The 243,793-nt window shown below is 43.9% G+C and overlaps 4 protein-coding genes and 1 long non-coding RNA gene across 5 annotated transcripts in view; 2 read left to right on the top strand and 3 right to left on the bottom strand.

The window, feature by feature from the left end:
• Positions 1 to 1,034: 1,034 nt before the first annotated feature.
• LOC143809634 (intestinal mucin-like protein) lies at positions 1,035 to 147,548 on the top strand. Its single transcript, XM_077292685.1, has 19 exons — positions 1,035 to 1,264; positions 2,091 to 2,274; positions 12,662 to 12,869; positions 34,274 to 34,437; positions 45,764 to 45,833; positions 65,287 to 65,387; positions 66,152 to 66,183; positions 70,489 to 70,666; positions 71,402 to 71,442; positions 75,599 to 75,730; positions 106,335 to 106,430; positions 114,285 to 114,413; positions 118,005 to 118,100; positions 120,860 to 120,979; positions 122,099 to 122,197; positions 130,342 to 130,461; positions 135,126 to 135,171; positions 135,386 to 135,506; positions 145,394 to 147,548. Exons 1-19 carry the CDS (start codon positions 1,247 to 1,249, stop codon positions 145,584 to 145,586), a joined length of 2,148 nt encoding a protein of 715 aa, XP_077148800.1. The 5' UTR covers positions 1,035 to 1,246; the 3' UTR covers positions 145,587 to 147,548.
• On the bottom strand, positions 79,038 to 82,055 carry LOC143806867 (uncharacterized). Its single transcript, XM_077287847.1, has 2 exons — positions 79,652 to 82,055; positions 79,038 to 79,233 (listed from the first exon to the last, which is right to left on the bottom strand). The coding sequence occupies exons 1-2, from the start codon at positions 80,755 to 80,757 to the stop codon at positions 79,140 to 79,142; spliced, it is 1,200 nt and encodes a 399-aa protein (XP_077143962.1). The 5' UTR covers positions 80,758 to 82,055; the 3' UTR covers positions 79,038 to 79,139.
• Positions 147,549 to 150,742: 3,194 nt separating the features above from the next.
• Positions 150,743 to 189,847, bottom strand: LOC143803851 (uncharacterized). The gene is made up of 9 exons (XM_077281615.1): positions 184,546 to 189,847; positions 170,756 to 170,796; positions 169,177 to 169,293; positions 167,858 to 167,944; positions 165,721 to 165,807; positions 163,549 to 163,671; positions 163,380 to 163,440; positions 153,578 to 153,680; positions 150,743 to 151,266 (listed from the first exon to the last, which is right to left on the bottom strand). Exons 1-9 carry the CDS (start codon positions 189,845 to 189,847, stop codon positions 151,095 to 151,097), a joined length of 6,093 nt encoding a protein of 2,030 aa, XP_077137730.1. The 3' UTR covers positions 150,743 to 151,094.
• Positions 189,848 to 190,009: 162 nt separating this feature from the next.
• LOC143806866 (uncharacterized) lies at positions 190,010 to 190,658 on the top strand. Its single transcript, XR_013221575.1, has 2 exons — positions 190,010 to 190,082; positions 190,584 to 190,658. It is a non-coding gene; the product is annotated as an uncharacterized LOC143806866 (long non-coding RNA).
• A 55-nt stretch (positions 190,659 to 190,713) lies between these two features.
• Positions 190,714 to 243,793, bottom strand: part of LOC143803850 (mucin-5AC-like) — a 157,102-nt gene continuing 104,022 nt past the window's right edge. Inside the window, exons 25-29 of the mRNA XM_077281614.1 lie at positions 234,888 to 235,016; positions 233,248 to 233,383; positions 223,324 to 223,367; positions 190,835 to 195,804; positions 190,714 to 190,728 (exon numbers count right to left, since the gene is read on the bottom strand). Of these exons, the coding sequence (XP_077137729.1) occupies positions 190,714 to 190,728; positions 190,835 to 195,804; positions 223,324 to 223,367; positions 233,248 to 233,383; positions 234,888 to 235,016 (5,294 nt within the window). The remainder of the gene's footprint in view (positions 190,729 to 190,834; positions 195,805 to 223,323; positions 223,368 to 233,247; positions 233,384 to 234,887; positions 235,017 to 243,793) is intronic.

Genomic DNA, 243,793 nt, shown 5'->3' with positions numbered 1-243,793 from the left:
GTCCTGCGGTCTGATGAAACTAAAATTGAACTTTTGGGGCTAAATGATCATCGTTATGTTTGGAGGAAAAAATGGAGAATCTTGGAAGCCTAAGAACACCATCCCAACTGTGAAACACGGGGGTTGCAGCATCATGTTGAAGGGTTGTTTTGCTGCAGGAGGGTCTGGTGCACTTCACATAATAGATGACATCATCAGAAAAGAAGATCATGTGGCAATACTGAAGCAGCATCTCAAGACATCAGCCAGGAAGTTAAAGCTCGGGCAGAAATGGGTCTTCCAAATGGACAATGACCCGAAGCATATTGCCAAAATGGTAACAGAGTGGCTTAAGGATAACAAAGTCAATGTTCTGGAGTGGCCATCACAAAGCCCTGATCTCAATCCTATTGAAAATTTATGGGCATAGCTGAAAAGGCAGGTGCCAGCTAGGCGACCTACAAACCTGGATCAGCAACACCAGTTGTATCAGAAGGAATGGGCCCAAATTCCGACCAACTATTGTGAGAAGCTTGTGGAAGAATATCCCAAACGTTTCACTCAACTCATTCAGTTTAATGGCCATGGTACCAAATACTATTGAAATATATGTAAGCTTTGCAGTAAGTCGTAAAAATGCCTTAAAACATTATCTCTATCTCATTATTCTGGCATTTGGCAAATATTAATGATCCTGGTAATCCTAATTGACCTAAAACGGGAAAGGTTTATTCTGATTACATGTCAGATATTGAGAAAAAACATGCAGATGTGTCTTTCTATATAGTGTATGTAAACTTCTGGTTCCAACTTTATGAAAGTAATCTAATAACAAGGTTATGCAATTTTTAAATTGCACTGCTTGGTGGTATTATGGTATATTGTATTAACATATTTGATTAGAGTAATGGAATGCAAATTGAAATGACAAAGTTGTAATACTTTTCTTTATATTTTAAACCCTTTTAAACTTATTCGCCACCTTTAATGGAGTTTTTGGCAGTTGGGTTATCACATAGCTATTCTAATTAATCTATGGCTTCTTGCAGGTGTCTGCAGTGGATGGGGTGGAAGCTACTATTTAACTTTTGACGGAACGTCTTATAAGTATCATGACATATGTACAGATGTTCTAGTACAAGAAATTATCCCAAAATATGATTTTAGAGTGCTCTTAGATAGAACCAACTGCTCTTCCAAATATGCTGCATCTTGTAGACTTACTCTAATAATTTTCTATGAAGGCCATGAGATCAAGCTGACTGGCATGGGGAATTACAATGAGGTAAGGTTTTATGGTTTTACTCTTATCCATGGTGAACCCTTAGGATATGTTCCCACAGGGCATACGCAAAGTACATTTTTTTGTCTGGATGGAAAACTTGTTGCATACTGTAAGTTTTTTGAATGACATTTCATTAATTCTCCTGTACACATTGTGGAGATAATTCTTAGACTAGTGTCACACGACCATATTTTCTCTCATCTGAGAAAATCGGTCCAATTATACTAATACACTCTGGTTAGAGTTTGCTCAGAGAGTCATCATAGTGTGATCTGATTTTCTCAGATGAGGAGATGGAAAAAAAATTCTCCACCTTCTGCATTCTGTCAGATTATGAAAATTGGACTGCAATTAGATGTCATTCGAGTGCCGTCCAATGTTTTCCATGGACTCATTGACTTGCATGGCCGAGTGTGATTAGAATATCAGATGAAAATCATGCATGCTAGGATTTTTTTCCTTGGACAGACTCTGATAAAAATAATCGGGCATGTGCCAAGCCACATAAAATAATATTGGTCCGAATGTGATTGTCGGAACACATTCGGTCATCTGCACAAGCCCTTAGTGTAAATTTGCTTGAGCCATAGATTTAAAATGTCATCCTGTCCCATTGGGAATCTGACCATCAACCAATTAGAATTTCTACAACAAAATCTGCAGTATTTTGCTATTCATTTCACTGCAGATTTTCCACTATGGAACTTTAAGAGGGGGATATGCCCAATGTGAAGTAAGAAATGCTTATATTGTATCCAATTTCAACTACCCAGTCAAAGTAGAGTAATTTCTAATATCCAAATAAAAACTTTGCTTTTCTACACAGGTTACATTTGACTCAGTAAGAGTTTATCCGGCATTCGTCTACAATGATATTGGAATTTCTGGCAATAATGCCAAAGTGGTAGTATCCATAAAAACCATTGATGCTTACATCAGCTTGAGTGGCACAATATTTGAAATAAAATTGTCATCTACCCTGTTCAAGAACAATACAGAAGGACAATGTGGTATGTTATACTTTTGCTCAATCTTTTTGTGTTTATTTTTATGTTAGCACAAGTAAAACATATATTAATTATTAAAATGAAGTTAGAAACATGCAAATAAGGTAAGGTTGGTTGCTGGTATATTCTACATGTTTTTAATGAAACCCTGTGATTTAATGCAAAATCAAAAATTATCTTTTTCTACTATTTTTGGTGCAAAAAGTCAAACAAATTGCAAAAAATTGACCCAAAATAATGGAGTACTCAAAAATAGTCCAGTGAGGGGCTGGAGTGGAGTTCCGCAAAACTTTGCAAATTTTTAAAAATGATGATGAATCAGAAGAAGATATCTAGAGTTGCTAAACTCTGCACACAAAGCGGAAAACAGACAAATAGGCAAGAAAATATAAAATAGACTTAAATACAGTGCAAAATATAATTATGAATTGAATGTAAACAAAAAAGGCGCAAAACACACAAAACTAGACAAACAATAAGTGCAAAGGCAAAGATGAATTGGGACCTAATTTTTTTCAACAGGTTGCCACTGTATTGAACAGTTCCTTTTGATACGCTAATCTATGCAATAAAAATACCGAAACCCTGATGGATACTAGTCAAGCTAAGCCAAAGTAGCCCATGATGGGTGGATACACATGTAAAGATGTGTGTGCCATGAGCTTTTCTGGTACATAAATATAATGACCCTGATTCATCAATTGCATTTTTTAAATTGCTTTCTTTTTTGTCTTGTGATATTTGTTGCCTCTTTTTTGCCCCAAATTCATCAATTCATGAATTTATTGCACAGTCGAAAAAAACTATTTATTGAACCATTTTTATGATTTTTGGTGCCAAAAGTTGCACTTTGGCACACAAAAATGTGGTTCTTGAGCCTAATTGGTGCACTGACACAATGATAGGTGTCGAGTTCCCGCCTCTGCGCAGGGGGAATCTCGAACCATCTCCGCTGTGGTCTCCCATGCTTCTCCAGCCGCAGTGAAGTCTGCTCAGCGGAGACGTCGGTCCCAGCGTCTAGCTCAGGCTGATACTGGACGACTGGTTACTACTGCCTTTCCAGGCTCTGTCCTTGTAGCCAACAATATTCAGCAGCGAGCAGGTCTTTCTGGGACTAAGTCCTGCTTTTCACATACTGAGCATGCCCACAGGATGACCTCCCATTGGAGGTCGGGGGTCACATGCTCAGGTCCTGTTGCGGCTCCTATTGATCCATTTGGAAGGTCTTGTAGCACTGCCGCTATAAAAGGTTTGCATGGCCGCTCGGCCATGCACACTTGCAAACGTGTGTGTGTTGACGTGTGAAAGTCGTTCATTAATTATCCCCTCCCTTCTGTATGACTGCTCGCTTAAGGTGGATGATTGCTATCTAGCACCCGACTTAGCTATCAGCACGTGATACACAAAACAGCGTCTAATTGCTGTGACCGCCAGTGCGGCGCCATGCGCTTTCACAGCGCTTTCCTTACCCAAGCCTGGGTGGTTAGTGGCGCCCGCCAGAGCGGCACCGCATGCACTCTCATGCACCTAAATAATTATTATTATTTTATTCTCTCTGACACTCCAGTTGCGGTGTCGAGCACAAGAGGTCTAGCTGAACTCTGACCAGAGTCTTGGGATTGAGTTCAGTGACTCCTTGCTTGCGCTGTTTTGTGTGGTACTTAAGGCCCTGTGACGCAACAGGGTTTGCTTTCTTCAAAGAGGGTGAAGTTAACCCGTTTGTGAATCCATTTTGTACCGTCATATAGTCCGTCATTACTCAGCAGCAGATTCCATCTCTGCACAGTGGACCCCGGGCTGCGAACGCACCTTATTTTATCTATCTAACTATTTGGTGCATTCCACTAGCCCTAGCATTACACTAGCGCCAGGGTCTGGCTAGTAATGATGGACAAATGGCAATCCTTGTGGTACATCCAGCAGCTGGAGGGTAGGTTGGCGGCTCTTGAGCGCACAACCTCAGCTGTGGATGTTACCGCAGTAGCTGTTCAGGCTGCTAGCATGCCTGCAACAACCTTGTCTACTGCCACCCCTGTTCCAACCTTATCTCGCCTCCTGCTGCCAGAAACTTTTTCTGGTGATAGTTAATCTTGTAAGGGTTTCGTGAGCCAGTGCTCTACACATCTCGAGCTCCTGGACGCATGTTTCCCCACAGAGCGGGCTAAGGTGGGATTTATTGTGTCTATCCTGTTGGACAGGGCGTTGGAGTGGGCTATGCCGCTGTGGGATCGTGGCGATTATGTGGTTCAGAGTGCTCCGTTGTTCCTGAATACTCTGAAACAGGTCTTTTTAGGACCTCGAGTCACCCATGATACAGCGCTCCAACTGTTGGCATTGACTCAGGGCTTGTCCTTGGTCAGCCATTTTGCCATCCACTTTCGCACCCTAGCATCTGAGCTGGAGTGGTCGGATAAAGCCCTTATTCCAATATTTTGGAGGGGGCTGGCTGACCACGTGAAGGACGCTCTGGCCCTAGGGAAATTCCCGCCACACTGGAAGCGTTAATAGCTTTGTCCACTTGTACTGACCTCCGTTTTCACGAGCAGAGGTTAAAGCGAGCCCAGTGTAGTCAGAGGTTTCGGTTGGCTCCCACCTTCACCAAACCTTTGGAATCTCCAGACCAAGCCCCTGAGTCACATGAGGCCATGGTAGTGTCACGAGCAGGATCTAAGTCCGCTCGTGCACTCCAGGTTTGTCATGTTTGCCAGCAGTCAGGACATCTTGCCACCAGATGTCCCCAGCAGTCGAGGAAACGTCAGCGTCTAGTGGTAGTAGCTGGAGGTACACTAGACACGGCGACGTTTGCCTCCAAATTGTCCTTTAAGGGGATAATTACTATAGGATCATTTACCCACTCAGTAGAGCTCTGCGTGGATTCTGGGGTGGAGGACAATTATATGTCTTCTGCCTTCGCCCAACGTCACGCAATTCCCCTGGTAATGTTAGCTCAACCAGTAACGTCGACATTGCCCTCACAGATAACACACCAGACCATCCCTTTTTCTCTGTCCATGTCGCCATCTCATCAGGAAATTATATCTCTGCTCGTCATTCCTGAAGGAATTGATGAGGTCCTGTTAAGGATACCTTGGCTACGGTACCACTCCTCATATTGAGTGGTCCACAGGCAGAATTTTGGGATGGGGTGAATCTTGTGGGGGTAGATCTCAGAGGGAATGTGTTCAGGTTGCTACTACTGAGGTACCCGCAGATCTATCCTCTCTCCCCAATCAATATTGGCCCTATGCGGACGTGTTCTCCAAAAGATCTGCGGAGACCCTTCCGCCACACCGCCCCTATGACTGTCCTATTGACCTCTTGCCTGGTGCTGAGCCTCCCCGAGGTTGAGTCTATCCGGTATCTCTCCTGGAGACGGAGGTGATATCACAGTACATCCAGGAAAATCTGGCAAGAGGATTCATAAGGAAGTCAGTGTCACCTGCAGAGGCTGGGTTCTTCTTCGTGCAGAAGAAGAACGGGGAACTACGTCCATGCATAGATTACAGGGGTCTTAACGACATCACCGTTAAGAATAAGTATCCTTTGCCCCTGATATCTGAGCTCTTTAATAGGCTTCGGGGAGCAAGGGTATTTACAAAATTAGATCTGTGGGGTGCTTACAACCTGATTCGCATCCGTGAGGAGGACGAATGGAAGACGGCTTTTAACACCAGGGATGGGCACTATGAATATCTGGTGATGCCCTTTGGGCTCTGTAATGCCCCTGTCATTTTCCAAGACCTTGTGAATTACATCTTCCGGGATATGCTCTCCACCTCGGTCGTAGTCTATCTGGATGATATTCTCATATACTCTCCAGATATTCACTCCCACCGGAGAGATGTTTGCAGAGTCTTCGACCTCTTAAGGGCAAATTCCCTCTACGCAAAGTTGGAGAAATGTGTGTTTGAGCAGGAGTCCTTACCTTTCCTGGGCTATATCATCTCCACCCAGGGATTGGCTATGGATCCTGCCAAACTACAGGCTGTGATGGACTGGTAGGAACCCCATTCATTTAAAGAGGCGCTGCGCTTTATGGGGTTCATTAATTACTATTGCCAGTTCATTCCACACTTCTCAACTTTGGTAGCTCCCTTGGTTGCCCTCACCAAGAAGGGAGCAAATCCCAAATTGTGGTCTGAGCAGGTCTCCAAGGCCTTTCACTCCATTAAGCCACACTTCGCTAGAGCTCCCATCCTACATCGCCCCGATGTAAATAAGCCATTCATAATGGAGGTGGATGCCTCATCCGTTGTTGCTGGAGCAGTCCTTTTCCAAAAGGATGCTCAAGGTCGGAAGCATCCTTGCTTCTTCTTTTCCAAGGCCTTCTCACCAGCAGAGAGGAATTATTCCATCGGGGACAGGGAGTTGCTAGCCATGAAGTTGGCTTTCTCAGAGTGGAGACATCTCTTGGAGGGGGCTCGTTTTCCCTTCCAAGTCTTCACATACCACAAGAATTTGGTGTACTTGCAGACAGCCCAGCGGATAAATTCTCGCCAGGCCAGATGGTCCTTGTTCTTCTCCCGGTTTCTTTTCACCCTTCATTTTCATTCCAGGGAGAAGAACATTCGTGCTGATGCTCTCTCTCGCTCTGTTGTATCATCTGAGGAGGAGGATAGGAGCCTCGGCTTATTGTCCCCACCAAGAGCCTGAGAACTGTGGCCCCGGTTTCGTTAGAGTCTATGCCTCCGGGCAAGACTTTTGTACCATCCAGTCTGCGTCCGGAGGTTCTCTCTTGGGCTCACTTGTCTAGGATGGGTGGATGTGAAGAAACCAGATTGTATCTTAATTACCCAGAGAGTTACGTTTTTGCAAACCAATAAGAACTGAATTTTCATCTGTATATTGGCTTGTGCATTTAAGTGTTTGGCCATGTGCACACGTTAAGTATTTTTCGCGTTTTTTTCACGTTTTTTCGCTATAAAAACGCGAAAAAAATGTGAAAAAAACACTTACATATGCCTCCCATTATTTTAAGTGTATTCCGCATTTCTTGTGCAAATGTTGCATTTTTTTCCGTGAAAAAATCGCATCGCGGAAAAAAAAGCAACATGCTCATTAAATTTGCGGAATTGCAGGGATTCCGCACACCTAGGAATGCATTGATCTGCTTACTTTCTGCATGTGGCTGTGCGGTTGGTACCCAGGGTGGAGGAAAGGAGACTCTCCTCCACAGACTGGGCACCGTATAATTGGTAAAAAAAAAGAAAGAATTAAAATAAAAAATAGTCATATACTCACCTTTGATGGCCCCCGGAGTCTTCCCGCCTCTCAGCGGTGCATTCTGCCGCTTCCGTTCCTATAGATGATGTGGTGAAGGACCTGCGATGACATCGCGGTCACATGACCGCGATGACGTCGCGGTCACGTGACGACGACGTCATCGAAGGTCCTGCACCACACCATCTATAGGAACGAACGCCGCTGAGGAGATCGGCTGTTTGCAGAGGGTGAGTATAACCATTTTTTTATTTTGTTATTATTTTTAACATGATATCTTTTTACTATTGATGCTGCCTAGGCTGCATCTATAGTAAAAAGTTGGTCACACTTGTCAAACAGTATGTTTGACAAGTGTGACCAACGTGTCAGTCAGTTTTCCAAGCGATGCTACAGATCGCTTGGAAAATGCTAAAAAAACCACGAAAAAAACGGGAAAAAACGCAAAAAAAAATGCGGATTTCTTGCAGAAAATTTCCGGTTTTCTTCAGGAAATTTCTGCAAGAAATCCTGACGTGTGCACATACACTTTATGTCTGGTGGTTCAAGAGGACAGACTTGCAGACTGATACCATTTAACATACAATGTAAAGGTACCTTCACACTGAACAACTTTCCAACGAGAACGACAATGATCCGTGAAGTTGCAGCGTCCTGGATAGCGATATCGTTGTGTTTGACACGCAGCAGCGATCTGGATCCCGCTGTGATATCGCTGGTCGGAGCTAGAAGGCCAGCACCTTATTTCGTCATTAGGTCGGTGTGTATCGTCGTGTTTGACAGCAAAAGCAACGATGCCAGCAATGTTTTACAATGGTAACCAGGGTAAATATTGGGTTACTAAGCGCAGGGCCGCGCTTAGTAACCCGATATTTACCCTGGTTACCAATGTAAAAGTAAAAAAAAACACTACATACTCACCTTCTGATGTCTGTCACGTCCCCCGGCGTCCGCGCTGCTGCTCAGAGCTTCCTGCACTGAATGTTTCAGTGCCGGCCGTAAAGCCGAGCACAGTGGTGACGTCACCGCTGTGCTCTGCCGGCCCTGACACATTCAGTGAAGGAAGCTCTGAGCAGCAGCGCGGACGCCGGGGGACGTGACAGACATCAGAAGGTGAGTATGTAGTGTTTTTTTTTTACTTTTACATTGGTAACCAGGGTAAATATCGGGTTACTAAGCGCGACCCTGCACTTAGTAACCCGATATTTACCCTGGTTACCCGGGTGCTGCAGGGGGACTTCGGCATCGTTGAAGACAGTTTCAATGATACCGAAGTCGTTCCCCTGATCGTTGGTCGCTGGAGAGAGCTGTCTGTGTGACAGCTCCCCAGTGACCTAAACAGTGACGCTGCAGTGATCGGCTCGTTGTCTATATCGCTGCAGCGTCGCTGAGTGTGACGGTACCTTAAGTCTGTAGTGGTGACTGTACATTGAGTGTGTTGAGCTTTGTTTGTTGATGTGTGCTTATTAGTGTTGAGCATTCCGATACCGCAAGTATCGGGTATCGGCCGATATTTGCTGTATCGGAATTCCGATACCGAGTTCTGATATCTTTGTGATATCGGAAATCGGAATCGGAAGTTCCCAGTGTATGGTTCCCAGGGTCTGGAGGAGAGGAGACTCTCCTTCAGGCCCTGGGATCCATATTCATGTAAAAAATAAAGAATTAAAATAAAAAATATGGATATACTCACCCGTCCGGTGGCTCCTGGACCTTGCCGATGTAACCGGCAGCCTCCGTTCCTAAGAATGAGGAGTTTAGGACCTGCGATGACGTCGCAGCTTGTGTTGGTCGCATGAGCGGTCACATGAGCGGTCATGCGACCAATCACAAGCCACGACGTCATCGAAGGTCCTAAACTCCTCATTCTTAGGAACGGAGGCTGACGGTTACATCGGTAAAGCAGGGGCCGCCGGCCGGGTGAGTATATCCATATTTTTTATTTTAATTCTTTATTTTTTACAGGAATATGGATCCCAGGGCCTGAAGGAGAGTTTCCTCTCCTTCAGACCCTGGGAACAAACCAGGATACCTTCCGATACTTGTGTCCCATTGACCTGCATTGGTATCTGGTATCGGTATCGGCGATATCCGATATTTTTCGGATATCGGCCGATACCATCCGATACCGATACCTTTGAGTATCGGAAGGTATCGCTCAACACTAGTGCTTATATGCTAATATACTTAATCCCATCACCATTGTTTACCTTTTCTTGATGTTGGACTGAAGGACCCTAGGTGGTTCTAAGGGTAGCTTTCATGCCTTGGGTATAAAGAGACTGAAGTAACACAGAGCTAGGAGCCAGACATTCTGCAAACCACCCAACAGACAAGAGAAAGGACTGCAGCCAATTCATCATGGCACCATCACGAGGGACACTGATCTAGGATTCTATAGGATACAACCTAGGGGTTTTCGGCTCTGGTTGGAAGGACACAGATCTGATCCAGTGACCATCTCTGAACTATGGATCTGTTTGGAGAAAGCCAGGGTTGGGACCCGCTGGTCGCCTGGTTCCATGGAGATGGTCAGATTAGCCAGGTTGTGACTCTCGTGTCAACTGGCTTTGGACCTTGTATGGACACTATGGATAGTTCTTGGTCATCTCCCTATGCTTGTCATTACCCCTTCTCTGTGCGTTCATCCACAGATGGAGTAGCGACCCTGGGAGCTCTGACATCGTGTCATACTGGAAATACGTGGAGATGCAGTGATATTTTATATGTGCCCATGTACCCATACAATTCCAGGCATGTTGGGAATGTTCTGTTTGCTATTTTGTGCTGTGGTTCAATAAAGTATTGCCACCCTGTTTTACCTTAACCATGTGTTGTCTGTGTAGTGTATTGCCCACTGGGAGATAGAGCGGGCATTCAGTGGTATGAGCCGTGGTCCATGCAGTCTTGCTAAAGACAGCCGGGCCAGCGGACGAGAGCACCCACTGACCCCGCTTCTCCATAACAGTGGATATGTTGGGTCCAAAAGGACATCTGAGCTACTGGCAAGGACATACTGGTAGCCGTATGTGGCTCGTGACGTCGCAGACTATGTTCGGGCGTGTGTCTCTTGCGCCAAGAACAAGTCCCCTCAACAACGGCCAGCTGGCTTGCTTTACCCCCTGCCGGTGGCAGACAGACCCTGGGAGATGGTCGGGATGGATTTTGTGGTGGGCTTACCCAAGTCTCGTAGCTGCACCATTATTTGAATGATCACCGACCATTTTTCCAAAATGGTGCACTTGGTGCCTCTTCCATGGCTACCTTCTGCATGGGCTCTGGTAGCGTTGTTTATTAAACATATCTTTCACCTACATGGCATGCCAGACCGGGGTCCCCAGTTTGCGTCTCGGTTCTGGAGAGAGCTTTGTCGTCTACTCAGCATTGAGTTGAATCTCTCTTCTGCATATCATCCCGAGACAAATGGCTTGGTAGAGAGGGCCAACCAGACCCTGGTCACATATCTGCGACATTTTGTTTCAGCCAGGCAGGATGACTGGGCTTCCTTGCTACCGTGGGTGGAATTTAGGCTAAACAATGTCGTAGCTGACTCCCCTTGTCAGACCCGATTCCTCCTTAATCACAGCCAGCATCCACGGGTTCCTGTGCCTATGCCCATATCTTCCGCCGACTCCAGGGTGGCAGACTGGGCTGTGGAGGCATGGGACATTTGGGACCGCACTTAGGATGCCATCCAGGCCTCCAAGGAGAGAATGAGGTCCTCCACCGATGCACATCGGCGCCCCGCTCTGACTTTTGCTCCTGGCGACTTGGTGTGGCTCTCCGCCCGTAACATCAGGCTGCGAGTTGAGTCCACTAAGTTTACACCTCTCTACTTGGGTCCCTTGAAGGTTCTCGAACAGGTTAACCCTGTGGTCTACTGTCTGGCCCTTCCTCCACGCCTAGGTATCACCAACACCTTTCATGTGTCCCTCTTGAAGCTCGTATACTTGTCCCGATTTTCTGAGTCAGCTGCCGGGACATTGGGTTAATCTACCGATGATTACGAGGTGAACGCTATCTTGGGGTGTAAGGTGGTACGTGGTAAAAAATGTTATTTGGTGGATTGGAAGGGCTATGGCCCAGAGGACAGGTCCTGGGAGCCTGCTGAGCACATTCGAGCTCCACTGCTCATTGCTGCCTTCAAGCGTAGCGAGGTCCAAGGAGGGGGCTCTAGGAGAGGGGGTAATGTTAGGTGTCAAGTTCTGCAGTGGAGTCTGCTCAGCGGAGACGTCGGTCCCAGCATCTAGCTCAGGCTGATACTGGATGACTGGTTACTACTGCCCTTCCAGGCTCCGTCCTTGTAGCCAGCAATGTTCAGCAGTGAGCAGGTTTTTCTGGGACTAAGTCCTGCTTTTCACATACTGAGCATGCCCACGGGATGACCTCCCACATGCTCAGGTCCTGTTGCTGCCATGCGCTAGTGTACACTTGTAAATGTGTGTGTGTTGACGTGTGAAAGTCATTCATTAATTATCCCCTCCCTTGTGTATGACTGCTCGTGTAAGGTGGATGATTTCTCTCTAGCGTCCGACTTAGCTATCAGCACGTGACACACAAAACAGCGTCTAATTGCTGTGACCTCCAGTGAAGCGCTGTGTGCTTTCACAGCACTATCCTTACCCAAGCCTGAATGGTTAGTGGCGTCCGCCAGAGCGGCACCGCACACACTTTCGTGCATCTAAACAATTATTATTATTTTATTCTCTCTGACACTCCAGTTGCGGTGTCGAGCACAAGAGGTCTAGTTGAACTCTAATCCATAGTCTTGGGATTGAGTTCTGTGACTCCTTGCTTGCGTTCTTTTGTGTGGTACCAAGGCCCTGTAACGCAACAGGGTTTGCTTTCTTCATACAGGGTGAAGTTAACCCGTGTGTGAATCCATTTTGTACCGCCATATAGTCTGTCATTACTCAGCAGCAGGTTCCATCTCTGCACGGTGGACCCCGGGCTGCGAACGCACCTTATTCTATCTAATTATTTGGTGCGTTCCGCTAGCCCTAACACACAGCTCCTTAGACTAAGGTGGGGTTGATATTCAAAAAAGCAAATTTGTGGCAAAGTTGTGTAACTTTTTTGTTCCAAATTTTAGCACATACGTAAAAAAAATATAATTAGTAATTAATCAATGTTTGTATTCACTCTTGTTAATTTACAATCTTTTCTTTAGGTACTTGTTCCAACAAAAGGGAAGATGATTGTCGTCTTCCAGATGGAAGCGTCATCTCCGATTGTTCTTCTATGGCCTCTTACTGGAAGGATGTATATTTATCTAAACCGGGTTGTAGCTTTATTACAGGCACCCCTGTCACTGTAACTCGAGAAAGTGTAACTACATATTGCACTTCTGCTTCTATATGTAATATCATCTCAAGCGAGTAAGTAATAATAATCATAATTTTGAACATAAATTGGAAAATATTTAGTTAACTAATAGCACCAACTAGAACTGGCCCCGTTCCCCAAAACCCCATACTAGCTGCTCGGGCTTCCTCCATAGCAATGTTGTTGCATTATACAAAAGACTTGGATGGAGCTTAGAAACCTACTGACAAACTTAAGTTTCTTCATGAGAGCTAAGTAGTAGTGAAAATTTACTATATTATTCTATTCTTGACAGTAAAGTTGAGCGACTTTTACTTTTTTAGGATCTTTTTGTCAAAAGTCGGGTCGGGTGAAATCGGCCGATTATTGCAAAAAGTCAGGGATCCGACTGAAACACGAAACCCAATGCAAGTCAATGGGGAAGCAAAGTTGGCAGTGAGTGGAGGACAGGAAAACACCTACAGTGCCCATTTTAATGCCAAAAACATCAATTCTTGTTACTTAAGCTTGTAAATCTTAATTTACCTTATAATAATAGTTAGGCACTGAAAATTGGGGGTCATTTGGCTAAAGTTGTGGGGGGGTAGGGCTGGCTCAAGTTTTTTGTGGGCCCAGGAAACGCGGACTACGTCACGGCGGTGGAGCAGGGAGAGGTAAGTATTTCAACTTTGCAAGTGCTGTGATCCTGAGGAAGTAGGGGGGCACACTCGTTCGCATTGGCACTGGCACAGGGCCCCTCAAAGTACAGCAGTGTGTTTGATGGTGGGGGCGCCTCCCACCGGCAGAGACACTTTTGCGTACTATGAGGGGCCCTGTGCCAGTGACGTCGTCAACGAGTATGCCCCCCCACCTGATGAAGAAACCTGCACTTTCATCTGCACCTTCCTCTTTGTCCCTGTGTAAGGTGGTATAGTATGCGGGAAGGGTAACCAGACTTTCAGCAGGGTCAGATACTGGCTGTGCAGAGTGGAAGGGGAATGTAGTGGTCTGGGTCAATGTACCAGCAGACTCATCTAGCAGTGGCTGGGCAATGGGCAGGATGAGGAGGAAATACAGGTATAGGCCCAAAGAATAAAGTAGGCTAAATGCAGTTCAAAATTGGTAACAGGACTAAACAGGCGGCATTGCTTTGTTCAGTGGAGGAAAACTGTAATGAGTGGCAGACACAGTTAGTAGGTCCAAGTAATAAAGTGGGCCAAATGAAGTTCAAAATTGGTAACAGGAGTAAACAGGCGGCACTGCTTTGTTCAGTAGAGGAGAACAACAAGCAGCAAAAGACACCGTTAGTAGGCCCAACCAAACAAGTAGGCCAAATGTAGTTTCATATTTCATATAGGCTGAAAGCCTGAAAATTGAAGCTCAGCTTTCTTCAGTGGAGGAGAAAAGCAAGCAGCGGCAGACACCATTAGTAGGCCCAACCAAACAAGTAGGCCAAATGCAGTTTAATATTTCATATAGGCTGAAAGCCTGAAAATTGAAGCTCAGCTTTCTTCAGTGGAGGAGAAAAGCAAGCAGCGGAAGACACCATTAGTAGGCCCAACCAAACAAGTAGGCCAAATGCAGTTTCATATTTCTTATAGGCTGAAAGCCTGAAAATTGAAGCTCAGCTTTGTTCAGTGGAGGAGAACTACAAGCAGCGGCAGACACCGTTAGTAGGCCCAACCAAACAAGTAGGCCAAATGTAGTTTTATATTTCATATAGGCTGAAAGCCTGAAAATTGAATCTCAGCTTTGTTCATTGGAGGAGAAAAGCAAGCAGCGACGGACACCGTTAGTAGGCCCAACCAAACAAGTAAGCCAAATGCAGTTTAATATGTGATATAGGCTGAAAATTGAAGCTCAGCTTTGTTCAGTGGAGGACATCTGTATTGAGTGGCACAGACAGACACAGGTAGTAGGCCTAAAATAAGAAAGTAGGCTCAATGCAGCTTAAAATAGGTTACAGGGGTACACAGGCGGCATTGGTTTGTTCAGCAGAGGACGATTGTAAGGAGTGGCGCAGACACACTTAGTAGGCCTAAAATAAAAAAGTTGGCTCAATGCAGTTTAAAATAGGTTACAGGGGTATACAGGCAGCATTGGTTTGTTCAGCGGAGGACGATTGTAAGGAGTGGCGCAGACACACTTAGTAGGCCTAAAATAAAAAAGTTGGCTAAATGTAGTTCAAAACTGGTAACAGGAGTAAACTGGCGGCATAGGTTTGTTCAGTGGAGGACAACTGTAAAGAGTGGATGACACAGTTAGTAGGCCAAAATAATAAAGTGAGGTAAATGTCTGCCAAAAAATTTTTCATAAATAAACAGGTGGCATAGCTACGTACAGGGGTGGACTCCTCTGCTGAGTAGCAGACAGTGGTAGTTGGCGCAAAGTATTAAATGGTCTAAATGGAGGCCAGGGCCCCTGTATATTTTTACTATCATCTATCATTTCAACACATTTTTATTGGCAGTGCCATTGAAGGATTTAACAGCACAGACTACACAGTGGTGGAGCCGGGAGAGGTAAGTTTTGCAAGTGGTAGAGCGCTGTTCGAGCTGGGGGGGACACTCTCTCGTGGGCGGCGGTACTGGCCCAGGGCCCCTCATATTACGACTGTGTGTCTGACGTTGGTTGTGCACCACCACCGTCAGAGACACTTCATTGTACTATGAGGGACCCTGTGCCAGTGCCGTCGCCCAAGAGTGGGCACACCCACCTGTCCAGGCAAACGGCACTCGCATGGGTGCTTGGGCCAGCTGGTGACCACGGCCCTCTGGGGGGAGTCAGCCCATTTATGGAGGTAAAAAAATGGCCTATGGTGGACATTTAGCAGCTACAAATTCAGGAATTGGAGCAGTCAGTAAGAGGAGTCCAAAAGCAAGACATTTTTCAGGCAAGCTACGTGTCAGCAGGTGAAGGTGGGGCAAAATAATTAGAAATCCATGATTGGTTCATTTTAATGAAGGTTAGATCATCAACATTTTGGGTAGCCAGACAAGTCCTTTTTTCGGTCAGTATTGAACCAGCAGCACTAAAGACTCTTTCTGATATGCATATTCTGCCAATTCAGGCCAGGTGTCTATTTTAGATGCCCAGTAATCAAAGGGGAATGACGTGTGAGGAAGAACATCAATAAGGGAGGAAAAATAGTTCGGAACCATACTGGACAAATGTTGTCTCCTGTCACTTTGAATCGATGCAGCAGTACCTGTCATGTCTGCGGTCACTGCGAAATCACTCCACAACCTGGTCATAAAACCCTTCTGTCCAACGCCACTTCTGATTTGTGCACCTCTAACACCTCTGCCATGTTGCCCGCTGCAGCTCGTGTGAGAACCATCACCGCCGCTGTGTGCTGGGAATGCCTGAACCAAACGGTCTACAAGAGTTGCTTGTTTGGTAGACAATATTTGCTCAAGGTTCTCATGTGGCATGATATTTTGTAATTTCCCTTTGCAGCGTGGATCCAGGAGGCAGGCCAACCAGTAATCGTCATCGGTAATCATTTTTATAATGCGGGGGTCCCTTTTTCGTATACGGAAGGCATAATAAGCCATGTAAGCCAGTGTTCCCGGTGTCAATTCACTGCTTGTGCTGGGTTGAGGAGCACTTTCTTGCAAATCAACATCACTTGTCTCCCGCAAAAACCCTGTACCTGACCTTGCAAAGCCACCAGTTTCTATTGCCACCTGAGAAGCATCCTCCTCCCATAAATATTCATCCACATCATTCTCCTCCTCCTCCTCCTCCTCATTGTCTGCCACCTCGTCCAGGAGAGTTCCCTGAACAGACAATGGCTGACTGTCATCAAGGCTTCCCTCATCCTCGGCTGCAGACGCTCCTTAATGTGCGTCAAACTTTGCATCAGCAGACGCATTAGTGGGATGCTCATGCTTATGATGGCATCGTCTGCACTTACCAGCCGTGTGCATTTCTCAAAACACTGAAGGACTTGAGAGAGGTCTTGTAGCTTCGACCACTGCACACCAGACAACTCCATGTCTGCCATCCAACTGCCTGCCCGTGTATGTGTATTCTCCCACAAATACTTTACAGCACACCTCTGTTATTAGGCAGTGCTGGGAAAGCTTCAGCGATCACTGATGGTTCTGCATACGGCTGGAGTGTACGGGTGACCGGCGGATGTGCGAGCAAAGTCTTCGCACCTTCAGGAGCAGGGCTGGTAACCTCGGATAACTTTTCAGGAAGCACTGCACCACCAGGATCAAGGTGTGAGCCAGGCAAGGTATGTGTTTCAGTTCTGAAAAGGCTATGGCAGCCATAAAATTCCTTCTGTTATCACTGACTACCTTACACAGCCCAGCCATGACTGAGTTTCTTGCTGCAAGTACTCTGCCAGTACTTCTGCGGTGTGTCTGTTGTCGCCAAAACACTTCATTTCCAACACAGCCTGCTGACGCTTACAACTAGCTGTTCCATAATGGGACACCTCGTGTGCAACACTGGCAGCTGCGGATGGAGTGGTTGGCCGACTGCGCTCTGTGGACGAGTTTTCGCTTCTGGAGGAGGATGAGGAGGGGTGTCGAACGCCTACTGCCAACTGTTTCCTAGACCATGGGCTAGGCAGAACTGTCCCACAATGGCTGTCCCCTGTGGACCCTGCATCCACCACATTAACCCAGTGTGCCGTGATGGACACGTAATGTCCCTGGCCATGCCTACTGGTCCATGCATCTGTTGTGAGGTGCACCTTTCTACTGACTGCCTGAGTGCATGGACAATGCAGTCTTTGACATGCTGGTGGAGGGCAGGGATGGCTTTTCTTGCAAAGAAGTGTCGACTGGGTAGGTCATAGTGTGGTACTGCGTAGGTCATCAGGGCTTTGAAAGCTTCGCTTTCAACCAACCGGTAGGGCATCATCTCTAACGAGATTAGTCTAGTAATGTGGGCGTTCAAACCCTGTGTACGCGGATGAGAGGATGAGTACTTCCTTTTCCTAACGAGAGTCTCTTGTAGGGTGAGCTGGACTGGAGAGCTGCATATGGTGGAACTAGCGGGGGTGGTGGTAGACATGGCAGATTGAGAGGGGGTTGGTGATGGTATTCTTGATGTTGGCCTACATACAGTGTTTCCTACCAAGAACCTGGTGATTCCATGACTGCCTTGGCCTCGCGACGATACCTCCACATTTGCTGCAGGTGGTGTCCTAAATGGTGGGCTTACAGTGAGGGAAGCAATATAGCGTTGCTGACTACCTTCATTCTGAGCGGGTGCACCAACGGTACGGGACGTTTGGTAGTTAGTACAGGCTTGCAAGTGCATGCTGGTTTAATGTCTACGCATGCAAGTTGTATTTAAATTTAGGGTATTCTTCCCTCTGCTAAAGGTCTTTGAGCTTTTCTTATAGATAAATTTGCACTGATCATTCGGATCTTGGTTAAAAAATTGACACACTGCACTCTTCCTACTATCGAATAACTTTTCAGGTATTGCACGCTGTGCTACTTTCACCGGATGGCCACGCTGTCCTAAAACTGTTTTTGGTTTAGACACACGTTTTTGGCCTGATACGGACCTGCCAGATGAAAGCTGTTGCGATGTGGATGCCTGCTGAAGATCATCCTCCTCCGCTTCAGAGCTACTGCCAGCGGCACCATGTTCCCCCAATGGCTGCCAATCTGGGTCAACAACTGGGTCATCTATCACCTCCTCTTCAATGTCCTGTGCACCTTCCTCTGTGTCACCGTGTAAGGTGCTATAGCGTTCGGGATGGGGCACCATAGTCTCATCAGGATCAGATTCTGGCTCAGTATACTGCGAGGGCAATGTAGTGATCTGAGTCAATGGAACAGCATAATAATCTAGCTGTGGCTGTGCGTCTGTGCACTCCATGTCCGATTCATCTTGTAATGGGCTGTTAACTAATTCCCTTTCTAACCCTGGCACGGTATGTGTAAAGAGCTCCATTGAGTAAACTGTAGTGTCGCCTGCCGCATCCTTCACTTTTGCTTTGGGTGAAGGACACAAGGAAGCGACTTCTCCTGACCGGGAGCATCCACTGACGACTCGCTGCTTTTATATTTCGAACTTTCTGAAGAGGAGGCGAAAGAGCTAGAGGCTGAGTCAGCAATGAAAGCCAAAACTTGTTCCTGCTGCTCCGGCTTTAAAAGCGGTTTTCCTACTCCCAGATAAGGGAGCCTTCAAGGCCTTGTGTAACCAGACGATGACGCTGTCTGAACAACTCGAGCCTTAGGTGCTATTTTGCTTTTCCCACTACCACCAGATGCTCCCATACCACCACCACCACCATCATTACCAGCTGGCAATGACCGCCCACGGCCTCTTCCACCAGACTTCCTCATTTTTGGGAAAATGGAACCAAACTAACAACCATTATATGGTACTGTAAAACAAGGTAGAAGGTATATATACAGTCATATGAAAAAGTTTGGGCACCCCTATTAATCTTAAGCTTAATATTTTATAAAAATTGTTTTTTTTGCAACAGCTATTTCAGTTTCATATATCTAATAACTGTTGGACACAGTAATGTTTCTGCCTTGAAATGAGGTTTATTGTACTAACAGAAAATGTGCAATCTGTGCACTCAAACAAAAGTTGACAGGTGCATAAGTATGGGCACCCTTATCATTTTCTTGTTTTAAATACTCCTACCTACTTTTTACTGACTTACTAAAGCACTTTCTTTGGTTTTGTAACCTCATTGAGCTTTGAACTTCATAGCTAGGTGTATGCAATCATGAGAAAAGCTACTTAAAGTGGCCACTTGCAAGTTGTTCTCCTGTTTGAATCTCCTCTGATGAGTGGCATCATGGGCCCCTCAAAACAACTGTCAAATGATCTGAAAACAAAGATTATTCAACATAGTTGTTCAGGGGAAGGATACAAAAAGCTGTCTCAGAGATTTAACCTGTCAATTTCCACTGTGAGGAACATAGTAAGGAAATGGAAGAACACAGGTACAGTTCTTGTTAAGGCCAGAAGTGGCAGGCCAAGAAAAACATCAGAAAGGCAGAGAAGAAGAATGGTGAGATGAGTCAAGGACAATCCTCAGACCATCTCCAGAGAGCTGCAGCATCAACTTGCTGCAGATGGTGTCACTGTGCATCGGTCAACTATACAACGCACTGTGTTTTTTTGCCACCATGCATAACACCTTTTTGTATTACCAAACAACTCAATCTTGGTTTCATGAGTCCACAGGACCTTCTTCCAAAAAGAAATTGGCTTCTCCAAATGTGCTTTTGCATACCTCAGCCAACTCTGTTTGTGGCGTGCTTGCAGAAACGGCTTCTTTCGCATCACTCTCCCATACAGCTTCTCCTTGTGCAAAGTGCGTTGTATAGTTGACCAATGCACAGTGACACCATCTGCAGCAAGTTGATGCTGCAGCTCTCTGGAGGTGGTCTGAGGATTGTCCTTGACTGATCTCACCATTCTTCTTCTCTGCCTTTCTGATGTTTTTCTTGGCCTGCCACTTCTGGCCTTAACAAGAACTGCACCTGTGTTCTTCCATTTCCTAACTATGTTCCTCACAGTGGAAATTGACAGGTTAAACCTCTGAGGCAGCTTTTTGTATCCTTCCCCTGAACAACTATGTTGAATAATCTTTGTTTTCAGATCATTTGACAGTTGTTTTGAGGAGCCCATGATGCCACTCTTCGGAGGAGATTCAAACAGGAGAACAACTTGCAAGTGGCCACTTTAAGTAGCTTTTCGCATGATTGCATACACCTAGCTATGAAGTTCAAAGCTCAATGAGGTTACAAAACCAAAAAAAGTGCTTTAGTAAGTCAGTAAAAAGTAGGTAGGAGTATTTAAAACAAGAAAATGATAAGGGTGCCCATACTTGTCACCTGTCAACTTTTGTTTGAATGCAGATTGCACATTTTCTGTTAGTACAATAAACCTCATTTCAAGGCAGAAATATTACTGTGTCCAACAGTTATTAGATATATGAAACTGAAATAGCTGTTGCAAAAAAAAACAATTTTTATAAAACATTAAGCTTAAGATTAATAGGGGTGCCCAAACTTTTTCATATGACTGTAAACTTGTTGGCAATTTAAATCTCCCTTTTTTGTGTGAGAGACTGCTGCAAAAACCAGGACCACTGTATTACACTACACAATGTAAGGGCCGAAAGTGGCAGGAAGATATACGACAAACAGAACTGACGCAGATCCACTTAGTGGCAATTTAAATCTCCCTTTATTATGTGGGAGACTGCTGCAAAAATCAGGTTCGCAGTATTACACTACACAATGTAAGTGGCAGGCAGATATACAACAAACAACTGACGCAGATCCACTTAGGGGCAATTTAAATCTCCCTTTATTATGTGGGAGACTGCTGCAAAAAGCAGGCCCACTGTATTACACTACACAATGTAAGTGGCAGAAAGTGGCAGGCAGATATACGACAAACAGAACTGACGCAGATCCACTTACTGGCAATTTAAATCTCCCTTTATTATGTGGGAGACTGCTGCAAAAATCAGGCCCGCTGTATTCCACTACACAATGTAAGTGGCAGAAAGTGGCTGGCAGATATACGACAAACAGAACTGACGCAGATCCACTTAGGGGCAATTTAAATCTCCCTTTATTATGTGGGAGACTGCTGCAAAAATCAGGCCCGCTGTATTACACTACACAATGTAAGTGGAAGAAAGTGGCTGGCAGATATACGACAAGCAGAACTGACGCAGATCCGCTTAGGGGCAATTTAAATCTCCCTTTATTATGTGGGAGACTGCTGCAAAAACCAGGCCCACTGTATTACACTACACAATGTAAGTGGCAGAAAGTGGCTGGCAGATATACGACAAACAGAACTGATGCAGATCCACTTAGGGGCAATTTAAATCTCCCTTTATTATGTGTGAGACTGCTGCCAAAAAAACAGGCCCACTGTATTACACTACACAATGTAAGTGGCAGAAAGTGGCAGGCAGATATACGACAAACAGAACTGACGCAGATCCACTTAGTGGCAATTTAAATCTCCCTTTATTATGTGGGAGACTGCTGCAAAAACCAGGCCCACTGTATTACACTACACAATGTAAGTGGCAGAACGTGGCTGGAAGATATTTAAAAAAAAAAAATGGGACCGTGCTACAATAACAATCTCCCTGCAATGATCTCAGGACAATTATGGCAGCACTAAAAAGGACTGCTGCACACAAAAGTGTGGACAAATAAACAATAGAACTGTGCAGAAAGGAGCAACAGGATTTTTGCTTTTAAAAAAGCAGTTGGTTTGCACAGCGGCATACAAACAGCAATGCAGCTATCACGGAGCCTTATAAGCTACGGAGCTGATGCACAAAAATGTAGCCTCCACTGTCCCTGCAAAGAAAAGGTGGTGTTGGACAGTGGAAATCGCTACAGCACAAGCGGTTTGGGGGTTAATCTTTCCTCCCTAACAATATCCCTGCTTCTGACGAAGCTGCAGCAACCTCTCCCTATGCTCAGATCGGCAGAAGTAAGAGCCAATCATTGTCATGCCCTTCTCTAAGATGGTGGGGACCGAGACCTATGTCATCACGCTGCCCACACTCTGCGTCCTCCTTCATTGGCTGAGAAATGTCGCTGAAAGCGTCATTTGAAACGCGACTTTGATGCGAAGATCGCCGACCTCATGGCTGATCCCACAGTGGGATCGGGTCGGGTTTCACGAAACCCGACTTTGCCGAAAGTCGGCGATTTTTCAATTTGTCCGATTCGTTTCGCTCAACCCTACTTGACAGTATTGCAATACTGATCATGCTTCAATCTATCATGTCTTTTTTAGCCCTAGCTAATTGCCATTAACTTATTTTATTTGGTTTACTATCAGCATAGCACATTCTGTGGGTCTTGATGTGGGGCTTTATATGCTAAATAAATCCAGCATTAACCATAGACAGCTTCTAGTCATCTCCCAACTAATAATCTTAAAGGATAAGATAATTGCATTACTTTTCACAAACCACAATAAAGCATGCTTATTTTTAATATGTACACAAAGCGTAATATGTTTTTTTTCTTGTACTTTTGTCTCTTTCTCATCTTTAACTGCCCCTATATGTATCCAGCTTCACATAGCTGAATAGTTGTTCTTATTCTTACACTGATGAAACTACATTTTCCAGCAGTATGCTGATTCTCCTCAGTGCTGCAGATCCATCCCTCCTTCTGTGTGTTAGTAGGCTAGTTGATGACTCATCTGCATCCACTGATATTTGGCATATTATCAAGCTAATCTGAGAGTAGAATCCTATCTATGGTTACGTGTACTGTATGGTTCTTTGCCCAACTCTGCCAGTCCAATGTTATCTTCTGCCACCTATATCACTTTAGCTACCTGTGTGTTTTACATAATGACTCTGTTAGCTGGTTTTCAACAGAGCTCGTGATCATTAGATGCCGCAGAGCTGAGTTGTGTTTTATGCCTGTAGCAGACATATCAGTGAGTTTAATTCGCAAGTGCTTCTCTATTGATGCATCTGTCAAAGGATTATCTTCTGCTATATGCATCAACAGAGAGATGGCATTAGCAATTTTCCGTCACTGAGCTGTGTCACGATACCCGGGTATAAATGCTGCAGGGGAAACATCACCTAGCAGCAACAGAGCTGAACCAGAAACCGGGTAACTAACATGAACACCAACAGGACCTTTCACATGAGACAGAGTGACCAGGTAAAGCAAAAGGACCTACGATCATGTGACAGAGAGGGAGGTGGTCAGGGGCGGAGCCAGACGCTGGGGAAACAGAAGGAACAAGCATAAAAGAATAGTGAAACAAGCCGAGGTCATAGCCAGGAGATTACAAGATACCAACAGGGAGAGTCAGAGAATAGTCAGAAGCCAAGCCAGGGGTCAGTAATCCAGGAAAGTGAATAAAGCAGGTGACCGCAAGACACAAAGCAAGCCAGCACACACTACAGAGGTCAAGCATACAGACTGCAGAAAACCTATAGCTGACAAGGATACCAAGTTAGGAGCGAGTATAAATAGCTCTCCCATCTTGAAAGTGAGGCTGAGAACATTAACCCTGAGAGTACAAGACATAATCTTGTCCTAACCATGACAGTACCCCCCCTGAATGGGGGCTACTGGACCCCTAGGCTTCTCAGGGTACCTCGCATGAATAAGCCCACACCATTCGATCAGCATGCACAGAACTGGCCGGAACCCATGATCGATCCTCAATAGAATAACCCTTCCAATGTATTAAGTACTGAAGCCTTCGACTAGTGTTGAGCATTCCGATACCACAAGTATCGGGTATCGGCCGATACTTGCGGGTATCGGAATTCCGATACCGAGATCCGATACTTTTGTGGTATCGGGAATCGGTATCGGGATTAATATCAATGTGTAAAACAAGGAATTAAATAAAAAATAGGGATATACTCACCTCTCCGATGCAGCCTGGACTTTACCGCCGTAACCGGGAGCCGTTGTACCTAAAAATGCGCGCTTAAAGGGCCTTAGATGACGTCACGGCGCTCTGATTGGTCCGTAGCGGTCGCGTGACCGCTACGCGACCAATTACAAAGCAGTGACGTCACCTAAGGTCTTTCAAGTGCTTGAAAGACCTTAGGTGACGTCACTGCTTTGTGATTGGTCGCGTAGTGGTCACGCGACCGCTACGGACCAATCAGAGCGCCGTGACGTCATCTAAGGCCCTTCAAGCGCGCATTCTTAGGTACAACGGCTCCCAGTTACGGCGGTAAAGTCCAGGCTGCGTCGGAGAGGTGAGTATATCCCTATTTTTTATTTTAATTCTTTCTTTTACACATTGATATGGATCCCAGGGCCTGAAGGAGAGTTTCCTCTCCTTCAGACCCTGGGAACCATACAGGATACCGTCCGATACTTGGTGTCCCATTGACTTGTATTGGTATCGGGTATCGGTATCGGATTAGATCCGATACTTTGCCGGTATCGGCCGATACTTTCCGATACCGATACTTTCAAGTATCGGACGGTATCGCTCAACACTACCTTTGACGCATCCACCGTGAATCAATGATGCACCCTACCTCATACTCCGGCTGACCCTCTACCAACACTGGCAAAACATTGGATGAGGAATCTTCTCTAACTGTCCCCACAGGTTTTAATAGGGACCTGTGAAAGACATTTGATATTTTGAAGGAGACGGGCAACTGTAATCTATAGGCCACCGAGTTGATCACCTCTAATATCTTGTATGGACCTATAAACCTGGGACCCAACTTCATAGAGGGTACCTTAAGTTTGATGTTATGGGTAGACAACCACACCTTCTCCCCCACTGTCAGTGTAGGAGCTGACCCCCTCCTCCTGTCTGCAAAATGTTTGTACCTCCTTTGAGCTTTGGAGATATTACCCTGAACCTCCCTCCAAAGGGTTCTTAACTCTTGCACCAGACCCTCAGCACCAGGGCAACCAGAATCCATGCGGGAAAATTCTCCAAATTGCGGAACAAATCCATAGTTGACCTGAAAAGGAGATTTGCCAGTAGACTGATTAATACAACAGTTAAATGCAAATTCTGCCATGGGTAATACCCCACACCAGGGAGAAAACTATCAGGTCAGCTATAATGTCACGATACCCGGGTATAAATGCTGCAGGGAAAACTGCACCTAGCAGCAAAAGAGCCGAACCAGAAACCGGGTAACTAACATGAACACCAACGTGACCTTTCACATGAGACAGAGTGACCAGGTAAAGCAAAAGGACCTACGATCATGTGACAGATTGGGAGGCGGTCAGGGGGCAGAGCCAGATGCTGGGGAAACAGAGAAGGAACAAGCATAAAAGAATAGTGAAACAAGCCGAGGTCGTAGCCAGGAGATTACAAGATACCAACAGGGAGAATAGTCAGAAGCCAAGCCAGGGGTCAGTAATCCAGGAAAGCAAATAAAGCAGGTGACCGCAAGACACAAATCAAGCCAGCACACACTACAGAGGTCAAGCATACAGACTGCAGAAGACCTATAGTTGACAAGGATACCAAGTTAGGAGCGAGTATAAATATCCCTCCCATCTTGAAAGAGAGGCTGAGAACATTAACCCTGAGAGCACAAGACATAATCTTGTCCTAACCATGACAGTTGTCTTGTACAGGCATCAAACTTAGCTCAGCTCTTCATTTGTCAGCTTTGCTGAGCCTAGTTAATAGAAGCTCCATTGTTGAGGAGTGGTGAACAGTGCAGCTCTGCTGAAAACCAGCTAACAGAGCACTGATTTAAGAACTCACAGGCAGCTTTACTGATGTAGATAGCATTAGACAAAATCAGTTGTAGAGTTGTGTCCCATAACATGCATTACACAGAACATAGAGTATATTGTAAAGGAAGAGTACATTTTATTAATGTTTGAGCCTGAGCAGTGCTATGCTGAAAGTAAGCCAGCTGTGATACTGCACTCAGTGCACATGATCGACCAGGAGCTGTGGAACTATAGCAAGATGGATCGTGTGCAACTGGAGAGTGAATACAATCTATATTGGCATCCTTTGGGGGAATAAGTGGTGATATGTGCAAAACAGGTAGATTTAAAAATGTTTTATATTGGCATAAATATTTGTTTATAGGAGTACATTATTGTAAGATTACATTGTTATTTTCTTGCTATTTTGGGAATAATCCGTTAAGGGGTTTTCCACTTTATCTTCATTGTATTATTGGATTATATTCATGAACTTGTAAGTACAGCCTTCCTCATAAGCTATATGTTTACAAAATGGCTGCTGGTATTGGGGCCTGTGACAATGCAGGTTGTTCAGCCTTCTCCAATAGAAAAACAGTTCACATGGGAATACTTTGTAGGTCTGGTCACATGCGCTCCAACCAGCTGCCATTTTGTGGAAATGAGAACTATGCAGTGTGTGAGGAAGGCAGAATTAACAAGTAGGCAAGGCTTCACAAGTACAAATATATCATGCCTCTAACAAATCTGTTAAAATGTGGATAAAATAGCCAGCCACCCATCCAAGCTAGAAATATGGAGTGCTACTGGTCATGGGAGTCAGGTAAAGAGAGAAGAGGGCTTTGGTTCATGGGACTGTTTGGAGGGACATTTGTTATATGGGTGGTGACTAGTGATGAGTGAGTGTACTCATTGCTCAGGTTTGCCTGAGCACGCTCGTGTGACCTCTGAGTATTTGTTAGTGTTCGGAGATTTAGTTTTCATCACGGCAGCTGAATGATTTACAGCTACTAGCCAGGCTGAGTACATGTGGGAGTTGCCTGGTTGCTAGGTAATCCCCACATATAGTCAAGCTGGCTAATAGCTGTAAATCATGCTGCTGAGGCGATGAAAACTGAATCTCCGAGCAGTCATAAATACTCGGAGACCACCCGAGCGTGCGAGTACACTCGCTCATCACTACTGGTAACTCTACTGATGAAAGAAAGTGGGCCTACTGAAACTGTCAGATACTTGTCATCATTGCTTCCTTCTTTTTGACAGAGCTGCCATAGATGTGCAATATACTTGGTCTATTAGGTTGAATGACACAATCTCCGCTAGACATTTGGCTCAGTCCAATGCTAATTATTGCATTTTAATTCTTTATAGTGCACATTTTAGGATGACTTTTTGGATATGTTTAAATAAAATGTTCCTGTGCTGAGATAATTGTGGGCCCCAGGGTCCTGGTCATCACAGTAGTCTTGCTTTCCTCACGGGGAGAGTGATGTTACGCTTGGAAGCGATGAAGGATATCTTTTATCAGGTAATCACAATGCACACAACATGTTCACAATACAGGCCACAAGGGGAAGCTTTTGATCCTATTTTCTAGGTGACTCCCCTGCATATGCATATATTGTGGTTTGGAGGGAAGTTAGTCAGATTCTGTCAGAGGACAGAGGAGAGAGCAGTCAGACATGAAGTGTCAGAAGGACTGAAGGAGCCATGTAGCCAGAATCGCTACAGCTCCTAAAGAAAGAGACATACAGAAGGACATAACATTGTTCAGTGAGCGTGAAGGAGAGCAGAGCACAGGAGAGTGACATCAGGGGACACCAGCTGCAAACAGGCTGCCTCCCTCTGAAGCGCAGATAACCGGTAGCTGGGACACCGAGGTTGTAAGGGACTCTATGACTTACATCAGAAACTGGCAGGACAGCTGAATTGCAAGTTACCTGTCCGCCACACACACCTGAGGCACAGTAACACATACAGCCCTGGGTGTGCTTGAGTTCCTGTAAACAGGCTCAAGTTACCTGTCATGCAGGTATTGTCCTATCCTATATGGGGGACAGAGAGAAGAACTGTGAGGACCTTATCTGAAGCCATAGGCAGTAAGGGACTACAACACCACTGTGCTAGAGGAAGGCTTTTAACTCCACCTGGTAAAGGGGACTCTGGATTCGCTTCCAAGCCGGCCGGACCCTGCCTGCCCTCTGATCTGGTACACTGGACTGTGGCTGCTTGAAGTCTTCAGTAAACCAGGTTAAAGAGACTGCAGACCTGAGTCCTCGTTCTTTACTGCACCATTCATCATCTTCCATCTACACACATGGGAGCCCTGGGGATATACAGTGCCTACAAGTAGTATTCAACCCCCTGCAGATTTAGCAGGTTTAATAAGATGCAAATAAGTTAGAGCCTTAAAACTTCAAACAAGAGCAGGATTTATTAACAGATGCATAAATCTTACAAACCAAAAAGTTTTGCTGCTCAGTTAAATTTTTATAAATTTTAAACATAAAAGTGTGGGTCAATTATTATTCAACCCCTAGGTTTAATATTTTGTGGAATAACCTTTGTTTGCAATTACAGCTAATAATCGTCTTTTATAAGACCTGATCAGGCCGGCACAGGTCTCTGGAGTTATCTTGGCCCACTCCTCCATGCAGATCTTCTCCAAGTTATCTAGGTTCTTTGGGTGTCTCATGTGGACTTTAATCTTGAGCTCCTTCCACAAGTTTTCAATTGGGTTAAGGTCAGGAGACTGACTAGGCCACTGCAACACCTTGATTTTTTGCCTCTTGAACCAGGCCTTGGTTTTCTTGGCTGTGTGCTTTGGGTCGTTGTCTTGTTGGAAGATGAAATGACGACCCATCTTAAGATCCTTGATGGAGGAGCGGAGGTTCTTGGCCAAAATCTCCAGGTAGGCCGTGCTATCCATCTTCCCATGGATGCGGACCAGATGGCCAGGCCCCTTGGCTGAGAAACAGCCCCACAGCATGATGCTGCCACCACCATGCTTGACTGTAGGGATGGTATTCTTGGGGTCGTATGCAGTGCCATCCAGTCTCCAAACGTCACGTGTGTGGTTGGCACCAAAGATCTCGATCTTGGTCTCATCAGACCAGAGAACCTTGAACCAGTCAGTCTCAGAGTCCTCCAAGTGATCATGAGCAAACTGTAGACAAGCCTTGACATGATGCTTTGAAAGTAAAGGTACCTTACGGGCTCTCCTGGAACAGAGACCATTGAAGTGGAGTACGTTACTTATGGTATTGACTGAAACCAATGTCCCAACTGCCATGAGATCTTCCCGGAGCTCCTTCCTTGTTGTCCTTGGGTTAGCCTTGACTCTTCGGACAAGCCTGGCCTCGGCATGGGAGGAAACTTTTAAAGGCTGTCCAGGCCGTGGAAGGCTAACAGTAGTTCCATAAGGCTTCCACTTCCGGATGATGCTCCCAACAGTGGAGACAGGTAGGCCCAACTCCTTGGAAAGGGTTTTTGTACCCCTTGCCAGCCTTGTGACCCTCCACGATCTTGTCTCTGATGGCCTTGGAATGCTCCTTTGTCTTCCCCATGATGACCATGTATGAGTGCTGTTCACAAGTTTGGGGAGGGTCTTAAATAGTCAGAAAAGGCTGGAAAAAGAGATAATTAATCCAAACATGTGAAGCTCATTGTTCTTTGTGCCTGAACTACTTCTTAATACTTTACCAAACAGAATTCTGGTGGGTTGAGGGGTTGAATAATAAATGACCCTCTGAAAAAACTTTTCCCAATTTAAAAAAAAAATAAACAAAGAAATAACATTCTTTTTAGCAGCAGTGCATTTCACACTTCCAGGCTGATCTACAGTCCAAATGTCACAATGCCAAGTTAATTCCAAATGTGTAAACCTGCTAAATCTGCAGGGGGTTGAATACTACTTGTAGGCACTGTACTTCACCTGTGGGAAGTTATACCATCTAGCTGCTATAACATCACCCCAGAGGACCCCTTAAAGCAGCATCGGTCCCCACTGACCTAATACCACAGGTGGCATCACAAACATAAACTTTAATCATCGTCCCTTTTACATGGGTGCCCAGGGCCATGGACTGGGTCGCCACAGTGACATCCCCCTGTGAACACCGGACCCGGTACCGGGTACCCCACGGCCCTGGCGGGTGACTCATCTAATATATAAAGCTGAATGTGTGTATGTATATGTGTGTGTATGTCCAGGATTGGCATCTGCACCGTCATAGCTACAGCCACAACATTTTGCACAGTCACACGCCTGGACCCCGAGAGCGTCATAGGTTAAGTTGTGAGTCGAAATTTTAACCCCGCGCGTTCCAATTCACCAAACAATTTTGCCCCTATCTACATAATGGGGAAAAAGTTAAAAGAAAAGTGTTGGAGGCAAATTGACAGCTGCCAGATGTGAACAAGAGGGACTTAAAGAGTAGAGCGATGGCGCCAAAGAGTATATACCGTACAGTTGCTAAGGTGGGGCCCTGACATGGGATACTCACCACACACGGGGATATGAACACACACACAAAATGCGCCACACACTACCACATGCTTGAACACATATACCACCCTCAGCACACATTTCACCACACATGCACCAACCTCGCCACATAAAAGTCGAAACACAAAAGTCGCCGCTCGAAACTCGCCACGCGCAAAACTCACCACATGCAAAACTAGGCTGACGCAAAACTCGCCACACGTGGAAAACTCACCTCATGGAAAACTCGCCACACGCAAAACTTGCACACGTGGAAAAATTGCCACATGCACAAAAGTTGCAACACATGCAGAGTTTGCTTCACACAAAACTTGCACATACTCAAAACGCACCACACATAAAACTCGCCATGCGCAAAACTTGCTGCACACAACTTGCTACACTAACCTGTCACATGCAACTCGACACACAAAAAGTTGCTACATGCATGTCGCCACACAAAACTCATCTCACAAAAGTCGCTACATGCATGTCGCCACACGCAACTCAACACACACAGCTTGACACATGAAACTCGCCCTAAAACACACACAAGTCTGGTATTATCCTTCAAAAATAAAAATCTAATTAATAAGCAGACAAACTACAAGAGCAACAACTGTACCATATAGGAAATACGGCAGCTGTCAGTCACATGACCTGTCTATTATGTGTATGTGTGAGCTAATATATACTGCCAGGGGGGAGGGCTTCCTGTTGGCTGGGGATTTATCAGGCTGCCAATTTATCTTACAAATACTGAGGTAAAAATACTGAGCAAATAACGTGTGAATGCGGTCTAATACAGGAGGAGATGACATACAGATATATACTATATACAGGGGAGATAACACACAGGTATATACTATATACAGGAGATGATATACAGGTATATACTACATACAGGAGGAGATGACACACACACATATATACTATATACAGGGGAGATGACACACAGGTATATACTATATACAGGAGGAGATGACATACAGGTATATACTATATACAGGAGGAGATGACACACAGGTACGTATATACTATATACAGGAGGAGATGACACACTGGTATATACTACATACAGGGGAGATGACATACAGGTACATACTGTATACAGGGGAGATGACACACAGGTATATACTATATACAGGGGAGATGACACACAGGTATATACTATATACAGGAGGAGATGACACACATGTATATACTATATACAGGAGGAGATGACACACAGGTATATACTATATACAGGAGGAGATGACGTACAGGTACATACTATATACAGGAGAAGATTACATACAGGTACATACTGTATACAGGGGAGATGACACACAGGTATATACTATATACAGGGGAGATGACACACATGTATATACTATATACAGGGGAGATGATACACAGGTATATACTATATACAGGAGGAGATGACACACAGGTATATACTATATACAGTAGGAGATGACACACTGGTATATACTATATACAGGGGAGATGACACACAGGTATATCCTATATACAGGGGAGATGACACACAGGTATATCCTATATACAGGGGAGATGACACACAGGTATATACTATATACAGAGGAGATGACACACATGTATATACTATATACAGGAGAAGATGACATACAGGTACATACTATATACAGGGGAGACGACATACAGGTACGTACTATATACAGGGGAGACAACATACAGGTACATACTATATACAGGGGAGACGACATACAGGTATATACTATATACATGAGATGACATACAGGTATATACTATATATAGGAGGAGATGACATACAGGTATATAGTATATACAGAAGAGATGACATACAGGTATATACTATATACAGGAGGAGATGACACACACAAATATATACTATATACAGGGGAGATGACACAGGTATATACTATATACAGGAGGACATGACACACTGGTATATACTATATACAGGGGAGATGACACACAGGTATATACTATATACAGGGGAGATGACACACAGGTATATACTATATACAGGGGAGATGATACACGGGTATATACTATATACAGGAGGAAATGACGTACAGGTATATACTATATACAGGAGGAGATGACACACTGGTATATACTATATACAGGGGAGATGACACACAGGTATATCCTATATACAAGGGAGATGACACACAGGTATATCCTATATACAGGGGAGATGACACACAGGTATATACTATATACAGGGGAGATGACACACAGGTATATACTATATACAGGGGAGATGACACACAGGTACATACTATATACTGGAGAAGATGACATACAGGTACATACTATATACAGGGGAGACGACATACAGGCATATACTATATACATGAGATGACATACAGGTATATACTATATATAGGAGGAGATGACATACAGGTGTATAGTATATACAGAAGAGATGACATACAGGTATATACTATATACAGGAGGAGATGACACATAGGTATATACAATATACAGGAGGAGATGACATACAGCAGGTATATACTATTTACAGGGGAGATTACATACAGGTATATACTATATACAGGAGATGACATACAGGTGTATACTATATATAAGGGAGATGATCAATATGTATATACTGAGAACGAAATGAGAGGTGTGAGGTGAAAACGAGGGGTGTGAGGTGAAAATGAAAAGGTGTGAGTGCAAATTGAGAGGAGTGAGGGAAAAGAGTGGAGTGATTGGAAAATGACAGATGTGAGGTCAAAATGACAAGAGTTAGGGGGGAATGAGAGGAGTGAGGGGGAAAATAAGAGGAGTGAGGGGGAAAATGAGAGGTGTAAGGGAGAAAATGAGAGATGTGAGGGGGAAAATGAGAGGCGTGATGGGAAAATAAGAGAAGTGAGGTGCTATAACTAACCACAGATATTTACTATGCCCAGGCAACATCAGGCTCTTCAGCTAGTAATCTCATAAATGTGTTCCTGCAGTGTGTTTTGTAATGGCCCTGTCTGACCATACAGGAACATGGTTTGATCATACCACTGCTACTGGGCAGAGGGCCCCGAAAGTATACAGACATTACATCATGGGATCACAAATGATTATTTCTCTGAAGTAAAATATTGTTTAAAAACAGGAAATGTTTTACCTCACAAAAAGAATCAGCTGTGATCCTATGCTGTAATGTCTGTATACTCTTAGGCATTCCCTCCTGCCCAGGAGCTGTGGTATGATCAGACCATGTTCATGCACAATCAGACAGAGCAATTACACAGTACACAGTAGGAGCACATTTATAAGATTATCTCAGCACAGGAACATTTTATTTAAACACATCCAATTGTGGAAATTACTGTATTACAAGACCTATTGATTAAAATGAACTTTTGTTCTTGGGAAAACCCCTTTAAATCAGTGCAAGGTCAGACTATGGGAGACCATTTTGAGATGACAGTTTAATTACAATGTAGCTATTATTACTGTATTCTAGCATAAGTTGCACACATGATAAAAGCAAGTTGAGTATGGTGCATCATGTGAGGGCAAGGCTTTGTACCTCCCATGGACCCCACTGAGCAGAGAAACTAGAAGAGGAGCTGCAGTCTCAAAAAATGAGCACAAATTCAAGGAGAATATTTCTGAGGGATACAATAGTTTTATCTTTGATTAGTTACATCAGTGAAAACAAAAGATTTACATGGTGAGATAGAAATAGAAATGCTACGATATGAAACAGGGTTATTTAGAAACTGTTGACTTGATGTATAGAAGAAACCCATCTTGTATAGTTAGTCTTATCTTCTCGTATATATACACTTGAGACTTTTTACAATTGTTTTGTTGTCTTCAGAATTTTTAAAGAATGCCACAAAATTGTACCTTATGAGAATTTCATGCTCGCATGTTTAGAAAGTACTTGTGACGAAGATAATTTTTGTGCTGATGTGGCAGCTTATGCAGCAAATTGTATACTTTATGGAATATGCACAGACTGGAGGCCAAATACTACATGTGGTAAGTGTCTCATTATTCTTCTAAGGGAACCTGTCTGCAGTTTTTCACCTATGAAATTGGTGCATGCTGCTGAGGTTATGAAATACTAAACACGATCATGGCTTTATACAAGCTGCTAGTGTTGAGCATTCTGATACTGAAAATATCGGGTATCGGCCGATATTCGCTGTATCGGAATTCCGATACCGAGTTCCGATATTTTTGCGATATCGGAAATCGGAATCAGAAGTTCCTATAGTGAAATTATGCAGTATAATGAAGTGTGGGCGGTGAGTGGGCGGGACGTGGGCGGAGACTGCGTGTGTAGGTGTGCGCGTGTGCGGGCGGTGTCTGTGCATGACCGTGGGGCTGTCTGCGTGCGTGCCGGGGCTCTATGCGGCGTGCGGAGTGTCTCTGTGCGGGGTGTCTGCGGCGTGCGGGGTCTGTGTGCGGCGTGCAGGGGTCTCTGTGCGGCGTGCAGGGTGTCTGCGGGGTGTCTCAGTACGGGCATCGTCCGATGGGACTACAAGTCCCATCGGACGATGCCTGCTACACTGACAGTGATTGACACATTAGCCAATGATGGGACAGTAGTAGTCCCATCATCCAGCTAATGTGTTGAATGAAAAAAAAACTCCATACATACATACATGCTACATACATGCTACATACATGATACATACATACATGCTACATACTACATACATACATACTACATACATACATACTACATGCATACATACATAATACATACATACTACATACATGCTAAATACATGCTACATACATATATGCTACATACATGCTACATACATTCATACTGAATACATACTACATACATACTACATACATGCTACATACATACATGCTACATACATGCTACTTACATACATACTACATATATACTACATACAAACTACATACATACTGCATACATACATACATACATACTACATACAGTACATTAATACATTACATACATGAAATACATATAGACATACAGTACATTAAACAAAGATTACATACTCACTATTACTTGTCATTTTGATCCCCGAAGCCAGTGTCATCTGTAAAAAATATGAAAAAACAAACAACCAATATACTCCCTGTCCACAGAAATCCACGAGTGTCCCACGACGATCTCCCATGGAGAATGGCAGCAACAGCTGTTGCAACCACTCTCCAGGGCACCCAGATACACAATGACGGGAGGAAGGTATTCCTCCACCGCTGTAAGAAAAAAAGTCCCTAGTCTCACTTTATGGCATTGCTGTATGAGGAATTTTCCCAGGCAGCAATTGCCATAAAGTGAGACTTTGAATTCATCTAACCTCAGTGATACACTGCAGGAGCCATTGTCTCCTGTCAGTGTGTCACTGAGGGTCCTATAGAGCAGTGACATCACCCGATGTCACTGTTCTATAGGGGAGATCGTCGAGGGACACTTGTTATTAATTGGACTACGGCAGAAAGGTAGTATGCGGTTTATTATTTTACGTTTTTTGCTGGCGCTGAAGTATGGTAAGTATGGTGAAATGAAGAATATTAAAATACTTTTTTCTAATGTGTGTGTGTTTTATTAACCCTTTCTTACAATTGAATTAATAACAGATAGGCGTCTTATTGATGCCTCTCCGTTATTAACCCGGCTTAATGTCACCTTACAATAGCAAGGTGACATTAACCCCTTATTACCCCATATCCCACCGCTACATGGGAGTGGGAAGAGAGGGGCTAAGTGCCGGAATTGGCGCATCTTACAGATGCGCCATTTCTGGGGCAGCTGCGGACTTGTATTTGTAGCCGGGGGGGGGTAGGCAATATCCATGGCCCCTCTCTAGGCTGTGACTATCAGCCTGCAGCTGTCTGCATAGCCTTTCTGGCTATAAAATATAGGGGGACCCCACGTCATTTTTTGGGAGGGTCCCCCTATTTTAATAGCCAGTAAAGGCTACGCAGACAGCTGCGGGCTGATATTCATCGCAGGCTACAAATATTGGCCCCCGGCTGTCGGCTTTCCCCCTCTGGCGCAGAAAATTGCGCGGTAGCCCACGCCGTTTTTTTCCATTTTTTGTGTTTTTTTTTTTAATTCAACGCTCATAAAGGCCTCTTTCACACTTGCTTCAGTACGGGTCCGTCGATATGCGTCAGGCCGATGTACCGATGCATGTTGTGAAAGTTGTGCCCGACGTGGGCAGCGGATGCAGTTTTTCAACGCAGAACGCTGCCCATTCTGAAGTGCGGGAAGGAGGAAGCGGAGTTTCTGCTGCGCAAGTGCAGTAGAAAATGGCGGACGCGACGGACAAAAAAACGTTCACTTGAACTTTTTTTGTGCCGATGGTCCGCCAAAACACGACATGTAGTTTTTGGTGAAGGTTTTGATGCTGCTTTTGATACTGGGTTTTGGTGCAGTTTTTGGTGCAGTTTTTGATGCAGTTTTAGATGCGTTTTTTTATGCTGTTTTTGATGCAGTTTTCGTTCCTTTTTTTGACCGGTTTTGATGCATTTTTTGGAAATAAATAAACGGAAAATGTTCATGATTTAAATAGAAACATACATGTAAAAACGGATTTGGAGGCCAAATCATCATTTCACATCTGTTTCATCCGTTTTTTGCTGGATCCGTCACTGTGCGTTTTTTTCGCCGGACAGAAAAACCGTTCCTCTGTACGTGTTTTCCATCCGGCGGAAACAGCTTTTTTGACGGATCCTGCAAAAAACGGATGAAATGTGTGGCCATCAGGCGCTATCCAGCGCTAATACAACTATGAGAAAAAAACGGATCTGGCGGAAAAAAACAGATCCTTTGGAAAAAAAACTGATCCGGCGGAGAAAAAACGGATCCGGCAGAAAAAAAAACAGATCCGGTGGAAAAAACCGGATCTGGTGGAAAAATGGATCTGGCGGAGAAAAACGGATCCGTTGGAAAAAAAACGGATCCGGCGGAAAAAAACAGATCCGGTGGAAAAAACGGATCTGGCGGAAAAAAACCGATCCTGCAAATGTGCTCGCAGGATGCGTTTTTTTCCCACAGACTTGTATTAGCGATGGATCACAAAGGATGGCCACACGTCGCGTCGTCGTGCAACGGATCCGTCGTGTTTTGGCGGACCGTCGGCACAAAAAAACGTTCACGTGAACGTTTTTTGTCCATCGCGTCCGCCATTTTCTACCGCGCATGCGTGGCCGAAACTTCGCCCCCTCCTCCCCGCACTTCAGAATGGGCAGCGGATGCATTGAAAAACTGCTTCCGCTGCCCATGTCGTGCACAAATTTCACAACGTGCAACGGACCCGTACCGACACAAGTGTGAAACAGGCCTTTATGAGCATTGAATTAAAAAAAAAAAACACGGAAAAAAACGGCATTGGCTCCCGCGCAATTTTCTGCGGCAGAGGGGGAAAGCCGACAGCCGGGGGCCAATATTTGTAGCCTGCAATGAATATCAGCCCGCAGCTGTCTGCGTAGCCTTTACTGGCTATTAAAATAGGGGGACCCCAAAAAAAATGACGTGGGGTCCCTGTTATGATCCTTAGTGGCTGAGGATCACAAATAGACCAGCAAGTGAATATACTTAGGACAAGCTCTAGAGAGATGGTAACTGGACTGATCGCAAATCTGAACCTATCCAACACAACTAGAGGTAGCCGGTGAACGTGCCTAAAAAATTCCTAGACGTCTCGAGCCAGCCTGAGGAACTAGCTACCCCTAAAGAGAAAGAAAGACCTCGCTTGCCTCCAGAGAAACAATCCCCAAAGATATAGAAGCCCCCAACAAATATTAATGGTGAAGTAAGAAGAAGGCACATACATAGGGATGAAATCAGATTCAGCAAAAGAGGCCCACTAGTACTAGAAAGCAGAAAATAGAGCAGTGGTCTATGCGATCAATAAAAAACCCTTACAAAATATCCATCCTGAGATTTCAAGAACCCATGCACCAACTAACGGTGTGTGGGGAGAAACTCAGTCCACTAGAGCAACCAGCAAGCGAGGGAATCACATTTAGCAAGCTGGACAAAAAAACATGATAAACACTGCTGATCAAAAAATGAGCAAACAAAACTTAGCTTGTCCTGGATGGACTGGGAGCAAGGTAATCAGAAGGAATCTGAGTAGCACTGATTACATCGACAGCCGGCAATAAGTGGAAGAGAAACAGAGCTATATAGGAACCTCCCAGAGGATAACGACCCAGCTGATAGCCAGAGACCAGCAGGATAACAAACAAAGCCACCAGGGGGAGCCCAAAGCAAAAGTCACACCACACCACCAGTGACCACAAGAGGGAGCCTGAAAACAGAGTTCACAACAGTACCCCCCCCTTGAGGAGGGGTCACCGAACCCTCATGAAAACCCCCAGGGCGATCAGGATGAGCCACATGGAAGGCACAAACCAAATCGGCCGCATGAACATCCGAGGCGACAACCCAAGAATTATCCTCCTGACCATAGCCCTTCCACTTAACCAAATACTGGAGCCTCCGTCTAGAAATATGAGAATCCAAGATCTTCTCCACCACGTATTCCAATTCTCCCTCAACCAGCATCGGGGCAGGAGGCTCAACCGGAGGAACCACAGGTACCACATACCTCCGCAACAACGAGCGATGGAACACATTATGAATAGCAAATGATGCCGGGAGGTCCAGACGAAATGACACAGGGCCAAGGACTTCCAGAATCTTATAAGGACCGATAAACCGAGGCTTGAACTTAGGAGAGGAGACCTTTATAGGAACGAAGCGAGAAGACAACCACACCAAGTCCCCAACGCGAAGTCGGGGACCCACACAGCGACGGCGGTTGGCAAAGAGCTGAGCCTTCTCTTGTGACAGCTTCAAATTGTCCACACATGATTCCAAATCTGATGCAACCTATCCACCACAACATCCACTCCAGGACAGTCAGAAGGCTCCACCTGACCCGAGGAAAAACGAGGATGAAATCCCGAATTACAAAAAAAAGGAGAAACCAAAGTAGCAGAACTAGCCCGATTATTAAGGGCAAACTCGGCCAACGGCAAAAAAGTAACCCAGTCGTCCTGGTCAGCAGAAACAAAACATCTTAAATAAGTCTCCAAGGTCTGATTAGTTCGCTCGGTTTGGCCATTCGTCTGAGGGTGGAAGGCCGACGAAAAAGACAAATCAATGCCCAACTTAGCACAAAAGGTCTGCCAAAATCTAGACACAAACTGGGATCCTCTGTCAGAAACAATGTTCTCAGGAATCCCGTGCAAACGAACCACATTTTGAAAAAACAGTGGAACCAACTCGGAGGAGGAAGGCAACTTAGGCAAGGGCACCAAATGGACCATCTTAGAAAAACGATCACACACCACCCAGATGACAGACATTCTCTGAGAGACAGGGAGATCTGAAATAAAATCCATGGAAATGTGCGTCCAAGGCCTCTTCGGGACAGGCAAAGGTAACAGCAAACCACTGGCACGAGAACAGCAAGGCTTAGCCCGAGCACAAATTCCACAAGACTGCACAAAGCAACGCACATCCCGCGACAAGGAAGGCCACCAAAAAGACCTGGCCACCAAGTCTCTGGTACCAAATATTCCAGGATGGCCCGCCAACACCGAAGAATGAACCTCGGAGATGACTCTGTTGGTCCATCTATCCGGGACAAACAGTCTCTCCGGTGGACAGCGGTCAGGTCTATCCGCCTGAAACTCTTGCAGCACACGTCGCAAATCTGGGGAGATGGCAGACAAAATCACCCCTTCTCTAAGGATACCAGCCAGTTTTGAATCTCCAGGAGAGTCAGGCACAAAACTCCTAGAAAGAGCATCAGCCTTCACATTCTTCAAACCAGGCAGGTACGAGACCATGAAATCAAAACGAGAGAAAAACAACGACCAACGAGCCTGTCTGGGATTCAGCCGCTTGGCCGACTCGAGATAAATCAAATTCTTGTGATCAGTCAAGACCACCACACGATGTTTAGCTCCCTCGAGCCAATGTCGCCACTCCTCAAATGCCCACTTCATAGCCAACAGCTCCCGATTACCGACATCATAATTCCGCTCGGCAGGCGAAAACTTTCTTGAAAAGAAAGCACATGGCTTCATCACAGAGCCATCGGAGCTTCTCTGCAACAAAACAGCCCCCGCTCCAATCTCGGAAGCATCAACCTCCACCTGGAAGGGAAGTGAGACATCTGGCTGACATAAGACCGGAGCCGAAGAAAACCGACGCTTCAGCTCCCGAAAGGCCTCCACAGCCGCAGAAGACCAATTAGTCACATCAGAACCCTTCTTGGTCAAATCCGTCAAAGGCTTAACAACACCAGAAAAATTAGCTATAAAGCGACGGTAAAAATTAGCAAAACCCAAGAACTTCTGAAGACTCTTAACAGATGTAGGCTGCGTCCAGTCATGAATAGCCTGAACCTTGACTGGGTCCATCTCAATAGTAGAAGGAGAAAAAATGAAACCCAAAAAAGAAATCTTCTGGACTCCAAAAAGACATTTTGAGCCCTTCACAAATAAAGCATTGTCACGCAGGACCTGAAAGACCATCCTGACCTGCTTAACATGAGACTCCCAATCATCCGAAAAAAACAGAATATCATCCAGATACACAATCATAAAGTTATCCAGATATTCACAGAAGATGTCATGCATAAAGGACTGAAAGACTGAAGGAGCATTAGAAAGTCCAAAAGGCATCACCAAGTACTCAAAATGACCTTCAGGCGTATTAAATGCAGTCTTCCATTCATCACCCTGTCTTACACGCACAAGGTTAAACGCACCACGAAGATCTATCTTGGTGAACCAACTAGACCCCCTAATGCGAGCAAACAAATCAGTAAACAATGGCAAAGGATACTGAAATTTGACCGTGATTTTATTCAAAAGGCGATAATCAATACAAGGTCTCAAGGAACCATCCTTCTTAGCCACAAAAAAGAATCCTGCACCAAGAGGGGATGAGGACGGGCGAATATGTCCCTTCTCCAAAGACTCCTTTATATAACTCCGCATGGCAGCATGCTCCGGCACAGATAAATTGAAAAGTCGTCCCTTAGGAAACTTACTACCAGGAATCAAATTTATAGCACAATCACAGTCCCTATGAGGAGGTAGAGAATTGAGTTTGGGCTCCTCAAATACATCCTGGTAGTCTGACAAAAACGTAGGGACTTCAGAAGGAGTGGACGAAGCAATTGACACCACAGGAGCGTCACCATGAATTCCCTGACAACCCCAACTTGACACAGACATAGCTTTCCAATCCAGGACTGGATTATGAGTCTGCAACCATGGCAGACCCAACACGACGACATCATGCAAATTATGCAGTACAAGAAAGCGAATCACCTCCTGATGAACAGGAGTCATGCACATGGTCACTTGTGTCCAGTACTGAGGTCTATTCATAGCCAATGGTGTAGAATCAATTCCCCTTAGTGGAATAGGGAATTTTAAAGGCTCCAAATCAAAACCATAGCGCCTGGCAAATGACCAATCCATCAGACTCAGGGCAGCACCTGAATCTACAAAAGCATTAACCGGGTAAGATGACAGGGAACAAATCAGGGTAACAGACAAAATGAACTTAGGCTGTAAAGTACCAGTGGTGACAGATTTATCAACCTTTTTTTGCGCTTAGAGCATGCTGAGATAACATGAGCTGAGTCACCACAGTAAAAGCACAACCCATTTTGCCGTCTATAATTTTGCCGTTCACTTCTGGTCAGAATTCTGTCACATTGCATAGATTCAGGTGTCTGTTCAGAAGACACCGCCAAATGGTGCACAGGTTTGCGCTCCCGCAAACGCCGATCAATCTGAATGGCCAGAGTCATTGACTCATTCAGACCTGCAGGCGTAGGGAACCCCACCATGACATTCTTAATGGCTTCAGAAAGACCTTCTCTGAAATTTGCAGCCAGGGCACACTCATTCCACTGAGTAAGCACCGACCATTTCCGAAATTTCTGGCAGTACACCTCTGCTTCATCTTGCCCCTGCGAGAGGGCCAATAACGCTTTTTCAGCCTGGTTCTCAAGATTAGGTTCCTCATAGAGCAATCCAAGGGCCAGAAAAAATGCATCTACACTAAGCAATGCAGGATCCCCTGGCGCCAATGCGAAGGCCCAATCTTGAGGGTCACCACGCCAAAAGGAAATGATAATCTTAACTTGCTGAACGGCATCACCATAGGAACGAGGTTTCAAAGAAAGAAACAACTTACAATTGTTCCTAAAATTCAGGAACCTAGATCTATCTCCAGAAAACAACTCCGGAATAGGTATTCTAGGCTCTGACATAGGACTGTGAACAACAAAATCCTGAATACTTTGAACCCTAGCAGCAAGATGATCCAGACTGGAAGCCAAGCTCTGGACATCCATGTCAGCAGCTGAACTCAGAGCCACACCAAGATTAAGAGGAGGAGAGAAGCTAGCCACAGCAGGTAGACACACGGCAACAAAAAAAAAAAAAAAATTCTCAAGGCTTCTTTTCTCCTGCTTCTGCCATGCAATTAACACTTTAGTGGCCGGCTGTACTGTTATGATCCTTAGTGGCTGAGGATCACAAATAGACCAGCAAGTGAATATACTTAGGACAAGCTCTAGAGAGATGGTAACAGGACTGATCGCAAATCTGAACCTATCCAACACAACTAGAGGTAGCCGGTGAACGTGCCTAAAAAATTCCTAGACGTCTCGAGCCAGCCTGAGGAACTAGCTACCCCTAAAGAGAAAGAAAGACCTCGCTTGCCTCCAGAGAAACAATCCCCAAAGATATAGAAGCCCCCAACAAATATTAACGGTGAAGTAAGAAGAAGGCACATACATAGGGATGAAATCAGATTCAGCAAAAGAGGCCCACTAGTACTAGAAAGCAGAAAATAGAGCAGTGGTCTATGCGATCAATAAAAAACCCTTACAAAATATCCATCCTGAGATTTCAAGAACCCACGCACCAACTAACGGTGTGTGGGGAGAAACTCAGTCCACTAGAGCAACCAGCAAGCGAGGGAATCACATTTAGCAAGCTGGACAAGAAAACATGATAAACACTGCTGATCAAAAAATGAGCAAACAAAACTTAGCTTGTCCTGGATGGACTGGGAGCAAGGTAATCAGAAGGAATCTGAGTAGCACTGATTACATCGACAGCCGGCAACAAGTGGAAGAGAAACAGAGCTATATAGGAACCTCCCAGAGGATAACGAACCAGCTGATAGCCAGAGACCAGCAGGATAACAAACAAAGCCACCAGGGGGAGCCCAAAGCAAAAGTCACACCACACCACCAGTGACCACAAGAGGGAGCCTGAAAACAGAGTTCACAACAGGTCCCCCTATATTTTATAGCCAGAAAGGCTACGCAGACAGCTGCGGGCTGATATTCATAGCCTAGAGAGGGGCCATGGATATTGCCCCCCTGGCTACAAATACCAGTCCGCAGCCGCCCCGGAAATGGCGCATCTGTGAGATGCACCAATTCCGGCACTTAGCCCCTCTCTTCCCACTCCCGTGTAGCGGTGGGATATGGGGTAATAAGGGGTTAATGTCACCTTGCTATTGTAAGGTGACATTAAGCCGGGTTAATAAAGGAGAGGCGTCAATAAGACGCCTATCCATTATTAATCCAATAGTAAGAAAGGGTTAATAAAACACACACACATTAGAAAAAAGTATTTTAATATTCTTCATTTCACCATACTTATCATACTTCAGCGCCTGCAAAAAATGTAAAATAATAAGCCGCATACTACCTGTCCGCCGTAGTCCAATTAATAACGAGTGTCCCACGACGATCTCCTCTATAGAACAGTGACATCGGGTGATGTCACTGCTCTATAGGACCCTCAGTGACACACTGACAGGAGACAATGGCTCCTGCAGTGTATCACTGAGGTTAGATGAATTCAAAGTCTCACTTTATGGCAATTGCTGCCTGGGAAAATTCCTCATACAGCAATGCCATAAAGTGAGACTAGGGACTTTTTTTCTTACAGCGGTGGAGGAATACCTTCCTCCCGTCATTGTGTATCTGGGTCCCCTGGAGAGCGGTTGCAACAGCTGCTGCTGCCGTTCTCCATGGGAGATCGTCTTGGGACACTCGTGGATTTCTGTGGACAGGCTGTATATTGGTTGTTTGTTTTTTTCATATTTTTTACAGATGACACTGGCTTCGGGGATCAAAATGACAAATAATGGTGAGTATGTAATCTATGTTTAATGTACTGTATGTGTATATGTATGTCATGTATGTAATGTATGAATGTACTGTATGTATGTATGTACTGTATGGAGTATGTATGGAGTATGTATGTATGTAGTATGTATCATGTATGTATCATGTATGTAGCATGTATGTAGCATGTATGTATTATGTATGCAGTATGAATGTATGTAGCATGTATGTAGCATGCATGTAGTATGTATGTAGTATGTATGCATGTATGCATGTAGTATGTATGTATGTAGTATGTAAGTATGTATGTAGTATGTATGCTGTATGTATGTAGCATGTATGTAGCATGTATGTATGAGGCATGTATGTATGGAGTATTTTTTTTTCATTCAACACATTAGCCGGATGATGGGACTACTACTGTCCCATCATTGGCTAATGTGTCAATCACTGTCAGTGTAGCAGGCATCGTCCGATGGGACTTGTAGTCCCATCGGACGATGCCCGCACTGAGACACCCCGCACACCAGAGACACCCTGCACACCGCACAGAGACCCCGCACGCCGCAGGGACCCCGCATGCCGCAGACACCCCGCACGCCGCACAGAGACCCCGCATGCCGCAGACACCTTGCATGCCGCACAGAGACCCCGCACGCCGCAGACACCCCGCACAGAGACACCCCGCATGCCGCACAGAGACACCCCACACGCCACACAGAGACACCCCCCCACGCCGCACAGAGACCCCCCCATGCCGCAGAGAGCCTGGGCAGCCCCAACACGCCGCATAGATCTGTTGCACGCCACGTACAGCCCCGGAAGGCACGTACAGATCCCTGGCAGGCCCGCACAGACCCCGCCCGCACACACAAACACTCAGTGTCCGCCCACGCACGGCCCACGCACCGCCCACACTCTTCCCCCCTCCGGCACAGCATATAGAAGGACAGAAAGGGCTTATTTGCGTTCCGATATTTGTGTCCCATTGACTTGCATTGGTATCGGGTATTGGTATCGGCGATATTCAATATTTTTTTGATATCGGCCGATCCAATCCGATACCGATACTTTTGAATATCGGAAGGTATTGCTCAACACTACAAGCTGCCCTTTTGCCGTTAAAAAAACTATATTTCTTTATTGATATTTGCATGCTTGGTGTTCTTCGTTTTTTGCAGATTTTATATGTCCTGAAGAAAAAGTGTATCAAGCCTGCAACAACATTCAACAGCCTACATGCAATTCCAGGTAAGAATTTCTATACTATACTTTAAACATGTATAAAGGAGATCTGTCCAAAATAAGCCTCCAAAATCCTATATCACTGTATCTACACTGCTCAAAAAAATAAAGGGAACACTTAAACAACAGAATATAACTCAAAGTTAATCAAACTTCTGTGAAATCAAACTGTCCTCTTAGGAAGCAACACTGATTGACAATCAATTTCACATCATGTTGTGCAAATGGAATAGAAAACAGATGGAAATTATTGGCAATTTATCAAGACACAATAAAGGAGTGGTTCTGCAGGTGGGGACCACAGACCACATTTCAGTACCAATGCTTTCTGGCTGATGTTTTGGTCACATTTGAATGTTCATTGTGCTTTCGTACTCGTGGTAGCATAAGACGGACTCTACAACCCACACAAGTGGCTCGGGTAGTGCAGCTCATCCAGGATGGCACATCAATGTGAGCTGTGGCGAGAAGGTTTGCTGTGTCTGTCAGTGTAGTGTCTAGAGGCTGGAGGTGCTACCAGGAGAAAGGCCAGTACACTAGTAGATGTGGAGGGGACTGTAGGAGGGCAAGAACTCAGCAGCGGGACCTCTACCTCTGCCTTTGTGCAAGGAGGAACAGGAGGAGCACTGCCAGAGGTCTTCAAAATGACCTCCAGCAGGTCACAAATGTGCATGTAACCTCCTATACAGAAAAGAAATACCAGAATTTTTTTTTAAAACAATATATATGTATATTCAATGAATACCACCAAAATATATAACCCTTAAAAAATATTCATAAGACCACCATTCATAATAAATAATATTTTATTTACACATAATAGTCACACAATTCATCTCCATAAAAATGTTTTTATATAAAATTCATATAATATAAAAACTTTATTGAAGCTGATAATTTTAAAACAATTTATTACTGTAAAAAATGTATAAAATTGCAGAGATCAATAATTTGATTCAGAAGCTATGTATGCGCAGGGCAGGGCATACTGAAACTGATTCGCACCAAATAAAATAAAAATTCTAAATAATCTATACACCCAAAAATTATGTGTATATATATATATGTGAGAAATATATAAAAATAAGTGCAAAAGAACTATTAATCCGATAAAATAATCAAAATGGCCAAAAGTGAAAGTGCAAAGTGCTAAATAAATATGGACACTCAACTATTTCAAAATCGATTAATCATAGTGCACAACAGATATATATACCAAAAATTATAGTGGCAACAAACTAATTGCACTATAAAACAACAAAAATCACTCCCTGACGAAGGGGAAAGCGAAACGTTCGTTGGAGTGGTGTGTGCGGGGCAGTGGCGTCCTGACACTGGTTAGTAATTGGGCACTTTACCATATTTACTTTCTTTGCACCTGATTTTTGTTGTTTTGATTATTTTATCGGACTAATAGTTCTTTTGCACTTATTTGTATATATTTCTCACATATATATATACATAATTTTTGGGTGTATATATTATTTAGAATTTTTATTTTATTTGGTGCCTATCAGTTTCAGTATGCCCTGCCCTGCGCATACATAGTTTCTGAATCAAATTATTGATCTCTGCAATTGTGTACATTTTTTATAGGAATAAATTATTTTAAAATTATCAGCTTCAATAAAGTTTTTATATTATATGAATTTTATATAAAAAAAATTTATGGAGATGAATTGTGTGACTATTATGTGTAAATAAAATATTATTTATTATGAATGGTGGTCTTATGAATATTTTTTAAGGGTTACACAAATGTGCATGTGTCTGCACAAACAGTTAGAAACCAACTCCATGAGGATGGTCGGAGTGCCAGATGTCCACAGATGGGGGTTGTGCTCACAGCCCAACACCATGCAGGACGCTTGGCATTTGCCACAGAACACCAGGATTGGCAAATTCACCACTGGCGCCCTGTGCTCTTCACAGATGAAAGCAGGTTCAAACTGAGCACATGTGACATACGCGACAGAGTCTGGAGACGTTGTGGAGAGCGATCTGCTGCCTGCAACATCCTTCAGCTTGACCGGTTTGGCAGTGGGTCAGTAATGGTGTGGGGTGGCATTTCTTTGGAGGGCCGCACAGCCTATCATGTGCTCGCCAGAGCTAGCCTGATTGCAATTAGGTACCGAGATAAGATCCTCAGACCCCTTGTGTGACCATATGCTGGTAAGGTTGGCCCTGGGTTCCTCCTAATGCAGGACAATGCCAAACCTCATGTCGCTAGAGTGTGTCAGCAGTTCTTGCAAGATGAAGGCATTGACCCTATGGTCTGGCCCACCCATTCCCCAGACTTGATTCCGATTGAACACATCTGGGACATCATGTCTCGCACCATCCACCAATGTCACGTTGCACCACAGACTTTCCAGGAGTTGGCGGATGCTTTAGTTGAGGTCTGGGAGTAGATCCATCAGGAGACCATCCGCCGTCTCATCAGGAGCATGCCCAGGCATTGTAGGGAGATCATACAGGCATGTGGAGGCCACACACACTACTGAGCATCATTTCCTTGTCTTGAGGCATTTCCACTGAGGTTGGATCAGTCTGTAGCTTCATTTTCCACTTTGATTTTGAGCATCATTCCAACTCCAGAATTCTGTGGGATATTAATTGTGATTTATGTTGATCATTTTTAGGTTTTATTGTTCTCAACACATTCCACTATGTAATGAATAAAGATTTACAACTGGAATATTTCATTCAGTGATATCTAAAATGTGGGATTTTAGTGTTCCCTTTATTTTTTGAGCAGTGTATGTATATTAATGAATTGCTGTTTTTTGTTTATTTTGCCTCACAAAAATTGGAATAAAAAGTGATCAAAACATGTCATGTGCCCGAAAATGGTACCAAAAATGTCAACTCGTCCCACAAAAAGCATGATCTCACATGACTCTGTGGGCCAAAATATGGAAAAATTATAGCTCTCAAAATGTGGTGATGCAAAAACTATTTTTGCAATAAAAAGCGTCTATTAGTGTATGACAGCTGCCAAACATAAAAACCCACTATAAATACCCACTATAAATAGTATATCAAACTCCCTTTATCACCCCTTTAGTTAGGGAAAAATAATAAAATAAAAATATGTATTTATTTCCATTTTCCCATTAGGGTTAGGGCTAAAGTTAGGGTTAGGTTTGGGAGTAAAGTTAGCGTTAGGGTTGGGGCTAAAGTTAGGATTATGGTTGGGATTAGGGTTTGGGTTGGGATTAGGGTTAAGGGTTGGGATTAGGGTTAAGGGTGTGCTAGGGTTAGGTTTGTGGTTAGGATTATGGTTAGGGTTGGGATTAGGGTTAAGGGTGTGTTGGGGTTAGGGTTGGAGTTAGAATTGGGGGATTTCCACTGTTTAGGCACATCAGGGGCTCTCCAAACACGACATGGCGTCTGATATCAATTCCAGCCAATTCTGCGTTGAAAAGTCAAACGGTGCTCTTTCCCTTCCTAGCTCTGCCATGCGCCCAAACAGGGGTTTACCCCCACATATGGGGTATCAGTGTACTCAGGACAAACTGTACAACAACTATTGCAGTCCAATTTCTCCTGATACCCTTGGGAAAATTAAAAATTTGGGGCGAAAAGATCATTTTTGTGAAATTTTTTATTGTTAGGGCTCGACATTATAATTGTCTGTGAAGCACTTTGGGGTTTAACCCCTTTCTGACATCGGACGTACTATCCCGTCGAGGTGGGGTGGGCCCGTATGACCACCAACGGGATAGTACATCCAGCTCGATCGGCCGCGCTCACGGGGGGAGCGCGGCCGATCGCGGCCGGGTGTCGGCTGCCTATCGTAGCTGACATCCGGCACTATGTGCCAGGAGTGGTCACGGACCGCCCCCGGCACATTAACCCCCGGCACACCGCGATCAAACATGATCGTGGTGTGCCGGCGGTATAGGGAAGCATCGCGCAGGGAGGGGACTCCCTGCGGGCTTCCCTGAGACCCCCGGAGCAACGTGATGTGATCGCGTTGCTGCGAGGGTCTCTTACCTCCTCCTCCTCCTTGCAGGCCCGGATCCAAGATGGCCACGGCATCCGGGTCCTGCAGGGAGGTGGCTTCACTGCGCCTGTTTAGAGCAGGTGCCGAGAAGCATAGAAAAAGTGCACGCCAGATCGGTGATCTGACACCGTGCACAGCAAAGTGTCAGATCACCGTTCTTACACTATAACATGATGCCCCCCCTGGGGCAATGTTATAGTGTAAAAAAAAAATATTCCAATGTGTAAAAAAAAAAAAAATATATATATATATATATATATATATATATATATATATATATATATATATATATATATTGTTCCTATAAATACATTTCTTAATCTAAATTAAAAAAAAAACAAACAATAAAAGTCCGTAATGACCCCACCTATAAAACTATATCACTAGTTAACCCCTTCAGTGAACACCGTAAAAAAAAAAAAACCGAGGCAAAAAACAACGCTTTATTCTCATCCTGCCAAACAAAAAGTGGAATAACACGCGATCAAAAAGACGAATATAAATAACCATGGTACCGCTGAAAACGTCATCTTGTGCTGCAAAAAACGAGCCGCCATACAGCATCATCAGCAAAAAAAAAAAAAGTTATAGTCCTCAGAATAAAGCGATGCAAAAATAATTATTTTTTCTATAAAATAGTTTTTATCGTATAAAAGCGCCAAAACATAAAAAAAGATACAAATGAGGTATCGCTGTAATCGTACTGACCCAAAGAATAAAACTGCTTTATCAATTTTACCAAACGCGGAACAGTATAAATGCCTCCCCCAAAAGAAATTCATGAATAGCTGGTTTTTGGTCATTCTGCCTCACAAAAATCGGAATAAAAAGCGATCAAAAAATGTCACGTGCCCGAAAATGTTTCCAATAAAAACGTCAACTCGTCCCACAAAAAACAAGACCTCACATGACTCTGTGGACTCAAATATGGAAAAATTATAGCTCTCAAAATATGGTAACGCAAAAAATATTTTTGCAATAAAAAGCGTCTTTCAGTGCGTGACGGCTGCCAATCATAAAAATCCGCTAAAAAAAACCCACTATAAAAGTAAATCAAACCCCCCTTCATCACCCCCTTAGTTAGGGAAAAATAAAAAAATTAAAAAAATGTATTTATTTCCATTTTCCCATTAGGGTTAGGGCTTGGGTTAGGGCTAGGGTTAGGGTTAAGGTTAGGGCTAGGGTTAGGGCTAGGGTTAGGGTTAGGTCTAGGGTTAGGGCTAGGGTTAGGGTTAGGGCTAGGGTTAGGGTTAGGGTTGGGGCTAGGGTTAAGGCTACAGTTAGGGTTGGGGCTAAAGTTAGGGTTAGGGTTGGGGCTAAATTTAGGGTTAGGGTTGGGGCTAAAGTTAGGGTTTGGATTACATTTACGGTTGGGAATAGGGTTGGGATTAGGGTTAGGGGTGTGTCTGGGATAGAGGTGTGGTTAGGGTTACCGTTGGGATTAGGGTTAGGGATGTGTTTGGATTAGGGTTTCAGTTATAATTGGGGGGTTTCCACTGTTTAGGCACATCAGGGGCTCTCCAAACGCGACATGGTGTCCGATCTCAATTCCAGCCAATTCTGCGTTGAAAAAGTAAAACCGTGCTCCCTCCTTTCTGAACTCTCTCTTGTGCCCAAACAGTGGTTTTCGCCAACATATGGGGTATCAGCGTACTCAGGACAAATTGGACAACAACTTTTGGGGTCCAAATTCTCCTGTTACCCTTGGAAAAATACAAAACTGGGGGCTAAAAAATTATTTTTGTGGGAAAAAAAAAGGATTTTTTATTTTCACGGCTCTGCGTTATAAACTGTAGTGAAACACTTGGGGGTTCAAAATTCTCACAACACATCTAGATAAGTTCCTTGGGGGGTCTAGTTTCCAATATGGGGTCACTTGTCGGGGGTTTCTACTGTTTAGGTACATTAGGGGCTCTGCAAACACAATGTGACGCCTGCAGACCAATCCATCTAAGTCTGCATTCCAAATGATGCTCCTTCCCTTCCGAGCTCTGCCATGCGCTCAAATGGTGGTTACCCCCCCCATATGGGGTATCAGCATACTCATGACAAATTGGACAACAACACTTAGGGTCCAATTTCTCCTGTTACCCTTGGAAAAATACAAAACTGGGGGCTAAAAAATAATTTTTGTGGAAAAAAAAAATTTTTTTATTTGCATGGCTCTGCGTTATAAACTGTAGTGAAACACTTGGGGGTTCAAAGCTCTCACAGCACATCTAGATGAGTTCCTTAGAAGTTTACTTTCCAAAATGGTGTCACTTGTGGGGGGTTTCTACTGTTTAGGTACATTAGGGGCTCTGCAAACGCAGTGTGACTCCTGCAGACCATTCCATCTAAGTCTGCATTCCAAATATCGCTACTTCCCTTCCGAGCCCTCCCATGCGCCCAAACGGTGGTTCCCCCCACATATGGGGTATCAGCATACTCAGGACAAATTGTACAACAACTTTTGGGGTCCAATTTCTCCTGATACCCTCGGGAAAATACAAAACTGGGGGCTAAAAAATAATTTTTGTGGGAAAAAAATTTCATTTTATTTTCACGGCTCTGCATTATAAACTTCTGTGAAGCCCTTGGTGGGTCAACGTGCTCATCACACATCTAGATAAGTTCCTTAGGGGGTATACTTTCCAAAATGGTGTCACTTGTGGGGGGTTTCTACTGTTTAGGTACATTAGGGGCTCTGAAAACGCAATGTGACTCCTGCAGACCTGTTATGATCCCAATGGCAGAGGATCTCCGGGTTTCAGCAAAGTCTGCAAACACAAAATACCAGCTCATAGGGAAGTGGTAACTAGGCTGACCATATACCTAATCCTAGCACAAACAACTAGCAGCAGCCGGGGAACGTACCTACGTTGATTCTAGACGTCTCGCGCCAGCCGGAGAACTAACTAACCCTTTCAGAGAAAATAAGACCTCTCTTGCCTCAAGAGAAAATACCCCAAAGTTATAATACAAGCCCCCAACAAATAATAACGGTGAGGTAAGAAGAAAAGACAAACGTAGGAATGAACTAGATTTTAGCAAAGAGAGGCCCACTGACTAATTGCAAAAAATAGGAAGATGACTTATACGGTCAGCAAAAAACCCTACAAAATATCCACGCTGAATATCCAAGAACCCCCAAAACGACTAACGGTGTGGGGGGAGAATATCAGCCCCCTAGAGCTTCCAGCAAAATTAGGAATCACATTTTGTACAAGCTGGACTAAAATTAGAGCAATGCAAATAAACAAAATTAAGAAAGCAGGACTTAGCTTATCTTGCAAAAATCAGGACCAGCAGACAGGAGCAAACAGACATGAACTGATTACAACGATGCCAGGCACTAGACTAAGAATCCAGGAAGTTTAAATAGGAACACCCAAGGCCTAACGAACCAGGTGAATACCAACCTGGGGAAAGACAATCCAAGTGCCATACCGCTAGTGACCACAAGAGGGAGCCAAGAAGACAGTTCACAACAGTACCCCCCCTTTAAGGAGGGGTCACCGAACCCTCACCACGACCACCAGGGCGATCAGGATGAGCAGCGTGAAAGGCACGAACCAAATCAGCCACATGAACATCAGAGGCGGCCACCCAGGAATTATCCTCCTGACCATAGCCCTTCCATTTGACCAGATACTGGAGCCTCCGTCTAGAGAGACGAGAATCCAAGATCTTCTCCACCACGTACTCCAACTCGCCCTCAACCAACACCGGAGCAGGAGGCTCAATAGCAGGAACCACAGGCACAACGTACCGCCGCAACAAAGACCTATGGAACACATTGTGAATGGCAAACGACACCGGAAGATCCAAACGAAAAGACACTGGGTTAAGTACTTCCAGAATTTTATAAGGACCAATAAACTGAGGCTTAAACTTAGGAGAGGAAACCTTCAGAGGGACATACCGAGAAGACAACCAAACCAAATCCCCAACACAAAGTCGGGGACCCACACCGCGGCGGCGGTTGGCAAAACGCTGAGCCCTCTCCTGTGACAACTTCAAGTTGTCCACCACATGATTCCAAATCCGCTGCAACCTATCCACCACAAAATCCACCCCAGGACAGTCAGAAGGCTCAACATGACCCGAGGAAAAACGAGGATGAAAACCAGAGTTGCAGAAAAATGGCGAAACCAAAGTAGCGGAACTAGCCCGATTATTAAGGGCAAACTCAGCCAATGGCAAGAAGGTCACCCAATCATCCTGATCCGCAGAAACAAAACATCTCAAATAAGCCTCCAGTGTCTGATTAGTTCGCTCCGTTTGGCCATTAGTCTGAGGATGAAAGGCAGACGAGAACGACAAATCAATGCCCATCTTAGCACAAAAAGATCGCCAGAATCTGGACACAAACTGGGATCCTCTGTCAGACACGATATTCTCAGGAATGTCGTGCAAACGAACCACATTCTGAAAGAACAAAGGAACCAGATCAAAAGAGGAAGGCAACTTAGGCAAGGGCACCAAATGGACCATCTTGGAAAAACGATCACACACCACCCAGTTGACAGACATTCCTTGAGACACCGGAAGATCTGAAATGAAATCCATGGAAATGTGTGTCCAAGGCCTCTTCGGGACGGGCAAGGGCAAAAGCAACCCGCTGGCACGAGAACAGCAAGGCTTAGCCCGAGCACAAGTTCCACAGGACTGCACACAAGAACGCACATCCCGCGACAAGGAAGGCCACCAAAAGGACCTAGCCACCAAATCTCTGGTACCAAAAATCCCCGGATGCCCTGCCAACACCGAGGAATGAACCTTGGAAATAAATCTGCTGGTCCATTTATCAGGAACAAACAGTCTGTCAGGTGGACAAGGGTCAGGTCTACCAGCCTGAAATCTCTGCAACACACGTCGCAAATCAGGAGAAATGGCCGACAAGATAATTCCCTCTTTAAGAATACCAGCTGGCTCTGAGACTCCAGGAGAGTCAGGCACAAAGCTCCTAGAAAGAGCATCAGCCTTCACATTCTTCGAACCAGGCAGGTATGAGACCACAAAGTCAAAACGGGAGAAAAACAATGACCAACGAGCCTGTCTAGGATTCAGGCGCTTAGCAGACTCGAGATACATCAGATTTTTGTGATCAGTCAAGACCACCACACGATGCTTAGCACCCTCGAGCCAATGACGCCACTCCTCAAATGCCCACTTCATGGCCAACAACTCCCGATTACCAACATCATAGTTCCGCTCAGCAGGCGAAAACTTCCTAGAAAAAAAAGCACATGGTCTCATCACAGAGCAACCAGAGCCTCTCTGCGACAAACAGCCCCTGCACCGATCTCAGAAGCATCCACTTCAACCTGAAAGGGAAGTGAGACATCAGGCTGGCACAAAACAGGCGCCGAAGTAAACCGGCGCTTCAGCTCCCGGAAGGCCTCCACGGCTGCAGGAGCCCAATTAGCAACATCAGAACCTTTCTTGGTCATATCCGTCAAAGGTTTAACAACGCTAGAAAAGTTAGCAATAAAACGACGGTAGAAATTAGCAAAACCCAAGAACTTCTGAAGGCTCTTAACAGACGTGGGTTGAGTCCAATCATGAATAGCTCGGACCTTGACTGGGTCCATCTCCACAGCAGAAGGGGAAAAAATAAAACCCAAAAAGGAAACCTTCTGCACTCCAAAGAGACACTTTGAGCTCTTCACAAACAAAGCATTATCACGCAAAACCTGAAACACCCTCCTGACCTGCTTTACATGAGAATCCCAATCATCAGAAAAAAACAGAATATCATCCAGATAAACAATCATAAATTTATCTAGATACTTCCGGAAGATATCATGCATAAAGGACTGAAACACTGAAGGAGCATTAGAGAGCCCAAAAAGCATTACCAAGTACTCAAAATGAACTTCGGGCGTATTAAATGCAGTTTTCCATTCATCTCCCTGCTTAATGCGCACAAGGTTGTACGCACCACGAAGATCTATCTTGGTAAACCAACTGGCACCCTTAATCCGAGCAAACAAGTCTGACAATAGTGGCAAAGGATACTGAAATTTAACCGTGATTTTATTCAGAAGCCGATAGTCTATACAGGGTCTCAAAGATCCGTCTTTCTTGGCCACAAAAAAGAATCCCGCACCAAGAGGGGAAGAGAATGGACGAATATGCCCCTTCTCCAAAGAGTCCTTTATATAAGAACGCATCGCGGCATGCTCAGGTACAGACAGATTAAATAATCGTCCCTTAGGAAATTTACTACCAGGAATCAAATCTATAGCGCAGTCACAGTCCCTATGAGGAGGAAGAGCACTGGACCTGGACTCACTGAATACATCCTGATAGTCAAACAAATACTCAGGAACTTCTGAAGGAGTAGAGGAAGCAATAGGCACCGGCGGGGAATCGCAATGAATTCCCTGACAACCCCAACTTGACACAGACATAGCCCTCCAATCCAAAACTGGATTATGGGTCTGTAACCATGGCAGACCCAAAACGACCAAATCATGCATTTTATGCAGAACAAGAAAACGAATCACCTCCCGATGTTCAGGAGTCATGCACATGGTCACTTGTGTCCAATACTGCGGTTTATTCTCCGCCAATGGCGTAGCATCAATTCCTCTAAGAGGAATAGGATTTTCTAAAGGCTCCAGGACAAAACCACAGCGCTTGGCAAACGACAAGTCCATAAGACTCAGGGCAGCACCTGAATCCACAAACGCCATAACAGGGTAGGAAGACAATGAGCAAATTAAAGTCACAGACAAAATAAATTTAGGCTGCAAATTACCAATGGCGACAGGACTAACCACCTTTGTTAGGCGTTTAGAGCATGCTGATATAACATGTGTAGAATCACCACAGTAAAAACACAACCCATTCTGACGTCTATGATTTTGCCGTTCGGTTCTAGTCTGAGTTCTATCACATTGCATTGAGTCAGGTGTCTGTTCAGACAACACCGCCAGAGGATTAGCGGATTTGCGCTCCCGCAAACGCCGATCAATCTGAATGGCCAGCGCCATAGAATCATTCAGACTTGTAGGAATGGGGAAGCCCACCATCACATTCTTAATGGCTTCAGAAAGGCCATTTCTGACATTTGCGGCCAGAGCACACTCATTCCATTGAGTAAGCACGGACCATTTCCGAAATTTTTGGCAATACACTTCAGCTTCATCCTGGCCCTGAGAGATAGCCAGCAAAGCTTTTTCTGCCTGAATTTCAAGATTGGGCTCCTCATAAAGCAATCCGAGCGCCAGAAAAAACGCATCAATATTTGCCAATGCCGGATCTCCTGGCGCCAATGAGAAAGCCCAATCCTGAGGGTCGCCACGCAAGGAGATAACAATTTTAACTTGCTGAGCTGAGTCTCCAGACGAACGAGGTCTCAAAGATAGAAACAATTTACAATTATTCCTAAAATTCCTAAATTTAAATCGATCTCCAGAGAACAGCTCAGGAATAGGTATCTTAGGCTCTGACATAGGACTACTAGTAACAAAATCCTGAATGCCCTGCACTCGTGCAGCAAGCTGATCCACACTAGTAATCAGAGTCTGAACATTCATGTCTGCAGCAGAGCTTCAAGCCACTCAGAGAAAAAGGGGAAGAAGAAAAAAAAAAAAAAGAACTTCTTTTCTTTTAATCCCGCTTCTGCAATGCATTAACTATTCACTTGGCCTGGCATACTGTTATGATCCCAATGGCAGAGGATCTCCAGGTTTCAGCAAAATCTGCAAACACAAAATACCAGCTCATAGGGAAGTGGTAACTAGGCTGACCATATACCTAATCCTAGCACAAACAACTAGCAGCAGCCGGGGAACGTACCTACGTTGATTCTAGACGTCTCGCGCCAGCCGGAGAACTAACTAACCCTTTCAGAGAAAATAAGACCTCTCTTGCCTCAAGAGAAAATACCCCAAAGTTATAATACAAGCCCCCAACAAATAATAACGGTGAGGTAAGAAGAAAAGACAAACGTAAGAATGAACTAGATTTTAGCAAAGAGAGGCCCACTGACTAATAGCAGAAAATAGGAAGATGACTTATACGGTCAGCAAAAAACCCTACAAAATATCCACGCTGAATATCCAAGAACCCCCAAACCGACTAACGGTGTGGGGGGAGAATATCAGCCCCCTAGAGCTTCCAGCAAAATCAGGAATCACATTTTGTACAAGCTGGACTAAAATTAGAGCAATGCAAATAAACAAAATTAAGAAAGCAGGACTTAGCTTATCTTGCAAAAATCAGGACCAGTAGACAGGAGCAAACAGACATGAACTGATTACAACGATGCCAGGCACTAGACTAAGAATCCAGGAAGTTTAAATAGGAACATCCAAGGCCTAACGAACCAGGTGAATACCAACCTGGGGAAAGACAATCCAAGTGCCATACCGCTAGTGACCACAAGAGGGAGCCAAGAAGACAGTTCACAACGCAGACCATTCCATCTAAGTCTGCATTCCAAATGGCGCTCCTTCCCTTCTGAGCCCTCCCATGCGCCCAAACGGTGGTTCCTCCCCACATATGGGGTATCAAAGTACTCAGGACAAATTGGACAACAACTTTTGGGGTCCAATTTCTCCTGTTACCCTCGGAAAATACAAAACTGGGGGCTAAAAAATAATTTTTGTGGGAAAAAATTTTTGTTTTATTTTTATGGCTCTGCATTATAAACTTCTGTGAAGCCCTTGGTGGGTCAAGGTGCTCACCACACATCTAGATAAGTTCCTTAGGGGGTCTACTTTCCAAAATGTTGTCATTTGTGGGGGGTTTCTACTGTTTAGGTACATTAGGGGCTCTGCAAATGCAATGTGACTCCTGCAGACCATTCCATCTAAGTCTGCATTCCAAATGGCGCTCCTTCCCTTCCGAGCCCTCCCATGCGCCCAAACGGTGGTTCTTCCCCACATATGGGGTATCATAGAACTCAGGACAAATTGGACAACAACTTTTGGGGTCCAATTTCTCCTGTTACCCTCGGGAAAATACAAAACTGGGGGCTAAAAAATAATTTTTGTGGGAAAAAATTTTTGTTTTATTTTTACGGCTGTGCATTATAAACTTCTGTGAAGCCCTTGGTGGGTCAAAGTGCTCACCACACCTCTAGATAAGTACCTTAGGGGGTCTACTTTCCAAAATGGTGTCACTTGTGGGGGGTTTCAATGTTTAGGCACACCAGTGGCTCTCCAAACGCAACGTGGCATCCCATCTCAATTTCTGTCAATTTTGCATTGAAACGTGAAACGGCGCTCCTTCCCTTCCGAGCTCTCCCATGCGCCCAAACAGTGGTTTACCCCCACTTATGTGGTATCAGTATACTCAGGATAAATTGTACAACAATATTTGGGGTCCAATTTCTTCTCTTACCCTTGGGAAAATAAAAAATCGTGGGCGAAAATATAATTTTTGTGAAAAAATATGATTTTTTATTTTTACGGTTCTGCATTACAAACTTCTGTGAAGCACTTGGTGGGTCAAAGTGCTCACCACACCTCTAGATAAGTTCCTTAGGGGGTCTACTTTCCAAAATAGTGTCACTTGTGGGGGGTTTCAATGTTTAGGCACATCAGTGGCTCTCCAAACGCAACATGGCGTCCCATCTCAATTCCTGTCAATTTTGCATTGAAAAGTCAAATGGCGCTCCTTCCCTTCCGAGCTCTCCCATGCGCCCAAACAATGGTTTACACCCACATATGGGGTATCAGCGTACTTAGGACAAATTGTACAACATCTTTTGTGGTCCAATTTCTTCTCTTACCCTTGGGAAAATAAAAAATTGGGGGAGAAAAGATATTTTTTGTGAAAAAATATGATTTTTCATTTTTATGGTTCTGCATTATAAACTTCTGTGAAGCACTTGGTGGGTCAAAGTGCTCACCACACCTCTAGATAAGTTCCTTAGGGGGTCTACCTTCCAAAATGGTGTCACTTGTGGGGGGTTTCAATGTTTAGGCACATCAGTGGCTCTCCAAACGCAACATGGCGTCCCATCTGAATTCCATTTTGCATTGAAAAGTCAAATGGCGCTCCTTCGCTTCCGAGCTCTGTCATGCGCCCAAACAGTGGTTTACCCCCACATATGGGGTATCGGCGTACTCAGGACAAATTGTACAACAACTTTTGTGGTCCATTTTCTCCTGTTACTCTTGGTAAAATAAAACAAATTGGAGCTGAAGTAAATTTTTTGTGAAAAAAAGTTAAATGCTCATTTTTATTTAAACATTCCAAAAATTCCTGTGAAACACCTGAAGGGTTAATAAACTTCTTGAATGTGGTTTTGAGCACCTTGAAGGGTGCAGTTTTTAGAATGGTGTCACACTTGGGTATTGTCTATCATATAGACCCCTCAAAATGACTTCAAATGAGATGTGGTCCCTAAAAAAAATGGTGTTGTAAAAATGAGAAATTGCTGGTCAACTTTTAACCCTTATAACTTCCTAACAAAAAAAAATGTTGGTTCCAAAATTGTGCTGATGTAAAGTAGACATGTGGGAAATGTTACTTATTAAGTATTTTGTGTGACATATCTCTGTGATTTAATTGAATAAAAATACAAATTTGGAAAATTGCGAAATTTTCAAAATTTTTACCAAATTTCCATTTTTTTCACAAATAAACGCAGGTAATATCAAAGAAATTTTACCAATATCATGAAGTACAATATGTCATGAGAAAACATTGTCAGAATCACTGGGATCCGTTGAAGCATTCCAGAGTTATAACCTCATAAAGGGACAGTGGTCAGAATTGTAAAAATTGGCCCGGTCATTAATGTGAAAACCACCCTTGGGGGTGAAGGGGTTAAAGTGCTCACCACACATGTAGATAAGTTCCTCAGGAGGTTTACTTTCCAAAATGGAAATGGAATGGATATAATTAAATTAATGTACTCAGTAATACAAATATTCCCTTTAAGTCCCTAATAATAATACGTACACTCACAGACAGGAAAAGACACATGCACGCTGACACACAGGAAAATACACATGCATACTCACATACAAGAAAATACGCATGCGTGCTGACATACAGGAAAATACACATGCACGCTGGCATACAGGAAAATGCACATGCACGCTCACACACATAGGAAAATACACATGCACGCTCATACACAGATAAAAATACACATGCACGCTCACACACATAGGAAAATAGACATGCATGCTCATATACAGGAAAATACAATTGCACACTCACACACAGAGGAAAATACACATGCACGCTCATACACAGATGAAAATACACATGCACGCTTACACACATAGGAAAATACACATGCACGCTCACACCCAGGAAAAAAAAGTTATGTAGAGACTTTTGTTAGTGAGGTGACTAACATTTTTGTCATTCACCCACCTTTTAATCACTGTCCTATCAGCTGTCCTGCTCACTCTACTGCGTTTCAGGTGTCAGTTCCCTCTCTCTGCTGGCTGTGAATTCAGCTTACTAGAGATCGGAGATCACTGGGACTGTGTGTGAATGGGGGAGGCAGACACAGAGCAGGAGAAGGACACAGTAGAGCAGGGCAGCATGTGAGGCACAGAGGATGCCTGCTTAGGATGCGCAGTGCAGTGCCTGGAGTAACAAGACAGAGGAGCATGGAGGTAAATAACACACACTCACCACTCTCCATCCTCTGGTTCCAGTGAGCACTTCTCTCCTCTGCTGTCAACCTTCTCCATATCTACAGCCTGTCCTCCTCACAACACAGGACCTGTTATGCCAGAAGTGAACAGTACAGCTTCTGGTATAACAGGTCCTGTGATAGAGTGTAAGTGGAGCTCAGCGGATAATGTTGGGCTATAATAAAATGGCGTACGGCCACACCTACAGCTGTGAATTGTGCAGCCCACAGAGGTGTGCCCAGTTCTCAGCTGATGTGGCTGCAATGTAAGAGATAGGGTCGACATCCGACAATTGTCTCCTATGCCCATGGGCTGCCATATTTGCAGACTGTAAGTGTCTCGCAGTGACCATTACAGATCTGCAAAGCAAAATGGTGGCCCCCATTGGCTACGTCAAAACGTTATTAAAAAAACATAAATCCTAGTTAGTACGACATTTGCTAAAACATGTTTTATTAGTTGCCATACTTTTTTGGAAATAATATAGAATTGTGGCACCTTCCCTTTAAAGCACACTTAAGAATGTGTTGACTAGATATGAGATGGATTGACAGAGATAATGCATTTCAGAAAACTGGTGCAGCATGAGAGAAGTCTTGCAGATGGAGGTGAGAAGTTCAGATTATTGAGGATGTTAGGGTGAGAGATAGTGATGAGTGAGTGTACTCGTTGCTCGGGTGACCTCCGAGTATTTGTTAGTGTTCAGAGATTAAGTTTTCATTGCTGCAGTTGAATGATTTACAGCTATTAGCCAGGCTGAGTACATGTGGGGGTTGCCTAGTTGCTAGGGAATCCCCACATGTAATCAAGCTGTCTAATAGCTGTAAATCATACAACTGCAGCGATGAAAACTTAATCTCTGAACACTAACAAGTACTCGGAGATCACCCGAGCATGCTCTTGAAAACTCGAGCAACGAGTATATTCATTCATCACTAGTGAGAGACAGAGATGAGGGAGGAGATATAAGGTTGTGCAGAACTGTGGAGAGTTTTGTGGGTGAGAGAGGTCCATTCATAATTAGTGATGAGTGAATATACTCGTTACTCGAGATTTCTCGAGCATGTTTGGGGGTCCTCCGAGTATTTTTTAGTTGCTTGGAGTTTTAGTTTTTTTTGCCGCAGCTGAATGATTTACATATGTTAGCCAGCATAAGTACATGTGGGGGTTGCCTGGTTGCTAGGGAATCCCCACATGTACTTATGCTGGCTAACAGATGTAAATCATTCAGCTGCAGCAAGAAAAACTAAAACTCCGAGCACTAAAAAATACTCAGAGGACCCCTGAGCATGCTCGAGAAATCTCGAGTAACGAGTATATTCGCTCATCACTATTAATAATATATTCTGTAGCGGATGAGCAGCCAGTGCAAAGACTGGCACAGGGTGTAGGCAGTGGCGTATCCAGGGGGGGGCAGCCGGGGCATGTGCCCCGGGCGCACCCTACAGGGGGTGCCAGCAGGCCGCCTGATGCGGCGGTCCAAGGAGGAGGCTCCCCGTCGGCGGAATTCTGCCGCCCCCACACTGAGATTCAAATTGACAGCCGGCTCAGAGAAAGTGCTGCACGTCAGTTCCCAAGGATGTACTAGCGTCTTCAGATGCTAGTACCCTTGATCTATGCCCTGACCGCCGCCGGCACTTCCGCATCAGTGAAGCACCAGCAGCATGATCAGGTCACATGATCACGCTGCTGACATCACTCGCCGACTCTTCACAGGCAGCCTTGCGGTTTGTGGTAAGTGCTCCAGCTCCTGACGCCTGGGTAATGGAGGCTGGAGCTGAAGACATTGAACTGCCAGGAGAGATGCGGGCAGTATACTACTGTGTGGGCTGTGCTGTATACTACTGTGTGGGCTGTGCTGTATACTACTATGCGGGCTGTGCTGTATACTACTATGTGGGCTGTGCTCTATACTACTATGTGGGCTATGCTATATACTACTGTGTGGGCTGTGCTATATACTACTATGTGGGCTGTACTTTATACTGCTATGTGGGCTGTGCTGTATACTGCTACATGGGCTGTGCTGTATACTGCTACGTGGGCTGTGCTGTATACTGCTGTGTGGGCAGTGCTGTATACTACTGTGTGGGCTGTGCTGTATACTACTGCGTGGGCTGTGTTGTATACTACTATGTGGGCTGTGCTGTATACTACTATGTGGGCTGTGCTGTATACTACTGTCTGGGCTGTGCTGTATACTACTGTGTGGGTTGTACTGTATACTGCTACGTGAGCTGTGCTGTATACTGCTACGTGGGCTGTGCTGTATACTGCTACGTGGGCTGTGCTGTTTACTGCTACGTGGGCTGTGCTGTATACTGCTGTGTGGGCTGTGCTGTATACTACTGTGTGGGCTGTGCTGTATACTACTGTGTGGGCTGTGCTGTATACTACTATGTGGGCTGTGCTGTATACTACTGTGTGGGCTGTGCTGTATACTGCCATGTGGGCTGTGCTGTACATTGCTACATGGGCTGTGCTGTATACTACTGTGTGGACGGTGCTGTATACTACTGTGTGGGCGGTGCTGTATACTACTATGCGGGCTGTGCTATATACTACTAAGCGGGCTGTGTTGTATACTACTATGTGGGCAGTGCTGTATACTACTGTGTTCCTCAGATTTCTCCACCACATGCAACCCGGGAAGGGAGGGGATGGGGGCAGAAATCAGGACATTATGGGGGCAGACGAAATCTGAGCACATTATGGGGGCAGAAATCAGGACATTATGGGGGCAGAAACCTGAGGACATTATAGGGGGCAGAAATCTGAGGGGGGGCGCCAAACTGATCCTTTGCCCCGGGTGCTGGAAGAGCTAGATACACCTCTAGGTGTGGACATCAATGAAGCGGCTGGACAGAAATACCACATTCAGGATGGATTGGAGAGGAGAAAGTTTGGTTAGAGGGAGACCGGTCAATAGAGAATTGCAGTAGTCCAGATGAGAATGAATAAAAGTAACAGTAAGGATTTTGGCAGTTTCAAAAGTGAGAAAAGGTCAGATTCGGAAATTGATAAGATGCAGGTAACATGAGCGAGTGAGTGATTTGATATAGAGAACAAAGGAAAGTATATGTCAAAATTGACCCCAAGACACTGAGCATGATGCTTAAGAGTCATAGTCGAACCACCCAAATAAATAATAAAAAAAAATCATACCTTTACCATACGTTATTCCATAAGTGCTAAAATCACTGAACACTGGTCATCAAACATCTGATGCGTTTCGCAAGTAAACTTCCTTATTCATAACCCTTACTGGACTACAAGGGTAAATTCATACATTTTTTCTGCAGACAAAACCTGCTCTCTTTGCAGTAAAAACGCTGCTTTCAAAACTCCTTTTTAGCAGTGATTTTATGTCATTTTTCAATGCGTTTTTGATGCAGGGTATTTTGCTGCATTTTTTGGGTGCAGATTCCATGTGTGCTTTGTCTACAGTACATGTAAAGTTCGTTTTATTCGACAAAAATGCTTCAAAAATCACCGCAAAAACGCTAAAAGAGTTGACATGCTGCATATTAAAAAAACACTGTTCTCAAATTTAGTCAATAAAAAACACAAACATGTGCATGAGATTTTGGAAATCTCATAGATTTGGCTGTTGCATTCAAAAGATTTTAAATTATATAAAAAAAACAAGAGAAGAATTATCTGGGTAGAAAAGCAAAATGAGCAATTGTAAGTACACAGTGCCATATAATATAATGAGGGTAATTTATTAAGAGGATAAAAACTTTGATAAGAGGGGTTCTTCTTTGATATCTATATCTAGGATGTTGGTTCTAATTGTTGATACCTGCATTAATTATGTCTCTGCTGAAATGCATATATTTTTTTATAGATTTCCTGTACAATTACCACGTTATATTGGCGACACCTGCATCTGTCCAAATAACAGTATTGCATTTGGTCCAACAGAAGATATGTGTGTTGCAGAGTGTGGTAAGTTTTTTTTCCAATTAACTGATTATCTATGGCATAAATGAGTTGATGTCACATGTAAAGCGCCATGGAAAAAATGGCGCTATAATAATAAATAATAATAATAATAAAATGAATGCCGCTATCTCTAAGATGTAAGTTTTTATTTTTAGACACCTGTGTATGCCAATTTTCTTTCTTGCCTTCTTTTCTAAATAGGTTAGCAAAGTATGTATATTTGTGCAAACAGACTTGAAAACCAAGGTATAATGAATATAATGAAGATAGGTCTATATCTCTGAATACTAAAACAAGTAGCAGGATTTAGGTTATGAGTTATTGGCCATACTTGCCTAAAAGCTGTGATCATATTGTGATCCAATTCTCTCAGATGAAGACAAAATTGAGAACAAAATTTGTCCATCTTCTCCATTGTGTAAATCTGTGAAAATGGTTTCCATGGACTCATTGACTTGCATAGCCGAGCGCAATCTGAAAATGGGATCAACCATGGGTATGCAGCTCCATAGACTAACATTGGTCCGAGTGCAATGAATTGTTTTGTCGGAGCACATTTGGACTGAAAATATGGTCGTCTGCAACTGATTTAAGATTGATTATTAACTGTGCTGCAGCTTAGGGGCAATCTACTCTAAAAACAGCCAGCACATACTGAAGGTAAAACAGATAAAGGTTTCTAATCATTCATGTACACATGAAATAACCAATTAATTACTAGCAAGTATTACACTTAAATCAAATTATATTTCTCTTTGTGTCCTTAGGTTGTGTTGGTCCTCATGGAGAGTTTAAAAAGGTGAGAAATTTATCAAATCATCAAAGTTCATCAGGGCGCAGTCAGATGGCCGTCTAACACGGATGACGATCACATCGAAGTTCATGGACTGTCCAGCGGCTCTACTCACCCGAGCGTGACAGCTTCATAAAAATACAGGCTTTCATGCTTGGGTAAGGAGAGTCGCCGGCCAGTCCAAGGATTGAGATATATATGATCTTCATCTGTGTTAGACAGCCGTCTCACTGCACCCTAAAGTCCCCTTCACAGGTCCATATAAAATCGGTACCAGCAGAAATGGTGATGTGTCATCAGTGTTTTGAATCAGGTTTTCATAAGTGTGTAATCAGTGTGCTATCAGTGCTTTGGATCAGTGTGTCATCAATGTGTTATCTTGGTGTCATCAGGGTTTTTCCGGTAAGACAAAAAAAAAAGAAATGACAAAGCTTCTCCTAAACCTTGCAATGTTAAACATGTATAGCGCATGGAGGGTACAGTGATGCCATCCGTGTGCTGTACGTGTTTTACCTACACCCATAGACATGTGTTTGCCCTTGTCATCTGTGCTACGAGTAAAAAATGGAAATGTCTGTGTGGTTTCACGCAAACACTCAAGTAGTTAGGGTGTTGATCCAAGGTTGATAACCTCTCCACATGATAAGTAAGAATTTCTGATTAGCTAGAATCCCTTGAGAATGGAGGTCCCGTGTTTGAACAGAACACTGGTCAAGAATGCACACTGCCCATGGGACTGATGTAGATAGCAAAGTGTCATGTGCATGCTTGACTATTGCTCCACTGAAACAGAAGATGCAGAACCTTCATTTTAAGAGAAAGCATACTTCTTTCTTAGAATGCTACCAACTATCTTTTAGATAGGTGTAAAGTGTCAATCTTGTTAAGAGAACCGAATAAAATGTATTAAAGGACTATTGCTACATTTTATATAAGAATCAATAACATAAATATTCTGCAAACCTCAGCATTCTTTAATTAAATATTAAGTATATTTTAGCCCTATGAACACTAAGTTTTTAGACTAACCCGCTTCCTACCGATGGTATCGAAGATGGCAGAACCATCCAGTCAGACAATGGGATCTAGAGAGAGATGCAGGGCATTCTTTTGAACAACATTTAGCATTATTATGACACAAAGGTTAAATTAGGTGTCCAAGCAATTTAAGTAATCCCAACATATCATGTATAGCAAATGTCGGGTCCCTGACTTTGATTTGGGCTCACACACCAAGCCTACATCTTTCCAAGCAGATGATGGCTGAATTATTCGGTCTTCAGTAAGGGATAGGGGCCTCAAACTGTCTCTGGAGCTGGGACCCTACCTATCCCTGTCCTGAAGGTGCTGCTAAAGGTAGAGAGGCCTGAGTCTCTGACCTTACTATGCTCCTGTAAAACCCTAATCTGTCCCCTCCCACAACCCATGAGGCCTGGGAAAGAAATTAAAGGTGAACCAGACACAAAGGCAAGACAGGAATAAAAGAAAATCTCTATTATAGAAAAGCGCTAACCAACAATAAGGACGAGGATAGAGGCAGGGAGGAATAGACTGAATAGGAAAAGGGAACAGGAAATAAACAAGCCCATACAACAGCCAAACTACAGAACACCACAACTCCAAACTTCAACTACTTAGCTTAGAGCACAGGAAGATGAATCTTTCACCAACAAAGACCTAACACCCAGAGACTGTATATATAGAGGGTGTAAAGGGTAAGCAGTTGCAGCTGAGAACAAACAGGCAATATGGTCTCAGCCAGCATGGAAAAGGTCCTTAACCCTCTCAGCACTGAAGGAAAGAAAATCTATTTAAGTTAAGATATGAATCACACCATGTCTAAAGAGAACTGTGATCTATTACCCGACGTGACCGTCTAGCTCAGTCTTCCAGGGGGACGTGACATCATCCGTCTCTAACAGCCGTGGGCAGAGCAAAGCACCACCCGAGGCTGTTGCCCTCTTGAATGTGATACATTACTACGTATAATACAAGCAATTACAAGAGCAGTAGGAAAAATCCAGGGATCCCAAAAGAAAAAATATTCTATTTAAAACTTCACATTTAATGAAACTCAATTAAAAGCACATTCAAGGAAAATAGGGACATGAAAAACTAGAGAAAGGAGAGCACATTTCAAACCAGCATGGTTCTTACACATTCCCTAACGGGGTCGGTGGGGGAGGGGGAGCGGCAGGAGTGGCAGCTGTCACATCATACTCACCCCCACCTGATGCGTCTCTGCACATCCCTGCTTCTCATATGGTCTCCTGTGTTCAGCGGTCACATGGTACTGCTCATTAAAGTAATGAATATGCACATGACTCCAATCCAATAGGCGTGGAGTGCATATTCATTACTTTAATGAGCTGTACCATGTGACCGCTCAACACAGGAACAAGCTGCTGGTGCACGCCAGAGTCCATCGGGGAAGTAGGGACTTGCAGAGAAACTGCACCAGTAGGGAGTGAGTATGACGGGAGAGGGTGAGCCATGCGATATTCACCTATCCCTATTCCACCACCGTGCTGTGTCTTCCGCATCCTCTGGCTGTGACTAGTGTTGAGCATTCCGATACCGCAAGTATCGGGTATCGGCCGATACTTGCGGTATCGGAATTCCGATACCGAGTTCCGATACTTTTGTGGTATTGGGAATCGGTATCGGAACCATATTCATGTGTAAAATAAAGAATTAAAATAAAAAATATGGATATACTCACCTCTCCGGCGGCCCCTGCACCTTACCGCTGTTAACCGGCAGCCTGCTTTGCTTAAAATTAGCGCGTTTAGGACCTTCCATGACGTCACGGCTTCTGATTGGCCGCGTGCCGCTCATGTGACCGCCACGCGACCAATCACAAGCTGCGACGTCATTCTCAGGCCCTAAACTCCTCATTCTAGGAATTTAGGACCTGAGAATGACGTCGCGGCTTGTGATTGGTCGCGTGGCGATCACATGAGCGGCACGCGACCAATCAGAAGCCGTGACGTCATGGAAGGTCTTGAACGCGCTCATTTTAAGCAAAGCAGGCTGCCGGTTAACAGCGGTAAGGTGCAGGGGCCTCCGGACAGGTGAGTATATCAATATTTTTTATTTTAATTCTTTATTTTACACATTAATATGGATCCCAGGGCCTGAAGGAGAGATTCCTCTCCTTCAGACCCTGGGAACCATCAGGATACCTTCCGATATTTGGTGTCCCATTGACTTGTATTGGTATCGGGTATCGGTATCGGCAATATCCGATACTTTTCGGGTATCAGCCGATACTATCCGATACCGATACTTTCAAGTATCGGACGGTATCGCTCAACACTAGCTGTGACGTTCAGGTCAGAGGGCACGATGACGTGGTTAGTGTGTGCCCTCTGCCTGAACAGTCACTGCAGAGACCCGGAAGACACAGCGGCGTGCCAGCGGCGACTTTGACACATGGCCCCTATAGTGCGCCGGTGTCTCCGCCTGCTCAGGACACTGGCACTCAGCACCCATCGACGAGAGGTGAGTATGTTGTTTTTTTAATGGCATCAGCAGCATATGGGGCATATTATTCTATGGAGCATCTTATGGGGCCATCAACCTTTATGGAGCAGCATATGGGGCATATTATGCTATGGAGCATCTTATGGGCCCATCAACCTTTATGGAGCATTATAAGGGGCATATTATTCTATGGAGCCTCTTATGGGGCCATCATTATCCTTTGTGCAGCATTATATGGGGCATATTTTAATATGGAGCATCTTATGGGGCCATTATTAACCTTTGTGCAGCATTATGTGGGGCATATTTTTGTATGGAGCATCTTATGGGGCCCATCATGAACTTTATCCACCATTATATGGGGTGTATTTTGTATAGAGCATCTTATGGGGCCCATCATGAACTGTATGGAGCATTATATGGGGCTCCTGATTCAATATGGATATTCAAAAATATTTAACCTACTGATGTCTCAATTAATTTTACTTTTATTGGTATCTATTTTTATTTTTGAAATTTACCAGTAGCTGCTGCATTTCCCAACCTAGGCTTATGCTCGAGTCAATAAGTTTTCCCAGTTTTTTGTGGCAAAATTAGGGGTCTCGGCTTATACTCGGGTCGGCTTATACTCGAGTATATACGGTACATATATTTTACACTGTTACAATGATATTTTTGCATAAATAGCATTTACAAGATAATAATGTAATAATATCAATGAGGAAGCACAGTATGGGGAATCCTGTAATATGTTCAACCTGTGTAGGTGATCGAAACTCTTCAGCAAAATAGATGACTACAATTCCTACTGTTTACTGCCTACAGGTTAATGAGACTTGGATTGACAACTGCTCCAACTGCACCTGTGATGGAATCTCATTAACTTCTTACTGCCTTCCGATAATTTGCTTACCACCTGTTTCTCCACCCTGTGAAAAGATAGGCTATATAATAGCTGAAGTCGATGATCCACAAAATCCTTGCTGTAAAAAAAAAGTGTGTGGTAAGCCAACTTTATGTTTCGTTCTTTCAAAGAAGACATATAAAAGGGAATCTGTCAGCAGGATTTCATACCCCAAACTATTTACAAGTAGCTCCCTCAAACACAAGTTCAGTAACACCTTTACATGTCAAATCCCTTCCTCCATTACTGAGAAATCAACATTTAAATTGATATGCAAATTAGGTTGTGGATCTGAAGCCTTTGTCACTCCAGCTCTATTCCACTCTCTCCACTTACTGGGTTTGAAACTTAAATGGAATCTGTCAGCAGGATTTCACACCCCAAACTGCAGTATTTATGTGTACATAACTCTTTCAAAGACAAGTCGACCAATACCTTTACATGTCCAGTCCATTCCTGAGAAATCAGTGGTTGAATTGAAATGTAAATAAGGCTGTAGATATGAAGTATCTGTCACTCCAGCTCTAAACTCCTGCCTGACAACATCTATGTTGTGTGATTTCAAGCAAAGGAGCTGTGCCAGTGCTATGCTATGCAAATAATAGCAGCAGAATCCACATTGAATACTTGTTAGTATGTGTTTGATGATGTCGCAAGTGGTGCCAGTGCAGGCAGCTTGATATACTGTGTACAAAGAGCTTTTTTAACAAAAAAACCCTTACTATCAGAATAGTAAGCTGCATGAATTGCAATATTTGTAGAGTAATGTGCTACTCTTTTGTGATGAAAAATACTACATATATAAAACTAAGCTATTTTTTTTCCTTTCCTAAGTTCCTGGAAACGTGTGTGTGGTAAACAATACTATTTATCAGGTGAGCAAGCCAAAAAAACGCTCGGCACGCTCATTGCTATCTAACGCTGCTGGTGATTAAACTAAAGTAAATAATGACAACATTCAATAGCGCTTACGCAGGTGGTAAATTAACTTAAAATGAAGTTAATAACAATAGTGTGGTGATGTGTTGGGGGAGGGATTTTGTGTGGTTATGTGGTGGGGGCTGGATTATGTGTGGTAATGTGGTGGGGGGCGGGATTATATGTGGTAATGTGGTGGGGGGCGGGATTATGTGTGGTAATGTGGTGGGGACAGGATTATATGTGGTAATTTGGTGGGGGGCGGTATTATGTGTAGTAATCTGGTGGGGGGCGGGATTATGTGTGGTTATGTGGTGGGGGGTGGGATTATGTGTGGTAATGTGGGGGGCGGGGTTATGTGTGGTAATGTGGTGGGGGGGCGGGATTATCTGTAGTAATGTGGGGGGCAAGATTATGTGTGGTAATGTGGTGGGGGGCGGGATTGTGTGGTAATGTGGTGAGGGCGGGATTATGTGTGGTAATGTGGTGGGGGGGCAGGATTATGTGTGGTAGTGTGGTGGGGGGCGGGATTATATGTGGTAATGTGGTGGGGGGCCTGGATAATGTGTAGTGATGTGGTGGGGGGCCGGATTATGTGTGGTCATGTGGTGGGGGGTGGGATTACATGTGGTAATGTGGTGTGGGGCGGATTATCTGTAGTAATGCGGTGGGGCGCGGGATTACGTGTAGTAATGTGGTGGGGGGCGGGATTATGTGTGGTAATGTGGAGGGGGGTGGGATTATATGTGGTAATGTGGTGGGGGGCGGGATTATGTGTGGTAATGTGGTGGGGGCAGGATTATATGTGGTAATTTGGTGGGGGGCGGTATTATGTGTAGTAATCTGGTGGGGGGCGGGATTATGTGTGGTTATGTGGTGGGGGGTGGGATTATGTGTGGTAATGTGGTGGGGGGTGGGGTTATGTGTGGTAATGTGGTGGGGGGGCAGGATTATCTGTAGTAATGTGGGGGGCAAGATTATGTGTGGTAATGTGGTGGTGGGTGGGATTATGTGTGGTAATGTGGTGGGGGGCGGGATTGTGTAGTAATGTGGTGGGGGGCGGTATTATGTGTGGTAATGTGGTGGGGGCAGGATTATGTGTGGTGATGGGGTGGGGGGGCGGTATTATGTGTGGTGATGGGGTGGGGGGTGGGATTATGTGTGGTGATGGGGTGGGGGGGCGGGATTATGTGTGGTGATGGGGTGGGGGGGCGGGATTATGTGTGGTGATGGGGTGGGGGGGCGGGATTATGTGTGGTGATGGGGTGGGGGGCGGGATTATGTGTGGTGACGGGGTGGGGGCGGGATTATGTGTGGTGACGGGGTGGGGGGAGAGATTATGTGTGGTGACGGGGTGGGGGGGCGGGATTATGTGTGGTGACGGGGTGGGAGGGCGGGATTATGTGTGGTGATGGGGTGGGGGGTGGGATTGTGTGGTGATGGGGTGGGGGGGCGGGATTATGTGTGATGATGGGGTGGGGGGGCAGGATTATGTGGTGATGGGGTGGGGGAGGGATTATGTGTGGTAACGGGGTTGGGGGCGGGATTATGTGTGGTAACAGGGTGGGGGGTGGGATTATGTGTGGTGATGTGTTGGGGGGCGGGATTTTGTGTGGTGATGTGTTGAGGCATGGGATTATGTGTGGTGATGTGATGGTGGGGTGGGATTATGTGTGGTGATGTGGTGGGCGAGTGGGATTATGTGTGGTGATGTGGTGGGGGGTGGGATTATGTGTGGTGATGTGGTGGGGGGGCAGGATTATGTGTGGTAATGTGGTGGGGGGCGGGATTATGTATGGTAATGTGGTGGGGGCGGGATTATCTGTAGTAATGTGGTGGGGGCGGGATTATGTGTGGTAATGTGGTGGGGGGTGGGATTATGTGTGGTGATGTGGTGAAGGGGCAGGATTATGTGTGATAATGGAGTGGGGGGGCGGGATTATGTGTGGTGATGTGTTGGGGCGGGATTGTGTGGTGATGTGTTGGGGCGGGATTATGTGTAGTGATGAGTTGAAGAGGCGGGATTATGTGTGGTGATGTGGTGGGGGGGCAGGATTTGTGGGGGTGGGATTTTGTGTGGTCATGTGGTGCGGATTGTGTGTGGTAATGTGTTGGGGAGGGATTGTGTGTGGCAATGGGGTGGGGGCAGGATTATGTGTGGTGATGTGGTGGGGGCGGAGCTACTGTGCAGGGGGCGGGATTAGTGAGTAATAACGATGCCTCTTATATATATACACAGTTATATGAAAAAGTTTGGGCATTCCTATTAATCTTAAACTTAATGTTTTATGAAAAGTTTTTTTTGCAACAGCTATTTCACTTTCATATATCTAATAACTGTTGGACACAGTAATGTTTCTGCCTTGAAATGAGGTTTATTGTACTAACAGAAAATGTGCAATCTGGATTCAAACAAAATTTGACAGGTGCATAAGTATGGGCACCCCACCAAAAAAGTGACATTAATATTTAGTAGATCCTCCTTTTGCAAAAATAACAGCCTCTAGTCGCTTCCTGTAGCTTTAAATGAGTTCCTGGATCCTGGATGAAGGTATTTTTGACCATTCCTCTTTACAAAATAATTCCAGTTCAGTTAAGTTTGATGGTCGCCGAGCATGGACAGCCCTCTTCAAATGATCCCACAGATGTTCAATGATATTCAGGTCCGGGGACTGGGATGGCCATTCCAGAACAGTGTAATTGTTCCTCTGCATGAATGCCTGAGTAGATTTGGAGCAGTGTTTTGGATCATTGTCTTGCTGAAAGATCCATCCCCTGCGTAACTTCAACTTTGTCACTGATTCATGAACATTATTGTCAAGAATCTGCTGATACTGAGAGGAATCCATGCGTCCCTCAACTTTAACAAGATTCCCGGTGCCAGCATTGGCCACACAGCCCCAAAGCATGATGGAACCTCCACCAAATTTTACAGTGGGTAGCAAGTGTTTTTCTTGGAATGCTGTGTTTTTTTGCCACCATGCATAACGCCTTTTTGTATGACCAAACAACTCAATCTTGGTTTAATCAGTCCACAGGACCTTCTTCCAAAAAGAAATTGGCTTCTCCAAATGTGCTTTTGCATACCTCAGCCAACTCTGTTTGTGGCGTGCTTGCAGAAATGGCTTCTTTCGCATCACTCTCCCATACAGCTTCTCCTTGTGCAAAGTGCGTTGTATAGTTGACCAATGCACAGTGACACCAGTGACACAGTTGATGCTGCAGCTCTCTGGAGGTGGTCTGAGGATTGTCCTTGACTGATCTCACCATTCTTCTTCTCTGCCTTTCTGATGTTTTTCTTGGCCTGCCACTTCTGGCCTTAACAAGAACTGTACCTGTGTTCTTCCATTTCCTTACTATGTTCCTCACAGTGGAAATTGACAGGTTAAATCTCTGAGACAGCTTTTTGCATCCTTCCCCTGAACAACTATGTTGAATAATCTTTGTTTTTAGATCATTTGACAGTTGTTTTGAGGAGCTCATGATGCCACTCTTCAGAGGAGATTCAAACAGGAGAACAACTTGCAAGTGGCCACTTTAAGTAGCTTTTCTCATGATTGCATACACCTGGCTATGAAGTTCAAAGCTCAATGAGGTTACAAAACCAAAAAAAGTTGCTTTAGTAAGTCAGTAAAAAGTAGGTAGGAGTATTTAAAACAAGAAATCGATAAGGGTGCCCATACTTATGCACCTGTCAAATTTTGTTTGAATGCAGATTGCACATTTTCTGTTAGAACAATAAACCTCATTTCAAGGCAGAAACATTACTGTGTCCAACAGTTATTAGATATATGAAACTGAAATAGCTGTTGCAAAAAAAACAATTTTATAAAACATTAAGCTTAAGATTAATAAGGGTGCCCAAACTTTTCATATAACTGTGTATATATATATATATATATATATATATATATATATATATATATATATATACATATATATATATATATATATATATATATATATATATATATATATATATATATAACTTGGGCAACTTTTTTACGATATTACCTATTTAGTCTTTTTACTTTAGTTTCAATTTTATTTCATTTTAACATTTTCATTGTTAAATTGTCTTTTGATTTTTTTTCCTTTTTACTTCTTTTACAGCCAAATACTGCAATTCCACCTCCTTATGATAACCCTTGCTATGAATGTAATTGCACTAGTATAAAGGATCCGTTCACTCAGGAAAATGAGGTGGCGTGTAAGACTAAAATTTGTCACGGAAAATGTCGACTGGTAAGTAAGATACTGGTTATACAGGTATAATTTTCAAAACTCTTATACACAGTTGAGACATAATGTTGGATTCTGCTTAACTAATAAATGCACAATGCCATACTTGGAAAAGTGGATACTATGAAGGATGATGAGCCACATGATGGGGGACCGCATTAAACTATTGAGTTGGAATGTAAGAGGGCTAGCGGATAAAACCCGGCAGGCGGCAAGTCTGCAGTATGTTCGAGAACAGAGAGTCTCAATGATATGCCTGCTGGAGACACATTTGGTGCGGGAAAAGGTGGATGTATTGAATAGTCGCTGGATACAGAGGGTATACCATTCTACCTTCTCTATGTACTCTAGGGGTGTGTTGGTGTTGGTACCTGTGGGAGTGTAGTATGAAGAGGTGATGGTACAGGAGGATGTGGATGGTCAGTATGTGGTGGTGCAATGTAAAATAAATGGAGTGTTGATGTGTATAGCGGCAATGTATATTCTGCCCCCATACTCAAGTAAGAAAATTAGAGAGGTGCTGGAGAGGGTGGAACGCTGGGGCCCGATACCATTTCTAATTATTGGTTATCTTAATAATATATGTGATGACTTTTGGGATAAAAATAAAAATTCCCAGAATAGGACAGTGGGAAACATTACTACGTTTGGGACTTATATTCGTGAAGTAGGTATGACTGATCTATGGAGAGTTAGGCATGTTGGGGAAAGGGGGTACTCATGTTATTCATAGGCTCATAATACTCTATCCAGAATTGATTTGGCACTGGGCAACTGTCTGTTGGGCACGATGGTAGGGGATGTGAGATATTTGCCTAGGGACCTCTTGGACCATAGTCCAATTGAGGTGGAGTTTCGACCGATGGGGACACGGGCCGGGAACAGGAGAGAGTGGAAGATTCACCCTAACTGGCTGCACAGTATAGATTTAGATAAGATAAAACAGGAGTTGGCGGAATTTTTTGAGCTGAATGATGGGAGTGTAGATGCTCTTACTGTATGGGAAGCCATGAAGGCGTACTTAAAGGGCCACTGTCACCCCCCTCCAGCTGTTATAAACTAAAAGAGCCACCTTGTGCAGCAGTAATACTGCATTCTAACAAGGTGGCTCTTTTAGTTTTAGGTTCAAGTATACCCCAAATAAAGAGTTTTTATACTTAGCCACAATTCCTGTCTCTAGCCAGGGAGGCGGGTCCTCACTCCCCAGCTTGACCAGCTCCTCTGCCGTCACTCCAATCTTCCTGCGCTTTCGGCGCCGCCCCCTCAGCGCTGTCATCATTTCAAAACCGGCGCCTGTGCTGTGTACTGGTGTCCTGTGCAGACGCAGTAAGCTCTGACCTTCTGACGTCCCAGCCAGGCTTGCACACTGCACCTGCGCGGGCATTGCGGCCAGCCACCTTTGGAATCCCCGCCCCGCACTGTGTTATGCATTATGCACAGTGCGGGGCGGGGATTCCAAAGGTGGCTGGCCGCAATGCCCGCGCAGGCGCAGTGTGCAAGCCTGGCTGGGATGTCAGACTGCCAGAGCTTACTGCGTCTGCGCAGGACACCAGTGTTGTCGCAGGTCTCGACCTACTCTCTGATGAGTCCACTGTAGAGATGAAGTCACGGCACCGGAGAGATAAGACACAGTACGCCAGGGCTGTATTTGAAATATCTCTAGTCTTTAATGAGCTTTTTGCATTCTTGTGTTGGAGGTGGATTCCCCATGTATTGGCTAAGCGTCGGAGTGTTTTACTCCCTTATCTCCCTACACTTTTGCAGACATATCTTACACAGTACATCATTCTTTATCTTTCCAAGGACATTCACTCCTTCAGCTACATTTGTAGGGGGGTAGCCCAGCGCCAGTGTGTCTGTCTGTATTTTGCACTCCTTCCATTAGTTCTTAGGATTTCACGATAACAGCACAATGAAGAATAGTGAATTGTATCTTACTTTTCTGACCTCTAATAACACTTATACAAAATGGAGGCAAGCAAAATAAAATGGATTCTGCTCTAACATTCCCCCATTTTATTCACTATTCTGAATAAGCTGTACCCCTTTTTTTTTTTTTTTTTTTTTTTTATATATATCATCATCATCTATGTGAGTGCAGAATTTCCCAGTACATACAGAGATACACTTAAAAACTATTTTAAACACTATATATGCAATAAGGACAATCGCTACCATATGCAACAGGCTTTGCAAAACCCCAGCTACCCAGCCCCCGATCCCCTTAAACCAATTTATCCCACATTTGTGTAATCATAGGGTAAATAAAAATAGAACTGACAATTTTATTGGCTATACCCATCTGCACTATATGTGGTCTCCCTGAAGAGCGGGGTGAGTTATCCGCAGCTCTTTTATATAACGTATGTTTAGGTATTGCCTGTGTATCTAATTGCTTGTTTGGAATTACAAAGGTGGCGGGAGTCAAACGACACAGAGTGCAGGTGCCCGTTACCCCTACTGGTAGCCATTTATATGCACTGTTTCCACACACCCAGAACATATCAACAGGTAAATCCCATAAGGCTGAATGTTGCAGTACTAATCTATGTGCTAAGTCTATGAAGGCTGAGACACTCTGGAGCATGCACCAAGGTGGAGACTGTCCTAGAGGACTACAATAACCCACATCAGGATTCCCACAAGTGGGGGTTCCTGGAACATATTCAGAGGACTCATTACAAGGTATATTACCTGAAACACTAGCGCAAATATCTTTAGAACCTTGTAAAAACAGACTAGAAAATTTCCATGATGTGTTATGTATCATTCTTTCTAATAGTATTGGTTTGAAAGCATCAGTAGAGTATGAAGTCACATCAAAACTAATTTGCAAATCATAAGTTGGAACTCGCCCTAAATCTGTTAGTCCAGTCTTATTCCTAGGTACCCAGGCCCCACCCTCATAGGCCAAATATTGTAGATGTGTACTACTTCCTGAGAGATTACCTTGCCACCACGGGTATCCCACCCATCCTACAATCGGTATACCCACTGTAGTGTTCCATAACTTAACATTATTTGTGGCATTGTTGGCGAGTGTGTCAGAACAATCAGTCAAGGCAAACAGTTCCTCAGGTGACACAGGGATAGCTAGGAAGGGGATACTTGTGGCTGACGTGGGTGAGTGCGTACAGATCCAACAGTCTGATAAGGGCTGGGAATTTTCCAACAAGTCATCTATCAATTTTCGGTGATGTTGCACAAACTTATTATTCAAGGATGTTGGAGAATTCAGGCTGTCCCATGCGATTACGCATAATATCATGGAAATCGAAACCAGCCAAAACATTGTTTCCTTTATCGGCTGTCCAGTTCTTTAACTCGCTTGCAGTGTGATGCGTGGATCCAACTAGGTTTTCCTTCGAGCTTGACAGCTGTGGCTGTGGTCAGGAGCACTTGGTATGGTCCGTCAAATCTTGGATCCAGGCTCTTCCGGACGTGCCGCTTTATCACTACCCAGTCTCCTGGCTCTAAGGGATGGTGTCCAGGAACCTTGTCTGGGTCTGGAAGAGAACTGAAGACAGTTAAATGCACTTTAGCAAGGTGTCCATGTAAGGCCTGACATAGCTAGTCAAGTCCTGGTACTTGAGCTGCAACTGTTGTGGAAAGAAACATCCAAGATTGGGGCCCCTGCCAAACAGAATCTCATACGGTGACAGTCCTGTCTTCCTGTTTGGGGTATATCTTACTGAAAACAAAGCTAGAGGAAGGCATTCTGTCCATGGTTTACCAGTCTCTGCCATTGCCTTCTGGATTTTAAGCTTAAGAGTTCCATTTAGTCTCTCCACTTTTCCACTGCTCTGCGGATGGTATGGAGTATGCAATGCTTGACTTACCCCCAGTGCTGCCATTACCTCTGACATGATCTCTCCAGTAAAATGGGAACCCCGATCGCTTTCAATGACTTCAGGAACTCCATACCTGCATATGATCTCAGCCATCAGTTTCTTCGCAGTTGTCTTAGCCGTAGCTTTGGCAACTGGGTAGGCTTCTGGCCAACCTGAAAATAAATCAATGCAGACCAACACATACTCATACGTCCCTACCCTAGGCAACTGAATATAATCAATCTGCAGTCTCTGGAATGGGTAAAGGGGCCGGGGAGTGTGTTTGGATGGGGTTTTCACTGTCCTACCCTGATTATGTGTGGCACATATCATGCAGCTCTGTACCTGCCTTTCTGCGCAGGTGGAAAACCCGGGGGCAATCCATTGTTTCTGTAGGGTGTCACACATGGCCGTCTTCGAGTGGTGCACATTCCCGTGCAGAACCTGTGCCATCATTGGGTACAGTACCTGTGGTAGGCAGACCTTTTCACCCCTCCCCCATAGTCCAGTGACGGTATCAGAGCAAGCCCCTATCTTTTGCCACCTATCTTTCTCCTCCTTACTTGCCTGTTCTTGTAACCGGGCTAAGATGTCTTTCGACACAAATGGAGATGGTGGGGTGTCTAGGTGATGTACTTGAGAGGCTACAGGAGTGCTTGCTGCTTCCTTAGCAGCCTGGTCTGCCAGTGCGTTACCCTTTGTCCGTCCATCAGTGCCTTTGGTATGTGCCTTTACCTTTATGATGCCTGCTTGGGTGGGAAGCTGTAGTGCATTCATAAGTTGCTGGACTGCCTCAGCATGTTTAATGGGGTGGCCATTTGCTGTCAGGAAAGCCCTGGCTCTCCAGATAGGCCCATAATCGTGTGCAATGCCAAAGGCATACCTGGAATCAGTGTAGATATTTACAGTCTTACCTTCTGCTAGTTTGCACGCTTCTGTAAGCGCCTTGAGTTCTGCTTCTTGTGCAGACATATGAGCTGGCATTGACTCTGCTTTGATTACCTCATGTTCTGAGACCACAGCATATGCGGTACGGAAGCGTCCTTGGTCATCTTGGTGACGGGATCCATCTACAAAAAGCTCAAAATCAGCATTAGGCACTGGCACACTAGAGACAGTAGGGAGACCAGCCGTCTCCTGAGACATCAATTCCAGACAATCATGTGGTTTAGATATCTGATCTTTTTCCTCTGGATCCATTCTGGAAAGAAAAAAGAGTGTCCTTTTCCATGTCACCTACCCCTCCCCCATTTGGATCCATAGGAACTGGAAGAAGAGTAGCGGGGTTTAGGACAGTGCACCTTTTCAAAGTCACATTAGTAGGCATGAGAATAGCACACTGAAGTCGCAGCTGTCTGGCCATAGACAGGTGGCCAGGTTGTACTTGGTTAAGGATACTATGTACATCATGCGGGGTATGGACCGTCAGTGGGTAATCCAAAACAATCTCTGAAGACTTGTGTAGCAACAGCTGGACAGACAACACGGCTCAAACACAGGAAGGACTTCCTCTTGCCACCGTATCCAAGCGGCCACTGTAATAAGCAACAGGTCTCTGTTTGTCTCCATGAAGCTGAGTCAGCACACCCGTAGCATGTCCTGCATTCTCATGAAGAAAAAGGTTAAAAGGAAGGGCATAATTGGGGATGCCCAAAGTTGGAGAAGAAACAATGCACAATTTCAGAGAGTAAAAACAGTCAAGTGCCTCTGGTGTAAGACAGAAGGGGACAGGTTGCATACGGTCATATAGAGGTTGAATTAAGATGGAGGCAGACCGAATACATGGACGACAGTAGGAAGTTAGTCCTAGAAACACACGGAGGCCCTGCACATTCCGTGGGGGCTGCATGTCCATGATAGCCTGTTTTCGCTCAGGGTTGAGATGCTTTTTCCCTGGAGAGAGACAATGTCCTAGAAACACAACAGTACTTAAGCAAAACTGTAATTTTTGTTTGGATACCTTGCACCCCTGTTCATGGAGGAAAAAGAGTAAAGAGATCGTGGCCATTTTACACAGAGAATGAGAAGGAGCACACAGCAATAGGTCATCAACATACTGAATGAGAACTGCTCCTTTAACATGCCAGCCTTGTGATACTGACAAACTAGGTGCAATGGAACACTGAAAAAGGCATATGCTAAGTCAATCACTGAAAAACAAATACTGTTAACCGGTATGTGTGCCAACAAGGTGTGAGGGTTAGGAACCAAGGGAGCAAGCAGTTCTATGCGGCACTGACTGCTCTGAGGTCATGGACCATTCTATAATTCACCGGCTCCCCAGGCCTAACCTTCTTCTTTACTGGATATAGGGGAGTGTTGCAAGTGGACTGTGTAGGCACAACAACCCCTGATTCCAGCAATTTTTTGTAACTGTGCGTCTATTGCAGCCTCCTGAGCAGCACTCAAGGGGTACTGACGCAATAGGGGTGGTTCTACCCCAGTTTCAATTTGACTATTATGGGAGGAACTTTTAGTTTTCCCACATCAGTTTTGCCTTTGGCCCACAGATCAGTGGGGAGTTGATCCAAGGCAGGTGCAGTGAATGGATCACTTTCTGCAGTACTTGCAGCTGCATCCAGGGCCATAATCTTGCAGAGGGTACTGGGTTTAAGTTGAGGGGTCATAGTCACTGTTCCGTCATCATGGTAAGTAATAACCGCCTGTAGTTTCCGTAAAACATCAGCACCTAGCAGATTGCATCGTCCCCTAGGGGCTACCATTAACTGTGTCAGAATGGTCTTCCCACAAATGGAGAGGGGAATGGTTTCTGTCAGTCCCAAGGTTTGGGTCGGCGCATTGAAAGGTGTGGCCATGACAAAGTCGGTGGTGTCACGGAAGGGTAACGGACAGTCTGAAAGCGTGATATGTTATGGTTCTCAATGGCAAGAGAACATAGCCCAGCAAACATAAGAACTAGCTCTTGGAAGGATGGAAACTAAACTGACCATGAACTAAACCTGCCGCACAACTAACAGTAGCCGGGTAGCGTTGCCTACGTTTTATCCCTAGACGCCCAGCGCCAGCCGGAGGACTACCTAATCCTGGCAGAGGAAAATATAGTCCTGGCTCACCTCTAGAGAAATTTCCCCGAAAGGCAGACAGAGGCCCCCACATATATTGGCGGTGATTTTAGATGAAAATGACAAACGTAGTATGAAAATAGGTTTAGCAAAATTGAGGTCCGCTTACTAGATAGCAGGAAGACAGAAAGGGCACTTTCATGGTCAGCTGAAAACCCTATCAAAACACCATCCTGAAATTACTTTAAGACTCTAGTATTAACTCATAACATCAGAGTGGCAATTTCAGATCACAAGAGCTTTCCAGACACAGAAACGAAACAACAGCTGTGAACTGGAACAAAATGCAAAAACAAACGAGGACAAAAGTCCAACTTAGCTGGGAGTTGTCTAGCAGCAGGAACATGCACAGAAAGGCTTCTGATTACAATGTTGACCGGCATGGAAGTGACAGAGGAGCAAGGCTAAATAGCGACTCCCACATCCTGATGGAAACAGGTGAACAGAGGGGATGATGCACACCAGTTCAATTCCACCAGTGGCCACCGGGGGAGCCCAAAATCCAATTTCACAACAGTACCCCCCCCTCAAGGAGGGGGCACCGAACCCTCACCAGAACCACCAGGGCGATCAGGATGAGCCCTATGAAAGGCACGGACCAGATCGGAGGCATGAACATCAGAGGCAGTCACCCAAGAATTATCCTCCTGACCGTATCCCTTCCATTTGACCAGATACTGGAGTTTCCGTCTGGAAACACGGGAGTCCAAGATTTTTTCCACAACGTACTCCAACTCGCCCTCAACCAACACCGGAGCAGGAGGCTCAACGGACGGCACAACCGGTACCTCATACCTGCGCAATAATGAGCGATGAAAAACATTATGAATAGAAAAAGATGCAGGGAGGTCCAAACGGAAGGACACAGGGTTAAGAATCTCCAATATCTTGTACGGGCCGATGAACCGAGGCTTAAACTTAGGAGAAGAAACCCTCATAGGGACAAAACGAGAAGACAACCACACCAAGTCCCCAACACAAAGCCGAGGACCAACCCGACGCCGGCGGTTGGCAAAAAGCTGAGTCTTCTCCTGGGACAACTTCAAATTGTCCACTACCTGCCCCCAAATCTGATGCAACCTCTCCACCACAGCATCCACTCCAGGACAATCCGAAGATTCCACCTGACCAGAAGAAAATCGAGGATGAAACCCCGAATTACAGAAAAAAGGAGACACCAAGGTGGCAGAGCTGGCCCGATTATTGAGGGCAAACTCCGCCAAAGGCAAAAAAGCAACCCAATCATCCTGATCTGCAGACACAAAACACCTCAAATATGTCTCCAAGGTCTGATTCGTCCGCTCGGTCTGGCCATTAGTCTGAGGATGGAAAGCAGACGAAAAAGACAAATCTATGCCCATCCTAGCACAGAATGCTCGCCAAAATCTAGACACGAATTGGGTTCCTCTGTCAGAAATGATATTCTCCGGAATACCATGCAAACGGACCACATTTTGAAAAAACAGAGGAACCAACTCGGAAGAAGAAGGCAACTTAGGCAGGGGAACCAAATGGACCATCTTAGAGAAACGGTCACACACCACCCAGATGACAGACATCTTCTGAGAAACAGGAAGATCCGAAATAAAATCCATCGAGATGTGCGTCCAAGGCCTCTTCGGGATAGGCAAGGGCAACAACAATCCACTAGCCCGAGAACAACAAGGCTTGGCCCGAGCACAAACGTCACAAGACTGCACAAAGCCTCGCACATCTCGTGACAGGGAAGGCCACCAGAAGGACCTTGCCACCAAATCCCTGGTACCAAAGATTCCAGGATGACCTGCCAACGCAGAAGAATGAACCTCAGAAATGACTTTACTGGTCCAATCATCAGGAACAAACAGTCTACCAGGTGGGCAACGATCAGGTCTATCCGCCTGAAACTCCTGCAAGGCCCGCCGCAGGTCTGGAGAAACGGCAGACAATATCACTCCATCCTTAAGGATACCTGTAGGTTCAGAATTACCAGGGGAGTCAGGCTCAAAACTCCTAGAAAGGGCATCCGCCTTAACATTCTTAGAACCCGGCAGGTAGGACACCACAAAATTAAACCGAGAGAAAAACAACGACCAGCGCGCCTGTCTAGGATTCAGGCGTCTGGCGGACTCAAGATAAATTAGATTTTTGTGGTCAGTCAATACCACCACCTGATGTCTAGCCCCCTCAAGCCAATGACGCCACTCCTCAAAAGCCCACTTCATGGCCAAAAGCTCCCGATTCCCAACATCATAATTCCGCTCGGCGGGCGAAAATTTACGCGAAAAAAAAGCACAAGGTCTCATCACGGAGCAATCGGAACTTCTCTGCGACAAAACCGCTTCAGCTCCGATTTCAGAAGCGTCGACCTCAACCTGAAAAGGAAGAGCAACATCAGGCTGACGCAACACAGGGGCGGAAGAAAAGCGGCGCTTAAGCTCCCGAAAGGCCTCCACAGCAGCAGGGGACCAATCAGCAACATCAGCACCCTTCTTAGTCAAATCAGTCAATGGTCTAACAACATCAGAAAAACCAGCAATAAATCGACGATAAAAGTTAGCAAAGCCCAAAAATTTCTGAAGACTCTTAAGAGAAGAGGGTTGCGTCCAATCACAAATAGCCTGAACCTTGACAGGATCCATCTCGATGGAAGAGGGGGAAAAAAATATATCCCAAGAAGGAAATCTTTTGAACCCCAAAAACGCACTTAGAACCCTTCACACACAAGGAATTAGACCGCAAAACCTGAAAAACCCTCCTGACCTGCTGGACATGAGAGTCCCAGTCATCCGAAAAAATCTAAATATCATCCAGATACACAATCATAAATTTATCCAAATAATCACGGAAAATGTCATGCATAAAGGACTGAAAGACTGAAGGGGCATTTGAAAGACCAAAAGGCATCACCAAATACTCAAAGTGGCCCTCGGGCGTATTAAATGCGGTTTTCCACTCATCCCCCTGCTTAATTCGCACCAAATTATACGCCCCACGGAGATCTATCTTAGAGAACCACTTGGCCCCCTTTATGCGAGCAAACAAATCAGTCAGCAGTGGTAACGGATATTGATATTTTACCGTGATTTTATTCAAAAGCCGATAATCAATACACGGCCTCAAAGAGCCATCTTTCTTAGCCACAAAGAAAAAACCGGCTCCTATGGGAGATGACGAAGGATGAATATGTCCCTTTTCCAAGGACTCCTTTATATATTCTCACATAGCAGCATGTTCAGGCACAGACAGATTAAATAAACGACCCTTAGGGTATTTACTACCCGGAATCAAATCTATGGCACAATCGCACTCCCGGTGCGGAGGTAATGAACCAAGCTTAGGTTCTTCAAAAACGTCACGATAGTCAGACAAGAATTCAGGAATCTCAGAGGGAATAGATGATGAAATGGAAACCAAAGGTACGTCCCCATGCGTCCCCTTACATCCCCAGCTTAACACAGACATAGCTTTCCAGTCGAGGACTGGGTTATGAGATTGCAGCCATGGCAATCCAAGCACCAACACATCATGTAGGTTATACAGCACAAGAAAGCGAATAATCTCCTGGTGATCCGGATTAATCCGCATAGTTACTTGTGTCCAGTATTGTGGTTTATTACTAGCCAATGGGGTGGAGTCAATCCCCTTCAGGGGTATAGGAGTTTCAAGAGGCTCTAAATCATACCCACAGCGTTTGGCAAAGGACCAATCCATAAGACTCAAAGCGGCGCCAGAGTCGACATAGGCGTCCGCGGTAATAGATGATAAAGAACAAATCAGGGTCACAGATAGAATAAACTTAGACTGTAAAGTGCCAATAGAAACAGACTTATCAAGCTTCTTAGTACGCTTAGAGCATGCTGATATAACATGAGTTGAATCACCGCAATAGAAGCACAACCCATTTTTTCGTCTAAAATTCTGCCGTTCGTTTCTGGACAGAATTCTATCACATTGCATATTCTCTGGCGTCTTCTCAGTAGACACCGCCAAATGGTGCACAGGTTTGCGCTCCCGTAGACGCCTATCGATCTGGATAGCCATTGTCATGGACTCATTCAGACCCGCAGGCACAGGGAACCCCACCATAACATCCTTAATGGCATCAGAGAGACCCTCTCTGAAATTCGCCGCCAGGGCGCACTCATTCCACTGAGTAAGCACAGCCCATTTACGGAATTTCTGGCAGTATATTTCAGCTTCGTCTTGCCCCTGAGATAGGGACATCAAGGCCTTTTCCGCCTGAAGCTCTAACTGAGGTTCCTCATAAAGCAACCCCAAGGCCAGAAAAAACGCATCCACATTGAGCAACGCAGGATCCCCTGGAGCCAATGCAAAAGCCCAATCCTGAGGGTCGCCCCGGAGCAAGGAAATCACAATCCTGACCTGCTGAGCAGGATCTCCAGCAGAGCGAGATTTCAGGGACAAAAACAACTTGCAATTATTTTTGAAATTTTGAAAGCAAGATCTATTCCCCGAGAAAAATTCAGGCAAAGGAATTCTAGGTTCAGATATAGGAACATGAACAACAAAATCTTGTAAATTTTGAACTTTCGTGGTGAGATTATTCAAACCTGCAGCTAAACTCTGAATATCCATTTTAAACAGGTGAACACAGAGCCATTCCAGGATTAGAAGGAGAGAGAGAGAGAAAGGCTGCAATATAGGCAGACTTGCAAGAGATTCAAAAAAAAAAAAAAAAAATCTTCAGCAGACTTCTCTTTTCTCTCCTTTCTCTGCCAATTAATTTAACCCTTCTTGGTCCGGTCAAACTGTTATGGTTCTCAATGGCAAGAGAACATAGCCCAGCAAACATAAGAACTAGCTCTTGGAAGGATGGAAACTAAACTGACCATGAACTAAACCTGCCGCACAACTAACAGTAGCCGGGTAGCGTTGCCTACGTTTTATCCCTAGACGCCCAGCGCCAGCCGGAGGACTACCTAATCCTGGCAGAGGAAAATATAGTCCTGGCTCACCTCTAGAGAAATTTCCCCGAAAGGCAGACAGAGGCCCGCACATATATTGGCGGTGATTTTAGATGAAAATGACAAACGTAGTATGAAAATAGGTTTAGCAAAATTGAGGTCCGCTTACTAGATAGCAGGAAGACAGAAAGGGCACTTTCATGGTCAGCTGAAAACCCTATCAAAACACCATCCTGAAATTACTTTAAGACTCTAGTATTAACTCATAACATCATAGTGGCAATTTCAGATCACAAGAGCTTTCCAGACACAGAAACGAAACAACAGCTGTGAACTGGAACAAAATGCAAAAACAAACGAGGACAAAAGTCCAACTTAGCTGGGAGTTGTCTAGCAGCAGGAACATGCACAGAAAGGCTTCTGATTACAATGTTGACCGGCATGGAAGTGACAGAGGAGCAAGGCTAAATAGCGACTCCCACATCCTGATGGAAACAGGTGAACAGAGGGGATGATGCACACCAGTTCAATTCCACCAGTGGCCACCGGGGGAGCCCAAAATCCAATTTCACAACAGTGATAACTGAGTTGTCAGCTCCTGTGTCAACCTGAAAGTCTGCTGTAGTTCCTCCTGGCAGGCTCACCTGTACTGTACAGTCGGGGGTGGGAACCTTATCTGGGTATGGGTTTGTGCGACAATCTTTCCTAAAATATCCTGGTTTCTTACATCCGTAACACAATCTAGGACCCGTAGTGGGTCCTCCACCTCTCTGTGAGGGTCCACTCCTCTGAAAGTGAACCTTAGTTTTCTGCTTCTGCGAGTCCAAACTGACTCCATGTGCAATCTTAGCAAGATCGCCTGGGGGGGCAGGATTTCCAATCTGGTCTACTTGCCATCACTTTCTCTCTCACATACTTATCAATCCCTTGCATATATGCATGACTTAACAAACGTGTCGCAGTTCTATTATCTTCACCATAACCCATATCAGACCATCGTTGTTGCAACCTGTAGAAATAATCAATGGGGAGCTCCTTCGGGTCCTGTACACAGTCTTCTAAATGCACCGATACTTCCTCCTGTCTAATCTTACAGGCTTTTTCCAGTGCCTCAACAAAGTCAGACCCTGACCTGGCATTGTTAGGTTCTCCGTCTTGGGGACCATTTCCCCCTGGGTACATTTTAAATGTCTCAGCTGTCAGTCGGGTGGAAGGTGCTTCCCCCAGGGCTGAACGCATTAACTGTTGCACGTCCTGTCTGGTTGCCTGGTAAGTGTGCTGTATCACCCCACACTGTCTGGCAAAAGTCATAGGTCCTTGGTTAATGTCTGGCAGCTGTGCAGTCAAAGACATCTGTTCTGTGGGAGACCATGGCTGATACCTACTAGCAACATGGTAAGTCAGAGGTCCACTGTCAGCTGCACCGTGTGGTTGTTCATGAAGTCATGCCATTTACCTGAATCTAACTCCCCTGAGGGGTGGAAGCCTCTTGTCTTCAAGAACACACTAACGTGCTTCTGGGATTCCTTCCCTTCTGGACTATTCTCTGGACTATTCTCTAGCACTATGGAACCCTGTACTTAGTTCCCAATTCTATTGCTAGTATACGTGCAGGCTGAAAACTATCAGACAGACCTTTCCTCCTCACCGAGAGAAGGCTATGTCATCCTGCGTTAGCCCTAAACATGCAGGCTGAAAACTTATCAGACGGACTTTTCCTCCTCACCTAGAGAAGGCTATGTCCTCCTGCCTTAGTCCTAAACCTAAACTATAGGTTTACTGTGCTTACAGGTTATTGTATTAGCTTGCTTCCAAGATTGATAACACAGGTACATGAACAGACAAACAACAAACACTCCACAAGCACACCATACAAAGATCATTGGGTCAATCATTTTAATCTAACAGTGGAGTCATCAGTAACCACACAATGAGGGTTAACATCTGGGTTCAAGGGTACCTGAGCCGGGCAAAGCCCGTGATCTTACCTGGTCCTGGTCGACTAGAAGCAGGGGAAAACCCGTCCACAAGTGGAATGACGTAGGCAGAATATAATCAGTATTCTCACCCCAGCGCTGTGTGATGCCACTAGTCCCGGGAAGTCCCCTGGTCCATTACTGGAGTCGGCTGGGTCCCAGATGAAGCACTCAGGTCCCTGTTCGGGCAGCCAGAATTGTTGTCGCAGGTCTCGACCTACTCTCTGATGAGTCCACTGTAGAGATGAAGTCATGGCACCGGAGAGATAAGACACAGTACGCCAGGGCTGTATTTGAAATATCTCTAGTCTTTAATGAGCTTACACACACTTTTATGCATTCTTGTGTTGGAGGCGGATTCCCCATGTATTGGCTAAGCATCGGAGTGTTTTACTCCCTTATCTCCCTACACTTTTGCAGACATATCTTACACAGTACATCATTCTTTATCTTTCCAAGGACATTCACTCCTTCAGCTACATTTGTAGGGGGGTAGCCCAGCGCCAGTGTGTCTGTCTGTATTTTGCACTCCTTCCATTAGTTCTTAGGATTTCACGATAACAGCACAATGAAGAATAGTGAATTGTATCTTACTTTTCTGACCTCTAATAACACTTATACAAAATAGAGGCAAGCAAAATAAAATGGATTCTGCTCTAACACCAGTACACAGTGCAGGCGCTGGTTTTGAAACTATAACAGCGCTGAGGGGGCGGCGCCGAAAGCGCAGGAAGATTGGAGTGACGGCAGAAGAGCTAGTCAAGCTGAGGAGTGAGGACCCGCCTCCCTGGCTAAAGACAGGAATTTTGGCTAAGTATAAAAACACTTTATTTGGGGTATACTTGAACCTAAAACTAAAAGAGCCACCTTGTTAGAATGCAGCATTAATGCTGCACAAGGTGGCTCTTTTAGTTTATAACGGCTGGAGGGGGGTGACAGTGGTCCTTTAAGAGGGCTGTTGTTTAGAGATATTAGTAGATGTAAGCAGAAGTCGAGAGAGGCAGAGAAGACAGCGATTGATGGGTTGAGGACAGCGGAGCATGAGATGGTAATACTGGGTACTCCAGAAGCTGGGAAGAGATTAAAGGCAGCTCAAAGTCATCTGGAAGAAATTTTGTTGGGTAAGGCTGAAAGGAAGCTGGAATTCATGAAGCTGGCTTATTATCAGGAGGGTGAAACTGTGGGTCACATGCTGTCGCTGGTGGCTTCTGCCCAGAGAAATACTTTGTTTGTCCATTCTCTGGTTTCCGGGAGTGGTACGAGGGTCTCTGAGACTCCAGAGATTTTGGAGGTTTTTGCGGATTTTTACGCGGACCTATATTCCTCTCTGGTGGATGGGTCGGTGGGAGACACAGTGGCATTCCTTGAGGGACTGGAGCTCCCGAGGCTGAGTGACACAGATAGAGAGGACTTGGAGGCTCCCATCTGGCGTTCCTTGAGGGACTGGAGCTCCCGAGGCTGAGTGACACAGATAGAGAGGACTTGGAGGCTCCCATCACGGGGGAGGAACTGAGTCGGGCATTGCAGTCAATGGCTAATGGAAAGGTGCCTGGAGTGGATGGGTTTCCTGCTGAGATTTATAAACATATGGGGGAGGTGCTGATTCCCAGATTGAAGGCGGTCCTGGAGGAGGCTAAGAGTAGAGGGTGTCTGCCAGCATTCATGAGAGAAGCCATAATAGCGGTGATTCCTAAGGATGGGAAAGACTTGGGGCAAACCTGAGTCATACCGGCCAATCTCCTTGCTCACTATAGATGTCAAGCTTCTGGCCAAGGTGTTGTCGACGAGGTTGACGAGTGTTATCTCCGGCCTGGTGCACCCAGACCAATCTCGCTTTATGCCTGATAGATCCACGGGGGTCAACCTACGGAGGCTATTTATGAATCTGCAGCTTAGGTCCGACAACTGTGGCCAGAGAGTTATTGCATCTTTAGACGCCCATAAGGCGATCGACAGTGTGGAATGGGGATATCTCTGGCAGGTGTTGCAGTATATGGGGTTTGGCTCGCGGTTTGTGTCCTGGGTTCGGCTGCTGTACTCGCGGCCGATGGCCAGAGTCAGGGTGAATGGGGAGTTGTCACGGACTATACAATTAGCTAGAGGGACAAGGCAGGGGTGTCCGCTCTCTCTTTTGTTTGCTCTGGCTGTGAAGCCATTGGCTGCTAAACTTCGACAGTCTGACGAGGTGTCTGGGTTTAAATATGGGATGATTGAGGAGAGGGTGGCGTTGTATGCGGAAGATATTCTACTGTTTCTAGCTGACCTGGTTGGTTCCTTGGGGGCATTGGGCTTATTGAAAGATTTGGCTCACTGTCAGGACTGATGATAAACTGGAGTAAGTCTACCTTGTTTAAAGTGGATGATGTAGGGGAGGAGGGGAGTGAGCCGCTGGAGGATGGGTGACTGAAGGTAGTAAGTCAATTTAAATATCTTGGGATATGGGTATCTGTGCCTGTTACAAATTACATACATAGGAATCTGACTCCGATCTTAGGCTTTCTTAAGGCAAAAGTGGATGCTTGGATTAAGCTGCATTTATCTGTGGCGGGCAGGGTGAATCTTATTAAAATGATTTTGATGCCGAAAATTCTATATGTTCTTCATAATGCGCCAGTTTGGATACCGCACGGAAATTTAGGCAGATTAACTCCCTATTCAGGAATTTAGTATGGGGGAGACAACATCCACGTATCAGACTGGAGACACTTCAGCGATCCAAGGAAGATGGGGGCTTGGCATTGCCTAACCCTGAAGTATATTTTCTTGCAGCCCAGAGTCAGCACTTTAAGGGCTGGGCGCATGAAGGGTCGTCCGGGGCGGTACAGCAATTAATGGAAAAGGTGACAAAAAGAAGGCCAGCAATACAATGTCTGGAGGATGGATCCCTGGGGGCTTTGGGGAAATTGTATCCCACTATGTTATTGATATGTAAGCTGTGGGGTAGACTGAAACATATACGTGGGATTACGGGTGTGACCAGATTCTCCCCGTTATGGCATATCAATAATTTACAGGAGTTTGTTGCACTGGGGGTACTATGTCATGATCTCTGCAGGCAGAGATCATAGCAAGCCTATAGAGGGACAAGCTCTCGGAAGATGGAACTATACTGACCATGAACTAAGCCTGCCGCGCAACTAGAAATAGCCAGGTAGCATTTCCTATTTATCGCTAGATGCCCAGCTCTGGCCTAAGACCTAAATAGCTAGCAGAGGGAAATATAAGACCTGGCTCACCTCTAGAGAAATATTCCAAAGAAGACAGTAGCCCCCCACATATAATGACGGTGAGTTCAGATGAAACAACAAACGCAGCAGGAAAATAGTCTTAGCAAATTTGAGGTCCGCTTACTAGATAGCAGAAGACAGATAGTATACTTTCATGGTCAGCAGAAAAACACTAACAAAACACCATCCAGAGATTACCTTAAACTCTGGCATTAACTCATAACGCCAGAGTAGCAATCCCTGATCAACGAGAGCTTTCCAGACACAGTAACAAAACTTCAGCTGTGAACTGGAACAAATAGGCAAAACAAAACATGGACAAAAGTCCAACTTATCTAGTAGTTGTCTAGAAGCAGGAACAAGCACTGAGAGGCATCAGATAACATTGTTGACCGGCAAGAAACCACCAGAGAAATGAGCTTAAATAGCGACACCCACTACTGATGGAATCAGGTGAAACAGGAAAGAGGATGACAAGTCCAATTCCACAAGCGGCCACCGGGGGAGCCCAGAATCCAAATTCACAACAGTACCCCCCCCTCAAGGAGGGGGCACCGAACCCTCACCAGATCCACCAGGGCGACCAGGATGAGCCCTATGGAAGGCACGAACAAGATCAGAAGCATGAACATCAGATGCATTGACCCAAGAATTATCCTCCTGGCCGTAACCCTTCCAGTTGACCAGATACTGGAGTTTCCGTCTGGAAACACGAGAGTCCAAAATTTTCTCCACAACGTACTCCAACTCACCCTCAACCAACACCGGAGCAGGAGGCTCAACTGAAGGTACAACAGGTACCTCATACCTGCGCAATAACGACCGATGAAAAACGTTATGAATGGAAAAGGACGCAGGGAGGTCCAAACGGAAAGAAACAGGATTAAGAATCTCCAATATTCTATAAGGGCCGATGAACCGAGGTTTAAACTTAGGAGAAGAGACCCTCATAGGGACAAAACGAGAAGACAACCACACTAAATCTCCAACACAAAGCCGAGAACCAACACGACGATGACGGTTGGCAAAACGCTGAGTCTTCTCCTGGGACAACTTCAAATTGTCCATAACCTGCCCCCAGATGTGATGCAATCTCTCCACCACCGCATCCACTCCAGGACAATCCGAGGATTCCACCTGACCGGAGGAAAATCGAGGGTGAAACCCCGAATTACAGAAAAACGGGGACACCAAGGTGGAAGAACTGGCCCGATTATTGAGGGCGAACTCTGCCAATGGCAAAAAAGCAACCCAATCATCCTGGTCAGCAGAGACAAAACACCTCAGATATGTCTCAAGGGTCTGATTAGTCCGCTCGGTCTGGCCATTAGTCTGAGGGTGAAAAGCAGATGAAAAAGACAAATCTATGCCCATCCTAGCACAGAATGCCCGCCAAAATCTAGACACAAATTGGGTACCTCTGTCAGAAACAATATTCTCAGGAATACCGTGCAATCGGACAACATTCTGAAAAAACAGAGGAACCAACTCAGAAGAAGAAGGCAACTTGGGCAGAGGAACCAAATGGACCATTTTAGAGAAACGGTCACAGACCACCCAGATGACAGACATCTTCTGGGAAACAGGCAGATCTGAAATAAAATCCATCGAGATGTGTGTCCAAGGCCTCTTAGGAATAGACAAGGGCAACAGCAGTCCGCTAGCCCGAGAACTACAAGACTTGGCCCGAGCACAAACGTCACATGACTGCACAAAGACTCGCACATCTCGTGACAGAGAAGGCCACCAGAAGGATCTTGCCACCAAATCCCTGGTACCAAAAATTCCGGGATGACCTGCCAATGCAGAAGAATGTACCTCAGAGATGACTCTGCTGGTCCAATCATCCGGAACAAACAGTCTATCAGGCGGACAACGATCCGGTCTATCCGCCTGAAACTCTTGCAAGGACCGCCGCAGATCAGGAGAAACGGCCGACAAAATTACTCCCTCCCTAAGGATACCTGTGGGTTCAGAATTACCAGGAGAGTCCGGGTCAAAACTCCTAGAAAGGGCATCTGCCTTAACATTCTTAGAACCCGGTAGGTATGACACCACAAAATTAAAGCGAGAAAAAAATAAAGACCAGCGCGCCTGTCTAGGATTCAGGCGTCTGGCAGTCTCAAGATAAATCAAATTTTTGTGGTCAGTCAATACCACCACCTGATGCCTAGCCCCCTCGAGCCAATGGCGCCACTCCTCAAACGCCCACTTCATGGCCAAAAGCTCCCGATTCCCAACATCATAATTCCGCTCTGCGGGCGAAAATTTGCGAGAAAAGAAGGCACAAGGCCTAATGACGGAGCAGTCGGAACCTTTCTGCGACAACACTGCCCCAGCTCCGATCTCCGAAGCGTCAACCTCAACCTGAAAAGGCAGATTCACATCAGGCTGACGCAACACAGGGGCAGAGGCAAAACGGCGCTTAAGCTCCTGAAAGGCCTCTACAGCATGAGGGGACCAATTAGCAACATCAGCGCCTTGTCTGGTCAAATCAGTCAGTGGTTTAACGACATCCGAAAAACCAGCAATAAATCGGCGGTAAAAGTTGGCAAAGCCCAAAAATCTCTGAAGACCCTTAAGAGAGGAGGGCTGAGTCCAGTCACAAATAGCTTGCACCTTGACGGGATCCATCTCAATGGAAGAGGGAGAAAAAATATACCCCAAAAAGGAAATTTTCTGGACCCCAAAAACGCACTTAGACCCCTTCACACATAAAGAATTAGACCGCAGAACCTGAAAAACTCTCCTGACCTGCTGGACATGAGAGTCCCAGTCATCAGAAAAAATCAGAATATCATCCAGATATATTATCATAAATTTATCCAGAAAATCGCGGAAAATATCATGCATAAAAGACTGGAAAACTGAAGGGGCATTAGAAAGACCAAAAGGCATGACCAAATACTCAAAGTGGCCCTCGGGCGTATTAAATGCGGTCTTCCACTCATCCCCCTGCCTGATCCGCACCAAATTATACGCCCCACGAAGATCAATTTTAGAGAACCACTTAGCACCCTCTATACGAGCAAACAAATCAGTAAGCAATGGCAATGGGTATTGATACTTAACAGTGATCTTATTCAGAAGCCGATAATCAATACATGGTCTCAAAGAGCCGTCTTTTTTTGAGACAAAGAAAAACCCAGCTCCCAAGGGAGAAGAAGATGGACGAATATGTCCCTTTTCCAAAGACTCCTTTATATATTCCCGCATAGCAGCATGTTCCGGCACAGACAAATTAAACAAACGACCCTTTGGATATTTACAACCCGGTATCAAATCTATGGCACAATCGCACTCACGGTGCGGAGGTAACGACCCAAGCTTGGGTTCGTCAAAGACGTCTTGATAATCAGAGAGGAACTCAGGGACTTCAGAGGGAATGGACGACGAAATAGAAACCAAAGGTACGTCCCCATGAATACCCTTACATCCCCAGCTCAACACAGACATTGCTCTCCAGTCCAAGACTGGGTTGTGAGACTGCAACCATGGCAATCCCAGTACCAAATCGTCATGTAAATTATACAGCACCAGGAAACGAATAATCTCCTGGTGGTCCGGATTGATACGCATGGTTACTTGTGTCCAGTATTGTGGTTTATTATTAGCCAATGGGGTGGAGTCAATCCCCTTCAGAGGAATAAGAGTCTCCAAAGGCTCCAAATCAAAACCACAACGATTGGCAAAGGACCAATCCATAAGACTCAGAGCGGCGCCAGAGTCAACATAGGCGTCCGTGGCAATGGATGACAAAGAGCAAATCAGAGTTACAGACAAAATAAACTTAGACTGAATGGTGCCAATGGAAACAGACTTATCAAGCTTCTTTGTACGCCTAGAGCATGCCGATATAACATGAGTAGAATCCCCACAATAGAAACACAATCCATTCTTCCGTCTAAAATTCTGTCGCTCGCTCCTGGACAGAATTCTATCACACTGCATACTTTCTGGCGTCTTTTCCATAGACACCGCCAGATGGTGCACCGGTTTGCGCTCCCGCAGACGCCTATCAATCTGAATAGCCATTGTCATAGACTCATTCAGACCTGCAGGCAAAGGGAACCCCACCATAACATCCTTAACGGCATCAGAGAGACCTTCTCTGAAAGTTGCCGCCAAGGCGCACTCATTCCACTGAGTAAGCACAGACCATTTACGGAATTTTTGGCAGAAAACTTCAGCTTCGTCTTGCCCCTGAGATAGTGCCATCAAAGTTTTTTCTGCCTGAAGTTCCAAATGAGGTTCCTCATAAAGCAAGCCCAAGGCCAGAAAAAACGCATCCACATCGCGTAACGCAGGATCCCCTGCTGGCAATGAGAAGGCCCAATCTTGAGGGTCACCCCTGAGCAAGGAAATCACAATCCTAACCTGCTGAGCAGGGTCTCCAGCTGAACGAGACTTCAGGGACAAATAAAGCTTACAATTATTTCGGAAATCCTGGAAGCTAGCTCTATTCCCTGTGAAGAACTCCGGCAAAGGAATTCTCGGCTCAGATACCGGAGCATGTACCACAAAATCTTGTAAATTTTGTACTTTCGTGATGAGATTATTCAAACCCGCAGTTACACTCTGGAGATCCATTATTGTCAGGTGCACACAGAGCATACAGAGATTAGGAGGAGAGAGAGAAAAAAGACTGCAGCAAGGCAGACTGGAGGGAAAAAAAAAAAAAAAATTCCAGCAGACTTCTTATAACTCTCCTTTCTCAACCTGGGTCTTTAACACTTTATTGGCCGGTCAAACTGTCATGATCTCTGCAGGCAGAGATCATAGCAAGCCTATAGAGGGACAAGCTCTCGGAAGATGGAACTATACTGACCATGAACTAAGCCTGCCGCGCAACTAGAAATAGCCAGGTAGCATTTCCTATTTATCGCTAGATGCCCAGCTCTGGCCTAAGACCTAAATAGCTAGCAGAGGGAAATATAAGACCTGGCTCACCTCTAGAGAAATATTCCAAAGAAGACAGTAGCCCCCCACATATAATGACGGTGAGTTCAGATGAAACAACAAACGCAGCAGGAAAATAGTCTTAGCAAATTTGAGGTCCGCTTACTAGATAGCAGAAGACAGATAGTATACTTTCATGGTCAGCAGAAAAACACTAACAAAACACCATCCAGAGATTACCTTAAACTCTGGCATTAACTCATAACGCCAGAGTAGCAATCCCTGATCAACGAGAGCTTTCCAGACACAGTAACAAAACTTCAGCTGTGAACTGGAACAAATAGGCAAAACAAAACATGGACAAAAGTCCAACTTATCTAGTAGTTGTCTAGAAGCAGGAACAAGCACTGAGAGGCATCAGATAACATTGTTGACCGGCAAGAAACCACCAGAGAAATGAGCTTAAATAGCGACACCCACTACTGATGGAATCAGGTGAAACAGGAAAGAGGATGACAAGTCCAATTCCACAAGCGGCCACCGGGGGAGCCCAGAATCCAAATTCACAACAGTACTACCAGAATGGCAGGCCAAGGGGATTCAATACGTGTATCAGATAATTGAGCAGGGAGAGTTGAAATCCTTTTCCCAATTGCAGGTGGAATTTGACCTCTGGCCTGCGAGGGAATATCAGCATTTGCGGATGAGACATGCATTTGGAGCTCAGAATAGGGACAGAGGCATCAGAATTCAAAGGGATATAGTGTTAGAGTATGTGTGTGGTGAAGTGACTACTGGGGGGGTTATTTCCACTCTTTATAAAGACTTGCTGCATACTTTCCTCCTAGGGTTTCCAATACTGGCGAGAGCTAAGTGGGAGAGGGATCTGGGCCCAATGGAGAATGAAACTTGGGAGTCGGTGCTGGAGTGGGTTCCATGGCTGTCTCTGAGCGAACCGTATAGGCTGTCACAGCTTTATGTGATACATAGAGTTTACAAATCTCCGAAGGTGTTATATAAGGCAGGTTTGCGAGATGATTCTGAGTGCCCGAGTGTTGTGAATTTACCTTTTGGCTCCCTCTAGTGGCTACTAGTGATTTGACTCTGGGTATGTCTGTCATCCCTTGTATGCTCACCTGGGTCGTTAGGTCAGGGGTGTTGCTATATAAGCTCCCTGGACCTTCAGTTCAATGCCTGGCAACGTTGTTATCAGAGCTAATCTGTAGTGCTCTTGTCTACTGATCCTGGTTCCTGCTTGATTAAGCTAAGTCTCCTTTCTTGCTTTTTGCTATTTGTTTTTGTTTGCATTTTTGTCCAGCTTGTATATAATCTGTATCCTGACCTTGCTGGAAGCTCTAGGGTGGCTGGTGTTCTCCCCCCGGGCCGTTAGACGGTTCGGGGGTTCTTGAATCTCCAGCGTGGATTTTTGATAGGGTTTTTGTTGACCATATAAGTTATCTTACTACATTCTGCTATTAGTAAGTGGGCCTCTCTTTGCTAAACCTAGTTCATCTCTGTGTTTGTCATTTCCTCTTACCTCACCGTTATTATTTGTGGGGGGCTTGTATCCTACTTTTGGGGTCTTTTCTCTGGAGGCAAGAGAGGTCTTTGTTTTCCTCTTCTAGGGGTAGTTAGCTCTCCGGCTGGCGCGAGACATCTAGCGACCAACGTAGGCATGTTCCCCGGCTACTTCTAGTGTTGGCGTTAGGAGTAGATATATGGTCAACCCAGTTACCACTGCCCTATGAGCTGGATTTTTGTACTTCGCAGACTTGCTGATTTCTCTGAGACCCTCGCCATTGGGGTCATAACAGTTTGCCAGGCCAGTATTAAATGTTAAATGCATTGCAGAAGCGGGATTATAAGAAAGAAAGTTCTGAGTTTTTTTTTTCTCTCTCTCATTTTTTTTTTCTTTTCCCCTTTACCTCTGAGTGGCTTGTGATTGCTGCAGACATGAATGTCCAGACCTTGATTACAAGTGTGGACCAGCTTGCTGCTCGTGTGCAGGGCATACAAGATTATGTTACCAGAAATCCTATGTCAGAACCTAAGATACCGATTCCTGAACTGTTTTCCGGAGACCGATTTAAGTTTAGAAATTTCAGGAATAATTGTAAATTGTTTTTGTCCCTGAGACCCTGTTCCTCTGGAGACTCCGCTCAGCAAGTGAAAATTGTTATTTCTTTTTTACGGGGCGACCCTCAGGATTGGGCTTTCTCGCTGGCGCCAGGAGATCCGGCATTGGCTGATATTGATGCGTTTTTTCTGGCGCTCGGTTTGCTTTATGAGGAACCCAATCTTGAGATTCAGGCAGAAAAGGCCTTGCTGGCTATGTCTCAGGGCCAGGACGAGGCTGAAGTGTATTGCCAAAAATTTCGGAAATGGTCCGTGCTGACCCAGTGGAACGAGTGTGCATTGGCTGCAAATTTTAGAAATGGCCTTTCTGAAGCCATTAAGAATGTGATGGTGGGTTTTCCCATTCCCACAGGTCTGAATGATTCCATGGCCCTGGCAATTCAAATTGACCGGCGGTTGCGGGAGCGCAAAACCGCAAATTCCCTCATGGTGTTATCTGAACAGGCACCTGATTTAATGCAATGTGATAGAATCCTGACTAGAAATGAGCGGAAAATTCATAGACGCCAGAATGGCTTGTGTTACTACTGTGGTGATTCTACACATGTTATCTCAGCATGCTCTAAGCGTCTTACTAAGGTTGTTAGTCCTGTCGCCATTGGTAATTTGCAACCTAAGTTTATTCTATCTGTGACTTTGATTTGTTCACTGTCATCGTATCCTGTCATGGCGTTTGTAGATTCAGGTGCTGCCCTGAGTCTTATGGATCTGTCATTTGCCAAGCGCTGCGGTTTTGTTCTTGAGCCATTAGAAAATCCTATCCCTCTTAGGGGTATTGATGCTACGCCATTGGCAGAAAATAAACCGCAGTTTTGGACACAGGTTACCATGTGCATGACTCCTGAACATCGGGAGGTGATACGTTTTCTTGTTCTGCATAAAATGCATGATTTGGTTGTTTTGGGTTTGCCATGGTTACAGACCCATAATCCAGTCTTGGACTGGAAGGCAATGTCAGTGTCAAGTTGGGGCTGTCATGGAATTCATGGAGATTCCCTGCCCGTGTCTATTGCTACTTCTACGCCTTCGGAAGTTCCGGCGTATTTGTCTGATTATCAGGATGTCTTCAGCGAGTCTAGGTCAAGTGCATTGCCTCCTCATAGGGAATGTGACTGTGCAATAGATTTGATTCCAGGCAGTAAGTTTCCTAAGGGAAGACTGTTTAATCTGTCGGTACCTGAACATACCGCGATGCGTTCATATATCAAGGAGTCTCTGGAGAAGGGGCATATCCGTCCTTCTTCTTCCCCTCTTGGTGCGGGATTCTTTTTTGTGGCCAAAAAGGACGGATCTTTGAGGCCTTGTATTGACTATCGGCTTTTAAATAAGATCACGGTCAAATTTCAGTATCCTTTGCCGCTGTTGTCAGACTTGTTTGCCCGGATTAAAGGTGCCAAGTGGTTCACCAAGATAGACCTTCGTGGTGCGTACAACCTTGTGCGCATTAAGCAAGGAGATGAATGGAAAACCGCATTCAATACGCCCGAAGGTCATTTTGAGTACTTGGTGATGCCATTTGGGCTCTCTAATGCACCTTCTGTTTTTCAGTCCTTTATGCATGACATTTTCCGGAAGTATCTGGATAAATTTTTGATCGTTTATCTGGATGATATTCTGGTTTTTTCTGATGATTGGGACTCGCATGTGGAGCAGGTCAGGATGGTTTTTAAGATTTTGCGTGAAAATTCTTTGTTTGTTAAAGGCTCAAAGTGTCTCTTTGGTGTACAGAAGGTTCCCTTTTTAGGGTTCATTTTTTCCCCTTCTGCTGTGGAGATGGACCCAGTCAAGGTCCGAGCTATTCATGATTGGACTCAACCCTCGTCAGTTAAGAGTCTTCAGAAGTTCTTGGGTTTTGCTAACTTCTACCGTCGTTTTATCGCTAATTTTTCTAGCGTTGTTAAACCGTTGACGGATATGACCAAGAAAGGCTCTGATGTGGCTAACTGGGCTCCTGCTGCCGTGGAGGCTTTCCAGGAGTTGAAACGCCGGTTTACTTCGGCGCCTGTTTTGTGCCAGCCTGACATCTCACTTCCCTTTCAGGTTGAGGTGATTGCTTCGGAGATTGGGGCAGGGGCCGTTTTGTCGCAGAGAGGCCCTGGTTGCTCTACTATGAGACCTTGTGCCTTTTTCTCTAGGAAGTTTTCGCCGGCAGAGCGAAATTATGATGTGGGCAATCGGGAGTTGTTGGCCATGAAGTGGGCATTTGAGGAGTGGCGTCATTGGCTCGAGGGTGCTAAGCATCGTGTGGTGGTCTTGACTGATCACAAAAATCTGATGTATCTCGAGTCTGCTAAACACCTGAATCCTAGACAGGCCCGCTGGTCATTGTTTTTCTCCCGTTTTGACTTTGTGGTCTCGTATTTACCAGGTTCTAAGAATGTGAAGGCCGATGCTCTGTCTAGGAGCTTTGTGCCTGATGCTCCTGGAGTCGCTGAACCTGTGGGTATTCTTAAGGAAGGAGTTATCTTGTCAGCTATTTCTCCAGATCTGCGACGTGTGTTGCAGAGATTTCAGGCTGGTAGGCCTGACTCTTGTCCACCTGACAGATTGTTTGTGCCTGCTAAATGGACCAGCAGAGTCATTTCCGAGGTTCATTCCTCAGTGTTGGCAGGGCACCCGGGAATTTTTGGCACCAGAGATCTGGTGGCCAGGTCCTTTTGGTGGCCTTCCTTGTCAAGGGATGTGCGGTCATTTGTGCAGTCCTGTGGTACTTGTGCTCGAGCTAAGCCTTGCTGTTCTTGTGCCAGCGGGTTGCTCTTGCCCTTGCCTGTCCCGAAGAGACCTTGGACACACATCTCTATGGATTTCATTTCGGATCTTCCGGTGTCTCAGGGCATGTCTGTCATCTGGGTGATATGTGATCGTTTCTCCAAGATGGTCCATCTGGTTCCTTTGCCTAAGCTGCCTTCCTCTTCTGATCTGGTCCCTGTGTTCTTCCAGAACGTGGTTCGTTTGCACGGCATTCCTGAGAATATTGTGTCGGACAGAGGATCCCAGTTTGTTTCCAGGTTCTGGCGATCCTTTTGTGGTAGGATGGGCATTGATTTGTCGTTTTCGTCCGCTTTTCATCCACAGACTAACGGACAAACGGAACGAACTAATCAGACTCTGGAGGCGTATTTGAGGTGTTTTGTCTCTTCTGATCAGGATGATTGGGTGACCTTCTTGCCATTGGCTGAATTTGCCCTTAATAATCGGGCTAGTTCTGCCACCTTGGTTTCGTCATTTTTCTGCAACTCTGGTTTCCATCCTCGTTTTTCCTCGGGACTAGTGTTGAGCGATACCGTCCGATACTTGAAAGTATCGGTATCGGAAAGTATCGGCCGATACCGTCACAGTATCGGAATCCAATCCGATACCGATACCCGATACCAATACAAGTCAATGGGACTCATGTATCGGACGGTATCCCTGATGGTTCCCAGGGTCTGAAGGAGAGGAAACTCTCCTTCAGGCCCTGGGAACCATATAAATGTGTAAAAGAAAGAATTAAAATAAAAAATATCGCTATACTCACCTGTCCGACGCAGCCGGGACTTCAGCGCAGGAACCGGCAGCGTTGTTTGTTTAAAAATCGCGCTATTACTTGGTTACGTGAATTCCCGGCTTGTGATTGGTCAGGTCGGCCATGTTGCCGGGACGCGGACCAATCACAGCAAGCCGTGACGAAATTACGTCACGGCTTGCTGTGATTGGTCCGCGTCCCGGCAATATGGCCGCCCTGACCAATCACAAGCCGGGACGTCACGGGAGGCTGGACACGCGCTCATTTTAAAATGGGCGCGTGTCCAGCCTCCCGTGACGTCACGGCTTGTGATTGGTTGCGCCGCGATCAACCAATCACAAGCCGGGAGGCTGGACGCGCTCATTTTGAAATGGGCGCGTGTCCAGCCTCCCGTGACGTCACGGCTTGTGATTGGTTGCGCCGCGATCAACCAATCACAAGCCGGGAGGCTGGACGCGCTCATTTTGAAATGGGCGCGTGTCCAGCCTCCCGGCTTGTGATTGGTTGACCGCGACGCAACCAATCACAAGCCGTGACGTCACGGGAGGCTGGACACGCGCCCTTTTTAAAATGAGCGCGTTTCCAGCCTCCCGTGACGTCACGGCTTGTGATTGGTTAATGGCGGCCATGTTGCCGGGACGCGGACCAATCACAGCAAGCCGTGACGTATTTTCGTCACGGCTTGCTGTGATTGGTCCGCGGCCCGGCAACATGGCCGCCCTGACCAATCACAAGCCGGGACTTCGCGTAACCATGTAAAAGCGGGAATTTTAAACAAACAACGCTGCCGGTTCCTGCGCTGAGGTCCCGGCTGCGTCGGACAGGTGAGTATAGCGATATTTTTTATTTTAATTCTCTATTTTACACATTTTAACATTAATGTTGTTCCGATACCCGATACCCGATACCACAAGAGTATCGGAATCCCGGTATCGGAATTCCGATACAGCAAGTATCGGCCGATACCCGATACTTGCAGCATCGGAATGCTCAACACTACTCGGGACATGTGGAGCCTTCTGACTGTCCTGGGGTGGATTCTGTGGTGGATAGGTTGCAGCGGATCTGGAATCATGTGGTGGACAACTTGAAGTTGTCACAGGAGAAGGCTCAGCGTTTTGCCAACCGCCGCCGCGGTGTGGGTCCCCGACTTCGCGTTGGGGATTTGGTATGGCTGTCTTCTCGATTTGTTCCTATGAAGGTCTCCTCTCCCAAATTTAAGCCTCGATTCATTGGTCCTTACAAGATATTGGAAATCCTTAATCCTGTATCCTTTCGCCTGGATCTTCCGGTGTCGTTTGCCATTCACAACGTATTTCATAGGTCCTTGTTGCGGCGGTACGTTGTGCCTGTGGTTCCTTCTGCTGAGCCTCCTGCTCCGGTGTTGGTTGAGGGCGAGTTGGAGTACGTGGTGGAGAAGATCTTAGATTCTCGTCTCTCCAGGCGGAGGCTTCAGTACCTGGTCAAGTGGAAGGGCTATGGTCAGGAGGATAATTCCTGGGTGGTCGCCTCTGATGTGCATGCAGCCGATTTAGTTCGTGCCTTTCACGCCGCTCATCCTGATCGCCCTGGTGGTCTTGGTGAGGGTTCGGTGACCCCTCACTAAGGGGGGGGTACTGTTGTGAATTTACCTTTTGGCTCCCTCTAGTGGCTACTAGTGATTTGACTCTGGGTATGTCTGTCATCCCTTGTATGCTCACCTGGGTCGTTAGGTCAGGGGTGTTGCTATATAAGCTCCCTGGACCTTCAGTTCAATGCCTGGCAACGTTGTTATCAGAGCTAATCTGTAGTGCTCTTGTCTACTGATCCTGGTTCCTGCTTGATTAAGCTAAGTCTCCTTTCTTGCTTTTTGCTATTTGTTTTTGTTTGCATTTTTGTCCAGCTTGTATATAATCTGTATCCTGACTTTGCTGGAAGCTCTAGGGTGGCTGGTGTTCTCCCCCCGGGCCGTTAGACGGTTCGGGGGTTCTTGAATCTCCAGCGTGGATTTTTGATAGGGTTTTTGTTGACCATATAAGTTATCTTACTACATTCTGCTATTAGTAAGTGGGCCTCTCTTTGCTAAACCTAGTTCATCTCTGTGTTTGTCATTTCCTCTTACCTCACCGTTATTATTTGTGGGGGGCTTGTATCCTACTTTTGGGGTCTTTTCTCTGGAGGCAAGAGAGGTCTTTGTTTTCCTCTTCTAGGGGTAGTTAGCTCTCCGGCTGGCGCGAGACATCTAGCGACCAACGTAGGCATGTTCCCCGGCTACTTCTAGTGTTGGCGTTAGGAGTAGATATATGGTCAACCCAGTTACCACTGCCCTATGAGCTGGATTTTTGTACTTCGCAGACTTGCTGATTTCTCTGAGACCCTCGCCATTGGGGTCATAACACCGAGGTGTAAATCTACAGATGCTGATATATTTCATATGATGTGGACGTGTCCGAGACTGGCTGCTTTTTGGTTGGTAGTTTTGAGTCGTGTGCAAGGAGTCTACAAATGCACAGTACCGAGGGATCTGATGGTGTGCATGTTGGGGTACGTGGATGAGATTGGAGTGGATAACAACCTGAAGACAGCTATTGCCAGATTGCTGTATATGGCCCGGAAATTGGATTAAGGATGAACCGCCTTCAAGAAGAGAATTCCTCCAATATGTGAAGCAGGGCCTGATACTGGAAAAGGGGTTTTATCAGAAAAGAGGGAAAATTGAAATGTTTGATAAATTGTGGTCTCCGTGGCTTGCCATGGGATAGGTTCGTTATAGAGAACGGGTGAATCAAGGCCCTGAATTAGTGACAACATAACACGTGGCCTACAGTCCTTACTGAGGGGATAGTCATCCTATAGATTTGATGATGGAGCTATTAAACAAGGTGGGCTGTCTTACTGGGAGGGGGCGGGATAAGTTGGGATTGCGGGGGTTCGTTTGGGGGGAAAACTTTGTATTGAAAACAAGAATGTAACATGTCAATTGTAATGTTATTCTTAATAAAAAATTTATTTGAGTAAAAAAATAAATAAATAAATGCACAATGCTTTTCCTTTTTCCTTGGCAGGGTTTCCGATTCAAGTCAGAAAAGGGACGCTGTTGTGAATGTGTCCAAGTAGCTTGTATCGTCACTCTTTCAAATGGAACAGAATTAGAACTCTTGGTAAGTATGAACCAATTAGACTCTGCCCACATGCATTATGAAGGCTCCATTGGAGGCCCTATTGCAGATTTGGCCAAAAATACCTAAATTAAGTTGAAAAATACTGTATTTAGAATTGAGAGTCATCAGTGGTTGATACCTTTTAATGGCTAACTGAAAAGATAGTAACAAATTGCAAGCTTTCGAGACTACTCAGGTCCCTTCATCAGGCATAGATGAATAGAAATTCTGAAGAATCACATATTTATGCACAACACAGCACATAAGTTACCTTTTAATGCAAGTAATTTCATGTCCATAATGCTGTTATCGGGGAGACAAAAATGTATTGCCACAGATAGATCCATTCTTTTTTCTCTCCACTGGCTAACACGGTACCAAGATATATATCTTTCCTGTATTAAATTAGGTTGGACATCATTAGTGGTGCTATTTGAAGCTCATGGGCCACAGTGCAAAAGCTCCAATGGGCCCCAAGTTGTTGTAAGTCTTTAATAGCATTGGTCTTTTTATATAGACTAAACTGACGTTTTGGGTCCTCTTAGGCTCCAGGACTCAGGTGTGATTGCAATCCCTGCACCTATCGTACTTTTGCCCCTTGTCATCTTGTCAAAAACCCAGCAGACCCCATTTTGGTCAGTTTTGATCCTGTGGGCCATTGTTATATGACAATAGATGAGTTAAGCTTTGTCATCTTATTCATTGCTTTGCTTCTTTGAAGAATGGTGTAGAAATGCCCCAACCCGATAGTGAACAAAGAAGGGCTTAACTTATGAAGGGTTTTCAGTGTGAACTCAACGCTGAAAAATTTTGAGGAAGAAAAGAGATAGTCCAGCTTCATGGAAAAGCATTTTCTTTTATTAGGCGTCCATACAAACTGGTGACATGGTAAAATGAGAACATCTACGTGTTTCTGGTGCTAAGAGCTCCCTCAGTCATCACGTCTGGTGTTCCACGCCGTTGTGCTTAAGTAGTTTCCTACTCCGGTGCACACAGTAGTGGAATAATTAAAATAAAACAAATAAAAACAAAGTTGAAAAAACAGTACAAAACATCACATAGTTCTTCTGTGTGATATATTAACCATTTCTGGAACATAATAGCATAGGCAGATAAAATGTATTACATATTAGTTTTTTGACTAAATACTGAAATACAGTATATAAATAGCTATTCTTATGATATTAGATTTTTGAGGGGTTATAAGGGAAATGAATAGATAGAAATATATTGCAGTATAGTAATATTTTTTATTTAATAATATAACATGATATCCTTGCATAAGTTGAGTTCAGCAGGTACTCGTGTATTTAATTAAAAAATCCTCCATGCTTCTCTATTTTTCAGTATCCATTCAAAGTCTCCTCCTTTTTTGATCAGATCGCATGTCTTTGTGGGTTTTAGGTAAAGCGTTTAGGAAGGGAATAGTGGGAATAGTGATTTTCAAATATTCTGCTTACTTTTTATCAAAGATATTAAGTTTGGTCCCTTCATCAATGATTTTATGTATGGATTTACTAACAGAATTTTATGAAGAGGCTAGTAAATGGTGGTATCAGATAGTAGATCAGATCAGTGATCCATTAAATATTATAACTGGTACTCCTAACCACCACTGATCCTTCTTTATTCGACCATTAGATGATGATGTTATCATTAATTCCTAGCGAGATTTAAGTTGTGATACACTTAGAATAGCATTTTGATTACATTTTTCATAATATAAGGTTTATGATGATGATGCCTTGAGATCATCCTCATACATTTTATTTTGAAAAAGGTTCATGGCTTTATTTCTTGCCTGGATCGGTCAAAATTGTGAGTTAGACATGTTGATTTTGTCCGGATTTTTAAGATTACTATTGTTTGAACTTTTAAATTGTAAGTCTGTCATAGTTGTTAATGCTACTTGTCCGTTAAAATGGAATGATCTGAAGGCATTGTCATCAGGTTTGCAAGTTGTAGATAGATTATTAGACATTTCATCATTAGATAAGTGATATTTAAGTACATTTTGCATGAACCTGTACATCACATATCGTGGAAAATAAACCAAATTCATAGGATGGGGCAAAGTTCATTTCCAATGATGGTAGTTTGATTTGTTCCTGATTTAGGGGAAAGGATAAAAAGTTGATGACATTGTTGTAATTCATCTATGAATAGTTGGCCCGTGCAAAATTTTCGCACATTGGTTGTCAGGGGCGCAGGCAATTTCAGGAAAATCAGCCTGGTCAAATGTTAATGTATTTAATGAGATGATGAACACAGAGAGGTATTTATATATGGAGAATTGGTAATACAATACATTGGTTTGATAAGTAGAGGCTAAAAAATGTCTTGAGGTTGTGGTGCCACCTGCAGGTTATTCTTTTTTTCTGCAGGTTTCTGAAAATGAATGTTTAAACTGTATTTACTAATCAAATCGTGAATGTGTGGTTTGTTTGTGTCTTTTCTTGCTGATGGGGGCAAGTTTACCTTTCAAATGGTGTATTATTTGTGTGTGTGGGGAGAAGTAATCACCAAAAAAAGCAATGCATGTTTACAAATGTGTTTCCATATGGGACTTACTATTTGTGTGTGGGGGGTGAAGTGATCACTGAAAAAGCAGTGCATGTTTATGAATGTGTTTGCATATGTGATTCACCTGCAGTGAAGTGTGCAATCCTCAAATTTGCCTGAAATAGGCTGGGCAAGCACTTCGGCAAGCTGGAAAAACCCCAAGGCAAATACCACCTGCAGGTAATTTGACCTTTGAAATGGTGTATCATTTGTGTGTGTCGGTGGAGTATAAATGGAGCAACTTGAGGTTGTGGTGCCACCTGCAGGTTATTGTTTTTTTCTGCAGGTTTCTGAAAATTAATGTTTAAACTGTATTTAATGATCAAATCGTGTATGTGTGGTTTGTTTGTGTCTTTTCTTGCTGAAGAGGGCAAGTTTACCATTCAAATGGGGTATTATTGGTGTGTGTGGGGCGAACTGATCACCAAAAAAGCAGTGCATTTTACAGATGTGTTTGCATATGTGCCTCACCTGCAGTGATGTGTTTAATCCTCGAACTTGCCTGAGATAGGCTGGGCAAGCACTTTGGCAAACTGGAAAGACCCCAAGGCAAATGCCACCTGCAGGTAATTTGACCTTCGAAATCGTGTATCACTTGTGTGTGTCGGTGGAGTATAAACGGAGCAGGTGTGCAACTGAATAGGCAGTTCATGTTTACAAATGTGTTTGCATATGAGACTCACCTTCAGTGAAGTGTGCAATCCTCCAATGTGCCTGAAATCAGCTGGGCAAGGAGTTCGGCAAGCTGGAAAGCCCCTAAGGCAAATGACAGGATTTGTTTGTGATGTCTGCCACCTGCAGGTCATTTTTCCTTACTGCAGGTTTATGAAAATCAATGTTTAAACTGTATTTTGTGATCACATCGTGGATGTGTGATTGGTTTGGCTATTTTCTTGCTGAAGGGGGCAAGTTTCTCTTTCAAATGGTGTATCAATTGTGTGTGTGGGTGCAGTATGAACATAGATACAAAGTAATCACCGAAAAAGAGTGTTTTGAAATAATATATAAGGATTCCTCAGATCGTATTTGGGTGTGTCTTTGTGAGCTCTGATGTTTTCTGCCTCTCCATCTGTTGCAATTTTTGGCAGCATTCTGGGTTTGTTTCTTGTAATAAGAGGTTTTTTTAAGCCTGCAAGGCATCAGAATCAGAGTCCTAGGTTGCATCACTAAACAGCTAAAAACTCAATTTCACTAACATTTTTTATGACAGTGAACACAGTAACAGTCTTAGGACCATGTCACAAGCATCCAAACATTTTATTAACTGTCACAAAAATAATGCATCATCATTAAAAATCTATGCCATCGGACACATAAAAAAATAAAAATGGAGGATCCTCAAAAATAGAGAAGCATGGTGGATTTTTAAATTAAATACACGAGTACCTGCTGGACTCAACCTTATTCATTGCTCTTATATCATCAAAACTCTAATATACTGTGAATAGCTATTTATTTTTCAGTGTTTAGTTAAAAAACTAATAAGTAATACATTTTATCTGTCTATGCCAATTGTATGTACCAGAGATGGTTAATACAACACACTGAAGAAGTATACCATGTTTTGCTCTATCTGTGTTATGCAGTTTTGTTTTTCATTGATTGTTTAATTATATCACTAGTGCGTGCACTGGAGTAGGAAACTACGTAAGCGCAACAGTGTGGAACACCGGACAACATGACGAAACTTGTGACTCAGCAGCGATCTCGCTAGCGATCTCGCTTAGTGAGACGGGGGCTTAAGGGAGCTCACAGCAATAGAGACACGTAGATGTTGTATGCACACCTAATAAAAGAAGATTTGCTTCTCTGTGAAGCTGGACTACCTCATTTGTTCCTCTGTTTGTGGCGTCCAGGTGGTACACTGTCTGTGCTCTGGATCATGGCACTTACATACAATCTGGAGCAAGATTACTTATTTAGCTGAAAAATGTATGACATGTTCAAAAGTTTCGTCTTAAAAGACATTTTAATTTTCTCTTTTAGAAAAGTGTAATATGTGGAACAAGTCAATCTACTTTGAAAAGGATATTATAGATCCTACAACTTCTGCTTCTGTTGCTAAATTTGAAAATTCCAAGATTCAGTCATTCATTGTTTGGACCGTTGTGCAAAACATGATCACTTTTCATGTGCATATTCATGTACATATATATTCCTGAATTAGTTCTTAACTGTTACTGTATATTCTACTTTTACTAGAAGTTGTATCATCTTTGCACTGAAATAACTTTTTTACTGCCAGAAAAGTTCTTTAATTTATTTTGCCAAATGATAGAGATTTGGCTGTTATACTATATACAGGGTGGGTCATGTATATGGCTACACCTAAATAAAATGGGAATGGTTGGTGATATCAACTTCCTGTTTGTGGCACATTAGTCTATGGGAGGGGAAAATCTTTTCAAGATGGGTAGTGACCATGGCGGCCATTTTGAAGTCGGCCATTTTGGATCCAACTTTATTTTTTCCAATGGGCAGAGGTTCATGTGACACATCAAACTTATTGAGAATTTCAGAAGAAAAACAATGGTGTGCTTGGTTTTAATGTAACTTTATTCTTTCATGAGATATTTACAAGTTTCTCTTTGTTTGCAGCCATTGACATGTCGCAGAGGTTAACAAGAGAGGAGCGGATATAAATTGTGTTGATGTCTGGTGACCGCATTACCTGGGTCATTGCAGCAGATTTCAATGCAAGACACCCTACGCAAGACAACTGTCACCATTCCCATGTTATTTAGGTGTATCCATATAAATGGCCCACCCCAAAAAAGTTTGCCTCATCACTGAAAATAATGTTCTGTGTAAACTGAGGGTCCTGTTCCAATTTTTGTTTTGCCCATTCTGCAAATTCAGCACACCATCTTGGTCACCCTCGTTTAGATACTGCAGGAGCTGGATTTTGTAAAGGTGCTATTTGTGAGTAACTAATACCCGCCGTAGGGATGTTTGACTGATGCCAGATCGGCACTCTGAATTTGCAGAATGGGCAAAACAAAAATTGGAACAAGACCCTCAGTTTACACAGAACATTATGTTCAGTGATGAGGCAAACTTTTCTGGGTGGGCCACTTATATGGATATGCAGTGCCCCAGAGACCTGGTTGTTGCAGTAACATCGCTCCACCGCTAAGGGGAGTGATGGTACGTCTGATGGCACTGAATGAGTTCACCTGACCAGGTATCACAGACACCAATACACTTCATAGTCTGGCCTCCAGGGGGAGCAAAGGGCACTATGCCTTAGGCCACTCCTCACAATCTGGTAAAACTGGGGGTTAGATAGAAAGTTAGACAGAAAGCTGACTGGGTTGGAACCAGGCAACATCCTGTGGCAGAGGGTGTTGCAGGGGAAGATTCAGGGGGGTCCCTGTCAGGGCTGGGATCCTGACAGAGGCCTAGCGAACAGAAAGAATGTTACGGGACCGCGCCTGCACTTCATCGCGGCGTTACCTCAAGAAAGGACAAGAAGCGAGGTTTATTGTGAAGAGTGAGAAACGAGATCAAAGCAACAAGGAGAAAACACCAGTAGGAGTCGTGCTGTAAGATCGAGGCAACATCCTACTGAGGCGTGTAGCCGGTGGCCGGAAACGCCGAGGAAGTACTGGCTCCAAGCCTTACTTCAAACCAACGGCAGGACAGTCAGTTATAGGCGGGCTGTCTCACCTAAATCACCTTAGCAGACATAGGGGGCAACAGTGGGAGAAGGGCGACTCTAGGGTCCCGGAAGAACTCCAGGCCTACCCGTCATACGGGTGCATCCTAGCCATGTCATCTGGGGACGGAGAGGAACATCAGAATCAGTTGTGAGGGAACATCAGAAACAGACACAACAGTTGTGAGGACTATCCCGTAGTGCTAAGCAGGGAAGGACTACAACACACAAGCGCTAGAAGGAAGGCACAGATTTCCACCTGCAAAGGGAACTCTGGAGGTGCCATCGGACCGGCCGGTCTCAGACAGCCCTGTTAACCTTACTCTGGATTGAGAATCCCGAAGCCTTCAGTAAAGAGGTAAAGAGACTGCAACCCTGTGTCCTCGTTATCTATCACACCCTGCACCACACATTATCACTCTTAACTTTTACTGGATGCCCCTTAGCAGGGTCACGGACCGGGTCTAGCCACCGTGACAATCCCAGAACCGAGACAGAGAGGCCCGGTACCAGGTACCCCTCGGCCCTGCGACAGTGGGGGCACTCCAACTACACCTAAATAACATGGGAATGGTGACAGTTTTCTTGCATGGGGTGTCTTGTATTGAAATCTGCTGCAATCACCCGGGTACTGCGTTCACCAGACATCAACACAATTTCTGTCTGCTCCTCGCGTGCTAACCTCTGCGACATGTCAATGGCTGTAAACAAAGAGAAACTTGTAAATAACTCATGAAAGAATAAAGTTACGTTAAAACCAAGCACACCATTGTTTTTCTTGTGAAATTCTCAATAAGTTTGATGTGTCACATGAACCTCTTCCCATTGGAAAAAATAAAGTTGGATCCAAAATGGCCAACTTCAAAATGGCCGCCATGGTCACCACCCATCTTGAAAAGTTTCCCCCTCCCATATACTAATCTGCCGCAAACAGGAAGTTGATATCACCAACCATTCCCATTTTATTTAGGTGTATCCATATACATGGCCCACCCTACATATTTATAATTATGTATTATAATTGCTATTAAATAATTATTGTGCTGACCATAACTTAAAATCCAGAAGTTAGATAAACATTTTGAGTAGGTTAAACTTATAATCCTCTTAATAGACTGTTTAAAAGAGTTGTTCAGTCAGAATATATTAATGACCTGTCTATAGGATAGACCATTAATATAATATTGTAGCAGTCAGACGCCTGGCACCACAACTAATCAACTGTTACAAGTTTAAGATGTAAACACAAGGAATGGAGATGCATTACACACCTCCATTTAATGTGTAGTAGCCAGTCCCAGGCACTGCAGAACAGCTCTTGTTCAAAAGAGTAGAAGCTCTTCTGCGGTGCCCAGCAGCGGCCGCTATTGAATTTGAATACATAGTGCCTCTGCATTCAATACGTTTATATCCAGGCACCACAGGAGCTTGTAGTCCTGCGGACATGTCATCAGTACATTTTGACCAGAAACCCACTTTAAGGTACATAACTAACCACCCTACATTTAGGTTAAGAGGCCTAAAACCCACACTAGATTTGGGCAGGTGCAACACAGTTTTTGAAAGAAAGCTGTCATGTTTTTATTTTTACCATAACTTATATATAAAAAGTAAATATTATTTTATTTTACTAGGATAACTCTACCTGGTACCCACCTGATAATAAATGTATATACTATGAATGTCATAAAGTGAATGGACAATTTATCTTGAAGGAAAAGACTCCATTGTGCAGTGTACATAATCAAAGTGACTGTTCACTGGTAGGTTCCAATTAAACAGTTCTATACATTCTATTAAATCTTATGCTGTGTTACTTCAGTATTATGTCATTGTGTATTATTCTGCAGTTCTTCATGATCTACTATTTTTAAGTTGACATGCTATATTTCTACTTTTACATAAGCTGTTGTTCTTGAATAAAACTCTGGTTCAATTCTGGTCTAAATCATTGTAGCACACTTATACGATGCACTTAGATGATGCAAAGGCAGACTAAAAAAAGCATTGATTTGTTTTGTAACCAGAGACACCTAATAAATCCCCGACAGAGCCATGAAGTCTAGCATATACAAAACCAAGACAAAAAAACTTCACACAAGGCAGAAAGTACCATAAAACATATATCTTTATTATAGACTATTGTATAAAAATACACGGCAATACCACAAGTACAAGAACAGTGGGGGACCAACGATAAACTCCCCAAGTCCACCTCAATAGCGCAGCACAAAGCTTGCACAAAATAATTAAGCATAAATCAGTTAATAAGGCATGAAGTGCCCTCAGTAGTGTTGAGCGATACCGTCCGATACTTGAAAGTATCGGTATCGGAAAGTATCGGCCGATACCGGCAAAATATCGGATCCAATCCGATACCGATACCCGATACCAATACAAGTCAATGGGACTCATGTATCGGACGGTATCCCTGATGGTTCCCAGGGTCTGAAGGAGAGGAAACTCTCCTTCAGGCCCTGGGAACCATATAAATGTGTAAAAGAAAGAATTAAAATAAAAAATATAGCTATACTCACCTCTCCGACGCAGCCGGGACCTCAGCGAGGGAACCGGCAGCGTTGTTTGTTTAAAATTTGCGCTTTTACTTGGTTACGTGAATTCCCGGCTTGTGATTGGTCAGGGCGGCCATGTTGCCGGGACGCGGACCAATCACAGCAAGCCGTGACGAAATTACGTCACGGCTTGCTGTGATTGGTCCGCGTCCCGGCAACATGGCCGCCATTAACCAATCACAAGCCGTGACGTCACGGGAGGCTGGACTTGCGCACTTTTTAAAAAGCGCGCGTGTCCAGCCTCCAGTGACGTCACGGCTTGTGATTGGTTAATGGCGGCCATGTTGCCGGGACGCGGACCAATCACAGCAAGCTGTGACGTAATTTCGCCACGGCTTACTGTGATTGGTCCGCGTCCCGGCAACATGGCGCCGTGACCAATCATAAGCCGGGACGTCACTGGAGGCTGGACACGCGCGCTTTTTAAAAAGTGCGCAAGTCCAGCCTCCCGTGACGTCACGGCTTGTGATTGGTTAATGGCGGCCATGTTGCCGGGACGCGGACCAATCACAGCAAGCCGTGACGTAATTTCGTCACGGCTTACTGTGATTGGTCCGCGTCCCGGCAACATGGCGCCGTGACCAATCATAAGCCGGGACGTCACTGGAGGCTGGACACGCGCGCTTTTTAAAAAGTGCGCAAGTCCAGCCTCCCGTGACGTCACGGCTTGTGATTGGTTAATGGCGGCCATGTTGCCGGGACGCGGACCAATCACAGCAAGCCGTGACGTAATTTCGTCACGGCTTGCTGTGATTGGTCCGCGTCCCGGCAACATGGCCGCCCTGACCAATCACAAGCCGGGAATTCACGTAACCAAGTAAAAGCGCAAATTTTAAACAAACAACGCTGCCGGTTCCTTCGCTGAGGTCCAGGCTGCGTCGGAGAGGTGAGTATAGCAATATTTTTTATTTTAATTCTTTCTTTTACACATTTTTACATTAATGTTGTTTCGATACCGATACCCGATATCACAAAAATATCGGATCTCGGTATCGGAAATTCCGATACAGCAAGTATCGGCCGATACCCGATACTTGCAGCATCGGAATGCTCAACACTAGCCCTCAGTGAGCAGAACAGGACTAGTGAGTATACAAATGTATATGTAGAAAAATGTAATTATACATAAAACAATAGAAATATAGATGGAAGTAATAAAGTATCAAAAATAACAAAAGTTCTGTATAAGCACAATGAGGACAGAGCGTAACACTGTCAGCAGCCTACATACACGTAACAGACATTTGGACATAAGGCATAGTTACCAGTAAGGGAGTGTACAGAGGACCCACCACACCCGATGCGCGTTTTGCAAGAAATGCTTCGTCCAGTACCCTTCTCGGGTGTGGTGGGTCCTCCGTACACTCCCTTACTGGTAACTATGCCTTATGTCCAAATGTCTGTTACGTGTATGTAGGCTGCTGACAGTGTTACGCTCTGTCCTCATTGCGCTTATACAGGACTTTTGTTATTTTTGATAATTTAGTACTTCCATTTATATTTCTATTGTTTTATGTATAATTACATTCTTCTACATATACATTTGTATACTCACTAGTCCTGTTCTGCTCACTGAGGGCACTTCATGCCTTATTAACTGATTTATGCTTAATTATTTTGTGCAAGCTTTGTGCTGCGCTATTGAGGTGGACTTGGGGAGTTTATCGTTGGTCCCCCACTGTTCTTGTACTTGTGGTATTGCCGTGTATTGTTATACAATAGTCTATAATAAAGATATATGTTTTATGGTACTTTCTGCCTTGTGTGAAGTTTTTTTCTCTTGGTTTTATTTTGTAACCAGTTGGAGGTTTATTGGAAAATGTTGGCATGTATATTATCTCATTACCTTATTTTTTGGACTATAGGACACACTTTTTTCCTCCAAAATTGTGAAGGAAAATGGGGGGTGCGTCTTGTAGTCCGGATGTACCAGCTCTGGCTGTGGTGGGGAGGTAGGGAAGTGGCAGCAGGTCACAGAGGCAGGAGTTGGCTGCTGAGGCTGACTCCTGTGCCCGCTGCTAAATAGAAATGAGTATTCACTGCATTCCATGCCCAGGGGCATGGAGGGCAATTAATATTCATTTCTCTTTAATAGCATCCTGGTATGATTGGCCAACACGCTCGTCCTGGTATGCATGGCCCCATCCTTATCCTGATATGATTGCCCCCACCCCAATCCTGGTATGCATTGCCCCATCCGAAAACATTTAAAAAAAAATTGCAAACTCTGTCACAGCACATGCATGGAGAGCCGGTTTGTTGGGCTCTCCATGCATGTGCTGTGGCAGTGACACAGCTGCGACACATGCAGCTATGGTGCTCGTCAGACGACACAATCCAGGAAGCCGGGTTCCCTCTGCAGCTTATTCAGTAAGCACTACAGCTTGCCGAGTAAGAGGGAATCCGAACATATTTGCTCAACTCTACACATGACACCTAGCTTGAGTGAACTCTTGAGTAAATGAGCTATGCATGTCTGATATTACCAGTTGTCAGTATCGGGCAAAATTGGGTAGATGCCAAGACCTACTGTATGACCATTATCATTGCAGTAAACATGCTATACACTTATAGAGTTGACTGTAGACAGTGGACTATTATCTGATGGTGATAACTTACATGTACCTGGTGCTAGTTCTGTCTGTGTTTATTACAGGACAATGACAGATTTTGTTTTAAAGCACACTATTGTCACAATTTCTCACCAGAAAAAAATTATTTCTTATGACGTAGTGTACTCGTGATTTTAACTCCTCTATACTTATTATTCACAATCTACAGGGGTATACGTACAAACAGCTTCCAGACGAATGCTGTGGGCAATGTGTCCAGACAGCCTGCATCATAACAATTAAGAATATTACTAAAATATTGCAGGTAACAGTATTGCTTCAATCTATTGTGAAAGAAAATTGGAACCCTCTCTCTTGTACATGATATAAGATTGTTTGTTGTTAGCCTAATCTTCTCACTAAAGCTAAAAGCTTTAGACAGTGTTCACACATTGCCATCAAGGTTATATTTTTTTGAAATTTTGAGACTCTTGGCAAATCATTGGATTTTTGTCGTAACTGTGGCAAAAAAGTACAACTTGACTAATTTACGTAAACACTGCTTTGGTATTACATTTGTATTTAAACAAGAAAGTATTCTTGTACAGATACAAATGCAATACTCCTGTACTTTTCACTCAAGAACCATAACTTTTTACTTTTAATCTTCATTTAACAAAGCCCTTTGAAGGCTTGAATTTTGTGGCATGAGTTGTAGTTTTGAATGGCATCATCAAAGAGATTTTCCCACGAACAAAATACATTTTCATTAATACAACCTTGAATAATAATAATTTCCACAATCAAATGGATTAAAAAAACATGTTCCTGTCTTGAGATAATCTTGTAAATGTGCCCCTGCAGTGTACTGTGTAATGGCTATGTTTGACCATGCAGGAACATGGTCTGATCATACCACATCTCCTGGGCAGGGGAGGAAGCTAAGGAGAGTATACAGAGATTACAGTATGGGTTTGCAGTTGACTCTTTTGTGAGGTAAACATGTTTTGAAACAGGCAGGGAAATATTTTTGCCTACGGAAACCAGCAGCAGCGATTCCCTGCTGTCCTGTCTGTATCCTCTCTTTTGCTTCCTCCCCTGCCCAGGAGCTGTGGTATGATCAGACCATGTTCCTGTACGGTCAGTCACAGCCATTACACAGTACATAGCAGGGGCACATTTATAAGATTGTCTCAGGACAAGAAAACATTTTTAACACTTTCATTTGTGAAACTTATTTCTATTTCAAGATCTATTAACTTAAAGGGAACCTGTCACCCCCAAAATCGATGGTGAGGTAAGCTCACCGTCATCAGGAGCTTATCTACAGCATTCTGTAATGCTGTAGATAAGCTGCCAATGTTACCTGAAAGAGGAGAAAAAGACATTAGACTATACTCACCCAGGGGCGGTCCAGCTCCGATGGGCGTCTCAGGTCCGGTACAGCGCCTCCCATCTTTATTCCATGACGTCCTCTTCTGGTCTTCACGCCATGGCTCTGGTGCAGGCATACTTTGTCTGCCCTGTTGAGGGCAGAGCAAAGTACTGCAGTGCGCAGGCACCGGAAAGGTCAGAGAGGCCCGGCGCCTGCGCACTGCAGTACTTTGCTCTGCGCTCAACAGGGCAGACAAAGTACACCTGCGCCAGAGCCACGGCATGAAGACCAGAAGAGAATGTCATGGAATGAAGATAGGAGGCGCCGGAGCGGACCTTTGACACCGATCGGACCGGACCACAGCGGGACCGCCCCTGGGTGAGGGTAATCTAACCTCTTTTTCTCCTCTTTCAGGTAACATCGGGGGCTTATCTACAGCATTACAGAATGCTGTAGATAAGCCCCTGATGCCGGTGACCTAACCTCATCATCAATTTTGGGGGTGACACGTTCCCTTTAAGTGTATTTCGTTCATGGAATTTCCCTTTTAATTTTACCACATGATGTCATGAAAGACAAGAAAAAAATCAAAGTAGGTAACTTTTTTTTACAATTTCAATACTGTTATGATTATAGCAAGTTTATGGTTTTTTCATTTTAAAAACGGTCTTCAGTCGTTATATTCTGAGACCCATCATTTTTTATTATTCTGTCAGTAGAGTAGTAGGAGGGGTTGTTTTCTTGCAGGACAAGCTGTAGTTTTAGTGATATATTATTTGGATTAATTGCTTAAATAAATTTTTTATCCCTTTTTATTCCTTTTTTTTTTTTGCTAGGTGACACGATCAAAAACAGCAATGCTGCCAATTTGATTTTTTTTCCATTATGGCATTCATTGCATGAGATGAATATTTTTGTATTTTATTAGTTTAGATCATTATGGATGTGGTGATAAGAAATAAATATTTTTTTTATTTTTTAGATTTTATTATTTTGATTATGGGAAAAGGGGGGGGGGATTTCTCTTTATTTTTTTAATGTTTTTTAACAAGTTATATCAACTCCCTTAGGCAATGCAATACATATATATAATTTAAGTCCAGTCACAGATTTGGCTTCATAGGAATAGTAGCATAACAGACACAGGGGCCAAAGGAAGGCTCTCGCGGTCACGACAACTCATCAACACCCTGCAATCATGTTGGGGGGAGATGGTCAATAAAGATGACCTACAACTCCACCCAAACCACCTAAATTCCACCATCAATGGCATATAAGAGGTGAATTTATTGATTGGACTAAGCTTTGATCACAGCAGTTACTTTCAGGTGCCAGCTGTACAATGAAGCCGGCACCAGTTATATGTATTGGACTGAGCTTCTGAGCCTCTGCATATTGAAGGAGCATTTCCACTGTACATGTACGGTCCGGGTCGGCAAGGGGTTAATATGTCACATAGAGAAAAATACATGTGGTAAGAGAAGAAAAATACATCAACAACGATATTCTTTCAGGATCTGCCATGTAAATTGCATCATCACGAATTCCTTTGATCATAATAGTGGAAAACAGTAACAACATGCAACAGTATTAGATAAATATTCCTGAACTTAAGACTAATGTCATTGGCATAGAAGTTCAGCTCCATCGAATTGTGTATGACAACAACAAAAAATAAATACCAAAACCTCCATTTTCATTTCTTCTAGCCTGGGCAAACCTGGACAGAGCCTGATAATTACTGCAGCTACTATGAATGTGTGTCAACTCAAAACAAAATTGAACTTGTCCATAAAGTAAAAGTGTGCCAAAATACAACCTGTGCATTGGTAAGTTACTCTTTATTATTGTAAAATATATTTTAACAGATAAAGCTGTATCGTTGAAGAGTAGTCTTTACAGTCAATCAGATCAGAAGAAAGATTCATTGATACAATTATGTTCTTCCACAGCCATTATACAAATTTTAGTAACAACTTACTAACTGTACAAATTCAGTAGATTATTACAAAACCCTCAGCAGGCTGTAATCTCTACAACCATTGGCTGATCCTATACATGTTGCAAAGTTCAGCACGACTCACAAGGTACCATCTTGATAACTTAAATGAGGTTAGCTTATTAGGATTAAGACAACTTAAAGATATTGTCCGGGACTAGAGATGAGTGTACCTGAACTGTAAAGTTTAGGACCGTACCGAACACATAGTGTTCGGTCACAAGGTTCCAAACACGGGTTTCCATGGGAAACCATGTTACAGTTTGTGTCCAGTAATAAACATTATAAATATTATACTTACCTGTCCAGAGACGCGTCCTACTGTCCCGCTGTCTCCTGTCTGCATCTGCTTCCAGGGCCACCCATTACCTTCCGGCGGTATTCACTGTACTCAGCAGTCTTCAGCTTCTTCTGGCAGTGTTCGTGCGGTGACGTAACTACACAAACACTGCCGGAAAAAGCCGAAGACTGCCGAGTGCAGTGAATACCGCCAGAAGGTAATGAGCGGCTCCGGAAGCAGATACGGCCGGGAGACAGCGGGACGGGAGGACGCGTCACTGGACAGGTAAGTAGAATTATAAAGATTTTATTAATTTTATTCTTTCTTTTACAGCCCAATCCTATATCTGTAAAGTCCAAGTTCGGGGTTCGGATGCAAGTTCACATCATCTCTGGCTCCAAACTCGAATTTTACAGAAAAACTCGGGCAAACCCGCCGATCCCGAACATCGGGGGGTTCGCCCATCACTATCTGGGACGTTAACATTAATGGTCTATTCTTATGCAAACATGCTGAAACTTTTCAAAGTGTTTTATTCCAGAATTCTGGCTTAAACACTTTAATAAATCGGGGCCTAAATTTTTAATGTTCCAGCTGAGAAATTTACATGATGGTGATTGCATACTAATTATTCCTTTGGGTAATTCAACATATTTTGTCATACTTTAGGGATCTGAATATGAAAAAATTGAAGGTCAGTGCTGCGGCGAGTGTGTACAAGTCAACTGCACTGTAGAGTTGCCAGACCATACAATCAAAATCTTAGAGGTAAGATTATGAATATGTAATGTACATGCCCCCTATTTGGCTTACCTAATTAATCTTTGACTCAAGCAGGCAGAAAACCAATAATATTTATGCAAAAAAAATTCTGTGCCTGCGATGACTGATAGATTCAATCCATTTTTTGAAGCACTGTGTTCCTGATCTTTAAGCAAGCTAGCAGCTTTTTCTACATTTCATCTGAAATTTTGCCTACCTTCATTATATCTGAATATTTGTCTACCTAAATATTATCTTCATAAATTTTATTTTTGCTTAAAATGTTTTCTTCATTGGAGAGGCATATGCCAAACTTGCTCAGACACTGAGTCGGCAAGTGAATATGTTATCCCATGCACTCTGACATTACCCTCATCCAATGAGGATTGGAAACATTGAAAGAAGAACCCCAAGACTTCTACTGCAACTGTCCATAAATTAGTTACCCCTTTTCATCTTCACTCTAGGAGAATTATCAGTCCCCTTTTCATAGATGACTTAGTTCAGCTAATGGTGGCTTAGATATTTACAGTACATAGTATATGCAGAGCAAATTTCTAACCTCAAACCAAAATTCTATACACACCAAACCCCATAGTTGGGTACCTCTTGCCACTATAAAGATAACAAAGTTTTAACACTTTTGCCCAACATAGGGCTCATTACAAATCCATCCATATATGCATGAGTATTTTATGTGCAATGTCTATTTGATTTAGGCCGTATTGTATGGGTGTCTGTAAATTGTGGATGTGAGCGCAGCATGCACTACATTGCCCTGTCTTACAGACTTTAACAATTCATTCAGTATAAAGGCAGCTGCTTCACCTCTTGGTAATGTGGTTAAAGAAGTGTTATGACCCCAATGGCGAGGGTCTCAGAGGAACGTGGAAGTCTGCAGAATACAAAAATCCAGCTCATAGGGCAGTGGTAACTGGGTTGACCATATATCTACTCCTAACGCCAACACTAGAAGTAGCCGGGGATCATTCCTACGTTGATTCTAGATGACACGCGCCAGCCGGAGAATATAGCTACGCCTAGTAGAGGAAAACAAAGACCTTTCTTGCCTCCAGAGAAGGGGACCCCAAAGCTGGATAGAAGCCCCCCACAAATAATAACGGTGAGGTAAGAGGAAATGACAAACACAGAAATGAACCAGGTTTAGCACAGAGAGGCCCGCTTACTGATAGCAGAATAAAGAAAGGTAACTTATATGGTCAACAAAAACCCTATCAAAACCCACACTGGAAATTCAAGAACCCCCGAACCGTCTAACGGTCCGGGGGGAGAACACCAGCCGCCTAGAGCTTCCAGCAAAGGTCAGGATATAGATTTGGAACAAGCTGGACAAAAATACAAAACCAAAACAAATAGCAAAAAGCAAAAAGCAGACTTAGCTGATATAACTGGAACCAGGATCAGTAGACAAGAGCACAGCAGACTAGCTCTGATAACTACGTTGCCAGGCATTGAACTGAAGGTCCAGGGAGCTTATAGAGCAACACCCCTAACTAACGACCCAGGTGCGGATAAAAGGAATGACAGAAAAACCAGAGTCAAAAAACTAGTAACCACTAGAGGGAGCAAAAAGCAAATTCACAACAGTACCCCCCCCTTAGTGAGGGGTCACCGAACCCTCACCACGACCACCAGGGCGATCAGGATGAGCGGCATGAAAGGCACGAACTAAATCGGCCGCATGAACATCAGAGGCGACCAACCAGGAATTATCCTCCTGACCATAGCCCTTCCACTTGACCAGGTACTGAAGCCTCCGCCTGGAGAGGCGAGAATCCAAGATCTTCTCCACCACGTACTCCAACTCGCCCTCAACCAACACCGGAGCAGGAGGCTCAGCAGAAGGAACTACAGGCACAATGTACCGCCGCAACAAGGACCTATGAAATACATTGTGAATAGCAAACGACACAGGAAGATCCAGACGAAAAGATACAGGATTAAGGATTTCCAATATCTTGTAAGGCCCAATAAAACGAGGTTTAAATTTGGGAGAGGAGACCTTCATAGGAACAAAGCGGGAAGAAAGCCATACCAAATCACCAACGCGTAGTCGGGGACCCACACCGCGGCGGCGGTTGGCAAAGCGCTGAGCCCTCTCCTGTGACAACTTCAAGTTGTCCACCACATGATTCCAGATCCGCTGCAACCTATCCACCACAGAATCCACCCCAGGACAGTCAGAAGGCTCCACATGACCCGAAGAAAAGCGAGGATGGAAACCAGAGTTGCAGAAAAAAGGCGAAACCAAGGTGGCGGAACTAGCCCGATTATTAAGGGCAAACTCAGCCAACGGCAAGAATGTCACCCAATCGTCCTGATCAGCAGAGACAAAACACCTCAAATAAGCCTCCAAAGTCTGATTGGTTCGCTCCGTCTGTCCATTAGTCTGAGGATGGAAAGCAGACGAAAACGACAAATCAATGCCCATCCTACTACAAAAGGATTGCCAGAACCTGGAAACGAACTGGGATCCTCTGTCTGACACAATATTCTCAGGGATGCCGTGCAAACGAACCACGTTCTGGAAAAACACAGGAACCAGATCGGAAGAGGAAGGCAGCTTAGGCAAAGGAACCAAATGGACCATCTTGGAGAAGCGATCACATATCACCCAGATAACGGACATGCCCTGAGATAGCGGAAGATCAGAAATGAAATCCATGGAGATATGTGTCCAAGGTCTCTTCGGGACAGGCAAGGGCAAGAGCAAACCGCTGGCATGAGAACAGCAAGGCTTAGCTCGAGCACAAGTCCCACAGGACTGCACAAATGACCGCACATCCCTTGACAAGGAAGGCCACCAAAAGGACCTGGCCACCAGATCTCTGGTGCCAAAAATTCCCGGGTGACCTGCCAACACCGAGGAATGAACCTCGGAAATGACTCTGCTGGTCCACTTATCCGGGACAAACAGTCTGTCAGGTGGACAAGACTCAGGCCTATCAGCCTGAAATCTCTGCAACACACGTCGCAGATACGGAGAAATAGCTGACAAGATAACTCCATCTTTAAGAATACCAACAGGATCAGCGACTCCAGGAGCATCAGGCACAAAGCTCCTAGAAAGAGCATCGGCCTTCACATTCTTTGAACCTGGTAAATACGAGACAACAAAATCAAAGCGGGAGAAAAACAATGACCAGCGGGCCTGTCTTGGATTAAGGCGTTTAGCAGACTCGAGATACATCAGATTTTTGTGATCAGTCAAGACCACCACACGATGCTTAGCACCCTCGAGCCAATGACGCCACTCCTCAAATGCCCATTTCATGGCCAACAACTCCCGATTGCCCACATCATAATTTCGCTCGGCAGGCGAAAACTTCCTAGAGAAAAAGGCACAAGGTTTCATAACAGAGCAACCAGGGCCTCTCTGCGACAAAACGGCCCCTGCTCCAATCTCTGAAGCATCCACCTCAACCTGAAAGGGAAGTGAGACATCGGGCTGGCACAAAACAGGCGCCGAAGTAAACCGGCGTTTCAACTCCTGGAAAGCCTCCACGGCAGCAGGAGCCCAGTTAGCTACATCGGAGCCCTTCTTAGTCATATCCGTCAAAGGTTTCACAATGCTAGAAAAATTAGCGATAAAACGACGGTAGAAGTTAGCGAAACCCAAGAACTTCTGAAGACTCTTAACTGACGAGGGCTGAGTCCAATCAAGAATAGCTCGGACCTTGACTGGGTCCATCTCCACAGCAGAAGGGGAAAAAATGAACCCCAAAAAGGGAACCTTCTGTACACCAAAGAGACACTTTGAGCCCTTGACAAACAAAGAATTTTCACGCAAAATTTTAAAGACCAACCTGACCTGCTCCACATGCGAATCCCAATTATCAGAAAAAACCAAAATATCATCCAGATAAACAATCAAAAATTTATCCAGATACTTCCGGAAAATGTCATGCATAAAGGACTGAAAAACTGAAGGCGCATTGGAGAGCCCAAAAGGCATCACCAAGTACTCAAAATGACCTTCGGGCGTATTGAATGCGGTTTTCCATTCATCACCTTGCTTAATGCGCACAAGGTTGTACGCACCACGAAGGTCTATCTTGGTGAACCACTTGGCACCTTTAATCCGGGCAAACAAGTCAGACAACAGCGGTAAAGGATACTGAAATTTGACAGTGATCTTATTTAAAAGCCGATAATCAATACAAGGTCTCAAAGATCCGTCCTTTTTTGCCACAAAAAAGAATCCCGCACCAAGAGGGGAAGAAGACGGACGAATATGTCCTTTCTCCAGAGACTCCTTGATATATGAACGCATAGCGGTATGTTCAGGTACCGACAGATTAAACAGTCTTCCCTTAGGAAATTTACTGCCTGGGATCAAATCTATAGCACAGTCACAGTCCCTATGAGGAGGCAGTGCACTGGACTCAGACTCACTGAAGACATCCTGATAATCAGACAAATACTCCGGAACTTCCGAAGGCGTAGAAGAAGCAATAGACACAGGCAGGGAATCCCCATGAATACCACGACAGCCCCAACTTGAGACTGACATAGCCTTCCAGTCCAGGACTGGATTATGGGTCTGTAACCATGGCAGCCCTAAAACAACCAAATCATGCATTTTATGTAAAACCAGGAAACGTATCACCTCGCGGTGTTCAGGAGTCATGCACATGGTAACCTGTGTCCAATACTGCGGTTTATTTGCTGCCAATGGCGTAGCATCAATACCCCTAAGAGGAATAGGATTTTCTAATGGTTCAAGAGTAAAACCACAGTGCTTAGCAAATGACAGATCCATAAGACTCAGGGCAGCACCTGAATCTACAAACGCCATGACAGGATAAGACGACAGTGAGCAAATCAAAGTTACAGACAGAATAAATTTAGGTTGCAAATTACCAACGGTGACAGGACTAACAACCTTAGCTATACGTTTAGAGCATGCTGAGATAACATGTGTAGAATCACCACAGTAGTAGCACAAGCCATTCCGGCGTCTATGAATTTTCCGCTCATTTCTAGTCAGGATTCTATCACATTGCATTAAATCAGGTGTCTGTTCAGACAACACCATGAGGGAATTTGCGGTTTTTCTATCACATTGCACCGAATTAGGTGTCTGTTCAGACAACACCATGAGGGAATTTGCGGTTTTGCGCTCCCGCAACCGCCGGTCAATTTGAATAGCCAGTGCCATAGTATCATTCAGACCTGTGGGAATGGGAAAACCCACCATAACATTCTTAATGGCCTCAAAAAGGCCATTTCTAAAATTAGCGGCCAGTGCACACTCGTTCCAATGTGTCAGCACGGACCATTTCCGAAATTTTTGGCAATACACTTCAGCCTCGTCCTGCCCCTGAGACATAGCCAGCAAGGCCTTTTCTGCCTGAATCTCAAGATTGGGTTCCTCATAAAGTAAACCGAGCGCCAGAAAAAACGCATCAATATCAGCCAATGCCGGATCTCCTGGCGCCAGCGAAAAAGCCCAATCCTGAGGGTCGCCCCGTAAGAACGAAATAACAATTTTTACTTGCTGAGCAGAGTCTCCAGATGAACAGGGTCTCAGGGACAAAAACAATTTACAATTATTCATGAAATTCCTAAACTTAAACCTGTCTCCGGAAAACAGTTCAGGAATCGGTATTTTAGGTTCTGACCTAGGATTTCTGATAACATAGTCTTGTATGCCCTGCACACGAGTAGCCAGCTGGTCCACACTTGTAATCAAGGTCTGGACATTCATGTCTGCAGCAAGCATAGCCACTCTGAGGTAAAGGGGAAGAAGAAAAAAAAAAAAAAACTCAGAATCTTCTTTCTTATAATCCCTCTTCTGCAATGCATTAAACATTTAATACTGGCCTGGCAAACTGTTATGACCCCAATGGCGAGGGTCTCAGAGGAACGTGGAAGTCTGCAGAATACAAAAATCCAGCTCATAGGGCAGTGGTAACTGGGTTGACCATATATCTACTCCTAACGCCAACACTAGAAGTAGCCGGGGATCATTCCTACGTTGATTCTAGATGACACGCGCCAGCCGGAGAATCTAGCTACCCCTAGTAGAGGAAAACAAAGACCTTTCTTGCCTCCAGAGAAGGGGACCCCAAAGCTGGATAGAAGCCCCCCACAAATAATAACGGTGAGGTAAGAGGAAATGACAAACACAGAAATGAACCAGGTTTAGCACAGAGAGGCCCGCTTACTGATAGCAGAATAAAGAAAGGTAACTTATATGGTCAACAAAAACCCTATCAAAATCCACACTGGAAATTCAAGAACCCCCGAACCGTCTAACGGTCCGGGGGGAGAACACCAGCCCCCTAGAGCTTCCAGCAAAGGTCAGGATATAGATTTGGAACAAGCTGGACAAAAATACAAAACCAAAACAAATAGCAAAAAGCAAAAAGCAGACTTAGCTGATATAACTGGAACCAGGATCAGTAGACAAGAGCACAGCAGACTAGCTCTGATAACTACGTTGCCAGGCATTGAACTGAAGGTCCAGGGAGCTTATATAGCAACATCCCTAACTAACGACCCAGGTGCGGATAAAAGGAATGACAGAAAAACCAGAGTCAAAAAACTAGTAACCACTAGAGGGAGCAAAAAGCAAATTCACAACAAGAAGCCTTCTTCTTCCCATCGAAGTTATACTCTTAATATACTGCAGTCATCACATAATGTAGTACTGTTTACTTACAATTACTTGTAATTCTTCTCTTTTCTCTGTTTTATGTAGAAAGAAGTATCAGACTCAAGTATCAGAGTCAGGTATCAGAGTCAAGTATCAGACTCAGGTATCAGACTCAGACTCAGGTATCAGAGTTAAGTATCAGACTCAAGTATCAGACAGAGTATTTCTGATGTTTGACTTTGATTTGTGACTTTGATATGTGAAAGTCAGGTATCAGAATCAAGTATCAGAATGAGGTATCAGACAGAGTATTTCTGATGTTTGACTTTGATTTGTGACCATGTGTGAAAGTCAGGTATAAGAGTCAAGTATCAGAATGAGGTATCAGACAGAGTATTTCTGATGTTTGACTTTGATTTGTGACCATGTCCTAAAATGAACACTGTCCCTGCATTTATCATTCCCCTCTCCAACTACTGACCTAGCTGTTCCCTCCTCCCCTGCCAGGGAATCTGCAGTGATGGCTCCTGCAGGGAAAAGAGACCTCCTGTTTCTACATAGAACTTAGAAGGATTCAGCTAGTCTGTTTTTAATCACGTGATATCATAGACCTCATGGAAAAGATAAGAATTAGCTGGGTAGAAAGGCAAAATGAGCAATTGTAAGTACACAGTGCTATATAATATGATGATTGCAGTATAAAGAGGAAACAATTGATGGAAGTGTTTCTTTAAAAATACATAAACAAATTAGTGTTACAAATTTGACATTCACTGTGAAGGGATAAGACATAGTATGTGTCATTTGTTTATAGGACACAGTTTACTTAACATCTCTGCCTCAGTGAAGTCTACCCTTTGATAATTTTTATTTGTAAGCCTAGGGCTTTGAAGTTTAGAATCTAGTAACTATAAGGGAAGGTTCATATGACCGAATTCTCCACATCCGAGAAAAATGATTCGATTATTTTGAACAAACTTTGATCAGAGTTTGAGAAGAGTGACATCAGTTTTTGTCAGATGTGGATAGAAAAAGAAGTTTCTTCACATTCTCCATTCTGTTAGTCCGTGAAAATCAGACCACACTCGGATGTTATTGTGGTCCAATTTTTTTCAAGAACCCATAGACTTGCGTTGCCGATTTTGGTCCGACTTCAATCATTTTTTCTGCTGACCATTCAATCTTACGAAAAAATTGTACATGTGCACAGCTTCATTGTATCTCATAGGTACGAGTGCTATTCATGAAAACAATGAATAGAGCATGTACGAGAAAATCTGTCGTATGCATGAGCCCTAAAACGGTAGATAAAATATATGGCTTAATTTTATTTTAATTTCCCCTTTAGAAACTCTTATGTATTTGTAAAGGTTATATACTTGCACATGGTTGGTTCAATGCTGCTTCTGAAGAAAATTGTAATCCCAGTTTGTTGTTGTTTTTTATACTAAAATATAGTTTGTAAGATAAATGATTGCAACAGGGATAAGATAGTGATTGTAAATCTATTTCTGATTATTTGTTACAGCCTGGAGAATCCTGGGCATCACCGTATGACAAATGCATCAATTACATTTGTACTTATGATCTGAAAATTATCACTATGCAGAAGTTTTGTCCACCATTTGACCCATCAAAGTGTGAACCGGTATGGCATCATTTCTGAAATTTAATATTCATATTTAGTACATTTTATTTTATTATCCAGTTTCATAAAGCTGCTAATATTTTAAAGGGAATTCTTATAGAGTGACTTATGGTGATCTGGCCTCTGGATCTCCACCCATATGGAAAATGAAAGCTCCACGGTGGAAATTTAGTGCCACGTCCAGTTTACTGGTCATCATTAAACACTCCAGTGTTTTACACTCCACCAGTCATAATGTGGTCCCATATCTTTACTTTATGCCATAACTTTAGAACATCACAGTACCACTTTACTGAAAATATTACAATGAGAAAACTGCAATGACTTTCCAACAATCAAAGCGTTGGACTTATGGAGTCTTGGGAAAAATATTGTCTCTAATTCAAGATCATTCATTTGATTTTGCAAGCATCTCTAGCTGTGGCCAGACTGACAATGCAAAGTAGTTATTGATGGTCAAAAGTGTCCACGACCCTTTTGTTTGTTACATCATTAACAAAGGCATAGTGTAGGGATTGGAAAAAATAAACATGCATGTGATGAGTAGTCCTCAACTGCAATATGTCAACACAACCTGAATGTATTAGTAAGAGGCCCACAACCTGGGGGTTGTCTAATCATTATTGTGTGTTTTTTAGCCCCTTTTCAATGTAGGACATAATAGTTCAACCTACGTCAGGTCTGATTGTATGGTGTTGGCTATAGAACTGAGATTGCCCAATACTTGTCAGAGTAAGGCTGTGTTACACAGCTGACATCTGCCTGTGGCAACAACAATCAAGCCTAGCCCATTTCTCTGTTGTTTAACCATCCATATGCCTCTGTCAGAAATTGATGGACTAATGATGGACTAATTTGACGTAGCATGATTATGTGGTGCCACTGGGTTGACATGGCAGCTGTTGGCTGTCATCTTAGTCCTCCTATGAAGCCCAGTCTAATACTGGGCTTCATGTGAGAACATCATTTTCTCTATATAATACAATACTGTTGTAAAGGTAAAAATTGTAGAAAACGTTTTAAAAAATAAGATGGAAAAATGAATGGCATCATTAAAATCCATGACTTGTCCTGCAAAAAGCAGGCCCTCATATAGTTATATTATTTGGATTCTGCCACAGTAGTATAAAAAAATCCCAGCAACAAACAAACAAAAAGAAAAGAATACTACTGTGCTTCAGTGCAATATATTCAAAGGAAAGAAAATGGTGGAGCGTTCATCACAAACTTAGAGGAAAATCTTGATGTGACCTCATCCTATATTTTTTGCCTAGCAGCACATTCTCCTACCTAAGGAATAAACTAAATGGGAACAGGAATCAGGAGATAAACACACACATACTAGGGCAAAGCACAGAACACACCTACAACAACTCTACTCCAATCACTTAGCTTAGCACACAGCACAGGAAAACAAATCTTTCACCATCAGGAACAAAAAGATCTCACCAAGTTTTATAGGAAGAGGTAATGACCAGATCAGAAGCAGCTGAAATGAGCTGCATGCTTCTGACCAGCATAGAAAGGGCCGTTAACCTCTTCAGCTCCAGAAGAGACTAAATCCATTTAAAGGGAACCTGTCACCTGAATTTGGTGGGACCAGTTTTGGGTCATATGGGCGGGGTTTTCGGGTGTTTGATTCACCCTTTCCTTACCTGCTGGCTGCATGCTGGCCGTAATATTGAATTGAAGTTCATTCTCTGTCCTCCATAGTACATGCCTGCACAAGGCAATATTGCCTTGCGCAGGCGTGTACTCCGGAGGACAAAGAATGAACTTCAATCCAATATTGCAGCCAGCATGCAGCCAGCGGGTAAGGAAAGGGTGAATCAAACACCCGAAAACCCCGCCCATATGACCCAAAACTGGTCCCGCCAAATTCAGGTGACAGGTTCCCTTTAATATGAGACACAAAGCATACCATCTCTAAAAAAGATATGAGATTCATTACCCGACATGTCTCTATCTCCACGTCTTCCAAGGGATGTTAACACTCTTGTGAGAGTTAAATGCCATTGTCAGAGATTGATCACAATTCCACCCACAGCTGTAAGGGGAACATGACAGCTGATCAGAACAGCTGTCATGTTCTGGAAAAGGTGCAGACTCAGTGCCTGAGACTGCACCAATCTCCTGAGATGGTTGTGTGATGCACAACCCTAAATGCACATGAATGACGCAGATCCATGAGTCTTCCGACCACAAATTGAAAAAAAAAGGAGCCATATGTGGTTTATTCCGCACTACTGCTAGGCAATGAAGATCTAAATCATAAAATATTAAAAGTATTTTTTATTATGTTGCTTTGGTCAATGCGCTTCAATCATTCCAGACTTCTTCCTCATTACAAAATCTGCATATGATAGAAAGACATAAGTGTGACATTGGATTTGAGACTCATTCAGTCAGAAAACCATTAGGTGGATCTGTGTGATTCACTGTTTATAAAGGTTCGCAGCCATACAGCCAGGAATCAGATCAACATGAGAGGCATAGTAAGGCCGGGTCCCACTAGCTAAAACATTGGATGCGACATGCTAATGACACTCGCCTCCTGCTCTACTGCTAGCATGAGCCGAGTGTCAGTGCGCTGTGCTCCGGATCATCTTGCATGTCTGCATATATGGTGTTTGTCCTGAGGAAGAAGTCTGAAATTACAATTTTTTGGGGTCCATTTTTTTTCCTCCTTGTGAAAATAAAAAAAATGGGTCTAAAGTAATATTTTTGTGAAAAAAAAGTTAAATGTTAATTTTTTACTTCCACATTGATTCAGTTCCTGTGAAGCACCTGATGGGTTAATAAAATTCTTGCATGTGGTTTTGAGCACCTTGAGGATTGCCGTTTTTACAATGGTGTCAATTTGGGATATTTTTTGTCATGTAGGCCCCTCAAATTCACTTCAAATGTCATGTGGTCCCTAAAAAAATGGTTTTGTAAATTTTGTTGGAAAAAAGAGAAATTGCTGGTCAACTGTAAACACTTCTAACTTCCTAACATGAAAATGTAGGTTTTACAAATTATGCTAATGGGGAAATGTTATTTATTATCTATTTTGTATGACATAACACTCTGGCTAAAATTGCAAAAATTTCACAATTTTTGCCACATTTCTGTTTTTTTTACAAATAAATGCAAGTCATATTGAACAAATTTTTACCACTATTGTGAAGTACAATATGTCACGAAACAAAAATCTCAAAATCAGAGGAATACATTGAAGCGTTCCAGAGTTATTACCACATAAATTGACACTGGGGAGAATTGTAAAATTTGGCTTGGTCATGAAGCTGAAAACAGTCTTGGGGGGGTTAAGGGGTTGAAAAGAAAATAAGGCTTAAAGGGGACCTACCAGGTTCACCATGCCCTCCAACCGAGCAGCATTCTCTTATCTATGAGTAAATTCCCTGCCTAACTATCCCTTTATAATGTTTTTCTGTACAAATGGGGTTCAAAAAAGCATTTATGTTGTCCCCGTTTACTATGCTAATGAGGGCTGTGACTAGTCTATGGAGTGTTAGTTCCTCAGACTAGTCAGCCTTCTTTCCATGTTATCATGCCCCTGTGGGAGTGAAAATACAATTTGCAGGTGCTGTCAACATTGCCAGCCCCTACAAATCTCTCGCACAAACTCCTCACATTACAGCACTGTCCCTGCGTCTCTGAACCTGGGTTTACTCCTCCTGGCTTCAGAGATGCACTGCACATGACCGGTAGCAGGTATGGACTGGGGCTGAAATTCAGTCCTGGCATTTGAAATCACACAGGCCCATGTTGTCCCTGTCCCCATGAACCAGATGGGATATATTACTAATATTACCCTGGATGGAGGAAAGGAAGATTTTCTACAAGACCATTATCTCTAAAGATACCCGTGGCTGCTGGGTTAAGTGACGGAGTCAGCAACTTTGTGCTCCGTCACAACTCTTAAATGTATGGGTGTCTTGAGTTCACTGATTCTGTTAATAACGTAGCACACAAGGCAGCCCATGACCAGACAGGCCCTTCTGGCATTTGCCAGAATTGCCAGTCCGGCCCTGACCGGTAGCCATCTTCGGAGCTTCAAGTCATGTGCAGTGTACCGCTGAAGTAGGGTGTACGCTTCTTGGCTTGGGAGGCATGCACTGTGCATGTCTGAAAGTTTAGAACATAACTTCCGGTATGCGCGTCTCTGAAGCCAGAAACATACACCCAGCGTCCGAGATGTAGTAACACTGATGGAATGAGCGGTATGAGCGTACGAGATTTGCATGATGACAGCTCCTGCAAATTATGTTATCACATCCACAAGGGCGTGATAACATGGAAAGACAGCTGACTAGTCTTGGGCATCTAACGGCACATCGACTAGTCACAGCCCTCATTAGTATAGGAAACGGGGACAATATCAATGCTTTTTTTAAACCTTGTTTGAATAGAAAAATGCCATAGAGGGCTGCTTAGGTAATTAACTCATAAATATGTGAATGCTGCTGGGTTGGAGGGCATGGGAGGCCTGACAGGCCCCCTTTAGCGAAATATGAGGGGAAGAGAACTCAGGAGCTTATTAATATTAAGAAAAAATGAATAATAAGAATGAAAGAATAAAATATTTCCTCATTTATTGCAAGTTGGAAATCTTCAATTACATAAAATAATAAAAACTACTAAATCATTTTTATTTGTAGGGAACGATAACTACAGACGCTGAAGGATGCTGCATGATATGTACAGGTATGTGCAGATCGTGAAAATGAATCTAAGTTAATAATCAATCTGACAAATAAAAGTTGCAGTTGCCACAAATCCATTCAGCACTGTGATTCAACTGTGACAGTTTGACACCATTGAATGTCCTAAACTACAAAATTCACTATCCTCTAGGCAAAAGAAATTGTCATTTTGATATGAAATTACATAAACATAATGAATTTTATCTTTCCTCCAGAAAAACAAATTGAACCTTGCGAAGTTCAGAGCAGTTTAGTCGTCATCAATTTTAAAAACTGTTTGTCTCCTGGACCCGTGAATGTCACTAAATGTGAAGGAAACTGCATGTCATCATCTATGTGAGTATCACTTAATTTAAAGGAGTTTTACAGGTTTGGTGAATAATTCTGCAGTCACTCTATGGTAATCTCGGACTTCCATATTACTCCTAAAATACTGGAATATAGAACCGTATTGGTATATAGAGGTGTATCTCTATATACCAATAGTATGTGCTTGTAAAGAAGTAGGATGCCATTTACATATTCAAGTAGAGAAATTTATACAATGCTCTACACTGCAGCCTGTGGCTCAGGTGAAGCTGCTGCCTGCTATGCTAGAGGATGTGAGTTTGAATCCCAGTAAACAAACAGATGCTGACCCTTCCCATAAGGTTCTGAGACAGTGGATGAAGTGAACAATCACAGCAGCATCTTCACTAATCTTCACATTAGTGGTCGGGGGCTTTGCGGAGGGCTGCGTACATCCTTCGTTAAGCCCCGCCTACTTCTGCATGCGTCCTGGGTATGCAGGACATGCGGATTCGTCGTTGTGGCGTGCCCGCCGTCTGCACAAAACGCAACTTGTTACGTTCCCGTGCAGTCGACGGGCGCGTCAAAACAACGCATCCGCATGTCCCCAATGTTAAAGATAGGTACGCAGGACGCATGCGGAAGTAGGCGGGGCTTAATGGAGGACGTATGCAGCCCTCCGCAAAGCCCCCAAACGCTAACATGAACTTAGCCTAAGACACAGTAAGCCTACATGGCTGTGCTGCTCCTGAGAGATACTGCTGACTACCGGTCCTTAGGACAAAGAGTTGAATTTGGACATCCCCATGATATTCCAAGATAGCTCTACCCCATGTTGAGACTGTGCAGCTCGATCTTGGTCAATTGGGAAGTACGCTCTTTCAAATTGGTAAAAATCAATATTAATTTCCAATTCCATTGGTCCGTTGCTGCTGGTTGAGAGCCATGAGAACCGCCTCTTCCCTGACAGTATCCTCTGTTCATCTTTTGATTAGCTGGCCTGGTACAACATCATCGGTGTGGCTTAACAAACATGTGACTTCACAACAGGTGGGCTTAATTAAAGAAGAGCTGTGGACACCACCAGGTAAAAGGTGGTAATTCCTGTCCCTTCCAGCAGCTACAGAACACCGTTGTGGATGATGGAATGGGACTCCCAAATAAAAGTGCACCTCCCCTGATACTGTTTTGTCTATATCTAAATAAAGAGATAACAAAATACGTTCGCTCATCACTAATAACAATGTAAAGTACAGAACAAGCTCTAATAAAGATACAGACAAAATTGAAACATCAGCACATTCAAGTCAGTGGAACATCCATGAATTGCCAGCCAAATTGCCCGACTCCCAGCAACCAAGTAGTTGGAGAGCCTGGGAAGAGGCACTCTCTTCAAAAAGAAAGTTGAGAATATTGCTGTGGGAAAAATGCAGGATACAAGATATATAATGTTAGGGCTAGCGGAACGCACCAAATTATAAGAGAGATGGTATAAGGTGCATTCGCAGCCCGGGGTCCACCGTGCAGAGATGGAACCTGCTGCTGAGTAATGACGGACTATATGGCGGTACAATGTGGATACACACACAGGTTAACTTCACCCTGTGTGAAGGAAGCAAACCCTGTTGTGTCACAGGGCCACGGTACCACGGTACCGCACCAAGAGCGCAAGCAAGGAGTCTCAGGACTCTATCCCAAGACACAGGATTAGAGTATGTTCAGACCACTTGCGCTCGACACCGCAACTGGGGTGTCAAAGTAACAGAAAATATAACAAAGCACAAGAGTGCGTGCTGTGCCGCTTTGGCGGACGCCACTAACCACCCAGACTTGGGATAGGGAAAGCACTCTATAAGCGCACAGCGCTGCACTGGCGGTTACAGCAATTGACGCTGTATCATGTGTCTTTATGTTGACAGCTTAGTCGGGTGCTAGACACCAAGCATCCACCTTTTGCGAACAGTCATACACAAGGGAGGGGATTTTAAAGAACGACTTGCACCCATCAACACACACACGATTCCAATTATACACTAGCGCATGACCGTGCGGCCATACAAACCTTTTATAGCTGCAGCAAGAACAGGACCTTCCCAGAAGGACCAATGGGAGTCAGCCACAGAAGAAGAACACCTTCAGGACCTTCCAAAAGGACCAATAGGATTTGCTGCAGTATCTAAGCATGTGACCCTTGATCTCCAATGAGAGATCTTGCCCTGTGCATGCTCAGAAAGCGAAGAGCAGGACTTAAGGTACCGTTACACTAAAAAACTTACCAACAATCACGACCAGCGATATGACCTGGCCGTGATCGTTGGTAAGTCTATGTGTGGTCGCTGGGGAGCTGTCACACAGACAGCTCTCTCCAGCGACCAACAATCAGGGGAACGACTTCGGCATCATTGAAACTGTATTCAACTATGCCAAAGTCCCCCTGCAGCACCCGGGTAACCAGGGTAAACATCGGGTTACTAAGTGCAGGGCCGCGCTTAGTAACCCGATATTTACCCTGGTTACCATTGTAAAAGTTAAAAAAAAAAAACACTACATACTCACCTTCTGATGTCTGTCACGTCCCCCGGCATCCACAGGGTTTTGCGCTGCTGCCGAGAATTTCCTGCACTGAATGTGTCAGCGCCGGCAGTAAAGCAGAGCACAGCGGGTTACCCTGGTTACAAGTGAACACATCGCTGGATCGGCGTCACACACGCCGATCCAGCGATGACAGCAGGTGATCTGACGACGAAATAAAGTTCGAAATAGACTTCTAGCTCCGACCAGCGATATCACAGCCGGATCCAGATCGCTGCTGTGTGTCAAACACAACGAGATCGCGATCTAGGACTCTGCAACGTCACGGATCGTCGTTGTTCTCGCTGCAAAGTCGCTTAGGCTAGTTTCACACTAGCGTTAACTGCAATACGTCGCAAATGCGTCGTTTTGCCGAAAATACGCATCCAGCAAAAGTTCTTGCTGGATACGTTTTTTCGTCATAGACTAACATTAGCGACGCATTTGCGACGCATTGCAAAACGTCGCGTCCGTTTTGCGACGCTTGGGCGTGTGGGAGCGGACCGTCGGGAGAAAAAAACGTTACATGTAACGTTTTTTGCTCCCGACGGTCCGCTTTTTCCGACCGCGCATGCGTGGCCAGAACTCCGCCCCCACCTCCCCGCACTTCCCCGCACATCACAATGGGGCAGCGGATGCGTGGGAAAAATGCATCCGCTGCCCCCGTTGTGCGGCGGAGACCACGCTAGCGTCGGGAACGGCGGCCCGACGCACAGCGATGGGTTGTTCCCGACGCTAGTGTGAAAGTAGCCTTAGTGTGAAGGTACCTTTAGTCCCAAACACGTCTGCTCGCCGCTGCCCAGTACTGGTTACAATGGCAGAAGCTGGAAAGGCAGCAGTAACCAGTCGTCCAGTATCAGCCTGAGCTAGATGCTGGGACCGACATCTCCGCTAAGCAGACTCCACTGTGGCTGGAGAAGAATGGGAGACTGCAGCGGAGATGGTTAAAGATTTCCCCTGTGCAGAGACAGGATCTTGACACTTAACATGGCCCCCTCCTTGGACCTTGCTACACTTGAAGGCAGCAATGAGCTGTGAAGCTCGAATGTGTTCAGCATGCTCCCAGGATGTGTCCTCTGGGCCATAACCCTTCCAATCCACCAAATAGAATTTTTTGCCACGTACCACTTTGCACCCCAAAATAGCATTCACCTCGTAATCGTCCGTAGACCCGGCAGATGACTCGGAAAACTGGAACATGTATACTGGCTTCAAGAGGGACACATGAAAGGTGTCGGTGATACCCAGGCGTGGAGGAAGGGCCAGACGGTAGACCACAGGGTTAACCTGATCGAGGACCTTGAAGGGACCCAAGTAGCGAGGTGCAAACTTAGTGGACTCACTTCGCAGCCTGATGTTACGGGCGGAGAGCCACAGCAAGTCGCCAGGAGCAAAGGTCAGAGCGGTGCGCCGATGAGTATCAGCGGAGGTCCTCATTCTCTCCTTGGAGGCCCGAATGGCATCATGAGTGCGGTCCCAAATGTCCCGTGCCTCCACAGCCCAGTCTGCCACCCTGGAGTCAGCGGAAGACATGGGCATGGGCACAGGGACACGCGGGTGCTGGCCGTAATTTAGGAGGAATGGAGCCTGACCGGTGGAGTCGGCTGCAGCGTTGTTAAGCGCAAACTCTGCCGAAGAGAGATTCAACTTAATATTGAGTAGATGACAAAGCTCTCCAGAATTGAGATGCAAACTGGGGACCCCGGTCACTGACAATTTTGTCCGGCATACCGTGTAGGCGAAAGATATGCTTGATGAACAATGCTGCCAGGGCCCGTGCAGAAGGTAGCCATGGAAGAAGCACCAAGTGCACCATTTTGGAAAAATGGTTGGTGATCACCCAGATAATGGTGCAGCTACAAGACTTGGGTAAACCCACCACAAAGTCCATCCCGACCATCTCCCAGGGCCTGTCCGCCACCGGCAGGGGGTAAAGCAACCCAGCTGGCCATTGCCGAGGAGACTTGTTCTTGACGCAAGAGATACACACCCGAACATAGTCTGTGACGTCACGAGCCATATGCGGCCACCAATATGTCCTCGCCAGTAGCTCAGATGTCCTTTTGGACCAAAAATGTCCACCCACCCTGGAAGAGTGAGCCCAACATAACCTCCAGACGCAGATTGGATGGTACAAAAGTCTTGCCCGGAGGCAAAGACTCGAGTGAAAGCAGGGCCACAGTTCTCAGGCTCTCGGTGGGGACAATAAGCTGAGGCTCCTCTTCCTCCTCCTCAGATGATACAACGGAGCAAGAGAGAGCATTGGCACAAATGTTCTTCTCCCCGGAAAGAAAATGGAGGGTGAAATGGAACCGAGAGAAGACCAAGAGATGTCTCCACTCCGAGAAGGCCAACTTCATGGCTAGCAACTCCCTGTCCCCGATGGAATAATTCCTCTCCGCTGGTGAGAAGGTCTTAGAAAAGAAGAAGCAAGGATGCTTCCGACCTTGAGCATCCTTTTGGAAAAGGACTGCTCCAGCACCAACAAATAAGGCATCCACCTCCATTATAAATGGCTTATCTACATCTGGACGATGTAGGATGGGAGTGCTAGCGAAGTGTGATCTAATGGAGAGAAAGGCCTTGGAGACCTCCTCAGACCACAGTTTGGGATTTGCTCCCTTCTTGGTGAAGGCAACCAAGGGAGCTACCAAAGTTGAGAATTGTGGAATGAACTGGCGATAGTAATTTATGAACCCCATAAAGCGCTGCACCGCTTTAAGAGAATGGGGTTCCTGCCAGTCCATCACAGCCTGTAGTTTGGCAGGATCCATAGCCAATCCCTGGGCGGAGATGATATAGCCCAGGAAAGGTAAAGACTCCTGCTCAAACACACATTTCTCCAACTTTGCATAGAGGGAATTTGCCCGTAAGAGGTCGAAAACTCTGCAAACATCTCTCCGGTGGGAGTTAATATCTGGAGAGTAGATGAGAATATCATCCAGATAGAGTATGAATGAGGTGGAGAGCATATCCCAGAAGATGATGTTCACAAAGTCTTGGAAAATGGCTGGGGCATTACAGAGCCCGAAGGGCATCACCAGATATTCATAGTGCCCATTCCTGGTGTTAAAAGCCATTTTCCATTCGTCCCCCTCAAGGATGCAAATCAGGTTGTAAGCACACCGCAGATCTAATTTTGTAAATACCCTTGCTCCCCAAAGCCTATCAAAGAGCTCAGATATCAGGGGCAAAGGATACTTATTCTTAACGGTGATGGCGTTAAGACCCCTGTAATCTATGCATGGACGTAGTTCCCCGTTCTTCTTCTGCACGAAGAAGAACCCAGTCCCTGCAGGTGACACTGACTTCCTAATGAATCCTCTTGCCAGATTTTCCTGGATGTACTGTGACAGTGCCTCCATCTCCAGGAGAGATAACGGATATACTCGACCATGGGGAGGCTGAGCACCAGGCAAGAGGTCAATAGGACAGTCATAGGGGCGGTGAGGTGGAAGGGTCTCCGCAGCGCTTTTGGAGAACACGTCCGCATAGGTCCAATATTGCTTGGGGAGAGAGGATAGATCTGCGGGTACCTCAGTAGTAGCAACCTGAACACATTCCCTCTGAAATCTACCCCCACAAGATTCACCCCATCCCAAAATTCTGCCTGTGGACCACTCAATATGAGGAGAATGGTACCGTAGCCAAGGCATCCCTAACAGGACCTCGTCAATTCCCTCAGGAATGACGAGCAGAGATATAATCTCCTGATGAGATGGCGACATGGACAGAGTGAAAGGGATGGTCTGGTGTGTTATCTGTGAGGGCAGTGTCGACCCATTTACCACTCGCACGGTCACTGGTTGACCTAACATTGCCAGGGGAATTGCATGACATTGGGCGAAGGCAGATGACATAAAATTGCCCTCCGCCCCAGAATCCACGCAGAGCTCTACCGAGTGGGAAAATGAGCCTATAGTAATTGTCCCTTTAAAGGACAATTTGGAGGCAAACGTCGCCGTCTCTAGTGTACCTCTACCTATTACCACTAGATGCTGACGTTTCCTCAACCGCTGGGGACATCTGGTGGCAAGATGTCCTGACTGCTGGCAAACATGACAAACCTGGAGTGCACGATCGGTCCGGGACTTAGATCCCGCTCGTGACACTTCCATAGCTTCATGTGACTCAGAGGCCTGAACTGGAGATTCGAAAGGTTTGGCGAAGGTGGGAGCTAGCCGAAACCTCTGCCTACACTGGGCTCACTCTAACCTCTGCTCGTGAAAACGGAGGTCAATACGAGTGGACACTGCTAATCTCCCTAGTGGCCAGAGCGTCCTTCATGTGGTCAGCCAGCCCCCTCCAAAATATTGGAATAAGGGCTTTATCCGACCACTCCAGCTCAGATGCTAGAGTGCGAAAATGGACGGCAAAATGGCTGACCAAGAATGAGCCGTGAGTCAATGCCAACAGTTGGAGCGCCGTATCATGGGTGACACGAGGTCCTAAAAAGACCTGTTTCAGAGTGCTCAGGAACAACGAAGCACTCTACACCACATGATTGCCACGCTCCCACAGCGGCGTAGCCCACTCCAACACCCTGTCCAACACAGAGACACAATAAATCCCACCTTAGCCCGCTCTGTGGGGAAACGTGTGGCCAGAAGCCCGAGATGTATAGAGCACTGACTCACAAAACCCCTACAAGACTTACCATCACCAGAAAATTTTTCTGGCAGCGGGAGGCAAGATAGAGTTGGAACAGGGGTGGCAGTGGACAAGGTTGCTGCAGCCATTCTAGCAGCCTGAACAGCAACTGCGGTTACATCCACAGCTGAGGTTGTGCGCTCGAGAGCCGCCAACCTACCCCCAGGCTGCTGGATGCACAGCAAGGATTGCTGTTTGTCCGTCATTACTAACCAGACCCTGGCGCTATTGTAATGTTAGGGCTAGCGGAACGCACCAAATTATAAGAGAGATGGTATAAGGTGCGTTCGCAGCCCGGGGTAATGATGGACTATATGGCGGTACAATGTGGATACACACACGGGTTAACTTCACCCTGTGTGAAGGAAGCAAACCCTGTTGTGTCACAGGGCCGCGGTACCGCACCAAGAGCGCAAGCAAGAAGTCTCAGGACTCTATCGCAAGACACAGGATTAAAGTATGTTCAGACCACTTGCGCTCGACACCGCAACTGGGGTGTCAAAGTAACAGAAAATATAACTTAAAGCACAAGAGTGCATGCAGTGCCGCTTTGGCGGACGCCACTAACCACCCAGACTTGGGATAGGAAAGCGCTGTATAAGCGCATGGCGCCACACTGGTGGTTACAGCAATAGACGCTGTATCGTGTGTCTTTATGTTGACAGCTTAGTCAGGCACTAGACAGCAAGCATCCACCTTTTGCGAACAGTCATACACAAGGGAGGGGATTTTAAAGAACGACTTGCACCCATCAACACACACACGATTCCAAATGTACACTAGCGCATGGCCGTGCGACCATGTGAACCTTTTATAGCTGCAGCAAGAACAGGACCTTCCCAGAAGGACCAATGGGAGTCAGCCACAGAAGAACACCTTCAGGACCTTCCGAAAGGACCAATGGGATTTGCTGCAGTATCTAAGCATGTGACCCTTTATCTCCAATGAGAGATCTTGCCCTGGGCATGCTCAGAAAGGGAAGAGCAGGACTTATTCCCAAACACGTCTGCTCGCCGCTGCCCAGTACTGGCTACAATGGCAGAAGCTGGAAAGGCAGCAGTGACCAGTCATCCAGTATCAGCCTGAGCTAGACGCTGGGACCGATGTCTCCGCTGAGCAGACTCCACTGCGGCTGAAGAATAATGGGAGACCGCAGCGGAGATGGTTTGAGATACCCCTTGTGCAGAGGCGGGATCTTGACACCTTACATATAATGTCCCAAAATAGTGTTGTTCCTAATGTATACATAAAAGACACAACATTTTGAAGTTACTTAAAAGTAGGGCTATCCTTAACCCCTTCACGACATGCACCATACTAGTACTGTGTCTCCCCCTTTGATGTGGGCTCTGGCACTGAGCCTATATTTTTTCCAGCACATGTCAGCCGTTTTGAACAGCTGACATGTGCCTGGAACAGCCGCAGGTGGAATCGCGATCCACCCGAGGCTATTAACCCATTAAATGTTACTGTAAAACTCTGACAGCAGCATTTAACACTCACTTCCGGCCATCAGGATGGAAATCCGCTCATCGGTGGCATGACAACCAGAGATCTCCTACAGTCCTCTATGGTTGTCATTGCTGGCTTGCTATGAGTACCAGTCAGTGGTCGGTGCTCATAGCAAGTCAGCAATTCTGCTACAAACAGGTGATCAGGTGATCTGATCATCGCATGTATGTAGCAAAGCCAATCAGATTATGGCAGCTTCTTGTCTCTCATGGAGACTATTGAAGCATGCCAAGAGTGAAAAAAATGTTTTTAAAAATATTAAAAGAATTTAAAAAATATAAAAGTTCAAATCACCTCCTATTCACCCCATTCAAAATAAAACAATATAAAAACCTCAAACCTACACATGTTTGGTATCACTGCATTCAGAGTCTCCAGATCTATCAATATAAATAAAGAATTAACCCAATCGCTAAATGGCATGAGGAGAAATAAAGTCAAAAATCCAGAATTATGTTTTTTTGGTCGCCACAATATTGCATTAAAATGCAATAATGGGCAATTAAAAGATCATATCTTCAAGAAAAGAGTATCAATAAAAACGTCAGCTGGGTGCGCAAAAAATTAAGCCCTCATCCAACTCAAAAATACGAAAAATAGAGATGCTACAGGTCTTGGAAAATGGCGCAATTTATTTTTTTTCTTTAACAAACTTTGGATTTTTTATCTCCACTTAAATAAAAAAGAACCTAGACATGTTTGGTGTCTATGAACTCGTAATGAGTTGGAAAATCGTAATGGCAGGTCAGTTTTAGCATTTGGTGAACATGGTAAAACAAAAATTTATAAAAACTTTGTGGAATTGCACTTTTTTGGCAATTTCACCGCACTTGGAATTTTTTTTCCCATTTTTGGGTACCCGACATGATAAAACCAATGGTGTCATTCAAAGGTACAACTTGTCCTGCAAAAATCAAGCCCCCACATGGCCATAATGATGGAAAAATAAAAAAGTTATAGCTCTGGGAAAAAGGGGAGCCAAAACGAAAAATGGCTCCGTCTTGTTGGGTTAAATACATGAATATTAAGTAAATGAATGCTTCCAGTTGTGTCCATGTCCTTTGAGACCCAGTTATACCTTTAGTTCAAAATAGTTATGTTAAATACAATGTGGAGCTGATCTGACTGGAGACCAGCTACATCTATAGTTCTGTTGAATGGATTATATTATCACTATTTTTCTTTTTGTTTCCTCTACCCAGGTACTCATTTCAGAATCAGAATATGGAAGAGAAATGCACATGCTGTATACCAACCAAGACCTCAGAAAGACTAATATTTCTGGAATGCAAGGATGCAGCGTTTATCCCATATAAATACAACTACATAGAGGAATGTGCCTGCTCCCCTCCTGTCTGTAAAGATTTGAGCAAGGCAACAACATCTTACCCCTAATGCCATCCTTGACTTGTTGATGATTTCAAGTAAATTGCTGTGAATTTATTGACATCTGATTACAATCCAGAGAAAACTACAGCAGAGTTTTCATATATAATATATTAGTTCTCATTAGTAAAGTCACATGTTAATTCTATTAAATGCAACATTCTGTCACTTATGGTTTAATACTCATGTTAGGACTCTTATGTACAATTTCCTCACGTATTATGACTGAAGTGCTCCCAAGCTGCTCAAGTCTAACACTAATCCTCTTAAAGTTATCCAACCAACTTTTTAATTCTTAAATGGTGCCCAGTATGATCAAAAATAAAAAAAATAATGAAAACTAACTGATCCATTCTTGCTCCTCTTCCAGTGCTGGCAAAGTTTCCCAATTGCCTTCCCACTCGTTCTTCCTGCTGGGATGGACATGTGACATCTGCAGCCAATCATTGGCCACAGCGGTGCGCCACTGCCATCAGGGATTGGCTGCAACCATCAAATGTTTATATTACGAGAACTGGAAGTACAGAATACATTGCCCAGTGTTAAGCAGTCACGTGTCCACCCTATACCACCCACCCACTGGCAAGCAATCCTTTAGTTTTTGACCATGCTGGACCACTTTCAGAAATAAAAATGGGGTCAGCAGCCCCTTTACTATCTCCAGATCAATCATAAAAAGCTTAAAGGGAACCTGTCACGTGAAAAAATTCTATTAACCTGCGGCTGTAGGGTTAGTCTGCAGGTTAATAGCATTTTGAACCTGCCCGGCGCTGGTGCTTAGGCAACCGCTTTCTTGGGCAAATTAGTTTTATTCCTCTTGGTAGCATTAGGTTTTCAGACATAGGAGTGGCGCAATCGCGCTTACAGTCACTGCTCTTTGTATAGAGAGCAGGCTGTGGCACTGACTGAAAGCAGCTCATCATTAGAGCCTGCTGTCAATCATTGCCAGGGGGAGCTGCTACAGTCACCGCTCTCTACACACAGCAACGGCGTTACCCTTACGACTGAAACCTGAACACTACCAGGAGGAATAAAGTTAATTTCTTCCCAGCAGCGGGGCTCTCAGTGCTGGCGCCAGGCAAATTTAGAACGCTATTAACCTGCAGATTCGCTCCATATCTGTAGGTTAATAATATTTTTTCACATGATCGGTTCCCTTTAAAAGGCAAAATCAACAGCCAATTCCAGTTTTTACAACATATTATATATTAGTGAAAAAGTTGCTGTTTTGAAATTTGCCAATATATTTAAAGGGCAAAGTTGGTTTTTACTCTATAGAGTCTGAGAGCAACATGATATAGGGGCAGAGACACTGATTTCTGTGATGTATGACTTACTGGACTGCTTGATGTAGTTCGGATAGGATCCCTGTTTTCTCTGTCGAAGATGTACAAGTGACCAGAATGCTGAACTGTATGTAAGCCCACCTACAACCCAGACTGTCAGCTTCCTGTGTACACTGTAGATTGTCATCTAGCAGCCAATCAGTGGTGGGGGTGGGGTTACATAAGTTAGCCTGATTGTCCTGCATGTGAGATCTAGTCATGCAGTGATTGTATTGAAACTACAGCACACAGGCTAATAAGTGACATATCCCTGGAATCAGGGTCTCAACCCCACATTTGGCTGCTTTCAGATTAAATACCAAAAATCTGCTGATAGATTCCATTTAACCGATATTAGTAGAATATTATCTTTTCTGTTAGTGCTTTCTAAATTTTGGTCTTCCAGTCTGAAGAATAGCCTATAGTATGTCATACACTATGTTTGTTGGTTAGAAATGCTATTTGTTCACTGTATAGAGCACAAACCAAATAAAGATACTATCAACGCCTTTCATTTACATTTTTTGTTTACATTTGTGTTACTATTCTTGGGTTATTGATATTTTTCACTTTTTGATGTATTTTTGAATAGTAAGATCATGTTAATTACTATAATAAAATTGGAGATGTGATGTAAGGCTAAAGCAAAATGAAAGGTTATTAGATAAGACACTGCAATTACATCTAGACAGATCACTTGATTGTCATCATGAGACATTAGGAAATGCAGTACATTTTCCCCAATGAGGCAACAATGGCTGCAGTCACCCACTTCTTTGGCTTTTCTCTGGATTGAACAATTACACACATGAATTGCGGAACATGAAGGACGTGTGTCTATATTAAATATAAAAAACTGAGTAACTTGTGAAAAGATTTTTTGTTCAACTAGACAGCAAAGGAGAGAGAAACAAGGTATTGAAGTGGGAAATATCAACTCAGTCATGACAAAATTTGCAAGGGTCTTGTGGACAATGCTGTCTTTTAGGTTGGCTGTAGACATTAGACGGCTGTCAGCCAAATGATGCTTCAGCCAACCGTTCGGCCCACAATCATCTTCACTGTCTGAAGCTGCCCGTGGCTCATCCTAACCTTTCCCAGATGAACCCATTTGGATTCACAATATGGGGAAACGTATCGGGTGGGGTACCAGCCCCTTTGAGATAAGTGTTGACCTTATTATGGGCATGGCTTTCTGATACACCTATGTCTTTCCTATATGCTGTTTGGGCCATTTATTTGCTCCTATAGGTTGGGGTATTAGCCCCTCTAAAACAAGCGTGTTTTTGTACATTGGGCATGTTCTTGTGCTGTTTTTCATATAATTCCGTTGGGCTATTGGGAGTGTACAAGTTTATACATTATTATGCTATTGAGGCCAATTTAATCCATATATAGGACTGGTTTTTAGCCCTTTTGGGTTAAGTGTATTGAACTGTGTGTTATACAATCCATTGTGCTACTAACCATAAAATATATGATCACTTCCTGCAAGATAAATCCTTTTTTTTTTTTCGTTGCTTTTCTAATAAAGATTTTTTGCATTTGAGCAGTAGGGCTACATCATTTATGTGCTTTTTTCCTGATCTGTGACATTTTGTTAGCCTTCTCTCTATATCATTACAAGATATTGGACATAAGGAGCATACATGCATGCTAGTATCTATTTTTCTCTGTAATGGTGAGCCATTTCATTGCAGGGCTCAGTACAGATTAAGCACAATGGACGATTATTCTTACTGTTTGCACAATCAGCACTTTAATTGCATATAGGTGTTTGGCGGTAGCTTTTGTAAAGGAGTCCTGCTGAGGGTCTTTAAGGGTCTGTAGACGTGGAGTGGGGGCACCAAATCGCTACCCAGGGTGCCAACCTCCGGTGTTAGGGTACCGTCACACATTGAAATTTTCATCGCTGCGACGGCACGATCCGTGACGTCGCAGCGATCGTATGATCATCGCTCCAGCGTCGTAGACTGCGGTCACACGTTGCAATCACGGCGCTGGAGCGATGCCGAAGTCCCCGGGTAACTAGGGTAAACATCGGGTAACTAAGCGCAGGGCCGCGCTTAGTAACCCGATGTTTACCCTGGTTACCAGCGTAAACGTAAAAAAACAAACCGTACATACTCACCCGTCGGTGTCCTTCAGGTCCCTTGCAGTCTGCTTCCTGCTCTGAGTGCAGCCGTACAGTGAGAGCAGATCGCAGCACCGCTGCGCTCTGCTCTCACTTTCCGGCCGGCACTCAGAGCAGGAAGCAGACTGCAAGGGACCTGAAGGACACCGACGGGTGAGTATGTACGGTTTGTTTTTTTACGTTTACGCTTGTAACCAGGGTAAACATCGGGTTACTAAGCGCGGCCCTGCGCTTAGTTACCCGATGTTTACCCTGGTTACAAGCGAAGACATTGCTGGATTGCTGTCACACACAACGATCCAGCGATGTCAGCGGGTGATCAAGCGACGAAAGAAAGTTCCATACGATCTGCTACGACGTACGATTCTCAGCAGGATCCCTGATCGCTGCTGCGTGTCAGACACTGCGATATCGTAACGATATCGCTAGAACGTCACGAATCGTAACGTCGTAGCGATGGAAATTTCAATGTGTGACAGTACCCTTAGAAAGGGATATCTATATAGGGTCAGGCACCATCTATCTTCCGTAGAAATCCCTCTGTGTTTTGTACCTATTAGGCGTTAAATCAATGTGTCAGTTTTGTGATTTAAGCTGGCCGACATCATTATCATCAGACCCCGCATTACTCCTTTTTATGGAAAAGATTTTTGGTCATTTTTGGTATATTTTGATACTTTTAAGTTTATTAATAAAAGTTAATTTTTAGGTCTTTTTTATTGCTCTTTTTGGTTATTTGCTAAGAACATAGACTCAAAGAAAGTGTATAATAGATTGCTTGCCAGGCAAGCATCAAGCAGCTTCGCTAATTTTTGTACCAAATTCTCTAGTGCCGGAATTTGACAGCTGTCGGCCATAAAGTTGCAGATTAAAACTTTTGAGTTAATATTTTTAAACACCGATAATATTGTGTCATTTGTCTACATTATGTAATAATATTCCAGCAAGCATCAGAGTCTGCATAAATTTAAATTTGGCAGATTTGCTCAGAACATTTGATTAGCATAGAATTGGTTGTGACTTAAATGTGCTCTGACTGCTGTTAAAATTAGATGGTTATTATGCTGTGAGGGCTCTTGACTCCAAAACATGATAAAAAATCGATTGGAAAGTGGATAAAACCCACTAAAAAATTATACTCTCCTCGCTGATCATCCGCTTGCTCCAACTTGCACCAACTCCTGCTCCGGTCTTCTGTTCACAATTTGCTCATTCTTCTGAAATCATCTTAAGCAGGACATGTTATGAAATCATCATAGAAGCGCCGAAGAGTGTAAAGAAGAGCTAGTACCTTCGAGAGCAAGTGGAGGAATGGGAGCTGAGATGAGTGATATTTTAATAATTTCTAACCCTTTCTTGGACCATATGAATTCAGCAAAGTGGTGGCCCATTGTCCAAATTGAATCACGAAAAAATAAAATTTGCTAGAATCAGCGAACTTTTCAGAAATTCTAAACAGATTTGCTTTGTTTAGCATTGATTCACTCACTCCTATATTCCAGTAATTTTTTATAGAATTTTTTTGGGGGGGTCTTCAAATTCTGTATGAGGATTCCAATATGTCCGGCTTAAATGAATAAACAACTCTAGTACAGGCTCTATTTCGATAGAATTTGCTCCCTCTTATGAACATACTGTAAGTGAACACATTTGTAAGTAAACCCTCCTAAAATGCATGCAGAAAAAAGACAAGATGCATACGAGTGTTATGCTTTTAATAGCAATGAGTAATATGTTTATTAGCAATAGAAATGTGCATGGCAAAACTGCAAGATTTTCACATGCAAAGATATTTTTCTACCTCCATTGTATTTTCAAAATCAGATAATGCACATGCACAGCAAATAGCCTATATTAACATAATCTAATTGCTTACAATAATTATACTTCATTCTATGCTTTTATATTTCATTTATACTGTAATATTGGAATTGACTTTGAAGAATAATTTAATTTGCGCTAGAAAAAAATATTTTCTAAAGAATAAGAATAATTCTAAACAGGAACTACAATGATAACTTTCCTGTTTGTGCAAAGAAACCATTTATAGCAATCCTTTTATTCAGTGAACACACAGGCTGCGCCCCTACATGCACACTGAAGGACATCTGTGTAACTATACGATATTTTACTCCCATTTGCGCACAGCAGGTGAATTTTCTTGGATGCGGTCAATGTAGGCTGGCAGCAGGTGCAGTCATGTTCCACCATCTTTGGAAAACTGGGGTGTCTGAAAAATGAATAAGAAAATGCAGATGGAACTTTTCTTTCTTTTACACGCTATATAGCAATTATTGCAAAACATTCTTATTCTTGTTTTCTTATACATATATTTGGGGATGGTCAAACAAAAGGCAATCCCTACATGTGTTCAGACCGTCTACCACGGTAAAACATGCAGCCGCAGGGACTCGAATATATTATCCGAACACACCTAAGATACTAGGATAACACCCAGGCATGCTCGTCTAACACGTTATCCGAGCATGTTCTCTCATCACTAGTCAGGACTTTTATTTTAGAGCCATTGGAAGGAACTCAAACTGGACACTCATTTACAAATATTTCATTATTAGGGTCTGTATGTTACAGGAATAAAAATTCAATATTTTTTTTTCCAGAAGCGAATCTCATTTTCTATAAACAATTAGTGGCAATTTTTACAAATTGAGTACAAATGAACAAAATTTAGGCTTCAATAACAATTCACATTCATAGTACAGAATACACAAAAAATCTCTGAAAGATTCCATGGATCCCCTTGAGAGACAAGAGGGCATTCCGTCTCCGTCTGGAGCAGAAAAAGTTTCAATTTGCCTGGGAGCCAAGGCTTCCTCAATATGAGAACTACAGTATCAATCTGTAGAACAGGTCACAGTGAGGATGGTCGATGGTTTAAAAAAAAGGCTTAGATTTTTTTTAGTAGAAAATAACAAATACTTTGGATAAACATTGAAATCAATAATTTTATACAATTACCAGTCAATTGACATTCAAGGGATAAACCTTAGTCATGCATTGTTGTCATACCTATTCCCCATTCCCATTATCCTTTCTCATCCATCGGTAGGACATGTTGAAATATGTCTTTTTTTAAACTTCATTGTGTAGCTATATGTGATTCAGTCTTTAGCCCACATTTATTAAAAATGGCACACGGTAAAAATGATGTTTTATGATAATCGTCCTTTCCAATATCATTGCCCCATTTAAGATAAATTGAAGTGACTAAAAGTATTGTGTTGGCAGGTTACAACTCAATTCAACCATTGAAGAGGTCAAATAGGTGAAGCCACATGAGGTCCATGGTCAAAGGTGACATTCATGCCAGCTCTGCATGACTCCAATGTAGGGAAGAACCTAGTATATGTATAGTGTATATATAGCTGTTTTTGGTGCTTCTGGAAGTCAAACGTTTGATGCCATCTGTGAGCTGAAGAGTTATTGCAGTGGCTTGTTGAGAACCAGACTGGAGAGAAAAGCTGCAGACTGCTAGCGAGAATTTAATGTATCTCTAGAGTTTCTCTGTGACATGGCTGAGTGGCAATGTGCCATAACACTGGTTCTCTGACCAATTATCTGAGGTATCTTTATTCCCAGCAACATTAGTTAGTCCAGGAAAACTGAACCTGAGCAGTCAAAATGTTCTGAGTTGTTGAAACTGTGCTTAACTTTAAAGGGAACCTGTCTCCTGATTCCTAAACGGCAGGCAGCACAAAACAGAGCCTCGCAACATTATTGCACCTAGGTATATTTTACATTGAAATGCTTTGGAGTTTTTGAGAAAAAATATATAATTTAAAGATACAGACAGAGACCATGGACTAGTCTGGCTCCACTCCTGGTCGGCTCTTCCCAGCGATGCTGAAGATGATTGACAAATATCTCCCTCCTCTTTACATAGGGAAATCACCAGCAACAGTATTGGGAAGAGCAAGACAAGTCTGGTCTCCAGCTATGGTCCCCAGCCGAATCTACAAAGTATATTTACTCTGAAACATCAGAGAGTTTAAGCGTAAAATATACCTGGCTGCAATCCTGAAGCATGAATCATTTTTATAGGTTCCCTTTAAAGAACTGAGCTAGTGTGGAACCACCAGCATGTGATCCATTAACTATAACCCCAAATGTATCTAACACTGACTGTATCCACTAAGCTTTGTGTCAATTCTAAAGTAAAGTTGAGTTTGCAGGAAGACCACACCACTAGCTTTTATGTGCCATCTTTTCATCAGGAAGCCAAACAATGTCTCAATGCTTGTATCCAACCATCTTACAACAGATAGAATTGTATGTCAGTGAATGTACAGTTTCTTGCTAGGATCCGTCACGGTTGAGTATTTTCTACAGTCAATGAAATGTTCTGTGAGTTAATCAGAGCAAAAAAAAATTTGGGGGGGGCCTGGACTAAAGACGTATAGTGCTTACTTACACTGATACAGTGTAAAAATAACTAAGTACAGCTTATTAGCGTGTTGCATCACTTAATTTTACAATGAATACATTTTTATCTAGGGATAACAATGTCAATATTTACTAACCTGGACATAGAAGTACAGTACCCTCCACAGTTTGTTAGAGTCACATTGGCTTCACACCCTTCACTTTCTATAAGTTTCCATGATTTCATCACATCACACTTGCCTGTAGGAGAAAAGGAAAATTGTTTGAAGTTGTAAAAAAGTCCTAATTTTGCAGATGTGTTAGTTGATTGTAGAGAATGTTCACAGTAAGTTCCCATGTGTAGTAATATTAAATGTTTTTTTTCCCATTATTAGAAGTGGTCCAACAGCTGTAACTCCCACCTATTCCAAGAACGCAGATCTGAAATGCCCCATTTGAATGGAACCGTAATCTACTTCCCTGGCTCCTATTTTAGAGTCCCATTCTTGGCAAGTTGTCACCTATCTCATGGGCAAGTGATACATTCTAAAGATGGGAATAACCCTTCAAACTATTCAACTTCTAAGTTATAATAACCTGTGACACACATTCAATTACGTCTATAGGGCCACACCGATATCTACATATCTCCACAGTAGTAATATGTATGTTGTGTCATTGGATTCTATATTGGAGAGGTATTCAGTTTAGAAGCAGCAATAATAATATATTTTTTCTATAGCGCCAACATATTGTACATCACTTTACAATTCATGGGGGATATGTACAAACAAAATAAGACAGTACAGAGTAACGTATAGTAGATTCAAAGTGCTACTGAGTGTATGGATCGTCTAGAAATAAATGATAAAAGGAACCAGATTCTGAGAAAAAGTTGGGAAGGGAGGCTAGTCAAAAAATGTGTTTTTAGGGTATGCTTAAAACTGTGGATACTGGGAATTTACCAGATTGTCTGCTGTAATGCATTCCAGAGAATTGGGGCAGCATGAGAGAAGTTTTTGAAATCAGAGATGAAGGTTTGGATCACAGAGGATGTTAGTCTTAGGTCATTAGTGGAAAACAAAGCACAGGTAGAATGGTAGAGAAACTATTCTAGTCAATAAGATCCAGGTAATGTGGCTCTCTATGCAGACAATATACATTAGCTGTAGAAGAAGCTTATAGCTCAGTATTGAACCTAAGAATTATCTTATACGTTATGCACCCCTAGAATATTAAAATTCCCTTTGATCACTTTAGGAAAAAAAGATAAAGCCTATATTTTTTTAAACTGGATATAAGTGTAATGTTTAAGCAACATGCCAACATTTTTGCCTATATAGTGTATCTTAGGCAATTCTAAAAGAATAACAGAATGATGTAGAGACTCTTGTGTATGCTTTATATATTTGAAGTTTAGTTGATGCACCACTTTTGTGTTGTCTGCCACTTTGATTCCTTTTTCCCCCTCAAATATGTTTTCCACAATGAGGACTAGATTTACAATGAAGCAGAGGAGACAGTGTCTGATCACACTGCACTTAATCTGCTCTCAGTGATATTGAAAGACAGTAGTGATAGATCAGTGACATTGAATTGCTGCCTCTGATGTATACTGTAGAGTTTCACTGAAACTTTTGTGATGCTGACTCAGCTCGTCTCCCTCCCTCTTGCTTGTGATAGGTTGATACCTGTCAGCTCTTCTAAGCAGAAGGCAGGAGTGACAGACTGAAGCTACATTTCATAGCATACATTAGTTATTCTGAACACAGCACTGAAGAGTTGTACTGCAACTAATCATCGCTAGACTCACTTTTCATATCACTGCTCTCATATACTGTATAAACAGTGATTAAATCTTCAAAAGAACAATAAAGGAAGAGTTTAGTGGAGAGGGGAAGTGACTGAGAGCTGACAGAAGAGATTTCATATTAGTGATGAGTCATTAGCAAACATTGCCTTTTTTATGTGAATGATTGAGAGTTAACACCCTAGAGCAGGGGGTCTCAAACTGCATTCCTCGAGGGCCGCAAACCATGCGTGTTTTCAAGATTTCCTTAGCATTGCACAAGGTGCTGTAATCATTATGTGTGTAGGTGATTAAATTATCACCTGTGCAATACAAGGAAATCCTGAAAACATAACCTATTTGTGGCCATTGAGGAATACAATTTGAGACCTCTGCTCTAGAGATAACCTCTTGATGTTTTCGAATGGTTCTCACTGGGGATAAAATTACACATCTGCTGATTGTTATGACGGCCAAAGCAAACTTGGAAGACAAATGGCTGAACCTGACAGGTCCCTTTTCAGACGAGGAAAAGTCATTCTCTGACTCTGGTCCGTCTCTGCCCAACCGTGGAGGTTGGCATCCTAGGGTACCGAAAAGTCACCCCCACTCGACAGCAGCTTACCCTGAATTTCCTTAGCAGCTCTTAGGATCTCTAGAGTAACAGTTCCCTAAGGAGAATAGGAATCACACACAAAGAAACTGCAATCAACACAAACTACAGTGTGAATGAATTCAACAAAGTCTATCACCAGCAGGAAACACCAGTAGGGGAAGGAATTAAAAACTGCACCCGAAAGGTGATAGGACAGAGACACAGAGTAATTGAAAAACCACCTTTCACACAAAATATACAGATACAAAGATAACAGAACTGAAACACCCAAAGAAAATATGTATCAGTTGTGGCTTAGTGGAAAGAAACACCAGCAACAGAACGAGGAATCATGGCTTCAAATCCAGAATCATGACACTGATGCAGCCAAAACCCCACGCACCCAGCCTGCAGTTCAATTAAAAAATGTTAATAATCCATTGACATTGGCTACCTGAAAGTGAGCAGTGTTTCAATTTCATCAGAATGGAGTAATTTTTCCTTAATGGGTTGTCCAGATTTAACATAAAAGTCTTCAGTCACTCTCAGTGGGGATTACTGTTCTGAATTTCGCTGCTGGGCGGTCGATACACAGTGGAATGATCCAGCGCTGCAGAGTCAGTTTATTCATGGGGTTTCTGGAAGGGTTAAAAAAGCCCTTCTGATGTACGAGACTCCTGCTTCTCTAGATTCCGCTATGAGTCTGGTTGTCCGCATTGATCGCCGTTTGCGTCAGGGGGAGCATGAGACATCGCCTATGGGAGAGGGTTTAGGTTCACGTGAGGTTGCTGCAGGTGAGCCCACTGAGCCTATGCAAATCGCAGGGGTGTCACATGTCAAGCGTCAAGCCCCTGAGCTCAGGAAGCAGGGAGCCTGTTTTTACTGTGGTAAAACTGGTCATTTTATTAACATCTGTCCTCTGCTGTCTAAGAAAAACGCAACGGCGGAAAACTTCTAAGCTCAGAGGGTGTGGAGGAGGCCAATCTGAGCTTATGTATATCCTCCATGGTGGTTTCTCAATGCATGCTCCCTGCTAAGGTTATTATCGCTGGCAGTGAGCTGCCAATTACTGTTTTTGTGGATAGTGGTTCTGCCACAAATCTCATTGATGAGGAGTTTACAGCAGGTTTTAGGATTAAAAAACTGCCTCATCCTATCCGCGTGGTCACCATCAATGCCGCTCCTCTCTCACAGGGGAAGATTACTGAGTTTGTGGCTGAGGTGAAACTCCACATTGGGGTTCTATATTCTGAGCAGGTTACATGTAAGGTGCTCAGGAATCTTCCTGCTCAGGTGGTTTTGGGTTTTCCATGGTTGTCTATGCACAACCCGGTAATTGACTGGAAAACTCAGGACATAATTCAGTGGAGCGAGTTCTGCCAGGAGAATTGCCTGGCCACAAGTGTGTCTGCTGTGACTTCAAGCGTTCCGGAGTCACTTCTGGATTTTGTGGATGTGTTCTCTGAGAAGGGTTGTTCAGAGTTGCCACCACATCGTCCCTATGACTGTACTATCAGGTTTAAACCAGGGGCCAAATTGCCTAAAGCAAGGATGTTTAACATCTCCGGTCCGGAGAGACAAGCGTTAAAGGATTACATTGCTGAAAGTTTGAGCAAAGGGCAAATCAGGCCTTCATCCTCGCCTGTGGCAGCAGGGTTCTTCTTCGTGAAGAAGAAAGATGGCGGATTACGTCCATTTCTGGATTTCAGGGAGTTGAACCAGATTACGGTTCGTGATCCATACACTATGCCATTGATACCGGATTTCTTCAATCAGGTGGCAGGTGCTAAATGGTTTACCAAGCTTGACCTCAGGGGGGCGTACAACCTCATAAGAGTCCGTCAAGGTGATGAGTGGAAGACGGCTTTTAATACCCCTGAGGGTCATTTTGAAAATTTGGTGATGCCATTTGGGTTGACTAACGCACCTGCAGTGTTCCAACATTTCATTAATGATGTGTTCTCGCATGTTTTGGGGAAATTCGTTATCGTATACCTAGATGACATTCTCATATACTCTTGTGACCGTGATACTCATTTAGATCATGTCAGGCAGGTGTTACAGCTTCTCAGAGAGAATAAGCTGTATGCTAAACTTGAGAAATGTGTATTTTCTGTTCAAGAGTTGCCTTTCTTGGGTTATATTGTGTCTGCTTCTGGTTTTAAAATGGATGCCGCTAAGGTGCAAGCGGTGCAGCATTGGGAACGGCCTGATAACCTGAAAGCACTTCAGCGGTTCCTTGGGTTTTCTAACTACTATAGGAAATTTATCAAGGATTTTTCCATCATTGCTAAACCGCTAACTGACATGACTAAAAAGGGTACCAATTTCTCCGTTTGGCCTGAGGCTGCTGTGCGCACATTTGAATTTCTTAAGAACAGTTTTGTTTCAGCCCCCATTCTTGTGCAGCCAGACGTATCAAAACCTTTTGTTGTGGAAGTCGATGCGTCTAAGGTTGGTGTGGGGGCGGTACTATCACAAGGCTCATCTTTGAGTGATTTGCGTCCATGCACCTATTTTTCCAAGAAACTGTCGTCCGCCGAACGTAACTACGATATCGGCAACAGGGAGTTGTTAGCAATCAAGTTGGCCTTTGAGGAATGGCGACACTTCTTGGAGGGGTCAGTTCATCAGGTTACAGTTATTACCGATCATAAGAATCTGCTGTATTTGGAGTCAGCCAAGCGTCTGTCCTCCATGCAGGCTCGCTGGGCATTGTTTTTCACGCGGTTCAATTTTGTTGTCACTTACAGACCGGGGTCTAAAAACACTAAGGCGGATGCTCTGTCCAGAGAACCTCGGGAGGATCCAGTACCCATCCTTCAAAAGGGTGTTGTGGTTTCAGTTTTCACTACCGAGGTTGAGGCTGAGATTGCCAAGGCTAAGGAGGAGGTACCATCTGAGCTTCCCATCAACAAATCTTTTGTACCGCTTCATCTCCGCTTAAAGGTTTTGGCGGAGCATCATGATGCTGTCCTGGCTGGCCACCCAGGGGTTAGAGGTACCTTGGAGTTGGTGTCACGTCGGTTTTGGTGGCCCAAGATCCGACAGGAAGTGGTCTCCTACGTGTCAGCTTGTACCACGTGCGCTAGGGCTAAGACGCCCCGCTCCCGTCGTGTTGGCTCACTACTTCCTCTTGAGGTACCTAGTAAGCCATGGACGGAAATCTCCATGGATTTCATCACTGATTTTCCCTCCTCAGCTGGGAACACGGTCATCTTGGTGATTGTTGATCGGTTTTCAAAAATGTCGCACTTTGTGTCTTTGCCTTCATTGCCTAACTCTAAGACTTTGGCTCAGGTATTTGTGCAGGAGGTGGTCAGACTTCATGAGGTTCCGTCTGACATCGTGTCTGATAGGGGTAGTCAGTTTGTGGCAAAATTTTGGAAAGCATTTTGCTCACGGCTGGGGAGTTGTCTCATTCTTCGGCATTTCATCCTCAGTCAAATGGTCAGACTGAGCGTATGAACCAAAATTTGGAACAGTACTTACGCTGCTTTGTCTCTGATAACCAGGAGGAGTGGTCAACGTTCCTTCCTTTGGCTGAGTTTGCCATCAATAATCACTGCCAGGAGTCGTCTGGGGAGTTTTTTTGTGTTTACGGGCTACATCCTCAATTTTGTACTTTGAGTCAGAGGGGCTCTTCCGGCGTTCCAGAGGAAGACCAGTTAGGAGCACAATTGTCATCAGTCTGGAGGAGAGTTAAACAGCGCCTGTTGAGTGTGGGTGCTAGGTACAAATGTGTGGCTGACAGTAGGCGTGAGCCAGGTCTGGACCTGAGTGTGGATAACTGGGTGTGGTTATCCACAAAAAACATAAGACTCAAGATACCATCCCTTAAATTGGGTCCAAGGTTTATTGGTCCATTTAGGGTCGCCGCTGTCATTATCCCTGTAGCGTACCGATTTGAGCTTCCTACGGTGTATAAGATACACAACGTGTTCCACAGATTGTTGCTAAAAAAGACTGTGGGTCCTATGGATGCGACACCTATGCCTTCTCCAGTCTTGGTGGATGGTAATTTGGAATTCGAAGTCTCCAAGGTGGTTGACTCTCGTGTAGTGCGCCGCACTTTACAGTACTTGGTACACTGGTGTGGTTATGGGTCTGAGGAAAGGTCCTGGGTACCAGCCTCGGATGTTCATGCGGACCGGCTGGTCAGTATGTTTCACCGCCGACATCCGGACAAACCGGGTCCTATAAGCCGTGAGGTGCCCTGGGGTCCCTCGTAGAAGGCGGGGTACTGTCATGTCAGACGCTGTTCATACCAGGGCGTTCGACAGACAGCGGTAATTCCACTTTTGTCCACTATGTGCTCAGTGGCGTCGGCTAGATTTTATCTAGCTGGTCCGGGGTTAATTTAGCTGGTGCTCGGATTGGAAACTGGGCCACGCCCACTGCCTTTAAATAGTTCTTCTGAACATTGGGCGTCGCCGATTACAGCTTCTGTCTAGTGCTTGGTTATCTTGGTCTGGAGTGGTGAGCTAGGAGTTGGAGTATCGTATCTGGTGGTGTATTTCCCTTTGTCTTATTTACTCCTTCCTATATTTGTATTTATTTTGCCCTGTGCATTTATAGTGTATTCCTGAGTGACTGCGGCGTGGTGTATATTTTCCGTTATCCTTGTCTGTGCTAACTGTGGGTATTGGTGTATGATCTCTTCACTGGGTGGTGGTTTCAGCCTAGGGTTGAAACAGGAGACAGGGAGAGGGTGGAGGCCTAGACATGCACACCATCAGTGTAAACTCTAGGTAGAGGGTCAGTCAGGATTTCCCTAGTCTGAGGGAAATTGCAGGGGCCCCGGTTATTAGCTCTTGCCCACCTAGGCTTCCCGTGATAACTCCTGGCCACCTTCCAACTAGACATGCATGGCTTTCCTCAATTAATTAGTAGCGATAAGAAAACCCAAAAGTTAAATGTTCAGAGTTTGCACCGGACAGTTTGTTTACAATGGGGTTCAGGTTCGGATTCAGTTCTGGTACCAGAGCCAAATTTTGGAATAAAATTCAGGTCAGATGCCAGAACCTGAACTTCCGCAGGTCCTCTCATCTCTATGCATTAGTATTAAGTGAAGACACGCTGATCTAGTTGGAAAGTGGCGAGTAACATACATATCAAATTCTTGCAGACACATGACAGCCATCTCTCAATTCCAGCATCAGAAAATCCTGACAGCATCCACTGTGAGAGTTACAAGGATTCACAAGTCTGCAGTTACACCTGTGTTTGAACAACTATTTATTAGGGATCGGTTTTGAATCCAACAAAGCTAGGTCTTTTAGTGAGTAGAGACTAATGATTCAGCTCACCAAACAGGACTAGATTGCCATCACTATTTTATATGTTTTGATGTTCACAAGAATTCCGAGAATAATTTCCTGGCTATGTGAAAGAGAAATGAACTGTTCAAATTAAAAATCTAGAATATTACTAATGAGTTAGAATTGAATGTTCAAAATACTTTTCTGTATTGCCACTTTTCTTGTAAGAACTGCAAAAGTAGCAATTTCCCCTAGTGGAAGCTGTGCGAATACAGAATTTTACCATTTTACACTATGAATATGTGAATGGACCAGGGAAATTGGAGCTCAAAATAAAAACAAAACAAGGCTCTCACCTTCATAACAAAATGATAATAGTATATTATAATATAAAATTGCAATATAATAGTTAGACGTGGATCACAAAAGCACAATAAAGAGCAAAAGACATTAGATATTAGCTTGTGACCACCATGTAGAATACAGGTCCTTCTCAAAAAATTAGCATATAGTGTTAAATTTCATTATTTACCATAATGTAATGATTACAATTAAACTTTCATATATTATAGATTCATTATCCACCAACTGAAATTTGTCAGGTCTTTTATTGTTTTAATACTGATGATTTTGGCATACAACTCCTGAAAACCCAAAAAACCTGTCTCAATAAATTAGCATATCAAGAAAAGGTTCTCTAAACGACCTATTACCCAAATCTTCTGAATCAACTAATTAACTCTAAACACATGCAAAAGATACCTGAGGCTTTTAAAAACTCCCTGCCTGGTTCATTACTCAAAACCCCCATCATGGGTAAGACAAGCGACCTGACAGATGTCAAGAAGGCCATCATTGACACCCTCAAGCAAGAGGGTAAGACCCAGAAAGAAATTTCTCAACAAATAGGCTGTTCCCAGAGTGCTGTATCAAGGCACCTCAATGGTAAGTCTGTTGGAAGGAAACAATGTGGCAGAAAACGCTGTACAACGAGAAGAGGTGACCGGACCCTGAGGAAGATTGTGGAGAAGGACCGATTCCAGACCTTGGGGAACCTGAGGAAGCAGTGGACTGAGTCTGGTGTGGAAACATCCAGAGCCACCGTGCACAGGCGTGTGCAGGAAATGGGCTACAGGTGCCGCATTCCCCAGGTAAAGCCACTTTTGAACCATAAACAGCGGCAGAAGCGCCTGACCTGGGCTACAGAGAAGCAGCACTGGACTGTTGCTAAGTGGTCCCAAGTACTTTTTTCTGATGAAAGCAAATTTTGCATGTCATTCGGAAATCAAGGTGCCAGAGTCTGGAAGAAGACTGGGGAGAAGGAAATGCCAAAATGCCTGAAGTCCAGTGTCAAGTACCCACAGTCAGTGATGGTGTGGGGTGCCATGTCAGCTGCTGGTGTTGGTCCACTCTGTTTCATCAAGGGCAGGGTCAATGCAGCTGAAATGCTTTATGGAGATGAAGATTTCATTTTCCAGCACGACCTGACACCTGCTCACAGTGCCAAAACCACTGGTAAATGGTTTACTGACCATGGTATTACTGTGCTCAATTGGCCTGCCAACTCTCCTGACCTGAACCCCATAGAGAATCTGTGGGATATTGTGAAGAGAAAGTTGAGAGACGCAAGACCCAACACTCTGGATGAGCTTAAGGCCGCTATTGAAGCATCCTGGGCCTCCATAACATCTCAGCAGTGTCACAGGCTGATTGCCTCCATGCCACGCCGCATTGAAGCAGTCATTTCTGCCAAAGGATTCCCGACCAAGTATTGAGTGCATAACTGAACATTATTATTTGATGTTTTTTTTGTTTGTTATTAAAAAACACTTTTATTTGATTGGACGGGTGAAATATGCTAATTTATTGAGACAGGTTTTTTGGGTTATCAGGAGTTGTATGCCAAAATCATCAGTATTAAAACAATAAAAGACCTGACAAATTTCAGTTGGTGGATAATGAATCTATAATATATGAAAGTTTAATTGTAATCATTACATTATGGTAAATAATGAAATTTAACACTATATGCTAATTTTTTGAGAAGGACCTGTATATCAATGTTAACACTTTCACTTTCTTCATTTTCAACAATAAAGATATTAACCTGCTCCAGGCCACCACGATTATGGTAGGCTTACTGTTAGTTGTTCCAGAAACCACTCCATGTAAAGTACGTAATTTATGAAGAAAGTTGTCAAAGTTCAGTTCATTAAGCATTTTTCTTGCTCAGATGCATTTCGAAACCCCTTTATATTTGTCATGAATGAATCCACTATAGAAATAATACGTAAAAAAGCATTAATAAGACTTACGTGGTTCACAGTACTGTATTGTACAGCATCCATCAGCACTTGTAAAATTTACCTGTATGCCCTGTAGAAAAACCATCAACAGAATTTTGTCAAAAGATGATAGTAGCAAATGAAATGCTACATATATGCAACAAGTGCGATAAAATAAATTCTATTGACTGTACTGTACCTGGTCACATTTTAAGGGTGTTTGCACTGGGCATGACATCACTCTTCGTATAACTGAAAATTTGTTTGGTTCACAGTCATAAGATGTGCAGTTATCAGCAGGTGGTCGCCAAAATTTTTCAGGCTGAAAAAGAAAATCTTGTCCATAACTTCCACCGTGCCTCAAAAGTATTTCCAAATTACATGTAGGGTATTGGCGAACTCGGCAGAAGAAATTGCACATCAAACTGAGGTCTATTTTTTCCTACTAATCCCTAGAAAAACTAAAAACATTTGGCTAAAACAATATTTTAGTGGTAAAGATATAATTATTCTTTCCACACTGCCCGATGGTAAAAAATAATGTGAGGGACATGTGGTGTGACATGCTCACTGCACCCGCAGATAAATTCATTGGGGGTCGTAGTTTGTAAAATAAGCTCTTTTATGGGTGATTGGACACACCTTCTCATTTAAAGATTTTTCTGTATTTTCATGACTATGAAAATTGTAAATTCACACTGAAGGCATCAAAACTATGAATTAACACATGTGGAATAATATACTTAACAAAAAAGTGTGAAACAACTGAAAATATGTCTTATATTCTAGGTTCTTCAAAGTAGCCACATTTTGCTTTGATGACTGCTTTTCTCACTCTTGGCATTCTCTTGATGAGCTTCAAGAGGTAGTCACCGGAAATGGTTTTCACTTCACAGGTGTGCCCTGTCAGGTTTAATAAGTGGGATTTTATGCCTTATAAATGGGGTTGGGACCATTAGTTGTGTTGAGCAGAAGACTGGTGGATACACAGCTGATAGTCCTACTGAATAGACTGTTAGAATTTGTATTATGGCAAGAAAAAGGCAGCTGAGTAGAGAAAAACGAGTGGCCATCATTACTTTAAGAAATGAAGGTCAGTCAGTCCGAAAAATTTCAAAAACTTTGAAAGTGTACCCAAGTGCATTTTACAAAAACCATCAAGCGCTACAAAGAAACTGGCTCACATGAGGACCGCCCCAGGAAAGGAAGACCAAGAGTCACCTCTGCTTCTGACAATAAGTTTATCTGAGTCACCAGCCTCAGAAATCACAGGTTAACAGCAGCTCAGATTAGAGACCAGGTCAATGCCACTCAGAGTTCAAGCAGCAGACACATCTCTACAACAACTGTTAAGAGGAGACTTTGTGCAGCAGGCTTTCGTGGTAAAATAGCTGCTAGGAAACCACTGCTAAGGACAGGCAACAAGCAGAAGAGAATGGTTTGGGCTAATGAACACATGGAATGGACATTAGACCAGTGGAAATCTGTGCTTTGGTCTGATGAGTCCAAATTTGAGATCTTTGGTTTCAACCAGTGTGTCTTTGTGCAACGCAGAAAAGGTGAACGGATGGACTCTACATGCCTGGTTCCCACCATAAAGCATGGAGGAGGAGGTGTGATGGTGTGGGGGTGCTTTGCTGGTGACATTGTTGGGGATTTATTCAAAATTGAAGGCATACTGAACCAGCATGGCTACCACAGTATCTTGCAGCAGCATGCTATTCCATCCGGTTAGACCATCATTTATTTTTCAACAGGACAATTACCACAAACACACCTCCAGGCTGTGTAAGGGCTATTTGACCAAGAAGAAGAGTGATGGGGTGCCACGCCAGATGACCTGGCCTCCACAGTCACCAGACCTGAACCCAATCGAGCTGATTTGGGGTGAGCTGGACTGCAGAGTGAAGGCAAAAGGGCCAACAAGTGCTAAGCATCTCTGGGAACTCCTTCAATATTGTTGGAAGACCATTTCCAGTGACTACCTCTTGAAGCTCGTCAAGAGAATGCCAAGAGTGTGCAAAGCAGTCATCAAAGCAAAATGTGGCTACTTTGAAGAACCTAGAATATAAGACATATTTTCAGTTGTTTCATAGTTTTGATGCCTTCAGTGTGAATTTACAATTTTCATAGTCATGAAAACAGAAAAATCTTTAAAGGAGAAGGTGTGTCCAATCTTTTGATCTGTACTGTATATACTTGGTGGTCACATACAGTAATCTAGCATTAGGTCCCTAGTCCCCCCTCCTTGGATTTGCTCCTGCCTATGGAGTGTTTCATGGTATTGTGCCTCATTATTTACTATAAAAGTTCCAACATACAGTATATTTTAATAATCCCTCGATATCTAGACACAATATTTCCACCATACCTTGATCACCACAGTGTTATTCATGGTACAAACATCCTGAGAACAATTATGACAACACTGTTCTGGTAAATTATTATCTGATTGACCCTAAAGGAGAAAAAAAAAAGATGAATGTTTTAAATGAAATGCTGAAATGATTCCTCTGATTTCAAAGTCAGAAATCCTTTTGCATGTACAGTAATATTATATAACGGTTGGATGAAAAGCAGTATGTTCTGTAATCTAACTTAATATTCTTTATTTGCAATGTTATGATACTCCTATTATTCTCACTTCATATATTTGGAGAACAAACAATGGTACAAAATGCCTGCCAAGTGGGCAGAAAGTATGTATGCCAGTTTTTTTTTGCAAAACAAACTTTTCATGTATTTCCCATTAGGCTTTATTATAGTCTCTTGAGTGTTCATACACCAATATCTAGTGCAAAATGTCTAAACATAATAAAAATAAATACATGTAAAAAATAGCAACATGGTTGTGAATGCAAAAATCCTCCCAAATGTGTTGCAAAGTCCATTCAAATATAAAGAAAATGCTAAATAAATATTTTTGTTCAATCATGGGGCATTGTACAATGTATATACTTTTTTCAATATGTATGAGTGTGTGGCATGTTAAAAATCTATCTGAGAGTCATCTCTTTTGACCTAATGATTTAGCTCCTCATTTTGTCCTCCCCATACATACATCCTTTCCCCCCTGTCATACATATATTTATCCTTTCCCCCCTTTGTCTAGTGTTAGTCTTGTATGTCTTCCCCTCTGTTAAAAGTTAGAATTTCTGAATAATATCTAAAGCATAATCTGATGCTTATCTATTATGTATTAGGTTTAAATAGTTGTCATTGAAATCTTGTTATATGTTTATATACACGCCTTTTTATTTTCTTTTTAAGAAATTGTATTTTGTGAAACATTAAAATCCTTCAATAAAAAATGACAGTTAAAAAAAACTCAAAAACCAAAACAGATACAAAGGGGTTACTGGATCATCTGCTCTTCCTCAGAAGACTTTTGTGAAAAGAACACCCTTTCTTGTATTTGCCTTTTATTTCGCAATTGGATCTTCTGAATTCAAGATCATGACTTTATACAACACAATCTAGTAATACAACACGGACTATAAAAGGAAAGCTCTACTAACTCTATACTACAATGCATGTACTAGGCTTATCCAATAAATCTATTGCAAGCAGCCAACAATATCAGGTTACATACATACACATAAAGAGCAAAAAGAAGAACACTGAACATAGATCAAAAAAATAGATATGGGACAAAATATTACAAAAGAAAACACCTTTATTTAAACAATAGGTGGCAATAGTTGATACCTGATGAAGGACTTGTTCAGAAACGCGTGTCGGGGTGTGCGCTGCACTTGACCGCCATCACCCCACCATCATGTAACCATTGCTGCCCATCCACATTCCCTATCCCTATACAATTCTTCTGAAATACTCTACAATTTATTATTGCCACATATTGATTTCTGGAGAGGCTTCATGTGATGCACAATTATCTACTATTTACTGAAATATTGTTTCTCTTACATAACACATATGGTAGTATTAACAGGATTACTGGGTTTAGGTATAGCAGTTACTATTTGTGTTTAACGTCTGTAAAGCGCTGCAAAATATTTTAGCGCTATATAAAAATAAAGATTATTATTATTATTGTTATCTCACATCTTTACTGTGGTCTCCCTTAAAATTAATTGTCATACCTCTATGTATATTCTTGTTTTTATCACTTTTTCTTATTGAATTATTGTTTTTATTCATGCGGGCACTCTGTTGCATACAGCGTCAACTATTGCCACTCATTGTTTAAATAAAGGTGTTTTATAATATTTTGTCCCATATCTATTTTTTTGATCCATGTTCAATGTTCTTCTTTTTCACTATTATCCCGAATGGTCTGCCATTTAGCTCTTTAGGATGTACATGCTATTTCCATACATTATGTGCACAGTATTTTAACCTTATGCATATATGATCTGTTACTCCCAGTTTTTGTTTGTTCTTACATACATACGCATGCACAGAAGAATGAAGCAAACTACATTATGGAAACTATCATGCTTCTGTATATCTTTGTTCTGACTGATACAACTTCAGATACACGGTACCTTCATTATCTCAGACACATCAAGGAGACAAGAAGCCTGTACACACTTTCCACAGCATTGTCCAGGTTCATGTTTGTATATAAATCCCTGAAGATAAAAGTAAAACACAATTAAAATTTTTTAAAAGTTTTCAAGAATGATATCACATTTTGCCTTATTTGGTTTCTTAGTATCTTCATTCATCATATAAACATCTCATGCAATACACAGCCCTGGTGTCACTATCAACTTTGCTGTTTATTCCATTTAGGTCATACTAATCTACTCTTGCTCTAACGTGATTGATCATATTGCACACATTTTACCTTCATTCCAAATTTACAATAGATGAATGTTTCCCCAATTAGTTTCCTTAGATCTGACATTCCTTGGAACAGCAACACAACAGTTCATAAAAAGGATTAAGGAATAAATAAAGGGTACCTATTAATGATGAGGGAGTATACTCGTTGCTCGGGTGACCTCCGAGTATTTATGACTGCTCGGAGATTTAGTTTTCATTGCGGCAGCTGAATTATTTACAGCTATTAGCCAGCCTGAGTACATGTGGGGATTACCTAGCAACCAGGAAACCCCCACATGTACTCAGCCTGGCTAGTAGCTGTAAATCTTTCAGCTGCCGTGATGAAAACTAAATTTCCGAGCACTAAAAAATACTCAGAGGTCACGCGAGCATGCTCTGGAAAACCTGAGCAACGAGTACACTCGCTCATCACTAGTACCTATCATTTCCAAAAATGTTTTACATGGTAGTAGTGAGGCTTGAGAAAGGTTCACATATTTTTGGACCAAAACGTCGCCAAGATGAGCTAATTAAATAGCCATTATTCACTACATACTGTGGGCTGCCTCTGATTTTTGGAGTTCTATCTATCTATGTATTCAGTTCGGACAGTTCAGGCTGTGAATTGGCTGATTAAATTTCCTGGTTCCTTTGAGATGTGTGCTGTTGTTTTTTTTTCGTGAACCCATTCACTTGCATTGGCGAGTCTCATCTGATATACGAGGCCACTCACAGCATGCTGTGATTTTTTCCTCAGCCCGGTTCCATCTGAGGAAAAACTCTCAGATGACCACTGCCTCATTGAATAACATTGGTGCGAGTGCAATACAATTTTTTCTCGCATTGCTCTCGTCCGATGTATACCACAGTTGGGAGTGAGGCCTAAAACTTCAAGTCAGTGAGCTTGTCAGGAGCATCATGGCAGGTACCATTTATGCTGGTCAACCGAAACTACTCAAGCAGATGGCCTAAATAGCATTCATTCTCTATCTTCTGAGCATATGAAAATGTTTTATGGTTTTACAGAAACACTTACCACTGGGCAATGAGTTTGGCACACTTTTGGACTGCATATTACTTTTGCAGCACTGTTTTCCATTGTGCACTTGCATTCTTCACAGCTTTCAGGATTGTTTGGAACAGAGCTTCCCACCTGAAAATAAAGAATTTTACATTGCGTAAATGTTTTCATTTGAATTAGCTCTCTTTTGTAATACTTTTGCTTTCTAAAGATATTTAAAATTTTAGAGCTACCACCACCCCTTTATGGGAATCTATCAGTAGAATTTTACACCCCAAACTATATGCACATATAGCTCTTTCAAGGACAAGCACACCAATACCCGGCGCTGCTGCCCGCACTCAGATCGGAGCGTGTGGCCGCATAGGAATACATGCAGCCGCACGCTCCGCTCCTCTGTGCCAGGTGCAGTGCCGGGTATTGACGTGCGAGACTCATCCGAGTCTCGCACAAGTGAGTATGAGCCTTAAGATCCAAACTCAATAGCTCCAGTTTATAACCTGGTAGGGATTGAAGAGGAGTCTTCTTTTGCATAAAGTTCAAGAAAATTGCTCTTGTTCTCAGAATTGTAAAGCCCTAGTAATGAGATAATCTTCCATCCCTAAATGTTCCCAAAAGCCTCTGAAATAATAGGTTGGCAATTTAATTCACTCCCTATACATCTAGGATATAAACTTGAATGGATGCTGGGTTAGTCAAGGTAATACATTGGTATTCCTTTTTTTTTAAACCATATCCAGAAGCATAGGAAACTGAAGCAACCTTGAAATGTCCATTATAGATAAACAGTAGCACCCAAATGTGATGGGCGCTAAGCACAGTTGTCATCTGTTGCTAAGGAGAAAGTAAGGAGCAACTGATAATGATACTGAACCTTTATTCATATGTAAAAAAATAATTACAATAATTGATATTGATTTATCAATATCTCACAAAAAGCATTCAAGGTCTATGGGAAAATCTCAGTCCAGAGACTATCACCCAGCCAAATCAGCTCTCATGCTTTGCATTGAAGAGGGGCAATACCCCGAAACACCATGAATGCAATTGAGATTCTGATTTGGCTTTATCCTAAATCATATTTCAAGGTTTGTTAAAGGGTCACTAGTGACTTGTATGATTACTGCTTTCAACAAGAGGCGCTATAGAGTAGAAGTCCTCTTCCTCTCTGAAATGGCAATTTGCATAAAAAGCATTCAAGTCATTTTTAAAAGGGTTTTCTATGATTTTTAATACTCACCCACTACAAATCAAGTACTGCCTCTTCGTTGTTGCCCACAATCATTGATGAGTGATGACAGGCAGCAGTAACATGATGACTAAAGCACACATTACCACTGCAGCCAATCACAGGGTTCATGTTGAAGTAGTTGTCACAAGACTGCTGAGCCCAGTGATTGGCTGCTGGTGTCAAATGTACTGTAATCATAACATCATTGGTGCAGCCTATCAACAAAGACTCGTGTAGTGGTGAAGAGGCATCATTGGATTTGTGGTGGGCAAGTATAGCTAAGTTTGGTACTTTTTATCCTGAAAGCCTGCGAACTAAAAAAAAATGTTTTTTTTTAAAGACAAACCTGTCTAAGCATCTTACCTCATATTTTGAGCCTTCATAATTACAAACAATCAGCATCTCTGTAGTGGTGAAAAATACACTATATTATTACATATTGGTTTCAAGACTTCACATATGTTTATTGAGAAATGGAAAAAAGAAGGTGGTAGAGATACAATCGATAGATAGATAGATAGATAGATAGATAGATAGATAGATAGATAGATAGACAGACAGACAGACAGACAGACAGACAGACAGACAGATAGATAGATAGATAGATAGATAGATAGATGTTTCAAGCCATTGGTTATGTGTAATGTTCAGTGTAATTCAAAGGGAATTCAGGAGGATTTCACTACCCAAACTATATGCACATGTAGCTATTTCAAAACAAGTCCAGCAATACTTTTACCTAGGCAGTCTGTTCCTAGCTACTGAGAAATCAGCATTTGAATGGATACGCAAATGAGGCTGAAGTGCTTTTGGCATGTAAAAGCTATTCCCAAGGCTTTGTTACTGGCAAGCAGGAGAAAGTGTTGCTGGGTGAAGAATAGAGCTGGAGTGACAAAGGCTTTCACAAACAAAAGCTTTTCAGCCTCATTTTGATATCAATTCAAATGCTAATTTCTCTGTAACGGTTTAGCAGAGTAGCCAATAAAATGTATTGCCAGACTCCTCCATTGTCACTTCTGAACATTAACATTACCCCCAACAAACCCATTTTATATTAGATTCCCTAAAAATACAAGCTGGTTACTATTGCTGTACTTGTTATTTAACCCTTAAAATTCAATTCAGGATGAATTTGGATATGAAAAAATATGGGTACATGCCTATTTCCATGGAATAGACAGATGAACTTCAAAAATCTGCCGTGGATTCATTATTGAGATATTTTCTTTAGATCTCACGTAGATTGCTCTGAGCTCTTGAGCTGTAGGGATTCGGTTTACCATCATAGCTGTGACGCTAATAACTACTCATGGACAAGCCGTGCGGCTGAATAGTCAAAAATTCTCGGGTCAGATACCAAGAACACGCATTGTAAACTAAAGTAGAAAGTCAAAGGCATAGTCAGGTCATGGTCTGAGGTCAGAATACCAGAAATAAAAAAGATCAGAGCAAAGGGGCTAGGCAAATGGATGGTCAGAACAAGGTCCAAGGTCAGGCAGCAGTAGATCAACAAACAGAGCACAGCAATTAAAGGGAATAATGCACCACTGAGAAAATGGTACGATTGGCAGAGATCTGGGACAGATGGCTTAGCTAATTAGCTGAGTAATCACTAAGAACAGGAAATAACTGAAGAACAGCTCAGTATTTGATGCACTAGATTAGACAACTGAGGTGTCTATTAAAATTCTGACATCTTGGCATACAATCGTGACAATAGCTTGCTACATTCTGTGCAGAATTAAGTGATATTTCTAGAGAGAAAAACTATGGTATGTATGGCATGTGTGACAATAATAATCACCCAGGATAGTATACCACTTGACTTTGAAGAACAAAATTTCTTTTGCGTTCTTTTTCTTATCTTTTGATTTTGAAACACAATACAGCTGAATGGATGAGGGTTTCTTTTTCATGGGACATGTCTTGGTTGAGAATGAGACCAGATTACTGTGTAATATACTGAAAAAATGTGAGCTAAATTCTGTATGGAGTGAAATGGTGAAAAAAATGTATTTTTTTTTAAGGCATTCAAAATAAAATTGACTTGGTAACTTTATTTTTCAGGTCCGTGCAATTACTGTTATATCAAATTTATATACTGTAGTTCTTTTGGTCTTTTAAAGCTTTTCAAAACTGATTTTTGAAACAAAAATTGATTTATGATTCTTAACATTTTTATTTTTCCATAGTTTGTAGTTCACTGGTACCATTTTGGTGTAAGTATGACATCACTTTTGACAAAAACTTTGTCGAGGTAAAACAACCAACAAAATGTCTGTTTTGGAAGAACTGATACTAATATAGCAAACATGCTTTTTTATATTATTTTTTAATAGAGAAAAGGGGGCACATTTGAACTTTAGAGTATTTTAAATATTTGTAAAAATGATTTTTTTTTTTTACTCCTGTGTACATTTGCAATGTCAAACTCTGATCCTGAAATCTTTTGACTGCTTGTAGAGTAAATTGCTATGATTTTTAACAGTTTATGAAGCATGTGGGGTGGATGGCATCTAAAGGGCTAAACTGCAGATAGCTCATACCATTAAAGTTAAAGGCAGCTGTAGAATACATCTGTTACCCACCGGGTATGAGGCTCAGCTCCATATAGCACCATCCAACATGTCATATGCATAGCTCAAAAAAATAAAAAGAACCCTTAAACAACAAAATGTAACTCCAAGTCAATCACACTTCTGTGAAATCAATCTGTCCAGTTATGAAACAACACTGATTGTGATTCAATTTCTCCTGCCTTTGTGCAAATGGAACATAAAACAGGTAGAAATTATAGGTAATTAGCAAGACAACAATAAAGGAGTGGTTTTGCAGGTGGTGAACACAGACCATTTCTCTGTTTTCATCCTTTTTGGCTATTGTTTTGGTGACTTTTGCATTTTTTCATTGCTCTCACCCCTAGAGGTAGCATGACGAAGTGTCTACAACCCACAGAAGTTGCTCAGGTAGTGCCGCTCATCCAGGATGGCACATCAATGCGAGCTGTCACAAGAAGGGTAGCTGTGTGTCAGCACAATGTCCAAAGCATGTGGCTCAAGTGTGTCAGCAGTTCCTGCTTGATGAAGGCATTGATACTATGGACTGGCCTACCCGTTCCCCAGACCTGAATCCAATCGAGCACATCTGGGACATCATGTCTAGTTCCATCCACCAACACTATGTTGCACCACAGACTGTCCAGAGATGGCTGATGCTTTAAAACAGGTCTTGGAGTAGATCCCACAGGAGAACATCCGCTGCCTTGGCAGGAGCATGCCCATGCTTTGTTAGGAAGTCATACAGACACATGGAGGCCACACACACTACTGAGCCTCATTTCTATGTTTTGAGGCATTTCCCCCAAAATTGTATCAGCCTGTAATATGATTTTCCACTTTGCTTTTTGAGTATTATTGCAAAGAAAGACCTTCATGGAATATTAATTTTGATTTACGTTGATCATTTTTATGCTTTATTGTTTTCAACGCATTCCACTACAGTGCCTTATGAAAGTATTCTTTCCCTGGAACTTTTCAACCTTTTCCCACATATCATGCTTCAAACATAAAGATACTGTTAGGACTGGTGGAACGCACCAAATAATAATTAGAGAGGCTATGAGGTGCGTTCACAGTCCGGGGTCCACCGTGCAGAAAAGATACCTGCTGCTCGGTAATGGTTGGCAAAAAGTCACAGAACTCTGTTCCAAGACTCGGGGAAAGAGTTCCTCTAGACCTCTTACGCTCGGCACCGCTACTGTGGTGTCAGGGATATAACTGAGCTAACAATTTACCGCACAAGAGTGCATACAGTGCCGCTCTGGCGGATGCCACTAACCACCGTGTAGACGGAAAATATGCTTGATAAACAACGCCGCCAAGGCCCGTGAAGAAAGTAGCCGTGGAAGCTGCACCAAGTGCACCATTTTGGAAAAATAATGTTGCAGCTATGGGACTTGGGTAAGCCCACCATGAAGTCCATCCTGACCATTACCCAGGGAATGTCCGCCACCGGCAGGAGGTAAAGAAGCCCAGCAGGCTGTTGTCGAGTAGACTTATTCTTGACACAAGAGACACATGCTCTAATATAGTCTCCGATGTCACGGGACCATATGCGGCCACCAGTATGTCCTCGTCAGAAGCTCAGATGTTCTCCTGGTCCCAAATTGTCCACCCACCCTGGAAGAATGAGCCCAAGAGAAAACCTCTGGTCGCAAGTTAGATGACACAAAAGTCTTGCCCGGGGCACAGACTCTAGCAAAACTGGGGCCACAATTCTCAAGCTCTCTGAAGTTCAATAAGCCGAGGCTCCTCCTCCTCAGAAGACACTACGGAGCGGGGAAGAGCATTGGCATGAATGTTCTTCTCCCCGGAGAGAAAAAGGAGGGTGAAATGGAACCGGAAGAAGAACAGGGACCATCTAGCCTGGCGAGAATTTAGCCATTGGGCAGTCTGTAAATACCAAATTTTTGTGGTCGGAGTAAACTTGAAAGGGAATGCGAGCCCCCGCCAGGAGGTGTTTCCACTCCGAGAAGGCCAAATTCATGGCTAGCAACTCCCTGCCCCCGATGGAATAATTCCTCTCCGCTGGTGTCAAGGTCTTGGAGAAGAAGAAGCAAGGATGCTTCCGACCCTGAGCAGCCTTCTGGAAGAGGACCGCTCCAGCACCGTCGGAAGATGCATCCACCTCCATGATAAATGGTTTATCAACATCGGGGTGATATAAAATGGGAACGCTAGCGAAGTGTGGCTTAACAAAGAGAAAGGCCTTGGAGACCTCCTCCAACCACAATTTGGGATTTGCGCCTTTCTTGGTGAGGGCAACCAAGGGAGCTACCAAAGTTGAGAAGAGGGGAATGAACTGGCGATAATAATTAATGAACCCCATAAAGTGTTGCACCGCTTTAAGAGAATGGGGTTCCTGCCAGTCCATCCCAGCCTGTAGCTTGGCAGGATCCATGGCCAATCCCCGGGAGGAGATGATATAGCCCAGGAAAGGCAAGGACTCTTGCTCAAACATACACTTCTCCAACTTGGCATAGAGGGAGTTAGATGGTAGGAGGTTGAAGACCTTGCAAACATCTCTCCGGTGGAAGTCTATATCTAAAGAGTAGATGAGGATATCATCCAGATAAACTACAACCCGACGTGGAGAGCATATCCCGGAAGATAACATTCACAAAGTCTTGAAAAAAGGGCATCACCAGGTATTGATAGTGCCCATCCCTGGTGTTAAAAGCCGTCTTCCATTCATCCCCCTCACGGATGCGAATCAGGTTGTAAGCACCCCGCAAATCTAGTTTAGTAAATACCCTTGCTCCCCGAAGCCTATCAAAGAGCTGAGATATCAGGGGCAGTGGGTACTTATTCTTAATGGCGACCCCTGCAATCAATGCATGGACGTAGTTCTCTGTTCTTCTTCTGCACAAACAAGAACCCCGCCCCACAGGTGACACTGACTTCCTAATGAATCCTCTTGCCAGATTCTCCTGGATGTATTGGGATATCGCCTCTGTCTCCGGGAGAGACAGGGGATAGACTCAACCCCGGGGAGGTTCTGCACCAGGCAAGAGGTCAATAGGAAAGTCATAGGGGCGGTGGGGTGGAAGGGCCTCCGCAGCCCTCTTGGAGAATACGTCCGCATAGGGCCAATAGTGCTTGGGGAGAGAGGAAAGATCTGCGGGTACTTCAGTAGTAGCAACTTGAATGCATTCCTTCAGACATCTACCCTCACTAGATTCACTCCATCCCAAAATTCTCCCTGTGGACCACTCTATATGTGGGGAGTGGTAACGTAGCAGGATCTCATCTATCCCCTCAGGAATGACCAGTAAAGAAACAATCTCCTGATGGGATGGCAACATAGAAAGAGTAAATTGGATGGTCTGATGTGTTATCTGTGAGGGCAGTGTCGACTCATTCACCACTCTTACGGTTACTGGTTTGGCGAGCATTATCAGGGGTATTGCGTGCCATTGGACGAAGGCAGAAGACATGAAGTTGCCCTCTGCCCAGGAATCCACATAAAGCTCTATCGTATGAGTGGATGGGCCTATTATAATTGTCCCCTTGAAGGACAGTTTGGAGGAAAACGTCGCCGTGTCTAGTATACCTCCTCCTACAACCAATAGATGCTGACGTTTTTCCCAACCGATGGGGACATTTCCTAGCATAATGTCCTGGCTGATGGCATACAGGACAGACCTTGGGTGCACGAGCGGTCTGGGACTTAGACCCCGCCCGTGACACCTCCATGGCCTCAGGTGGCTCGGACACCTGGACCGGAGATTCCAGAGGTTTGGTGAAGGTGGGAGACAGGCAAAACCTATGCCTACACTGAGCTCGCTCCAACCTTTGCTCGTTAAAACAGAGGTCAATGAGAGAGGATATAGTTATCAACTTCTCCAGTGCAGCAGGAATCTCCCTAGTGGCCAAAGCGTCCTTCACATGGTCAGCCAGTCCTTTCCAAAACACAGGAATAAGGACTTTATCCGGCCACTCCAGCTCAGATGCCAAAGTCCGGAAGTGGACGGCAAAATGACTGACCATGGACGAACCCCGTGTCAATGCCAGCAGTTGGAGTGCCGAATCATGGGTGACATGAGGTCCCATAAAAACCTGTTTCAGAGTGTCAAGGAACTTTGGAGCACTCTGCACCACATGATCATCACGCTCCCTCAGTGGCATTGCCCACTCCAAAGCCTTGCCCAACCAAAGGGATATAATAAATCCCACTCTAACTCGTTCTGTGGGAAAACATGCAGCCAGGAGCTCAAGATGTATGGCACACTGACTCACGAATCCCCGGCACAGCTTACTGTCACCAGCAATCTTATCCGGTAATGGGAGATGGGACAATGTCGGAGCAGGGGTGGCAGTGGCAGTGGACAAACTGGCTGCAGCCACGCTGGCAGCCTGAACAGGGACTGCGGTAACATCCACGGCCGAGGTTGTGCGCTCAAGAGCCGCCAACCTACCCTACAGCTGCTGGATGTACTGTTGCAATCGCTGATCGCTCACCATTACAAGCCAGACCCTGGCGCTAGCGTAATGTTAGGACTGGCAAAATGCACAAATAATAATTAGAGAAGATATGAGGTGCATTCGCAGTCGAGGTCCATCGTGCAGAAAGGACACCTGCTGCTCGGAAATGGCAGACTATATGGCGGTATAATGAGAATACACACACGTGTTAGCTTCACCCGGTATGAAGGAAGCGAACCCTGTTGTGTCACAGGGCCGCGATACCACACAGAGAGCGCAAGCAAAGAGTCACAGAACTCTCTGTCCCAAGACTCGGGGAAAGAGTTCCTCTAGACCTCTTACGCTCGGCACCGCTACTGTGGTGTCAGGGATATAACTGAGCTAACAATTTACCGCACAAGAGTGCATACAGTGCCGCTCTAGCGGATGCCACTAACCACCCTAATTAGGGCCAGGAAAGTGCACTAAGCGCACGGCGCCGCATTGGTGGTCGCTGCACAGAGACGCTGTATTGTGTGCTAGATGTGCAGGATAGCACCCTCAGGCGCTAGGTAGCTTCCACCATTCGTGAGCAGGCAACAACTCTAGGGATGGGAATGAGCTTTCATCCATCGACAGACATACATCCACACACACATTAGCAAGTTTACACTAGCGCATGGCCGAGCAGCCATGTGACCCTTTTATAGCAGTAGTGCTCCGAGACATTCCTGATGGTCCAATAGGAGACGCAACAAGACCTGAGCATGTGACCCTCGACCTCCAATGGGAGGTCGTCCTGTGGGCATGCTCAGTATGGAAAAAGCAGGACTTAGTCCCAGAAAGGCCTGTTCACTGCTGATCAGTACTGGCTAGAAAGGCAGAGCCTGGAAAGTCAGTAGTAACCAGTCGGACAGTATCAGCTTGAGATAGACATTAGGACCAACGTCTCCACTGGGCAGATTCTGCTCTGGCTGGAGAAGAATGGGAGACTGCAGTGGACATGGTTCGAGATTCCCCCTGTGCAGCAGATGGAACTCGACACCTAACAGATACCAAATGTATATTTTTGGTGAAAAATCAACAAGTGGAACACAATTGTGAAGTTGAACGTAATTTATTGGTTATTTTAAATTTTTGTGGAAATTCAAAAACTGAAAAGTGTGGCATGCAATATTATTCGGCCCCTTTAATTTATTACTTTGTTGCGCCACCTTTTGTTGCAATTACAGCTGCAAGTCGTTTGGGGTATGTCTCTATCAGTTTTGTAAATCTTTGTCCATTCTTCCTTGGCAAACAGCTCGAGGTCAGCGAGGTTTGATGGAGATCGTTTGTGAACAGCAGTTTTCAGCTCTTTCCACAGATTCTCAATTGGATTGAGGTCTGGACATTGACTTGGCCATTCTAACACCTGGATACGTTTATTTGTGAACCATTCCATTGTAGATTTTGCTTTATGTTTGGGATAATTGTCTTGTTGGAAGACAAATCTCCGTCCCAGTCTCAGATCTTTGCAGACTACAACAGGTTTTCTTCAAGAATGGTCCTGTATTTGGCTCCATCCTTCCTACCATCAATTTTAACCATCTTCCCTGTCCCTGCCGAAGAAAAGCAGGCCCAAACCATGATGCTGCCACCACCATGTTTGACCGTGGGGATGATGTATTCAGGGTGATGAGCTGTGTTGCCTTTACGCCAAACATATCGTTTGGCATTGTTGCCAAAAAGTTCAATTTTGGTTTCATCTGACCAGAGCACCTTATTTCACATGTTTGGTGTGTCTCCCAGGTGGCTTGTTGCAAGCTTCAAACAACACTTTTTATGGATATCTTTGAGAAATGGCTTTCTTCTTGCCACTCTTCCATAAAGGCCAGATTTGTGCAGTGTGCGACTGATTGTTCTCCTATGGACAGACTGTCCTACCTCAGCTGTAGATTTCTGCAGTTCATCCAGAGTGATCATGGGCCTCTTGGCTGCATCTCTGATCAGTAGTGTTGAGCATTCCGATACCGCAAGTATCGGGTATCGGCCGATATTTGCTGTATCGGAATTCCGATACCGAGATCCGATACTTTTGTGATATCGGGAATCGGTATCGGGATCGATATTAATGTGTAAAATAAAGAATAAAAATAAAAAATATTGATATACTCACCTCTCCGACGCAGCCTGGACCTTACCGATGTAACCGGCAGCTTCCGTTCCTAAGAATGAGCGCTTGAAAGACCTTAGATGACGTCGCGGCCTGTGATTGGTCGCATGAGCGGTCACGTGACCGCCACGTGACCAATCACAAGCTGCGACGTCATCTAAGGTCTTTCAAGCGCTTGAAAGACCTTAGATGACGTTGCGGCTTGTGATTGGTCGCGTGGCGGTCACGTGACCGCTCACGCGACCAATCACAGGCCGCAACGTCATCTAAGGTCTTTCAAGCGCTCATTCTTAGGAACGGAAGCTGCCGGTTACATCGGTAAGGTCCAGGCTGCGTCGGAGAGGTGAGCATATCAATATTTTATAGTTTTATTCTTTATTTTACACATTAATATGGATCCCAGGGCCTGAAGGAGAGTTTCCTCTCCTTCAGACCCTGGGAACCATACAGGATACCTTCCGATACTTGGTGTCCCATTGACTTGTATTGGTATCGGGTATCGGTATTGGCGATATCCGATACTTTTCGGGTATCGGCCGATACTATCCGATACCGATACTTTCAAGTATCGGACGGTATCGCTCAACACTACTGATCAGTCTTCTCCTTGTTTGAGATGAAAGTTTAGAGTGATGGCCGGGTCTTGGTAGATTTGCAGTGGTATGATACTCCTTCCATTTCAATATCAAGTTTAAATATGGTGCTTTAAATTTTACTTAAAACTTTTGGTGTGACCGTAGAGGCATCATACAGTGTAGGGAACCTTCATAAAGTGTGGATGGTGCTCTCATACAGTTTAGGGGCTACTGTGGTCGGTCTCTCAAAGTGTAGGAGCCATCATACAGTGTGCGAGCTAATGTGAGGCCATCATACAGTATGGGAGCTTATTTGGGGGCCATCTATAGTGTAGGGCCTATTGTTGGGGCCCTTATACAGCATGGAGGAAAATGTGGAGGCCAACATACAGTTTGAGGAACAATGTGGCAACCTTCATACAGTATGGGAGCTAATGTGTGGGCCTTTAAAGTAGGGACTACTGTGAGGGCCATTGAGGGTGAGGGCTGCAGGATACTCGGGCCGGGTCCAACGGTTCTTCGGGGGTTTGTTCCGGCAGCAGTAACCCGGTCCGTGGCCCTGGACATCCAATGAAATTTGAAATGAAGGGGAAAAATGTTTGTAGGGGATTAGTTCGTGATGCCACTCGTGGTGTTCAGCAATAAGGAAAATGGCTGATGCTGCGGTTCAGGTCCAATGGGGCAGTTGGTGACACAGCGGAGATGTTACAGCTCTCCACTGGTAGAGCTAGGCCCCAGGGCAGTTAAAGTGTTAAAGTCTATGATGAACTGTTGTAGTGCAGGGCAGGTGATGCAGTGATAATTCTGAGGACACAGCAGGGTGCAGTTTTCTCACTTTACTCACAGTCAGATGGTTACAGTGTCCAACCAGGTGCTGTGTCCTCTCGGTCTGTGGTCCAGCCAGCTCTCAGGTAATTCGGATGCACTTTTCCGAGACTTCCTTTCTTGTGTACCTTCCCAGGCCATCGCCATCCTACCCTGCACCTCAAACACAGTGTCCCAAGCCAGCAGCCTCGGGTCCTGTCGGGCAACCTTCTCCTGGTCCCCTTGATCCTATATAGCTGCCTTTTCAGCGAATGTGTCTGGATTTGGCTGTAGCACATGCAGATACTACAGCCTCCGGTTTGCTAGCTGAGATTTGCAGTTCCTCTGCTAGTCTGGGGCCGGACCCCTAGTTCATCATGGTCCTTCCACCTGACTATGGTCGGCGTGAATTCGGGTGCCACAGGTGGATTCCTCACTTCCCTGGCCCCTAGGACTTCTTCTCTCACTGGAGCTATTTTCTTTACGTCTGCTCTCTTCAACTCCTCCCAACTAACTCCTAACTACTTTCCTAACTCCTCCCTCCTGTTTCCATGACAACTCCTCAACTGTCACTCTCTCCATCCACACCCTCTACCTAGTTCCCCCTCCAGCCTGAGATGGGACCCTCCCTCAATAGGGTCCTCCCAGATCCCCTGGCCTGGAGGGGTATGGTGTTGGATGCTAGTATGTGAGTCCCAGGTAGTGTCCCCTTCTTACCCAAGATTGGAGTACTAAACTTCTGACTGAGGTGCAGTACCTCTGTGGCAACTGGACCCTCAGGGGCGCCATACCATTGTAAAGTGTGGGGACTACAGAGTGGGGCCATCATATAGTGTGACAGTCATTATACAGTTTGGGGGCCATTATACAGTGTGAGGACTACTGCGAGGGGCATTGTACTCTATTTTTGTGGAGCATTGAGGACATTATACAATGTACAGGGGAGCAGTGTAGACATCATACTATGTATAACAGAGCTGTGAGACCATTGAACTGTGTATAGGAAAGCGGTGAGACCATCATACTTTGTACAGGGGAGCTGTGAACCCATCATACTATGCACAAGAGACCTGTGGAACCATCATACTGTGTACAGAGGAGGTGTGAACCCATTATACTGAATCTAGGGAAGCTATGGGGGCATTTTACTGCATATAGGGGAGCTGTGGGGGCAATACAGTGTGTACAGGAGCACTGTGGGCCCATTATGTACTGTGTAGGGAGCTGTGGGGCATTAAACTGTGTATAGGGAAGCTGTCAGGGCATTATATTATATATAGGGAGCAGTGGGGGAATTCCACTGTGTATAGAAAGCTGTGGGGGCATTATACTGTGTATAGAGGATCAGGTGGGGGCACGATACTATGTATAATAGGGGAGTTGTACATGAGAGGACTTAGGGGACATTATTAAATGTTAAATGAGAACTAAGCATTATGTTATAGCAGCATTAAGAGTATTGTGATTGTCAAAGGAGTGCATGGGGCAGTATTGCATTGTAGAGGCAAAATGTGGACTCTGTAATCTAGGACACTTGGACAGGGAATTCATATTTTATAGGTGCAATTTTACCATTTAGAGGGCATTTTACCATGGAAGTGGCACGGTGGTGGGTATTATTATATGGGGCAGTAAGAGGAGCCCTGTTTTTGTACCACACAGCAGGTGCAGCTATAGGGACACATACAGCAGCAGAGGTTCAAAAAAGGGGTATCAGCAGGGTTAGGAGTTTGTGCAGGTTGGGAATTGATGGAGACGGTGCAGAAAATTTAAGAAGTTACATGTGTCTTTGTTGTCAACTCTGCAGATGAATTGTGACTGGAAAAGTTGTCATGTTGGTCTGGGCAAGATGAAAACGACAGGAAAAGTGAACGACTCCATCAGAAAGAACGTCAGCTGTAAGTCACCATCTACCATCTATAACTGTGCTGTAATCTCTTACATGTTCTGAAGGTCTGATATCTACTACTCTATGGTCACTATATTGCGGTAATATCAGTGTTGGCCTTTGTATAGAAATTTATTTTCAGTAACGGTGCAGTCATCTGCTGAGGTTCCCCTATACCCACCATTAGGTTTTGCCGCTGTAGGGATAATTCAGGGTTACTTTGTTAGAGGCCCACTCATATGTTTCACCCCATCCAAGCTGCATCTCTAGTTATGCTTCTCATGTCTACTGAACCTGTTTTGAGCTCTCTAATGCAAACACAGCCTTTTTAATGTCCAGGTGACCTCAGTCTATCTGGCTAAGGAAAAACGGATGGTAATCAGATTATTTAACCACACACCATATTTTCAAACTTTTCAGGCTACAAATATTGTTTATGCAATCCCAAAATATCTTTTCTGGGGCAGACCACCCAAGCATGCTAGTGAAAACCTAAGCAATGAGTATACTCGCTCATCACTAATGTTTACTTAAATGAAGTAGAAATAGCTTTTATACAACCTATCCAAAAATGATCCCTTTAATTAGTGAAATAAAACAGGTGAACTATTTTTAACAAGATGAAACAATGGCATCTAGATTAAGATAAAAAAAAAATCAGCAAGTGATTTGCTTACCACAAAATGATTAGGCAATCATAAAAAAAAAACATTTTATCAATTACAAATATTCTAGAAATATGTATGCATATTAACTCAAAAAACTAATCAATTCAGTTTATTATTCTAAAAAAATGTACAGTATAAAAAAATTACAATCATTTTTGTTTTTAATTTTTGCATTGACATTTTCTCTTAAATAAAAGTTACAAAGAACTTTATATGTAGCTGAAAAATTTGGAAAGTGTCATGTATTAAATAAAACCTTACAGAGCCACATAAGAGTAAAAGAAAAAAGTTTTTGCTCGCAAATTCCTAAGGGTATGTTCCCTTAGGAAACGCTGCGGGTTGGACATTGCATACATCTGCAGCATCCAGCCAGCAGCAGCCAGATGTTACAGCATAGTGGATGAGATTTGAAGAAATCCCATCTCCACTATGCGTGCAGGGATGTCTCCGGCTTCTCTGGGGAGATGGACATGTGGCGAATCTTTCTGTAAAGTTCCTGTCCAATGTATTGGGCGCAGTGATTAAGCATGGTTCAATGAACACATGCCGAATCACCTGCGTTCAAAAGCTGGCAGTGCTTTGGACAAAGTGGATATGGCTGCGTTCAAAGCGCTGCCCGTTCTTGACCGTGGGAACATAACCTGAGATATATAAAAAAACAAACAATATCAGTTGGGCCCTTTCAGGTCAGGTCACTAAACTACTGAAATATCACCAAATATGATTACAATGTATAACTAACAACTGAACTCACAATTTTTATGAAACAGAATCTGTCGCAGGACAGGTCTTTTTTGTATTTGACAAATACCTGAAGTTGCATCTGATGAGCCACACTTCCACCAACAACTAATATTCTACTCAAAATGTTCTATTCTCTAAGAAAATCCAGCAGTGTCTATGAATCCACATATGTTTCAATTTGATCTTTGCCTAATGCAGTGTAAACAATTCCAATTCCTTCAAATTCTGGAATTTGACTTTTTGCCCCCTCCCCCCAAAATGTTGATATATTCGTGAAAAACAAGAATATTGAAAACAAAAGAGTAAAAAAAAGAAATATGGGCATTGTTATTATATAGAATTATAAACCAGATAACATACCTGTGAAAGGGGTTGTCGATGTTTGGCTCCTTGATGGAGATGATTTTGAACTGGTGGTTTCTATTGTTTCTATTGTTGAGAGGGGAGTCGCATATCTAGATGATGTACTCAGGGGAGTGAATGACGATAATGTTGGTGTATTTCTCAATATGTCATCACAGCAGTAGAATTTTACTTCATAATTAAAGCACATATTTCTTGCCCCCGGATTATCTCGGTTTCTACAAATCAACCCTGTTTCTATATTACAAGTGACTTTTTGAGGAAGCATTTCAATGGCAATGTCTGGATATGAGCTAGATCTACATTTTATGTCTTTGATGAATTTTTTGGCTTTGCAGACTTGTCTTCCTTTAGACTTGGCTATGTCAAAGGTCTCTTCATCTCCTCCATTAATATCGGATCTTGGATGATTTTCATCAACCCACTCTGTCCAGTAGCATACGACAGGACTAGAACTTGTTCTCAGCAATGTTGTTGGGAAATTAGATAACGTAGATAACGTTACTTTAGTAGAAGTTGTAGGAAATATAGCTGTGCTTAGAGTAGGATTACTGATGGTTGTAGCAGCTGTAACTTTTGTTGGTGTACTTAGAATGTGCCTGGATGATGTACTCATGTGGGAAGTTGGCGGTGATGTGGCTGTGGTTAACGATGGAATTTCTTTATCACAACAGTAGAATTTAGCTTCATAGTTATAACACGTATAATTTTGCCCAGGATTATCTTGGTTTTTACAAAGCAACCCTGTTTCAGTATTACAGGTGACTTTTTGAGAAAGCATTTCAATGGGAATGTCGGGATGTGAGCTAGATCTACATTTTATGTCTTTGATAAATTCTTTGGCTTCACACACATGAATTCCATTGTTCTCTGCTATTTCAAAGGTCTCTTCATCTCCTCCAGTATTATCAGATGTTGGATGATTTACATCAACCCACTCTGTCCAGTAGCATTCGGAAGGAGAAGTTCTTGTACTTTTTGTCATTGTTGGGTAATTGGATGTTGTTACTTTAGTTGAAGTTGTAGAAAGTGGAGCTGTGCTTAATGTAGGATTACTGACTGTTGTAGTAGTTTTTACTCTTTTTGTTGTAATTAAATTAAGCCTGGATGATGTACTCATGTGGGTAGATGGAGATGAAGTGGCTGTAGTTGGGATTGGAAACTCCTCATCACAACAGTAGAATTTTAATTCATAGTTATAGCACATATAATTTTGCCCAGGATTATCTTGGTTTTTACAAATCAGCCCTGTTTCAGTGTTACAGGTGACTTTTTGAGAAAGCATTTCAATGGGAATGTCTGGATATGAGCTAGATCTACATTTTATATCTTTGATCAATTCTTTGGCTTTGCACACATGGATTCCATGGTTCTGTGCTATTTCAAAGGTCTCTTCATCTCCTCCAGTATTATCAGATGTTGGATGATTTACATCAACCCACTCTGTCCAGTAGCATTCGAAAGGAGGAGTTCTTGTACTTTTTGTCGTTGGGTAAATAGATGTTGTTACTTTAGTTGAAGTTGTAGAAAATGTAGCTGTGCTTAAAGTAGGATTACTGATGGTTGAAGCAGATGTAGCTTTTGTTGGTGTATATGGAATGTGCCTGGATGTTGTACTCATGTGGGAAGTTGGTGGTGATGTGGCTGTGGTTAATGATGAAATTTCTTTATCACAACAGTAGAATTTAGCTTCATAGTTATAACACATATAATTTTGCCCAGGATTATCTTGGTTTTTACAAATCAATCCTTTTTCAGTATTACAGGTGACTTTTTGAGAAAGCATTTCAATGGGTATGTCGGGATGTGAGCTTGATCTACATTTTATGTCTTTGATAAATTCTTTGGCTTCACACACATGAATTCCATTGTTCACTGCTATTTCAAAGGTCTCTTCATCTCCTCCAGTATTATCAGATGTTGGATGATTTACATCAACCCACTCTGTCCAGTAGCATTCGAAAGGAGGAGTTCTTGTACTTTTTGTCGTTGGGTAAATAGATGTTGTTACTTTAGTTGAGGTTGTAGAAAATGTAGCTGTGCTTAAAGTAGGATTACTGATGGTTGTAGCAGCTGTAGCTTTTGTTGGTCTACTTGGAATGTGCATGGATGTTGTACTCATGTGGAAAGTTGGTGGTGATGTGGCTGTGGTTAACGATGAAATTTCTTTATCACAACAGTAGAATTTAGCTTCATAGTTATAACACGTATAATTTTGCCCAGGATTATCTTGGTTTTTACAAATCAATCCTTTTTCAGTATTACAGGTGACTTTTTGAGAAAGCATTTCAATGGGTATGTCGGGATGTGAGCTAGATCTACATTTTATGTCTTTGATAAATTCTTTGGCTTCACACACATGAATTCCATTGTTCACTGCTATTTCAAAGGTCTCTTCATCTCCTCCAGTATTATCAGATGTTGGATGATTTACATCAACCCACTCTGTCCAGTAGCATTCGGAAGGAGAAGTTCTTGTACTTTTTGTCTTTGTTGGGTAATTGGATGTTGTTACTTTAGTTGAAGTTGTAGAAAGTGGAGCTGTGCTTAATGTAGGATTACTGCCTGTTGTAGCAGTTTTTACTCTTTTTGTTGTAATTAAATTATGCCTGGATGATGTACTCATGTGGGTATATGGAGATGAAGTGGCTGTAGTTGGGATTGGAAACTCCTCATCACAACAGTAGAATTTTAATTCATAGTTATAGCACATATAATTTTGCCCAGGATTATCTTGGTTTTTACAAATCAGCCCTGTTTCAGTGTTACAGGTGACTTTTTGAGAAAGCATTTCAATGGGAATGTCTGGATATGAGCTAGATCTACATTTTATGTCTTTGATCAATTCTTTGGCTTTGCACACATGGATTCCATGGTTCTGTGCTATTTCAAAGGTCTCTTCATCTCCTCCAGTATTATCAGATGTTGGATGATTTACATCAACCCACTCTGTCCAGTAGCATTCGAAAGGAGGAGTTCTTGTACTTTTTGTCGTTGGGTAAATAGATGTTGTTACTTTAGTTGAAGTTGTAGAAAATGTAGCTGTGCTTAAAGTAGGATTACTGATGGTTGAAGCAGATGTAGCTTTTGTTGGTGTATATGGAATGTGCCTGGATGTTGTACTCATGTGGGAAGTTGGTGGTGATGTGGCTGTGGTTAACGATGAAATTTCTTTATCACAACAGTAGAATTTAGCTTCATAGTTATAACACATATAATTTTGCCCAGGATTATCTTGGTTTTTACAAATCAATCCTTTTTCAGTATTACAGGTGACTTTTTGAGAAAGCATTTCAATGGGTATGTCGGGATGTGAGCTTGATCTACATTTTATGTCTTTGATAAATTCTTTGGCTTCACACACATGAATTCCATTGTTCACTGCTATTTCAAAGGTCTCTTCATCTCCTCCAGTATTATCAGATGTTGGATGATTTACATCAACCCACTCTGTCCAGTAGCATTCGAAAGGAGGAGTTCTTGTACTTTTTGTCGTTGGGTAAATAGATGTTGTTACTTTAGTTGAGGTTGTAGAAAATGTAGCTGTGCTTAAAGTAGGATTACTGATGGTTGTAGCAGCTGTAGCTTTTGTTGGTCTACTTGGAATGTGCATGGATGTTGTACTCATGTGGAAAGTTGGTGGTGATGTGGCTGTGGTTAACGATGAAATTTCTTTATCACAACAGTAGAATTTAGCTTCATAGTTATAACACGTATAATTTTGCCCAGGATTATCTTGGTTTTTACAAATCAATCCTTTTTCAGTATTACAGGTGACTTTTTGAGAAAGCATTTCAATGGGTATGTCGGGATGTGAGCTAGATCTACATTTTATGTCTTTGATAAATTCTTTGGCTTCACACACATGAATTCCATTGTTCACTGCTATTTCAAAGGTCTCTTCATCTCCTCCAGTATTATCAGATGTTGGATGATTTACATCAACCCACTCTGTCCAGTAGCATTCGGAAGGAGAAGTTCTTGTACTTTTTGTCTTTGTTGGGTAATTGGATGTTGTTACTTTAGTTGAAGTTGTAGAAAGTGGAGCTGTGCTTAATGTAGGATTACTGCCTGTTGTAGCAGTTTTTACTCTTTTTGTTGTAATTAAATTATGCCTGGATGATGTACTCATGTGGGTATATGGAGATGAAGTGGCTGTAGTTGGGATTGGAAACTCCTCATCACAACAGTAGAATTTTAATTCATAGTTATAGCACATATAATTTTGCCCAGGATTATCTTGGTTTTTACAAATCAGCCCTGTTTCAGTGTTACAGGTGACTTTTTGAGAAAGCATTTCAATGGGAATGTCTGGATATGAGCTAGATCTACATTTTATGTCTTTGATCAATTCTTTGGCTTTGCACACATGGATTCCATGGTTCTGTGCTATTTCAAAGGTCTCTTCATCTCCTCCAGTATTATCAGATGTTGGATGATTTACATCAACCCACTCTGTCCAGTAGCATTCGAAAGGAGGAGTTCTTGTACTTTTTGTCGTTGGGTAAATAGCTGTTGCTACTTTAGTTGAAGTTGTAGAAAATGTAGCTGTGCTTAAAGTAGGATTACTGATGGCTGTAGCAGCTGTAACTTTTGTTGGTGTACTTTGAATGTGCCTGGATAATGTACTCATGTGGGAAGTTGGTGGTGATGTGGCTGTGGTTAACGGTGAAATTTCTTTATCACAACAGTAGAATTTAGCTTCATAGTTATAACACGTATAATTTTGCCCAGGATTATCTTGGTTTTTACAAATCAATCCTTTTTCAGTATTACAGGTGACTTTTTGAGAAAGCATTTCAATGGGTATGTCGGGATGTGAGCTTGATCTACATTTTATGTCTTTGATAAATTCTTTGGCTTCACACACATGAATATCATTGTTCAATGCTATTTCAAAGGTCTCTTCATCTCCTCCAGTATTATCAGATGTTGGATGATTTACATCAACCCACTCTGTCCAGTAGCATTCAAAAGGAGGAGTTCTTGTACTTTTTGTCGTATGGTAAATAGGTGTTGTTACTTTAGTTGAGGTTGTAGAAAATGTAGCTGTGCTTAAAGTAGGATTACTGATGGTTGTAGCAGCTGTAGCTTTTGTTGGTGTACTTGGAATGTGCATGGATGTTGTACTCATGTGGGAAGTTGGTGGTGATGTGGCTGTGGTTAACGATGACATTTCTTTATCACAACAGTAGAATTTAGCTTCATAGTTATAACACGTATAATTTTGCCCAGGATTATCTTGGTTTTTACAAATCAATCCTTTTTCAGTATTACAGGTGACTTTTTGAGAAAGCATTTCAATGGGTATGTCGGGATGTGAGCTAGATCTACATTTTATGTCTTTGATAAATTCTTTGGCTTCACACACATGAATTCCATTGTTCACTGCTATTTCAAAGGTCTCTTCATCTCCTCCAGTATTATCAGATGTTGGATGATTTACATCAACCCACTCTGTCCAGTAGCATTCGAAAGGAGGAGTTCTTGTACTTTTTGTCGTTGGGTAAATAGATGTTGTTACTTTAGTTGAAGTTGTAGAAAATGTAGCTGTGCTTAAAGTAGGATTACTGATGGTTGTAGCAGCTGTAACTTTTGTTGATGTACTTGGAATGTGCCTGGATAATGTACTCATGTGGGAAGTTGGTGGTGATGTGGCTGTGGTTAACGATGAAATTTCTTTATCACAACAGTAGAATTTAGCTTCATAGTTATAACACGTATAATTTTGCCCAGGATTATCTTGGTTTTTACAAATCAATCCTTTTTCAGTATTACAGGTGACTTTTTGAGAAAGATTTTCAATGGGTATGTCGGGATGTGAGCTAGATCTACATTTTATGTCTTTGATAAATTCTTTGGCTTCACACACATGAATTCCATTGTTCACTGCTATTTCAAAGGTCTCTTCATCTCCTCCAGTATTATCAGATGTTGGATGATTTACATCAACCCACTCTGTCCAGTAGCATTCGAAAGGAGGAGTTCTTGTACTTTTTGTCGTTGGGTAAATAGATGTTGTCACTTTAGTTGAGGTTGTAGAAAATGTAGCTGTGCTTAAAGTAGGATTACTGATGGTTGTAGCAGCTGTAGCTTTTGTTGGTGTACTTGGAATGTGCATGGATGTTGCACTCATGTGGGAAGTTGGTGGTGATATGGCTGTGGTTAACGATGAAATTTCTTTATCACAACAGTAGAATTTAGCTTCATAGTTATAACACGTATAATTTTGCCCAGGATTATCTTGGTTTTTACAAATCAATCCTTTTTCAGTATTACAGGTGACTTTTTGAGAAAGCATTTCAATGGGTATGTCGGGATGTGAGCTAGATCTACATTTTATGTCTTTGATAAATTCTTTGGCTTCACACACATGAATTCCATTGTTCACTGCTATTTCAAAGGTCTCTTCATCTCCTCCAGTATTATCAGATGTTGGATGATTTACATCAACCCACTCTGTCCAGTAGCATTCGAAAGGAGGAGTTCTTGTACTTTTTGTCGTTGGGTAAATAGATGTTGTTACTTTAGTTGAAGTTGTAGAAAATGTAGCTGTGCTTAAAGTAGGATTACTGATGGTTGTAGCAGCTGTAACTTTTGTTGATGTACTTGGAATGTGCCTGGATAATGTACTCATGTGGGAAGTTGGTGGTGATGTGGCTGTGGTTAACGATGAAATTTCTTTATCACAACAGTAGAATTTAGCTTCATAGTTATAACACGTATAATTTTGCCCGGGATTATCTTGGTTTTTACAAATCAACCCTTTTTCAGTATTACAGGTGACTGTTTGAGAAAGCATTTCAATGGGAATGTCGGGATGTGAGCTAGATCTACATTTTATGTCTTTGATAAATTCTTTGGCTTTGCACACATGAATTCCATTGTTCTCTGCTATTTCAAAGGTCTCTTCATCTCCTCCAGTATTATCAGATGTTGGACGATTTACATCAACCCACTCTGTCCAGTAGCAATCGAAAGGAGGAGTTCTTGTACTTTTTGTCGTTGGGTAAATAGATGTCGTTACTTTAGTTGAGGTTGTAGAAAATGTAGCTGTGCTTAAAGTAGGATTACTGATGGTTGTAGCAGCTGTAGATTTTGTTGGTGTACTTGGAATGTGCATGGATGTTGTACTCATGTGGGAAGTTCGTGGTGATGTGGCTGTGGTTAACGATGAAATTTCTTTATCACAACAGTAGAATTTAGCTTCATAGTTATAACACGTATAATTTTGCCCGGGATTATCTTGGTTTTTACAAATCAACCCTTTTTCAGTATTACAGGTGACTGTTTGAGAAAGCATTTCAATGGGAATGTCGGGATGTGAGCTAGATCTACATTTTATGTCTTTGATAAATTCTTTGGCTTCGCACACATGAATTCCATTGTTCTCTGCTATTTCAAAGGTCTCTTCATCTCCTCCAGTATTATCAGATGTTGGACGATTTACATCAACCCACTCTGTCCAGTAGCATTTGAAAGGAGGAGTTCTTGTACTTTTTGTCGTTGGGTAAATAGATGTTGTTACTTTAGTTGAGGTTGTAGAAAATGTAGCTGTGCTTAAAGTAGGATTACTGATGGTTGTAGCAGCTGTAGCTTTTGTTGGTGTACTTGGAATGTGCATGGATGTTGTACTCATGTGGGAAGTTGGTGGTGATGTGGCTGTGGTTAACGATGAAATTTCTTTATCACAACAGTAGAATTTAGCTTCATAGTTATAACACGTATAATTTTGCCCAGGATTATCTTGGTTTTTACAAATCAATCCTTTTTCAGTATTACAGGTGAGTTTTTGAGAAAGCATTTCAATGGGAATGTCTGGATGCGAGCTAGATCTACATTTTATGTCTTTGATAAATTCTTTGGCTTCACACACATGAACTCCATTGTTCTCTGCTATTTCAAAGGTCTCTTCATCTCCTCCAGTATTATCAGATGTTGGATGATTCACATCAACCCACTCTGTCCAGTAGCATTCGAAAGGAGGAGTTCTTGTACTTTTTGTCGTTGGGTAAATAGATGTTGTTACTTTAGTTGAAGTTGTAGAAAATGTAGCTGTGCTTAAAGTAGGATTACTGATGGTTGTAGCAGCTGTAACTTTTGTTGATGTACTTGGAATGTGCCTGGATAATGTACTCATGTGGGAAGTTGGTGGTGATGTGGCTGTGGTTAACGATGAAATTTCTTTATCACAACAGTAGAATTTAGCTTCATAGTTATAACACGTATAATTTTGCCCAGGATTATCTTGGTTTTTACAAATCAATCCTTTTTCAGTATTACAGGTGACTTTTTGAGAAAGCATTTCAATGGGTATGTCGGGATGTGAGCTAGATCTACATTTTATGTCTTTGATAAATTCTTTGGCTTCACACACATGAATTCCATTGTTCACTGCTATTTCAAAGGTCTCTTCATCTCCTCCAGTATTATCATATGTTGGATGACTTACATCAACCCACTCTGTCCAGTAGCATTCGAAAGGAGGAGTTCTTGTACTTTTTGTCGTTGGGTAAATAGATGTCGTTACTTTAGTTGAGGTTGTAGAAAATGTAGCTGTGCTTAAAGTAGGATTACTGATGGTTGTAGCAGCTGCAGATTTTGTTGGTGTACTTGGAATGTGCATGGATGTTGTACTCATGTGGGAAGTTGGTGGTGATGTGGCTGTGGTTAACGATGAAATTTCTTTATCACAACAGTAGAATTTAGCTTCATAGTTATAACACGTATAATTTTGCCCGGGATTATCTTGGTTTTTACAAATCAACCCTTTTTCAGTATTACAGGTGACTGTTTGAGAAAGCATTTCAATGGGAATGTCGGGATGTGAGCTAGATCTACATTTTATGTCTTTGATAAATTCTTTGGCTTCGCACACATGAATTCCATTGTTCTCTGCTATTTCAAAGGTCTCTTCATCTCCTCCAGTATTACCAGATGTTGGACGATTTACATCAACCCACTCTGTCCAGTAGCATTTGAAATGAGGAGTTCTTGTACTTTTTGTCGTTGGGTAAATAGATGTTGTTACTTTAGTTGAGGTTGTAGAAAATGTAGCTGTGCTTAAAGTAGGATTACTGATGGTTGTAGCAGCTGTAGCTTTTGTTGGTGTACTTGGAATGTGCATGGATGTTGTACTCATGTGGGAAGTTGGTGGTGATGTGGCTGTGGTTAACGATGAAATTTCTTTATCACAACAGTAGAATTTAGCTTCATAGTTATAACACGTATAATTTTGCCCAGGATTATCTTGGTTTTTACAAATCAATCCTTTTTCAGTATTACAGGTGAGTTTTTGAGAAAGCATTTCAATGGGAATGTCTGGATGCGAGCTAGATCTACATTTTATGTCTTTGATAAATTCTTTGGCTTCACACACATGAACTCCATTGTTCTCTGCTATTTCAAAGGTCTCTTCATCTCCTCCAGTATTATCAGATGTTGGATGATTTACATCAACCCACTCTGTCCAGTAGCATTCGGAAGGAGAAGTTCTTGTATTTTTTGTCTTTGTTGGGTTATTGGATGTTGTTACTTTAGTTGAAGTTGTAGAAAGTGGAGCTGTGCTTAAAGTAGGATTACTGCCTGTTGTAGTAATTTTTACTCTTTTTGTTGTAATTAAATTATGCCTGGGTGATGTACTTATGTGGGTAGATGGAGATGAAGTGGCTGTAGTTGGGATTGGAAACTCCTCATCACAACAGTAAAATTTTAATTCATAGTTATAGCACATATAATTTTGCCCAGGATTATCTTGGTTTTTACAAATCAGCCCTGTTTCAGTGTTACAGGTGACTTTTTGAGAAAGCATTTCAATGGGAATGTCTGGATATGAGCTAGATCTACATTTTATGTCTTTGATCAATTCCTTGGCTTTGCACACATGGATTCCATGGTTCTGTGCTATTTCAAAGGTCTCTTCATCTCCTCCAGTATTATCAGATGTTGGATGATTTACATCAACCCACTCTGTCCAGTAGCATTCGAAAGGAGGAGTTCTTGTACTTTTTGTCGTTGGGTGAATAGATGTTGTTACTTTAGTTGAGGTTGTAGAAAATGTAGCTGTGCTTAAAGTAGGATTACTAATGGTTGTAGCAGCTGTAGATTTTGTTGGTGTATTTGGAATGTGCATGGATGTTGTACTCATGTGGGAAGTTGGTGGTGATGTGGCTGTGGTTAACGATGAAATTTCTTTATCACAACAGTAGAATTTAGCTTCATAGTTATAACACGTATAATTTTGCCCAGGATTATCTTGGTTTTTACAAATCAAACCTTTTTCAGTATTACAGGTGACTGTTTGAGAAAGCATTTCAATGGGAATGTCGGGATGTGAGCTAGATCTACATTTTATGTCTTTGATAAATTCTTTGGCTTCACACACATGAATTCCATTGTTCTCTGCTATTTCAAAGGTCTCTTCATCTCCTCCAGTATTATCAGATGTTGGACGATTTACATCAACCCATTCTGTCCAGTAGCATTCGAAAGGAGGAGTTCTTGTACTTTTTGCCATTGGGTAAATAGATGTTGTTACTTTAGTTGAAGTTGTAGAAAATGTAACTGTGCTTAAAGTAGGATTACTGATGGTTGTAGCAGCTGTAACTTTTGTTGGTGTACTTGGAATGTGCCTGGATGATGTACTCATGTGGGAAGTTGGTGGTGATGTGGCTGTGGTTAACGATGGAATTTCTTTTTCACAACAGTAGAATTTAGCTTCATAGTTATAACACGTATAATTTTGCCCAGGATTATCTTGGTTTTTACAAATCAATCCTTTTTCAGTATTACAGGTGACTTTTTGAGAAAGCATTTCAATGGGTATGTCGGGATGTGAGCTAGATCTACATTTTATGTCTTTGATAAATTCTTTCGCTTTGCAAATATGTATTCCATTGTTCTCTGCTATTTCAAAGGTTTCTTCATCTCCTCCAGCATTTTCAGATGTTGGATGATTTACATCAACCCACTCCGTCCAGTAGCATTCATGAGGAGTACGTGTACTCAGGCTATAATTAGATGGTGTTGTTTTAGAAGACTTTGGTGTAGAATGCTTTGTTTGGTGGGTAGTCTGTTTATAATATTGTGTTGTGAAATCATGTGGAAGTGATGTAGGTTTTATTGGGCAGTTATTGATTTTAACAATTGTTCCATTGGCATCGCATTTCATATGGTGGCATTTGCGGTCCTCCTTATTGGAATATGGAATGGTGTCCTCATATTTGTATAACTTGTTTTCATATATGCATTGACAAGCTGAAATAAATAAACATCATTATTATTTTTTGTATAATTTGTTTTTAGATTTTAAACATTGTGTCTTACTTTGTACAGTATACCTTACGTTATCCACAGATAGTTAATAAGCATTGCTTGTAATCCTTTTAGAATTCCTATTTCCTTCCCACATTATCATTTTCAAGACATAACACGTGGAAAAAATTGTAGATATCCTTTTGTTAAAGTAAGATTTACCCACAATGGTCACTGAAATAATATGAATCTGTCAAAAGTAATTTTAAAGTTGCTGAATAAAAACTTATGAAAACCAGACCGCTTTTGAATTTGTGGTACCACAGAAAAAGAACAAAAATCACAAACTAATGAAATTGGTGTTGACAAAAAAAATTACCTTTAATTTAATAATTTGTTGCACAATTTTTTATGCAATAATGCAAACAATCAATTTCTATAACTCTTAATGAGTCGTCTGCACCTGTTTCCAAGTATTTTTGGCCAATTCCTCATGAGTAAAATGCTGTAGCTGTCTCAAGTGGGAAGGCACCTTCTTCCAAACTGTGGTTTCAGATCCTTCCACAAATGTTTATATGAGGGCTCATAGAATGCTACATTAAAATAGTATTCTAGGATGGTTTTTATCTTGTTGAAGTACCCATGACCTGTGATTCAGACCAATCTTTCTGACACTTTGCTCCATTATAGCTTGATAATTTTTATATTTTATTACACTTTGCACAAATTCAAGACCCCCTTTTCCAGATGCAGCAACGCAACCCCAAACGTAACTGAGCCTTCTCCTTGTTTCACAGTGGGTACAGTGTTTTTCTCTTGAAATGCTTTACATTTAGATTTGTGAACATAGAGCTAACTTGATGTGCTTCAGGTTTGCCTCATCTTTCCATAGAAAGTTTTCCTAACATCTTTATAGATTTTCAGTATGCATTTTGGAAAATTCCAATCTCTCTTTTTATGATTTGTTTTCAGCAGTGGTTTCCTTCTCAGCCATCTTCCACGAAGTCCACTTTGATCACTACAGTGATGGAAGGTGTGATCTGACACTGATGTATCTTGACTATGAAGTTCACTTCTAATCTCTTTGGAAGTTGTGCTAGGCTCTTTTTTTTACCATTCATATTATCCATCTTTTAAATTTTTCATAAATTTTCCTCATGCAGCCTCATTCAGGGAGGTTTTCTACAGTCCCAAAGACATTAAAGAGAACCTAACATGTGATATATGCTACCCAAACTGTGGGCAGTATGTATCAGCCACTGGCTATATCATCACAACCATGTATGTTTGACTGAATTGCTTCAGCATTTCCGAGAAAAACATACTTTTAATAGCTGCCAGGGACCAAATCGCTCTGTGCAGTAGTCATTCAGGCGGATCCCCTGAAGCTTCTCTCTGCCCACTGACAGTGACTGACATGTCTTTGGCAGACTTGTCACTGTCAGGTGAGAAGAAACTGCCACAGCTAGTCACCTGTGCTGCTAGATCCCTGTCAACTATTGAAAGTATGATTTTGTTAAGAAAAGTCACAGCATTTCAGTAAAATCTACATGGCTGTGATCATGTGTCTCGGTGGTAACTCACATTCTTTCTCAGCGCCGCCCTACTCATCGCGGTCACCAAAACTGCTTCTATTTGTGTCAGGCCAAGTTGCTATATTTGTCTCTTGCAGCATTCCTCCGTACTGCTGTATCTTTATGCTGTTTTCACATGGCTATCGGAGGGCCCGGAGAGATCCTATAGGAACTTACCCTGCTGTGTCCTGCAGGGTTTGAACTCACCAGCCAATCACTAACCAGCAGGTAATATATCAGGCAGGGCCACTCTTCACACCTGAGCCTAAGATTAGGTTCCAGTTTCCTATTAGCATTTAGTTCCCGGTCGAGGTGTTTTATTGCTTATCCCTTCCATAACTGACACAGCTTGTTTTCTCGTCCTGTCTGTTATCTCCGCTCCTGGCCTCAGCTATGTATCATGAACCTGTGCTGCCTGCCCCGACCTCTGACCTTCTGACTACGCATCGGTCTTGTCCCTCTGTAGCACAAAAACCTGCTTTGACCCTTGGATTAGTAGGTCTGGACATTGTCCTGGAGTGGAACCTGGTGGATATCGTGAGGCCCTAACCTATGCTCGCTATCATGGGCACTAATAAAGACCAGGTAGCCACTTAGTCAGGGTAAGCCTGGCCAGTTGCACAGTGGGTCTACACCACCAGTGTTACAGGCTGATACATGCTGCCCACAGTTTATGCAGCATGTATCACATGCTAAGTCCCCTTTAAACTTCTGATAAATATATTTAACTATAGTAACAGGAACATCAATCTTTTTGGAGATGTTTTACTAGCCTTTACCTTAAACATGTTTTGTCTAACATTTTATTTCTAATCTCCTGAGACAATTTTTCTCCTTAGTTTCCTTTGCATCATGTTCAGTGTAGTACACACCATATTGTCAAACAGCACAGTGACTCCTTTGCACCTCTTAAATAGGTAGACTGAATAAAAGTTTGAAGACATCTGTAATGTCAGTTACAGGATACAACTTAGTTTAACATGTCCCTATGATCAAACTATTTTCAAACTTTTTGATGGGTACCATAATTTTTGTTCAGGCCATTTTCATTGGGTGTCTTTTTTATTTTTACGTTGAGCTACAATTCAAAAGCAATGTCTGATTTCAATAGTTGATTTTCCGTAAATTTAAATTGAAATATACTTGAAGACTCACATTAAACAAAATCAACTGCAAAATAAGGTGCTCCCCTCCCCATCTGCTTTCCTGAACCCTGAACCCTCCCTCTCTATCCTCTCTTCTTCTCTCTATTCTATACCTTTAAATAGAAATTAGACTGATTTCAAAAAATGATTGATTGCAGGATATATTACCTATCGTTTAGTTTACAACTGAATTTCTATACCCTTCAATTGATTTCTGCTTGTTGTTCATACATTATATTTGTCTTACCTTTATACACTTCGAGTAACTTCAAAGCTTTATACTTGTTTTAAAAGCTCTTGCCCGAAGACTCGTTACTGATGTTCTGTTAATTATTTCTTTTATTTCACATATGTTTGTATATTTGCTCTTTTATAAAAATCAATAAAAAGAGCATTGAAAAGAAAATAAATATACTTTTGTCAGTTTCAATTTATTTCAGTGACCAGGGTGGGTTTTTCCAACTTTACCAGTAGAGTGCCAACAATTTTGTCCTCGTGAGTATCCATAAACTCCTTTTAGGTTGGCTCTATTTACATTCCGCAGTCAGCCTATGTTACTTCAGATTGGTGAATCTTTACAGTATGCATTTTGCTTACAGTCAGGATTCTAAAAATTTGCTTGCTTGAGTAGTTATCATGTGACTGCAAGTATGCAATTTAGATATTTGCTGTTACTTGTCATTTGGCAACTTTATCTGATTTTTCATTGGTCTATTGAAAGAAGTTAGTGAGAATCTAGTTGGGATGTTACCGCAGTTATGCAATTTCTATACCTGTGTACACATGACTGCTGAAAGCTAATGGAAGAGTGGAATCTTCACAGTGCCCAAATTGCGAATGTCAGGATTAGACAATCTGAAACCACATATAGTGACTTTAGAAATTTATGTGGTGATTGGAAAACCCCATTAATGTAACTCCTCAAAATCTACTCAAAAATCTGTTGCAAAAAATTAAAATATAAAAAAATATAAAAATTTTAACCTTCCAAATATTTCACATAATTGTGCAGCCCTTTAATAGATAATTGACATTTGATTCTCTTGTGAAACTAAAATGCAGCTCCAAAAGCAAGAAGTTGAGTTTTAAAATTGCATGCATGTGTCTGATAGTTTAATGGGGCATGCTGATACACTTCTAGTGCTTCAGACTCATGATTTTCTTCCTAGCAGCACCCTCTCCAAGCTGATAAGATAGGTCTAGTGGCTGTGTATCAGAGCAAACAACCTGTCCATCAAACAAAGGAGTGTGCTGCTAGGTAGGGAAGACAGTGTGAGACTGAGGAACTAGAAGAGCATCTTCACGACCCAATGTACTTCCAGATATTTCCGTCCCATATGGTTAAAAAAATACATGGAGACAAAAATGAAAATCTAATAATATTGTGGTTATCTGGTAGTTTCATAAAGTACATATTTAATTGCACGTTCAATATGCAGCGCCCCAGAGTCCTGGTCGTTGCAGTACTGTGGCTCCGCCACTATGGGGAGCTATGGTGCGTCCGATGGCACTGAAGGAGTTCATCCGATCAGGTATCACAGACACCAATACATTTCACCGCAGGGCCTCCGGGGGGAGCTAAGGGTGCTATTCATTAGGCCACTCCCCATCATAGTGGGTAAACCGGGGGTCAGGCAGGAAGTTAGTTAGAAAGCTGACTGGGTTGGAACCAGGCAACACCTTGTGGCAGAGGGTGTTGCAGGGGAAGATACAGTAGGGTCTCTGTCAGGGGTGGGATCCTGACAGAGGCTTGGCAACAAGAAAGAACGTAACGGGTCCGCGCCAGCTCCGGGTAGCGGCGGGGCCCAAGAAAGGATCAGAAGCGAGATAGATTGTGCTGAGTGAGAAACGGGATCACGCAAAAGGAGAAATACCAGTAGGAGTCGTGCTGTAAGACCGAAGCAACATCCTACTGAGGCGCAGTACCGGTGTCCGGAACGCCGAGGGAGTGGAACAACATTCAGCTTCAAGCCATACTCCAAACAGCAGCAGGGCAGTCAGTCTCAGGCGGGCTGTCTAACTCAAATCACCTATGAAGTCTTGGGAGGCAATTGTGGGAGAGGGGCATCTCTAGGGTCCCGGAAGAACTCCAGGCCTACCCGACAAACGGGTGCCGTTCCTACCCGAACCTCAGGGGAGGGACGGAGGATTAGCAGAACATCATCTAGTCGAGTTGTGAGGGAACATCAGAAACAGACACAGCAGTTGTGGGGTACTTTCCGTAAGCACAGCAGGGAAGGACTACAACACATAGCGCTAGGGGGAAGGCACAGATTTCCTCCTGTGAAGAGAACTCTGGAAGTGCCATTGGACCGGCCGGACTTGCGCAGCCTGGTGAACCGTATTCCGGATTGAGGACTCAGAGATCTTCAGTAAAGAGGTAAAGAGACTGCAACCTGGTGTCCTCGTTATTTACCGCGACCTGCACCTCACAACTGCACCGTTACAACACCACTTATTGCACCGGACGTCCCCCACTGACAGACAGGGCCACGGACCGGGTCTAGCCACCGTGACAACCCCAGAACTAGGACTCAGAGGCCCGGCTCCGGGTACCCCTCGGCCCTGCGGCAGTGTGGGGGCGCTCCAGAACTTGGCGTCACAAACAGGATCTACTTAAGCCTGAAGAATCGGGTCATGTGTGCTGTTGTGAAATTGGATTTTGGGCTCCCCCGGTGGCCACTGGTGGAATTGAACTGGTGTGCATCATCCCCTCTGTTCACCTGTTCCCATCAGGATGTGGGAGTCGCTATTTAGCCTTGCTCCTCTGTCACTTCCATGCCGGTCAACATTGTAATCAGAAGCCTTCTGTGCATGTTCCTGCTGCTAGACAACTTCCAGCTAAGTTGGACTTTAGTCCTCGTTTGTTTTTGCATTTTGTTCCAGTTCACAGCTGTTGTTTCGTTTCTGTGTCTGGAAAGCTCTTGTGATCTGAAATTGCCACTCTGATGTTATGAGTTAATACTAGAGTCTTAAAGTAATTTCAGGATGGTATTTTGATAGTGTTTTCAGCTGACCATGAAAGTGCCCTTTCTGTCTTCCTGCTATCTAGTAAGCGGACCTCAATTTTGCTAAACCTATTTTCATACTACGTTTGTCATTTCATCTATAATCACCGCCAATATATGTGGGGGCCTCTGTCTGCCTTTCGGGGAAATTTCTCTAGAGGTGAGCCAGGACTGTATTTTCCTCTGCCAGGATTAGTTAGTCCTCCGGCTGGTGCTGGGCGTCTAGGGATAAAAAACGTAGGCAACGCTACCCGGCTACTGTTAGTTGTGCGGCAGGTTTAGTTCATGGTCAGTTTAGTTTCCATCCTTCCAAGAGCTAGTACTTATGTTTTCTGGGCTATGTTCTCTTGCCATTGAGAACTGTTATGACCCCAATGGCGAGGGTCTCAGAGGAACGTGGAAGTCTGCAGAATACAAAAATCCAGCTCATAGGGCAGTGGTAACTGGGTTGACCATATATCTACTCCTAACGCCAACACTAGAAGTAGCCGGGGATCATTCCTACGTTGATTCTAGATGACACGCGCCAGCCGGAGAATCTAACTACCCCTAGTAGAGGGAAACAAAGACCTTTCTTGCCTCCAGAGAAGGGGACCCCAAAGCTGGATAGAAGCCCCCCACAAATAATAACGGTGAGGTAAGAGGAAATGACAAACACAGAAATGAACCAGGTTTAGCACAGAGAGGCCCGCTTACTGATAGGAGCTTTTGGCCATGAAGTGGGCTTTTGAGGAGTGGCGTCATTGGCTTGAGGGGGCTAGACATCAGGTGGTGGTATTGACTGACCACAAAAATCTAATTTATCTTGAGTCCGCCAGACGCCTGAATCCTAGACAGGCGCGCTGGTCGTTGTTTTTCTCTCGGTTTAATTTTGTGGTGTCCTACCTGCCGGGTTCTAAGAATGTTAAGGCGGATGCCCTCTCTAGGAGTTTTGAGCCTGACTCCCCTGGTAATTCTGAGCCTACAGGTATCCTTAAGGATGGAGTGATATTGTCTGCCGTTTCTCCAGACCTGCGGCGGGCCTTGCAGGAGTTTCAGGCGGATAGACCTGATCGTTGCCCACCTGGTAGACTGTTTGTTCCTGATGATTGGACCAGTAAAGTCATTTCTGAGGTTCATTCTTCTGCATTGGCAGGTCATCCTGGAATCTTTGGTACCAGGGATTTGGTGGCAAGGTCCTTCTGGTGGCCTTCCCTGTCACGAGATGTGCGAGGCTTTGTGCAGTCTTGTGACGTTTGTGCTCGGGCCAAGCCTTGTTGTTCTCGGGCTAGTGGATTGTTGTTGCCCTTGCCTATTCCGAAGAGGCCTTGGACGCACATCTCGATGGATTTTATTTCAGATCTTCCTGTTTCTCAGAAGATGTCTGTCATCTGGGTGGTGTGTGACCGTTTCTCTAAGATGGTCCATTTGGTTCCCCTGCCTAAGTTGCCTTCTTCTTCCGAGTTGGTTCCTCTGTTTTTTCAAAATGTGGTCCGTTTGCATGGTATCCCGGAGAATATCGTTTCTGACAGAGGAACCCAATTCGTGTCTAGATTTTGGCGAGCATTCTGTGCTAGGATGGGCATAGATTTGTCTTTCTCGTCTGCTTTCCATCCTCAGACTAATGGCCAGACCGAGCGGACGAATCAGACCTTGGAGACATATTTGAGGTGTTTTGTGTCTGCAGATCAGGATGATTGGGTTGCTTTTTTGCCTTTAGCGGAGTTTGCCCTCAATAATCGGGCCAGCTCTGCCACCTTGGTGTCTCCTTTTTTCTGTAATTCGGGGTTTCATCCTCGATTTTCTTCTGGTCAGGTGGAATCTTCGGATTGTCCTGGAGTGGATGCTGTGGTGGAGAGGTTGCATCAGATTTGGGGGCAGGTAGTGGACAATTGGAAGTTGTCCCAGGAGAAGACTCAGCTTTTTGCCAACCGCCGGCGTCGGGTTGGTCCTCGGCTTTGTGTTGGGGACTTGGTGTGGTTGTCTTCTCGTTTTGTCCCTATGAGGGTTTCTTCTCCTAAGTTTAAGCCTCGGTTCATCGGCCCGTACAAGATATTGGAGATTCTTAACCCTGTGTCCTTCCGTTTGGACCTCCCTGCATCTTTTTCTATTCATAATGTTTTTCATCGGTCATTATTGCGCAGGTATGAGGTACCGGTTGTGCCGTCCGTTGAGCCTCCTGCTCCGGTGTTGGTTGAGGGCGAGTTGGAGTACGTTGTGGAAAAAATCTTGGACTCCCGTGTTTCCAGACGGAAACTCCAGTATCTGGTCAAATGGAAGGGATACGGTCAGGAGGATAATTCTTGGGTGACTGCCTCTGATGTTCATGCCTCCGATCTGGTCCGTGCCTTTCATAGGGCTCATCCTGATCGCCCTGGTGGTTCTGGTGAGGGTTCGGTGCCCCCTCCTTGAGGGGGGGGTACTGTTGTGAAATTGGATTTTGGGCTCCCCCGGTGGCCACTGGTGGAATTGAACTGGTGTGCATCATCCCCTCTGTTCACCTGTTCCCATCAGGATGTGGGAGTCGCTATTTAGCCTTGCTCCTCTGTCACTTCCATGCCGGTCAACATTGTAATCAGAAGCCTTCTGTGCATGTTCCTGCTGCTAGACAACTCCCAGCTAAGTTGGACTTTAGTCCTCGTTTGTTTTTGCATTTTGTTCCAGTTCACAGCTGTTGTTTCGTTTCTGTGTCTGGAAAGCTCTTGTGATCTGAAATTGCCACTCTGATGTTATGAGTTAATACTAGAGTCTTAAAGTAATTTCAGGATGGTATTTTGATAGTGTTTTCAGCTGACCATGAAAGTGCCCTTTCTGTCTTCCTGCTATCTAGTAAGCGGACCTCAATTTTGCTAAACCTATTTTCATACTACGTTTGTCATTTCATCTATAATCACCGCCAATATATGTGGGGGCCTCTGTCTGCCTTTCGGGGAAATTTCTCTAGAGGTGAGCCAGGACTGTATTTTCCTCTGCCAGGATTAGTTAGTCCTCCGGCTGGTGCTGGGCGTCTAGGGATAAAAAACGTAGGCAACGCTACCCGGCTACTGTTAGTTGTGCGGCAGGTTTAGTTCATGGTCAGTTTAGTTTCCATCCTTCCAAGAGCTAGTACTTATGTTTTCTGGGCTATGTTCTCTTGCCATTGAGAACCATAACAGTTTGACCGGCCCAAAAGGGTTAATTAATTGGCAGAGAAAGGAGAGAAAAGAGAAGTCTGCTGAAGATTTTTTTTTTTTTTTCCTTCAGTTCTGAGTGTGCTTATAATTGAATCTCTTGCAAGTCTGCCTATATTGCAGCCTTTCTCTCTCTCTCTCCTTCTAATCCTGGAATGGCTCTGTGTCCACCTGTTTAAAATGGATATTCAGAGTTTAGCTGCAGGTTTGAATAATCTCACCACGAAAGTTCAAAATTTGCAAGATTTTGTTGTTCATGTTCCTATATCTGAACCTAGAATTCCTTTGCCTGAATTTTTCTCCGGGGATAGATCTTGCTTTCAAAATTTCAAAAATAATTGCAAGTTGTTTTTGTCCCTGAAATCTCGCTCTGCTGGAGATCCTGCTCAGCAGGTCAGGATTGTGATTTCCTTGCTCCGGGGCGACCCTCAGGATTGGGCTTTTGCATTGGCTCCAGGGGATCCTGCGTTGCTCAATGTGGATGCGTTTTTTCTGGCCTTGGGGTTGCTTTATGAGGAACCTCAGTTAGAGCTTCAGGCGGAAAAGGTCTTGATGTCCCTATCTCAGGGGCAAGACGAAGCTGAAATATACTGCCAGAAATTCCGTAAATGGGCTGTGCTTACTCAGTGGAATGAGTGCGCCCTGGCGGCGAATTTCAGAGAGGGTCTCTCTGATGCCATTAAGGATGTTATGGTGGGGTTCCCTGTGCCTGCGGGTCTGAATGAGTCCATGACAATGGCTATCCAGATCGATAGGCGTTTGCGGGAGCGCAAACCTGTGCACCATTTGGCGGTGTCTACTGAGAAGACGCCAGAGAATATGCAATGTGATAGAATTCTGTCCAGAAGTGAACGGCAGAATTTTAGACGAAAAAATGGGTTGTGCTTCTATTGCGGTGATTCAACTCATGTTATTTCAGCATGCTCAAAGCGTACTAGGAGGCTTGATAAGTCTGTTTCAATTGGCACTTTACAGTCTAAGTTTATTCTATCTGTGACCCTGATTTGTTCTTTATCATCTATTACCGCGGACGCCTATGTCGACTCTGGCGCCGCTTTGAGTCTTATGGATTGGTCCTTTGCCAAACGCTGTGGGTATGATTTAGAGCCTCTTGAAACTCCTATACCCCTGAAGGGGATTGACTCCACCCCATTGGCTAGTAATAAACCACAATACTGGACACAAGTAACTATGCGGATTAATCCGGATCACCAGGAGATTATTCGCTTTCTTGTGCTGTATAACCTACATGATGTGTTGGTGCTTGGATTGCCATGGCTGCAATCTCATAACCCAGTCCTCGACTGGAAAGCTATGTCTGTGTTAAGTTGGGGATGTAAGGGGACGCATGGGGACGTACCTTTGGTTTCCATTTCATCATCTATTCCCTCTGAAATTCCTGAATTCTTGTCTGAATATCGTGACGTTTTTGAAGAACCTAAGCTTGGTTCATTACCTCCGCACCGGGAGTGCGATTGTGCCATAGATTTGATTCCGGGTAGTAAATACCCTAAGGGTCGTTTATTTAATCTGTCTGTGCCTGAACATGCTGCCATGCGAGAATATATAAAGGAGTCCTTGGAAAAGGGACATATTCGTCCTTCGTCATCTCCCTTAGGAGCCGGTTTTTTCTTTGTGGCTAAGAAAGATGGCTCTTTGAGGCCGTGTATTGATTATCGGCTTTTGAATAAAATCACGGTTAAATATCAATATCCGTTGCCACTGCTGACTGATTTGTTTGCTCGCATAAAGGGGGCCAAGTGGTTCTCTAAGATAGATCTCCGTGGGGCGTATAATTTGGTGCGAATTAAGCAGGGGGATGAGTGGAAAACCGCATTTAATACGCCCGAGGGCCACTTTGAGTATTTGGTGATGCCTTTTGGTCTTTCAAATGCCCCTTCAGTCTTTCAGTCTTTTATGCATGACATTTTCCGTGATTATTTGGATAAATTTATGATTGTGTATCTGGACGATATTTTGATTTTTTCGGATGACTGGGACTCTCATGTCCAGCAGGTCAGGAGGGTTTTTCAGGTTTTGCGGTCTAATTCCTTGTGTGTGAAGGGTTCTAAGTGTGTTTTTGGGGTTCAAAAGATTTCCTTCTTGGGATATATTTTTTCTCCCTCTTCCATCGAGATGGATCCTGTCAAGGTTCAGGCTATTTGTGATTGGACGCAACCCTCTTCTCTTAAGAGTCTTCAGAAATTTTTGGGCTTTGCTAACTTTTATCGTCGATTTATTGCTGGTTTTTCTGATGTTGTTAAACCATTGACTGATTTGACTAAGAAGGGTGCTGATGTTGCTGATTGGTCCCCTGCTGCTGTGGAGGCCTTTCGGGAGCTTAAGCGCCGCTTTTCTTCCGCCCCTGTGTTGCGTCAGCCTGATGTTGCTCTTCCTTTTCAGGTTGAGGTCGACGCTTCTGAAATCGGAGCTGGGGCGGTTTTGTCGCAGAGAAGTTCCGATTGCTCCGTGATGAGACCTTGTGCCTTTTTTTCGCGTAAATTTTCGCCCGCCGAGCGGAATTATGATATTGGGAATCGGGAGCTTTTGGCCATGAAGTGGGCTTTTGAGGAGTGGCGTCATTGGCTTGAGGGGGCTAGACATCAGGTGGTGGTATTGACTGACCACAAAAATCTAATTTATCTTGAGTCCGCCAGACGCCTGAATCCTAGACAGGCGCGCTGGTCGTTGTTTTTCTCTCGGTTTAATTTTGTGGTGTCCTACCTGCCGGGTTCTAAGAATGTTAAGGCGGATGCCCTCTCTAGGAGTTTTGAGCCTGACTCCCCTGGTAATTCTGAGCCTACAGGTATCCTTAAGGATGGAGTGATATTGTCTGCCGTTTCTCCAGACCTGCGGCGGGCCTTGCAGGAGTTTCAGGCGGATAGACCTGATCGTTGCCCACCTGGTAGACTGTTTGTTCCTGATGATTGGACCAGTAAAGTCATTTCTGAGGTTCATTCTTCTGCATTGGCAGGTCATCCTGGAATCTTTGGTACCAGGGATTTGGTGGCAAGGTCCTTCTGGTGGCCTTCCCTGTCACGAGATGTGCGAGGCTTTGTGCAGTCTTGTGACGTTTGTGCTCGGGCCAAGCCTTGTTGTTCTCGGGCTAGTGGATTGTTGTTGCCCTTGCCTATTCCGAAGAGGCCTTGGACGCACATCTCGATGGATTTTATTTCAGATCTTCCTGTTTCTCAGAAGATGTCTGTCATCTGGGTGGTGTGTGACCGTTTCTCTAAGATGGTCCATTTGGTTCCCCTGCCTAAGTTGCCTTCTTCTTCCGAGTTGGTTCCTCTGTTTTTTCAAAATGTGGTCCGTTTGCATGGTATCCCGGAGAATATCGTTTCTGACAGAGGAACCCAATTCGTGTCTAGATTTTGGCGAGCATTCTGTGCTAGGATGGGCATAGATTTGTCTTTCTCGTCTGCTTTCCATCCTCAGACTAATGGCCAGACCGAGCGGACGAATCAGACCTTGGAGACATATTTGAGGTGTTTTGTGTCTGCAGATCAGGATGATTGGGTTGCTTTTTTGCCTTTAGCGGAGTTTGCCCTCAATAATCGGGCCAGCTCTGCCACCTTGGTGTCTCCTTTTTTCTGTAATTCGGGGTTTCATCCTCGATTTTCTTCTGGTCAGGTGGAATCTTCGGATTGTCCTGGAGTGGATGCTGTGGTGGAGAGGTTGCATCAGATTTGGGGGCAGGTAGTGGACAATTGGAAGTTGTCCCAGGAGAAGACTCAGCTTTTTGCCAACCGCCGGCGTCGGGTTGGTCCTCGGCTTTGTGTTGGGGACTTGGTGTGGTTGTCTTCTCGTTTTGTCCCTATGAGGGTTTCTTCTCCTAAGTTTAAGCCTCGGTTCATCGGCCCGTACAAGATATTGGAGATTCTTAACCCTGTGTCCTTCCGTTTGGACCTCCCTGCATCTTTTTCTATTCATAATGTTTTTCATCGGTCATTATTGCGCAGGTATGAGGTACCGGTTGTGCCGTCCGTTGAGCCTCCTGCTCCGGTGTTGGTTGAGGGCGAGTTGGAGTACGTTGTGGAAAAAATCTTGGACTCCCGTGTTTCCAGACGGAAACTCCAGTATCTGGTCAAATGGAAGGGATACGGTCAGGAGGATAATTCTTGGGTGACTGCCTCTGATGTTCATGCCTCCGATCTGGTCCGTGCCTTTCATAGGGCTCATCCTGATCGCCCTGGTGGTTCTGGTGAGGGTTCGGTGCCCCCTCCTTGAGGGGGGGGTACTGTTGTGAAATTGGATTTTGGGCTCCCCCGGTGGCCACTGGTGGAATTGAACTGGTGTGCATCATCCCCTCTGTTCACCTGTTCCCATCAGGATGTGGGAGTCGCTATTTAGCCTTGCTCCTCTGTCACTTCCATGCCGGTCAACATTGTAATCAGAAGCCTTCTGTGCATGTTCCTGCTGCTAGACAACTCCCAGCTAAGTTGGACTTTAGTCCTCGTTTGTTTTTGCATTTTGTTCCAGTTCACAGCTGTTGTTTCGTTTCTGTGTCTGGAAAGCTCTTGTGATCTGAAATTGCCACTCTGATGTTATGAGTTAATACTAGAGTCTTAAAGTAATTTCAGGATGGTATTTTGATAGTGTTTTCAGCTGACCATGAAAGTGCCCTTTCTGTCTTCCTGCTATCTAGTAAGCGGACCTCAATTTTGCTAAACCTATTTTCATACTACGTTTGTCATTTCATCTATAATCACCGCCAATATATGTGGGGGCCTCTGTCTGCCTTTCGGGGAAATTTCTCTAGAGGTGAGCCAGGACTGTATTTTCCTCTGCCAGGATTAGTTAGTCCTCCGGCTGGTGCTGGGCGTCTAGGGATAAAAAACGTAGGCAACGCTACCCGGCTACTGTTAGTTGTGCGGCAGGTTTAGTTCATGGTCAGTTTAGTTTCCATCCTTCCAAGAGCTAGTACTTATGTTTTCTGGGCTATGTTCTCTTGCCATTGAGAACTGTTATGACCCCAATGGCGAGGGTCTCAGAGGAACGTGGAAGTCTGCAGAATACAAAAATCCAGCTCATAGGGCAGTGGTAACTGGGTTGACCATATATCTACTCCTAACGCCAACACTAGAAGTAGCCGGGGATCATTCCTACGTTGATTCTAGATGACACGCGCCAGCCGGAGAATCTAACTACCCCTAGTAGAAGGAAACAAAGACCTTTCTTGCCTCCAGAGAAGGGGACCCCAAAGCTGGATAGAAGCCCCCCACAAATAATAACGGTGAGGTAAGAGGAAATGACAAACACAGAAATGAACCAGGTTTAGCACAGAGAGGCCCGCTTACTGATAGCAGAATAAAGAAAGGTAACTTATATGGTCAACAAAAACCCTATAAAAATCCACACTGGAAATTCAAGAACCCCCGAACCGTCTAACGGTCCGGGGGGAGAACACCAGCCCCCTAGAGCTTCCAGCAAAGGTCAGGATATAGATTTGGAACAAGCTGGACAAAAAATACAAAACCAAAACAAATAGCAAAAAGCAAAAAGCAGACTTAGCTGATATAACCGGAACCAGGATCAGTAGACAAGAGCACAGCAGACTAGCTCTGATAACTACGTTGCCAGGCATGGAACTGAAGGTCCAGGGAGCTTATATAGCAACACCCCTAACTAACGACCCAGGTGCGGATAAAAGGAATGACAGAAAAACCAGAGTCAAAAAACTAGTAACCACTAGAGGGAGCAAAAAGCAAATTCACAACAGTACCCCCCCCTTAGTGAGGGGTCACCGAACCCTCACCACGACCACCAGGGCGATTAGGATGAGCGGCATGAAAGGCACGAACTAAATCGGCCGCATGAACATCAGAGGCGACCACCCAGGAATTATCCTCCTGACCATAGCCCTTCCACTTGACCAGGTACTGAAGCCTCCGCCTGGAGAGGCGAGAATCCAAGATCTTCTCCACCACGTACTCCAACTCGCCCTCAACCAACACCGGAGCAGGAGGCTCAGCAGAAGGAACTACAGGCACAATGTACCGCCGCAACAAGGACCTATGAAATACATTGTGAATAGCAAACGACACAGGAAGATCCAGACGAAAAGATACAGGATTAAGGATTTCCAATATCTTGTAAGGACCAATAAAACGAGGTTTAAATTTGGGAGAGGAGACCTTCATAGGAACAAAGCGGGAAGAAAGCCATACCAAATCCCCAACGCGTAGTCGGGGACCCACACCGCGGCGGCGGTTGGCAAAGCGCTGAGCCCTCTCCTGTGACAACTTCAAGTTGTCCACCACATGATTTCAGATCTGCTGCAACCTATCCACCACAGAATCCACCCCAGGACAGTCAGAAGGCTCCACATGACCTGAAGAAAAGCGAGGATGGAAACCAGAGTTGCAGAAAAAAGGCGAAACCAAGGTGGCGGAACTAGCCCGATTATTAAGGGCAAACTCAGCCAACGGCAAGAATGTCACCCAATCGTCCTGATCAGCAGAGACAAAACACCTCAAATAAGCCTCCAAAGTCTGATTGGTTCGCTCCGTCTGTCCATTAGTCTGAGGATGGAAAGCAGACGAAAACGACAAATCAATGCCCATCCTACTACAAAAGGATCGCCAGAACCTGGAAACGAACTGGGATCCTCTATCTGACACAATATTCTCAGGGATGCCGTGCAAACGAAACACGTTCTGGAAAAACACAGGAACCAGATCGGAAGAGGAAGGCAGCTTAGGCAAAGGAACCAAATGGACCATCTTGGAGAAGTGATCACATATCACCCAGATAACGGACATGCCCTGAGATAGCGGAAGATCAGAAATGAAATCCATGGAGATATGTGTCCAAGGTCTCTTCGGGACAGGCAAGGGCAAGAGCAAACCGCTGGCACGAGAACAGCAAGGCTTAGCTCGAGCACAAGTCCCACAGGACTGCACAAATGACCGCACATCCCTTGACAAGGAAGGCCACCAAAAGGACCTGGCCACCAGATCTCTGGTGCCAAAAATTCCCGGGTGACCTGCCAACACCGAGGAATGAACCTCGGAAATGACTCTGCTGGTCCACTTCTCCGGGACAAACAGTCTGTCAGGTGGACAAGACTCAGGCCTATCAGCCTGAAATCTCTGCAACACACGTCGCAGATCCGGAGAAATAGCTGACAAGATAACTCCATCTTTAAGAATACCAACAGGATCAGCGACTCCAGGAGCATCAGGCACAAAGCTCCTAGAAAGAGCATCGGCCTTCACATTCTTTGAACCTGGTAAATACGAGACAACAAAATCAAAGCGGGAGAAAAACAATGACCAGCGGGCCTGTCTCGGATTAAGGCGTTTAGCAGACTCGAGATACATCAGATTTTTGTGATCAGTCAAGACCACCACACGATGCTTAGCACCCTCGAGCCAATGACGCCACTCCTCAAATGCCCATTTCATGGCCAACAACTCCCGATTGCCCACATCATAATTTCGCTCGGCAGGCGAAAACTTCCTAGAGAAAAAGGCACAAGGTTTCAAAACAGAGCAACCAGGGCCTCTCTGCGACAAAACGGCCCCTGCTCCAATCTCTGAAGCATCCACCTCAACCTGAAAGGGAAGTGAGACATCGGGCTGGCACAAAACAGGCGCCGAAGTAAAGCGGCGTTTCAACTCCTGGAAAGCCTCCACGGCAGCAGGAGCCCAGTTAGCTACATCGGAGCCCTTCTTGGTCATATCCGTCAAAGGTTTCACAATGCTAGAAAAATTAGCGATAAAACGACGGTAGAAGTTAGCGAAACCCAAGAACTTCTGAAGACTCTTAACTGACGAGGGCTGAGTCCAATCAAGAATAGCTCGGACCTTGACTGGGTCCATCTCCACAGCAGAAGGGGAAAAAATGAACTCCAAAAAGGGAACCTTCTGTACACCAAAGAGACACTTTGAGCCCTTGACAAACAAAGAATTTTCACGCAAAATTTTAAAGACCAACCTGACCTGCTCCACATGCGAATCCCAATTATCAGAAAAAACCAAAATATCATCCAGATAAACAATCAAAAATTTATCCAGATACTTCCGGAAAATGTCATGCATAAAGGACTGAAAAACTGAAGGCGCATTGGAGAGCCCAAAAGGCATCACCAAGTACTCAAAATGACCTTCGGGCGTATTGAATGCGGTTTTCCATTCATCACCTTGCTTAATGCGCACAAGGTTGTACGCACCACGAAGGTCTATCTTGGTGAACCACTTGGCACCTTTAATCCGGGCAAACAAGTCAGACAACAGCGGTAAAGGATACTGAAATTTGACAGTGATCTTATTTAAAAGACGATAATCAATACAAGGTCTCAAAGATCCGTCCTTTTTTGCCACAAAAAAGAATCCCGCACCAAGAGGGGAAGAAGACGGACGAATATGTCCTTTCTCCAGAGACTCCTTGATATATGAACGCATAGCGGTATGTTCAGGTACCGACAGATTAAACAGTCTTCCCTTAGGAAATTTACTGCCTGGGATCAAATCTATAGCACAGTCACAGTCCCTATGAGGAGGCAGTGCACTGGACTCAGACTCACTGAAGACATCCTGATAATCAGACAAATACTCCGGAACTTCCGAAGGCGTAGAAGAAGCAATAGACACAGGCAGGGAATCCCCATGAATACCACGACAGCCCCAACTTGACACTGACATAGCCTTCCAGTCCAGGACGGGATTATGGGTCTGTAACCATGGCAGCCCTAAAACAACCAAATCATGCATTTTATGTAAAACCAGGAAACGTATCACCTCGCGGTGTTCAGGAGTCATGCACATGGTAACCTGTGTCCAATACTGCGGTTTATTTGCTGCCAATGGCGTAGCATCAATACCCCTAAGAGGAATAGGAATTTCTAATGGTTCAAGAGTAAAACCACAGTGCTTAGCAAATGACAGATCCATAAGACTCAGGGCAGCACCTGAATCTACAAACGCCATGACAGGATAAGACGACAGTGAGCAAATCAAAGTTACAGACAGAATAAATTTAGGTTGCAAATTACCAACGGTGACAGGACTAACAACCTTAGCTATACGTTTAGAGCATGCTGAGATAACATGTGTAGAATCACCACAGTAGTAGCACAAGCCATTCCGGCGTCTATGAATTTTCCGCTCATTTCTAGTCAGAATTCTATCACATTGCATTAAATCAGGTGTCTGTTCAGACAACACCATGAGGGAATTTGCGGTTTTGCGCTCCCGCAACCGCCGGTCAATTTGAATAGCCAGTGCCATAGTATCATTCAGACCTGTGGGAATGGGAAAACCCACCATAACATTCTTAATGGCATCAGAAAGGCCATTTCTAAAATTAGCGGCCAGTGCACACTCGTTCCAATGTGTCAGCACGGACCATTTCCGAAATTTTTGGCAATGCACTTCAGCCTCGTCCTGCCCCTGAGACATAGCCAGCAAGGCCTTTTCTGCCTGAATCTCAAGATTGGGTTCCTCATAAAGTAAACCGAGCGCCAGAAAAAACGCATCAATATCAGCCAATGCCGGATCTCCCGGCGCCAGCGAAAAAGCCCAATCCTGAGGGTCGCCCCGTAAGAACGAAATAACAATTTTTACTTGCTGAGCAGAGTCTCCAGATGAACAGGGTCTCAGGGACAAAAACAATTTACAATTATTCATGAAATTCCTAAACTTAAACCTGTCTCCGGAAAACAGTTCAGGAATCGGTATTTTAGGTTCTGACCTAGGATTTCTGATAACATAGTCTTGTATGCCCTGCTCACGAGTAGCCAGCTGGTCCACACTTGTAATCAAGGTCTGGACATTCATGTCTGCAGCAAGCATAGCCACTCTGAGGTAAAGGGGAAGGAGAAAGAGAAAAAAAAAAAAACTCAGAATCTTCTTTCTTATAATCCCTCTTCTGCAATGCATTAAACATTTAATACTGGCCTGGCAAACTGTTATGACCCCAATGGCGAGGGTCTCAGAGGAACGTGGAAGTCTGCAGAATACAAAAATCCAGCTCATAGGGCAGTGGTAACTGGGTTGACCATATATCTACTCCTAACGCCAACACTAGAAGTAGCCGGGGATCATTCCTACGTTGATTCTAGATGACACGCGCCAGCCGGAGAATCTAACTACCCCTAGTAGAGGAAAACAAAGACCTTTCTTGCCTCCAGAGAAGGGGACCCCAAAGCTGGATAGAAGCTCCCCACAAATAATAACGGTGAGGTAAGAGGAAATGACAAACACAGAAATGAACCAGGTTTAGCACAGAGAGGCCCGCTTACTGATAGCAGAATAAAGAAAGGTAACTTATATGGTCAACAAAAACCCTATAAAAATCCACACTGGAAATTCAAGAACCCCCGAACCGTCTAACGGTCCGGGGGGAGAACACCAGCCCCCTAGAGCTTCCAGCAAAGGTCAGGATATAGATTTGGAACAAGCTGGACAAAAAATACAAAACCAAAACAAATAGCAAAAAGCAAAAAGCAGACTTAGCTGATATAACCGGAACCAGGATCAGTAGACAAGAGCACAGCAGACTAGCTCTGATAACTACGTTGCCAGGCATGGAACTGAAGGTCCAGGGAGCTTATATAGCAACACCCCTAACTAACGACCCAGGTGCGGATAAAAGGAATGACAGAAAAACCAGAGTCAAAAAACTAGTAACCACTAGAGGGAGCAAAAAGCAAATTCACAACAGAGAACCATAACAGTGTGCCTTGGAACTGTGATTTATTGTGCTTGGACTGTACTTTAGTGAGAGATTGTGTACTGCCATTGACTCAGAGAAGTTCCCGCCAAAAGCCGCCGCCATTGCTACACCAGAGGAGAAGGAAGGCGTGCTAGGGGAGGAGACTTCCAGAGTGGCGCGAGAAATGGCTACCGCCCCCTGCGCTTCTGGCTGCAAAGAGATGACCTGCCCCAAAACAGAGGACAACCTCCTGATTTGCAACGGCGGGAAGCAGGAGATAGAGAGGCTCGGCCCAGGAGAAATGGCGGAGCCAGATGCATGCATTGCCGTCGAATGCCAGGCAGCGACGATGAACAGCAAGTGCCTGAACGAGGAGGAAGCGATTCCGGCTTGCCCTCCTTCACCAGAGACGGACCGGAAGCCTTCGGAACTGACAGCGGAGCTAGAGGAGGAGGAACCACGGCAAGCGGAGCCGCTTCCGGGGATCGTATTGGAGGAGCCGCGGTCCGAGCAGCAGCCGATTCCAGTGTCCTTGTCAGCGGACCGGAACAACATCGGTGGAACCACATCGGGCGCAGGTATGAGAGACACCCCTGCCTCCATGACCGATCCTCCCCGCAACAGTAACTCCTCATTCACAATTGAGCGGGCGGTCCTCACCCCCAGCGCGATGGGGAAATTGTTACCGCCATTACCAACTAAGTGGGGAGAGCCCATAGAAATGGACCCAAGTGGAGTGATGTTTCGGTGGGATACCCCTTGGGTCGAGCAGGATGGGGTTCCAGTGGATGGTCTCACTATTGCGATACTTACCTGGGACCAATACAAACAATGCGTGCTCCAGCACTGGGGGCAGCGCAATGAAGTTGAAAAACGGGAACTGCAAAGCAAGAAGTTGATATATGGTGGAACGGATGTGGTAAGGCGAGGAACGGTGTCGGCCTTCCACCTAAAGAAAGGATGGGGCTCCATTTGGGAATCGGGTCTACCTACTGGCATCTTCGTTGCTGGCTACGACGTGGAAACTCCCTGCTGTGATCGGGAAGGCGAACCACTACGGGAGGGGGATCAGGTGATGTACACTCGCTACCGGGACGCGCAGGGATGGCGTGCCCGGAATGTGCAGCGATGCAAACCGGAAGGGACATCACCTGCGGCCCCAATGGTCGACCCAGGGTTGCCGGACCTTGTTACCGCCACCACTGTACGCTTTGTAGTAGCTCCCGAACTTGCCCGCCGGGTTAGTCTTCAAATCCAGACACCGAGTGACCTGGTGGCCCCTGCGGGGCTTGCCGCTGGAATCCGTGCCACTGTGGCCGGGGCCCAGGGGCCAAGGCCGCCTGAATAAGAATAAACCTCGGAAACCTGAAACTGTATACAGTTACTGTTCTCTTATGTTGCTGCTAAACCCGTCCAGGGTTAACCCCTCTTATGGATCCCTTTGTTGACCCGGGATCCTTGTTGTTTGTTTATGTTCTTCAAGTTTGCACAAGATTGAAAGAACTGCAGTAATCATGGACTGTGCATGATACAAACTTTTTCCTGTATATAGTTTGCACCTTCTTAAAGGCGCTTCCTACTGGTTTTATTTAAAGACTCTTTGCGAAGATACCGTACCGGAACCTTTGCTGAGCATGGACTGGTAGTCTGAGAAGACGAACTACCTCAGAAAAACTTGATCCTCTTTTAAAGGGGATGTTCATTTGTTACGCTTAAATAGTAATATTGCTTAAGATATGTAGCAATAATGTCGATGGAAGAAAATGATGATAATATTTACATGTAGAAGTTATATGTGTGCCATTAGTTAATTGTAAAGGAATGCTGATAATGTTTTCTGAAAGAAGAAGTGAAAGGAAGTAATGAGAAAGTTTAATGTTGTGAAAAGAAGATAGTTGATAATGTTGATAAGAAAAGGGGGGGATAGAAGGTAAACCCCGCGTTCCCCGTCGAAAGTTAGTAATGTGTTGCTAAGGACAGAAAGTGAACCCGTAGGGGTTAGTGGGTGAGTCCTTAAAGGAGCCAAGTAGAGCCGGCTCAGTGTTCTCAAACTGAAAGAAAAGTTATGTTCTATACTGTGTATAGTAGTTGAAAAGGCAGTAGGTCCTGGCTGAATGGGGCGGTCCTGTAACAGAAAGGAGAGGCAGTAGGTCTGGTGCCGATAGGACAGGCGGTCCTGCAGATCCAAAGTAGGAGAATGAAAAAGTTAAAATACCTTATAATGTGATTATAGGAAGGTCTTTAGCGGATTAAGAGTGTATATCCTTAAAGGCAAAGTTAAATTATTGGTCAATAATGTTTGCACTTAGTAGAATACCCGGTTGGGTAAGACAAGCTAATTATAGCATGTTGCTATGATATTTTTGCCATGTTTGTAACGTTCAAGTGTCCTTACCTCCCATAAAGGGAAGCCTGTTCAAGTATACTTATTGTTATTTGCACTCAACAAAAATTGTATGTCTTTTTGCTAACCTGTATTGTTGTTTTCTTCCCAGTCCCGGAGTACTGTGTTTAACCAGGGGGGAGTGCAGTGCCCCAGAGTCCTGGTCGTTGCAGTACTGTGGCTCCGCCACTATGGGGAGCTATGGTGCGTCCGATGGCACTGAAGGAGTTCATCCGATCAGGTATCACAGACACCAATACATTTCACCACAGGGCCTCCGGGGGGAGCTAAGGGTGCTATTCATTAGGCCACTCCCCACCATAGTGGGTAAACCGGGGGTCAGGCAGGAAGTTAGTTAGAAAGCTGACTGGGTTGGAACCAGGCAACACCTTGTGGCAGAGGGTGTTGTAGGGGAAGATACAGTAGGGTCTCTGTCAGGGGTGGGATCCTGACAGAGGCTTGGCAACAAGAAAGAACGTAACGGGTCCGCGCCAGCTCCGGGTAGCGGCGGGGCCCAAGAAAGGATCAGAAGCGAGATAGATTGTGCTGAGTGAGAAACGGGATCACGCAAAAGGAGAAATACCAGTAGGAGTCGTGCTGTAAGACCGAAGCAACATCCTACTGAGGCGCAGTACCGGTGGCCGGAACGCCGAGGGAGTGGAACAACATTCAGCTTCAAGCCATACTCCAAACAGCGGCAGGGCAGTCAGTCTCAGGCGGGCTGTCTAACTCAAATCACCTATGAAGTCTTGGGAGGCAATTGCGGGAGAGGGGCGTCTCTAGGGTCCCGGAAGAACTCCAGGCCTACCCGACAAACGGGTGCCGTTCCTACCCGAACCTCAGGGGAGGGACGGAGGATTAGCAGAACATCATCTAGTCGAGTTGTGAGGGAACATCAGAAACAGACACAGCAGTTGTGGGGTACTTTCCGTAAGCACAGCAGGGAAGGACTACAACACATAGCGCTAGGGGGAAGGCACAGATTTCCTCCTGTGAAGAGAACTCTGGAAGTGCCATTGGACCGGCCGGACTTGCGCAGCCTGGTGAACCATATTCCGGATTGAGGACTCAGAGATCTTCAGTAAAGAGGTAAAGAGACTGCAACCTGGTGTCCTCGTTATTTACTGCGACCTGCACCTCACAACTGCACCGTTACAACACCACTTATTGCACCGGACGTCCCCCACTGACAGACAGGGCCATGGACCGGGTCTAGCCACCGTGACAACCCCAGAACTAGGACTCAGAGGCCCGGCTCCGGGTACCCCTCGGCCCTGCGGCGGTGTGGGGGCGCTCCAAATACACTGTATAATAAGCCACTAACACCAAAATAAAACTTGAAGCAACAAGGGGATACAATTTTGCATCAAAATTAAACATAAATACTGTATATAGGATATTGCTACATAGATCTACTGTGAACAAAGTCATGGTCATGATTATAGTTTGTATAGATCCCTCTGCCTCATGGTGTTGGAGTGTGTAAATAGGTTACAACATCAAAAACTATGGGAAGTAGATGATGGGCGGGGTGTGTACATACAGTAGGTATAAATTAAATTTAAGTTTATTTAGACAGCTTCACTGGGGTTGGATGGTGCGTCCTATATACTAGAGATAGATGACATAAAGTGACCCACAGTTTTGTAATGCCACTATCTCATATGTCTCCTTTGTGACATGCTAGAAGAATTTTCTTCACCTAAGAATAATGGAAAGACAGTATTTGTATTTACCATGGTTGCAGCTATAGCTATCAACTATATCAGGGGAAAAAAATGTTTTCATTAACCCCTTTCCGACGTTGGGTGTAAATTTAAGAAGAAGTTTATAATGTAGAGCCATAAAGATAAAAAATCATATTTTTTTCAGAAAAATGATCTTTTCACCCCCATTTTTTTATTTTCCCAAGGGTAACAGTAGAGATTGGACCCCAAAAGTCATTCTGCAATTGGTGCTGAGTATGGTGATACCCCATATGTGGGGGAATCAACCTTTGGGCTCATGGCAGAGCTCGTAAGGGAAGGAGCGCCGTTCTGGAATGCAAACTTTGATGGAATGGGCATCACATTGCATTTGCAGAGCCCCTGATGTACCTAAACAGTAGAAACCCCCCATAAGTGACCCCATATTGGAAACTAGACCCCCAAGGAACTTATCTAGATGTTTTGTGTTTTGATTATTTTGAACCCACAAGTGTTTCACTAAAGTTTATAATGCAGAGCCGTGAAAATAAAAAAATTATTTTTTTTCCACAAAAGTGATTTTTAACCCCAATTTTGTATTTTCACAAGGGTAACAGAAGAAATTGCACGCAAAAAGTTGTTGTCCAATTTGTCCTGAGTATGCTGATGCCCCATATGTGGGGGTAAACCACTGTTTGAGTGGACAGCAGAGCTCAGATGGGAAGGAGCACCATTTTACTTTTCAGTGCAGAATTGGCTGAAATTGAGATCGGACACCATGTCGCGTTTGGAGAGCCCCTGATGTGCCTAAACACTGGAAACTCCCAATTCTAACTCTAACCCTAACCCCTACACACCCCTAACCCTAATCCCAACCCTAATCATAACCACACCCCTAACCCAAACACACCCCTAACCCTAATCCCAACCCTAACCACAACCCTAGCCCCAACACACCCCTAACCCCAACACACCCCTAACCCTAATCTCAACCCTAACCACACCCCTAACCTCAGCTTACCCCTATCCCCAGCATACCCCTAACCCCAACACACCCCTAAACTTAATCCCAACCATAACCCTAACCACACCCCTAACCCTGACACATCCCTAACTCTAATCCCAACCCTAACCCTAATCCCAGCTGTAAACGTAATCCAAACGCTAAGTCCAAGTCTAGCCCCAACCGTAACTTTAGCCCCAACCCTATCCCTAAACCTAATCGGAAAATGGAAATAAATACTTTTTTTATTTTATTATTTTCCTAACTAAGGGGGTGATAAAGGGGGTTTGATTTACTGTTTATAGCGGGTTTCTATAGTGGGTTTTTATGTTTGCCAGCTGTCATATGCTAAAAGACTCTTTTTATTGCAAAAAATAGTTTTTGCATCACTACATTTTGAGAGCTATAATTTTTCCATATTTTGGCAGACAGAGTCATGTGAGGTCTTTTTTTTTGTGGGACAAGTTGACATTTTTATTGGTAACATTTTCAGGATATTTTCTGATCGCTTTATGTTACGATTTTTGGGAGGCAGAATGAACAAAAAACAGCAATTCAGGAATTTCTTTTGGGTAGAGAGCCTATACCATTCCGCGTGTGGTAAAATTGATCAGGCAGTTTTATTCTTCGGGTCAGTACGATTAGAGCAATACCTCATTTATATATTTTTGGTGTTTTGGCGCTTTTATACAATAAAAACTATTTTATAATTAATATATTTTATAATTGTTTTTGCATCGCTTTATTCTGAGAGCTATATCTTTTTTATTTTTTATTGATGACAATGTATGGCCACTCGTTTTTTGCGGGACAAGATGACATTTTCAGCGGTACCATGCTTACTTATATTCATCTTTTTGATCGCGTGTTATTCCACTTTTTGTTCGGCGGTATGATGATAAAGCATTTTTTTTATCATTTTTTTTTTTTTCGGTGTTCACTGAAGGGGTTAACTAGTGGGACAGTTTTATAGGTAGGGTCATAACGGTCATGGGGATACCAAATATGTGTACTTTTATTGTTTTTTTATTTACATAAAGAAATGTATTTATTGGAACAATATTTTTTTTTCTTTCTGAATTATTTAAAAAATATTTTTACACATGTTAATTTTTTTATTTACTTTTTTACATTATCCCAGGGTGGGACATCACTACATAGTGTCAGATCACCGGTCTGACACTTTGCAGAGCACTGTGTCAGATCAGCGATCTGACAGGCAGTGCAGGAGGCTTCTCAGGACCAGAAAGGACCCCGTGGGCATCTTGGATCCAGGGGCCTGCAGGGAGGAGACAGGAGGAGACCCTCAGAACAATGCAATCACATTGCATTGTTCTGAGGGTCTCAGGGAAGCACACAGGGAGCCCCCTCCATGCGCAATGCTTTCCTATGCCACCTGAAAGCTGCAATCTTGCTTGATCTCAGTGTTCCAGGGGTTAAAGTGCCGGGAGTGGTCCGTGACCACTCCTTGTACATAGTGCCAGATGTCAGCTGTGATAATCAGATGATACCGGGCCACGATCGGCTCCGCTACCCCATGAGCGCGGCTGATCGCATATGACATACTATCCCATCGATGGTCATATGGGCCCACATCACCTTGACGGGATAGTACATTTGATGTCAAAGAGGGGTTAATAAAACTAAAAATTGCTCTATTCTTGAGAACAAAGGAAAAATTGTAATAAGAGGCAAATTGCAAAGTTGCTTTCTTTTACAAGCAATTTGCAATTTTACTTGATAATGAAGATGAGACACCTGCTTTTATTAACCAAATCATAAGCATTATCATATTAGAAAATGTCTTTTAATGCAAGGAAATAATGAAAGAAGTCTTACCCTTACATAACAGTTCATTGCCTCTCTTATGCTGATCCTGACTCTGTGCTTACTTTCCAATATCTGGCTATAGTGGGTCATCGCTGCTGCCAGGGATTGGCTGCAGAGGCTTCATTTCCATGATGGGAAGTCTTTTATTATTGTATGCCTTTCTAAAACTTTTTTAAATGGCTTAACTAACAACCACTGTGCTAAAAAAAGGCTACTTACGATTTATTTTTTAAAAAAAATTAAGAATCAATATTTTTCATTCTTGTGCATTTAGCAATAAATGTAACCTACCTGCTAAACAACACTAAGCAAATTTCAGATGACTGCATTCTCAGCCTTATAAATATTGTGAGGCAGTGACCCGTAACAGCTAGGGGGCGCTGTTTGCTCTCCCCAGGATGCGCACAGAGGCGTAGTGAGGCTATGAAGGGGCGTTGTAGTCAAAGGTGTAGCTGTGATTACAATTGTTAAAAGCCCTGTTGTATAGAGAGGTTTTAGAATTGAGTCTGAGGAGTCTCAGGTTTGTCAAGGCCAGAGTGAGACCTGGCAACCCGCAGCATACACAGTGGTGCTGCTGTCCACGATGACTGGTCTGGTCACGGATGTGGACAAGTCTTGTGCCCGGAGATGCACCGGAGGTAGACTGTCCTTTGCCCAACGGAAGGACTGGCATGTGTTACAGCTGCAGACAGAAGGATGTCAAGGTCTGTGTACAGCTGTGAGTAGAGACTGTGATACAGTGGTGCAGGACACCCATGGGAACTAGTCAGAGGAGGAAGAGCGTGTGTAGTAACTGCAATCTAAAGGATGCTGTTATGAACTGGTGTGAATTGAACACTGAAGTTATATACACTGAAGTTATATGCATTTGTGTGGATTGGAACCTTTTCTGTGTGAAGATAACACATTAGAAAGACTTTTATATTTGAACTTTGTGGGTCACTGCCTCATCACTGGCTACCGGTGCACTACAATATGTATACAATAAGATTCATTCTCCTGATCAACATCTATAAAGAGGTAATAATTGGATATCAACAGCATGAAACTACTAAAACGTTCATTTTAAATGACCGAAGTACATACCTGTTATATCGTAATGACATCTGATCTTATCCATCGCACAAACACTAAACATAAAATGAAAGAATAACTTTTATAAAATTTTTACACCCTGTATAAATTAATTACAGTTGTCACTCTGGTATGAATATGAAGGTGATAAGAAATTGTGAGTATCTAAGTTATTTTTCAAAGTTCACATGTAAGAGAATTGTTGCAAAAATTCCTATGACCGTTCTCATTCACATGTATAAAAGGAATTTCACAGTGAAAAATGTCTACACCATATCGTTACCCTTCAAGGGGGGTCTCAACTTAAAGTAGCACTCCCAGATCAACCAGCATTGAAATGTGACACACTGACTTTTTTTTTGCCTGCAAGAAATAAACTGATCCTTTTTGTATCAGTGTGATGAATTAATTTTTGATCTATTTTAGATCCATTTACCACATTAGTGTGGAATCCAATTTTCACGATTGCAAAAAAAAATTTTAAAATGTGTGTGCTGTGCGTTTTTTCACAAACCTTTTAAATGGGTGATTTTGGGTTGCAAATCGGAAAAAAACTGTAATTTTTTTTGCACACCGATTGATGTCCAAAAAATGGACATGTCAACCGCCCCATAGATTATAATGGATATGAAAAGCATGGATGAATCATGTGGAATAAGTGGAGCCAAGATGTCTTAGCTGAGTAACTTAGCATCAGATCACGGGTAATATGTTACGATAGAGGGCCCAAAATGGGCCACTTCAAATCAGAAGGCGAGGGAATTAACATCACAACTATTTCCATTAGGTGTATTGCAAATGGGAAATGCAATAAACGTTTTTCGGGGAGAGTTACTTTCATGATTTGGATTTCATAATAAATAATATCAAAAAGTTAACATTCAACTAGAAAAAGTTATTGCTTTCAATTATTTGTTGAAGGAAAACTAAAGCAGACAAAGAAATGCAGGTAAACTAATCTGTTATTCTCCATAGGGAAAAGTCATATTATGTAAGGTCGCTGTAAAATGTGCTGGTGCAGTAAAGCTTCTTCTCTTTTTGGATGGAGCTCAATTTGACCATAGAATTTAAATTTTTGCTAGTGGATCATTTTGAGTCCTACTTGAAAAATTGGCTTTCTAGTATAATCTTTGCATCTCTCACCGGAGAGGTGAATCATTTCTTTACTAACTTGGACTCAATTTAAAATTTGAGGAACTTGTAGAATTGCCATTTTCTAGGGAATATTCTTCATTCAAGGAAGATCACGCTCTGTTTACTACCAATGAAGGCAAACTTGATGAGGTCTTAGGTCTTGGATTCATTGTATGTACTTTATTGAGCCATTCAAGTCATTGTTCTGACATTAACCCCAATAAAAAGCCTTGAGAAGTCTATCGTATAACTTATTCTTCATGCAAAATCTTTAGAAAAGCATAGTCTTGCTGCCTTAATCATCATAATAATGTTTTTAGTGTACATACCTGTGTAATATTTACACAAACTGTCCTGAATTGAATTCTCTGTAATTTGCCATTAATTCATCACAAATCATTAAAGTATTCGTGACAGCTCTGGGTCTGCTGAAATGTTAATGTTGTTTTCAGCTTTTGGTCCGGCAACAGTTAATGTCAGTCTCTTGCCGGCAGGTGTTTTAGGCTGGTCAGCTGATGTTTGTTGGTAACCACTTCCACCTTCCTTAAAAATAGACGCATGGCCCATCATCTGATCGTCGGTCATAGAGTTCTTCTATGCAGACCAGTTAGTGGTGTGGATTAGAGTTGAGCGAAACGGATCGGACATATTAAAAAATCGCCGACTTTCGGCAAAGTCGAGTTTCATGAAACCCGACCCGATCCTAGTGTGGGATCAGCCATGCGGTCAGCGATCAGCGCAACAAAGTCGAGTTTCGTATGACGCGTTCAGCGCCATTTTTCAGCCAATGAAGGAGGACGCAGAGTGTGGGCAGTGTGATGACATAGGTCTCGGTCCCCACCATCTTAGAGAAGGGCATGACAGTGATTGGCTTGCTTTCTGCGGCGTCACAGGGGCTATAAAGGGGCGTGCACGCCGACCGCCATCTTACTTCTACCGATCTTATCATAGGGAGAGGTTGCTGCAGCTTCATCACAAGAAGGGATATAATTAGGGAGGGAAGATTAACCCCCAAACTGCTTGTGCTGTAGCGATTTCCACTGTCCACCACCAACTTTTTTTTGCAGGGACAGTGGAGGCTATATTTTTGTGCATCAGCTCTGTAGCTTATTAGGCTGCCTTATAAGGCTCCCTGATAGCTGCATTGCTGTTTGCACGCTGCTGTGCAAACCAACTGCTTTTTTAAAAGCAAAAATCCTGATGCTCCTATCTGCACAGTTATCTTGTTAATTTGTCCACACTTTTGTGTGCAGCAGTCCTTTTTATTGCTGCCATACTTGTCCTGAGATCATTGTAGGGAGATTGAAATTGTACTACAGTCCTTGTATTTTTTCATATATCTTCCAGCCACTTTCTGCCACTTACATTGCGTTGTTTTATACACTGGGCCTGAGTTTTGGTTCAGTCTCCCAAAAAAAAAGTGAGATTCTAATTCTCACAAAGTGGATATCTTTCAGTCCTGTTAGTTTGTCGTATATCATCCAGCCACTTTTTGCCACTTACATTGCGTTGTTTTATACACTGAGCCTGAGTTTTGGTTCAGTCTCCAAAAAAAAAGGAGATTTAAATTCTCAACAAGTTTATATACACCTTCTACCTTGTTTTACAGTACCATATAACGGTTGTTATTTTGGTTAGATTTTTCAAAAAATGAGGAAGTCTGGTGGAAGAGCCCATGGGCATAGGTTGCCAGCTGGTACTGATGGTGGTGGTGGTGCATCTGGTGGTAGTGGCAAAAGCACAATAGCACCTAAGGCTGGAGATGTTGAGCCAGCATCATTGTCTGGCTATACAAGGCCTCGAAGGCTCCCTTATCTAAGAGTAGGAAAACTGCTTTTAAAGCAGGAAAAAGTTTTGGCTTTCCTTGCTGACTCAGCCTCTAGCTCTTTCACCTCCTCTTCAGAAAGTTCAAAATTAGCGTTGAGCATTCCGATTCCGCAAGTATTGGGTATTGGCCGATATTCGCGGTATCGGAATTCCGATACTGAGTTCCGATACTTTCAGTATATCGGATACAGGAATTGGAAGTTCACAAAATTCAAAGAGCCAGAATTCAGCCAATGAGGAATCATTAGAAGTGTGGGCACATCCTGTTCTGCATGGTAGGCATGTAACTACTGGCATGGCTGTGACTGGCTGCTGAAATGATGTCATGATGCACTATAAAAGTCGCAGCCGCCATTTTGGGTGCACTCTGCTGTGAATTCAGTTAGGGACAGGACGCTGTGTTCTGACTGAGGGCCAGTTTAGAGATAGCGATTTGCTTCATTGTGCTTTACCCAGGCTAATATAGCAACCGCTGTGTGAGAACCTTGTTTTTGCCTTGCAGTGTTGTTCACGGCTGTCTGCACGGTGTCTGTGAGAGTGCAGCTCACTCTGTAGTCCGGTCTGCAGCCACCGCTGGTTGTAGTCAGCTCAGGGTGCATCACTGCCTCATACCGTTCCATTGTCCATTTTTCAATTAGTGCAGCCTGCTGCACATTGTTTTCAAATTTATGTTATTAGTGGCTTTCCATCCGTATCCTGTTAGATTGTGGAAAAACACTATATAGGATTACATACAGGAGCTTTTTTTGGCCTTGCAGCACTGTTCATGGCTGTCTGCACGGTCTCTGTATCTCTGAATGCCTTTAAAGTCTCCTCCACGTCCCCCAATACATCCTACATTATTCTTAGTTGTTTTCCTTCATGTAGAATTAACATACTAGGAAAGAAAGGGTTTATTTTAATTCCGATATTGTTGTCCCATTGACTTGCATTGGTATCGGGTATCGGTATCGGCGATATCCGATATTTTTTGAATATCGGCCGATCCAATCCGATACCGATACTTCTGGATATCGGAAGGTATCGCTCAAAACTATTCAAAATATAAAAGCAGTGAGTCGTCAGTGGATGCTCCCGGTCAGGAACAAGACGTTTCCTTGTGTCCTTCACCAAAATCAAAAGTGAAGGATGCGTCAGGCGACACTACAGGTTACTTCATGGAGCTCTTTACACATACCGTGCCTGGGTTAGAAAGGGAAATTGTTAACTGCCCATTACAAGATGAATCGGACATGGAGTGCACTGATGCACAGCCACAGCTAGATTATTATGCTGTTCCATTGACTCAGATCACTACATTGCCCTCGCAGTGTACTGAGCCAGAATCTGACCCTTGATGAGACTATGGTGCCCCGTCCCGAACGCTATAGCGCCTTACACGGTGACACAGAGAAAGGTGCACATGACATTGAAGAGGAGGTGATAGATGACCCGGTTGTTGACCCAGATTGGCAGCCATTGGCGGAAGAGGGTGCTGCTGCCAGTAGCTCAGAAGCGGAGGGGGATGATCTGCAGCAGCCATCTACATCGCAACAGCTGTCATCTGGCAGGCCCATATCAGGCCAAAAACGTTTGTCAAAAACAAAAACAGTTTTAGGACAGCGTGGCTATCCAGTGAAAGTAGCACAGTGTGCAATGCCTAAAAAAAGGATTCCATAGTAGGAAGAGTGTAGTGTGGCAATTTTTTATCCAAGATCCGTATGATCAGTGCAAAGTTATCTGTAAGAAATGCTCAAAGACCTTTAGCAGAGAGAAGAATCTTCAAAATTTAAATACAACGTGCATGCTTAGACATTTAACCAGCATGCACTTGCAAGCCTGGACTAACTACCAAATGTCCCGTACCGTTGGTGCACCTGCTCAGAATGAAGGTAGTCAGCAATGCTAAATTGCTTCCCTCACTGTAAGCCCACCGGTTAGGACACCACCAGCAGCAAATATGGAGGTATCGTTGCAAGGCCAAAGCAGTCAAGGAATCACAAGGTTCTTGGTAGGAAACACTGTATGTAGGCCAACATCAAGATTACCATCACCAACCCTCTCTCAATCCGCCATGTCCACCACCCCCACCGCTAGTTCCACCATATGCAGCTCTCCAGTCCAGCTCACCCTACAAGAGACTCTCATTAGGAAAAGAAAGTACTCATCCTCTCATCCGCATACACAGGGTTTGAATGCCCACATTGCTATACTAATCTCGTTAGAGATGATGCCCTATCGGTTGGTTGAAAGTGAAGCTTTCAAAGACCTGATGGCCTACGCAGTACTAAGCTATGACCTACCCAGTCGGCACTACTTTGTGAGAAAAGCCATCCCAGCCATCCACCAGCATGTCAAAGACCGCATTGTCCATGCACTGAGGCAATCAGTCAGTGGAAAGGTGCACCTCACAACAGATGCATGGACCAGTAGGCATGGCCAGGGACGTTACGTGTCCATCACGGCGCACTGGGTTAATGTGGTGGATGCAGGGTCCACAGGGGACAGCCATAGTGGGACAGTTCTGCCTAGCTCATGGTCTAGGAAACAATTGGCTGTAGGCGTTTGCCACCCCTCCTCCTCCTCCTACAAAAGCGAAAGCTCATCCACAGAGTGCAGTAGCACGACCACTCCATCCGCAGCTGCCAGTGTTGCACACGAGGTGTCCCATTATTGAACAGCTAGTGGTAAGCGTCAGCAGGCTGTGTTACAAATGAAGTGTTTGGGTGACAACAGACACACCGCGGAAGTACTGGCCGAGTACTTGCAGCAATAAATGCAGTCATGGCTGGGCAGTGTACATCTTGAGGCAGGCAAGGTAGTCAGTGATGACAGAAGGAATATTATGGCTGCCATAGCCCTTTCAGAACTGAAACACATACCTAGCCTGGCTCACACCTTGAACCTGGTGGTGCAGTGCTTCCTCAAAAATTATCTGGAGTTACCAACCCTGCTCCTGAAGGTGCAAAGACTTTGCTCGCACATCCGCTGGTCGCCCGTACACTCCAGCCGTATGCTGAACCATCAGCAATCACTGAATCTTCCCCAGCACCGCCTAATAATCGACGTTGCAAAAAGGTGGAACTCCACACTGCACATGGTTCAGAGGCTGTGCGAACAGAGGCGTGCTGTAATTAATTTGTGGGAGGATACACATACACGGACAGGCACTTGGATGGCAGACATGGAGTTGTCTGGTGTGCAGTGGTCAAAGCTACAAGACCTCTGTCAAGTCCTTCAGTGTTTTGAGGAATGCACACGGCTAGTAAGACAACGCCATCATAAGCTTGAGCATCCCACTAATGCATTTGCTGATGCAAAGTTTGACGCACATCAAGGAGAAGGCGCCTGCAGCCGAGGAGGAGGGAAGCCTTGATGACAGTCAGCCATTGTCTGCTCAGGGAACTCTCCTGAACGAGGTGGCGGACGAAGAGGAGGAGGAGGAGGATGATGGGGATGAATATTTATGGAAGGAGGTTGCTTCTCAGGGGGCAATAGAAACTGGTGGTGTTGCAAGGTAAGGTACAGGGTTTTTGCGGGACACAAGTGATGTTTATTTTCAAGAAAGTGCTCCTCAAACCAGCACAAGCAGTGAATTGACACCTGGAACATTGGCCCACATGGCTGAGTATGCCTTGCATATTCTAAAATGGGTCCCCCGCATTATCAAAATGATGACCGATGACGATTACTGGTTGGCCTGCCTCCTGGATCCACGATATAAAGGAAAATTACAAAATATCGTGCCACATGAGAACCTTGAGCAAATATTGGCTACCAAACAGGCAACCCTTGTAGACCGTTTGGTCAGGCATTCCCAGCACACAGCGGCGGTAAAGTTCTCACAGGAGCTTTAGGGGGAAACATGGCAGAGGTGTTAGAGGTGCACAAATCCGAACTGGCGTTGGACAGAGGGTTTTTATGAACAGGTTTTGGAGTGATTTCGCAATGACCGCTGACACGACAGGTACTGCTGCATCGATTCAAAGTGACAGGAGACAGAATTTGTCCAGTATGGTTACGAACTACTTTTCCTCCCTTATCGATGTTCTCCCTCACAGGTCATTCCCCTTTGATTACTGGGCATCTAAAATAGACACCTGGCCTGAATTGGCAGAATATACATTACAGAAGCTCGCTTGCCCTGCTGCTAGTGTGCTATCAGAAAGAGTCTTCAGTGCTGCTGGTTCAATACTGACCGAAAAAAGGGCACGTCTGGCTACACGAAATGTTGATGATCTAACCTTCATTAAAATGAACCAATCATGGATTTCAAATTATTTTGCCTCACCTTCCCCTGCTGACTCGTAGCTCGCCTGAAAAATGTCTTGCTTTTGGCCTCCTCTTACTGACTCCTCCAATTCCTCCATTTGCAGCTGCTGAATGTACACCATAGGCCATTTTTCTGGGCTGACTCCCCCCACAGGGCCGTGGTCACCACCTGGCGCAAGCACCCTTGTGAGTGCCGTTTGCCTGGACAGGTGGGTGTGCCCACTCTTGGGCGACCGCACTGGCACAGGGTCCCTCACAGTACAATAAAGTGTCTCTGACGGTGGTGGTGCACAACCAACGTCAGACAGACCATCGTAATATGAGGGGCCCTGTGCCAGTACCGCTGCCCACGAGAGAGTGTTCCCCCTCAGCTCGAACAGTGCTCTACCACTTGCAATACTTACCTCTCCCTGCTCCACCACTGTGTAGTCTGTGCTGTTAAATCCTTCAATGGCACTGCCAATACAAATATGTTGAAATGATAGATGATAGTTAATATATACAGGGGCCCTGGCCTCCATTTAGACCAGTTAATACTTTGCGCCTACTACCACTGTCTGCTACTCAGCAGAGGAGCCCACCCCTGTACCTAGCTATGCCACCTGTTTATTTATGAACAATTTTTTGGCAGACATTTAGCCCACTTTATTATTTGGGCCTACTAACTGTGTCTACCACTCATTACAGTTGTTCTCCACTGAACAAAGCAATGCCGCCTGTTTAGTCCTGTTACCAATTTTGAACTGCATTTAGCCTACTTTATTATTTGGGCCTACTAACGGTGTCTGCCACTCATTACAGTTGTCCCCTGCTGAGCAAAGCAATGCCGCCTTTTTAGTCCTGTTACCACATTTGAACTGCATTTAGCCCACTTTATTATTTGGGCCTACTAACTGTGTCTGCCACTCATTACAGTTTTCCTCCACTAAACAAAGCAATGCCACCTGTTTAGTCCTGTTACCACATTTGAACTGCATTTAGCCCACTTTATTATTTGGCCTACTAACTGTGTTTCCTCCTCATCCTGCCCATTGCCCAGCCACTGCTAGATGAGTCTGCTGGTTCATTGACCCAGACCACTACATTCCCCTTGCAATCTACACAGCCAGAATCTGACCCTGCTGAAAGTCAGGTTCCCCTTCCCGCATACTATACCACCTTACACGGGGACAAAGAGGAAGGTGCAGATGAAAGTGCAGGTTCCTTCATCATGTGGGGGGGCATACTCGTTGGCGACGTCACTGGCACAGGGCCCCTCATAGTACGCAAAAGTGTCTCTGCCGGTGGGAGGCGACACCTGCCATCAAACACACCGCCGTACTATGAGGGGCCCTGTGCCAGTGCCAATGCCAACGAGTGCCCCCCCCCTGCTTGCTCAGGATCACAGCACTTGCAAAGTTGAAATACTTACCTCTCCCTGCTCCACCACCGTGACGTATTCCGCGTTTTCTGGGCCCACGAAAATCTTGAGCCAGCCCTACCCCCCCACAACTTTAGCCAAATGACCCCCAGTTTTCAATGCCTAACTATTATTATAAAGTAAATTAAGATTGACAAGCTTCAGTAATAAGAATTGTTGTTTTTGGCATTAAAATGGGCACTGTACGTGTTTTCCTGTCCTCCACTCTCTGCCGACTTTGATTCCCCATTGACTTGCATTGGGTTTCATGTTTCAGACGGCCCCCGACTTTTCGCAATAATCGGCCGATTTCACCCGACTTTTGACAAAGTCAGGTTTCACGAAACCTGACTCGATCCGAAAAAAGTAAAAAAGTCGCTCAACTCTAGTGTGGAGTTCTCCTGTGACGGAGGTGTTGCTGCTGTTTGAATTCTGATGCCTGGTGCCATTTACTCTGCTGTTGGGGAGCTTAGTAGCAGAACTTGAGGTGAGTATTTTCCTATTTGTCTGTCCCCTGTTTGTCTCTTCCCTTGTGTGTTACCATCCGTAGTGGCAAGGATAGCATCCTTGAAGGCCATTGCACTATCCAGGGCCAATAGATGTGACAGTCAGGGAGTAGGAACGTGATGGCGGCAGAAAGAAGGACCCGCATTGAGCATTAGGGGAGTTTAGGGATAGGCACAGGTTGGTGTCAGGAGGTGTCCCATCCCTCGTTCCCTACCTTTAGGGCCTTCCTTTGCCTTTTCCATTTCGTCATATTTTTATGCTGTGTCGTCTGCCGGTTTTACCCATGTCCAAGCGTGACACCATTCTTTTTCAGTGGTTGGTTTCTCTTTCTTAGCATTCTGCCAGCATTATGATTGCTTGATCTTCCCTCCCCTCCCAGCATGCACTGCAACTGTGAATCTCCAATGGCTTGCCTGCCCCAAAATAAAAGTTGATCTTCCAGTTCATCTTTTAAGAGCGTATGCGGTTTGACAGACAGAGAGCCAGGCTGGAGAAATACAAAGACCTTCTTCCATATTCTGTAATCTGCCTCAGAATCTGTGCAATTAGTTATTACTCTTGACAACAAGCACCAGACAGCAAGTTAGACAGAATGGAGACATCTAGTTACCATTATTTTCCAGTGGTTTTTCAGAGGTGAGACGACTTTTATTTTTAAATAAAGTAATTTGCCTTTTTCACTTCTTAAAACAATATCTATCAAATCAAATGGGATCAAGTTGTGTGAAAGTATAGTAACCATTTGAAAGTTTGCAGCCCTTTTTACCATTTGGAACTCAATCCAGATAAATTACGCGATAGTTTATTTCGGTTCTTACCAAGAATAACAGCTGCGAGGTACTTTATCTCCATAGTTATAAAATATGCCATTTTCGACGCAGCCACACTCAGCCACACACTTCAGAGTATCTTCATTTAAAAAGGGTCTAGATGGTGGGCATTTGGGGTAACAGCCTGTAGCATGAACAGAAGAGTTTAGTTAAGTATGTTGCAGTATTACAATATAACATATATTAGTAGTACTGTAGATATCTATACTTTTTTCACAAGGAACCTCCTACTTTAGGAAGAAAATAACAAATTAGTAAAAATATGCAATAGTATAAAGTCAGTCCGTGTAAACAGTGGAAGTTTCATTTTTGTAAGTACTAAATACTGCGTATGATTGCTCTTCGGCAGATATACAGCAAACCCTATGTGAATCTTCTGCAAAATTCAAATTTGTTGCCTTAAAGTTTTTCTTTGACTGCCATGCTTTGTATTAAAGATTAAAAAAAGTAGAGAGGGTTGAGTAGAGAACGTGCTGTGAGGATTCTCTGGTGCCAATGTAAGTGTATTGAGCTAGACTGGAAACAGTCTAGTTGGAATGTGGCTGGGAGCATGCATACTTGTGGTCACATGACCACCTGCTGTTAGCACCAGCACCGGAGAACCGTCACAACACTTGCAATGTGAGGATTCACAAGTCTGCACTCACATAGAGTGACTGCAGACTTGTAGCTTAAGACCAGAAAACCCCTTTATGCATGAACATCCACTAATTAGAAATTCTTGGTGAGGAATCTGCAATAAAAATCTGCAACTAATCGGCCATGTCTGAATGTGGTTTGAAAGAGGTTAACTGGGAGTTTTAAAAATCAGTCTAACGGATCCGACTTTCACTATCTGTTTTTTTGGATTGTTTTCAAGGTTACTTGAGGAGGCTGTAGAGTTCAGGCCAATGTGGCCAATCTGAACAATGCTGTCTGGACCTTTAGGCCGTGTGTCCACGGTAAGTAAACGCTGCTTGTTTGACGCTGCAGCGTCAAACACGCAGCGTCCAGATGTTCCAGCATAGTGGAGGGGATTTTTTGAAATCCCGTGTCCACTATGCGTGGAAACCCGCACGCGGCGGGCCTGCGACTCCGGACATGCTGCGCGTCTTTTCAGATCGCAGCATGTCTGCCCTATGGGCCCTATGGCGAGGGGTGCGATGATCCCAGATGTGTACAGTACACATCCGGCATCATCGCGTCCCAGAAAGGGGGCAGGGCTTAGCGCCGAGCGGCTTCGCCGCTCCGGTGATACCGCCGGCCATCCTGATCGTGGACACGCACCCTTAAAATCAGATATGTAAAAGTGACCTAAGGCCAGCAAATGTTGAAATAACAAAATAATAATTATTCACCTATTGAACCCTGATGCTAAAGATATTTAACAGGTAATGGTTATTTTTATCTATATAACACATTTACTGCTCTCAGCCTGAATTTTGCAAATCTAGGCAAGACATTTATTTTTAAAATGAAAGGAAACATCGGAAAGATCATTTCAATTTTGCACACTTTTTTTTAGATTTTTGACAACATAATCTACTAATAAAAATTAAAAGTTGATCCTGTATCTTTCTAAAGCATGGATTTAGTGTTGAACTGAAATTCATGGAATTCACCAGAAAACAGTACGTTTGTCTAATCACCTTCACAGCCTGAAAGTTCATGTAGGCACTCTCCTTTGGGGTTTCGGCAGGTCTTCATGCACTTATCACCACAGGCTTTATAATGCCATTCACATTCTCCAACATCATTGTAGTAGTCACAGAACATAGCTGGTGAAATAAGGGAAATTCTGTAATTTCACAATTTCACAAGAACAGAATCAATATCCATATTAGCATAGGCACACAGTTTTGTCTGACCCACGGTTTATTCATTTCTATGAATACGGCATCTTTAGAGACTGTTAGGGCTCATTCCCACTTGCGATGAAATCAGACAAATACAATCCGATTAAAAATCAGATTGCATTCGGACCAATGTTGTTCTGTCGTGTGCTCATCTGTGTTTTTTTTTATCAGCTCGAATCAGATCACGATCGGACTGGAAAAAAACTTGCAGCACGCTGAGATTGTAATCAGAAATCGGATCGCATCCTGCAATAGAAGTCAATGGGTGCAAGAAAAAATTGCACAGCACTCGGACCATGGCAGTGTTGTCCAATTTTTCACACCAGTCTCCTTGGAAAAGCTGGCAATTCATGTGACGTGTACAGTAAAATCACACTGACAGGTTACAATAGAATAGAAATATGCACATAGAATACATAGATATATAGATGTCAGAAACACACTGTTAGGGATCGATTTCCCACCTCTGCACAGGGGGAATCTCGAGCCATCTCCGCTGCGGTCTCCCATTCTTCTCCTGCTGCAGTGGAGCCTGCTCAGCAGAGTCATCGGTCCCAGCATCTCGCTCAGTCTGACACTGTGCAAAGGGTTACTGCTGTATTTCCAGCTTCTGCCATTGTAGCCAGTACTGGTCAGTGGCGAGCAGACATCTTTGGGACTACTTTTCCCCTTCTGAGCATGCCCAGGGTAAAATCTCTCATTTGAGATCAAGGGTCACATGCTCAGGTACTGCAGCAATTCCCATTGGTCCTCTAGGAAGGTCCTGAAGTTGCTCAAGTTCTGTGGCAGCTCCCATTGGTCCTCTAGGAAGGTCCTGTAGTTGCTGCAGCTATAAAAGGTTTGCATGACCGCACGGCCATGCGCTACTATTAATCCTTGTTATGTGCTTTGCGCCAGTGTGGTCATGTATGCCTGTGGTCAGGGTCGGCTGTAAAAGCCATTAGAATACCAGCAACTCCGGTCAGGAGTTTGGTTGCATGTATTCAGGTCCCGGCTGAAATAAGCCACTAGAATACCGGCTCCTCCGGTGAGGAATTGGTTGTGTGCTTTCCTGCCTGCGTGACCACTGACTGCTATCTGCTCAGCAGTTATCCTTGTGCTCCTGTGAGCTTAACAGGACACAGTCCTTTTCTATATCAGTGACTCTGTGAGGTAACAGAGTCCACGTATACTGCCATATAGCGCCATTTACTAGCAGCAGGTTCCTCCTGCACGGTGGACCTCGGGCTGCGAACGCACCAATAACATCATCTATATTTACTCGGTGCGTTCCGCTAGCCCTAACACACACACATATATGTGTATATATTATATAGATAGGAAGAAGAAAAGCCAACAATTCATCTGCCGTGTACTGTAAAATCACTGCAGGAGCCGACAGGATAGAAGAGATGGATTACATACAGTAAATACATGTAGAATAGGTAGATATATAGATGTCTATAATAAATACAATTAGTACATTGTGTGCAAATTACTCTACATAGTACAGTGTTATGGTTCTCAATGGCAAGAGAACATAGCCCAGCAAACATAAGAACTAGCTCTTGGAAGGATGGAAACTAAACTGACCATGAACTAAACCTGCCGCACAACTAACAGTAGCCGGGTAGCGTAGCCTGCGTTTTTATCCCTAGACGCCCAGCGCCGGCCGGAGGACTAACTAATCCTGGCAGAGGAAAATATAGTCCTGGCTCACCTCTAGAGAAATTTCCCCGAAAGGCAGACAGAGGCCCCCACAAATATTGGCGGTGATTTTAGATGAAATGACAAACGTAGTATGAAAATAGGTTTAGCAAAATTGAGGTCCGCTTACTAGATAGCAGGAAGACAGAAAGGGCACTTTCATGGTCAGCTGAAAACCCTATCAAAATACCATCCTGAAATTACTTTAAGACTCTAGTATTAACTCATAACATCAGAGTGGCAATTTCAGATCACAAGAGCTTTCCAGACACAGAAACGAAACTACAGCTGTGAACTGGAACAAAATGCAAAAACAAACAAGGACTAAAGTCCAACTTAGCTGGGAGTTGTCTAGCAGCAGGAACATGCACAGAAAGGCTTCTGATTACAATGTTGACCGGCATGGAAGTGACAGAGGAGCAAGGCTAAATAGCGACTCCCACCTCCTGATGGAAACAGGTGAACAGAGAGGATGATGCACACCAGTTCAATTCCACCAGTGGCCACCGGGGGAGCCCAAAATCCAATTTCACAACAGTACCCCCCCCTCAAGGAGGGGGCACCGAACCCTCACCAGAACCACCAGGGCGATCAGGATGAGCCCTATGAAAGGCACGGACCAAATCGGAGGCATGAACATCAGAGGCAGTCACCCAAGAATTATCCTCCTGACCGTATCCCTTCCATTTGACCAGATACTGGAGTTTCCGTCTGGAAACACGGGAGTCCAAGATTTTTTCCACAACGTACTCCAACTCGCCCTCAACCAACACCGGAGCAGGAGGCTCAACGGAAGGCACATCCGGTACCTCATACCTGCGCAATAATGACCGATGAAAAACATTATGAATAGAAAAAGATGCAGGGAGGTCCAAACGGAAGGACACAGGGTTAAGAATCTCCAATATCTTGTACGGGCCGATGAACCGAGGCTTAAACTTGGGAGAAGAAACCCTCATAGGGACAAAACGAGAAGACAACCACACCAAGTCCCCAACACAAAGCCGAGGACCAACCCGACGCCGGCGGTTGGCAAAAAGCTGAGTCTTCTCCTGGGACAACTTCAAATTGTCCACTACCTGCCCCCAAATCTGATGCAACCTCTCCACCACAGCATCCACTCCAGGACAATCCGAAGATTCCACCTGACCAGAAGAAAATCGAGGATGAAACCCCGAATTACAGAAAAAGGGAGACACCAAGGTGGCAGAGCTGGCCCGATTATTGAGGGCAAACTCCGCTAAAGGCAAAAAAGCAACCCAATCATCCTGATCTGCAGACACAAAACACCTCAAATATGTCTCCAAGGTCTGATTCGTCCGCTCGGTCTGGCCATTAGTCTGAGGATGGAAAGCAGACGAGAAAGACAAATCTATGCCCATCCTAGCACAGAATGCTCGCCAAAATCTAGACACGAATTGGGTACCTCTGTCAGAAACGATATTCTCCGGAATACCATGCAAACGGACCACATTTTGAAAAAACAGAGGAACCAACTCGGAAGAAGAAGGCAACTTAGGCAGGGGAACAAAATGGACCATCTTAGAGAAACGATCACACACCACCCAGATGACAGACATCTTCTGAGAAACAGGAAGATCCGAAATAAAATCCATCGAGATGTGCGTCCAGGGCCTCTTCGGGATAGGCAAGGGCAACAACAATCCACTAGCCCGAGAACAACAAGGCTTGGCCCGAGCACAAACGTCACAAGACTGCACGAAGCCTCGCACATCTCGAGACAGGGAAGGCCACCAGAAGGACCTTGCCACCAAATCCCTGGTACCAAAGATTCCAGGATGACCTGCCAACGCAGAAGAATGAACCTCAGAAATGACTTTACTGGTCCAATCATCAGGAACAAACAGTCTACCAGGTGGGCAACGATCAGGTCTATCCGCCTGAAACTCCTGCAAGGCCCGCCGCAGGTCTGGAGAAACGGCAGACAATATCACTCCGTCCTTAAGGATACCTGTAGGTTCAGAATTACCAGGGGAGTCAGGCTCAAAACTCCTAGAAAGGGCATCCGCCTTAACATTCTTAGAACCCGGCAGGTAGGACACCACAAAATTAAACCGAGAGAAAAACAACGACCAGCGCGCCTGTCTAGGATTCAGGCGTCTGGCGGACTCAAGATAAATTAGATTTTTGTGGTCAGTCAATACCACCACCTGATGTCTAGCCCCCTCAAGCCAATGACGCCACTCCTCAAAAGCCCACTTCATGGCCAAAAGCTCCCGATTCCCAACATCATAATTCCGCTCGGCGGGCGAAAATTTACGCGAGAAAAAAGCACAAGGTCTCATCACGGAGCAATCGGAACTTCTCTGTGACAAAACCGCCCCAGCTCCGATTTCAGAAGCGTCGACCTCAACCTGAAAAGGAAGAGCAACATCAGGCTGACGCAACACAGGGGCGGAAGAAAAGCGGCGCTTAAGCTCCCGAAAGGCCTCCACAGCAGCAGGGGACCAATCAGCAACATCAGCACCCTTCTTAGTCAAATCAGTCAATGGTTTAACAACATCAGAAAAACCAGCAATAAATCGACGATAAAAGTTAGCAAAGCCCAAAAATTTCTGAAGACTCTTAAGAGAAGAGGGTTGCGTCCAGTCACAAATAGCCTGAACCTTGACAGGATCCATCTCGATGGAAGAGGGGGAAAAAATATATCCCAAAAAGGAAATCTTTTGAACCCCAAAAACGCACTTAGAACCCTTCACACACAAGGAATTAGACCGCAAAACCTGAAAAACCCTCCTGACCTGCTGGACATGAGAGTCCCAGTCATCCGAAAAAATCAAAATATCATCCAGATACACAATCATAAATTTATCCAAATAATCACGGAAAATGTCATGCATAAAGGACTGAAAGACTGAAGAGGCATTTGAAAGACCAAAAGGCATCACCAAATACTCAAAGTGGCCCTCGGGCGTATTAAATGCGGTTTTCCACTCATCCCCCTGCTTAATTCGCACCAAATTATACGCCCCACGGAGATCTATCTTAGAGAACCACTTGGCCCCCTTTATGCGAGCAAACAAATCAGTCAGCAGTGGCAACGGATATTGATATTTAACCGTGATTTTATTCAAAAGCCGATAATCAATGCACGGCCTCAAAGAGCCATCTTTCTTAGCCACAAAGAAAAAACCGGCTCCTAAGGGAGATGACGAAGGACGAATATGTCCCTTTTCCAAGGACTCCTTTATATATTCTCGCATAGCAGCATGTTCAGGCACAGACAGATTAAATAAACGACCCTTAGGGTATTTACTACCCGGAATCAAATCTATGGCACAATCGCACTCCCGGTGCGGAGGTAATGAACCAAGCTTAGGTTCTTCAAAAACGTCACGATATTCAGTCAAGAATTCAGGAATCTCAGAGGGAATAGATGATGAAATGGAAACCACAGGTACGTCCCCATGCGTCCCCTTACATCCCCAGCTTAACACAGACATAGCTTTCCAGTCAAGGACTGGGTTATGAGATTGCAGCCATGGCAATCCAAGCACCAACACATCATGTAGGTTATACAGCACAAGAAAGCGAATAATCTCCTGGTGATCCGGATTAATCCGCATAGTTACTTGTGTCCAGTATTGTGGTTTATTGCTAGCCAATGGGGTGGAGTCAATCCCCTTCAGGGGTATAGGAGTTTCAAGAGGCTCCAAATCATACCCACAGCGTTTGGCAAAGGACCAATCCATAAGACTCAAAGCGGCGCCAGAGTCGACATAGGCATCCGCGGTAATAGATGATAAAGAACAAATCAGGGTCACAGATAGAATAAACTTAGACTGTAAAGTGCCAATTGAAACAGACTTATCAAGCTTCTTAGTACGCTTAGAGCATGCTGATATAACATGAGTTGAATCACCGCAATAGAAGCACAACCCATTTTTTCGTCTAAAATTCTGCCGTTCACTTCTGGACAGAATTCTATCACATTGCATATTCTCTGGCGTCTTCTCAGTAGACACCGCCAAATGGTGCACAGGTTTGCGCTCCCGCAGACGCCTATCGATCTGGATAGCCATTGTCATGGACTCATTCAGACCCGCAGGCACAGGGAACCCCACCATAACATCCTTAATGGCATCAGAGAGACCCTCTCTGAAATTCGCCGCCAGGGCGCACTCATTCCACTGAGTAAGCACAGCCCATTTACGGAATTTCTGGCAGTATATTTCAGCTTCGTCTTGCCCCTGAGATAGGGACATCAAGGCCTTTTCTGCCTGAAGTTCTAACTGAGGTTCCTCATAAAGCAACCCCAAGGCCAGAAAAAACGCATCCACATTGAGCAACGCAGGATCCCCTGGAGCCAATGCAAAAGCCCAATCCTGAGGGTCGCCCCGGAGCAAGGAAATCACAATCCTGACCTGCTGAGCAGGATCTCCAGCAGAGCGAGATTTCAGGGACAAAAACAACTTGCAATTATTTTTGAAATTTTGAAAGCAAGATCTATTCCCCGAGAAAAATTCAGGCAAAGGAATTCTAGGTTCAGATATAGGAACATGAACAACAAAATCTTGTAAATTTTGAACTTTCGTGGTGAGATTATTCAAACCTGCAGCTAAACTCTGAATATCCATTTTAAACAGGTGAACACAGAGCCATTCCAGGATTAGAAGGAGAGAGAGAGAGAAAGGCTGCAATATAGGCAGACTTGCAAGAGATTCAATTACAAGCACACTCAGAACTGAAGGAAAAAAAAAAAAAAAAAAAAAAAATCTTCAGCAGACTTCTCTTTTCTCTCCTTTCTCTGTCAATTAATTTAACCCTTTATGGGCCGGTCAAACTGTTATGGTTCTCAATGGCAAGAGAACATAGCCCAGCAAACATAAGAACTAGCTCTTGGAAGGATGGAAACTAAACTGACCATGAACTAAACCTGCCGCACAACTAACAGTAGCCGGGTAGCGTAGCCTGCGTTTTTATCCCTAGACGCCCAGCGCCGGCCGGAGGACTAACTAATCCTGGCAGAGGAAAATATAGTCCTGGCTCACCTCTAGAGAAATTTCCCCGAAAGGCAGACAGAGGCCCCCACAAATATTGGCGGTGATTTTAGATGAAATGACAAACGTAGTATGAAAATAGGTTTAGCAAAATTGAGGTCCGCTTACTAGATAGCAGGAAGACAGAAAGGGCACTTTCATGGTCAGCTGAAAACCCTATCAAAATACCATCCTGAAATTACTTTAAGACTCTAGTATTAACTCATAACATCAGAGTGGCAATTTCAGATCACAAGAGCTTTCCAGACACAGAAACGAAACTACAGCTGTGAACTGGAACAAAATGCAAAAACAAACAAGGACTAAAGTCCAACTTAGCTGGGAGTCTTTCTACTAGGCACTGCTCCTGATAGCCAGTTTCCTACTCCACACTGATGAGGGGCAAAAACCCCGAAACAGCTGTTTGTGGATGGATACCATGCTTGGCATAGGTGGTTTTCCTTTATTGGATGCTGCCCTTCCCTTGGTTGTTCCTTCCCGGGGAAAGGCCTGGCTATTCACTGCCTGCGTTGAGAAACACGTGATGGTGTCTCCGCAGCTCCTCTACTTGCATTTGCATATTTGGGGGCAGTGTTCTGGATCACTGCGTTGAGAAACACGTGATGGTGTCTCCGCAGTGTTGGATGTTTTGGTCTCCACGAGGTCAATCATCCGTGCCTTTATAGTCTTTCTACTAGGCACTGCTCCTGATAGCCAGTTTCCTACTCCACACTGATGAGGGGCAAAAACCCCGAAACAGCTGTTTGTGGATGGATACCATGCTTGGCATAGGTGGTTTTCCTTTATTGGATGTTTTCCTTTATTGGATGCTGCCCTTCCCTTGGTTGTTCCTTCCCGGGGAAAGGCCTGGCTATTCACTGCCTGCGTTGAGAAACACGTGATGGTGTCTCCGCAGCTCCTCTACTAACATTTAATGGGTAACAGTTGATGCTAAAGTGCAAAGCCTGCAGCTGGTTATGGACTGTCTGAAGGCTTAACTTATAAAGCGGTTGTCCCAAAGAGTAAAGGAGAATATGGAACAGAATAGAAACTATTATTAAGGCAAAGAAAATCTTGCTAGCAAATCAATAGTATCTGTTGGGGACAATCAGGTTTCAAATCTGCCAGTATTAAAGTATTATGATGTAAAATTCCTATCTGGAACCATATTTGCCAGAAGAGAGTTTGGAGAGGAGCATACCCCACGCGTATCGTCACCTACAGTCCATCTGTGGCTTCTTCAGGGGAAGTGTCTCAGAAGGTTTTGGTGCATGGGGATCGGACTGTGAACTGGGTCTTCTCCTCCCTGTGTGTAATTCCTGGCCCCTCCACCTGTGGTTGAGATGTGTTGCCTCTTCTCTCCATTTTTTTGTTATTATCAGCCCTAGTGCCGTACTATTGTAGCATTTTAGTAATAAAAAATATAAATTTTTTTAATTTTACATGGAAGCTGGAACTATTTTTCATTCATATTTTCATTCATATTCAGCAACTAGTGCAGCTAGCCAAATAGTAACAGTGTGTAATAGTATGCACAACAGCTTCACTCAGTAGGATTTCAAGAGAAGAGAATGAAAAGCTAGTTGATACAGGAGCGCAAGTATATAAATTGCGGTGATGACCTGTCAAACTGGCTAGCATTGTGGAATCCTAACATTGTTTATATTACACACTTTTAGTCTTTGGCAAGCTACACTGATTGCTGAAAATTTGCCTTGGGGTGAAAGACCCCTTTACCTGTGTTTAATTTAATCCTGATTTTTTCTGATGCTACAAAACAGATTTTGAATCATTTTTGTAAATTCAGAGGCGTAGCTAATGACTTATAGGCATTGCTGCCACCACCATTAGCAAAAAATCACCTTTATTACCTTGGCTGTTAAGCACATGTTAAAATAACAAAATAATGAATAGTCACATATTAAGTGTGTGAGTGAAATCTCCTATAATACAATGAAGAGGTCCCTAGGAAGGAGTACACCTGATACATGAACTGTGCAATTTTTAGTAAAT

Source organism: Ranitomeya variabilis, chromosome 2, assembly GCF_051348905.1.
Source record: "Ranitomeya variabilis isolate aRanVar5 chromosome 2, aRanVar5.hap1, whole genome shotgun sequence".
Taxonomy (NCBI): Eukaryota; Metazoa; Chordata; class Amphibia; order Anura; family Dendrobatidae; genus Ranitomeya; species Ranitomeya variabilis.
The sequence above is the reverse complement of the archived record's forward strand: the minus strand, read 5'-3'. Positions and strand labels throughout refer to the sequence as shown.

What these genes read in the sequence shown, in the direction of transcription:
- LOC143809634 (XM_077292685.1), top strand. An exon ending in GTCACGGAAAATGTCGACTG is followed by an intron (nt 75,731 to 106,334) that starts GTAAGTAAGATA and finishes TTTCCTTGGCAG; the next exon opens with GGTTTCCGATTCAAGTCAGA. An exon ending in ATATTACTAAAATATTGCAG is followed by an intron (nt 118,101 to 120,859) that starts GTAACAGTATTG and finishes CATTTCTTCTAG; the next exon opens with CCTGGGCAAACCTGGACAGA.
- LOC143806867 (XM_077287847.1), bottom strand. Translation starts at nt 80,757, where the DNA reads ATGGATCCAGAGGAAAAAGATCAGATATCTAAACCACATGATTGTCTG. An exon ending in ATGGCTGAGATCATATGCAG is followed by an intron (nt 79,234 to 79,651) that starts GTATGGAGTTCC and finishes GTTCTCTTCCAG; the next exon opens with ACCCAGACAAGGTTCCTGGA.
- LOC143803851 (XM_077281615.1), bottom strand. Translation starts at nt 189,847, where the DNA reads ATGCTTTCTCAAAAAGTCACCTGTAATACTGAAAAAGGATTGATTTGT. An exon ending in ATGAAGGCTCAAAATATGAG is followed by an intron (nt 169,294 to 170,755) that starts GTAAGATGCTTA and finishes CTTTATTTTCAG; the next exon opens with GTGGGAAGCTCTGTTCCAAA. An exon ending in AATACAGTACTGTGAACCAC is followed by an intron (nt 153,681 to 163,379) that starts GTAAGTCTTATT and finishes TTTCTCCTACAG; the next exon opens with GCAAGTGTGATGTGATGAAA.